Below are 288,358 nucleotides of genomic sequence, written 5' to 3' on the forward strand. Positions count from 1 at the left end.
TTGAGGGAATGAGGTGGATAAGATAAGGAAAGGACAGCGAGGGAGAGCAAAAAAAAAGAGATATCTTGATTGAGGAGAGCAAGGAAAGATGTATCTTGGTTGTGGAGGTATCAAGAAACCTGCCACTAGAGAAATTCCCAGGAATCCACAAGGATGACCCCAGCTAAGACCCTAAGCAATTGTGGCAAGTGTGCTTGAACTGGTCGTGCCCTTTATCAGGTTTATGACTATCTTAAATGTCATCATAGAACCTTCATCCAGAAACTGATGGAAGTAGATGCAGAAATCTACAACAGAGCACTGGATTGAGATACCAAAGTCCAGTAGAAGAGGGAGGAGTGATAATATGACGAAAGGGGTTAAGACCATCATGGGGTTACTCACTGAAACAGATTACCTGAGCGAATGGGGGCTCACCAACTCTGGCTTGACAGCAGGGGAACCAGTATAGGACCAATATAAGTCCTCTGAATATGGTGACTGTTGTATGGCTGGGGCAGACTGAGGGTCCCCTGGCAGTAGGACTAGGATTTATACCTATTGCCTGTACTGGGTTTTTTGTAACCCATTCTCTTTGGAGGGATACTTTGCTTAGCCTACATATAGTGAGAGCCTTGGCCCTGCCTCAAAGCAATGTGCTAGACTTCAGTGACTTCCCATGGGAAGCCTTACCCTCTCTGAGGAGTGGGTGGGGGTGGCATGGCAAGAAAGGTGGAGGGAGTGGGAGGAGGGGAGGGAGTGGGAACTGGGATTGGTATATAAAAGGAGAAAAAAGAGTTTTTTAATAAATACATTTTAAAAATGAAAAATAAATAAAAAAGGAGATAGAGAAGGTAAATATCGGGTTTGAGAGGTCTTGTATAAGTCACATTTTTATTTTTTTATTTTTTTCTATACACAAAGGATAAGGAAGCAGAGAGGGAAATCAGAGAAGCATCACCTTTCATGATAGCCACAAATAGCATAAAAATATCTTGGGGTAACTCTAACCAAGGAAGTGAAAGATTTATTTGACAAGAACTTTAAGTCTTTGAAGAAAGAAAGTGAAGAGGATACCAGAAAATGGAAGGATCTCCCTTGCTCTTGGATTGGGAGGACCAACATAGTAAAAATGGCAATTCTACCTAAGGCAATTTATAGATTCAATGCAATCCCCATTAAAATCCCATCAAAATTTTTCACAGATCTTGAGAGAACAATAATCAACTTTATATGGAAAAACAAAAAACCCAGGATAGCCAAAACAATCTTATACAATAAAGGAACTTCTGGAGGCATTACCATCCCTAACTTCAGACTCTATTACAGAGCTAGAGTATTAAAAACAGCTTGGTATTGGCATAAAAACAGAGAAGTCAACCAATGGAATCGAATAGAAGACCCGGATTTTAACCCTCAATCCTATGAACACCTGATTTTCGATAAAGGAGCTAAAAGTATAAGTCACATTTTATGCCAAGCATGTTTAGTAAGAGGGCTGGGGAGATTGCTCAGCAGTTAAGAGCACTGCCTCTTCTTCCAAAGTCCTGAGTTCAATTCCCAGCAACCACATTGTGGCTCACAACCCTCTGAAATGAGATCTGGTGCTCTCTTGAGGAAGAGACCTGAGCGAATGGGGGTTCACCAACTCTGGCTTGACAGCAGGGGAACCAGTATATAGAGAGACCTGGTCAGTTGTCCTCATCAACTTAGACCTTGAAACCCAATAATTTTTCATTTTCAAGTTTAGTAAGAAGTACACTGTCTTTTATATGGTTTTCCTGAAAAGAAAAATGGAACAATTTTGGAAAAACATCATCATACAATATGACAAAGTCAGTGGTAGGCCTAATCAGACAAAGTTGCACAAGAAGAATACAGGAAGAGTGTCACTCACGAAGTGCATTGCAAAACTGACACAGATGAGCATAGCGCCTTGAGCTCGGAAGAATTAAGCTCCCAAGCTCTGAAGCCACAGTCCTCCAAATCCTGGTTCCAGGCCATATTTGGCTCTGCCTACCATGTCCCTGGTTTTAGAGGTGAAACAATTTTCTTTGTCCATACATCTGGGTCTTAGAAAAAACTCTTATGGCCCTGGCCCAAGGCTATAAACTGCCTCTACGAAGAATGTACCTGGTTTTGGAAACGAACACTGTTCCTTGTCTGTATATCAGGTCCACAGGGATAGTAGCATAGATCAGTCCAGCTATGAAAAATGAAGAGTCCATAAAATTTTCTCAGAACTGCATGCTGGTTGACACGTTCTTATACAAAGAAGGGCAGCAAACACTGCCATGAAATCAGTAGTCTGAGGAGGGGCTCTGATGAATGTGACCTTCCTGCGAGACTCTTTATGCAATGGTGAATCTGCATTTGTCATCATATTCTCTCCGTGTAACAAGCTGAGAAATATCATGTGTGTGTTTTCCATAGTACTGTGAGCTATCCTATGGTAAGAAATGAGCCCATAGAGAAGTGCTACGAGAGTCCTCATTTACAGTTTGTGAGTACAAAGAATTCGGGACTCCTAGTGTTGTGATGGACATCTGAGCATGCGAAGGTCTTGTAGGACTGAGACCTTAACCTATGTTACTTGACACTCAATATAGAATTAAATCAGAATACTTCAAAACTGAAATGGGTTATAGGATGTCCCGGAAGTAGCTGGTAAAGAAATTCTTGGAGCATGAAAATATTCTTGCTTACATTGAGAGTTCATTCAGGGACTTACCCAAGGAGGAAAAAAAAATTCTTTTTATGCAGTTGGAAAGTAAAAGACCACAAGGGAAAGAAACTAAATTGGATTTTTCTGCATTCATTTCAGCAATTAGTTAGTTGTAAGCATTGTTAACAGACACTGGCTTATGTTGTCATCAAAGTACATGGGCTGTACAAAAGTAATAAAATCAGGTCAGATCAAAAGAGAGTGCAAATGCCTGCCAATTGATTATCCTTAGTATTAAACAAGAAAAAACGAATCTGCATCTGTTATGAAAATTAATATTTATTACATACATCTACTTTATTAATTCATCTGTATGAATGTTTTGCCTGCAGGTAAGTCTGTGAACCCTGTGCATAGTACCTGTGAAGGCCTAAAGGCAACATCAAATCCCATGGAACTGGACTTGCAGACTGCTGTTAGCCAGCATATTGGTGCTGGGTATTTAACCTGTGTGCCCTGGAAAGGTAATGAGTTCTTAGCTACTGAGTTATCATGCTAACCAACAGAACTACTTTACGTTAAAGTCTTTTAAATTTAATTTCTTCAAGTTTGAATATTCTTCTATTTCCTTGACCAAACCAACAAGTTTTAACTTTAGGTCAAGGTTGATTGGAAGATATTTGGTAACATTTGATGTACTAATAAAACATAAGTAATTTTTTTTCATTTTGCTAATGATATTGCATAGGCAATGACCAGTATTTAGCAATATTAGTTCATCTTTGAATCCATCGTGAAGGAATAAAGGCACATTAAATATGCAATATGTGACGAACACTCTTAGCTACTATTGAGTTTTTGCTCTGATGACTCAATGTGTTTAAAGAAACAAGGCTGTTAGGCTAAAGTTGTTTTTGTTGTCAAAGAAAAGGGCTTTTAATTAAAGTAACCATAGTTTCTCCTTGAAAAATCTCATTGTCCTGCAATTAAGCTTTGAAATACAAATGAAAAATGTGATAAGGAGTGACTGGTGTGGTCATGGAAGGAGGCCTTATTTCATGAAAGTTAATCCAGAATTTATCCATTAGAGGAATGAGAGAAACAATAAAAATAAACATTCATAGAAGGCTTAAAAGAAAGCCCTTTGATAAACTGAACTGTAGAGCTTGAAGGGAAAAAAGATTCCCAAAACCGGCAGCCCTGGAAACCAGGACAGATTCTGTATACCTGCAGAGCTCAGATGTAACTATTCATGGACGGATAAATAGAAGAGATACAGAGTTTCTTAGGCCAAATGTAGATGTTCACTAGAATGATTAGTTGACTATGAATGTAAAAATTGGAAAGATTGCTTTATGTTCTTGCATTCAATTTACATAGGTGATGATTGAATTATCTCAGAAATTGAAGTTGCATCTGACACTTAAAGCCTTTAAAGATAAAAATTAATCTTCTTTAAAATTCCAGTATGACCATTAGACCCAGTCATAAGTAGCTGCCAAGGTCTGAAGTGCAAAAGATGTGTCAGGAAGTAATATGTCTACTCTTGTATATTTTTTTTAACCAATGGTATTATTCTTATCAGCCTTGTGTTTCAGGAAATCTCTCCCACCCTCACCACTCCCCAAACAAAAGCAATAAACTTTATGCACTTATTATGAACAATTGATTATACAATACTGAGCAACAGATTTTCAAGTCTCTTTACAAATACAAGATAATAGACTGTATGGAAGGTGGTTGTCATATTTTCACAATAAGCCACCATTAACTATTGATATGCTTTTTGGCAACAAAAAAAAAAAAGAAAGGCTCATAAGGAAAAGACTTTATCTTTGCTGTTATCTTCAGCCCCATCATCATGACAATCACTCAAACCACTTCTTATCATCAACTTAAAAGCCTTGCTACTCAGCACTTGTCAACGCATAGTGCTTTTCTAGGTATTATCTTAAACAAGACCAGAGAGGTGTGCTTTCACCTCCATCAATCCCGAGACTTACAAAATGCAACAAATTCAGATGCTCATCTTGAAAAGAAGATGGAGTGAAACATCAGAGTACAATATCGTCCTAACTTTGATAATTCATCCTTTTCCATAGATCGGAGTGAACCTGGTGCTCCTTTGCATTCTAATGCTAACAAGAGAAATGTTCAATAAAGGCTTTGAAAAATCACAGAGCATGATGGTTATAAAAGATATTTCCTATCATCAAAACTAATTTCAAACTAACAAAACTACATAGAAAATCACTGGTGATGTGATTTCTCTATTTTCTTTTAAGAGCTTAATTAAAAATCTAAATAAAACAATACAATTCATGATTTTAACCCTGGAAAAGAAACTATGTGTGTCTTTGAGATAGCAATCAGGGGGATATTTTTTGGTAAGCCTTATGAAACACACAAACTAGGCACACAGAAAATACAAAAGATTAAGATAATTCTTCCTAATAATAGTAATGATTAGTCAAAGACTGCCAAAGTTCTCTTAACTGGTGCTTGGATACAACTTGCCACACTGTGAAGTCCTGTGGACTCAAGAAAAACAGAATGCAGATTTCTTTTTCTAAGGAGCACCTACATACAGGTGATTGCCATCTTCCTCATATGCAATGAAACCTTACCTCACCATAAGAAATCGAGAGTTATGAAATTATGTAAGTTTCAAAAGTTGTTTAGTTGCCATTTAGTTCATGAATCAATAGAATACTTTAATTTGTTTCAGTCTAGAAATTCAATTTTGAAAACTGGAACCAAAAAATAAGTGTTAAATAGGATCATGTAGTAGAAAAATGTGAGCTGAGGAAAATGCTCAGTCATAATAGGCAATCTCAGAGAATCAATGAACAGTGATCTGTGGCAGACAATGAAATACAAATTATCTTAACTACAAAGTAAACATATTTAGTGCACACAAACTAAAAATTCAACTTGCAGTGTGAAATATTCAATTTAATAGTCAGAATGATAAAGTAAGAACATTGAATGCCATTAGGAAGTAGGACAATGCTCACAAGAACAGCTTCAATATGAAATAAAAAAAGGAAAATGAAAGATGGCAAAAGAGAATTGCACAAAAAGTACATATGGGTCACTATCTCTCTTTATATCTTCATAAATTGTTGGAAGAAAAGTGAATTTTCAATAAGGAATAGCCACCTAGGGAAATTAGAGTAATGACTTCATAGTTTTTTTTCTAGTGTATAATAGAATAAATAAGCAAAACCTTTATTTGGTTAGGACTAATATTTACTCTATGAAATGTATATTGAAATTAGTCCTTTTACTGAGATTATCATATAAGTATACTACTCCTGCTTCTGCTTCCTCCTTCCAAACCCTCTAACATAAGCCTCCTTACTTTTTTTTCAAATTTTGTTGGACAATATAACTTCACAAAACTGACAATTCTGAAAAATCTTATATATTGTAATGAATGTTTTGATAACACAAAAACCACTAATCATAGTTTCTCATAAATGTCAGTGTGATTTAAGGTAAGATAAAAGAACGGGCCTGGAAAATGGCTCAGTGAACATTAGCCCATAATGTTAATAAATAAATAGTAAATCATTAGAGCAGATTTAATACTCTGTTATTTAACACGATAATAGTAGGTTCTCCTTAGGGCTTGACTAATCAGAGATTCTCGACTTGATAATGAATGGTACGAGTTGTGGGTGTCATCTTGTAGATGACTTAGATCCAGTTAGAAAGTGGTTTATTGCTCTCATTATTTTCATATCACCTAGGACCAATGGACATGTCTTGCGGTGCCAATTATTATTGTAGCTCACAGAATTCACATGTTGGTAAGACTGATGGTTGCTTTTCTTCCCTGTTATAGCAGCTTTGAAAACTAGAAAAGCTATCCAATAGAGATGAAGCTCCACAGTCAGTACTAGCTTGGTTTTCCCATGTTCGACAACTCAAGCATGCATTATGCTCAGTAATAGATTCCTGCTCTCAAGTTCTGGGGGAGTGACAAAGAGAATTGACAATAGTCTATAATATTTGGGGATCTATGGGACCTCCCTGGGCAACAATTGAAAAAGCATTAGCCCTTTGTTTGCACTAGGCCTTTGGCTTTTTACTGTTTGATGTCTAGTAGGGTCGTTATCATCTCCTTGTAAGGCTGACTCTATTCTAACACTCTTAATATATGCTTTTATGTGTATATGCACATATAGTAATAAATCATATATATGTTAAATTATATGTATATTAGGTGTACAGGTGAATGCCTGTGTGTGTGTGAGAGAGAGAGAGAGAGAGAGAGAGAGATGGAGACCTTCATAAAACTGATTCTCAAGGTGAATTTAGCTCTTCTAAGTAATTAACTAAAAAACAAAGCTCAAAACTATCTGGAAGCTATCAGTTCTACTACCTTATGTATGGCTTGCAAACGGGGGGGGGGTCAGAAAGAGGGGTGTGCACCTATTTAATAAAGAAAAAAAACAGCACAGAGCATGCTCATGAGAAGAGGAGATAGATTTAGCAATAATGTTCAAATTCTTTGTTCATTCAATTTTTTCAAGTTACTTTTGGATCATTCTTCAAGGTTGATATTTCTCAGTGTTCTTCAAGGTTATGAGATGATGCTTCAATGGATCCCAAGGCAGCCAGCAAAGATTACCAGCCAGAAATTCATGTTCCAAAAATTCAAGAAACATAAAAAACAATGAAGTCAGACTTGGACAGGGTTACTCCTCCTTAGGTGAATTTGAAGGAACTGCCTATGGCTGTGGCATTCAAGGGAAGAATCTCGTTTTCACAGTGGTAGGAGGTCAGGCTTCTGATCTTACTTACTCCCCAAACCTAAAATGTTTCATGCCTTGTCAAAGAAGTAAACAAACATGAGTGAGAAAATCTTAGCTCTGAAAAATTTCCCTCATTCTTTCCCTTCAGTTTTGTGATTTCATTTTGTTTATACTCATTATTGAAAACTATTTTAATTATTATTATAAATGTTTGCTTCTTATTATATTTATTCTTGTATAGATTATTGATAGCTTTTATTTTTAAGACTTCTTTTTCAAAGAAAAAAATATAAAACTTTTCATTCAGTGTTGATGCAATATTCCTATTACTTTCATATGGTACATTTTTGATTGCTTTTTTCACAGGTCATATCATGAATGCAAGGCAAGAGAGTGAGTCACCTCCTAAAAATGTGGCCAGAGACATCAATGGGACTTGTTTGTTAACCTTCATTCTCCTTGTTTGTTGCTGTTTTTCACTGCTTAAAATTCCAAGAGAGTTTACTTCAAAGTTGAACTTCAAGAACACCTACAATCAACTGGATGAAATATTTTGAAATGTTTTTTTGTAAAATATAATAAAATAAGAACTAAAAATTTAAAAAATCAAAAAGCCTAGAGAGAAAAATTAACATTTAAAGAATCATTCTGTCATAGAAATATTGCTTATGGTACTCTAATTTTACAATAGAATTTATTGAAATAAAAAGGAAAAAATCTTACTTATTCTACAGGTATGAGAGAAAAATTAATTCAAAAATTAATTTTTGTGAATTTCAGTGCCCATGAAAGTCTTTAAAATTGAATTTAATTTCACCTTTAACATCAATAAGCTTTAGTTGGAAGATGTAATTGAAGTATCACATCAGTCTTCAGGAAAACTAACTAATGAAGTATTCTGGGAAGTATTATAAGAAAGTCAATTTTTCTCAAGGATAGTAGGAACCCAAGGGTGTGATAATTTCTTTCAGTAGCCATATCAGCTTGAGAATATAGTAAAAAAAAAAATTAGGATAAGAGAATCGTGCTTGCATAAGCTGTTGAGAAACAGTAGATGTGGAAACTACCATTGATATTATTTTGAAATTTCCACTTATGAATGTGAAGTCAGTTGCCTTCAGTACTTCTCAACTTCTCAATATTCCATAGAAGGAAAACAATTGTATTTTTAGAACCACTCCCAATCAACACTTACCCTGATGTTTCTAATTATATTTGCAAGAATGTATAGTCAGGGGTCAGAGAGAGGAATCAGAAGTTGCAAAGCACTTCCTAGCCTTTCAGAGGACCCAGGTTTGGTTCCCAGCACCCACATGACTGCTCAAAACCATCTGAGATGCTTTTTATTGGGGGATCCAACACCCTATTCCGGTCTACAACAGCAAAGGTGCAAACAATGCATGCATATATAGAGGAAAAATCACTAACAAATATTAAATTGAATTAAAAAGAGAATGAAGAAGTTGGCAAAGATATGGAGGTCATCTGAGATTACAGTTATTCTTTATGCAGCATATAAATAAGAGTAAAGGCTGAAGAATCTTCTTTGTTTACATCCAATACAAAATTGACTAGGTACTGACAATCAAAATTAATAAATTAGTCAGATTATGGTGTGTCTTATTTGATCCAAAAGGCAGAGGAGGTTATATATTAATTTAATGTTTCATATAAGTGATGAGTGCAGCCTTTCAAATGTATACAAATAGAGATTGAATATTTAATTTCATTTTCCATGTTAAAAAAGTAATGAATACATTGGAGTATGCATACTTAAGTTACCTAATTTATCTCATAATTTATATTTATATTTCAATTATTAATTTTTCATGTAGGAATAATAGGTTTAAGAAAGAAGAATAGTAAGTTTAATTTTACATATTCTGAATTTGAGATGACTGCTTGATATTGAAAGCAATAAAATTGCAACTGGCTAAAAAAGGCTGAAGCCAGGATTGATGACAGAGATTGACAGAGGTTTTAAGAGAGCCATTAGCATATAGATGAGACTGGATGAAGATATATAAATGCATCTAAGCTACAAGAGCCACAAAACAAGATTGGCATAACAGAGATGGGAAGATGGGAAGTCTGCGGAATCAGAATGGGCAGGAAAGAATACAAAATTGGGGGTACCCAAGGATAGAAAACAGCACCTTTGAAAGGATATTTTGGAAGTGTTAAACATATCAGGATAGTCCAAAAAAACGTAACCAGTAGGAATTCACTGGTATTTAAGTAATGGAATAGGTTGTGTTGAAAGGATGGCCATTAGAAAGGATTTAGGAGAAAATGGTTCAAGATAGTGTGTGTGTATGTGTTATGTAGTATATGTTATATATTATATATATACATAATTGCTTTATTATTTATGATTAGTATATGCTGACTTTTTATTTTTTACAGTTTTGGTTGGTTTATTTTTCTGCCTGTCTGCTTCTTGTTTTATTTGTTCAGACAGGCTCTCTGTTGTCTAGTATTGTTTGAAAGTCACTATATATCCCAAATTGGTCCCAAGCTCATGGCAGTCACCTGTTGCCCTTTTCATGACATTGAATATAAAACTAATAAAATAAAGTAGACCACTAATAAAAATAAATTAGTTATGAGAATTTTAATATAATACAGGTAAATATACAACTATCTGAAAATATGTTCATGAATGAATCATTTTTCCAATAAGGAAGAAGATGATAACAGAGAACTATTATGTCAATTCCATATTAAAGTAACCCATTTATTAATATACCAAAGGCAGAAAATACAAAAGAAAGATAGCTGTAATACATCTCACAAAACAAAGAATGAATATGAGGTCCATTCAAGTATAAACAAAAATTTTTCTAACTATTATCTCAAAATTTGGATAAACTTAAAAATAGGAATTCCATAAATGACAACAGTTGAACATGGACCACTATTTCAAGAACACCAAAAGTTGTCTTGAAATTTGAAACTTCCCTCTGAAGGCAAGTCCTAGAAAGAAGCCACACCATACAATAGTTCTTCTATAAGGATGATTAACTAATTCAAATTTCAATGGCTGTGAAGAGGCTGGAATGGCGTATATTAAAAGCCTAATTGCAATTTATCTTGAGATATCTTCATCCCCTTTAATTTCTACTCCTTGTCATCTTTGTGTCTGACCTAAGATCCTTGCCATCCTGGAATTTCTTACCCTGTGCAGTTATTATAAACCTACAACCAGGAAACATATTGCATCTCCCTGCTTTCTTATTTACTCAGGAAACATAGCTTTTCTTTTTCCCCCTTCTGTTTTCTCACCATCATCTTCCCAACACTTGGGATTCTTGACTTTCTCTGAAGTGCTCTGGACTTATTTTGCCATGAAGCTGCCTAACTACCAAGTACTTGAGCTGACCTCCATTGTTGGACACACTGATTTTCCTTTGATGGCATTACATATTGTTATCTTTTTCTTTCTATCATTTTCACCTTCCTCTTCTGGGAAGATTCTAAGTCTTACTTATATATGACATGCTCTACAGTCTTTATTCTAATATATACTCAAATTTTCTATGTGCTTTCTTCTGAGTCTGCTCTTAAATATTTCATTAATGAAACTAAGATCCCAGATAAGGGAGCTAAAATACCACATAAACATGTAACACCAAAAAAGAGACTCACATATGTGTGTATATGTGTATGTATGTATGATCAGAAATTAATAATGAAATACAAATGTTGTAAAGAATGTAGAAAATGGCATCCTGTTGAATATATCTCATGGATAATTACTAACTTTGATATTAGCTTATAAAATAAATTATATAAAAATATTTATGCTAACAATAGCCATATTTTATTCAAAGAATGAATAATTCTAAAACCATAGACTATATCTGAATGTAAAACTTTATGATAGTAAAGTTTGCAAATCCTTTTCTGAATGATCTTCAAATAAACAAAATATTCCTCAATGAAACCAGTTGAAACTTTTAATTTAAATAGTAAACATGTAAAAACTCCTAAATGTTCATATTGTTAGCAAGCACAAAAATAAAAGGTCTGAAAACAAAATTTTGAATAAAAAATGATTCATAGAGAACTCAGATACTAAGACTGTGTACAACTAGTAGAAATTTTTGTTATTTTTTACCTTTTATTTTAAATGCTTTTTAATCTTTTGGGACACAGCATGATTACATGATTTTCACCTCCCCTTTCTTCCATTGAATCCATTCTATGTATCATCCTCCTTGCTCCTTTTGCAAATTCATGACATCTTTTTCTTTAAATAATTTTACATATATATGTAGTTTGTGTTTATGTATGTGTGTTCATAACTACACAAATACAATGTGCTCAGTCTTTACAATGTTGATAATATAAACAAATTTCACTATGCACATTTATCAGTTAAGAAGGAAACTTAAAATTTTAGGCATCTATTAATTAACATTCAAGCCCTGTTCTTAAATGCTATGCTTTCCCCCAGAGTTTCCTTAAGATGAAAAGACAGTTGTACAAAAAAAAAAAAGAAAAGAAAAGAAAAGAAAAAAGCTAACAAAGTGTTATGATAAACCCATCTGCAAGAATTCCTTAGTTGCTGCTCCACGAACAATTAGGACAGCTCACGTGAGCAGCTGTGCATCATTTCTTGGCTTCAGTGAACAGCAGTGCACACAACATTTTAACATTATTCTCAGAGAGACTCATTTCAGAAACCACTGGGAAATGTTCAACAAAGATGAAAGTCTGGCAAGAAACTCCTCCAACTTAGAAAGTTGAGCCTTTGGACCTTGAGGTATAAAAGAGTTTTAAGACTAACTTAATAACAAGGCATCAATAACCTCTAAAAAGAAGCAAGGGGATAATTCCTTCACAATGTCAGTCATCATCTCTAATTAAGTCATGAATAATTTACTAAAATATATACATAAAATTTATACATAGACGAAGATAAGCTTTGCCTAAATATCAAACAGCCTATCAATGTAAAGATATTCTGCTGTATTAATATATGTGTTAATTTTGCAATATTAAGGGATGTAAAATAACTAGCACCAAAAACTGTTGATTCCATTCATTTGAATTAGTTGAAGAGGCAAATCTCTAGGGAACCAAATGAATGGTGCTTACTGAGAACATATGGAATTTTAATTTGAAGGGTATGGAGAGCTGCAACTTTTTAAGGTGGAAAGTTCTTTAGAAAGTTTTTGAAACATCATTACTACCGTTGGATTAAGCACTTTTAAATTTTAGTGATTAAAGTTTTAAATAACTAATCTTAAAGGCATTTGTTAAAATTCTTATTGCATTTAGTCATAACCCAATATTCTCTTTTAATTTTTGAGGTGAAGACAAAGAAAGAGTATCTGTGTGTATTTTACATTTTGACACTTCCCTAAACTTTTACTTGGTTTTATTTGACAGTACCCAATATTTTCCATTTGGTTTCTTAGTTACTTTTTTATTGCTGTGAGAAAATACCATAAACAAGGTAACTCATGAAAGAAAGTGTTTAATTTGCATCTCATGGTTCCAGAAAGCTAGAGGTCATGACCATCAATCATTTCAAGGAGAATGACAACTACCTAGCAGGCATAGAATTGATGTAATAACTAAAAGCTTACATGTGGATCTTCTGGCAGAAGGCAGAGACACTGGGAACAGTGTGGAATTTTGAAACCTTAAAGCTTGTCTCAATGGCATGCTTCCAAAAAAGCTACATGTTCTCATCCTGGCCAAAAAATTTCCTCCAGGTGGGGACCAAGCATTAAAATATATGGGCCTATGGGGTCATTTAACCACAGTTTCTAATGAAAATGTCATCAAGATTCCCTCATAATTTAATATCTGTCAGAATAGCTTTCCTTTGCATGACTGAATAATATTTTATTGTATACATGTAACATTCTTCTTTGTCTATTCATCTAGCACAGGGTGTGGAAAGCAAATGTCAACCATGGCCAACTCAAGAAAAGCAGGCTATATCTTTGCATAATGGCAAACATTTTGATGTCAGTTATACCTAATATAGGGCTAAATTCATAATAATCCCTCTTTGGTTGTATGTATACATAAGAAAGACAACATAAAAATGAAACTCAAGTTTTAAAACATTGTAAATAGCAGTTACATGGTTAAGAATAACGAACAACGGATGAGAATGTGGAATAAAATAAATGTTGCCGTATCAAAATAAATGGAGAAAATTCCATAGCACCCTAACTCTGGTTGAAGAATAACATGTAATTAACAACTGCCAATAGAGAGAGTGAGCCTTCTCCAGAGATGAGCACTCTGATTCCTTCCTAATGTCAAATGGCCATCCCTGGAAACATAAACAAGCAGGCAACACAGAACATACACAGCAGTATTGTTTATATGTTTATTCATTGGCAAATACATCTAAAAACACCAGTAAAAGAAGAGGAGGACGTGGGACTGTTAGGAAGAAGGGGGGAAAGGTGAAAATGGTGTAATTATTGATTTAAATGAAATAAAGCATTGTGTGTCTCTTTGTGTGTATATATATGTGCATTGAGTGAATTCATGCAAATGCATTCTTGTGTATGAATGTGAATACATGCAAGTCACAACACATGTATGGAAACCAGAAGACATTTTCAAGTCTGGGTCCTACCTTTTCCTTTGTTGAAAGCTGGATCTCTTTGCTATTCTTCCCTTGCTTATGGCAGGTTTACTAGTAATTAAATTTCCTGAGCATCTCTTGGTTCCACCTCTCATCTTCCCAGGAAAACACTAGGATAGAAAACTTTAACCCTAGCATTCATTTCTCTTGTTGTTTGTTTATTTTAATATAAGTTTCGGAGATTTGAAGTCAGGTTCTCATTAAAATCAATATTTGCTGAGAACTTTCCCTGAAACCCTTTCACAGATACCCCTGCCATAAAATTTGCAATGTATTAATATCAAGAATATCATCAGAATTTCAATATAAAAATATGCTTCTACACAATAGTCCAGTAATATTTTTCATAAAGGATGGAGAACGAGGTCTGCTTGTTTTCAGATTTTTAAGATCATGATTCACAAACTCATACATTTTTAGGCTGAAGGTCAAACCCAGAATTAATGAGTAACTCACAGGGGATGCTAAAATGAGCTAATATGACCAAGGATATTTTTCTTGCCAATTTTCCCTCTCTCTCTCTGTATTAAAAACAACCTGATAACAAACCAGTCTCTCAAATAGTCAATAAAGCCCAATCTTCCTTAGCAAATATGTTCCATTTATTTCACCCTAAACATTGGGGACAAAGTCATCCTATCTTCTCCTGATAGCTCAGAACTCATAGTCAATAGTCCTTGTTACAAATAAGGAAATGGAAGATTTAAAAAACTTATCTACCCTTTTATGGTAATTCTTGTATGGCTGAGTCCATGAAATTTCTGTATCAAATTGTGCATTTGTTTCTCTTTTCAAAGTACATTTGTCAGGTTGTGTCTTTTGCTTGCATTTTTAATTTCCACTAGAGCCTCTTCTATGCTTATGCATTTTCTCCTCGTCTTTGCCATTTCCCCTGGATATCTCTTGACAGTGGATTAAGACAGCCCCTATTCTTGTTAACAGCTAGAAGTGCTAAAGGCACTTGAGTGAAGCTTTCAATGAAGATAGATCACCTGCTACAAATGCAATGTCTACAGGCTGTGCAAAAGAAAAGGCTTTTCTGACTCCTCAAATTGAACACAGAGAAAAACAGATACTGTCTTTGCAATGCAAAGTAGGTGACAAAGGCCAGCTAACTCACCCTTATGTTTTGGCTTATTTGTTTGTTTGTATTTATCTTTAAAATTATAATACAGTCACAGCATTTCTCCCTTTCCTTTCCTCGCCGAGCCACTCGCATATATATTTTCCTGCTCTTCTTCAAATTCATGGCCTCTTTTATTTCTAATTGTTATGAAATGCATATATGTGTATATTTATATATGCATCTATATATATACACAGATACCTATATTTAACCTGTTCAATCCACACAATGTTACTTGTTTGTATGTTTTCTGGGCTAACCTGCATTGAGCACCAATTGCTGTGCTCTTCTGTCAAGAGGACCACTTCTCCAACTCTTAGCTTTTCATAATAGTTCTTTGTGTAGGGCTAAGGCCTTCATGAGCTTTTCCCTTTTACCCTGTCACATCCATCAGTTTTGTCCTTGTTCAGCTCACATTTTGTCAGTTACATTTGTGAGACTTTATGAGATCAGCAAATTTGCTAAGAGTTTGTGTCTCTTAGTAATACACCTATGTTTTTATAAGAACTATATTAATACTATTTTAGTTAAGGTGGCATGCTTAAACATTCACTGAATCCATTATCTATAAATGGAACTCATGGCCCTATGGCATAGTTTTATCTCAGTATGTTACCCAAGTTTAACCTATTTCTTATACAGTGAGGGGAAGAAATACAGTATTCCTTATTTGGATTATAAGTATAAATTCTCAATTTTTTAACATATAAACAATAGAGTGGAAAATTCCCTCAATTAGTTTGATGATAAAATCAAAACGAAATCAAGTCATTTAGCATTTATTAAATTTGCTAAATATAAAAACCAAACCATAAATGCAAAGGTATATACACATTCAGCATGATTTTGCATAGGTTAAATGTTTTCATTTGGTATTGAGAAATATAGCCTATCTACAGGAAAATTCAAGGCCTAGAAAGTGTTTTTGGTTTTCTATCAGCAGGACAGGAAATTCAAAGTAATATATTCATTCAGCTATGGGTTAGCTAGTATGTAAGACGGGCTAGGAATTTGCTAGAAAGGCCATACATTTCTTTACCAAAGTTTTAAAATGTAGCATGACTCTGAAGAGAAAAGGAAAACACAGAATTAAAAATATTAGCACATTTTTATTAGTGTCCTTTCTGTTTATCAAAGTTTTCTCCTTTAATCTTGTCCTTGATTTTTCAGATGAGACACAAACACTTCAAGCAGATGTTTATTTAACAAAGCAAGATAAAATTATAGTTTACACAAGAGAGAGATTAGAATGGCCTGACCCAACAGGGGAAGGATCTGCCCTGTGGAGTGTGTGTGTGTGTGTGTGTGTGTGTGTGTGTGTGTGCGCACACGTGCATGTGTGTACTCATGGAGGGCATTCTGGGAATGATGAGTTTCACAGCATAGAGAAACTAATCAATCAACAGTTTATTATGCTGTTGGACAAATTTATATTAACAAGACTGAATTCATAAAGTTAAAAGTAAAAGAAAAGTCAGAAAAAAGTTTATACAAAATTATTACTATAACTATTATCATTTTGATTATATAAAATTGGTAACTGATTGAAAATAATGAGTGATTCTGAATTTCATATAAACACTTGGTAAATTATTTTAACTCCGTTTATAAAAAACATTAATTGTATCTAGCCTTAATTAAGGAAAGTTCTATAAAAATCATTAAGCTACCTTTTGACACCCATAATAAAGTAAATAAATACATTAGAATATAAAAGTATTCCTGACATTATAAGACAGAATTACAAATATTGAAGAGAAAGACAGAAAGTTAGAATAAGCATTGTCCAATTTCACAAGATTCAGATGGAACCTATGTTTAAACATCAAGCATATTACTATATAAGTAAAGGAATGGATGGTTTAAAAATCAATGGATATAAACACAGGAGAATCCTATAGTATAATTGTGGTGGCATGACGTAAGGAACTCTGAAAATTATGGGCAAGTGATGAAAAACCAGTAGATGCAACTTCTAGGGAAATGGAATCAGACTTGATTATAGTGATTCCTTATACTCTGCAGGACGAAATAACTGTATCTGACATTTTTTTACCATGAAAATCATGGAAATGAAGAAATTTCTTGTAAAATCAATGATAGAAACATAAAAATAAATTAGAGAAAGTTGTGAGTGCAGTGCCTGTATGTGTTTTTTAACTGCAACCCCTACTTGAGCTCCCTGGAACCCCAACTGTCCTGTATCATCCAAGAATTTTGCTCTAGTCATGGTTTTGGCAATGGTAAACAGTGCAGATGAATAAGCTGCTAAAAGAGCAGCTTTCTCACTGCCCCAAGAGTGTTGGCTAGTAGGCCTAGGCCATGTCTGCAGAGAAGTACAGGAAAAGTATGAAACCGTGTATATATAGAGTGATACCTACAAACATCAACTTTCTCTTCTTAAAATCCTAATCCATTCTCTACACTTCTCAGCCAATTTTTTTCATTTATATATAGAAGGTCGACTTATTTTTTGAGTTAATCTTGTATCATTCATATTACTAACGGTATTTATCAGCTGTACGTGTTCACTGGCAGAATTTTTGGTGTCACTCATGCATAATTTCATATCATTTGCAAATAGTGAATGTTTGACTTCTTCCTTTCCAGTTTGCATCCCTTTGATCACCTTTTGTTGTCTTATTACTCCAGCTAGAACTTTGAGAACTATAATGAATAGATATGGAGAGAACAGACAGCCTTGTCTTATTCCTGCTTTCAGTGGAATCACTTTGAGTTCTTTACATTTAATTTGATGTTGGCTTTCGGTTTGTTTTATATTGTCTTTATTATCTTTAGATATGCATGTTCCTTGTATGACTGATTCCTTCTAGACCTTTATCATGAAGGGGTGTTGGACTTTCTCCAAAGCTTTCTTAACATCTAATGAAATGGCATATGATTCTTTTTCTTTCCGTTTGTTTGTATGTTGGATTACATTGACTGATTTTCATATGTTAAACCATCCCCTGCATCCCTGGAATCTCAAAATAGAGCATCAGATTCAGTGGAACCAGAGTTCCAGGTGTTTTAAAGCACTGTAACCATGTGAGTGATGTGAATTGAACTTCTGTCCTCAGAACATGTTGAACCGTCTCTCTATCCTTCCTTGAACCTTACTCTTAAATTATATCTATATAAAGAGAGAATTAATGATAAAGGATAAATATGGTGGCACATGCGTTTAATCCCAGCACTCGGGTAGAGGAAGAAGCAGCAGCAGAGACAAAAGGCAAATGTCTGAATTTAATGCCAGCCTGGTTTACATAGTGAGATCCAGGACAAATAGAGTTAAACAATGAGATCCTGTCTCAAATGCTAAAAAAAAAAGTGAGAGTGAGAGAGAGAGTATGAAAAATAAAACAAATCTAGTTTCTTTAATAGACCTGAGGAAAAATTTCCAGAATTCTTTTGCTATTGTCATGAATTAAAATTAGATTAAACATTTAAATAAATCACTATCTGGTGAAAATGGAATCAATATATCTTGGACTATGCACTATGTTTAAAGTTAGGAATTGGTTGAGGAAATACTGATGAATGAAAAGGTAGACATTTTTGGGAAAAACAGCTACCACCTATGATTAGAGCATTTAGTAATTCTCAGGGTAAAAAAAAAAATGCAGATACTGAGGGACTCAACAAGCTGGAGCATGGCAAACATGGTTCTGAGAAGCCTCACTTTTCTCTCACATTCCCTCTGCCTTACTAAAAACCATTAGGTTTTATTTCTGAAGTTATCTCCCAAGATCCATTTCTTTATTTTGCCATTTCATCTTCCTGAGGCAGACTACCAAGGTCCAGCTTTAGAAACACTGAAGGCTAAGAATCAGAAAACCCATTTGGTTCACTTAATTAACACGGCCAACTAAAATTAAACACCTCATCTGAACATGGGATTTTCCCCTTTACCCCTATAAAATACCATTTGAAACTTCCTATAAGTCTCATCCAAGAGAATCCTCTCTCTCCCTTGTTCCATTCCCCTTCTTCCTCTTCATCTATTGTCTGTCTTTGTCCCTTATCCCTGCCATCCCTATGAGGCAAATAAATCTCGTTTGTGCTGAGAGTTTGGTCTCAGCTTCAAATATCCCTACAGATAGATGTTTTTCCCAACAAGGGTTTCATAGATTCATGAAAGAGAGATGAAGACATCTATTTGTCAACAATAAATAAGTGGTTAGCTCTAATTTAAAAAAAAAACATGCAAATACAGAGTCAGCAAAACAGTAAATGGGTAGGGGCACTTTCTTCCAAGGCAAATAAGTTGTTTGATTCTTGGTCCCACATCAAGGAAGAAGACCCACTCTAGAAAGTTGTCTTCTGATGGACATGTGACACACACCCCCACCCCCCAACAAATAGGTGGTAAGATGCAAGCAGTATTGATTGGAGAGTTTTGTCTACATCTAAAGAAAGATTCTTGGGCTGAGATAAAAAACCTAAATTCAGTGCAGATCTACCTATAAATTTTCAAAATAATTTTTCTTTCAGGAATGACAGCATGCCTATCACATCTGCTATTGACAAAATATTGCTTATGGTACCAAATATCTATGATGACATACATTTTAAAAGATCATTGTAGATGTAGACAGTTGTTTCTCTCAAAACTGCCAGTTTTCAAATTATCACTCTGAGGCTTATATTAATTATAAATGATAGGCAGGTAGCTCAAACTATTTTTACTATCTCTTACACTTAAACGAACCTATTTACTATTTATGCTTTGCCATGTGGTAGCACCTTTATTTGAACGGCTTGTTCATCTTGTGCTCCCTATGCATCTGGGTGGCAACTTCTCTGACTCTGCCCTTCTTCGTCCCATCATCCTTTGCTTGATTGCCCCACCTATAGTTCCTGATATCTACTGGCCTATCAGCACTTTATTAAACCAATTCAAGTGATAAATCTTTACTGTGTACGAGATGATTATTCTATAGCAGGTCATGAAATTTAGCTGGAAAAATCAAGAGTAATATTTGCCTAGATAAGATTATTGTTTTTAATGTTAAAAACTAAGTAAATGAGGAAATAAGGATTCATATATTTACAAATAATGATTCAAATGGCAAAAAGGAAGCTTGAAAGAAGACAACTACTTTCACAATTTATTTTAGAATGCTCGAGTATAAAACTAGAGCATTACCCTGAACAATAAATAATAGTCCATGCTGTCCTTCTAGAGCACCCAAGTACTGCTTATGTCACCGAAGTCAGGGAGCTTACTCCTCCGCCTCTAGCTTCTAGGAACCAGACACACTTCCCTGGATTCAGCAGGCATATGTGCTCATATGTACAAATCCCTAACTCTAGACACATACCTATACACATAATTACACACACAAAAAAAGTTAAAAACAAATCTTTAAAATGTCAACAAAGAAAAGTATATGCCCCTTAACTTATGCAGCATAGTCATGGCCTCCTGAATTGTATGAATAGCTAAAGGAAAGATGAAGGTCAATCTGGTTTATAGATGAGAGGGGACTCTATTCATCTTAGCATACTGCGTCATAGATGCCAGGCATTTCAGAGTATTGCCCCTTGCCCCTGAATTCACAAAGGCCATTTTTTGCCCTTTCTCTTAAACTTTCCCTTCACCTACCATAGGATTGGGCATTGAAGAACTATCACTCTCTGAATATCAAAGCATAGAATTATACATTTGAATTTAATACATAAAATAAAAAACAGGATGTCAAGGCAAGGGTCTATACATTTGGATTTAACATAAAAGATAAGAAATAATTTATATATTTTTCTCTCCTCTCAACTCATTTCATGATCTTCACACAGCATCTGCAAAAGTCATTAATATTTCTGAGACATCAAGGGTGAAAGTGAAGAAATAGTCCAGTAAGTGTCTGTTAGGTATTAGTTTGGGAAATAATGAACATACTCAGCTGTCATCCAGAACACTGGGATGACCAAAGAGCAAACAATCCCTGTCACTTTCCACATCACATTGAGCTGCCTATCTGTTCTGCATATATTCTCTCCCAGAGAGAAAGATGTTTACAAAGGGCATCCTCAAAGAAGACTGATAAATAACTATATTCAGGAGCTTATTTGCAGATCCATCTGGTTATGGGAACTTACCCTTTAACATCAGGATTGTACCTAAGCAAAGTGAACATTAATTAAAGCTATGTGTGGATCTTAATTACTGCCAACCTCTGAAGCTGCTGAAACTCATGTGATTTTATGCAAATGAGTGTGTAGTGTGTTGCATGGTTTTAGAATTGAAGATATAACTTCTTCATCAGAGAGTTCAGCCCAAATATAACTTTGGACAATTTTTGTAAAGTAGAAGATGTGGCATAAAAGAGATTCTATGACTTGAATATTGGCAGTGGCTACAGAAATTTTTTTTTGAAATTGAGTGTTTGATGGATTTCACGATAGCTGAGTTTCATTGTTTTTAAGGGCGTTATAGATGCATTCAATGAGAACTTGAGCATGTGCACACACAGAGGCACTTACAGAAACACAGTTCTGGGGAGCACTCTGCAAAGGAATTTAGAGCTCTCTCCAACACAACTCGATATTCCTCCTTCTGCACCAAGACCCTAAAATCAGAATTCAGGGTATATCTACTGCAAATAATCCCAAATCAGCAATCAGCAGACTTTCTCTCTGTGCTTATTTAACCATTTGAACATTTTATTACTTATTGTTCCTTACAGGTTTTCTTCCCCCTACTGAGATGACAGTTTTTATAAATGAAATCTACAATAAAATTATGCATTATAAATGGTTTATATGGATTGCGTATGTGACTATTTGGAAATGTTTAATTCCTACCAACTACACATTGGATGGATGTTCCAGTTACATATAAGAAAAGGCAGCAGTTTCTCCACCCTACATGGAACCATATTGTAGTAACACTAGAGACCTATTCAAGGCTATTCTATTCCAAAATTCACTTATCAATCTCCAAATGGACAGGAATCCTAACAGACGTTTGTAAGTTTTCATTTAAGGCATACTATCTTCAAAAGTAAAAGCCAATTTATTTTGTATTTCTGATATTACAAAGCTCTTTTCCCTCTTAGTTTTCCAGTTCTAAAATTTAGTCAGAATCAAAGATTCTATTATTATTATTGTTATTATTACTATTATTATAAAGACTATTATTTCTCTCACTGATGAAGTGGGGAAAAGGGGATGCTGTCTCTGTGCAGGTGAATCTAGAATCATCTAAATAAAGATCTAGAACCATCTAAGAGAAACATTTCTTGGCACAAAAGTGGGTATCATCTTGATTATGTAAACTGAAGTAGTAAGATCACCTACTGTTGGTGCCATCATTCTCTAGATTGAGATTCTGTACTTTAAAGTAAAATGTGAGTCCAGTCTAAGCATTCATCTGTCTCTTTGTTTCCTGACTGTGAATACAATGTGACCAGTTGCCTTAAGCTCCTGGCCTCAGAACTCCCTACCAGGATATGTTATCCCTTCCACCAAGAGCCATTATGAACTCTTTCTTACTTTAGTGACTTCGGTCAGGATATTTTTAACAACAAAGGGAAAATGAGCAAGATAATCAATCACTCATTAAAAAGAAACATCTAAGTCTTATGTTTTCCTGAAGTTGTGTTTCACCTGGTGTGTCACTTAGCAATAGAGGAGCACTAGGGGACATTTTCTTAGGAATCCAGCTGCATTTAGTACATTTGTGTCCTTGTCTGTCCACATGATTCAAAGCAAACATCAACAGATATGTAACGGATATGTAATTTGTTACTTGTAACAATTGGAATATCAAACATATAATAATCAATTTGACTCTAATCACGCAATCCTCTCTAAGAATATGATAGGGTCCTTTTAGCATCACTATTTCTTTAATAGAAAGGTTTAACATAGCATAGCATCACTAATTCTTTAACATAGCATCACTATTTCTTTAACAGAAAGGTTTTTGACATTAAAAGACTATATCCAATTGTAATGATGAGAATCTAGCTGTTGGTGTTCAAGGCATTTCCACTTTCCGAAAATTTGAAAACTAATTGACAATCACTGTCCCAAAAAAAGGCTCTCTTTTGAAAAATGTAAACTATAATCCCCTTATAAATCAAGATATGAATTAATTTATGTGACTAAAAGCTAATTGATAGAAGATAAATGCTCTTAAGAAAATTCTAAACCCACCAAAACTATATCCAGGCAATGATACAAGTAAGATTAGGATGGAGAATTGTTATTTCTGGAATTGTGTGACAATATGTTCTTGTTTTTCTTGTAAACATGAGATAACATAGCACAATTGATGCTTGCTTAAACTTTGCATACAAATACGCACAATGCCAACTGGATTCAATTTATTCTGTCTTAATTTGAATTAACTTGACGGGTCTTCTGACACATGCTGAACAGACTAATTGTTGCTTATTTGGGTACACTGAATCAGCGAAAATGGCAATCAGAATCCAGGCAGATGTTCATAGTTTCTTTGATTGCACAGAGCCTGAGGTTGGAAAATAAGAGAGTATCATTCTTCTGATTTACTGTGGTTACTGCCTGTCTCAGCACAGACAGCTCTACAAATGCAAGCATTAAAATAAGAAGATGCTGCTGAGGAGTTAGGAGGAGCAGCTAGGAATGCTAATTTTAAGTTTACCTTTAACACATTTGACTTGCTTTGTTTGTGTAAGCAGGATTGGAAGTATTAAAATTGTATTAGCATAATTTTTTCCTTGTCCCCTTATTTTTTAAGTATCACTAGTTTTACTGTTAGTATACAATTGTTATTATCGGCTTCAAGGAAAGATAATCATCAAGTACAGAAACAAATGTGTGATTTCAGGTTGGGGTGCAACTCAGTTGATAGAAAGCATAATCAGCATCCACAGAAATCTGGAGTTGATTTCCATCATCACGTATGACAATTATAGTAACAGATACCTTTAATTTCAATCCATGGAAGATTCAGAAAGAGAATCAGGAATTCAAAGTCTTCCTGGACTAAATAGTGAGCTCAACTCTAAGGATACATGGAAACCTGTCTCAAAAAAGTGATCATTTGCATTTGCTGACCACTTTGCCAAATCATGCATTATGTATTATTTACAGCATAAATCTTATAAAATAAAAATAACTAGGGTGTTATGCAATACACCAAATCTGCAATGGAATTGTAGGCTTAGTCACTCCTATGAGGAAATAAGAAAGATAAATAAGAGTTGATCTATTTAGCTGACTTTCAATATGTTAGTTATTATTAAAAGTTCCTGAAAGAAGATTTGAGAGATTACATTTTAGGATGAATTTAACTCCAGTGAAGTTGTATATTTCTTGAAATTCTATCAAGTATTTGGTTTTTTGTAATTTGTGATATATATAACTAATTTTTAAGAAATAATTTTGAAACAGTCATACTGTAATTTATATAGTGTATAATTGAAACTAATTTTAGATTTTTGTGTGTTTTCTAGTTTTGATTTCTTATTCTATCAATCAATTCTAAGCTTTACCAGTAGATCATCTCCAGCATGTCCTACTTGAAAAATCGTGTATGGGAGCTGCAGAGATCACTGGGCATTAAGAGTGCTTCCAAAAGATCCACCCGAACCTCTTATAACTCCATGTACAGGGAATCTGATGCCCTCTTCTGGTTTCTGGCTATACCCACACACTGGAGGAATGCATTCAGACACACAAGTAGATGTAAATAAAATAATTAAAATTAAGTCTTTGAGAATAGTCAAGTATTTGTTGAGATGTGAATGTATTCATGAGTCAGCTATGGTTATTACATTTGTTTTTCTGTTTTAAAAGCAAAGTTCTTTGATAGTTTAATACAATATGCATACATTTCATGTATTGAAAAAACAATTTTATAGTTTTCCATTTCAATTTTGTATTATATTTCCTTTGGTGCCTTATAATGTTAATACAAATGTTATTTGAGCATCTTGATTTGTATTTTTGAAGACAATCAAGTATCCAGAGATTTCCAAACTGATTTACATTTGAGGTTTGCATTTTTATTAGTTATGTTTCACACAGCATGTGTTAATCTTATTTATTCTCTCCCTGAACTATTCCCAGATTCACCCTCCCATCCCGTCCCTCTCAATTTTTTTCTTTAATCGTTTAAGATCAATTTATATTGTCTAAATATCCTTGGATATGGGGACTTCCATTGGAGAAGGACAAACTTAGCAAGGTCTAAACTCTTAGAGAAAGCTGCTTCCACCTCCCCCAGTAACTAAAAATTGCCAGTAGCTCTGGGGGGTGAAGTGAGATTGTGTAGCCAGCTTCTGTTTCCATGTCGGGATTTGCTCTGGCTTGAAATTACACAGAGTTTCTCAATGCTGCACCAGTCTCTGTGGTTTTATATGCTCAGCTGTTCTAAAGTCTGGAATATAATATTTCTTTGTAGTCATTCACTTCCTATGGCTATTATACTCCTCCTATGCCCTTTTTGCTAAATGATTCCCAAGCCTTGGGAAGATGAATGTGGTATATTTACCTTTATGATTGAGCATTCTGCAGTCTCTTTCTATATTTTGACCAGTTGTAGATCACTATGCTAATCCCCGTCTACCACAAATAGAAGTTTCTCAGATGAGGGTTGTGAGATACTTTGTTAAATGATTATAATAGTAAGTCATTAGGATTCAGGTTAATACTGTGTCAGCATGGTAGTAAGTTTCTCCCCTGCAACTCTGTGCTTCTTCCTCTGGATCACTGGACTTCTTCCATTTGGGGGTAGGGCAGGGTGTTGCAAGGAAGAAGCCAAAATCAGTAAGCAGGACTTTGTGGTTTGTAAACTGGCAGAGATAGCTCTCTGGGAAGACAGTCAAGGGTTAAAATTCCACTTTATTCCAGGAATAAAAGAGAATACAAAGGCTGGGGACAGTGGATACCTAATTTGCATTAAGAGGTATGCTTCTATCATAAGGCTGTTAGTATGTACAGCAAGGAAAATTTCTAGCAGGAACCTGTGCCAGGGTTCAAGCTAAAGATAGGTCAACCTGGATATGGTTTTCAGATAAGGTCATTTCTCCAGGCCCTTGGCATTCTCCAGATAAGAGCAGGTAGAGACAGGGGAGGAAGGGAGTTTCCAAGTTGACTAACTATTGAGATAAAATACCAGGCCACGAGAGACTGCAACCTCAACTAGTCAACAAATTCTTCCAGCTTTTTCCAAAGCCTGTGGCAGGTCTAGTCACAGGTTTTTATCCCAGTAACAGTTCCAAGTAGGAGTTTAATCTTGTGGACCAGAACCTAAACCAATTCAGAAAGTGATTGCTTGTCCCATGGGATTCATAACACTTGCATCAATGGACATACCTTGCAGGACACTCATTATTGTACCTATTAGGGTTCACATCTGCATGCTATTGATTATTACTTTTCTCATCCAATGGTATGCAGAGCACTATCCAGCACTATGAAAGCCTTCCAGAAGCTGCCAGGTCAGGACTAACTAGATAATCCCATGTTCTCTAGCATCTTCAATAATAGAGAGCTACCACTGCCATGGCCCTTATTTAGTCTCCAGAACTTGAAATTTATTTTTAATTTTTTCAAATGTCACTGCTTCTAATGGAATCATATATTATCATTTAGTTTTGCTTATAATTATTTTCATTTCCCTTTCTCTTCTATCTCATTAGTTTACTTCTGTGTCATGTGACAAAACCCCCCACTAAATCTTAGACAAAATGCAGCCTTAAGAATGTGTACACATCCTCACAACTAAACTATTTTTGTTTGTTTCTTTATGTAACAGTCCTAGCTCTGTAGACCAGATTGGCTTCAAACTTCACGAATATCCACCTGCCTCTGTCTCCAGACTGCTGGGATTAAAGGCCTGTACTGCCACCACCACCTGGCCTAATTTTTTAAAAAAGATAATATGTGTAAAAAGCAAAAATTAACTTATTTCTTATAAATGTTTTCATGAAGCAAGTAATTCTTCAACTGTCATCCACAGTAAGAAAAAGATAACTGTAGTGTCTCAATAGCCTCCATTCTTACTCATCTGTAGGTTGCGTTTCTTCTCATTTCTCAGAACGTATTGACATTTCAAAACTTACCTCTTGACTTTAAATTATATTTTATATTTTATTTCATTTTTCATATTTGTGTGTATGTGAGAGAGAGAGAATGTGTATACACATACATATTTGTGCTAGCCACGGTGGACATGTAGGAATAATGGACAAAATGGTAACTGTGGGAGTCTGTTCCCTCCTTCCCAATGTGGGTTCCAAGATCAAACTCAGGTCATGAGGCATGGTGGTAGGTGATTGTGCCACTGAGCGATCATGCTGGTCAGGACATGAATCAATGTTTTACAGCTTCTTCCTTTCTGCTTATTTGAAAATGTTGTTAGCTCTTCATCATCTCTGTCTTAGATCACTAATTGTTTATCATTTCTAGCCCTGGTATATAAAACTATAAGTTTCCCTCCAATAATGAAAACCTAGAGAAAAATTACTCTTTATAGTGATGCAGTGTCAAATTTAAACATCATTAGACTTAATCTGCAAACATATTTTCAAATAATGAATCTGTTTTCATAAGAATTAGAGGGAGGGGGAAGGGAGTGGGGGGAGGGGGAGGGAAAAGGGAGGCAGGGAGGAGGCAGAAATTTTTAAATTAAAAAAAAAAGAATTCTATATCCATGAATATAAATGTTAACATTGTCCTGTAAGATTCTTCAAACTAAAGCGTAAATAATTCTAACAAGATATTCTGAACAAGTTCATGCTAAAACATTTAGAAATAAAATGAAGCAAATGGATTTTTTTTATAAATATTTCCTGAGAAACTCATTTAAGATGACCAAAATCTCAAAAGTTCTACTATGTTTAAGGAATAAAAAATGAAATTATATTATTTACAAAGAGAAAATTTTACCTAAACAGCTCAGGTAGACAACTGAGACATTGTAATACTGTTTCCTACATGTACTAGGTTTTTGTCCTTATCTGTGCATACTTTAAATTAAGTTTAATTTGTAAATTAAGCAAAGTGTAAAATTAATAAAATTTCTCTCAAGATTTAATTGTATTGTACTTCCTTTTCCTGTGAAGACAACAAACGTTGGAGCCCTACAGGAAGAGATCAAGTGGGGTGGATAATGCAGGCTTTGTTCTGTAGCATTAGGCTACTATGCAAGACTATTTTGCAAAGCATTACAATTTTGTAGCTGTCAATCTAAGAATGCAGGTGGCTATTAAATGACTTGTATGCCAATAGTAGACATAGCGTGGATATTCTTGAAGAAGAGTTAATCCCGGCCTCACATAGGCTAAATAGAAGCATCGCATGATTTCATGTTAGTGTACAGAATGGTGCACATGCAAGGAAGCAGGGCAAGAGGAAGGTCAGGCATACCTTGAACAAAGGCTTGTAAAATTATCATGAAAAAAAAAAGGTTGGCAAAGAAGGAGTTTAGAAGCTGAAGTACCACTGGCAATAGTCTAAGGACACTTCAGAATGTCATAGTGTGATGTAGTAATAAGGGCGGCGGGGCTGCGTCCCCAGCATCCCGGCTGCCTGGCTAGCTTATGCCCGAAATAACAACACACAAACTGTATTCATTTAATCACTGCTTGGCCCATTTCTATCTAGCCTCTTCTAGGCTAATTCTCACATATTAATTTAGCCCATTTCTAATCATCTGTGTAGCGCCCCTAGGTGTGCTTACCTGGAAGATTCTAGCCTATGTCCATCCTGGGTTGGAGCTTCATCGCACGTGTCTGCCCAGGAGCCGGGAGCATGGTGTCTCTTCTGAGGTGTCTGCTCCCGAGAGGAGAGCTGTGGAGTCTGAGCTCACTTCCTCTTCCTCCCAGCGTTCTGTTCTGTTTACTCCTCCCACTTATCTTCTAACCAATGAGGGCCAAGCAGTTTCTTTTTATTTAACCAATGACCTTCCTCCATCAGTGTGACCTATGACTCATTACAATAATAAAGTGCACACCCTCGATGGAGAATAAATAGGCTATATGTAAAATACCTCATAATGGTAACTTGTTGCATGCTGTTTATAATCTCAAGGAGGCCCAGAGGGTAGAGAAATTGCTCCCCTTTTTGAGTTGATGGCCTTTAGCCAGGTGTTTGACAGGACCTAGTGGCTTAACTCATGTTTTGGAAAGCTTGGAAAGTTAGATCTACACCTGGCCTTTATTCTATTCTCTTTACCTAAAGAAAACAACTTTTTCTCCATGGCCCTTAAATCCTGCTTAAGCATGTAAGCTATATTTAAAGAGTAACATAAAACATATGCTTGAATTTTCAGCTAATGATTATAAGAAAAATATGTATGCCTGCATAACTACTTTAGCTAATTTTGTCATAATTATTACAGTTAATTTGCAATTGCACCAGATCTCAGCTGCTTCTAGATAGTCTACTTGTGTACACAGTAATTACAGATTATACCAAACATAACAAATGAGCACATGAAAAACTTATTATGTCCTTAATTTGAAGAACAGCACTTAAACGTTTTTCTAAAACTAGAAAGTATCTGTTGCAAAAGAAAAAAAATCAGTGAAATTAAAACACCCATGGATAGATACTTCCAATTAGAACTTTCACTTGAGAAAAACCTAACATTTAGGAAATAATATGAGTTATTTTTTCCCATGCACTCTTATCATGCAGGTGCAAGTCAAAGTTTCTCAATATATTTGCTTCATTTCTATCACATTGAAAATAGGAAATTAATTACTTACCATCTCAACAACCTAGGTTATATTGCATTAAGAAACAAATTCTGTCTTACAGTTGAACCCCCATGACCACCATTGCTTTATTAACTGCTAAGAGAAAGGTGCATATAAAAATCACTGTTAAGAACTTAATTGTAGTCCTCCAAAATTTATATGTAAGATACCAAAGTAAAATACTTAGAACCTCAAAATGTGAATGCACGTAAAGATAGGTTCTTTAAAGGGGTGATTCACTTAAAAGGAGGCCATGTAAGTGTGCATTGCTCCATTTAGGATGTCTTCTTTACAACAGAAACCTGGGCACATAGCCTCAGCAAATACAAAAACTCTTGACATACTGCTTTCATATATGGAGTTATTAAAACTAGAGGGAAAGAAATTTCGGCTGTTAAAGTTGTCTGATTCCAATTTCATGCTTTTCCTAGAAAAATGTGTTATAACACCTTCAAATGAAGTTTTTGTTCCCCATATGTTCATGTGGCTCTGACCATCTTGTAGAGCAAGGAAAACCTAACAGTGCCCACATCCACTAAAAACAATGACTTTCCATTCCCAGTAACAATTGACTGCCAACAATCCTTTGGTTAAGAGTACAGTTTGAAGATCATATCTGTAGTCCATGATGGAATTTGGCTGGCTTGATATTATGCAGGCAGCAAGAGCTACTGAATGTTCATGAATGTGTTCAACATGACTTGCCTAGAATAAAGCATTTTACAGCACCCTGCTCCAGCCTCTGGCTCTTACATTTAATCTCCTTTTCCTTGATGTTCCCTAAGCCTTGGATGAGAAGTATAGATATAGTTTCCCTGTCTAATATCTTAATGAGAATATATCTTGGAATTTTTATAGTCCACTTAATTTAAAACTATTTTGCAGACTGCTGATAACTTCTCTACACCAGGATTTATATTCATCATATGGTCTACAGAACAAACATTGATAAGTTACAATCAATGACTTCAGAAACAAATAACCCATTTAGAAAACAGTTATATAAAAAATTAAATATATTATACAGCTTTGGGAATAATTGTTATTGAAACGGAAGATGTAAGCTAACTCAGAAACATTTGGACTAAGCAACTAAGAATGAACTTTTAGAATAGATAATCTTCACCATAAGGGAAGTGTCTAGTCAATACTTGCTGGCAGAGCATGTATAAGGCTACAAAAGCCATCCTGACCTTACTGACTGTGCCTATGCCATCTCCAAGGTCCATCACACATCTCATGACATTGGTGCCAAATTGCAGGTAACACTTCTCTCTGGAGAAGTTGAATCTCTGGTACAAAGAAATAGGAAACTTCTACAAATATTTCAGGCCTAACAGTTTGGATATTGCCAAATTCTAAGTGGTCAGAGACGATGTTGCTTGAATGGCTTTGCTCTAAAAAGACAATGTTGTGAGGGTAAAGTTAGATGCTCACCAAGAGTTAGAAAGCAAGTCAAGACATATAAAATGCAGGTCAGAAGTTTGGTCTCTTCCTATCTTGTTTTCAGGAATAGCCCACAAATAGAACTTTATAGTGTGAGTGTTTTGAAGTCTCTTCTTCATTAGAATTCCATTTTTACCTTCTGGCCACTTGTTGACCAGGAGCAAACATTGCCGAACATGCTTTCCTAGGGATGTGGGATCAGTTTAAGGCACACCAAAGTACTTTTTCATTGACTCTTAGTGGACACACCACTTCCAGGCCATCTAGAGTGTCTCCTCTACTCTAATAAGTCTTTCCTTTTTCCACTCCAGATTTGAAAGCATTTTGTGATGAAGATTTATTTTCAATGTCATGATTTATACTCTAGGTATTTTTAGCTCTTTTCCTGGGCTGGTCTGATTTTTTGATGGCTGTCTTGCAACACTATTTCTCTAGTATTAAATTCTACCATTTTTCAATACAAATACAATATTTCTCATTTTTTTTATATTTCTTTGATGGGAAAAATAAAAGATCTATTTATATACATTATAAATTCCTACTAATTAATATATTGCCTTGTATCAAACTTTTTTTTTTAATTTTTGTTTACACACACATTTACAAACCACAGTTTGGTCAATAAATTATTATTTCGAATGAGACAAAGAGCTTCTCCATGCCTGTAATCTCTTCACACACATTTAAGTAAGCCTGGCTCAGATTGCATAAAGCAGGAAGAGAAGTTATGTTAATGAAAACAAAGAGATGGACCAATTGTGTTGATTTCTGGTAGGAAATGTAAGCCTTTGATTTTTCTAAGTCTCAGTAACCTACAAAAGCTACCAATATTAGAAAATGAATTCTAATATGGCCTGAAGTATTGCTATAATGCTGTAATGTTACAGTGAAGCATTGTAATAAATGTGGACTGAGTATTAAAATGTTAATGGTTGATGGATATTAACAGCTAATGGATAAATAAGATGAAATAATAAATATAAATAATTAAAAAATTATTATTTCGTCCCTAAAGTTTTGAAACCTACAATTGTTAATAGACTGCATCTTATCTGTCCTATAATTAGTCACAGAGTTTTCAGAGCAAAATAATATTCTGATACATTAGCAATGAAAGACAAATTAAATGTGACTCCCCACATAAGAGTATTGTTTCTGTGTGGTACCAGAGTGCTAAAGTACTTAATAAATTGCTCTGTCTTATTTTAATTTAATTCTATTTTCTACTGTTGAAATAAGACGCGACCCGGCCGCCCCCACGGCTAGCTTTACTCGAAATAATTACACGGGAACTGTATTCTTTTAAACACCGCTTGGCCCATTTCTATCTGGCCTCTTCTAGGCTAGCTCTCGCACCTGGACTAGCCCATTTCTAATAATCTGCTGTAGCCCACGAGCTGGCTTACCAGGAATGATCTTAACCTGCATCTGCCTGGAGTGGGAGAATCATGGCGACTCCTGACTCAGCTTCTTTCTCCCAGCATTCTGTCCTGTTTACTCCTCCCACCTATGTTTTAACCTATGAGGGCCAAGCAGCTTCTTTATTGCTCAACCAATGAAATCAACAGATTGATATATGACACTCCCACATCATTCTACATTTAATATTTTTCTGGGGAACTTGAGTCGTTTCTTAATGCTCTGCACTATATAACTTAGTTGCTTGACTTCAATATCCTCATTCCCTAAGTTTACTGAAAATTATCTGGAAAACTAAAATATTAAAATTTAAAATGATCAATATTATTACAAGTATGGCAACTTTACACTAAGTCAGAAAATTCACCTATATAGCAATCTTTGTGTGACTAATATTATTCATGAACCTTGACTTATAGCAATACAATTGTGTAAATATAAAAGCTTAGACATGAACAAAATATGTACTAAAATTCTGAACATGATTGATAATTGTGCAAATTTTCAAATATTTGAAAGGAATGACACTTTGTTTTAGAAATCTTTGTTTCACGCCGCTCATCAGAGAGATAAAAGACTGTATTTAGTCACAAAACAATAGATGTTAGAAAAAGGTTTTGTTTACCCAAATTTATTTCCCATTGCATTTCAAAATATGTTTAAATACTATAATTCTGGTTATGTAATAGATTTCAATTGTCTTTTTTTTATTTTTATTTTTATTTTTTAAATTTATTTATTTATTAAGGATTTCTGCCTCGTCCCCGCAACCGCTTCCCATTTCCCTCCCCCTCCCCCGGTCAAGTCCCCCTCCCTCATCTGCTCGAAGAGCAATCAGGGTTCCCTGACCTGTGGGAAGCCCAAGGACCACCCACCTCTATCCAGGTCACGTAAGGTGAGCATCCAAACTGCCTGGGCTCCCACAAAGCCAGTATGTGCAGTAGGATCAAAAACCCACTGCAATTGTTCTTGAATTCTCAGTAGTCCTCATTGTCCGCTATGTTCAGCTAGTCCGGATTTATCCCATGCTTTTTCAGACCTAGGCCAGCTGGCCTTGGTGAGTTCCCAATAGAACATCCCCATTGTCTTAGTGTGTGGGTTTAACATCATAATGTGTTGATGGCACACACCTTTAATCCCAGCACTCGGGAGGCAGAGGCCAGCCTGGTCTACAAGAGCTAGTTCTAGGACAGGCTCCAAAGTTACAGAGAAACCCTGTCTTGAAAAAAACAACAAAACAAAACAAAACAAAATTAAAATAGACACTTTTGCAAGCAAAACCATAGCTGATTACATTGTAAATTTATCAAATAGCTTTTTTGTTGTTGTTGTTGTTGTTGTTGTTGTTGTTGTTTTTGTTTTTTTTTTTTCGAGACAGGGTTTCTCTGTGGTTTTGGAGCCTGTCCTGGAACTAGCTCTTATAGATCAGGCTGGTCTCGAACTCACAGAGATCCACCTGCCTCTGCCTCCCAAGTGCTGGAATTAAAGGCGTGCGCCACCACCGCCCGGCTTATCAAATAGCTTTTTTATGTTAAAAAAAAAAAAGTACAAAGTATTCTGTCAGAACCTGCCAATGAACTGGAAGCCTCAATAACTGAGATACAGCATTTAATGAAAAAACTCTTTCTGGCACTGTAGGTGCAGCTCAGTGGTAGAGAACATTTGCCTGTGGTGTTGTGACCTCAGTACTGAAAACAAAGAAATAAACATCCAAACAAATTACTGTACCATAGGAATAGGTAAGAACAATCCAATAACCACTGCTGGCATTTCATTGACATATCAATATTCTACACTCCTCTTTAACAGAGCTCTACTTTTTCAAAAAAGATCATTTTACACTATTGAACTTATGCTTAAAAGGAAATCAGTGATTTAATCCATTCTATAATTCTGTGATTCAGTTTTATCAAGACATAGTTAAAATGGTCATATAAGCTTTATGTTACTATAAATGCATAGTTTTATCAGGGATTGTGAATTCTTAACAAGTACAACTAATTCTAGAGACATAATTTAATTCCTTTACATATAGCAGGATGATGTAACAAAAATAATACACCTGTATTTCAATGATTCAATAATCTAAGCATAGCTTGTGGAATCCTCAGCTTACATCATGCCAATGCCAAGATGGTGACTAGACTGCATTCTGATTTGAAAATATGGGGGAAAATACATTTACAAGTTTATTCGGTTCATTAAAATCAGTTTCTTTACATTGTATGTCTCTATGCATTGGCACTCAGGGATAGAAGATTATTGTTAAACTTTTCTGAAGCTTGGACATCTCCTTAAGCACTTAACAACCATTAATGTTAGCAGTTTTAATTATACAAACAGAATATATTTATTGTGGGGACAGTGGGGGAAAACTCACAAGCTGTGGTACTGGGATACACGATGTACTTGACTTGCATCCTCAAGCACACAGTTCCTACTTCCAGTAGGCTAAAGCACAAAGTCATACATTATTATGGAAGACTTACCTTACTATCTTCTTGATACAAAATGTCCTTATAAGTGCAGTAATACTAATACTTTCATGATATTGAAACCTTTATAAGTAAGATAGATACCCCACCCATCATCAGTGTTGAGGGCCTTTTCAAGGCTTTTTAAGTATGTTTGCAATTGTCAAACAACTAAGAATTTACACTGCCATTCCTCTCAAACAGTCCATCAATTTCCCGTATGTAGGTGAGACACATACAGCTATTTAAAGATGAAATTATTTCATTAATTCTCTCTGTCTCTCATTCTCTCTCTCTCTCTCTCTCTCTCTCTCTCTCTCTCTCTCTTCTCTCTCTCTCTCTCTCTCTCTCTCTCTCTCTCTCTCTCTCTGTGTGTGTGTATGTGTGTGTATGTGTGTGTGTGTGTGTGTATGTGTGTGTGTGTGTCTCCCTCTTCCTCTCTCTTCTTGATTCATTCTTAGAAACAGGATATTGCTATGTAACATGTGCTGGCTTTGCCGCAATTCTGTGCTTCCTCAACCTAAGTGCTGGTGTTGTAAACATGCACCATTAGACTGAGTCATTGAAGATGAACTTTTAAAATGTATTTCATTATACTTGTAGCAGTAAAAGCATAGACGCCCACTTGAACTAAATTCTGAATCCTTTCAATTAAAAATAAAAAGGTTTTTTTTTTAATTTTTTGGATAGACCCACAATTAATAAAGGCTAAATGCTGGAGCCTCCCAGCAAGACTAAAACATCCAGCCAAGGCAATATTAGACAGGCAAGTGACTTAAAAGCTCAACAGAGTGCAAGCTATACAGAACTCTTTCAATCTTTTATCTGCTTACACTAAAGATGTTTGCAGTTTTATAATTGTCTTTGCTTTCAGGTCCCAGAAAGGTAAAATTTCTTGGTGATTTTTTTCCATTCTGAATGGCATAGCTGTTTGCAGTCATGCCCCTTTTTCTCTTACTCACCCTTTTTATCTTTTTTATTGATTTTTAATGAGTTCTACATTTCTCTCTGCTCCCCTCCATGCCTCTTCCCTCTCCCCTCCAACCCTCCCCCAATGTCCCCATGCTCCCAATTTACTCAGGAGATCTAGTTTTTTTTTCTACTTCCCATGTAGATTAGATCAAAGTAAGATTCTCTTAGTGTCCTCATTGTTGTCTAAGTTCCCTGGGATTGTGGTTTGTAGGCTGGTTTTCTTTGCTTTATGTTTAAAAACCACCTATGGGGGCTGGAGAGATGGCTCAGTGGTTAAGAGCATTGCCTGCTCTTCCAAAGGTCCTGAGTTCAATTCCCAGCAACCACATGGTGGCTCACAACCATCTGAAATGAGATCTGATGCCCTCTTCTGGCCTAGACACACAGACAGAATATTATATACATAATAAATAAATAAAAATTTAAAAAAAATAAAATAAAAACCACCTATGTTTTAATTGATAATGTGATAATTGTCTTTCTGTGTCTGAGTTACCTAACTGAAAATAATGTTTTCTGGCTTGATCCATTTTCCTGCAAAATTCAAGATGTCACGTTTTTTTATTTATTTTTTCTCTGTAGTACTGCATTGTGTAAATGTATCACATTTTCCTTATCCATTCTTCCATCGAGGGGCATTTAGGTTGTTTCCAGGTTCTGGCTATGACAAACAAAGTTGCTATGAACATAGCTGAGCACATATCCTTGTGGCATGATTGAGCATCCTTTGGATATATACCCAAAAGTGGTATTACTGAAATCAGGGAATCAACATCCTTCACAATAGCCACAAATAGCATAAAATATCTCAAAGTAACTGTAATCAAACAAGTGTATGACAAGAATTTAAAATCTTTGAAGAAAGAAACTGAAGAAGACATTAGAAAGTGGAAAGATCTCCCATGCTCTTGGGTAGGCAGAATTAACATAGTAAAAGTGGTAATCTTACCAGAAGCAATCTACAGATTCAAGAAATGCCCATCAAAATCCTAGCAAAATTCTTCACACACCTCGAAAGAACGGTACTCAACTTCATATGGAAAAGCAAAAACCCAGGATAGCCAAAACAATCCTGTACAATAAAAGAACTTCTGGAGGCATCACAACCCCTGACTTCAAACTCTACTACAGACCTACAATACTGAAAACATCCTGCTTTTGACACAGGAACAGACAGGGTGACCAATAGAATCAAATAGAAGAGCTGGCTATCAATCCACACATCTTTAAACACCTGGTTTTTGACAAAGAACCAAAAAATATAAAATGGAAAAAAGAAAGCATATTTAACAAGTGGTGCTGGCATAACTGGATATCCACATGTAGAAGAATGAAAATAGATCCATATCTATCACCATGAACAAAATTCAAGTGCAAATGAATCAAAGACCTCAACATAAAGCCAGCCATACTGGACCTTATAGAAGAGAAAGTGGGAAATATACTTGAAGGCATTGGCACAGGAGACCACTTCCTAAATATAACCCCAGCAGCACAAATACTGCGAGAAACAATTAATAAATGGGACCTCCTGAAACTTAAAAGCTTCTGTAAAGCAAAAGATATGGTCAATAAGACAAAACAACAGCCTACAGAAAGGGAAAATTTCTTCACTAACCCCACATCAGACAGATGTCTGATCTCCGAAGTAGAATTTTACCTGGTAAGCCACAGTCATGTGGTGATACACGGATTAATAGAAATGGGTTAATTAAGATGTAAAAACTAGCCAAAAAGAAGCTAGAGCTAATGGGCTAAGCAATAATTTAAACAATATAGTTTCTGTGTGTTTATTTTGGGGCTGAGTAGCTGGGAATAAACAAGAGGCCTCCTACAACACCATGGCCAGGTCCACCTCTGGCTTTCAAGAAGGTGATTATTTCCATCTAATCATTTACCAGAGACACAAGTAGCTATTACTGAGGACAGTCATTACAAATCATGTTCCTTAAGTGGAAAGTTACATCTGAACCATGTGCGTCTTTTAATATAAAGTCTGTTAGCAAGGCAAACCTGTCTATTTCCTCTCATCAGTGTATCTAGTAGTACTAGGAAAAGTAAAGCTTGATCTTTACTTGTCAAATGAGCTAACAAGGTGGCTGCAGCCTTGGGGAGGAACCTGGCTGTCAGCTGCTGCAAAACTGACAAAGCTATAGTTAACCTAGCCATCAACGCCATCTGAGATCTGAGAAGGATAAATTATAGCAGAAAATAGAAGAAATTGCCTGAGTATCAATTAAAATGACAGATGCTAGTCTACTACCTAGATAGCCATCCAAGGATTCTGTGAACTCCATAGTGTTGGGGGCAGAGATACCAGGACAGCATCACTCTTTAAGCTGCCAGTCATTTCAGGTAAAATGCTTCCCATGGAGGAGGAATATGGGGGAACTTAGCTTTCTTTTTCTAGGCAAAGTGGAGCATTCAACTCTCCAGTGTACTGCTTAGGCAGTTTGGGCTGGGTCCTGGTAGCATTCGGGCAGGTTAGCCCAATGGTTAACATTACTACAATCCAGCAGGGGTCATTGTAGTGCCCTATCATCTTCTTTGGAGAATTGGGGTCACTGATAGGAATTGGGGATCTCTGTCATAGTAATCTTTTTTCATTAAACATTTCAAATATTTATCGGATCTCTGATATGTTTGAGGACCACTATCAACTAAGTGTATCAGAGCTAAACAAACCTATGCTCCACCTTGAAAACACATATAAGCTAAAAAAAGCTTTTATCTATAATTAATCCCACTAATATTTAGCATGACTACAAGTACAGTTCTGAATACATTAAAGTATTTGATTATTTATAGGGTGACTGACCATTTACTTGTATTTCTTAATTATCCTTAACAGCTTACTAGTTTTTATAAGACAAAGACTTGCAGAGGTAGGGCTCATTAGTAGGGACTGGGGGAGCCTGGAGGCTAGCATTGCCTTTGACTAGGTAAAAGGCACCACAGCAGTGAGTTAAGGGAAGGGCCCTGTGTCCCTTTTGCTAGAGATAAGAATAATACTACCTTTTTACCAAGCAGGGTCTTTCTTCAAGGCCCTGAGGAAATGGGAGCTTTTTTCTAAATACCTGACCTTGGGAAAGGTCTTTATAGCTTTATCTCTGTTAAGTTTGAGCCTTAAAACAACAACTTCTGAATTGAATCTCCTTTAGTATCAAAATAAACCTTTTAACTCATAAACACAGCCCACAGCGAGACTGGGGAATATTCTGATCCTTTCATAGCACACCACTGCAGAATATAACAATTTCTTATATGACTCAATTTATCAACATAGCTTAAGCTTAACAAAATTAGCAAAGACAAGTAGGTTAGACATTCCTTCTCAAGTATGAATAAACCTAAGGTATGGAAAGACATTCTCTAAGCCCAGTGGCTCCCAACCTTCTCAATGCTTCAACCCTTCAGAACTATCCTCCCCCATATGCTGGTGACCCCTAACCATAAAATCATTGATAGTTCACACCTGAAATTTTGCAACTGTTATAAATCACAATGCAAACATCCAGCATTCAGGAGGTCCCAGGATACCCCTGTAGAAGAATCTTTTGACCTCCAAAAGGTGGAGACCCAGAGGCTGAGAAGTTTCTCCAAGTTCTTGGCCAGAGTGCTTAGATCATTGTCCTGATGCATTGTAATATATAAACATCTCAGTTTCTAGTTTTCATTTTTTGGTGTTAATAGCTGTGACCTTAATTTTTAACCTTTACAGTTATTTAAGTTCAAATATCAAAAATATAAAACATTTTATAAACTTTAAATGCCCCATATCCATATAAATTTAAATATTTTAAAAGTTTTACCTTAAAAAATATTCAGCTTTTATTTAAATTTTCTGTAAACCTCCAAAATTTCTTCTAAAAAAAGAGTTTAAAATCTCTCAACTTGTGCTTCCTACAATATCAAAAATAAAGTACTTTTTTTTTAATTCAAGAAGGAAGATACAGTGCACAACCACAATCTGTATGAGGCAAAAGCAAGTACCAACAGCACCAAGAATTCGAAACTCAGTATATGGGATTCAGGCACAATCCTTTGGGTTTTCTTTCTTTTTTTTTTTTTTTTAAAGTTTGTTTGGTTTGTTTTTTGTTTTTTTTTTAAATTTATTTATTTATTAAAGATTTCTGTCTCTTCCCCGCCACCGCCTCCCATTCCCCCCCCCTTCAGATAGGTCCCCCCCCACATCAGCCCGAAGAGCAATCAGGGTTCCCTGCCCTGTGGGAAGTCCAAGGAACCCCCACCTCCATCCAGGTCTAGTAAGTTGAGCATCCAAACTGCCTAGGCTCCCACAAAGCCAGTACGTGCAGTAGGATCAGAAACCCATTGCCATTGTTCTTGAGTTCTCAGTAGTCCTCATTGTCCGCTATATTCAGAGTCAGGTTTTGAGAAGCTTGGATCACCTCTTTGGCCCCACCCTCATCAGTATATAACATAGCCTGCCTACTAAGTGGCAGCCTGCTCCATTTCACTGTGACTGGCGCTTCTGGTGAATATTGTAAGGTACCAGCACTTCCAAAACTGCTAAGGTCCCCCATTGCAATTGGGTTCTCTTTAGTAACTTTTGCCCTGACATACCTTGGCAAGTCTCAGCTGGTCTCCAAAACCCTTCAAAACCAAGACTATTGTAAGAAGGCTGCTTGGTTGATCTAGCTGCTCAGCAGCTTCTACCCAAAATAGCCAAACAGAAACTGTATTAATTAAATCACTGCTTGCCCTATTCGCTCTAGCTTCTTATTGGCTAACTCTTACATCTTAATTTAATCCACCTCCATTAATCTGTGTGTTACCACGTGGCTGTAGCTTACTGGGTAAAGTTCTGGAGTCTGTCTCCAATGGGGCTCCATGGCTTCTCTCTGACTCTTCCTTCTTCCTCCCAGCATTTGGTTTAGTTTTTCCTACGTGGTTCTGTTCTCCTATAACTCTGTTATAGGCCCAAAGCAGCTTCTTTATTAACCAATGATACTCACAGCATACCGAGGGGAATCCCACATCACAATACTGCCTGGATGACTCAAATTACAGAGTTTGGCTGCTAGCAGAAGGTACATTCTTTCTATAAGAATGCATGGATGTGCATTTTTAATAAGACATTGTTAAGAATATTTTCCTAACCAAGCCACTCTGCCAATGCAAAATAATTCCAATTAACCAAATCAGACCAAATTAAAAGATATCCAGGCTTAATTAGACACCTGTACTCCCAGGTGACCCCAAGGGAAACGGGAAGCTGCCAATGCAACCACTGGAGAGAAAAATGGAAAACCACGTGTTTATTTTCTGGGAGCAGTTTAAATAGCCTGTGTCTTTACCTTTCCTGAGGAGGGGTCAAGGTTTGAGGGGCACAAGGTTCGATGGGATTACAGCCATCAAACCAGCATTGTTTTTAAATCCTATCTTTCATAAACCTGTTTTCAGGACACAGCAGTAAATATACAAAATTCCATCCTAATTCAAAAATACCTTGAAGACCTGTTTTTGAAACCTTGGTAGGCCCACTCCATGTGGTCCCTTTTAATTGAAACAGTTTTGAAGTCACATGATGATATCCTTCTTCTCTAGCTCTAGCAAAGTTGGCTACCAACTATGTGGCTACCTAAATATAATGATGTCATATGACCTTGCCAACCCTAGAAAAAATGGCTATCAGTCATGTGACTGCCTGAAGATGGTGGTGAAGTCACATGACTTCCATCCTCCCCAACCCTAGCAGAGATAGCAATCAGCCATGTACGTGTTGCTTAAATTGCAAAATCGAATGATGCTACATGGTCCCTTAAAGATTATCTATGCATATATTTTTAATTATCAACTCCTAATGTTACTAGTTTTAAGTTAACTTTTTTTCATAAATTTTAGAGTTTTTAACCATACCAAATAAATTTACAATTCTTGAGATACAGAAAGTTCACATAAACTAAACTAATATTTTTGGCTGTCATGCTTTTATCTCTTTTACTCATCATAGTGTTGGGCTTTACTAACACAGGACATACATGAAACATTCAAGTATGTCTGGGTCTAGAGAAGCGAGAGCCATAACCCAACTCTAGAGCCAATTTTCCAACAAAATAGAACAAACAGCATAAATCAACTTTAATGTTATCTATACCCAAAAGAAATCTGAACTCCTACTAACCCAAATATAGTGACCAGAGAGCTCAGAGATTGATTCTAAGACCTTGCCGTAGATGCAGTCATGTGGTGACTTGGAGCTGGTACAGAGGCAGCAAAAATATCTGAACCGTTTCTGTCTCAGCTTCATGCGTGCAACAAAACTGACAGACACACCAGTCAACACAGACAGAACTTTCCAGCAAACCAGGGAGATGTGACTTTCTGAAGCACCAAACAAAACTTTCCAACAAGACAAACAAAGATTTCTGAGGGAAACAAACAAAACTTTACAACAAGAACCAGAATCAGAGGGAAGGGCGACATTCACTATCTTCCCCGGAGGGGATAATATTGGGGTTCCATTAAAATCCCTCTGTATCCCAGGTAGGAATCCCAGAACTAGAGTCTCCAGGAACTCTCCAGAGATGCGAGCTGTATTTCTCAGCAGGACAGGTAGCTCTAACAATCTGCAAACTGAAGGCAGCCTCAGAGCCTTGGAAAATCTGAAAATATGTACCTCCTGAAGTGGTCCCTCACTCCTGGAGTTCTGGAGTGAAGGTCCAGCTTTCCAAATTGAGTGGGTGTTCTGAATCTCGCTGGGCTGCCAGAAAACGTTAATCCCACCAATCAAGAATAAGACCATTACCACAGTTTAAAGCTAAATTTGAAGCAAGTTTTAATTAAATACTGGCCAGGTGGATGAGCTCTGGCCCGGTCCATTTCTGGGTTTCCAAAATATGGCCCTGAGTCATGGATTACAACAGCTTAAGTATTTTTTCTGCCAGAACTGAGAAGGGGCAAGCACACATGCTGACATATACAGCCTACATTCAATCAGGGGAAAGCATACATAAATCCTGACATATTTCATGCCTGTGAACCTCCCTCCTGCACAAGAAAAAGCACACCTGGTGTAGATGAGACAAACAAATTTATTTAGAGCAGTGAAAAACATGTGGCTTGTTATTTCCCATAAATAATAGTCTCAGCATTTCAGGAACTATCTGTTCTTTGGCAAGGGGCTTGCAGTTCAGAGATATTTTATTTCATGGATCTCTACGGCATAGTAATTAAAACTTAAAGTGTAACTTTGTCTCTCACATTCACCCAGGTCTACAAAGTAAGTTCCAGAACAGCTGGGGCAACAGAGAGAAACCCTGTCTTGAAAATGTCAAACAAAAACAAACAAAAAATCTGTTGTCTTAATATCCCAGTCTGTGTGAGATTTGCACTTTTTTTCTGGAAATAAATATATTTATGTCTAATTTTATGTTTAATCATTAAAATTGCTAAATGAAAATAAGATAAATTTCTCCACAGCATTAGGAGAGTGAGGGCTTCAGAAAGTCCAAAATCAATTTACAAAGTGCAGGAAAGAGAGGAGCTTGAATAGCTTATGACCTGAAAAGCAGAGCAGACCATCTGGAGTGTGCTAAGTGGCCAAAGGATAGGTGAAACTCCAGATTTGTGAGATTATTCTTTACAAAGCACCCCAAACAATAAAAAATACATGTATTTAATAAAATTACAGTTTGAGGAAACAGAATGAAAATGGGTTAAAAGCACAATAGACATATTTCATAACTTGACCAGGATAGTGGCTACATGGACTTTCTTGTTATAGTTTTCAAACTTAAAATTTATATTGAATTAGTGTTGCTGTTTGTATAGTACATCAGTACAAAATTTATTGAATAAATAATATCATGTACAATATGATGTCAAATATTTGTAAATAACTATCCATACATGTGAGAAACTAAAAAAGGGAGAAAAATGGAAGCGTTGCATAGGCATGCATTACCTTTATTTCTTTCTTTTTCCAGACAGGCTTCTTTGTGTGTCCTTGGCTATCCTGGAACTCACTCTTGTTCTGGCCTCAAATTCAAAGAGATTGACCTGCCTTTGCCTCCTGATTAAATATGTGCACCATCGCTGCCTGTCTTCTTTTGATTTCTATAGCTTTATATTTCTTATTATTGTGTTTATATATGTTTAATTTGGGATACACACATATCTCTCTTACATTATTCCTATTATGACATAATTTTATATAAAAGTTTTAATTCTGCTATAAATGTAGTAGATACATATGTAGTCACAAAAATGAAAAAATTACAATGAGAAATTGCCTACCTTTGTATAGTGTTTCTAGTAGTAAAATATTATAAGATACCTGGTATTATTTTCCAATTTCACACCAGGATGTTACTATAATAACCTATCTTCAGAGTCTTTCTGTCACTTCAAGGTTCTCTAACTTTGCCCTTAGTATCCATTTTACCATTCATATTTTCCCTCAGTTCTTTGCAATCACTTATCTGCCCTCCATTTTTTTTTTTTTTTTTTTTTGGTTTTTCGAGACTGGGTTTCTCTGTGGCTTTGGAGCCTGTCCTGGAACTAGCTCTGTAGACCAGGCTGGTCTTGAACTCACAGAGATCCGCCTGCCTCTGCCTCCCGAGTGCTGGGATTAAAGGCGTGCGCCACCATCGCCCAGCCTGCCCTCCATTTCTATATCTTTTTGTTATTCAATTCTGTTATACAAATGGAAACAGATACTACATGGTATCCTCTGATTCCTCATCATGGAACTTGGTTCTCTGAAGCTTCATTCATGTCTTTATGCATATCAGTTATTTATTTCCTTATGTTTTTGAATAGTATGCAACTATAAGGCTTTACCATGGTCTTAAACCCTCTAGACTGACAAACACTATGGTTGTTGATAGCCCTAGCTTGCTATGAAAGTGTCAGCTCCAAACTTGAGCTGCTGGATTTTGTGTGAATGCCTCTTAATTTCTGTGTAATAAATATATCAGGGTGTAATGGGTAACATTAATAAACTGAAGTTCCACATTTTTTGTTTAAAACTGTCTAGTGTTTTACAGAGTTGCTCTGAAATTTTGCATTCATATTAACAATACATGAAATCAGTTTGATTTTGTGTTGATATGTAGTATACTGTTACTTAATTTTTTATTCATTTTAGAAACTGAGTCACAATAACTCATTGTGGCTTTAATTCCTATTTCACTAAGAGTTTATTATACCAAACACTTCTTCCAGTGCTTATTTCCATTTGCATATCTTCTGATGGAATATCCATTTCTGCATTTTGACCCACTTTCTAATTGGATTATATATTGTGTCACTGTTCATTTGGTGACTAATCTATATGTTCCTCTCTCCACTGGAGTGATGTCAGAGGCAGAGTAGAAAAGTCATGACTTTCACACTTGTTCAGCATTAGTAAAGTCATCCACACTGATACCAGTGAAGACTTCGAATAGAGGGAGAAATCTGTTACTATTTTCACAACCAGGGTGCTCTGCTTTTCTCTGACTGATATTTCAGACTCTTTTCAAATTTTTTTTTAAAAAAACTTGTAGGACTTTTGCTTAAACGTAGTTCAAGAGGTGGGTACATATACAGTTGCTTCATCTTATTATAGTCACTAAAAATTACCCTAAATTTATTTTTAATGACTTTCAGAAGGGCGTGGTCTATCATACAACATTGGGCAAGAAGCGATTCATAGACTCTCACCCTCTGTGAAAACAAAATAAGTAACTCCTTTCCAAAGCATCATGTCCTTAGATCCAAATTTCAAAGTCAAGGCATTTTCAAAATATCTACGTTGGATTAGTTCAGCAGCATTTATAAACAAATATCTTTTAGCAGCTGTTGCTCCTTCCTCAGCATTCAAACAATTCAAACAGAGCATAATAGCTTACAGTATCAAGATTCTCCGTGTATTTTCCATCTTTGTGTGTTTTATTTTAACCTCTATTTTGTTAATTTTTATTTTTTTGCTTTTTGAGACAGGTTCTCTGTATCTTTGACCTGGAATAACTCTGTAGACCAGGCTGTCCTTGAACTCTCAGAGATCCACCTGTCTCTGCCTCCCAGGCATTGGGATTAAAGGTGTTCCCTACTACACCTTGAACTCACAGAGATCTGTTTGTCTCTGCCTTCTAGGCACTGGGATAAAAGGCGTGTGCTACCACACCTTGAAGTCACAGAGGTCAATCTCCCTCTGCCTCCCAAGTGTTGGGATTAAAGGTGTGTACTACCACACCAACTACTCTCTTTCTTTCATTTTTTACTTTTAAGAACTTTAACTTTTAGTTTGCATATATTTTTAACAAACTGCTGCAGGGTTTTGCAGCTGAAGCTGAGTCAGGAAGCCTCTTAGATGAGAGCTCTTGCTTGTCTCTAGCAAGCAGAGTAGAACCGAGAAATTGCAGCAACCAAGAAAACATGTTTTACTCTTTCCCAAGCTTTCTCAGGCTTTCAGTGGATTCAGTTGTCCACACTTCTGGGCACCATTCTGTTGTAATTGGAGCGGCGGGGCTGCATCCCCAGCACTCCGGCCGCATGGCTAGCTTATGTCCCGAAATAACAACACACAAATTGTATTCATTTAAACACTGCTTGGCCCATTAGCTCTAGCCATTACTGGCTAATTCTGATATTCCGATCAACCCATCTCTAATAAACTTGTGTAGCACCGGTCTTACTGGGAAGAATTCAGCATGTCTGACCTGGTGGCTTGCTCCATCGTGTCTGCTTCACAGAGCAGAGCTATCGCATCTGCCTGGGAGAGGGGCGCATGGTGTCTCTCTGAGCTCACTTCCTCTTCCTCCCAGCATTATGTTCTGTTTACTCCTCCCACCTATGTTTTAACCTATCAGGGCCAAGCAGTTTCTTTATTGCTTAACCAATGAAATCAACAGATGGATATATGATACTCCCACATCACATCCTCAAGAAATCTTGAAAGTTACCAAATTTAAGAAGTGGATTAAGAGTGTCCAGTTTTATCCCATGCTTTTTCAGTCACAATGAGGGCTGATGAGACGCCAAGGACAATGGCACGGGGTTTTGATCCTACTTAATGTGCTGGCTTTGTGGAAGCCTAGCCAGTTTGGATGTTCACCTTCCTAGATATGGACGGAGTGGGGAGGACCTAGGACTTACCACAGGGCAGGGAAATCGGACTGCTCTGTGGACTGGAGAGGGAGGGGGAGAGGAGTGGGAGGAGGGGGAGAAGGGTGAGAGGAGGGGGAGGGAAATGGGAGGCTGGGAGGAGGTGGAAACTTGTTTTTTGTTTATGTTTTTTTCTTCTTTTCTTAATAAAAAAATTAAAAAAAAGAAATGTATATAGATCCATAATAGACAAGATTGTCTGACAAAATTGGCAGCTTGGAGTTGAGGGGAGAAGGTAGGGTGGAAGAGAAAGAGGAGCGGAGAAAGAGAGGAGTGAAGAAAACTTGAGGGAATTGGATAGTTGAGATGGAGGAAGGACAGAAATATGATCAAGGAACAAGATATCTTGATTGAGGGAGCCCTTAATGATCTAGAAAGAAAACTGACTCTATAGAAATTCCAAGGAATGCACAAGTAAGACCCCAGCCAGGACCCTAAGCAATAGAGGAGAGTCTGAACTGGCCTTGCCCTGTAGTCAGACTGATGAATATCTTAAATGTCCTTATAGAATCTTCATCCAGCAATGGATGGATACAGAGGCAGAGACCTCCATCAGAGCACTGGACTGAGCTACCAAGGTCTAGCAGAAGAGAGGGAGAAGTGAGAATATAAATAAAAGGTCAAGACCATGATGGATACATGCATTGAAACAGTCTACCTGAGCTAATGGGAACTCATCAACTCTAGCCAGACAGGGAAGAAACAAACAGGGATTCAAAGTAATCTCTTTGAGTGTGGTTGACAGTTGCATGGGTGGAGCAGACTTAGGGACCACTGGCAATGAAACCAAGATGTAACCCACTGCTTGAACTGGCATTTGGAGAACCTATTGTCTTCGGGTGGATACTTTTCTCAGCCTAGATATAGTAGGCAGAGCCTTGGTCCTTCTGCAAAACAATGTGTCTTAGCCTCTCTATGGAGTGGATAAAGATGTGGTGAAGGGCAAGTGAAGGGAGTGGGAGGTAGGGAAGGAGTGGTAAACTTGTACAGTGAAAAAAAGATAGTTTGTTTTATTATTAATAAAACTAAATAAAACAAACAAACAAAAAAAAGAAGTGGATTAAGGAATATATATATATATATTAAGAAAATAATAATAATATTTAATGCACATGCAGTGTTCTTTCCACTTCTTTTATGTAGATCATGGTTCTTGTCCAGAGTCATAATCTTCAGCAACAGTCAATCTAGTTCATCTTCTCAGACTCTAATAAAGGTGATGCTGTGCACTGTGGCTTTCTTTGTTTTCTTTGTTTCTCTAATAATTCAGTAATTGCTGCTATAGACCAGGTAGAGTTTTTTTTCTCTAGATTGAATCAGGAACCCAGGAGGTGGTTGCTTTCTGTTTACTTTAAGTTTGAATTCCAGATTCATGACGTTTCTTTGAAAACACCAGAGATGCTTTCATTGCTCTTGACTTTTCGATAACCTGTGGGGTAAGCCATCCATCAGTAATAATCCATTGGTTCAGGTTATTACTTATATCTCTACCTTTGTAATGTCATCCAGTGTATCACTGTATCAAATCCCTTCTCTTCCCACATCCTTTCCCCAGCAGTTAAAGTGAAACTAACTTAGGACAACAGAATTCCAATCAGTGATCAGTTCATTTGTCACATTTCATTGTTTCCTTCACATCTCACAGATGGCAAGGCAGCAGACTGATGGTGGCAGGCATTCATTTTGATAGGACCTTCCCAGTTTTTGGTTGATTTCACTGTTCTGATAATAAAGGAAAACCTTCCGGTCACAGAGCCTATTTAATTGCTATATTTTATCCTGTTTGTGATTTAATACACTTTTCCCAGTAACTGCCTGATCATCCAGTTTTCATTATATTTTTAAAAACATAAAATTTTGTTTATTTTTCTGGACAAGTTATTTCTTTGATCAATAATTTCTAATTCTCATTCTTCTTATTCTATTTTTTCCCTCTCAAGATATTAGCTCTGCACTAGGGAATAAAATGTCTGGAAAGGCAAACCGAAATGATGTAAGCCAACTGCACACAAATAGTGGGGAGTGCTCGAAGACACAGCCAATTAGAGAATTATGATCCTGTCCAAAAAATACACCGGACACTCATTTCTATTGCATCGGGCTCTACGAATTTAAAAGAGAAGCCTGAAATTTGTGTTTCTAAAGATTAGCAACTAATTTAAAATTTAAAACAAAGTGTCTGTGAGCCAGTATTATTCAGAACAACTATCATAGTTCTGAAGGACAAATCTGCCTCTTCAGTGCCCAATTTAGGACTTCTATGATCTCTTTAATAATTTCTCCTCTAGTGTTACAAAGATATCCACCAAATACGACTCCTGTGACTCATAATAATATTCCTTAGGAGGCAAGGGGGATCAGAGCAATTTAAGGTCTACCTATGGAGGAATCACATCTCCTGTACTTTTTCAACTCCATCTGGCAAACAGTTCCCCTCTGACTCAAAGAACCATCATCTAGCTGACTGCTGGCAATTGAGCTGGGCTCCCCCAAAGAACACAACACAGGTATCAGTCCAAATCACTCTGTCCTGGGGATGGGCCTGTCTGCACTGAAAAGTTTATGATGCCACAAGCTGGTATATAGTTGTGCCGCTGCCTCAGCAGTGGCAGCCGAGTGCATCTGTCATGCAGGCTCTGCAGACATCAATACAATTGTTATCTTAGGTGCTGGGATTTTATTTTCCGCAATCCTTTATTTACTTCATTGAGCAGTATTGAATTTTCTTCTGCCTGAGTTGGACACTGAGAGTAAATCATGAGCAGGTGTTTGAAATTGTCCTCCAGATGATTACTTGCTTCTATTTCTGCTGTGTTTTTTTTTTTCTCTGAAGTACCGTTTTGGATTTTCAATTTCAGTGGTCAGCCCTGTGTTCCTCTTCACTGTGGAAGTTTAAACAAGTCTCTGAGGCATGGCTTCCTATTTATTCCTTGTTTTTCATGTGTCAGAACTAGATGGTCCACACCAGTGGAAACCACAGACCTTTTCACAAGACTTTTCAGCGTCATCTTGAAGAATGGTCTAGTCTTATGAAGGAAGGAAATGGAGGAAATATTTTGTTAATATTAAAAGAAATTTGGGCAAGTTTCCCTTATGCTTTATGCCTTATGAGATTTTTCTCTACTAAAATCATAATGAAATAATTTTTAATACACTTACATTTTCTCTCTCACTGTCACTGAAATTGAAAAGTGCCCCATATTTATAGTCATTTATTCTAATACTCATACTTTCTTGGATCACTAATTAAGGGTACAGACATAATTTAAGATTTATTACTCTTAGTAGCACTGTTATTGCTATTATTTTTAATAATGTTTCTAATGGTTAATCTTGATTTCAACTTGAAATGATTTAGATTCCCCAAAGGCAAGCCTCTGGGCACACCTGAGGCACACCTGATTGATTTCTGGTTGACTTTTCTAGGGTTTTTTTTTCCTCAGTTACACGATCAGAAGTTCATAGACCCATTCTAAAGGTGGGTGGCATCTTGTAGTGGCTCTCATATAAGGAGGCGCAAGGGAAAAGCTTTGACTTATTATTCCTGCTTGCCTTTGTGCTATTTTGTGTTCACTTACTGTGTGTGCTACTAATTCTGCCCCTGCTGTCCATTGCCGACATCAGAACCCAATTTCTTCAGCATTCCAATATGGATTGAAGACCAGTGGCTCTCCAGGAATTCTCCTAGCCTGGAACATCTGATTGGACCAAAGATACTGAGAGGGTACACTGTAGTGTTCAGTCTCTGCTCTGTGAATCAGCAAATGAGGACTGCCCAAATAGTATTCGCCAATTACTAGTATTCAATACTAATGTGATACCCTCAATTAATTATACTAATAAATCTTAACTAATACAATTATTTTTGTTAGTACCTCGATTAACTTTTAATCTGAAAGGTAAGAATTTATACCTGCCTCAGGAGCCATTATTTTCTCAGAAGGAATAGAAAAATATGTGTTTTTATCTCAACCTATTGCCGTTTCATATGAACACTCAAACTTTAATTTCACACCCTCCATTTATATTTAGAATCTGTCTGCCAAAGACTATCTGATGGCTGCACAGATCAAAAAACCCTCCTGTCCCCTGAACAGTCAATATTTATTGACAAATTTTATGTTCCCGCTTGCAGGTGTTTTTTATTCTTTTCATATCTGAGTATTTGTGGGGAATATAATTGGCCTGAAGATATATACAGTTTACTCTTGAATGAGTAGATCTATAAGCAAAGTTTCCTGTTTTTTTGTACTGGGAATATGAGATCTCTAAATTTAAACTGCTAACTACTCACTCAACAATTTCTAAGGGATATGATAGCACTGGGGAACACTCATGCATGTTTCATGTGTCTGTAATAATATAAATAATAAGAGATATTTATTTAATACCTCTTATTAGGTTGCCAGGGCTGTACAGACCACAACCCACATACTAAGAGGCTGTAATAGGGTCATTCTTCTAGAGATTAGTTGAGAGATCCTGTCTTTCCCCCCTTTTTCTATTATTATTTATTTTTAAAAACAACCTTTTCTCATTTTACACACCAATCCCAGTTTCCTCTTTCTCCTACTTCTCCCACCTTCCACCAACCCCATCCACTCCTCAGAGTCTAGCACACCACTTTGAGACAGGACCAAGGTGCCACCCACTATATCTAGGCTGCGTATAGCATCCTTCCAAAAAAAATGGGCTCCAAAATGTCATTTCAAGCACTAGGAATAAATTCTGGCCCCACTGCCAGTGGCCCCTCAAATTGTTTCAGCCATACAACTGTCACCCACATTCAAAGAGTCTAGTTTGATCCTATGTAGGTTCCCCATTTGTCAGTCTGGAATCAGCAAGCTCCCACTAGCTCAGGTCAGGTGTTTCTGGGGATGAGATTGTATCTTCTGTGAGCAATAGGAAAAGGGTAAGTTCCTGCTTTGGTGCCTTCCCTGTATATGTATCTGTCTCTAGTTCAAATTTCTTCTTTCTTTGAGGAATTTTTCATAATGGATCTGATTCTTTTTTTTATTTGTTTTCTATACAAAATTTATTCAGCCTTCAAGATTACATTTAGTGTTCTCAGGAACACAGACAAACCATTTTAGCCTTCACTGTTCTCTTCTCTCTGATCTCTGGTCACAACAATCTAAGTCCTTTTAATTATGGTACATATAGAACAAAGCTCCCTAAAGCATCATATAAGTGTAGCCATATTTTCTCAGTGAGGACTAGGACTTCTAGCAGGGCTGATTAAACCAAGGTCTCCTAACTCCAAGTTTACTGTCCTTTGCACTGAGTTCTTGTATTACTTGTGAATTCCATGTCTTCAGAAGTGCTGATGAATAATAGCACTTTTTATGGAAAGTATAGTTTGGGCTCTTTTTTTTACTGTTTCCTGTTTTTTATTATTATTATCTTATTATTTAAAAAAATACCAATTCAAATCCCCACTCCCTTCCCTCCTCCTACTCCATCCCTACACTCTCTTACACTTCCCCCTCCAATCCTAAGAGAGGACAAGGCCCCCTGCCCTGCTGCAAGTCCAAGGCCCTCCCTACTACATCTAGGTTGAGCAAGGTATACACAACGGATCAGATTCTATTATATTAAAGTTAATTACTTCTGTAAAGCTCTTGAAGCAGGGATGATGGAATTTAAGCTATGTTTATTAAATAATTAGAAATCATTTTGACAATGAATGTTACACATTTTTACTCTGGTTGTTTAGGGCAAAGTAACATGTAGTGTAGACAACGTGAAACAGCTGTGTAACCCAGGGCTGAAGCTGTGAAGAAGCTTCGTTCTTACTGTGCTTCAAAAATGAACTCAATCGTATACATTTGAATGATCTGAAAATATTGAAGACTTTAAGAGTAGTAGAAGATTACTAAAAAGAAAAGCTGAACATAGTGAAAATGAAATTTGAGTGAGCAGGGGAAAAGATAGGTAATGTGGGAGCTATGTTTGGGGTCATAAAAATGTTTAAATAAAAACACAAGGTATGTTTATGAGGAATAATGGGGTGGGAACAATCAAGGACGTGTTGTCAGCCTTGTAGAAGATGCTCTTACCTGGACTATTTCTCCCTCGCTACCTAACCTTTTGCTCTGTAAAGAGAATGTGATGGTATCTCTTGTGTAGTTCCCACGAGTACCTTCCTGAAGTAAAAGAAGTGATGGAGGAAGGTCATTGGTTAAATAAAAAAGAAACTGCTTGGCTCTCATTGGTTAGAGATAGGTGGGAGGAGTAAACAGAACAAAATGTTGGGAGGAAGAGGAAGTGAGCTCAGTCTCGACAGCTCATCTCTCTGGAGCAGATGCCTGAGAGAGACACCATGCTCCGCTCCCGGGATGAAGCTCCGACCCAGGATGGACATAGGCTAGAATCTTCCTGGTAAGCGCACCTTGGGGTGCCATACACAGATGATTAGAAATGGGCTAAATTAATATGTGAGAATTAGCCTAGAAGAGAATGGGCCAAGCAGTGTTTAAAAGAATACAGTGTCCAGGTAATTATTTGGGGCATAAGCTAAGCTAGCCGTGCGGGTGGCTGGGGTGCTGGGGACACAGCCCCGCCGCCCTTATTACTACAAAGAAGTAAATTCATAGTCATGAAGTCATTTTTAAATTAGTTTCTCAAAATCTATCTAGTCATCTAGCAGCTGCTCTGCAGTATATACCATGTTCCAAGAAAATTATCAGAAGGAACACAGCTGTATACAGCAAACAATGAAAATATAGGAAAAAAAATTCAAGTTTTTTTATCTTAGTGGATATCAAGCATTATGTCAGGTTTTAGATATATGAAGGTTAACAGTAAAAACGATGTGTTCATTAAGATTAGAAAAAGAATGGCCATGGGTCATTAAAAAGTCCTTCATTGCTAATTAGATAATTTAATGTTTTCCTTTTCCCCAAATTCCTGAGATTATTACATATGGCTCCTCTCAGACCAAGCATTCAATAAAACAAAAATTTTATGTATAAATGATTGAGTCCAGAGCCACGATTAAAGTATAAATGCTGTCCTTTTTCTTTCTCCTTCAGTAGACAGGATCTTGGGTTCCTTTTGCTGAACAGATGTGTTACTCAAAGACAAATCAGAGACTTCAGAAATGCTAATGCTTCTGGAAACAATGTGTTTGTCTCTGGAATATTCACATCACTGAGGATTCTGCTGAGAAGCTTGCATACTAGCTGGCGAGGATTCGCAATGGTTGCAACTGAGCTTTGCTTCCAGATGCCCTGCTTGAATGAAGTTACTGATGGAGGAAGGTCATTGGCTAATAAAGGAACTGCCTTGGCCCATTTAATTGGTTAGAAGATAGGTGGGAGGAGTAAACAGAACAGAACGCTGGGAGGAAGAGGAAGTGAGCTCAGACTCCACAGCTCTCCTCTCGGGAGCAGACGCCAGAGAGAGATGCCATGCCTGGCTCCCGGGCAGACACACCATGAAGCTCCGACCCAGGATGGACTAAGCTAGAATCTTCCTGGTAAGACCAGTTCTCACAGATTATTAGAGATGGGTTGATCAGGATATCAGAATTAGCCAATAAGGGCTAGAGCTTAAAGAGCCAAGCAGTGTTTAAATGCATACAGTTTGTGTGTTGTTATTTCGGGGCATAAGCTAGCCGAGCAGGCGGCCGGGGTGCTGGGAACGCAGCCCTGCCGCCTCTTATTACTACAAGTTACTTAGAATTAGCTTGAAGATTTGCTTATAGCTTTTTATGTTTATTTGATGATTCATCTCTTCTTGTGCCTTACAGATACATATTTAATATAAAAAGAACTAATTTGAAGACAATACTGACTAGGATATTGTTGTGGCTTGTTCTCAAAGACGAGTCATTATTGGGATACCAAGCTACCACTGAGCATGAAAAGCAGCATTTATCTCCAGCTTTTGCAAATCATCTATGAGACAGTACGTTTTGCAGTTTAGAAAGTTTTTCACTTATGAATATGTCAGGAATTTCATTATTACACTTACAAATTTTATTTCTACAACTTTATCAAACTAAAGATAAAACACATTTTAAAAGAACAATTCTTTCATGGTCAGCATTAAAACTGTCACCTATTTATTTCTATTTTTATTAATGTGTGTTTGTGTATGCCTGTGTGTGTAGGTGCCCAAGGAGGCCAGAGGAGTGTATAGGATTCCATGGATCTGGAGTTACAGGTTATTGTGAGGCTACCTGAGGTGAATATTGGCAACTGAACTCACACCTTCTTTATGAACAAAACTCTCCCTTAGTTACTGAGCCTCTGTCTAATTTCAATTTATTTATTTTTAAATTTATATTTGATATGCTTTTGAGCTAAATATGCATCCAGGTAAAATCTTTATATACACATGAATATATGAGATTTATTCTTATTTAATGACTTAAAACACATTTTTTTTTGTATTTTCCTGAAATAGATGAGGTACCCAAGCTTGTGTCATTAAAGGTTTAGCTTTACACTTTTGCACAAGGCTGGTTAGTGTGTTCTACAAATAAATTTTTCTTCTGTATGTCTTTATCCACTAAATTTAAAGTTAGACCCACATAGGTCTGATCAAAGAACTCTCTTTAATTGCAGATATATTTTCTTCTGTGCTCTAGAAGTATTCCCTTCTGGGAGGGCATGTAAATATTTTGTTTAGAATAGAGGCTTTAAATACTAGTGATTTCATGACTAGTCTCTTTCACAGTGTGTGTTAAAATGCCACTGGATAGAAGAGATATAAGATATACATTTTACTCATCATTTTATAAAATATAAACCTTTGTGTTATGGACAGAAATACTGTCTACCTCTTTATTTAAATAGAGAGATAGAAAGGTAACTTTAAAATAGGGCTGTGCACTTTTCACTGTCCTCTTGTCAGTCGTCTTGCAGGTAGACCTGCCATTGCAAGGATACTATTATGTAAGTCCTAGTTATATTGAACAAACATTGCAGAGACAACTGCAATTTGTGGTTTTTGAAGACAAAAGTTAACTATGTTTCTGTAACTCTTTTCTACCACTCTTTGTTTTGTCCTGATCAAATTTCCTCATAATTATTGACTGCTGGATTTAGAGAGACAGTAACTGAGGGTTCTACATGAGTTGATAGGTAGTAATTACTGGACTTGCAATGTTGTATGCAAGACATTTTTATTTTTTGTCAGTTACTTCACGGTAAATCACCTTGCAATCTTCATGGCTCTCTAGGCTGCAAGTGCATCAAACTGTGTCTAATCTTACAGCCAAAAGATGGGATGAGCCAAGTATAGAACTTGAGAGAGCTCTGAACCTATTAAATTCACCCTTCTGGAAAGGAAAACATCCTGGTACAAGAAAGGGAGACATGATGAGTTTGACCATGATCATTTTTCGGATGAGCTTGGACTTGCTGCTTATTAACACGACTTGTGATGTGGTTTGCTACTGTTGTAGTTTTTTTTTCTAACCAGACAAGTAAAACTCTGCTTGTTTGGGTCTCTGTACTGACGGGTTGGTGTAGGGATTTATTACTGAACAACTAGATACTTATAGAAGTTCTGGACTGTGCATGTTATGTGAGAGTGTCCTAGGTTACATGTCAGGAACTAATACTGTGGGGATTATAGTAATGGCTGAAAATCTATGGTTGCAGCTATTACTATTTAGATGAAATGGGCTAGATGTTTAGTTTATATGGTGCAATTTTGCTGCAGGAAGAAGATTGAGAGGATTGCTGGTAGTAGTGCAAACTTGTACAGCCACTTTGGAAATCAATATGTCAATTTCACATAAAATTGGGAATCAATATACCTCAAGACCCAACAATACCATTCTTGGGCATATATCCAAAGGATACACACTCTTACCACAAGGATATTTTTTCAACTATGTTCATAGCAGTATTATTTGTAATAGCCAGAACCTGGAAACAACCTAGATGCCCTTCAACCGAAGAACAGATAAAGAAATGTGATACATTTATACAATGGAGTACTAGTCAGAGGTAAAAAAAAAAAAAAACAAAAAAACAAAACAATGACACTTTGAAATTTTCAGGCAACTGAATGGGACTAGAAAAAGCCATGCTGAGTGTGGTAATCCAGACCCAGAAAGACAAACATGGTATGTACTCACTCATAAGTGGATATTAGATGTAAAGCAAAGGAAAACGAGCTCACTGGCTCTGGACTAACAGCTGGGGAACCTTCATAGGACCAAATTTGGCCCTCTGAATGTGGGTGACACTCAGGCATTTTGTGGGGCCACTGGTATTGGGACCAGGATTTATCCCTAGTGCTTAAACTGGCTTTTGGAGCCCATTCCCTATACCTTGCTCAGCCTAGATATAGGGGAAAAGCCTTGAACCTACCTCAAAGTGATGTGACACTTTATTGATTACCTATGGGAGGCCTTACCCTCCCTGAGGTGGGGATGGGGTGGCATGTGGGGTGGAGATAAGGTGGGTTAAGTGGGAGTGGGAGATGGAGTAGGAACTGAGATTGGAATGTAAAACAAAAAAGACTGTTTTTGTAGGAGGCCACTTGTTCATTTCCCAGCTGCCCAGATTCCCAAATAACCACACAGAAACTGTATTAATTAAACCACTGCTTGGCCTATTAGCTCTGACTTCATATTGGCTAACTTTGCATATTAATTTAACCCATTTCCATTATTTTATATTTTATCATGAGAATCGTGGCCTGCTGGCAAGGTTCCACTACATCTGTCTCCAGCCGTGGCTCCATGGCTTCTCTCTGACTCCATCTTCATTTTCCCAGCATTCAGTTAAGTTTTCCCTGGTTAACTCTATTCTACCCTCTCATGGGCTCAAGACAATTTCTTTATTAACCAGTGGTATTCACAGCATACAAAGGGGAATTCCACATCACCTCCCCTTTTCTGTTTAAATTAAAAGGAAGGTTTAGTTTTAACATTAGTAAAATTACATATAACAAAGTTTTGCTTTAAAATACCGTAAGCTTTAGGACCATTCTCCTGAATTGTTTTATTTTAAAACGTATAAGATTTCTGAAAAAAAAAATGTATGTTTATAAGACATGTGATCTCAGTTTTAAAAACTAGCTTTGCACCCTTATGTCTCTTTGGCCTCCTTGCATTTGGTGCAAGGAGGGAAGATGCTTAGTTAGGAGTTATACATTTGGCTTTTGCATATCTATTTCAAAGAGAGGTGTGTATATATATATATATATATATATATATAATTATAATGCATTTAATAAATCATACATATACTGATGCTTTAATCCTAGTATAGCTTTCTAAATAATATTATTACCAACCATGTCATGATGAATAGAAGGCAAGAGTGACAAAGATTTACTATAGTGGGTTTGTGATTCCTCATGCCAGCTATGTCCTGAGCATGAAAAATATCCTCAGCTGTAGAGAAAGAATATTTAAAATGTATAAAAGCAGAAACTCTTGTATTAAAAATTTTGGAAAATCTATTATACACATATGAGAAAACTTAAGAGAGCATTCTCAAATTTTAAAAATATACTAACAGATTGTAATACTAAAATAAGATAAGAAATGGAAACATTTCTAAGCTATAGCTTATTGAATACATTTTTTCTTGTATATATTGGAGATATGTAGTCTTTTATAAACTCTGTTGTGTGTGTGTGTGTGTGTGTGTGTGTGTGTGTGTAAATGTATGGTGTACAAATGACTAAGGTATTACTGAAGTATACCTGAGAGTTAATAATCATCTTTCCAAATTTTTTGATTTATTTATTTTTTTGTTGTTGTTGAAAAAATTCAGGGAAACCTGATGGCTCTTTGGACTGACAAGGGAGGGGGACTTGATTGGGGGAGGGGGAGGGAAATGGGAGGCGGTGGTAGGGAAGAGACAGAAGTCTTTAATAAATAAATAAATTTAAAAAAATAAAAAATATTTCTGCCTCCTCCCCGCCTCCCATTTCCCTCCCCTTCTCTCCACTCCTCTCTCCCTCTCCCCATTCCTCTCCCCCTCCTGCTACTCCATTCCCTTTCCCTCTCTAGTCTGAAGAGCAGTCCTGATTCCCTGCCCTGTGGAAAGTCCAAGGTCCTCTCCCCTCCATCCAGGTCCAGGAAGGTGAATATCCAAACAGGCTAGGCTCCCACAAAGCCAGTTCATGCAGTAGGATCGAAACTTAGTGTCATTGTCCTTGGCTTCTCATCAGCCTCCATTTTTTGATATTTTTTAACAGATTCTTTTAAAACAATTTGTAATGAAATAAGTTGATTCATTCAGAATAATCCCTTGTCACTTTATTTTGGGCTTATAATTTAACTTCTTTGAAAAGAATTAAGGCAAATGTCTTTTGTACTAGGGTGTGGCCCATTCTTTCTACAAGATCAAAATGATCATCTGTATTTTTATTCCAGTAACTTATATTTATTCAAGTGCCATCTAATAGATGAGCTTTATACACTGAAATGCTATTTGTTTTACAGATGAAATCAATCATAGGGAAGAGAAAAATATTTGGATACCATGTAGAAAATGATATCCATATAAGGAAAGAATAGTTATCTCTGTATTCATTCTCTTGGAGATCAAGTTTATTTCATTTAAAAAGACAACTTTGATATGCATTGATATGCAACAAATCTCTCATTAACATATAATGACTCATGTAAATTATCTGATATATGAAAGCTTTCTAGATGAGCAAATATTATTTTATTGTGATTTTAATACTTTCAAATAAAATGCTTGGAAAATATTTTCAGTTTTAAAGTCATGAACACATTAAGTCTTTGAAAAACATTTGCTCGTGAAAATATTTTTGTAACACTAAATATATCTTATCATTATTTTGAAAGTAGAGTATTGCCATTCATTGCTGACTGCATTATATGTTTTCGAGCTTCTCTTTGAGGACCAACGTGCAAGCATTATAGTATTTTCATCTGGATGGTCAAGGATGACAGTCAAAGCCTTTCTGTAGAAAAAAAGTGATTTACAGCCAGTTTAGGAAAGAAAATGACCAATCCAGGTAGACAAGACTTGATTTATTGATAAAGTTCATATCTCCCTCCTCCAAAGGACATTCACAAACTTGGTTTCAGAAATAAAGAAATTATGAATTACAAAGGTTCACTTTTAAATGTCAAAATTACAGATTATGTTTTTTGATAAATTATCAGTTAATAAATGTTCCAGTGGAATCTGGTATCAATTAATTTAACACTTCATATAAGAAATTATAATAAAACATTTATTTTTCAAGTCTTACATATATTATTTAAAATAGATACAAAGTTGAGTTGGTAATTTTTTAATTTTAATGCTAGTTAATTCAGGCTATGTGAAACAAAATACCTTAGTGGAAAAAGGAGGGTGGCTGACTGTTCTGAATAAATATGACTTTTAAAGCAGCCCACCCATATGTATTTAGCTACTCGGTTGGTCAAATGTTGAATATAATTATCTTAAAAGGAAAGCAATTGTATTTGTTGGGCAAATAAAATAATATTTGAGACTGTTATTATTATACTACTTAGATAAGACTCAAAGAGTTCATTGTTTACAAATCTAACATTGCACAAATTCATAAACATTTGCTTAGTTTCCATCTTTAATGTTTGTTGGAATTGCTGAAGCATACTGAAGACAATGAGAGAAGATAAAGCAGAGAAATTTAATTGTACATAAAGTTATTTACTGGGTGGATGTTAAAATAGTTTTCCATACATACGTTCCTGTTCAAAAATATACTTTCTTGTTTTCCATATATACAATTATTCTGTGAAATCTGGGCTCCAAAAAGAAAATATCTGAGGTATAGCACTGAATTAGGTATTAAAATGCATGATCCTTTAGGCTGAAATTCAACAAGTTCCTTTCAGCAGAGAAGAGCTGATTGGCATGCGCTCCTGAAAGCCTGGGTTTGGCGCCATGTGTAATTTGTTAGTGCCATCAAATAACTGAACTCTGCAACACCAACATACACAAAGGCATTTTATTATTAATCAGAGAAAGGGAATAGGGTCATCAGAAATTACAAGTGTCGTCTTTATAACACTATATTTTATTGTTACCACAGTTCCACAATTGTCATTAGCACTAGGTGGGATTGAGAGTCATGCGCAAGTCTTGGAAATGGACACATGAATGACAGCATAGAACTGTACATAAAATAATTACAGTTTATTAAACACACTTTCACTATATCTTTGATGGATGGGAATGAGCACCATGTGTTTTTACGAATATATATTTTCTCTCTCTCTTTTTTTTCTACAGCACCAAAGAAATCCAAATAGGAAAAGGAGAGATGATGGTTGATACCAAGAATCAGGCCTGTTGCCATCTCAGCCACACTATCTTATACTGGTATGACTACCAGAACTTCTGCCCTCTGACTTTGCCTCCAGCAGGTGTCGGTGATTCCTAAACACGTGTTCTCTACTGTCCTTATTGCAAACTTGCATGTGGCATGAAATGGGTTGGTGGCAGGTACCAAGGTACTTTCTCTGTTGGTTTCATATTGTCTTCATCCAAACTTAGCCAAGGAAGCAAACTGGACCGACTTCAAATCCAAACTTCTGATTCTGATCACCAAAATCATTGATCATTACATCAATGATGGGTACCTGATCAATTTTTGGAGTATTGATCTCAATCACAGTCTTTTCATAGCCTTTTCTGGACTGTAAAAAATAAGCAGAAAATAAAAGTTATGTCATCACTTCTTATTATTAAGATCCACGGTATTTTCTTCGTTGACTATCTAATCTGAGCTAAGACAATGAGAGAAGGGAGAGCCCTGATAACTATGTAAGAGCTCATTCGTTATCACTGATGTCACATTGATGTTTTCAATTTTGTTGACAATTATACTTGCTATTTTATTTCAACTACTTGATTATTCACAATTAAAAGGGTCTGGATTAGAACGTATAATTCAATATGAAATGTTTATACTCAATCTTACATGAATAAGAAAATCCTTACAACATTAGGTATACAGGGGCAGAAACATAATTATTTTATGAGAAATCAGAATGAAGTGTGTCAGAACATGATGCAAAAAATAGAGCTGTGTGAGGGTGATTCTGAGAGTTTGTGGGGAAGAAAACTCCAAGAAAATCAGACAAGAGTCTTGTGACCTCTGTTCCTCCTATACGTGGATTTGCTCTTAGACTGTGCATTTGTGTGCCTTCCCAGCTTTAGGACATCGGAGTGAGTGTGCCTTAAATTATACATTGCTTTGGTTATTCAAAAATGTTTCCAAGCATATCCTGTCCTTGAGTTTCTTTGCAGACTGAACTCGTGTGAACTTGATCATTTGATGTTGCTTAACCTTCAGAATATAAATTATCTGATGCTCTAAATAAAATTGGGTGCTGCTTGAGGCCTTAGTTTGCCCCATTTTTAGGCTCCGTTCTCCCAGGATAATACCACCAATTAGAGTGTTCACAAATCAGTAAGATAATGGTCAAAACATTTCTACTACTGTATTTTAATTTTATAAACCTAGCAGTGAAATACCCTGGGGAGTTTTATAGCTTTGCTCATGTACTTATTTTCTCTTTTTTGTTCCTCTTGGACCAGACTCACTTGGCTAAAATCATGAACTTTGTTGCCTGCAGTTGAGACATCTCTAGTCATTAACACTAAGCTGAAGCATTAGCTAGGATATGGAATTCCTATGTGCTAAAATAATCTTTCATCAGAGAGAAGTGAAAATTAGTAACTCTAAAGCTAGTATATTGATCTTTCCAAATGACAGGCATGAAAAGTCATCTGTTTTATAAATGACACAATGGCATTTATGCCCTTTGTCATTTTAAAATCATGGACTTTGAGAGTAACTATGTTGTTTTATTTTTTTGTTTGAGTGACTGCTGGCAATATTTTTCAGATACTGGATGTAGACAAAATAACACATGAACTAATATTATCTTCTATTATATCTTCAAAATGAGATGTTTAGGTGTATATTCCAGAGTATTGGTATGTATGTATGTATAGTGTGTACGTACAGCATGTGTGCACATGTGTGATCATTCATGATCCTTAGTGGTTTCTAATATTATTTATCTTGATATAACACTGATAAGCACAAAACTTTAATAACAATTGGTATCCATTTTAAGAGAGACATCTGGTTTTGAGCCATAGCAAGGCTGTCCACACTGCCTCTTATATCCACCCAGGAGCAAAGGCAGACGCAGACTGAGACTGAACTCACCGCACAGCCATCATACAATGCTTTGATGTGTGGGTTGTTCTCATAGGACATCTCCTCATCATTGGATCCCAGAAACCGAAGTGCCTTATCATAACTTGCCGATGACATGTCATACCACGCAATTGACTGATGGCAGTTGTAGGTGAAATTTTGTCGGGCAGAGGCAGTCAGGAGTCTCAGGAATGTCATTTGCACCATATTAATGGAATTGCCTTCCACATCTAAATATGAGAGCTGGGAAGAAAAGAATAAAAGGGCACATGTGGACTTTTCTTCTTTCTTGATATAAAGAATTCAACACTGGCCGTGAATGTTACTGGCAGGGCTTGGTGATACTCAGTGGAATATTATCATTTTATGAAGCAATATGACTTGCCCCAGAGTGAGAGTCTTTGCTAACAGCCCTGTTACCATCCCGATACCTCAGTTACTACAATACTGTTTAGCTTTATAAAAGATTCACTTTGTCTGTTTTCATTTTCTGATCAGTCAGTACTGTAAGAAAATAAATGTTTTATCTCCAAGAGATATGCATCCTTTAACTGTAAGACAGTAGTAAAACAAATATTGAGAAATTTTGGTGTGAAATAAAGGTTGGTTTTTAAACTATTTTGTTTTCAGAAATTTTATAATATATCTACTTAACTGTATCTTTAACCATGCCCTGGTCTTCTATGAAGCTTTTGTTTTTTAGAATCGATGTGAATTTATCCATCTTCAGATAATTTATAGCTTTATTTTGTCAACATCATCAAGCATAATGACCCAGAAAATTTTAGGTAATATTGCATCAATAATTTCATTTTTAAGAAGAAAGATATTCTTAGCTACAAATTATTATGGTGTAACATCTTTATAAATTATTTTATTTGGCATCATTGAAATATCTGTGTTCTCAAAATGCATATAGTCTACTATTTAAACCCATTCAGGTTATAGACTGAGACCAAGCAAGTCTGTAGTCTCCCCCCTTAAAATTCAGTTACTTAACCCTACTAATTAAAAAACTAGATGATATTCTTATGAGGTTGAAAATGGATTTGAGATGTTTTATATATAGTAAAATAAATTAAAATAAAATTAACACACACAATTCTAGATATGTGCATTGCACCTCATACAAATGAAAATGCACCATGAGTATTTAGCATGTAGCTTGATGGCTTACAAGGAAATTTTAAGACAGGTGCAAGACTACACAAGTCATTACTTAATATGGATGGGTGTGTGTACAAGTTAAGGAAATTAAATGTATAAATCATTCCCAGTGGCAAGTAATACCATTTAAAATATTACATTAATAAGTAATTAATTACCAAGATTAGTGAGAAATTGAGAAATTCCTAATAAATTAAAAATTTATATTTTAACAGCTTTTAATATAATTTTAGTTAGGGCCTTAATCTTACATTATCTCTAACAATTATTAAGTCGAATTTTTAATCATATAGCAATATTTAAGTAAAAATGAACTTCATTCAAATGAACGGTCATTTGGTTTACAACATACCTGAAACTATCAATAAGGGGAAAAATCCCAATTTCCATAAGTTCTTAGGGAAATGAGGAACAAAGAATAACTGGCTTTCAAGCAGACATAAATTAAAATGGGTAAAATCAGAGATAGTAAGTAGGTGCTGGGTTTTGACTCTTGCTATTTTTAGAAAAAATAGTCTATGATGTTAAACTGAATTTTTCATTTGATCATCCTTTTTGTGCGGAAATACTTTGGGTTATTTTGATTCAAATCTTTAGGCTTTAAGATACTACTGATGACTAAGACCTCCCAGACTGGCAAATGAGGAACCGAACTGCAAGCATCATTTGTGCTTTGGCATTGAACTTCTGAGGAGGAATAATTGGAGTTTCACCTAAGGAGTTTGAGCTTTTGTTGCATGTGGAGGAACAACCTACCAATTTTCCCCTCTTAAATTCACTGTACCAGCTTCCTGGTTTCTCCTTTGGCCATGATGAGATTCTTACCTGTTGTGAAAGAATGAGAAAAATTGATGAAAAGCTTTGTATACATATGTATCAGATTATTGTACTAAGAATAGGAGGCTAAAACCTGTTCCCAATCCTATAGGCCTTATATTATACAAAATGGGATCTGAGCAAACTTCAAACTAAATGAAAGAAATAGAATGAAGACTGGGTCATTTGCTTCCTGATATATTTTCTGCCAAAAAATAAAGGAGAGACTAACTCAAAAAGAATGTTACAGGATATTAGGGAACAGAAATTATGTAAGTGATATCTTATGTATTGTGTAAGCAAGACTTCTTATGTCTTCTCCTAGGGAAGATCCTGTCCCATCAAATAACCTCAAATCATAGACTTTCTTCTCAAAAGACTTCCCACACATAAAGTTAGACAACTTATCTGAAGTAGTTTTCAACCATCTGACTGCCCACAGTGCTTACTAAGAAAATGAGATTTATTGTCCTACTTAAACAGTATCAGAGAAATATAATTATGTAAGTTGAGTACAATTCTTCATAATGAATATCTGCCTGTATCTTAAGAGATACACCTCAAGTGTCCATAACTGTGAGGTAAAGTCAAGAAATTTCTTTGGTGAAACTAAGTATTCAAAATAGACATAAAGTTGGCATTTGTTCACTTAAAGAAGAGATTAATATTTTACAAACTATTGCACTTTGAGCATAATATGCAGCTGCAAGTTCTATCATGTAATAATTGGGCAGAGAATACCATGCACACTCTAAGAACTGAGATTCAGCTGTGCTATGTCATGGAAAGCCATAGAATTCTTTGAGAGCAAGCAGGTGCTTAAAGAATACATCTGGGTAGAAAATAACGGAAAGAAGGGTCTGTAAATCGTGTGCATCAGTTTGGTGCCTTATTCATATTTATGCAAATGAAATGTTCTAATTACCCTGAAAGAAAAGCAGATAAATGAAAATACTACAGTATAATTTTCCTGTTTATTTCAATATTGCAAAAACATGGCAGGAACTGTCAACATCCACCACCAAACAGATTGGTACTTACTCCCTCAGATTTTTTGTCAGGATAGATGCATGTCTCACCGCCAGCTGTGAAATTACAGTAAACTTTGAAGGAATCTCCCGAACAGCCTTGGTTAGGATCAATCCAATATTCACCTAGAAGTTAAAGCAATAGCATCTCATATATTACGCCAACAGTATCAAAATGAAAATGCATTAGATATGAAATTTCATGCTTTGATTTTGCTATATATCAGCGTATACTTGGGTAGAGTTGTTTCATGTCCCTTTTGCTTCAATTATTTGTAAAGAGCCTAAACAATCATTCTGGAGTAATCATTTTAATTATTAGCATCACTATCTATTTAGGATTCAGTTTACATGTAACCCTTTCAACATTATGTTTATCCATTCATATTAAATCTTCATTGAAATTAGAATCAGGTGCTCTTGAGCCCCCACCACACATGTAGTAATCTCAGGTTTGTAATCAACATGTTTTCATGTCTAACAAAAGAAGTTGATTGATCTACATTGCACTGAGAATTGTAACATTATTTTATAGCAAAATTTCTTATAGTAAATACAATTTCTCTTTGAACAGCATCCTCTAACAAACTTCTTTCTTGCTATTAAAGCCATTATTGAAATGTTGTAGAGAAAACAATTATGTTAATGACTATTAATTGGTGTTCTTTGAATGCAGGTGGTAAATAACATAGTAATATAACATTATTCTTTTACTAAACAATGCATTTTTACTCAGGGTTATTAGAAGATAAATTAGATATGTGGTGATTTCTTTGTTCTCTTCCTGCAATACTTAGACTGCTACTCGAGAGCAAATAAGATTTGAGTTACAGCAGTCCACTGGTTATGAAGTTAAGTTTCTGTGTATAAATTGAATGTATGTGCTTATATGTACATTTGCACATGTATGTGCATGTGGGTGGAGGAAAATAATAAATTTGTGTGTTTTCTTCTATTGTTCCACCTTTTGTTTTGAGACAGTCTCTCACTTAACCTGAAGTTTTTTTTTAATTCTTTTTTTTTATTTAAATTTATTTATTTATTAAGGATTTCTGCCTCGTCCCCGCAACCGCTTCCCATTTCCTTCCCCCTCCCCCGATCAAGTCCCCCTCCCTCATCTGCTCGAAGAGCAATCAGGGTTCCCTGACCTGTGGGAAGCCCAAGGACCACCCACCTCTATCCAGGTCTCGTAAGGTGAGCATCCAAACTGCCTAGGCTCCCACAAAGCCAGTACATGCAGTAGGATCAAAAACCCACTGCAATTGTTCTTGAATTCTCAGTATTCCTCATTGTCCGCTATGTTCAGCTAGTCCGGATTTATCCCATGCTTTTTCAGACCTAGGCCAGCTGGCCTCCTGAAGTTTTTCCATGTGGCATACTGGCTGGCTAGTGAGCTCCTGGGAATCTCTTGTTTCTTGCATACTGGATTGCTAGTGAGCTTCTGGGAATCTCTGGGCTCTTTTTCTACACAATTAGGGTTATAGATCCATAACCAGAATTTATGGGAGAACTGGAGCTCAAAACTCACATCATGCTTATGTAACCTATTTACCCACTGAGTCATCTCTCTAGTCCCATTTAAAACTTAAGAAGCTCAAATTGATCATTTAGTACTGGGACATTGAAAAATACAGTATCAAGTAATTCTATGCTACCTATACCTGAAATAATTAAATGAAGTTCTTTAAATTTCAATAGATCTATGTTTTTCATGTAACTTGAATACCTTAAGCAACACAAATATTCACATTTTTTTCTGAGCACATCCACATATGAAGCAAGCTGAGATCCAAAGTAAAACCATGCAAGTAAACAAAAATAATCCATGATTTTTGCACTCATACTATGTTTAATATTTTGTATACTTTTAGGAATATATAATTTTGAATCCCATAGGAAAAATTGTATCAGTTCTTTCAATTTGCATCAGTTTTTTCCATTCTTTAATAGTGTCCTTTATTACCTTTAAAAATACAATGATATATTAATAGTTGAATTCTTAAGATACATTTGTTCAGTGAGGTGGTTGAGTATCAGGGCTGGAGAGGTGGCTCAGCACTTATAAGCACTGGCCGCTCTTCCAGATGATCTCAATTTATTTCCAAGCATCTAAATGGAGGTGCACAACCTTCCGTAGCTCCAGTACCAGGGCATGCACTACACTATTCTGGCCTCTGTAGCATCAGGTACACAACTGTAGCATCTGGCCTCAAACTCACAAAGATTCGCCTGCTTCTCCCTTCCTAGGGCTGGGATTAAAGGCATGTGCTACCACCACCCAGCTTCTCTAGCTTTATATTTATATTTTATAATTTAGATTTAAGTTCCTGTAAGTAGAATCACTGCTCAATAATGCATATATATATATATATATATATATATATTAAAGACAATCTCATTTAATTAGAGAAAAGTACTAACGAAGTAGGGTGCTCTATAGAGATTACTGGAAAGCATAGCACACAGGCAGATCAACATTTCTGGACTTTACAGTATTTCTCATTTATTTCTGCTTCCACATCATATGTGGTTCATAATACAGGTTCTCATGCTTACACTCAGTGATTAGTTTCACATGATTAAATGATTCATTGAACTTTGACATGTATAGCTTGCATGACAGAGTCATATTCATTTATATTCATTTCAGAGCCCAATGATTTTGGCAGTTACCTGTTGATCGCCAATGATTTTCAACAGAGTAGCGAGAGTAGTTTTCTAGCACGTTTGCTAGAAAAGCACACCATCTCTTTGCGGAAATGATGCCATTGAAAAGTAGAAATCTCTCTATAAGTCACCGCAGTAAATGTTATCTTTTGAAATAAATACCGATTTAAGAACCATGGATACTTATTTATGTAGGATCCAATTAGTGTGTTTTTGTGTTAATGGACTATACTTTAGATAATACAATTTTGCGACTTTTTTTTTTTAGTAGTGTGCCACTTATGACTTATATTTGACTTTTCTGGGAAGTACTGAGTTATGAACACATGAATTTTAATATTAATTTAAAATCAATCATGCAAAACAGTACTTTCCTGGGAGTAAAAGAGATATGGAAATATATCAGAATAAAGTAGAAGACCAAGAACTGGAGAAATATTTAGTACTCAACAGTTTGCTAATTAGATGACTTTACCAACTTTTCATCAACCCCCAAATTGTTTATTCCTCAGAAGTAAAGATACGAGTCATTTCAGGCTGTAGGCACAGTAAATATTATTAGTATTAAGTAAGTTGGTTGTAGTGCTTCTGTTTATGTGTGCATCAAAGGAAAAGGATTTTGAAAAAAGTTTTAATTTTATTTTATGTCTATGATCATTTTGTCTAAATGTGTGTATATATAATTCGTGCATGCTGATGCTTGTGGAGGCCTCAATTTCCTAGAATCATCTGGAACTGTACTGACAAATGGTTGGGACCTACCATGTAGGTGCTGAGAACTAAGCCCAAAACTTCTGCAGGAGAAGTCAGTGTTCTTAATGCCCTCCAGCTCTGAAAACTAAATTTTTGTCACAAGTCATCAAGATTTTTAAATATTGCATTGACAAATCTCTTGGATCAAATATTCAGCTGTTAAGCTACTTAATCTTATACATATTATTCTGATTAATGTACTAAACCATATTAGCATATCTGTAATAGTTAATATTAATGTAATCATTTTAACATAAGATTAGTCATTGACAAGCCTGTAAGTTAGAAATAAATAGAATGGCCTGAATATTTGTGCACATATAATATTATGCTGTGAGTCATTTACATGGCCAAATATATTTGTGCTAATGATGAGGATTCCAAAGTAATCTTAGCAAAGCTTAATGAAACATGATATTGTGGAGAATTATCCAGAGCAGTTCTTGGACTGCATGGTGTAAATAAGCTCCCCCCTCCCCCATCTACAAGGCTAAAAGTGATAGCTATTTGCTTTAGTTTTATTTAGAGACTATATTTATTCTATTAATAAAAATGAATATGCTAACAAGGCACTGGAGTGGCTGAGCAGCCCAGGGCATTCGCTGAGTTGTTATTGACATACCATCTGGGAAGTCGGGATGGCTAAGCTGCAGGTCTTTGCACGTTCGTGCTGGATTCGTCTGCGTGCCCATGGGAAACTTCATATGTTCAATGTCTTGTTTCAGAGAATTGAGGGAACCAAAGATTTCCTCCATTCCATCTGCATAGTCGAGAATATTATCGCCTGCATCGGCCTGAATGCTTTCCGTATGTCTTCTTGTTTTTTTGGGTGACAAAATAGGTAGTGGCTGAATGACTTCCCCAGGAGGACCCTGGAAGGGAATTCATATGAACATCAGTATTTCAGAAAAGAAATAATTCTGTGAATTTCAATAATTTACCACTTATTATATTCTTTTTAGAAGTTATTTGGGTTAGCTATCTGTAGCTAAACTGATCATATATACCATATGAAAAGATTATATATATATATGTTCTTTTATAAGAACTTTTTATAAGAATTTTTAAAAAGAATATAGTAGAGATACTGCGGTAGATACACAAATTGGATCATTGCTGGTACACTATCTGTAAACTAACACAGTTTGGAATTGTGCTAACATGTTACATAGGTTACTCTGTTATTTATTAAATTAGTCTTGATGTATATAGCATATCCAGAACTATGTATTAGAATTTCTGGGAATTTTTAACACTGTTACTCAGCTTTTTGGGTATCCAAATTTGTCTATTTTATTCAATAAAAACTGCTTCTGAAGTATTAAAAAATTTGCCCCATTATCATTTTCAAATATGAATATATGTACTACTTTGGAAGAAAATACCATCAACTTAAATTTACCCATTTGTAGGAGCAGAACCGCACCAGAGAGTTAATCTGTATCATTACTGGTTATATCGTGCCCTATGTATCTAAACATATAACATTTATGACCCCCAGGACAAAAATTCAGAATGAAATATTTCTTATAACTGGGATGACTGAAGATATGATTAAATACGATGAAGTCACTTGGGAGGCCTAGTGTGTCATGACTGATGTTCTGATTAAAAAAAGAAAATATGGTCACGGAAACATAAATGTAGACAAGGCTGAGAAACTAGGAAATGATGTCATGTATGCGCTTAGAAGTTCAAAATAGTTTCTACCCCTACAGTTTTCAGAGAAAGCCAAGCCTGTGACACTTTAAGGATTCCCAGCCTCCACAGTGACATTCTGCTGGTCTTCAGCCTAGAGGTCTGATTAAACCATTACACATACAGTTGGAGGAATTTCAACTAAAAGCAAACAAACAAAATCCCATAAAACAGAATATGATTTCTTAAATATAGGTCTACACGTTAGTTCTAAGGCTTTGGAAAATGTCACTGTTAATAAATGACGCTTACTTAGCTATTATGGTTTCATGATTTGCTATCACTATTTCCTATTGCAATAGAAAAAAAAAAAACATGAACCCTGTCTCGAAAAAAACCACAAAAAAAAAAAAACAAAAAAAAAAAAACATGAAACTTGACACACAGATGGATTACCTAAGTGGCCTAGTTGCATTTTCCTACAAAAATCAATATTTTGATAGAATTTGCTTTTCTCTTTGTCATGTAAGTCCAGAGAAACAATAGCCTGCATCCATATTCCTATTAATATAGTATATTTTTTGCTAATATATACTTACTGGAGGCCCAGGAGGTCCAGGCAGACCACTGTCGCCCTTCTGTCCAGTAGGTCCCTGTTAGAAAGAAAATAGGAAAGTCTATGAAGTGAGAGGAAAATTCAACAGGCTTCACTGAAATACTAATATGAAAATAAAAAAAAGCACTTACAGAAGATCCTTTGTTACCCTTCGGGCCAGCAGGACCCTAGAAAACACAAAGACAAGGCCACAGGTAAGAGTGTGGACTATAGATTGCACTGACATGCTTGTCATTTTACCTCATGTTTCCTTTCTCTTGAACTTACTGGTAATCCTGGGGCACCAGGAGGGCCAATGGGACCAGCAGGACCTGGGATGCCCTAGAGGGACAAACAGCATCAAATTTAATTAGATTCTCGTTTCATTTCATCTTCATGTTTGCCACATTGATTGCAAAACTCTGAACATTTAAAAACATGTAATAATGTTTTATTATGAATAAGTGAGACTCTTTGAGTGACAACCCATACTTGTTGCCATTCATTGTAATGCAGGGCTTTTCCATTATGTCTAAACTATGTGGACATACATACATTTAGGCATCCCTGCAGCTTTCAAAACAAGAAAAAGCCAACATGTAACATGGATTCCAGAACAGTTTGTACAAAGGTCTATGACATTGTATATTTTTTAAACTGAAATTTTATTTTTAATTTATTAAAATGTTTAAAAAATGAGCTAAAGCAGAATAGAGTAAGAGTGCCCTAAAGCATGCTGATAATTATGATGAAAATTGTGTAACTGTGCATCTATGTTTGTGCTGGTAAATAAAGTGGGAGAGCCGTCGGTACTCACCCCATCCCCTTTGGCTCCTGGAGAACCTTGAGTCCCAGGGAGACCTCTGTCACCTTTTTCCCCTTGTTCTCCCGGAGGACCAATCAATCCAATTAAACCAGGATGTCCCTATGGAGAAGAAAGACAATAAAGTTCAGTAATATAATAAGTAAGTTAGAGCCATGATTAAATTTTTGTCATCATAAAATATTTGATTATTAGATCCATAAAACATAATATTAAAGGAATGGAGGGAGTTTGGATAACACTTCTGTATGAAATTTGAAGTGTAAAACCTCCATCTAAGGACCATTTACTGCTTACAGGAAGAGCAGATTTATTGCTGATAAAAGAACTTTCTGAAAAAATAATAATAACCATTAGAACTTCATTTACAAAAAAATTTTGTAAAAATTCCAAATGAAGTGTTGGTATCATAAAAATCAGAGAACTCATTATTTTAATAAGCATCTCATTTAATATGAAATGTTTCCTATTCTTCGGGGACTGGTTTGTCTTTAAAAGAGTCCTAGAGATATAGAAAACATCCTAACTATACTAATTCCATTATACAAAGACTCATTTTTCTTATGTGGCAAAACACAATATAAAGTCTGGTAGAACATATTATTGCTTGAAAAAAAAACATTTCTGGCCTAAAACTTTACTTTCATGCTTACAATTCTAAAAATGGCCACAGCTATTCAGTCTATTTTTGGGGGGAGTTACTTAGCATCACCATATGCTCTCCCCAAACAGTGTCTAAAAGGGCTCATTACAAAGAGACAGCACTCATGCTGAAGCATTTCCCACTACTATCTGCAGATTTTCCTTCTCTAAATACACTTGAGAGTCTGAGAATTGTTATCTTTACGCATAATCAGAATGACAGCGGTAGAGTTTGAAAAGGCCTTTTAAGTGCCTTTGAGAATCTTATCACATCTGCTATTACTATTATAAAACCCTAATGACACTTTTTTTTCTTTTTACTCTTACCTTTTCTCCTTTGGAGCCAGGGTCACCTTTGAGACCAGGTAAACCAGGAGGTCCCTGAATAAAATAAATAAATAAATAAATAAATAAATAAATAAATAAATAAATGTATTGAGAATGAGTACTATGGTTTGAATGGGAAATGTCCCCAACAAGACCTTGTGTTTGATTCTCTTTCCCTTGGTGGTGTGCTTCTGGAAGGCTATAGAAATCTGACCTCAAGGCCTAGTGGCTGGCATAAAACTGTAGGGATCTCAACAGGGCTATAGGCTTCCAGAATAAGACCTCCTCTCTGCTTCCTGTTCAGCCTTTCTTATGTGAGCATACTGTCTCTGGCTCCTGCATTAGGGACAGTAGCTGGTCTCAGCACTATATCTTTACTTCCCTGGACCTTAGAGCAAAAGAAGAAAGAAAGAAAAAGAAAGAAAGGAAGGAAGGAAGGAAGGAAGGAAGGAAGGAAGGATGGAAGGAAGGAAACAACAAAACAAAATTTAAAAAAATCATTCTTTTTCTAATATCTAATTATTCTGCCAAGAATTGTGTCTCAATGTCAAAAAAAAAGCCTATGGATTAAAAATTTTGAGTTTTATGAACTCTGTATTTTACAGAATTCAGTAAAATTAATAATAACAGTGTTATTGCATTTCTCAGGATTATAGAGAAATTTGTGGTCTTAAAATATTATTAAGTTAATGAGTAATCATAATACTGATAATTTTGGTTAAATAAATGAAAATGAAATTTGAAATAAGATACAACTATATAGTTGCTCACCTGAGAAGAAAGCATAAATTATTAGTTATAATAACTGAAACAAAATGGATTTATATGATACGTGCACTTCATAAATATTTTGATAATAAGCCCTAATTTTAAAGATTACAATATTTTCAGTAAAATTTAAAAATAATTCAAGATTTTAATAATCAAATGATATTTGAAGACACAGAAAAGTCAGGAAAAACATTATATTGTGGTGTTTCCATAACAAGTATATTGGGATGACTCGGAATGTTAACTAATCCTGTAGAGAATTAAAAGACGACTTCTAGGATACTAACTTGAAATCATAAGAGGCTATAGGTAAGTCTCTAAATTCTTATTTCAAGTTCTGTTTATACTCTTTAAATATAAACTGATTTAATTGTGATCTCTGGAGAAAAAGATATATTAGATACTCCAAGATTCCAATATAATTTAATCCTACATCTTCAATATTCACAGCAATATTACTAAAGTAATTTTCACTTAACTTATTAGAATACACATGCATTTTAAATTCAGGAATCTGAAAGCCCAAAACATTCTTTTAGCCTATCTCATAGTACTTCTTCTCAGATTGGTGACAAAAACCGAGGAAAAGATGGCGTCACTCAGCCAGGGAATGCAATATAGATTCAAGACAGGCAAGGCAATTTAGCAAACCATTGAAGGTGAGTCTCAAAAAAAATGAACTAAATTAGATTTCAAAAATTTAAAGACAGAAATGGCTTCTGCATAGCAGACAGGGGAATGAGTGACAACATTCACTATAAGAATTTACTGAATAGAATTAAGGAATCAAAAGAAATGCTTAAACTTCTCAAATCTTAATTGAAAATCTTTACTTGTGAGCCAGAAATGGTTTTAGTAAATTGTAATATAGTGTTTTGACTGCAGCTATATTTTATAATATATGATACTTGACTATTTTCTTTGCCTCAAAAGTTTATTGTGATTAAAATTCTTGCAAACTAAAGACTCTAGGAAGATGAGTGAATGCATTGGGTTGGAAGGTCACAAGACCAACATATCAATTAGGATTCTCGATGATAAAGTCAGGAGGATCAGCATGCTTCAGCTTAGCTATAGATTATTCTAAGATTTACAAACTGCCAGAGTTTTGGAAATGATCACTGTAATACAATTCCTTTTATTAACAAAGAATCAGATATGACCTTACAAACTTGACAGGAAAATACAAGAAATTGCCCTAAAGTCTATAGACTTGACCCAACATTGTATTTTTCTTCAAATACAGAGCAAAGAAGACACACAAAAGGTAAGGTTTTCTTTATCAGTAAGTTAAGTGATTAGAGTTCATTCCTAGTCAATTATTGGAACCCACCCCACTTTTCTTTTCTTTCTTCTTTCTTTCTTTCTTTCTTTCTTTCTTTCTTTCTTTCTTTCTTTCTTTCTTTCTTTCTTTTTTTCCGAGACAGGGTTTCTCTGTAGCTTTGGTGCCTGTCCCGGAACTAGCTCTTGTAGATCAGGATGACCTCGAACTCCCAGAGATCCGCCTGCCTCTGCCTCCCGAGTGCTGGGATTAAAGGCGTGCACCACCACCGCCCGGCTCCCACCCCACTTTTCAAATGGTTTGTCAGAGAAGTACAAGCGACTCCCAAAATAATATAGCACCATTTTAAAATGACTTTACATGACTTTCCAGTAGCAATATTTAAAGAAATAATATACATGGGTAAGAGAATAATCAAATACTAATATATTTATCTTATGGCATCACAAGCATAAGTGACACTCTCAGTGTCAGAACAAAAATGTATGAAAGCATGAATAAGTAGTTCTAACAAAAAATAATTGCAGTTAAGAACCACACATTCGTATAAGTAACAGAAAACACTGAGAATCCTGGTTGAACATGATATATGCCAATTAAAAATCAGCATATTATCTACATATTGAAAATATGAACAGGGACTATATTTCTTGCTTCCTTATTATATACTCAATTTATCCAGGCACATAAGACAGTTTATAGAAATTCTTATATCAGAGGGAAAGCTGAGTTGCACACTCATGTGGCATCCACAGCTCAGCTGCTGTTACAGACACACATGTGTCTTACACCCCCAAGTTTATTCACAATATTTAAAAATAACTATATATCAATGTTAACATGATGAAAGAGGACTCTAGCTTTAAAACTGCCTGAATAAATATCAAAACACAATGCAAACATTATCACAACTTTCTTACTCCATCATAACCGTAAGGGGAAATGCTAGCAATTCTAATTGTTAATTATTGAGAAGAAATGTACTAAACATGGTTTGAGTGTTAACTCTATTTTTAGGCTCTTTTTTTAAAAAATAGATACTGCTCATAAAGGTGTTTAGATGTAAAGGATGTTATTCTAAGTAAGATCATAAAAATTTACAAACCATGCTGGATATGATGCTGTTAATCTAAACCAGTCTTATGTTTTCAGTGACTACAAACAAATTTAGTGATGTCATGACAGTGGAGACAGTTCAAGGTCTCTCTCTTTGTATAGAAGAGACCAAAAACTTCAACTCTGCATATAAAAAAATATGTTTTAAATTTTCATGTTGGTATTTACTCTTCAGAATATTATAAATGGGGAGCCCTTGGGGAGATATATAATTCATAAGCTATAAAGAGTAAAGGAAAACAGCAACCATGCATTCATAAATGTCCGAAATACACACAGGAACACTCCCCCCTGAATTATGCCCTGTGAAGCATCTGCCTTGAACTACAACTCACAACTATAGAGCACTGGGTTTTAAGAAAACTCTACACTCCAAACTTGACTAAGAGGATAATAGTAAGAAGTAGTACTTAAATATGCAAAATATCAAATATCTTAACATTTAAACACATTTAATATGATAGAATGTTATGTATTACAACCCCCGTTACATAGTTTATGTGGAACATTAAAGAAAAATTTAAACTATAATTTAATAACCCTAAATTTTGTTTAGGTTTGTATGTTTAAAAATTGACTCTGTCAGGTATTCATCATTTTCCAAAAAGAAGATATTAATGATATTAAAATTAACAAAAAATTTAAAATTGAGTAGTTTTCCATGGAAAGTAGTAGGTAATTAATATAAAAGAATATGGGACAAATATTTTAAAATTACTACAACCTTAATTATGCTTGCAAACATCAAATGCATGCTTTTTAAATTACTCAACATTGTTAACTATGATCTTAGAGAGGACCTCTGAAATTATTCAACATTCTCTGTCTTCTAAGACATGCCCATTTAAGGTTTCTTGATTGCTCAAAAAGTAATTCTACTTACAAAACAACGCAGGCTCATCACTGACTTTTCAGTTTAATGTTAAATTCATATGTGCTATGTATTTATTTTGAATTCTTTGGAGAAACTCTGTGTTGGTGTGTTGATATCTATATTTATAGATAGATAGATAGATAGATAGATAGATAGATAGATAGATAATAGATGATAGATAGATAGATAGATAGATAGATAGATAGATAGATAGATAGAATATATAGAGATTTAAGTTACATGTGATCAAAAAAACTAACTTTACTAGCTGGGCATGAGTCACTTCTGAAATATAGTACCTGAGGTCTGAGGCAAGGACGCAAATTAAAGCTAGCCTGTGCTACACAGTGACACAAAGGCCAACCTAGTCTATATAACGAGATTACCCCTTTTCAAAATGAAGGTAAATAAACAGGTTTGTTTCTGGTTTTATTTTAAGAGAACAAAGTGAGAATGCTCTCTAATAAGATCTAAAGTCAAATATAAGAAGTTATAGGCACTGTCAAGAAGCAGAAAAAAAGACTTTATATGGAGGTAGTTGCAGAGATCTATCTACAGTCTTGGATGTGAGCGTGAATTTCTTCTTTTCGCAATAAAAAAAAATTAGGAATATGTAACTAGGAGAAAAACTAGGAGGAATAAAGAATTACCTATAAAAATTTCAAGTAGATTAATTTTTAAATTCATTGTAAACCTGTCTGAACTTTCAAATATTTTAGTCTCACCTCCCACATTTATCCTCACACAAGCCTCTCTACTTTCTTAGCAACTGGAAGCAAACATACAGGTGACCTGGGAATGACATCCTCTGCTGGCCTCTGTCACAGAACTCACCAAGCTACGTTCTAGCTGCTCTAAAAATAATCTCATTTGCCTGGTCAGCAACGTCTAATCCAGATTATTGGATACATATAAATGTGAATTTAGGGACCATTTAGCCACACTCACTCCAAATACAACACTGTAAAAATACAATATTTAGAAATACGTATAATTATTTCCTTTATTTGATAATTCTTTACTCAGTGGTATTACTACCCATTAGTTATGTAAGTGTTTCACAAAGAGCTCATTTTAAAAACATAAGAACCTATTAGGCGGGAAATATCACCTCTATTAACTTTAATTAAACTTAATATCATTTTATGGGATAGGATCAGATGCCCTTACTATTCTCCCTTTGAAACTGCCGAGGTTGGAGAAGGAGCATGGATCCTAATGTCATCCTCCAAGCACATAGGACTGCTAATTTCTTTAACTAATGTGCTTGATTTGAAAGTGGGTGAATTTAACCTGTATCCAAAATAATACCTCACTCAAATTAAAACATGCTACTTCTAAAATGAATCTTGCTTAGCTGAGTAGAAATGTTCATTATACATAGCATTCTGCAGATACCTCCTCTACCTCCCCTCTTCTCGTGAGGACTAAATAGCATTTTCCAGATATCAGATTGATTAAAACTATGAATATATATATGTATATATATATGTATGTATATATATATATATATACACATATACATCATAATATTCCCAAATGAAACCAGCAGCCGTGTTGGGCCATCCTAATGCTTACCATTGCACTTTCCAAAAATGATTTGAGATGTTCATCCTTCTTATACTGTAAACTCACATTTACTTAAGCATTAGAAACACAAATTTTGTAGACTTTAATCAGCTGGTGTGTCTGATGGTTTTATTTTTAACATTAGCTAAAGGAAATCTCCAGCAAGGTGCTTTTATTTCATCTGCTGAAAGGTCAGAATGCTTATTGGAAAATCTAACATTACAAGAAAAAAAAAACAGGCAAATTTTAGGTGATATTTAGGTAAAGCATTGTGCTACCAGAATCTGAATCTGCAGTGAGGACTTTACCACATTAAAGGAGAATATTTCCTAAATAGCTGTGCAGATCTGGAGCTGACCCAGCTTCGCCCAGGGCTTAATTTCTATGAAACTCAGATTATGTATGGAGTACATAACTAGTAAACTCCTGCATCAAATCAATTAAAGACTCGACAACATTTATCTAGTTACTAAATAAGTAATCTAACTTCTGAAGTGCAATTTTCAAAAGATCTTAACACATGATTTTTATTGAGACTGTGTTAGAACTTGTGATTTTCTTAATGAAAGGAATAGTCGAATATGTCCTGAATGATTAGAATATGGTTCCACTTTTGATGCTTGCTGACTATGTGTATATTCTAAGTAAAAACTATGTTTAGGACAATGGGAATGTAAATAAAATTCAAGTTACTTTAAGAAAGGATTTGGTTATTTAAAGTAAAATGTATCACACTCCCTTATTGCTATCAGTATTATTTACTTTTTTGATTAATACTTTATAGTTATGTAAAAATCAATGTTTAAAAACCTTTGCCAATTGAAGCAATTTATAAATGAACGTGACCAGGCAAACAATGATTCTGAAGGACAAGTTTTCGTTCTCATGTCATGCCCATATTGTATCAAGGATAACTTTGGACCCTAAGACACTGTCTGAGTCCTGCATGCTTTGCTGCATTTATTAAGCATGCTGCTTGCACATGAAATTCATGGTCCAATTACATCATAAAAATAATCACATGACTTTTTAGAGCTCAGCATAATGTCCTGTTTCTGAACCTATTTATCTCAAAAGGAAAACCATCTATTTGGGCAGCTACCAACTTCGTGTGCGGACATTTCTTCATAAGTGAAGACCCAGAAAAGAAGTTTAATCACATGCACTTTGAGGAACTGTCTGCGCTGAAAAAATCCCTGGCTGGAACATAATTAACATTTTCTTCTGAGAAGAAAAGACATTTCTTCTTCTAACAGGTATGAGGAAGGAATATTCTTTGGGCCAAGTGGTATACTTTGCATGCTGTTAGCAGTATTGTTTTTCTCCTTGAATGTGCAATATTCCTTCTTAAAAAGTACAAACCTCTTTATAAAACACCACTCACAAATTCTAGCCTACAAAAAAATTTATTTTGGGAATTCTCTATAAATAAAGAAAAATGACACTCACCAGAGGACCAGGGGGTCCATCTTGGCCAGCAGCACCAGGGAGTCCTTGTTCTCCCTACATAAAAGAAAATGAAATTTTGTTTGCTAAACAAGACAATATCTATTATTTTTAAATGTTGGACAAACAGAAAGAAAAGAATTGGCATCCATAAATTGTACCACCTTAAACACACACAAATACTGTAAGGTTGTTTATATTCTCTTTACCTGTACATGTATATACACTCATGCATACATGTATACATACTTATATAAACACATAAACATATGCAGAGATATATGTACAAAATATTTCATCACTATGACATTAGAATTTAGTTCTCTTCTGCTTTATTAAAACAAATGAAATACTTAAATATTTTAGATGGATTCTTAAGTTATTCAAATTTTCATTTAATAACTTCTATAGAAATACTGGATTTCTTTAAAGCACACTAAGTTATGAAGCAGAAACATTAAAAGCATTTTGATTCAAAGATATTGAAATTTAAAGTTATTTTTATAGCAGTCCCTCTTAGGACAGATGCTCACCACAGGACCAGGGATGCCTCGAAGGCCTTCTGCACCAGGCTTTCCAGAAGGACCCTGAGGTCCAACAGGGCCAGTTTTCCCAGGAGGTCCTTCAGCACCAGCTTCTCCCTGTTTGAAAATGAAACATGTGGGCACATTATTAACGTTAAAGCACATGATACCATTTACTGTGTGGAAATAGATGCCTTTCGGTGCATAAACAGCCTAACTTATCTCTTCTTCACGTCTTACCTTAGCACCTTTTTCTCCTTGCCTTCCTTCTGAACCCGGAGCCCCTGGAGGACCCTGTAAATAGAAAATTGTATTTAGAGATATAGTATCTTAAAAGAAATAATGCTGAGCAACTATATGAAAATGCAGGAACTGCTGATAGACTATTAAGGTATAGTTACATCTTACTTCTCTATTTAAAACATGATTCTGAAATTTAACACTAATTTCATGTAAAAATTGCTGTTTAGATCATTTAAGATAAATCAACTAATAAAGTCCAGATCGTTACATAACATCAACAAAGACTGTACAAACCCAACTTTTCCACAATGCTGATGAAGAGTGGGGTGTAGCAGTGCATGAAAGCAGAGGCAGGTGGATTGCTGTGAGTTTTAGGCAAGTCTGGGCTACAGAATGCGTTCCAGGTTATCCAGGGCTACACAGTGACATCAAGTCTCAGAAAAAAAATGCCAATAAAAAATACTGACATTGAATGAAAATGCTAGAGGTTATTTGCTATTTTGAATTTTCAGAGTTCCTTGAATATATTGAAGTTATTTGCATTTTTATATTTAAGGATGTTTCAGAGGTGGCTCAATCTAAGAACACCTAAATACTCAAACTTTCTAGAATCATGCACCAGCTAAAGAAGACTAACATGTACAATAATAAAGCTCAAAAATCTGAGGAGTTTCATTCTTATGGGAAGATTTAATTCACAAACATGTAAGATTAAAAATAATTTGATTTTTAAAACTCTAGCCTAGAGATAAAAAAGATTATACTCAAAATATCATAGAAAAAGGCATATGTAAAGAGAGATTTAGTAAGGAACTAATGATCTCTAAGTAATTTTTTCAGTGATCACATTTAACATTATTGACAGAGATTAGATATGGAGGTTGGACAGCGTAGATACAATGGTGACATTTTGTGATACATGAAGATAATATTTTGTTTTGCTTTAGATGGTATTTCAGTATTTTACTGTGAATGCAGGCTCATCTTCCATGTTATTTCTCAATATTATATTTATCAAATTAAATAAATATCATTCACTTCTTCAAACTCTAGTTCCAGGAACTCATTTTAAATGTGATAGCCAAGGAAGACTTTTAAATCACTTATTTTTCCAATAGCATGACTGCAACCACACTTAGTAATAAAATTCGTGGTGCCTCAAAATAATTGTATAAATTCTGTGAACTGTTCCTTAAGGTGGTAGCAATATGCTGAGTTGTAAGAGATACTTTAACTACAGGCTTTTGGTGTGCTCATGTGGTTTTCTTTTCGACAGGGAGAAGCAGATCCTGAGGGACCTCCTCCAGTGGATCTGTTTATTCGGCAGTATTTGCATCGAGCACAATCTTTATTTTTTTCCTACCATTACAACATTGAGGCAGAAACTGTATTGTTACCCTAGTCAGTAGAATATATATTTTAAAAACATCACAATAACAAGTATTTAGAGAAATGCAATAATCAAATTCACCTGAGCAGCAGTTCTCTCTCTCTCCTCCTGTCACTCCTTTCTCTATCCCTCCTTCTGGTGCTCTCCCTTTGCTGTTCTACTATCATCTTTTTCTCATGATACCTCCCTCGATTGTGGTTTGCTCATAAAGGCTATAGGTGATGTGGTAAGAAGTCCTTTCCTTATTCTAAACTGCTTAGGTTGAACTGTCCAGCCTGCACAGCTAGCAACCAAATGCATTTTGCTCCTTATAAGTCACTCAGTCTTCCTCTTTGGCAATGGATACACAAACAGATAAATTCAAGACGCATGGAAATCCTGTTTTAAGTTGTTTCTCATAAGTTTGCATAAAATAAACTAGTTAAATTTATCCCTAAAAGATGCTATTATTCTATTTTTAACTCATGAGAAATTACATCATATAATTTTTTCCACTATTAGTAGTTTACAATATGATCTTATATTTTCTTCATTCTGCCATTCAATTCTCAAATATGTACATATTACTTATGCTACAAATTGTGCTATGCATGATGAAAAGAACTACAAAGTAAAATCAAACCATAAGGAATATACAAAATTTTCTTACAAAGACAAACATAAAATGTTTGAAGATGAGGTCAATGTATAAAATGTGTATTTGATCCACTTCAGGGGGAAGAAAGACAAGAAAATCACCCACCAAATGGGATCATAGGGGCTCATAGAGACTTAACTGACAAGCAGTCAAGTCGTATGTAAGGGTCTGACCTAGGTCCTCTACAAATATGTTATGGTCAAGTATCTTGTGTTCTTGTGGGACTGCTAACAGCCGGAATAGGGGCTATCTCTGATCTTTTGCCTACTTTGGTAACCCTTTTCCTTCTACTGGATTGCCTTATCCAGCCATAACAGGAGGGTTTGTGCCTACGCTTAGTGTAACTGGACATGTCATGTTTGGTTGATAACTCTAGGGGAATGAAGGGAGGAGTGGATGAGAGGGGGAACAACTGGGAAGGGAAAAGAGTGCACAAGCTGTATTTGGGATGTAATACATACAAAAAGAATTAAGAAAAAAAGAGAGGGGGGAGAGAGGGAGGGAGGGAGGGAGGGAGGAAGGAAGGAAGGAAGGAGAAAAGAAGAGAGGGAGAGAGGTTAGGAGGGAGGAAAGAAGAAGGAAAGGAAGGAAGGAAGGAAGGAAGGAAGGAGGAAAGAAAGTGAAATATATTTCACTCAGTGTTGTAGAATATAGCACTGTAGAAAAAACAGCCACTAACTTCATCAGATAGGTTATGTCTGCTTATAAGAAACCATCACGAATGGGACTGTCAACTATTAACATCAGAGAAAACAGTAAGAAAGAAGAATCACTTCATCCTTTTTTGAGGGTCTAGTTGCTCAGAGCCATTTGTAAGCCACTCTCCCCTAAATTTACTGCAACATCAGTAGTAATAGGAAGTATTTGAGCATATACGGGTGCATAGGGGGTGATAATCCCATATGCATAGTTATGAACAATCCATCATCTAACCTGAACACTTTCCAATGTGGCTGCACTGGGTAGTCCACACACTGTATGACCCCCAACCAAAACCCATGAGTTTGTGCTGAAAATAATACCTCAGCAGTGAAGTGCACATACTGTACTTGTAGAGTACCTGATATGGGTAATATTCATATTATAATATTATACATGTATATTTATATTAATACTTTAAGAAAATATTTAAACTCAATAGTCCCCCCTAATTGAACCTTGGTGGAACCATATTTTGGCTTATTTTTGTGGATCTATAGATTCTGTTTACTTTTCTTCAAAGAAGACCTTGTAACAATCAATTTTAGAAATATTTGAATTGAAGGCTAGGGATCGAACACTCACTATATAGATAAATTGTGTGCTGAAATTCCATAGGTCATTGATAAGTGCTTTAAGAAAGTATACTTTTGTTATGAAATATTACAGTTATGACCCAAGGTACACGTGCTACAATATTATAACTTAATTTTCCTACTTGTTCAATAACTATTAGAATGATGTTTCTAAGTATAATTGTCACACACAATGTTCTAATCAATACTCTATTAGTCTTAGCCATTTGTGAGATTCATGCAGAAAAAATGGCAACATCAGTTACTAGTAATTTCAACTTCCATTATAAAACATTATAGCAAATCAGTTATTGGTTTACTTTCCTTTTGCCTCCAAAGCGGGCAAATTAAAGATAAAAGATATGTTTCTTTGGATAATATCTATATGATGCATACTAAGACTGTACATTTTGGGTGGGTTAAAGAGAGTTGTTTGTAATGTATTGAACTATCTCATCAGCCTGCTGAAGAATGATTACAGTTATTGTGTAGGAGGGTTGTTAAATCATTGGTCATGTCTCTGAAGATGCTGGTCATTAACACACACCTCCAGCGGCTATTTATCTCTGGGACAGAGAATTAAGAAGTTACCCCTGTGGTTTACAGATCTTCACTTTTGATCTTAATACTCAGATCCTTTGCTCATTTTTGACACATAGGACATCTCAGACTACAATAACATAGTGTGAAACTTCCCTCCACTCTTTACATGACCAAAACATCAAATGTTTGACTTGCTGTTGGCGCTCTAAACATGCTACTTACATCTCCTTGGTGAAATTGTTCTAGCAAGAGTCAGTTCTAGAAATATTTGAATAATAGTCATTTAATTTGCGGAATTTTAATGCAGGCTTTGCCCTATGGTTCCTCTCCACCCCGAATCATTTTGCCATCTTTCTTCTACTTTACAAGTTCAAGCAGCCATATGCTGGTGGTGCAAGCCATTAATCCCAGCACTCGGGAGGCAGAGACAGCAGATCTCTGTAAGCTCGAGGTTAACCTGGTCTACAAGAGCTAGTTTCAGGATAGGCAAAACTACAGACAAACCCTGTCGAGAGAAAGAGAGACACACAGTGAGAGAGACAGAGAGAGAGAGAGAGAGAGAGAGAGAGAGAGAGAGAGAGACAGACAGACAGACAGACAGACAGATCAATATTTAATTCTTTATGTTAAGGTGAACTGTATCTCATTATTAAAGCATTGGACAATGGAGTAGCTTTTCACACCATTAAATGGATCTTATATTGATGGAGGAAAGTGGATTACTTGTCAATCAGATAAAGTCAGTTTAGTATGTTGGTTAATTTAACTTAATGTAAAAAGCAATTAAGCACATTGAGCTGAGGAGAACTCAGGTTAGATTTAATGACTTCACATGCCAAAGGAGGAAGGCCTGCATGCATAGTGCTCAATAGTGCTCACTCGGTTTGATCCACTACATCAAAATGAATATGAATAGTATTGTAAGCTTAGTGCAGTCACCACAGATACCATACAACATGTAATACATCTATTCAAAGTCTTTCTATTATGCTTACAAAGTGAGTATCATAGCTTAAAAACAATCTTTCATATTTTTGATTGGTATTTAAAATAAATAAGCAGATAAACTGCAATTTTGATAAGGATTATCTTCAAGTAATTCGCCAAAAATCAACCCATTTTCAAAGTAACTTTATAACATGATTCATCCAAGGGATCTGAAATAATACAACTGAAATTTAATTTATTTTAAAATATCTAAAATTTCAAAATGGAAAGTTTATAAAAATCAGTTCAGTTTGTACTGCTGAGACACAAAGGTTCAATGAGAGAAAATGTTAGTAAGAGTAAGATAACTCTAGAAATAAGTAGTATTTTTAATTAATCTGTGATTTTGGGTCACTGGAGAATAAGTCATTTGAGAAAGTAATTTTTATGTTAACCACACAGTTTATAAACATATAGATTGGACAAAAAGAGAAGTCTGTATAGAAAACATTGAAGATAATGTGGGTGAAAGACACGACTATAGAACATTCACTATGAGAACTGTAAAGCATAAAGTACTTTGCAGTAAAAATATAGGATGTTTGGATAGAAAAATATTCAACTAGTATGGTTTAATGATGAATAAAATGTCCTCCAATGAGAGTAGCCTATGTAGACAAGCAATTCATTCTTGCTGGAACTTTTTTCAAAAATTTAAAGAACTAAGATCAATTATCCAAAAACCATCCCTAGATTAACAGGGAGACAACCTAATTCATTCTACAAGGCAAAAATTACCCTTGTAACGAAACCAGACAAGGACACTAAAGAAGCAGCTGAAGTATATATTATCACTGATGATCACAACTCAGGATTATAAATTAACAATAAATGAAATCAAACATCAAATAAAATTACTCATTAAGGTCAAGTGAGATGTATTTAAACATTTAAAAGACAGCTCTAATATGAAATGACTAAATATATTGCACACAGCAGTGAAGAATGAAAGCCATGTGACATTGTCAATGGATGTAAAAGAGTAAAAGTAGATTTAAAATACGGTCTGGTACTCCCTTTACTGATTATATTTCAAAAGGGAAGCAAATCCACCTACCAAATGCTCCCTATACTTTTATACTCCATGCAGCACCAGTCATGACTGCTAAGATAGGGAATCCAACAGACAGATGAATGTCAACAGAAAATGTGACAATTATATCTAATGGGGTACAAGTCAGCTAGACAGAAAGGTGAGATCCTGTCATTTGTGGGAAATTGAATGGGATTGGAGAGCATTATGTCATGTGACATAAGGTAGACAAGGACGCCCGAAGACAAATGGCTCTTGTCTTCACTTATATATAACAGTTAAAGTGAATACAGGATAGTTTTGCTAAGAAGAATGGGGAGAGAACAGGATAAAACATTACTAGTTAACAGGTACAAAAACAGATATAGAGATAACAATTTTAGTTTTTAATTGACCTCAACTGTTGTGGGATGACTATCGTTCACAATTACCTAACACAGAGTCTACATATATCTCAAAGGCAGAAGCTTCAAATATAAGAAGTACAGGAAAGATCATAGACTTGTTTTGTTAATGTATATTCTAAATATGCATTAAAATATCAGATTTTTATCCATTAATACCTTAAATTATTATTTCTAATTAAACTAAAATCTTTAAATCTCTTTTAAGATGCTATATAGTCAATATCTTGCTTTTTTCAATAATTTACATGTATTTATTTACATTATGTTTGTCTTCATGTACACAAAAGAATGTGCACACAGTCAGACCAAAACACAGCGTTGCAGGGGTCACTTATCTCCTTTGGTCACATGGAACTGGGGACTGAACACAGTACACTGGGCTTGTTGATAAGGACTTTTACCTGTTGAGATATCTCACCTTCACAGAACCAGTTAGTGTGACCATAGCTGCCTCTTTGCTGCTATCATTTTTATGCAAACTCTGCTTCATTAAAAATCATGGTTCCAAGTCCTTAAAATTTGACAATATAAGGTCGTCTACAATATAGACGGGTGCTTGCAGTGAATTTACTGAAATGGATTCATGCTTTCACAATGTGTACACTCGACTCTGGGCATTTCACTCTCGTGGAGAATGCCAGGGGCTGGAACAGGAACTGTTCAACAGCCCTCAACATTTGTTTGGAGGAGCAGGTAACTCTCAACAGAGGAGTTGTTTGACTTATTCAGACTGTGACAGTAACATGGTTAAAATGTACTCTGAGTAAGTGAAGATTTTGACATTCTGAAGAAAGTGATTTTTTGTCAGCCTCAGATGCTTCCTGGAGCTTGCATGGGTAATACCGATCTAAATGCACAGGGAACAATTCAGATGAAGAATGAGAAAAACTTACTCTCTTTCCAGGAGGACCTGGTGGGCCAGCCTCACCAGATGGACCAGGGGGACCCTAAAAATGAATATAGTTAGATATAAATATAAAATTCACTATTTAATAATCTGGGTATTTTTCATAACCAACATAATTTCTCCCAGTATAAGCTGAAACTGACTTTCATCTCATTGATACATTAAAACCCTCAGCCCACATTCAGAGACATGAATAGCTTCTAGATAGTGAGCTGGTAAACTTATTTGGCAAACTCTTCATGGATATAGGAAAGTTCTTTGGATTGTCTCTATGGAAACTTATACCATTTAAAAAGCAGCAATAGAAATTCAGCAAACACTTGACATATATATTTATAAGTTTGATAATAGACTACAAACTTTTAACATTTTGATTTACTACCTATAAATTTCTCACACAGCACTAGTGATTTTTGTTCCACTGTGTAAATAACTATGTGAGGATGTACGTCATAAGTATACTTTAGATTTCCAACACCTAAGGAACAGAACCTTGTAAGAAACTCACATTTCTTCAGAACTACTTAATTTAACACCTTTAATATTTTCTCCTTTCCTAAGTAGCCCATGTGGCCTAAGCATTTCTGTGTCTAGACAAAAAATATTAAAATGTCTATACTATTTTTCATTTAGCCACTTGACTAAAATAGCATATGAACTACAACAAGCTACCAGTCTGATATTCTTACTTTTATATTCATTATTTGTGTTTACAATGTATTATCTTTTCATAAACAAGTGGAAGTGTGGGTATCTTTGACTGTTTTGCCCGATTTGGAGATCTTTTTTCTCCTGCTGGGATACCTCAACCAGCCTTGACTTCAGGGTCTGTGCATTGTATTATTCTATCTTGTGCTGTATTAGGTTCGTGGCCCTGAAAGGCCTGCTCTTTTCTGCGGAAAAATGGGGGTTTTGTCTTGGGGAAAGAGGAGCTAGAGAGGACTATGAGTGGAGGGTGGGGAAGTTACTGGTGAGATGTATTGAATGTGAGGAGACTAGACAAATTAAGAAAAATAAATAATTAACAGTGGGACAAGCTCATAAACAGATGATGGCATACTTTGAGAAGGGCATACACAAAATACACAATAAACTTTAATTGTAAAAGAGTAACCATGTTGAAATGCCTTTTTTAAATGCATGGAGCTATAGAAGATAATGAAAATAGTAAGGTTTCTTGCCTACCGGTTGCCCTGGATCTCCATCTTCGCCCTTGTCACCTCCGACACCATCTTGCCCCTGTAATTGACAGTAAAAATTAACCCAAATATTTCTTATTATATCTTATTATTATAAAGGTACAAAACTTACACAGACTACTTTGGTATAGTGTTCAAATAAACTGTGATCAGATGGATAAATGAAATTATAATACTTATTTTTTAGATAATGGCACCTCTTCCTCTTTCCATAAATACTTGGGAAATCATAAATGAGGAAGACTCACTTGATATATAAGACTAGTGCTTCAGTTCACAAGGAACAGATATAATACAATTCAAAGTAGAATTTGCATAATAAATGGAACTAAGAATTAAAGGCTTAACCAGGCGGTGGTGGCACATGTCTTTAATCCCAGCACTCTGGAGCTAGAGGCAGGTGGATCTCTGGGAGTGCAAGGACAGCCTGGTCTACAAGAGCTAGTTCTAGAATAGGCATCAAAGCTACTCAGAGAAACCCTGTCTTGAAAGACCATAAAAAAGAAAATAAAAGAAATAAGGAAGGAGGGAGGGAGGGAGGGAGGGAAGGAAGGAAGGAAGGAAGGAAGGTCTTGAACTTTATAATAAAAGTATAGCTGCTACTTTTGCTTGGGTAATCCAAAAAAGTTTCAAGAATTGTTTAAATGAAGCAGGCAGTCACATAAAATAGTGCAAGAATCACCAGTTATATAAATGTTGTGGTCGGTGTCATTTCTGTTTGTTTCATTTGTCTTTCTGTCTTTAAAGTTCATTTATAAGATAATTTTTAAAGTTGTTACTGTAGACTGAGGGAACACCCACACTAAATCATCCTTTTATTTCTCTACCATACTTACTGCAGGGCCAGGTTCCCCAGGTGGACCAGGATCTCCAGGAAAACCAACAGGCCCCTAGAGAAACATTGTAAAAAAATAAATAAATAGAATAAAACAAAAGTTTCATAATGCTATATTTTTAGTGCTTCAAGAGATTAGAGTCATGGTATTGGCTGGTTAGATATATTCTCCAGACAGGAAAAAGAATTGAAAAGAGCAAAGAATGCATGCAAATACTTTCTATGAAAAGCTAGAAGAGGATCAAACACAAATTTCATCATAAAGAGAACAAACTCACTGGGTTCCCCTTGGGACCATCATCACCAGGTGGCCCCTTAGCACCAGCAGGACCTGCAGCACCAGGAGGCCCAGCTTCTCCTTTCTCTCCTCTCTCTCCTTTGGGACCCTAAAGAATACAACCAAAAGCAACAATTACTTTATAAGCAATGTTTCAAGATCTTAACCTCAACACTGTGGGTTGTATAATTCTCTGCTTTTATAGTCTGTATACTACAATGCAAAATTTCTAACAGAATCCAAACTGAATTAATTAGATGCCAGTAGTCATGAACCCTGCTGCTAGATTTTCAAAATATTTCTAGACTGTCATGGGAATGTAATAGTTTTAAGATCAGTTTAATTTATTTTAGAATAATCCATTTTAATTAACAAATATTTAGTTAATGTGGGAAGGAAATTGTTGCTTTGTTTCTATTATGGACAGTTCACTAAACACAATGTTGCATAATGAACACCTTAGGTTTAAAAGACGTAACTCATGCAAATGTGACCGTTTAAATCTTAGATACTAATCAAAATATGCAGAGGATTGTCAGTTATTAAACAATAAGTTTTTGTAGTTGTGGGCACAATAAGTAAGTTGGAAAGGAAGAGTAAAAACGAATACTGTTAGGATTCAAGTTCAACGATCAAACACTCTAAAAGAATTCCTAAATATCTAATGAAGCCTCATAAGGGACTTTAAGACTAGAGAACTTACACCTGTGCCGGCTTCACCAGGGGGTCCGGGGTTCCCTGCTTCTCCAGGTTCACCCTACAAAGAAAGCATCAGATAATGGTAAGAACACAGCAATGTCGGCTTGCTGTATATAGCTTTTATTATATTTAGGTATAACCCTTGTATCCCTAATCTCTCCAATACTTTTATCATAAAGGGATGCTGAATTTTGTCAAATGCTTTTTCAGCATCTAATGAAATGACCATATGGTTTTTTTCTTTCAGTTTATTTATATGATGGATTACATTGATAGATTTTCGTATGTTGAACCAGCCCTGAATCTCTGGGATGAAGCCTACTTGTTCATAATGGATAATTTTTCTGATGTGTTCTTGGATTCGGTTTGCCAGTATTTTGTTGAGGATTTTTGCGTCGATGTTCATGAGTGGGATTGGCCTGTAATTCTCTTTCCTGGTTGAGTCTGTGTGGTTTTGGTATCAGGGTAACTGTAGCTTCATAAAAGGAATTTGGGAATGACTCTTCTGTTTCTATATTGTGAAATACATTAAGGAGTATAGGTATTAGGTCTTCTTGGAAATTCTGGTAGAATTCCGCATTGAAACCATTTGGTCCTGGGATTTTTTTGGTAGGGAGGTTTTTGATAACAGCTTCTAATTCTTCACTGATGAATATTTTGCATATCACCATAGAACCTTCATCTGGTGATGGATGGAGATAGAGATAGAGACCCACACTGGAGCACTGGACTGAGCTTCCAAGGTCCCAATGAGGAGTGGAAGGAGGGAGAAGATGAGCAAGGTAGTCAAAACCACGAGGGGTGCACCCACCCACTGAGACAGTGGGGCTGATCTATTGGGAGCTCACCAAGACCAGCATGACTGTGACTGAAAAAGCATGGGAAAAAACTGGACTCTGAGCATGGCGAACAATGAGGGCTGATGAGAAGCCAAGGACAATGGCTCGGGGTTTTGATCCTACTACATGTTCTGGCTTTGTGGGAGCCTAGCAGTTTGGATGTTCACCTTCCTAGACATGAACGGAGAGGGGAGGACCTAGGACTTACCACAGGGCAGGGAACCCTGACTGCTCTTTGGACTGGAGAGGGAGGAGGAGAGGAGTGGGGGGGGGGGAAGGTTGGGAGGAGGGGGAGGGAAATGGGAGGCTGGGGGGAGGCGGGAACTATTTTCTTTTTTTTTTCCTCTTCTCAATAAAAAAAAAAAAGAACACAGCAATGGTGTTTTCTATCTGTAATAATGCGCTTAGGATGGGCATCCTAATTTAGACCAGCCTCTACCTTACTTTACTGCTTAAAACACATCAAAAGTCTAATAAGAAAGAGAACTTGGATTAATCACAATAATTCAAGAGAAGAAATAGAATAAAACCTGCTTTGTTTTAGAAAGATGAAATCCAGCACATGAGCTCAGGTTATCACCAAGCTATAGCAACAATCAGACATTTTCTAACAATTTGCATTCAAGTACTTTCCAGGAATTTCTCAGTTATGGGATTGTCTGAAAATTTTGTCTTCCCCAACATTAGCGGCAAATATACTGTACTTTGGACAATTATTTCAAGTAAAATATTTCATTTACATTATATATGAAGAAAGTACTTATTAAACTATCTTAATATAATTAAATAATATGCCAGTAATTTGGGGTGATGCTGTTCACATAAATGAAATGAAACAAAGTACTTTGTCATTCAAATAAATGGCAAAATGTTCACAATAAACATTTATCACATGGAATATATGTGATATTAATTGAAAACCCTGGAAACTCATTGAACACAAAATATTTTCATATGTGTCATATTACTGTGTAGTATTATTGTGCAAAGTTGGAAATACAAATAAAACTATACATCTTTAAGTCATCATCAATATATTTGCTCATCTTTTTCCATCTTTGTTAAAAGTAAGTGAAGCGATATTTTGAAAAGATTATGTCAAGTTTTCTAAAATGAAGAAAATAAAAAAATAAATAAAATGAAGAAAATAATTGTAGTCAAGAAATGTGTATAGACTGTAACATGTAAGGGCAAAAACTTCTACTACAAAACCGTTGAAAATAATACATAAATATTCATTTGCTTTAAGGATATTAAAATGGTCTTGGTACGTACTAGAAACAGCATGGGATAAAACCGGACTCTCTGAACATGGCGAACAATGAGGGCTGATGAGACGCCAAGGACAATGGCACGGGGTTTTGATCCTACTTAATGTGCTGGCTTTGTGGAAGCCTAGCCAGTTTGGATGTTCACCTTCCTAGATATGGACGGAGGGGGGAGGACCTAGGACTTACCACAGGGCAGGGAACCTGGACTGCTCTGTGGACTGGAGAGGGAGGGGGAGAGGAGTGGGGGGAGGGGTAGAAGGGTGGGAGGAGGGGGAGAAGGGTGGGAGGAGGGGGAGGGAAATGGGAGGCTGGGAGGAGGTGGAAACTTGTTTTATGTTTATGTTTTTTTTCTTCTTTTCTTAATAAAAAAAAATGAAATCAAAGAAAATACTTAAAACTATTTTCTTGTTTACAGTGTCCATGACATAGGTGAAGCACACTGAAATGTCTATAGAAACTATTAAATATTATAAATCTAATTGTCTTTAGAACCCAGAAGATATGTTTCCAAGAATGAAGGTGAAGGGGAAAAATTGGTAATATTTTTCAAGACAGTGGTGTCTCAGTTGGTGGTCTTGTCTTATGCTTTTTATGCTAGGACTATTAATCGCACTGAGAATTTTTCTTTGAATAACTCTGTCTGTCTCAACATATATCTTTCTCCAAAAGATTATAAACAAATTTCTTAAAAGCAATTGTCAAAGAAACTGCATTCTTTATCCACTAAGAACTAGAAAGTATAATTTGTTTCTAATTTAGTAATTATGAGATATTTGAATAGTGAATCATCTGAAGTTAATTATAAATACAAGAGTTGGGGTGAAAAGCAAGGGGAAACACCAATATTATGTTTATCAGTCTAATTCCATTACACTGTTTTTAGAGGGTTAACTCTTTTAATGAACATAAATGAAGTTAAATATAAAATAAAATGTGTCAAAAAGAATTCAAAGCAGAGAAGAGAATCATGTTTCAATGTTGGACAAAGAACACTACAGCTATCCCATTTTACATACCTTCCCGGTATAATATTTTATGGTATAAATAAATTTTTTGTTCTTCCAAACTGGTGAATCATTTTCACAAGTAAATGTCAATGACAATTTTCTTAAAAATTCTATTAAGATGTGAAGTTGAACACATAAATAAAAATATCAAAGAATCATTTTGACATTTTCAAAAAAAGGAAGAATGGATTTTTAAGATGAAATAATGTTTACCAGGAAAAGGGGCTGTTCTGTGCATAGATGTTATGGCATATGCCAAGAGCTTTGAAAAATGCCAAAGATGGGCTGAGGGGTAGCAATGAGAACATGACAAAAATCAGTGATTAATTGTTTTCTGATGTGAAAGACTCCCTTCGTCTGTGGATCCGTTGTAGAAGTGTTTCCTTTGCTTTTAAGTACCAAGTGTCACTAATGAAAGGCACTGGAGTCTCGTCAGACTTTCAGAGGCTGAAGTGGAGCTTGGCATTGTCACTTTCTAATGAAGAAACATTCACCAAATCACTGCAATTAACTAAGCCTCAGCTTTCCTTTCACGGAAGCAGAGCACGATGACTCCAACACAGCCCCGAAACAGGAAATAATCTGAGCGCAGCATTCATCGCCACAGGTGTCACTACAAAACATCAGCGTTTAATTTCAATCTGTGTAGGTTCTAGAATAAATAATACTGAATTTGGGAATTTATGTTGACCACTTAGCACCAAACTTATGGTAGCAATATGTAAAATATGCCCAGCAATGCTCAAAGCTCTTGATTTCTGGCTGTTTTAGCCAGCATGCCCTTACCTTTTGTCCCACGCCACCAACAGAACCAATAGAGCCTGGGGGTCCTTGTGGTCCCTGAGAAGTAGAAAAAGAAATGGAGCTATACTTCTAATAAAATGTTCTGTTCACACACATATAACTAGAGTGTTCAAAGTGAGTATTATGTACAGGAACACTGAGTAAATTGAGGGGGTGACACAAAAAGTAATGACTTTTTGAGTTGCCACATTTATTAACAGCAAATAATTTAATATATAACATCAGGTTTTAGCTTCCCCGGGATTTGGAGCATAAGGCAAAGAGATTTTCAAAACTTTGCCATGTATTTGTTAGTTGAAACAAAATTCCAATGTCTATGCCCATGGAAAAGTCGGGACAGTTTTACAATATGATTTTATATTGAATCAGAGTCATGACTGTATTTAAAAAGAACTTACTGCATGGGAAAAACAAACCCTTTATACACTGCTAGGCATGAGATTCCCTTCAGGGAATCTAATGACAGCTGAATATCTTTTCTAGTTGAGCAGCGACTGATATCTTTTATCAGTTCTGATCTGATAAAATTAAAGGCACGTAGGAGAGAAAATAAATCTCATCCAAAAGAATGTGGAAAACAGGTGGCTTCATTTGCCAAACATGAAGTCGGAAGCAGATCACATAGACTAGAAATCTTTTGAAGGTCATGGTAGCAGAGAAGCATTATTACTTTTCCAAATTCTCTAATATTCCATCAGAATACTGGATCAGTTTCTAAGGGGAGTGTCCTCCTTAAATAACCAAGAAGAGACTGTTTTCTCTCAATGAAAAAGAGTGCACAAATGCACATATTTCTCTGATTGATTTATAGACTCAAAATGCAGGAGGTAAAACATTTAGGTAAAAACTTTTATGTGGATACATATGTAACAGGTGTTTAGAGCACACACCTAGGCCAGTATATTCAAAGACAATTACAAACCTCTCACATCATTGCCAATGAGAAATCTTAAACTTAAGAATTCAACAACCATTTATAGAACATTTATCATATATCAGCAACAGTATAAGTACACTATTCTGAGTCATAGGATTTATAATAATACAAATGATATTTTTCACCAATAAATAAATATTAAGTGTGATCTGGGTGTCTGTTTTATATTAGTGGTAAATTTTTCAGGAGAAAGGCCTTTTCTTGCTTTCTATTGAAATGGCATGAGTAGATGATCATTGGGTTCTCATCCACTTCTATGTATAAACCATGATGTAATTATCTCCATTATATATCATAAACCATCTGCCAGAATGTAATACTGGCACAGAATAGCCTTCAGAATTAACTAGCATACACTTCAATTACTTACATCACCTCCATTGGGACCCTGGGGGCCTCGTGGGCCAGGAGGACCTGGTGGACCCTAAAAAGGCAAAGAAACAACGTTTGCCAAGATCACATGCAAATGTGGTTAACTTTTTTATCTTTTAAGATAACTAAGATAGGCTATGAAATCACAGGCAGAAAAGAACACCAGGGTTACCAACAAGCTGGATGAAGACAATATCACATCACACCAGCAAATGACCCTTTACTAACTGATAGGAAATTAACACTTCAGAAAAAAACTAAAAGAATAGAAACACAGCACAGGAAGTCTACTGTTGGTATATAATATTGACAGTATAGGCAGTGACTTTATAAAAGAATATACCCAAGCATAAAGTAATTATAACATTGAAACCACAACAATAACAAAAAGAAAACCAACGATGGACTAGTTTTAGAACTAGGAAGTCAAATAAAAGAATATTTGTATTTTATTTGTGTAGCATGGTGGGGTATATGAATTCTCAGGTTTGACATTATAGAATTAGAAATATTTAGTTGTATTTCTACAATAAAGTTTCCATGTCCTGGATATACATTAAAATTATCACAGAACATTCCTTAAAACACTTCTGGCAACATCCCTACTTCTAGGTTGAAATTAAGATAGTTCAAAGTAAAGAAGTAAGTAAAAAAAGATGATAAAATATGAAATAAAGAGAATAGACTGTAGTGAATCCCTAGTCATTAATATTTTTTAAAATCTCAGTCAAATTCAATGCCACAATGGAAGCTTTTCCTATTCTGACCAATAGTATGCTCAAAGAGAATATATCAGTAACTCATGGAACCGCAGCACTCGATCTAGAAAAATGAACTGTAATATTTCTCTCGCTGCTTCAGAGTATGACCTACTCAGCCATGTATCCTATTTATTCCTCCAGTTGAGTTGCTGATTATAGGAATAATTTCAAAGTATATAATAAATCTGGGTGTTGCTCTTAAAGAGAAAGAAATGTAACTTTCAGCTGTAAAACTTCAAAATATGAGTAGATCCCATACCCAGGTGCAGGTGGTCAACACAAAGCAAACTCAATGGTATTTTTGTACATGTTTTTGTCCTAATGATATTTTTCTTGTATGTTTTGGTTTCTATTTTCTTGGGATTTTATGTTTCTTGGTTTTTTTGTTATTGGCATTGTTTGTTTTAAGAGAGAGGGCATGGAGTAGGTAGGTGGGAAGGGGTTGGGGAGGGGCAAATATGATCACAATATATAGTATAAAAATGTTTATTGACATAAATATTAAATATCTATTTTGAAGTAAAGCAAAATTGTCAGAAATGATGGAAGGAAAGCAATTAAGACTTCATCATATATAGGACCTCATCATATATAAGTTTCAAATACTTTGAGCAATTATTCCTTACCACATATATTTGAAAGTTTAGGTTGAGTTCTTAAAGTAAAAATGTCCTAGTTGATAATGAAAAAACATTTGTTACAATACTCAAACTAATAATAAATTCCTCATTAAACTCGGAAGTTGTTTCACAGGATGGTAAAATTTGATGCTTCTTGCATAGTGAGTAATTATAGACTTCCTATCTGAATGCTATGTATTTTTTACCTGTTCCACGCCAAAATTCCAAACCAAGAGATTCACAAGACACTAGTATGGAATTGGTTCACACAAATGGTTTAGATTCATTAAATATGGAAACCACCAAATGTTATATCAAGCACATGACATTATTCTGAAGTGGATGAAGATAAAAGATCAATATTTTTGAAATATATCAGCAGTTGATTATTACCAATGATCTGAAAAGGAAATAGAATTTAGCAGGAGAACAGCACAATTTCACAATAGTTTTGTCAACACTGATGAATTGTCATGAAGCTATGAGTAGTGTTGGCATGCACAATACCATTGAATCTGATAAACACAACTTACCATGGGTCCAACATCTCCATTTTCACCCTTTTCACCTGGCGGTCCTGGCAAACCCTGAGAAAATACAATGTAAAAGGATCTTGTTCGTGTACTTTAAAAGACAGATACATTTGAAGGATTTATAAATGGCTAGGGGAGCAAAATGCTTTCTTCACAGACATGACGACTTGTGTTGGGATCCTCCAAGCCTAAGTAATATCAGACATACTAGCACTGATATGTAACCCCAGTTTATAGAGAGAAGGGTTAGATAGGAGATGGCTTTGTTGGTCTATTAGGCAGCAGCAACACATCAGCAAACATTAAAAGAAATGTCTCAAACAGTAGAAGGCAGAACAAAACCTAAAGTTACCCATAACCTAAACCTACACACAACGAAAAATACTCATTTGTGCTCAAACATACACACACTGACTGCAAAGGCAAGAAAAAATACTCTCAATAAATTTATATACCAATAAGTAAATACCAAATTAATTAAGAACTTTAAAATTAATTTTCAGAAACAAAGATATATTAAAACACATATAGTCAACTGTTTCCTACATATTATAATATCTGACTATATTTACAAGTAAAGTCCAAGTTTTGAATAATATTTTAGGTTGAGTTTTGCTAAAATACATAAATCAATAAACAGATAAAATTTGATCTTACAAATAGCTAGCTCTTTTCTATTTCTATTATGCATATCTAGGTGAAGCATACATCAATATTGGAAGATAATTTTCATTTATACTCACTGCAAGCATGATTGTAAATGTCTTTTTAAAAAAACTTATGCATGTGACTTCCACCAGTTCAATAAAGTTGGCCAAAAGAAGAAGTATTTTATGTTATGTTTGACTGTATTTTGAACCAATTAAAGCAAGGTATTCTCATTATTAGAGATTATGGAGACATACTGAGTGAAATCATCTGGTTGCATGGAACAATTAAGCTAATGTTACCCCACCATTCCTCAGTCTTCATAGGTCCTAGTTTAGTCCTGATTCACAGAAGAAGCAGATCTGTTTTAATATTTTCATTTTAAGGTGATTTGATACATAAGTGAGAAACAAAAAATAAATTAGGTCAAGAATCTACAATTGCTACATTTTAAAAATTATAATGAAGCATATTGAATATATCATATATTCACAACCATATGAATATACAGATAAATAATAAATTTCAAGTATAAAGTCATTTATGTTAGATAAGATTTCATTACTTATGCTTATTGAAACTGCTAACATTTCATCATCCATGAAGATTCAATTAAACAATATAGATGTAATTTTGAAATTTCTAATTATATTAGCAGTTCTTATATCTGATTTGAAATAATGAAGCATTTTTTTCAAAATTTTATATAAATTGTTTCTTCATATCCTCATCATGGAAGGTAATTTCTAACTAGATATTTTCTATAAATTTTGATTATTCTGTTGATTCTATAAATATAAACTATAAAGTCACACCTTCAACCATGAGATTTATGGCTTAAAGGTTAATTTTACATGATTGAGAATAATCAGCTAAACTAATGGAGAATTCAGAAGTTAAAATAGTTACATATTTACGGCAACCTGACTTTATTTTCTACTTGTTATTTTTTAAAATGTGTTACTTTTCACATATGAAAAAAGATAAGCATTATTCATGATTTTATTATAATTATCTGAGAACATTAATATTTAAACAGAAAAAACAAGAAAGTAATGACTATTTACTAAACATAGTAATTATTCACTGACTTTTTTACAAAGGTGTATATATATATTATAATTTATAATACTGCATCAAAATGTAACTAGCAAAATTATATAATAAAATATTTAATATTAGAAATCAATACTTCTGTGATTTTATTTGTAAATATATATATTGTGTAATTTTTATATTTACAAATATAAAAATTATACACATATATATATATATTTATCCCAGTTTCATCTAACATACTATAACTTCATAAAATCGTAGGTATTGAGATTTAAATTGTTTTCCTTTTGCAAAATAATTAGTGTGAGGAAAGTAAGTATTATATAGTATCTGAATGTCACTTAAAATCAAGATATCATTGATCAACGTTGGAACAGATATGTACATAACAAGCAAGCAGAATAAGATAGACAGGTGCTCCAAAGGTTTGCAGGAACCAACAATGTCACCTTGAAAGGGAAAAAACAATTGGGAGGAGAAACTGGATACAATGATGCAATATTCTTCATGAGAACTTTGTGATAAATTGGAATAGAAGTTCTGGATCATTTAGCATTGATGTGGGAGTGTCATATATCAATCTGTTGATTTCATTGGTTAAGCAATAAAGAAACTGCTTGGTCCTCATAGGTTAAAACATAGGTGGGAGGAGAAAACAGAACAAAAGGCTGGGAGAAAGAAGCTGAGTCAGGAGTCGCCATGATTCTCTCATTCCAGGCAGATGCAGGTTAAGATCATTCCTGGTAAGCCAGCTCGTGGGCTACAGCAGATTATTAGAAATGGGCTAGTCCAGGTGCGAGAGCTAGCCTAGAAGAGGCTAGATAGAAATGGGCCAAGCGGTGTTTAAAAGAATATAGTTTTCGTGTAATTATTTCAGGTAAAGCTAGCCGTGGGGGCGGCCGGGTGCCGGGGATGCAGCCCCGCCATTCCTATTTCAACATAGCATTTTACAATTTAATATTTCTTTCTTCATATGCATTTCATAAACTATAGAATTATCATTTAAGCTATTTTTCTTGATATACCAGCTTATTTTGTCCATTACTTAACACTCGCTGCTGCAGTCAGTCTGCTACTTCATATTCTTTGAAATATTTGTCCTTCATATAAAATACTGATTCTTCTAGAGAACTATTTCAAGTGACTTCTTTTATCTACTAGAGCTACAAGTCTGTGCTTCATGTTTAAAACAAAAGGGCAATCGAGGTATAGCTTGATGTGTCAGAAACAAAAATCAAGCAGATGCATATTTGCATGCATGCTCAAAATTAATAATTCCTAATGAAAAAGAAGTAAAGCTTTGGTACACACACACACACACAAATATAAGCGCACACAGACTCTTGTACATGCAATTGCACACACATGTGAACTCACACACACACCATCCCCACATGAAGTGTGCACAGCATTTAATTTCACTTAGAAACCAGGGACACTGTTTTGTTTCCCTGCCCCTGGAAACTGGGAGTGAGCAGGCAGTGAAAACCATGCAGGGGTTTCTTACCTGAAGACCTATGGGTCCAGGAGGCCCTGGGAAGCCTCGTGCACCCTCATCACCTTTCTGTCCAAACATTCCCTGTTGTCCTCTGGGACCTGCTTCACCATCTCCTCCCTTGAGAACAGCAAGGTACATATCAGTATTGAAGAATACATAATGATACATGATTATAAAAACGGCAGCCAGATTTATAATCTACTAAAGAATTGCAAAGGAGACTCAAATCCCATGGTTTACTCCAACTAAGCCATTGTTTGGTTCACAAGCATTTTCTGTTTCTGTGGTTTAGTTGATTTTGACTTGATCATCTCACCAAATACAGTAAAAGTGATCCAGTAGAAAATATAATGCTCAAATTTATTAGATAATAAAGGATGTTATACTCTTATCTAAACTATGCCACATTTTTTAAAAATGTGGCTACATATATTAGATCACTTATGTGTGGCTCAGTGTTTAGCATATGAATAAACTTATTACTTCACAGTGTTACCTGGATATAGGAGTGACATAATTAAATCATAAATTTAATCATAGAGTTACAAGTCCCTAAATTGTGGATCAAAGAGGTATGAATACTTACAGCAATTCCAGGGGCACCAACAGGTCCTTGAAGACCTGGGGGACCAGGAGGGCCCTGAAGTAACAAACAAATCAGATATCTTCACATTAAAGCTTCTAAGGGATCAGTAAAATTAAACAAACAAAATGCAATGGCTGACCAAGATAAGCAATGACTGACCAAAGTAAACAGTGGTTAACTGAGATCTACTAAGCACCTCTGTACTCTTTTGGCAATTCAGAGATATGGCTTTTTTTTTTTTTGATTGTCCTGGAACTCACTTTGTAGATCGGACTGGCCTCAGCCTCAAAGAGATCCTCCTACCTCTACCTCCTGAGAGCTGTAATTGCTACAGCAATCATCAATTATTATATTACCTGAAGACTTATAGTTTCATATGTATAATCAAGATAAAATTGATATTTACTAAAAACATGAAAATGTTCCCCTCTGAAATTGTACATATCTAAAAAGAGATCTTCCCACTAACCTAAACCAATTTAAAGATGTGTGTGTGTGTGTGTATATATATATATATATGTGTGTGTGTGTGTGTGTGTGTGTGTGTGTGTGTCAGAAGGAGCACATAAAAATATACTATACCATTTTCTAATTATCAGCAGGGTTCTAAGATGCTGTACATCGAATATATTATTACATGAAAAATTTCTGTGCATACACATGTGTTACACATTTAAGTGCTTAAAACTACTTTGAACAATATATTTAAACAGGTAATGGATTATCCATGCATAGACACATCCTTTTGCTCTTGTATTAACTAATAACGCTTAGGATAAATGGAGTCTGTTGGTTTTAGTCTTTTGTCAACTTCATACAAGCGAGAGCCATTTACAAAGAGGAAAACTCAGTTGAGCAAATGCCCCCACAAGACTGAACTGTGTGAAAGATGGTGGGACATTTTCTTATTTGATGACTGATGTGAGAGAGTGAAGCCCATGAGAGGGGTTTTGGTACCCCTCAGCCTCTGGTCCTGAATGGTATAAAAAGTAGGCTGAGCAAGGTGTAAGAAGAAAGCCAGTAAGCAGCATTTCTCCATGGCCTCGGCAGCATAGGTTCCCTTTCCCTGCCTTATCAGGAGCATCTCCCCAAACCCATATACTATACATTTTCATTAAGGTAAAAGTTCTTTTGATTACTTTTTATATAAATCAACACACACTTATTTAAATTTATTTTTTTTTAAATTTACAGAACAATAACAACCTTGACAAAAGTCTGCTAGAGCTAAATGTTACTATGGAAAAGACCCATGTAAAGGGATTAAAAGGACGATGTTCTCTCACCAAGTCGCAAGGAACTCACATTTTCGCCTTTGTCCCCTTTGCTGCCCTTTTGGCCTGGTTCTCCGATTTCACCCTGGGTTTGAAAGATGCGTGTTAAAGCTGATTTCCAAGTCATCATATCTGAAATCTCATCATTATCATCCAATGTTAACATTTTACTGTCAATGTAGTTACATGCTAGTACTTAAAACTGTGCTCTCAATGTAGATGCCTCTGATTTCTATAAATGACCAATATTTAGGAAGAGGAGGTCAGCATAACTGTCAGGACTACAACTAGAAATACATCTTAAAAACTGATTTTGTCCTGAAAATCACCACCATAAGTGGAAGCACATTGACTTACATACATAATATATATATAAGCACATGGTAATCAAAATGTATTTTTCCTTTTCCCCCAGTTTTCCAAATAGTAAGAATATACGAACACTATTTCACAAAATTTCTACATATTACAGTAAAATTAGAAATTAACTTGAAACAATAAAATCCTACATTTTTGCATAAAAATCTGAGATTTATTATTCATATGTTGATAAAAAGGGGTTACCATTCTACTAAAGCTTATTCATAAATCTTATGGTACAAGTTCTCAGGACTAAACATGTATAGGTAATTGTATTCAATTTACACTACTTCAAGGAAGATAGTTTTTTAAAAGAGAAATTATTGTTCTTTTAACATACTTATGCTTCAGTTCTGTATGCTGTTTTATAGAAAGCACATTTCTTAACTTTGTAAGGCATATAATATTTTTGGTTACACAAAGGTATCAAAAACTGAAAAAGATAAAACCACAAATCTTCCACGTTAGATTTAATTTTTGATTAATTATGGAGTGCCTGAGAAATCACTTATTGTGCTTTGGTATGATAGACTATCACAAAGGATAACACCAACCTTGTCTCCATCCTCACCAGGAGAGCCAGCAGGACCAGCAGGGCCTGGAAGACCCACAGGGCCTTGGATTCCATCTCTACCTGCAGGGCCTTGAGGACCCTTCTCTCCCTGCGGTGAAAAGACAATATGTCATTAATTGCTGTAAGAAACCCATAAAGGTTCTATACGGTTTAGAAACAATACATACATAAAATAACACAAACATAGCTCTACACATTTTAGTTCTTATATTTGGAAAAGAAATAATTTAAGCTTTCTGGAAAACAAATTGGAAATTGTAAAGAACAACCAGAAACAATGAGTTGCACTCTGCAGGTAATTAATAATACCAGGAAGACTTGCATCACTTTTAATAATTTATAGGTCTGTATCTATACTCTATAAAATTTATTAGAACAGTTGAAAAAATATTTTAAAAATATTTTTTTCCTAACAAATCCTGGCAAATCAGACAGGTACCGTCTTTCTGGATATATACCTTGCCTTTCCCAAACTAATGAGATTTCAGCAGATCTTAGACTTAAACAAACATAAAATTTTATGATGTACTTTAATATGCAATGGGTTACCCCTTTTTACAGGTATATTGTGTATTCTTTGAGTTTGATTTTGTGTCTCCTTTTCCTGATGCCAAACAGCATGTGTGTTGACTTTCTCTTCCTCTATGGTTTTGTTTGTTCCTCTCTGGCAGTACCATTGTTTTTCTATTTGTAAGTTTATGTACAAAGATAGAACCTTGTTGATGAAAAAAAAAAACTTCTATTGCTATAAAAAATATGCTTTCAGGCTTTAAAATATATATATAGTATTTTTCCATACTATAATATTTGGCGACAATGTTCTAGATTGTATGCAATGATTGTTCTCTCATTTCATTAACTGAGAAGATGCAAGCGATCAATTGTCCTGCCTTTCTGTCACCCACTTACCTCACAGTATCCTAACCCTTTATGCTGATGCATGTTTATGTGTTCTGCCTCTAGTTCCCTCTTTCAAACAATATTTTATTAGAGCTAGGTATCAAATTCAGGGTCACACGACTGCTAGGAATTCCATTGACCATTAGTCATCTACATAAATGTTCTTGTCAAATATATATCGCCTTTCTCTAAGCTCCTAAAGTAACTTGCTGCTATCACACACTCATGTCTTTTTCTTCCTCTCACGTCATCTTACCACGACATTCAAAGAGCCAGTCAGGTTATATAACCTATAGCATGAGGTGAACGTAATTGCTTATCATTCCTCGAAGTGAGCAGTGGCCTCACTGTGATGCTTTGTGTTAACTGCCTGCTTGACACAAGTTAGAATAATGTAGGTGAAGGCTTTGGCCATGTCTGTGGGGGATTGTCTTGATTACATTAATTGGGATGGAAAAATCTTGTGCACTGTGGTTGACACCATTTCTGGGCTGCTGCATTAGATGCTGTGAGTGGAGAATGTCTAACTAAGCAATACGCACACTTTCACCCTTGGCTCTCTGCTTTTTTGAGGTACAAAGTGATCAGCTATTTCAAGCTGTTGCTGCCTTCATTTCCCCCATAATGATTGTTGGTTCCTTGAACAATGAGTTAAATAAATCCTTTCTCTGAGAAGTTGCTTATCTCAGAGTATTTTATCACATAAATAGGAAAAGAAACTAAGACACTACCTTGATCTAGTTCTTACTGGCACCCAATGACATCTAATGGCCAGAGAAATCACATAGCTCTGCTACAAATGTAAAAATTTACAAATGGAAATTTTGTTACTGCTTTTGTTTTGCTAAATTTATGCAACTCAACCTTTATCATAACTCCTAGACTGCATCCTTCCTCACTCAAAAGCTCACATATGTTATTTTCTGGTCTTTGTTTCATCCATTTTATCACTGTTCTGGTTCACACAGTGAGGATTATTGTGATGCTGATGGCTATTTACTGAAAACAACCCAACTCTATATGATGTTTAGAACTGTAACTGCACATAACACTCAAATTCCTTTGACTGTCTTATTTTCAGACATGGGAAATAGGCTCTGAAGTTAAGAACATAAATGTAATTATGAACTAAAATTTATTTAGTCATTATTTATAAGAGAACAGAGCTCTCAACTCAGTTCTGAGTAGAAGCCAACAGTCTTCTTCAACTTCAATATTTTCAGTTCCCATTCTTTGTTTTCTTTAAAATTTTTACTTCTCATTTATCTCATTTTTATTGGGAAATAAACACATGTCTTCATGGTTGACTAATCAAGAGAGGGATTGCATCCAATCCCATGAGTACTTTTAACTACTGCACTCTTCCTTGAGCTCCATTCACGATCACTCACCCTCCTTCTCTGTATGTGCTCATAGAGCTAACCATCCATACGGAAACATTACCACCAAGTGTCTATTTTCTCTGCTTCTGATGGAGTCTTCCACAATGCATATCCATAATGCTCCTCTTTAGTTTGATTACAGATCTCTGCTCTCTATCTCAACTCTACCTCACATGAAAATAGAGTATGTTAGTTCTAAACCTATTATTCCAAATGGCATGGCAGGTTGACAGTCTGACCCCCACCATTCTAAAATCACTGCAAACACATGCTTATATTACAGAAAAAACTATTTAAACCTGGTTTTACTAGAAATTAATGGCTCCTGTTGTCCAGTTCACATTTAGTTAAAATATTGACCTTGCTTTGTTTCATACTGATGTTTCCTCATCTCACGTTACTACAACTGCACTGCCAAAAAATATTAAACTAATAGAACTTATCTATAATCTGAGGATGTGTGTGGCAGGCATTTATACAAATCATAATTTTCTTTAGGAATCAGTTACACAATCAAAATATTTATCCTCAAATGATAAGTTGAAAAAGGTTTATCTTCCCTTCCCAATCCCACCTCCAAAAGTTTCTAACAGACTGAAAATTCCGAGATCATATTTGGGCCATAATTATCACTGTGAGTGGGTATTCTGTACAGTTTTGGATTTTGTTTTCTATTTTGCTTTCCTTTCAAGATGCTGGGTTTTTAATGAAAGTGTACTACGAGCTTGACTTCCACATGGTCTAACATGCCTCTTTTACTTCATCTAAACCTATATCTTTTGTAGTTATTTCATATTTCAACTCAGGACAAAATTTATATTTGTAATTGGGCAAACAGAATATATTGGCCAACATTTCTGTGAAGTTTCACAAGACTTTTTCATGAATATCTTTGGGTAGTGTGACCCAACAATGCCAGAACTAACTTCTGTTAATAGATACAAGCTGATATCTTCCTTAAAATACTACTTAGTTCAGTATCTACCAGTTAGGTTTTTTTCATTAACTATTTGAAAAATGAAAAGTACAAAATATGAATATATTTGTAGTTTTAGGTATGAAAAAAATGAAAGTCTAGTTGAGCAAGGATTTCATGGTTCCACTAGCCATGATATGACCCACTTTCAAAACTTGTAGGGCCTCAGTCTGCTTCTTAAATAATTTTTCATAAGTCTCTGTAAATTAAATTGTAAAATGACTGGCAGTACTTTTTGACTTTGGTATTTGGTTAAGTATTTACTTTATAAACCAAAATATATATTCACTTGAAATCATAGGATTGAATACATTATCATCATAGAACTTACATTTTCAATTTGCATGAAAAGCAACAAAGTTCCTTTCATCTGTATTCATCCTTTATTCCACAAGTAATGTATGCCCTAAAATTTTTTAACTAACTGGAATCAAAGACATTGAGCATCTTTTTCTTTAAGAGTATAGTATAAAACATATGGCCTCAGAAAAATTCTCAGTAAAAAATATGCAATATGCCTTTGCTGGAAAGCAAAACGTGTACACAACAGTGTCAAGATCAAATTCTAACATTCTGATTGAATTACAAAAACATCAGTAGGATTACCAGGGTCTGAACATGTTCCCCAAATGCATAGCATAAAGATCACTGTCTAAACAATAATTAGAATGCTGGGCCTAATGAGAGATATTATTCCACAGGGCAAAGAGAAACGATGGCCTTAGAAATAGGTTGAGTGAATTGTTACAGAAGTAAATAGCTATAAAAGGGTTTTGCCCACTTTTAGACTTTCATTGTCTTAGAATAGAATAACATGAGGGCTTCCCAAGATGAAGACCCTACGTTTTGAATTTCTCAGCATCCACACTATGGATAAGAATATTGTGTTCACTACGAACTATCCACTGCAGTATATCACAGGACATGAATATAATGTAAGAAAAAGTATGGACAATGAGAATAATTACATTCCTGAATCTGAAGACAGTAAATAAATGACAGAGATATTTGAATTACTAGTTCAAACTCAACTGATTATCTCACACCTTACAGGAAAAAGTATTAAGTTATATGTTATGGGAATCATAGCACATTTTAATCTATATTGATTTAATTAGTTTGTGATTCATCTTAGAAGATGCTTTACAAAATTCAATATGATTGAATCAAAAACAGAACCAAAAGAGACAAACCTAATAAACATAATAAAGTCCACAGTAATTGAGATACAAAAAGTTTGCTTTGAATGAATATGGCTTGAAATAATCACATGTTTCTTATTTCACTCACCAAAGAGCAAAACTCAAATTACATGAGAATCTCAAGTGTGTCCTGTGTGAATCATGGACTCACCTGAGATGGAAGTTGTGTTCTGAACATGGTAAAACGTTCAACATCTTTCTACTGTAGAGCAGTGAGGTATATAAAGTTTAATCAAAACTCCCATTTTACTGCTTTAATGAAAAAATTAGAAGCCTTTACCATTAATAGCATTCCACTCCCTCACAGATATCAGGGTTTCATAACTTGTGAGAAAACGCCATCCAGTTTAATTGAATTTTAAGTTCCTCTATTGTAAGAATACAAGGAGCTGTCTTGACATGCCAGGCACATATGCAGGGAGCATGCAGTGGAGCATGAAGAGCTGATATTCCTGAATAAAATGTAATCTTGTGTGTGGGTTGCCAGTGTCATTTATTTATCCCTCAACACTACTTACAGGAGCACCTTTTTCTCCAGCTGGACCAGGAGGGCCCTGGGGGCCTGGACGACCTGGCAAACCAATTGGGCCTGCTGAACCTGCAGAGCCTCGCTCTCCTGGAGAACCCTAGACCAGGGGAATGAGGATATTTTGTCATTAGTGGGGAGAACAGATACTGTTATACAAATCACCTATTTAACCATAAAAACATCATCTACTCAAAAATTGTCAAGCGAAATCTGAGATAATTTTAATAATTCAAGAAATAGTATACCCATCACTTGAGGGATGAAATGTTGATTCCAGTATTGAGTGTGGATGGTGACATTAAGGAATTTTGATAAGCCGGGAGGTGTGATGCACGCGTTTAAACCCAGCACTCAGGAGGCAGAGGCAGGTGATCTCTGTGAGTTCAAGGCCAGCCTGGTCTACAAGAGCTAGTTCCAAGACAGGCTCCAAAGCTACAGAGAAACCCTGTCTCAAAAAACCAAAAAATCCAAACTGAAGAAATTTTGATGAAATGAAAGATGCCCTAAAGTTCTAGTGTTTGAGCTGGTAGCTTTGAAAATCTGTGTTCACTACTGAACACAATGCTGCATAAATATCTATCCAGTATTGAACCCTGCATAGTTTCTTCTTGTATCATAAAGGGTTAACATATTATTTCCCTACACTGTTTACTGTCTGAAGTGCTTTCTGGACTTCACTTCAAATTCACCCAATATATTTTTTTTTCTAAATCCAAAAGTTGAGCTCACAAGGCCTCAAGTATACATTATACAGTAAAGTACGCCATTAGCGCAGACTTTGAAATTTTTGTTCAGAACTTGTAAATTTACTTTGTTCCTCTACTGACCACTGGGAGACTTAAATATTCTTAAATTTCTTGGTAGTAATTTCCTAAAATTTTTCTGTGACAGAGTACTTCTCAATCATTTATTATATTTACAGTCCATGTTCTGCAAATTTCTGTTGACTGTACTTGAGTAACTCGGGTTTTAACCAAGACCAATTATCCACATAATGTATAAAGAGACATGCACATCATTAATAAATTATGTTTTTATTATATACCCATTATATTATTTGTACATATAAATATATGTAAGGATTTGTAAGTGCATTAATGGAGGGAGAAACAGAAACATAAGGATGCACAATACACATATATGTATACATACATATATTTTAGAAAATACTAAGTGCAATTTTTCTCACATTTATGTTCTCATATTTATGATTTATAACACTTGCTTAGTAGACAGGTAATATTTACACAGGTTTTTCTTGGTTATTATACAGCGTGACAAACATTGTGATTTTCTCTAAGAATTGTGCTAAAAGACATATGTGTCACACTAATTGATGTATTGTGATTGACATATGACTCATGGCTTTTATTTTGGAAACAATGTGCTTGTTGAAAATAAAGTATTTTTAATATTTAAAATAAACTATTTTATGTAACCATTTTCATGTGTCTTAAGCAGAGATAGAATACAGTTCTGAATCTAAGGAAGTATGCAGTGTGTGTAGATATTATATGTTATTATTAAAGAGCGAAGTATTTTACTTTCTGCCTTAAAGCATTCCTAAGATTAAATTTCAGATTATCATCTTGCTTTTGGAGGCTGCATTAAAATTAATAACAAAATATATTGCTTTTCTGTAGTTAAAATATTTCTCATGATCTTGTCAGATTTCATCAGCATTAAAACAAATGACAGGAAGACAAAGAGGCTTACCAGTGCATCCCTATGCCCTAAAGTACAATGGCAAGCCCCCGTTTTTACTTGTTATTACAGAAATTTCATAAGCCTGTATATCTGTAATAATGGAATGCTCAGCACTGAATTTATTTTATCCACAAATAAATGTAAAGTGAAAATCCCTGATGGAACCCATTGATTAAACCAGTGATGTATAGTGAAGCTGAGAATTGTAAATACTCTCAGACCAGCTTGGAACAAATAAAACTTTCTAATCCTTGAGTCACAATGAACACTGGTAAGGCACTCTCTCTCATTTCCTTGAGTTTCAGCTAAATTTTAGAAGAAAGTCCTCGTTATACATTCAGCATTTGTACAGTGGGATTCTTTGCTCATGTGACAGAATCTAGGAAAACAGGATGGATTACAGTAGGTCCTAGCTTTAAGAAATTTATTCTCATGCTGAATATTCTTTGTAAAGCTTAGGTATCTAAACTGCAAAAAATATGAATTTGTGTATAGTAATATATAATTACTTTTGCAGAGTAAATAAAATTATTGTATTAACAGCTATGATTAAAACAGATATATACATTAAAAATGATAACTTGATAGTGCTCACAAAGGCTGGGATTTCCCCTTATTTTTTTTTCAATGACAAAAAACTTGTGGTAGATACTGGCACAAAGCATTTCATAAACAATTGTGTCAGTTGCTAGGGTGAGCCTTCTCTTTCTAGTCCTGGAACCAACAGTTTTTTGATCTGGAGCATATTCTCTATGACTTATTTTATCATCAATAAAATATGTAGAGAAATAGCTTGTGATTGGTTTCTTGAAATGTTCAGTAGTATAATGTACTTTAGTGGCACAATAGAATCTCCTAAACATAGAGGTACATCATACTACTGAACATGGAAGAACATGCCAAAACATCTTAGAAACACAGAACTATTATTTTTGTAATTTTTGAATTAGAAAGTAAAGGGTCACAAAAATTGTTTATCTTTCTTTGTTTTTATGAATATATATAATACTAAATATTAAACACTACAGAAAACATATTTTCTTATGCTTCCAAATTTAAAAGAGAATATGCTTTTTGCATTGTGAAGATAAAAACCTTCTATTCAATTTCTTTCTTTAATACTATCCCCCCCCCTTCTGTAACCTATCCCCTAAAATGTTGTGACATCTCCCTATAATCTACTAATGGTAACAAAACAAGAAACAGTGACATTGGTGTGGATTCTTGACCAGTGAGAATGGAGGCTGTTTCTCTAACTGTTGCTCAGAAGCAGACAGTAGAGAACATATATTATCAGCTTCTTTCATTGTTTATTTCATATTCTAGGGAGGTTTTGTAAAGTATATGAAAACAGAAAACAGACAAATCATCTCATCAGCATTCAGTGTAAATGGAGCTCACTGAGGAATAACAGAAAGACAAGCAAGTTCTTGTTTTGCAAAACTATCTAGGTAGAAAGCACAAGTGCATATTTCCATATTTTTAAGGCCAAAATGATCACTGTGAAGTGAAGTCATTACAGTATCCCAATGATAAACTTTGAATCCAACAAAATAAAAGTTCAGATGAAGCATCCAATATTACTAAAATTCAAAATACAAACTCTGATTGATCATCTGAACGTTTTCTATTAGTGCTACAATATTTTGTCATTAATCCTTGCCACCATCTCTGAATACAGATCAACCATCCTTGGGTGTAACAGCTTTGTTCTTAAGTGGAACACAAGACTCAAGAGTTATCAGTGCAGATATTCCAAAATCCCTATTCTCTCATGTGAAAAATGAGGAAATGCAATGCAATCCTCTCAGGAATAGAGAGGCAGAAAGGAGAGAAAAAAAGGAATATGACAAAAAAAAAACATGTAAGCTATTGAAAAATGACAAGAAGAAATGACTCACAAAGTAGGAAATAGAATCCAACACATTAAGGTAAGGCTTAATAACAAAAGAATAATGAATGGTGATGGGATAAAGAAGGCATGACAAGTTTGTAAAATGTTAAACACATTTTGGGAACTTTGTGTCTCCCTCCACTAATAATATGCTTTCTTCATATAAAGTAAGTACATCAGAGACAAAACAACAGCCACAAGATCCACGAGTCAATAAATAAATTAATATATAATTTTTATATTAATGAAAATCATAGTGGGAAAGCTCTTGACAATCCTTCATGCTTTATTTCTTTAAATCCTAATTTTTTTTCCTATGTGTGTGGTTTGGGTTTGTACACATGAGTTCCGCAATGACTTCAGAGTCCACAAAAAGGTAGTGGATCCGCTGGAGCTGAGTTAATGATTGGTAAATCATAATTGTATAATACTGTCAAAAATCATAATGATTTGAGTAGCATGAAAGTGTCAAAGCATCATATGGCAGAAATTAAAGGTCAGTAAGGGTAATGATATGAGTAGGCCATTGTTATTAGGATCACACAATGAAGTTGATTTGCCATCCATGAGTAATAAGTTGATTTTGAAGGCAGTATGGACACACAAGAGTAGTTCTATCAGATGATGGCATAGTTGGGGAGGTATTTTAAATGGATATGGAAGTAGCAATGGCAAAGAACTGTGAGAGCACAGGTAGAAAATTAAATGGAGTCAAGGAGAAGAGATAACATTTATAGGAAGAAAACAAAAGGATCAAACCAAGGAAATGATGGCAGAAATGGTGATGAAGTCACAAGCAAAATATTTTGAAGTGATTAGCATGGCTCCAATTTGCACTGGGTAGAAGTTGGAAAGAGATTTAAGAAAACATTCAGTTATACAAGCAGATAAGGGTAAGAAGATCAAATGAGAAAGGCTTCTAAGTATGACATCTTGTGTGTGGTAGTGATACCCAAGAGCATTGCTGAGAATGAAGGTGGCATAAAAATCATGAGGGCTGTACTGTGTTTCTCTGCACGTTTACTTATATCTTCAGGAATAAACATGAGACCAACTCTGATACTTGCTCAGTGCCGATTATTTCATGATGTTACATAGTTTTGTGACTCTCACTATTAGCACAGGAAATGATATTATTTTTCATTTTTATTTGATATTTTTATATCACTGAAAAATTCAAGTCTCACCAGGTACTTAATTCAGACAGAATATGATGTACATGAAATCGAAGCTTACTTTATGACTAATTATCGAATGAGAGACTAAAGAAGAAAATAAATTCAAACTAAAGTCTTTCCAGGCTTTTCCTATTCATGACATTATTTTGCTTTTAATTCTGATTTATTAGCGGTAAGACAGTTCTTTACCTCCTGTCAGAGCAAATCTTTCCAACCTCCTAAACCCTTGTGCTTCTGCTCTCATTAGTGCCTGCAATTAGCAGAAACCAGGCATTGAGAGCTTTGATTGACACATGTTTATTTTCTCTTCTGCACACCATGGGATCTCAGCATGAGAATAATGATAGAAGAGCTGTAAATTGCAACGATGGCTTGTATGGCCATCCATTATCATCATACTTACCACTGGACCCTGGGGGCCCTGGGGACCTTCTCCTCCTTTCAGACCAGGTGCACCCTGATAAAAGTGAAAAAACAAAGAGATTGAATACAAATAAATTAACTATAAATAATGTGCGCTTGACAAAATGGAGATGACAGGTAGTATATTCTGAAATCAACGAATGCAGGTATATATATAGAGAGAGAGAGAAAGAGAGAGAGAGAGAGAGAGAGAGAGAGAATGAAATGCCTAGATTTAAGTATAGATCCTCTATTGCTCATGACTCCAAGCAAAAATATCATCCACAGGCTTGATATATATGTTGATTATACCTGGGCTCCAGGAAGGCCTCTTTCACCTGGGAAACCACGTATTCCTGCCGGTCCATCTTTCCCTGAGATACCTTGAGGACCTGGGTCACCCTGAGAGATTAAAATGCATATCATTAGCAAAACCAAATTTCTACGCAGCTTTTATGAGCAAAACCACGAGTCTCGCTCATCCTTATTAAAGAAAATATGGAAGGAGAATGTGAACATCGTTTAATTAAAGGGTTGTCATTAGGAGTGCCATTCATATTAAAATAAAATAATGCTACCTAGATGAAAGGACATATGCAAACTGATGTTGTTATGGTCAGTGAAATGATTCTTGCCTTATTTCTCAGTAATTGTCTTGAAATACAATAACCTCACACTAAATATCTTCCTGGATAATTGTTCTGACATTGAATGGTAATAAGGAAATGCAGAGAACACATTTGTAGCTGATGAGGAGTATATGGAAGTTTTGAGTGTAAAGACATGGAAATTTTTAAGAAACTTTGCTTGGTCAGGAGCTAGTTAAGGCACTGGGTTCGAGAACCTTTGCAGCACCAAGAGCTAGTCGAAAATAGGAACCTTTGCAAAAGTATAAACCATGAAATGTTCATTGCAGCTAGCCACCTGCTGACACCCAGATTTGTGGTCTAGACAGAAGCAGGAGTAACTGCTGGGGGTGGGGGAAGGGTGGGAGAGCATGCACAAAAGTAGCTGCTTACAGGGAAAAGAGGCTGTGCAGAAGGAGTCCACCCCCTGTATCTAGCAAAGCCAACTCCCTTGACCCTGAGTAAACCTGGCTTGCGGTTTTTGCCTATATAATGTCAACCCCAAATGATGAGGGGGCTCTCCTCCCTACTGCGCTGCGAATAGCCTGGCTGTATAGAGCTCTGAATAAACCTTGTTTTTGCATTCTGGACTTGACTAGATCCTGGTGGTCTCTATGGGGGTCGCAACCTGGGCACAACATGAGAAAACGATTGTTCTTGATCTTTTACCTTTGCACCTTCCTTCCCTGCAGCACCAGGAAGTCCTTGCTCACCAGGAGGCCCAGGAGGCCCAGGATGCCCACGTTCACCTATTGGACCAGTCTCACCAGTCGGTCCCTAAATAAGACAAGCAAAGCTGTATTGGAGTGTCCTTTCATTTTTGCCAGATAAATAGAAAGCAAACGCAAATTACTCCCTTTCATGAGATTATTTTCCTTTATGTTTATGATGCCCAACAATATACTTCCTAGAACCTAATAAAAAAACTGAAAGTAGTGTACCTAGCAAGTATTTGAAAAGCTTGCTCTAGTCTTGGTGAGCATAGCCAGATGGGCTAGGGACCTCAATGAAGTATGCAAGGATAGTTTCTTTGTCCAATACTAGAACTACTTGAGAAGGAAGCTAGTCCAACTTCTCTTAAAATGCCTGCATTATGAATGACAATTTCACCTTATTCTTCTTTTCATATAATCAGCTTTACAATATGGAGACTCGGATGCCACTCTGATGGGTACTCAATGAGTCATAATAAATCAAAGTCACTTGGAACATAACAACTGAAGCAGTTTTCCTTTTGGTGGTAGTGGTGTGTGTGTGTGTGTGTGTGTGTGTGTGTGTGTGTGTGTGTGTGTGTGCGTGTGATGGGAGAGGAATTTCCCTGCCCCGGAAATCCCCATACAAATAGTTAATTCATATTCAACTGACAAAGACTAAGGAATAAAGCTAAGGGCTCCTAGAATCTAGTCCTTGAGTTTACACTTGAAGCTGTACTTAAAAGCTAATTGCTGGAAGGTACGGCAAATGCTGAGGGGAAATACGAGGCTCTCTATGTGTACCCCTGTCTCCCTATGGGTGCTGTTTTTGGTATAAAGAGGAAATCGTGACCATGTTCTGGCCATGGATAAAGACCACGCCCCCCCCTTTTACATACATTTCTAAGTTTAAGTTCCATTGTCTGTAATTACTGAAATTCTTGAACTCATCGTTAGTGCACAAACACTTCTTTTCACAAAGGCATTCACAGTTACATACTGAGTTCCCAGCCATTCTGAATGTCATGAGACTTTTGCTATTTTTATTATTAATGGCTAAAAGAATAAAGAAACATACCTGAGGTCCAACCACACCTCCTGGCCCAGGGGGACCAGTCTTTCCTTGAAATCCCTAGGAAAGTAAAGTACAATCTATAAAAGTTGTAGGCAGAATAAAGCAAAAAAATTAAAATTCTGCAAGATAACTGAAAAACATTTAAAATGGAAGTTTAACATTGACTAAATATTATTCTTTTCAGATATAATGTGATATTATTGTATTGATTCTTTATAAATGTCCAAAATATTCTATTTTCATTTTTCATATTACAGTATATATATATATATATATATATATATATATATATTATTTTCAATAAAATAAGAGACTGGGTTATGACAGATATGGAATAAAACTGTGTTCTTTTTACTGTCTACCTCATCAAGCAATATAAAGAATTTTAAACAAGCAAGATTTATAGATGATATATGAATGGCTTTTATATTCTTTAAGATCGTTAACTAATTTTCTCTATATAAATTTCTAACAGTATCATAAAACAGAATATAAAATATACTTATAAAGTTAATACTTTTCATTATTAGTAATAATATCCACTTTATAAATGTTATTCTCAAGAACCCAAATTAACAGTTAAAATATATTTGCAAATAATCTGATCAATAAATATAAGATGGCTGAGTGCCCAATGAATCAGGCTTTGGGAATATATTCTGGTATCCTTTTCCATGTGATTTTATTTTGATAACTTTATTTCTCAAGTCATATAATATACATAAAAATTGAAGAAATAAATACAAAAACCTGAAAAGAAAATTCTTCAAAAAAAGCAATGAAAGCAAATAGTGCCTACACTATTTTTAATCAAGAAAATATGGAAACAGTAAAAACAAGAAAAGCAAGAAAAAATAGAAAGGGATCATTCTATGTTTGTATCACAACTTAAGGGAGAGTATTATTTATAAATTGCAGGAAAATAAAAAAATCTGAGTATTTATTATTGCAGTTCATATTACATGAAAATGAAGTGTATTTCTCCTATTTTTAAATTTGATTTTAAGACTTCTACTTTTGCAATACTCTTCAATGGCAAGACAAAGTTGTTCTAAAGAAAATTATCAGAGAAGTTATTTAGTATTTTAAAATTTTAACTTTGAATTAACTAATGAGTTTGAAAATCTTTGGTCAGACTATATTCTATGTATACTCACTTATAAATGCACATTTACATATGTACACCATATGCTTGAATATACATAAAGTATATGTGTATATACAATTGTATGCATGAATTCACATTTACTTAATACTTCCCAGATTATGTCAACAACCTCCAGAACTGCAATTATATCTCCATATTAGTAAACTCTCATCTTTATAAATAGGGGACTATAAATTGCTGAACTCTGTTCTTTCTCAGTAGTTTTCAACAGGACATGACCAATAGTGTCTGGTGCCATCTCCACCTCAGCATGGAGATAGATTCCCTATTGTGATTGCCTAGTAATTTTCCTCCTGGATAACACACGGATGCTATACATAACATTTATTAACAAAGCACCTTCAGTTCTCAGGCTTCCTTTAATCTTCACCTAAAACCTATTGCATCATGTGGGAAAGTATTCCCCGACTGCCCTAGTAGACAGTCGAGTCAAGCTATATCCGATTCTTTCCTTGATATCTTCAGACTTATATCAGGTTCACTCACTTGTCCACGTTACGCACAACTATCATCTCAAACCAGCTAATCTAGTCAACTAGATTACATACATATATCAACCTACGTCACTGAAAAATCTCCACACCGTATCAGTTTAGGCAGCTACTAGAATGTGGTTTTGCTTTGGAAATAGTTGTAGGTTTATAGCACATTGATCTTGCCTCTCTCTCTTAAACAGCCATATGCTTCCTGTTTGAATTTACCTATTGCTTAGGTCTGTTTTGCTTTCTCCAAACTACTGATCAATTAAGTTTGATTTAAGACGAAAAAATGCAAGTATGACCTTTAAAAAGCATAACATTTTATGAAGGTCTTAGTAACCGCAGGAACATCAATAGTACACAAAGTTAATAGAGTAACAGCTTATTACATGAATTGATTAAAGTCAATGCTCCACTGAAGAAATAGTGGAGAAATGAAAATTTACATACAAAGAGCCACATGGCTGCTAGCTCAATAATATAAATGATAGTTTTGGAGAGAGCTGGAAGATATGTCCATATGCCTGCCCATACAAAACATTCAGAGCATATGCATATCTAATGAATTCGACACTAGAATCATATAAATAAAATAAAATTAGGAAAATTATTATAATTCGGAATGAATTTTCTTACTTCATAATGCCATACTATAAACTGCATTTGTTTTAATTTTTAGAATATTTTAAGTTAAATTAATGTTTTCCAATGTCTCTGCGAACAGAAATTAATTCCATTAATTAATTCCAATCATTAATGAGTGATTGGAGACTCTTTTACAATACCCAAGAAAATATAGTTTATATCCTGATAATATCAAAAGGAATTTAATTATTTTTATGGTCAATACTAGATTCTACAGTGGCCCTCACATGAATTGTGTGTTTTCAAGATATAAAAAACTATTAATACTTTTTTATTGGGAAACCACCCCAACAAAAACAAAAAGGCTTCAAAATATAAGACATCAAAATTTATTCTAAAGGATTTTTATTGGAGATGAATTTCAAATATAGCAAAATAACTTCTTCTTTGAAATAAAGAAACACATATACTACAAACTATATCCACTCTGGTTTTGGAATCTTCTGCAGGAAATCTTTAAATTCTAGTCAACACGGGGAAAAAAAGGTGAAAGAAAACACTTATGTTCTAACTATAGGGCTGTTCACTGTTCTCCAGTAAAAATTATAATACAAGTACCAAAACCTAATCTGTCTGTGGAAACTACTAGATAGAAACATTCCTAACTGTCCAGCTAACAAATTATTTTCTTCTTGATTTACATTTTAATGTTTATATGATATGGTTTCTTTGTAAAAAGCAAGTACTTTTAAAATTCTCTTTTGAGAATTTCATATAATATATTTTCGTCATATTCAACCTCCCCCATTTGATTTAATTTAGAAATGAGGGGAGTCTTAATTATTAATTCTCAAGTTATTGATTCTTGAAAGATACATTAGAAGTATGGATCCAGGTGGCATCTTGTGGAGGTACCAGAATATGAGATCATCTCTATCAGATCATTCTAAAAATGCTGTAGCAACAATAAGATTCAAAATAATGAGCATCCTCTCTATTCAAGTGAACTTGATAAGGCTAACACTTGCACCTATGTATGCATTTGCTAAAATATTTGATAACAGGCTCATTGGCAGCATAATAGGAACAGATGCAGAGACCCACAGCCAGATATTATGGGGAGAAAGAATCTATATGGGATATCTACATCAAACCCCTCCTCTCGATACTCAGGGAATCCTCCACAGATGCTAAGAGTCAGAAGGGCTGGAAGAAGCCAGGAGAGCAAGGCCCTCTGACTCAGCTACGCAAGACACATATGAGCATATGAGCTTACAGCAAGCACAGGGCCTACATGGTTCTGCACCAGGCCCTCTGAGTAGGTACTAAACCTATTACCCTAGTATTTCTATGGAACTCCAATTGGGAAAATGAATGGCTCTCTGCCTCTTGTGCCTGCTGTTGGGACTCTTTTCCTTTTGATGGGTCAAAAATTAATGTGGTAGTTACTGCTTTATCTTTTTATATTTTATTTTGTAGTGTTTGGCTGTTATCTCTCAGAAGCCTGTTCTTTTCTAATAAGAAACAGGAAGGAATCTGGAGGAGAGAGAGGTGGGAGGCAACCGGGAGGGAAGGGAAACTATATGATACATTGTATGAGAAAATAATTCATCTTCTATAAAAGGGAAAGAAAGAAAGCAAAAAGAAAGAGAAGCTAACTACAGTGGATAGAGTATAATTAAACTGAGTGAGATATTAGAAATCAAATAAAACTAATCAGTACAGAAAGAAAAGAAACATGCTCCATTCGTTTTCAACTAGTAACTTAATTGTTAATAATAACACAGGTTTCTATGAAATTGTGTTGTCTGGGAGCAAATTTTATTCCAAAAACATAAAAATTAAAACATAAAAACAAAAACCGAGTCACTTACGGTCTCTCCACGCTGTCCGGGGTGTCCTGGTAGTCCATCCTTCCCAGCAGGGCCCTGGAATAACAAACATTAAAGACCCAAGTCATAAATTCTTCATAAAACCTCTTCCCATGATGTTGAAGCCCAAGGGTAATATGGAAAAAACTACCTTGCATTTTACAAAAAGTTTCATTTTGATTGTTTTATTTTATATAAAGGTTGATTTGATATAAACTCGTTTGTGAACTGCCTTCTTAAAGAAAAACAGAAACAATGAATGGGAAATCCATAGAACTGCATTCAGAGCACATTTTATTTCAATTAATTCTTTCATATGCCTCTGTACTTTAAAATTATACATGCATAAGTTCAGATTTACTTTAGCAAAACATTAGTTTTCCAGTGCTTGAATATAAACTGTACTTTCCCTGTGTCCTATTTTAAAGAGCCTTCACAGCGCCATTCCAGGTAAAGTGGATAGAAGAGAAAGCGAGTGCCCTCTAGTGGCCATCGAATTTCTGACAAAAATGAGAAAAAAATGCTAATCTGTAAAACGATCGTCATTTTACTTTTCAAACTGCTTCAAGTAAAGGAAAAACAGTTCATTTTTAGATGTCATCAAGAATAATTGTTCCTTCAATTTCCTGAAATATCCTCCAAGAAGGAAATACTAGGGAAATTTTTACCACATTACTGCGTTCTACAAAGGGGCTATGTCCCTTTACCACGTGTGAAGAGAGAACTGACACAATTAGCTAAATACTTAAAAAACACATCCTTGTGAGGTTTCGACATTCTAAATGCTTAACAGATATTGACTGTTCTTTCAACAGTCTTAGAGATTATACTCCTATAAGCTATACAACATCCGTTCGTTTCTCAAAAGAAATTTAGTAGGTATATACATTCTCTCTATTCTAAATAAATGCAGATAAATAGACATTTTAATTAAGGTATTTTTATGACAGGCCTGTCACCCCTCACTAATTATTTAAATAATGTTGTTTTCTACAGTCTATTTTTATATATGCTATTATGGAGCCAGTTTGGGAGCAAAAACAAAACAAATAAACAAAAAACCAAAACAACTTTGATTTAAAATGAAGACGTCCATGGGTAACTTTTTTTCACTTTGACGAGACTCCTAGAGTGGTTGGCATGCTTCAGGGCTGCTCCTGTCAATGCCCTGACTATGTCTTCTACCTGATCCATTCCATTTCAACACACAGGCTGCTGTGTGTATTACCAGGTTTTATTTAAAATTAGTGATTGTTGAATGTGGTGATTAAAAGCATATATCAACTATCTCTGCAGTTGCCATTAGATAGTAATTACGTATGCAGCGTTACCCAAAGCTTAGAGAGAAACAGAAATGCATAGTTAATTACTGGTTGATTGGAAAAGATGCAGCTTTGCAAAACAGCAAACTAAAATACTTGCAAAATTACCACTGTTTTAATATAGATGAAGTAAATGTGTTATAATCTGAGGTCATTATAAAGTTTTCAGACTCATAGGATGTTAGGTGAAGCATAACACATGACCCTGGCTTCCTCCCCAAAGACACTAAAATTCCATCAAATATGTGCATAGCGATCAGTGTAAGACCTATAAATGTTTCTAGTAACCTCTGAGTGTGAGCAGTAAGCATTCTGCTCCTTACTAGAACAAATTATATTTAAGATTCTAAAATGATCATCTTTGAAATGGTGATCCTAGATCTAAATGAAAATACCATGACTTTTACTGGAGTTTCTTGATGCTCTGAGGAATAGAGATAATGGGCCAAAAAGCAGTGGTATGAGGCTTTTCTTGATTTAAATATGAATTCCAGAATTATACAACTAACACTTATACTATGCTAGTTTTTATTTAAGATATTGCTTAGCAAGAGACATTTAAATTATGTTGCAAAAACACATAAGAAATTAATATATTAAAAATGTATTCTGTAATATTTAAATTCCAATTTTATTTTATAAGGACTTTTGTTACAATACTTACATTTTTAAAGCAAGGACATCACAAGAAATTCCATAGAAACTTACTTGGCTCATAAGAGCTCACAGAATCTGAACTGAAAACCAAGGAACCTACATGGGACTGACCTAAGTCCGCTACCTGTATGTGGCAGTTGTGAAACTTGGTCTACTAGTGGGACTCCTAACTGTGGGAGCATGGAATGTCCCTGATGCTTTGGTTGACTTTGGGAAACCAATTCATCATACTGGATTGCCTTGTCTGGCCTTAATACAAAGAACGGAGCTTAATCCTACTGCAAATTGGCATGCCATGCTTTGTTGATACCCATGGGAAGCCTGTGCCTTTCTGAACAAAAAGAGAGGAGGAATCAATGAAGGATCGGGGGTAGGAGGAGGGAGAAAACAGAAGGAGAGCAAGAAGAGGAACTGTCAGGATGTAAAACAAATTAAAAACTTAATGTTTTATAAACAGAAAGTGCTAAAATTGTAAGCTATGCCCCTCAAGCATTAAAATACTGTCGAATAAAGCAAAAGAGAATTTGTCACACTTACAGGCGGTCCTTTTGGTCCAGGGAATCCAACTGGACCCTGAGGTCCTTGAGGGCCCTGAGAATAAAAAGCAGTAGAGAAAATTTAATGATAAACTTTCGAGAAGGTATATTCATATTCTGCAGTTCATTTCTTCAGACAAAACACTGGAGGAACAAATTTCTCTCATTTTAGTCATGAAAGCATGGCAATATAATAGTGTGTACAGTCCTGATTGAGAAGCGAAACAATTTTTAACTGTGTGAAACTACATATCACACCAATGTTCTTATGCCACGAGCACTATGAATGTTTAGAGTTCATATAAAATGCTAATTTCCCTAAACAAGGGCTCAAGGAATATTGAAGAAGAGTGGACAGGAAGTAGATGCTTCACAAACCCAGCAATTATTAACACACACACACACATTATTGGCCTTCTCAATAGTCAGTCATGAAAGGGTGGCTCTGTCCTTTACCACTGAACTATTGACTATTGATAGAATCTGGGAGATTGGGATGGGCTGCTCTTTACATGGTACTCCCTGCTGAGTCTACCAGGCTCAAACAGACAGCTCCAAACCAAGTCATATAGATACCCTGCAAAATGAAAACGGCAATGCACTTCAAGACAGGTCAGTCTCTAGCAATGCATAGCTAACAGGAGCATAATAGCAGCTCCAAACCAAGTCACCTAGATACCCTGCAAAACAGAAACTGCAATGGACTCGAAGACAGTTCTGTTTCTAGCAATACAGAGCCAACAGGAGCAAATGCAACTGTCCCGAAAGCATTGCATACCCTTATCCTTACCGATTATGCAGTGGCCATATCTGTCATTTGTCACTTCTGCTCCCTGCATTAGACTCTTTTGTATACAAGAAAAGATGAACTTCACTCTATAATTATTCTTATTAGCAATCTACTCCAAGATGTATTTATAATACCATTCCTAAATTGATAGATAATTAGTTATATTATTATTCATATATATTATTCAGGTTCTTATTTACATATCTTTAAAATGCATAAAGCACATTGAGTCAGAAGGGTTGTTTTGGTATCAAAAGGAAAATAGATCAGTAAGAGTTAAGCCTGTACTTGAAAAGCACATAATTATATCTATAAAATGAAGACGTATAAAATGGACATAATATATATGTTATCTCTTGTGTGATAAAACAAATATTAAGTTTACTGTTTCCAAAGCTAAAAAAAAAATAGCTTGTTGAAGTCGGTCTGCAAGATACTTTATTTTTATGTTATCAGTTTTTGCTTCACCAGGATAATTCATTACTATTTAAATCCAATGATTTGTCACAAATAAATACAGCTTTTTCCAAGTGACAGCATCTATCTTAAACTCAAAAGGAAGAGGGAGGTATGAATACAAAAGTTTAGCTTAACAAAAATAAACTATGTTCTGAGTTGTCATAAACAATCTAATACTTTCCATTCTAATTTAAAAATAAGATAGTATTATATATATATACTAAAAGAATAAATAATATTTAAAATTGCTGCCAGTAAGTGGGGAGTTAATATGGATATGTATGCGATTTATCACATACAAGAGCAGAAATATTTTCCCCTAGGTAGAAAATTAATAATTAGATAACTTTATTGGAAATTAGTCATTCTAGGTTACAAATGGGGTAAAAAACAAAGAAAAGCAAAGCAAACAAAAACCCTTCATTCTGATATTCAAAACATACAGTCTGACTCTCAAAGTCTTTTTCTAGATACTAAGGTTGTTTAATCATGGTATTTTTCAAATTAATATGTACTTTCATTGATGCTTTAAAGCATAATAAAAGTCAGTTGTTCAATGATTTGCTAAATTGTCCTATTAATTTAATGATTTGATCATTTAAATCTACTATATCTTTTTATGAGCATTACTTGAGGCATAAAATATATCAAATATGTACATTATTTATGAGGTCAAAATGTACAAGATGAATGGACTTAATTTGTGACTAGTTCATCTAGAGAAAAAACATGTAGTAATTTAATTAAATATGAATCAGGCCATAAAGAAACTTTAATTAAATGCTTTTTTTCTTCTAATCTATTCCTTTTTTGTTACAAACAGGAGCTAAATTTCAATCCACTTGTTATTCAGAAATTCAAATTCTCATGCTCAGTTTCAAGTTCTGTATCATAGGTATTTCTGTTTTTCCTTCATGAAACAATTTAGCAACTTCAACTTTAAAGTCTCAATAAAAATATACAAAAAAGAAATTTGCTAAAGAGACTACACAAGTACAAGACCCACCCTCGAAACTCAGATTCCCTTCTAAAAAAGCTTGATGCTGTAGTCTGCATCTGTAATCTCACCACTCCCAGCAGGAGAGAGATGGCACAGACAGATGAATCCCTGGCATCATCTAGGCCAAGTAGACTGGCACAGAGAGCAGAAATACAACAGAGAGGGAACAACTCAAAAAAAAAGCAGAAAGCAAGAACCACATCAGAGGTTGTCTTCTGACCTCCACACATGTACCTCATTCACACACAGTGATGCCCAAGCACACACACACACACACACACACACACACACACACTACACATCTTACACAAAATATCTACAGAATGGCATGAGCATAATTTAATAATACATTGAGTCGTCGTAGAAAATTAAGACTGATTATACTCCATTGGATGTGATACAAACTTTAGATTTAAAATTATTTCAAAACCATTGCTTTCAAATAATGCTGGTTGCCTCATGCCAAAACAGCCAAACAAAGGTCTTGGTTGCTCATCTGTATTTGTTTTTAAGTTATATCAATTGAAAATCAATTTACTAACCAGTTCTTTTATTTACTGGAATAGATGTTTTATCTTGCCTTGAATGCATATTGATTGTGACTTAATGGCTACTGGTACTTGTATTTTACCAATACAATGTGACCGTCAGTTCCATCTACAAGCTGAGTACCAATATGGAAAACAAGGAAGTGTAGGAATCAAAGTATATTTCATTTAACAACTGTATTTTGGTTGGAATAAGTATTATAACACAGACTGAAGATACACATTATTTCCCTCATTTCTATAATATTGCTTGTACCTTACCTAGTAAACTTGTAAAGAGCAGAGGAGTGGAACTGTAAAAAGTATTTCATAACTCAGACTGGAAGCTGTACGTAAATGTGTGCGTGTGTCTTTTGACACCCTTCTGTAGAATTGAAATGCCTATGGAAGTGTTAATTTTCATTGTGTATGATGCGGCTGTGTAATACGTACTCTTTCACCTGGAGGACCGGGAGGGCCATCACCGCCTGAAGTCCCCTGGCAACAAAAAAAGAAAAGAGTGAAAAGGAAATCAAATTTGACTCTTCCTCACAACATTGATATATCATCAACGGGAATTTGCAACAAAAATCACAGTAAGTTTGGATGATACCTTCGGCCCAGGTTTCCCTGTGGGACCTCTGGCACCTCTGGAACCACGAGGACCCTGCGTAAGAGACAAGAAAACTTACCCAGGGCAAAGCAAATTCAAAACCAAATGTGGAAAACTAATAGCAAAATGGCATTCACTATAGAGAAACAAAGTACCTACCGTTGGACCACGTTGACCCCGGGGCCCTGGTTTGCCAGCGACTCCCTGAAAAAGACAGTTCAAAGAGTTTCAGTGTGTAATAATGTCACAGTAAATGGGGGTGAGAAACAGGGACTCATATAGGGGCACGGTCACTAGCCATCTCTGGACAATATACTTATGCGCCATACCCGGGCACCTTTCTCCCCGTTGGCACCTGGAAATCCAGGAAATCCAGTGGAGCCCTGAAAGAATACAAATAAGCAACAATGAATATGATTGTTTTCAATTTGTATGCCACAGGTTTCAATTACTTTGGAAAACATTGAAGTGTTTAGAGATAGTAGCATTTAATTAAAAAGTATGTCCTTGCTTTGGACGCTCATAATATACAATCTTTAAATATAATTGTTAAGCCATTACAGGAGATCTCTTCTTGCATTTGAAGGGAACTTACAGTGACATCTGAAATCCTGGAAGCATGAATTGATAAAAAAAAAACTATTTTAATATTTAAATTAAAAAGTAAAATAAGAAAGTATTCACCATATCTATTATTATTAAACAGAAGATAATGGATATTTTATGAAAATAGTTTTTAATGTGATAGCCAGTACATTTGCTCCAAATCTGAAGAAAAATCACATTTCATAAATGGTAGTTATAATATAAAACATTGTCATTAATTAATATTACACATCCCCTCTTTCCAAGATCTACTCCTCCTCAGTTTCTCTTCAGAAAAGAGCAGGTCTCCCAGGAATATCAACCCAAAACAGTAGAAGTTACAACAAGACTAGGCACATACCCTCATATCAACACTGGGATGAGGAAACCCAGTAGGAGAAAAAGAGTCTCAAAAGGAGGCAAAAGAGTCAGAGACAATCACCATCCCCACTGTTAGGAGTCCCCTAAGAACACCAAGTTACAAACCATAACATATATGCAGAGGACCCATACAGGCTCCCTGATTGTTGAGTCAGTTTCTATGAGCTGCTATGAGTTCTGCTTAGCTGATTGTGTGGCCCATATTTTGGAAGTGTCCTCAACCTCTCTGACTCCTACAGTTCATCCTCTCCCTCTTCTTCAGGATTCCCCAAACTCAGCCTAATGTTTGGCTGTGGGTCTCCAGCAACTTTTATTTTTAAACTGCATTTTGTTATATACCCTGAAAAGCTTCCTTTCCATTTCCTACTCTTTTAGAAACAGACATAAAGCTCTGTGTTTCGAATCCCAGTGATCTTAATTCATATCGTATGCCTCCCAAGTACCATCCAAATAAAGCAAAGGAATATATTGTCCACTCTGAGTCTATTTTTCTGTTGCTAAAGAGGGCAATGGACTATTATTAATACATCTTAATACTTTAAAGTTTAGGGGACATTGGAAAAAATTAGGATTCATCAATAAAGAAATATGGAGTATGAAGTGATAATACTGGATAATATGGAAAAATTCAGGGTTCATCAATTAACAAATGTGGAGTATAAAGTAATAATACTGGATAATATGGAAAAAATTCAGGTCTCATCCATAAAGAAATGTGGAGTATAAAGTAATAATACTGGATAATAAACAATGATTGTTTAAAAATGTAAAAAGCCCATAGTGCACTTACTATGAACGGGCATATTTTACTAATGAAATACAACTTAAATCCCAGTAACAAAAGTTCCACATTTTACCTTGGGCATATGCCCAGACTCTCATCTTCTCAGACACTTTATTGACCACTATCCAAACAATTTTAGTCTTTATTAAATAAAAAAATAGAGAAGATTGACCTTTGAATTTTTTTACTCTCAATTTTCTAAATGTTCTCCCAAACATGGAAGTGGAGGGAGTTTCAAAAAAAATCTATTTTAAACCATTGCATGGATGAAATTTAATAATGTATAAAATGATCTGCTGAGAGAGGAGAAGACTTGATTTTATACACGTCTCTATGTATTAAGGGGGATATAGTCACATTCTTTGACTTTTTATCTTTGTGATTTTATATCAACTTCTTGGCATCTAATTGCTCCCTAGAACAAAGTCCCCCAAGTGACAAATGGCCCATATATATCAAAATAAACTGTAATGCTTTTTAAAAATACAAATTGTGAGTAGCACTCCAGACATACTTAAAATGAAAAACTCTCAGATAGGGACTTAGGAATCATTGCCCTGGACAGATGACACATACTTAATGATGGAGAACAGGTGGAAGCTGGAGGTTATGAATGGACAATTAGAACAGCCACCTGCACACCCACATTCAGAATGTGACAAGTTCATTGGCATTTGAATGTAGCAAAGCTTTCCTTATAGCAGTCAAGCTAGTCAAGAAAATTGTATGTGTTGTCCCATTTCATCACAGGGACAAACAATACACAATATTGAATGTGTGATGTGATTTTCAATATATTTTGTGTTGACTATCACTTTAGAACAAATGATAAAAAGTTTAAAATGGAGAACACTCTGTATATTAAAATTTTAAGGGATTTTAATATTTTAATTTTAAAAACAATTTGTCTTCTTTGTCTTCAGAATCAGAGGAAGACCTATCTGTTAGTTGCTATATGACTGTGAATTTAACATATAAATAGAATCTGGCATCTAAATGACAAACGTTACCTAAATTTTATACACAAATGAATATGCCTGCTCTGATCAGAATAGAAAACTGCCATGTTTAAAATTCACTATTAAAGAAATGCTTAATATTAATTGTACTGTTTTAAATTTTTTATGTAGTATATATGAAAGCCAGAAATTTTCTCAACCTGCCAGTTTTTCATGTAAAGTTTTCTAAACAAAGTATGCAATGCACAGTCAAACTGAACACTATCTCTAAAATGGAAAAAAAAACAAATAAAAGATGACAAGGGGAAAATTAGTGCTGAAATTATTCTGTCAACAAATAAAAACTTGCACAACTATCTTGTATAATGTTCAATTATGAAAGTATTCTACTTCATGTTAGATCTTAGGTTCTAAAACAACTGTCATCTTTTATAATACTTGGTGGTTTTCCTTCCCAGATTATTTTGCTCCTATGACATTGGCAAATAACTGTTTAACTACAGGTCTTCAACTACTTAGAATTAGCAGCCAAAGTTAAATTGTCTTTAAATATTGTCTTCTATATAGGAAAAAGGCTTAAGGCTTCCTTTGATGTATGATGTGAACATCACTGCTTTTTTTTATTTAAAACAGACCTATTGTTTCAATTATAGGAAAAAAATTGGAGTTATGGATGTCTCAAGTCTAGACATTGCAGTTAAAGGATAAAGAAATGCATCATCTCATTGTGAGAAGGAACACTTTCATTTTGCCAACTCTAGGATTTTCATAATAAGAGTTTAGAGAATACTGATCAGAAAATTGATGCCAGCAAAATGGAATATATCATAATTTCATATAAACTTGCAAGATACGATGGTGCTGATTCAAATGACATTATGACAGTTTCCTATCATTTTTAAATCAAAATAAACGTACACCATGATTTCTTGTGCATCTTAGTAAACAGATTAAGGATTCACAACATAAAGCTGAGATAGTTTACAGTTTATAATTGTACAATAAATGGATCTCAACAGAAATAACTGTTGTTAATTTCCAACACTTGAAAAGAATGTGAATGGAAGATAGAACAATATATTACATATAAGGTGGAAAATGTAAAAGACAACTGAGCAGCATTTTCGATCTGAAGAACATTTAAATGACACTTGTACCATTTTTAAAATACATCTTATTATATAAGGAAATAAATGGTCTGTGTGAAATGATTAAAAAAAGTCACATGGCAAGATTAATATACACAGTGTAGGAAAATGAGTGGAAACTATTGTCCCCACTTTGGGGAAGGACAGTTTTGTCACCCACAGGTTATCTATGAAGCGTATTAACACATGCTTGTGATATTAACATAACTAAAATTTCCTATATCTGTTATTCTTGCTATGTTTACGTTTTAAAATAGAAAAGACAAGAAAACCGACCAATATAAAATGCATCTCATGTACAATATTTTAAAAAGTGAGCTACGTATAATTGTGCATTCCTGTAATTCAAGCACATTGGGTTTGAAGCAGGTGACCAGCATGAACAGTATAGCAAATCCCTGTCTTTAAAAGAAAAAGGAATAACTACCCAAATTTTTAATTAACATTTACTTTTTAATTTCATATAGCTATCAATATAATTAGTAAGTACATCAAGGCTAGCCAATGATAGTTTTTACAAGCAAAAGCAAAATTCACGTTCCAAAATAAACAGCAATCACAAAAAAAACTCATAATTAAAGTATTTATAATTATTTCAAATATCAGAGACTGAAATTTGAGCAGCATAGTTGATTACACTTTGTATCCAAAAGACAAAACTATGCCAAAAATCTCTGAAACTTGTAATGTTACTTTCGTTGACTGAAAAGTAATAAGACGTAAACACTTGTTTAGCCCTGAATCTTTTAAATATTCTGAAGACACAGATGGGAAAGGATGAACAAAAAGAGCCCATGGAAAATGAAAGGGGTGGAAGGGTGCAGGCCCCAGTCAAGGATTCCTGGAGGCTGCCTAAGTTGCAAGAGTCCAGGACAGATTGGCTCCTCGAGGTTTTGGCTGAGATGTGGTCCTAACAGAACATTGATCACAGACCCCTGGCCTTGAGAAAGGCCACAGTGAAACTTTCAATTGTTCTACGTTACCCAAGTTTTAGATATTTGTTATGGAACTCTGGGGAAATGAATGCTCCTGCAAATGACAGCCAGAATTTTTAAAAATAATGGAACAGAGCCAGTGGAATGGCTCATTGGCTGACAGCACATTCCACCAAAACAGTGAACCAGAGTTTGATCCCTGAGACCCACGTGGTGGAAGGAAATAACTGATCCCAGAAAGTTGTTCCTTGTCCTTCATATATGTGACCTGGGATGTGAGCACAGATGTGTAGGTATAAGCACACATGTGCACACACATCTGAGTAAATACATGAATAGAAAAAAGAAATAGTTCAGACAACAAGGGTAAAAGAAATAAAATAAAAAGCTATTATCTTCCACATGATAGCTAATGTAACTGAAAATATTTTATTTTCTTCTCTCAAATATATTTATTCTAATTATGTCAAATGAGTTAATTAAACCTTTCTTTCATAATGACCCTGTACCCAGAAATTCTCAAGGACATAACAGGCTCTCTGAAACACCTGAACTTCAGGTGAGTGAGCGAGCGAGTGTGTGTGTGTGTGTGTGTGTGTATCATTATACATGTAAGTGTGTTTCTTATTTGGTGATAAGTATCAAACAAAATAAAATTGGACTTTATTCTCTCTTTTTCTCCATCTCTACAACTAAGTCTCTAAGGATAGGCAATTAGTTAACCTGTGTGTAACACAGATAAGTCCAAAAAGTTCAAATTCAAATTATTTTACCTTAGGACCTTGTCTTCCTGGATATCCTGGCAATCCTGGAACCCCAAGTTTCCCCTAAAAATTATGAAAAACACAAAAGTATATATTATTGCTTCAGTGAGAATTTTCTGAATTATTTGAGCAAAGTATTTATATACTTGATATAATGCAAATGTTTACCACACTTTATTTTCATCATAGATTTTTATGAGAAAATGAAATTTTACAACATACACATTTTAAATGTTTTCCTGATACCTGATAATAATCATTGTGCGAATGACAGTATCCTCTTTGGAGACATTTAATTTAGAAGAAGACAATTCTTACCCACTGTGAATTATAAGGCATAAATATAGAAAACAGCTTTCTAATTAAACACGAACACAAGTTAGTTAACAGAGTTGGAAATATATTTAGAACTTACCACTCTAACTAAAGAAAAATCTTTATGATAAATTAACTCATTTGTGATATTCTAACTGTAAATCAAATTATTAGGTTATGTAACAATTTCTCATTAATTAAAATTTAAATAACTGTATTTGGATACTCCTAATTCATTTGTACCAATATTGGTTAAATCTGAGTTAATAAATTTAAAATATACTGAGAACAATAGCAAAAGATGATAATTTACATGGAGTGTTATCCTTGGAATTGGGGACATGAATGTTTAACTATTCTGCTCCAGTTCAATGGCATTATCTCTCAATGTTAATTTTTTTAAAAAAATGTTAAATTATAATCAGTTTAAAAAATTTCATTTCTTCCCCATCAATTAAATTCAAAGACTGTGTTTAAGCTTAGTGTGCAATCTCCTGCATGGCATGGTTAAGGCTATGGTTTTAATCCCCAATAGATAATAATTTAACCCCAAAACAATAATAATTTAAGTTTATAATATAGTAAAAAGTTTCTTAAATAAATAAATTATGCATTAATCAGCAGTAAAGCTCTTTACTACATTAAAATAAAGATAGTAGAAATATTTTGACACAGCAATATGACCCAGGTTTTTTCAAAACAATGACTATTGCATTTATCTGGAAATTCTTTCTTAATATCAGGTTAAATTCAAATCTTTTGAACTGATGGTATATACTTTAAATAGTATCCTCTGAAAATATATTCATATATTAAAAATATCTACTTTGTTTGGTGACAAATATGGTTTGATTTGATCTGATGCAGTATGTGTGCCATCATTCACTGCTTCCTTCACGCTCAGGACATATAGACTCAGTATCAGCTGTGGGCAACCTTTAGGGATGGCTGCTCCTGATTTAGCCCATAGCAGAAGGAGAAATGTAGCTGACTTAGGACCGAGTTCTGTCTCCCTACTGTAAGAGGGCTGCACACGGAACACAAGAACTGTGCTGTTCACAATGACACAGAAGCACGCTGCACTGCACATACTGTGAGGTGGAAGCAAACCAACCTTCTCTCCTGCTTGGCCAGAGGGTCCTGGGTCTCCAGTTGGGCCTGCACGGCCTTTGGGCCCCTCGGGGCCATCTTCTCCTCTTGGACCAACTTGACCCACCTCGCCCTGAAATGCAAAGTAATATGGTTTGTTCATTTAAAACACTTCCCTATTTGGAGGTGGAGATTCCAGTCTATTAAAGAATCAGGCTTTTGTGACTCTTGGTTTCTTGTCTCATATTTGGTTTGCTTGCTTACTTATGAGAAAAAGGTTAAAATAGTTTGATGTCAAGAAGCACTTCATTATTGAATAAATAACTGAATATGCCAAATAATTAAAAAGTTTTTGGAGCTTGATGGTACCTTATGTACTACCATATTGCTCAGATAATATCTGGGACAGAAAGAGTCAGAGGCAAAGAGAGACACAGACAGAAACAGAGAAATTGAGAAAGGTAGAGACACAGAGAGTGACAAAGACAGAGGCAGAGAGAGACAGAGACAGGATGAGGATTTTTATGGGAGAGAATGGAGAATAAAGATTAGAAAGAAGTTTTGGAAACTATCATCTGAAGCACAAAAGTCTTCATTTTGGAATATTTTTTACATCTTGAGAAAATTGGCAGCTGAAAATCAAGTGAATTGCTTCCAGTCCTGAGAGCCTTCATGAACTTTAGGGAATCACAGCTACTCTGAGGTCTGCCTCTTTGATTAGATAGATGGGGTATTTATATGAGTTATAAAATAAAGTATTCAATGTACTCTAGGTGAGTTCATCCACTTTAAAATATATTACTGTCAGATGCAAATATACCATCTTTACACTCTGCAGTTCAGGAAACTATAAAAATTAAAATGCACGTAAGTTCCATAATATGACTTTCAAACACTATAGTTCACAACATATATTCAGAATTTAAAATAAAACCATATTTCTTTCTTCTAGTAATTTGACCATACTATGCTGAAATTTTCAAAAACAACAGTAGTAAGTTATATGGAGATTTCGTTGAGGTTATATCTTAATAAACCCATTTTTGAGGTGAGACTATCAAAATGGTATTTGGATGTATAAGCAGAATGCTTATCCAGAATTGTCAAAGTCCATAGTTACATCCTCAACACTACAAAAAATACAGATAGTGCATATGCCCTCCTGAAATCTCTATTAAACATAGCTTATCTTAAAAGTGCAAATACGCCAGATGTGCTGGTTGATGCAAGCCTTTAATGTCAGCACCTGGAAGGCAGGGCAAGCAGCCTTTGTGAGTTTTGAGCTAGGGTGGGTTGGGCTACGTAGTGACTTCAAGGCTATCTGTAAGTACACAGGGAGTCCCTGTAAAAAGGAAACTATACAGAATATTTCCTTAATGTATAGTAGACTAAAAGCATGTAGTGTCTAACATAAAGCTACTATTTCTGGAAACAGGATGAATTAAATTCATTCTCCGCTGAATCTATGCCGTTAGCATAATAGGTATCTTCGGACATTTGTGTCTTTTAATATAACCCAACATTTAACCCAACATTTAGAAAAACTCTGGTACTCTACTATCCCTACTATCATTATGATTTCCAATATTTATACAACAATTGAAGTAAGATATCCTTGATAATATTTCACTTCACCTTTGCTTGCTGTATTTAGTGCAAAGGGAAACATATTTGTAAAGGGTGTAAGCTAATGTTTATGTGACTGGAAACAAGCGTTTCATTTTGGAGAAAGGAACCTCAATTGAGAAAATGCCCCCACAAGAGTGGCCTGGAGGCAAGCCTGTGGTGCATTTTCTAATTGAAGATGGAGTTGACATGTTTGGGGCACCCAGTGCTGAAAGGAAGCAAACTGAGCTTGACTAGGAGCAAGCTGGTAAGCAATATTTCTTAATGGCCTCTGTAGCAGCTCCTGCCTGCAGGTTCCTCTTCAACTTTTCTCAGTGATGTACTGTAAATTCTTTTCTCCTTGTGTTGCTTTTGTTTGTGGTGTTTATCACAGCAGTAGAAAGCTGAGCTAAACATACAGTGCATTTAAATTTATATACTTTTTACTCACTCTGTCACCTTTAAGTCCCATGTCACCTTTGAACCCTGGAAAGCCATCTTCACCCTATTATGAATAAAAAAGATTTTGATCAATTATTTTGAATGACTAAAAATAAGTTGTAAAGCTAATATTAATAATTAGAAAAAATCTCCTGAGAAAGAAAAATTCCAGTCATGAAACCACAATCTTTCTGTTCTGTTCTAGACATATTCCCTTATCCTGGAGTTTTACCATCTTTCTACAGTGACTGGCTTAAATTAGAGAATCTTTCACAAATATATTCATGACTACCTCTTTATCTCATGGAGAAAATAATCATTTTTTAAATAATAGCATTTCTTTTAAACATTCTAACAAAGAAAAAGTAAGTACTTAAATACTTATCATTAACATAAATTAAAGAACTTGACAAAATATTTTTATCCAAAGTGACTCGTTTTACATTGGAATTTCCATGATTTGCTGTTTTCTCCAATGGAATGACAGTGAGCTTATCAACCACTGCAGGGCAGTCCTCGATCCTCATATTCAGAAGTAGTTGACTAACATATAAAGGACTCCATGACTTTTGTGTGCTTTTATTAGTTACAGTAGCATAAACATGATCTATGCAGAGACAACACTAGTTGTCAAGCCAACATGGTTAGGGGATTTTCACAAGGCTTCACTCTGAAATGAAGAGTTATATTTTGTAAATATTGTATTGAGGTGTGCTGTTTTTGCTATGTTGCATCTGTTTGACTCTTGAAGCTGTGATACTTTGCTTGTTTAGAACACCTCATGGTCTAATAAAGATCTGAATGGCCAATAGCAAGGCAGGAGAAAGAATAGGCAGGATTGGCAGACAGAGAGAATATATAGAAGGGGAAATCAAGGAAGAAGTAGCCAGAGAGGGAGAAGGACATCAGGGGACAGACACCCAGCTACATGACAATCCTCTGAGTAACAGTAATATTTACAGAAGTAAGAGAACATGAAAAGTCCAGAGGCAAAAGGTCGACAGGCTAATATAAGTTAAGAAAACCTGCAAGAAAAAAGCCAAGCCAAGGTCGGATATTTACAGCTAAGTATAAGCCTCCATGTGGTTTTTTTGGGAGCTGGGTGGCGCCCCCCCCCCAAAAAAAGTAAAAAGCATACTACTACTACAGTTATAGCCTTTTAATGGGTGCTAAGAAAGAAAGGATCAGTCTTCTCCTGGAAAAGGGCCTCTCATAAGTTATATGATCCTGAGCTGTTGCCCTACATACATATATTTTAGTAAAATTAAATGGAGTCAACAGGTTATGTTTAAATATACATAATGGTGCTTTTGTGTTTGTATGTGTAAGGGTGTTTTTTGTATATGTATTTGTGCATATAAAACTAATAATAGAAGAGGCCAAGAATTTAAGGAGGGAAAGAATGGGGGAGGTCAATATGGTATAAATACACTGCTTATATATGAAATTTTATTTCAAAGTGAGGTTTTTTCAAGGTGTTGTATAGTTCCTAAATATTTGGGGGAAACGACTGTCTTATAATAACAATCCTCTGCATTTCTACAAAAGAATCACTGAAATTAAGTGGAATTATTTATTTTACATTCGGCAATGGTACTGGTGAAATCACTTCTTTGTCGCAAATCAAGTACTGAAGAAAGATCTATTAAAGATAAATATTAAGAAATAATGGCTATATTTAGAGGAGAAGGGACAGCAGAATTTAGACAATATTGCCAGTGAAATGCAGTATTAATAGCAAAGATTTTAGTATGTATTCATGAATTGGCAAGTTTAATTTATGAAGCTGCCCAGTGTCTCAAAAAAATGCATTCAATTAAAGTCCCTCCAAAATCCCAATTGCTGTGTATATGTAATAGCATGCAATGAAACAAGAGGCCATGGTTTTAAAGAGAAAAAGGGGAGGTACCTGGGAGCACCTGGGAAGAGAAAGGAATGGAGGAATATTGTAATTATGTTATATATTCAAAAGAGTGATTCCATTGAAATTCTCCACAGAGATTGAAGAAAATATTAAATTTCATGTAGAGATATAAAATATCCAAGATAGCCAAAGCAATCCTGAAGATCAATAAACAGCCAAAGGGATCACCATCTTAGATATAAAACCATATTAAAGATTTCTAGATAAAATTTCTAAAACAGCATGGAACTAAATTTAAAAAACAGAGTCATTAGTCAATGAATAGACATAAATTCCTACTCAGTTTTTGAAATTATACTATAATTACATGATTTCTTCCTTGCATTTCCTGTGTGCTCCCAAATATATATTTATTATGACAAAAATAAGCCTGTTTGCAGTTAATCACAATAGGACATTGTTTCCAATAAATGGTAGAACCAATAATCTTTCCTAATTAGCCATTGAATCCCTGGTGATTAATCTATCTGACGCCTTAAAATCCATGATGCTCAATAAGCACTAAGTGAACAAATGGAAACATATTCAAGTTTCAGTTGGCGATTTGTGAATTACATAAAGGTCCAGAAAATGTCATGTAACTGTTATGGTTACATGAAAAGTGAACCCCAGGTTCATGTGTTGGATGCTTGTTCTTTTCTGCTAACACCATCGTGAAGGCTGTGGGAGATCAGAAGCTGTGGCCGCTCCTGTAGGAGTTCACTAAGGCAGCATTTGAGGGATCGTAATCAGCCTCAAGTTCTTGCTGTGCCCACTGCACAGATGGAGTCCTACCTGCCATAGTTTCCCCACCATGGTTGACTGTAACTGCTAAAACCTTGCTTGCAATAAACCTTTGCGTCCTTGAATTTTTATTTAGATTTTTGTTTGTTTGTTTTACTTTCACGTTCATCCAAAGACATTGAGGGTGGAATAAAGAGGCAATTCACAAAACATGAGAAAGCAAATGTGAAAGACTCATAAAGACATTAAAGAATGTTCGGCATCAATGTTCAACATCACTAATCACTATGAAAATGCAGGCTCCTGGGATGAATGCTGTTAAACACAAAGAGGGGATATACGTGTTGAGCGTGCAGAGAAGTGGTGAGTTCCGTGTGCTGTCAGTGAGAATGTAAAGTGGATGGAGCACTAAATTACAAACTAAAGTGAAATTTCAGTTCTGAGTATGTACATGACAATTAGACGCAGAATCTTAAATGTATGTATACACTTACGGTTGTGAGAAAAATAGCAAAAAATATAGCAGCAGTCAAAGTATTCATTGATGTTCATTAAAACAGGTGAAAACAGCTGGTACATGTGATGAAGTGTTATGTAGCTTTTAAGGAAGAAATACTTAGCTTTTATTAAAAAAAAAATTAGAACTGTGAATTGTTACAACAAAAGGGATACACAAAGACCTACACCTGGAAGAAGAGACACAAAGCTGTCAGGTCTAAATTAAGGGTTTGCAGACTCTTTTCCTGGGGAGTAAACCATGCTGTTTTCAAGACTCTAGTGGCGAAGTGGCCTTTGAAAGACCGAGCTGCTCTGTGTACCGAGCGCCACCAGAGCAAAGGGAGAGGCTGAAGAGCGGAGATGGCCATTGGCTGCCTATTCATTACTGTCAGGACTTTCTCCCCTGAGACGGAGGTAATTACACAGTTGCCAGGTTTAGTTTAAAGAAAGCTGTGGACTGTGTCTAAGACTCAGTAAAAGTATTGAGGACTGGTTTGAACAATCCTAGTGAGTTAGTGAGTTTTATTGTTTTGTTTGGGTTTATTTATTTACCCATTTATTTATTTTTTTTATTTTTTTTTATTTTGGTTTTTCGAGACAGGGTTTCTCTGTGGCTTTGGAGCCTGTCCTGGAACTAGCTCTGTCGACCAGGCTGGTCTCGAACTCAAAGAGATCCGCCTGCTTCTGCCTTCCGAGTGCTGGGATTAAAGGTGTGCGCCACCATCGCCTGGCATTTATTTCTTTGAAATCAATACATAGAAGGCTGTTTTTGTCTGCTCTCAAAATATTCCTAATTAATGAAAAATATAAAATAAAAATATATTGTTTAGGTATGTAATTAATATATTTTAGAATATTATTTTAAGGTGTGTCACATTTGTTTATGTTCTCAGACATTTTTTAACAATTGAAAGATGTGCTGCTATTGTTTATGCTATATTTGTTTAATTCTCTAAAACTGTGATTCTTTGCCTATCTAAAACACCTGATGGTATAATAAAGAGCTGAATAGCTTATAGCGAGAAAAGAGAAAAGATAGGCAGGGCTGGTAGATGGAGTGAATAAATAGGAGGAGAAATTTGGGAGGAGAGAAGGAACGAGAAAATAAGGAGAGAAGAGCATCAGGGGTCAGCCACCCAGCTACACAGCAAGCCATGGAGTAAGAGGGAAAATAAGATGTACAGAAGTAAGAAAAGGAAAAAGCCCAGAGGGAAAAGGTAGATGGGATAAATTAAGAAAAGTTGATTAGAAATAAGCCAAGCTAAGACTGTGCATTAACAAGGAATAATAAACCTCCCTATGTGTGGTTTATTTGGAAGCTCTGTGATAGAATCCTTCAAAGAGCCAAGGGAGTTAAAAGTAAAAACAAACTACATTTTAGCATTCCAACATGGAGGTAAAGTAAAAGAAAATCCAACAACGTTGGTGACCATTGCTAAGCAAATATCATGTCAAATCATGAGATTTCTGGTGCCGAATTAATGCATTTTAGGAAAATAAAAAGATGGTGTCGAATTTGTTTAGAGCTGCAGAACAGAAGTTGCACGGTTTGGTTTATTTGGTTTTCATAGTGGAAGATGGAGGGGCAGCCATGAAATCAAAAGCAGAGAACCTTAATGTCAGTGTGCTAACTTCCTCTTTCGCCATTTCATAAGCATAAACACCATTACAGAGTAAGAAGGGTGTTTTATTTACTTTCAGATGTTTGAGGTTTTGGGATTTCACTCACTTACTTGTGCATTCTCAGGAAGCATCTACCACTAAGCTACACTAATCTTTAACAACCTTTCTGTCTCTTTTTGATTTCTCATGGGCTGTATAACCTAATTTTATATTGTTGAAAGAAGGAATGTATATTCAAATTTATGGCAACATAGTGTAAAGGAAAATAATTCTATTTAAAAACTTTCATTCATTTACCAATAATTCTCAAAATTAAGGTTTATTTTCTATTAGTTAGAAACAAAGGCAGAGCATTTAAAGATTTATATTTAAAAGTGAAGCTTAAAACTGTAAGTTTCCCTTTGACTCAATTACCTTAGTTGTCGGCATACAGAATTTGCACTCCGATTCAAACTTCTAATGATTTTTCATTGTATCTATTGCTTCTTCTTAGATGAAACACAACTCAAAGTAACCAATAATCGCTTGGTGTTTCAATGCAGAACTGCGCTACATTTATTTGCAGAAATGTTTTCTCATTTGCTTCCCCTCATCCAGAATTATCCGTCTGTCACTTTGAAATGAATTCTCCCTCCAGAAACTTACCACATGGCACCTCAACTAAACACCTTTCTTTTAAATATTGTCCACGTAATAATCCAGTAGGAAAATTGAATTGGTAAATAAATGTTTAACATGAACATGTACATATGTCAAAGCATAGCTAACATACAATACAGAAATTTAAGTTCAGCACTGCCAGACCACCACTGTCACAACAGAAAGATTTTGAGCCATGTTCATCCAATGATGATCAAGATGAATTAGGGTTATCTTCAAAGTAGCTAATTTAATTAAAAGTGCAACACATTATTTTCAAGCATACAATTAAAATATCTTGCACTCCTTTAGTATCTCTCAGGACTATTTTCTCTACCAAATAAATTTTAGTAGGAATAATAATTTATGTTTAGTTATCTAACCTTACCTAATACCAAATGCATTCAATGATCACTCATAATATTATGATTGAAAAAATAAATCATTCCCTTTAAACCAATGCAGTATTACTATTAAAATAAAGAACCACACTTACCTCAACCAAACTGCTAATAAAACGCCTTTGTTTACACTTTGTGTTTGAAAAGTTATGCAATTATAGTATGAATTAGTCTAATCCTGATCATCAGAAGTAGCTTCTTAGCACTGAAAGTTTATCTTTGAAAAATTTAGGAATGTCCAAATAAATTAAAAAAAAAACATTGTTCTTTAGGAAAAAGACAGGCAGTCTCCAAAAGACTTATTAAGGAGCCAGAGCCTTCCACAGACTGAGGCGCCTGCATTTCTCTACCTCTGTTTGGCTTTAATTTTATTTCCTCCCATTGCTACCATGCAGCATCACATACAACTCCTTTTTCACAGTAAGAAATAAAAGTTATATTTTCTATTAACTTCAGTTCAGCATCTCAGGGATTTTAGTACAGATAAAAGTGACTGAACCCTGTTATAACTAGAAGTTGTCCCCACGCCATAGCCAACCATGCAGACAGATGAACCTGTGATTTGATCAAGTTAGACATATGTAATTAAAGGGGTATTTGTGGCTAACTTGACATTCTTTTGCATCTATTTTTAGGGCCTTGGTGACAAACTTATACTTGTAACGTCTGGCTAGTAAGTAATTGATCTGTGTATTTCAAGTAGAAAAATAAGTGTGGAATACACTTTAATTTGATATGCTGGATTCTTGGATATCAAAATCACCTAAAAATCATATTTTACCTTTTCTCCTTTAGATCCCTTGAGACCTCTGACACCATCTGCACCCTATGGAATAAAATAAAAACATTAAAAGACAATGACACTGCACCTTTAAATGAAATAATGTGCAAATAATTTAGGGTTTACCTTTACGCCCCGGGGACCAGGATAGCCAATAGGTCCCTGTGGACCAGGAGGACCCTGAAAAAGATCCATTGTGACTTAACTATGTGGTACAGTGACAATATTACTCATTCACATACTGAAAATAATGATTTTAGGTAGTAGGCAAAAATTTAATATTTACATAAATAATGTATAAATATTAAGTAATTTATCATCATAATTTATATATTTGCACTAAATATAAAGCATGCAGATCTACCACCATGAGAATTATTTATACAAAAATGATGATAAATTCTATTTCCTGGGTATACCTGTTGGTTATAACAAAATACTTATATTGACAAGACATTATAATTGACAGGCTCTTCAGACAGATGCTTGGTACCTACCAGGGCCCCCTTTTCTCCTGACTGGCCTTCTTTTCCAGGGTGACCCTACATGGAGCAAACAAACACACTGGTGAAGATGTAGTATTGATTGTGTCTGTTAATCTTGTTAAATTCTTGCCCATTTTTCTAAAAACGTCTGAGATCGCCTGCATTATTTTTTTAATTATTGGAAAATTGTACAAGTTTCATGACTTTCAGGAATATTGGAAACTGCCTGTTAGAGAAAAACATAAGATTAGATTTGATGGGTACATGCTTCATTAAATATGGAATCATTTTCAAAGAATTTGGGGAAAGCACACAAAGTATTATATCCTGCTATTAGCAATTCAGCTTCAAATTCTCACACACAGCAAGTTACATATTATTTATATTCTGTATGTAAATAAAGGGATGATGTATACATGAATCTTCAAATGGTAGCAGGTAGCACGTGTTGGAAATACATAGAAGGATCAAAGACACTAATCACATTATTATACAATTGAGATTCCATAAATAAAAATGTATAGTTTTATTACAAATATATTCTACAGCTGAATATAGAAATAGCACAATAATTTTTTTCTTGCTCATCACAAATTTAAATAAATTTCAAGAGAAAATATCAATAATAATTTTAAAATGAAGGTTGAAAACAGATTTTTCTACATTTCTAGAGGCTGAGGGATATCTAATGTCTAAAGAATGTTTGTGGATATTAGGTGAAGAAATTAACAAATGCCGTATATGTGACCTGGCCTCTCTGCTGTCTGGTTTTAGTCAACTTACACAAGCTAGACTCCTTTGTGAAGAGGACATCTCAGCTGATAAAATGGTCCAACCAGACAAGGTTATAAAAATCCTGTGTGGCATTTTTTCTGGATTGGTGATTGGAAGAGCCCAGGCCATTGTGTGTGGTGCCAAGCCTGGACAAGTGGTCCCGAGTGCTACAAGAAAGCAGGCGAAGCGAGACATGCTCAGAACTCCTCCAGGCCCTCTGCATCATTTCTTTCCTATGTCCCTGCCCTGCTTGAGTTCTCGTCCTGATTTTCCTAAGTGATGTTACCTGGAAGTAAGTAAGCCCATTACTCCCCAGGTTACTTTTGATCATGCTGTTTGATCACAGCAATAAAAATCCTAAGACTGGCAGACTCCGAGGGGTAAGTTAAAAAGTGGATGAGCTGATTCACTGCACTTAGTGTCTGTTTATTAAACATCGCAATCACTGGAAATAAAAGCGGTCTGAAATAGTTGGCAGAGAGGAGCATGTGGAATTCGGAAGGAGGCATTTGTGCAGGTACTGGTGTTCAGAGTGTGGATGACTTTAGAGGCTATGGTGATTTTATTGAAGAGTTCTCAACAAAATTGACATAAAGAAATGATATTGCATTATAAAGAAACCAAGGCTTATTACTGGATCAATTCCTTCTTATTACTGCCTACATGTAATCATTTCCAAGAATCTTGTAAAATTTATTTTCTAAGACTGCATATGGAAATGTCAATGGGGAGAGAGACAGCATTGACTTACGGGAGGCCCATCAGCACCGGGAAGCCCCGCAAGCCCTGGCTTTCCTTGTGGACCCTAATCAAAAAGAGGAGAGAATTTGGTTTAAAAGAAAGTTAATTATGAAAGGCTCTACATTGCGCATATCAGCACAGCACAGCAAGCACAGTGTGAACTTGAGACTGTGGCTTCTGTATGTAAGACATGCAGAAGGTGTTCTAAATACTTGATAACATTCTATTAACACAAATGAAAAGCCAAGTCAACAGATGACAAAAGACATAAAATATGCTACGTTTAGTCAGCTTAGCCATTCTAAATTTTTCCTTGTTCAAGTTGACGCATTAGTTTTTAACTGGTACAATAAACTGGTGTTAACAGAGCAAAAATGCAAATAATGAAGATGAGAAACGCATTCCCTCACTCCCAGCACAGAGAAGTAAAGCTTTGGATACTCCATCGACAACACTATATTGATACCTAAGTAAGGTGCAGCCATAAGCTCTTTCGAATGCTTGGTAAATAATGGACTGAATATACAATTGTAGCCCCATAGGATTAATAAAAAAAAGATGAAAAATTCCTGATGTTGCCCTTGTAAAATCAGAGGCAAAAACTTATTTCCAGGGTATTTGTAGTGATCCACACAAATGCATTGTGTGACTGGTTTTATAAGGGTAGTACATACATAACTATATATACTATGTGACTTGATTATGGCTATGAATGAGTACAATAATAAATACCATGTTTACTATACTAAGTGTTTTTATTTTAGAGTCCAACTCTTCTCCTTACTGAAGAATAAGTTGACTATAAAACATTAGTCTCATATTGTCAGCCCCATATACATCTCTTCCATCAGACAAGAAGCTGCTGCATCAGGTCACTGGCCCATGTGAACTAGATGGGTATATGTGCTGTTTGTACTGGTCACATCATGATGTAGCTGTCTGCCTAAGGAGTTTCTTAGATCGTACTATCATTAACAGTCATGGATACAGTTTGGAGTTCTAGTGATGGAGTATCAGATTCTGAAACATTTCTTGTAAATGTGTGAGGTTTCTGTGTCGGTTATTAGGTCCTGGAGTTATGTACATCTATGTTGATGTGCGAGGTGTAGAAATTAATACACATCTAACATAAAACTAACATGGAGCTGCCCAATGGGTCACTCTAGTTTTTTCTGTCCTGAGAGTCTCTAATTTCATGTCACTCCATCACTGATAAATTTAAAACACTGCAAAGACAAACATTACAGTTATACTCATTCTTAGGAGAAAATTAGGCATTCTAATGGGAACATTAAATATATCAATGCCAAGGCAGTACTGCTTGCAGTTCATTTCAGGACGGGAAAATAGCTGACAGAGGAATGTTATCAGTGCGTCTCAGTCTCCAATACAGCTTACAGTATTTCGATTATTAGAGGCTATTGACCATAAGCATTACACTCATGGTGACTTGACCTACAGAACTTCATAAGAAAGCACCAATTAAATCATGTGGACCAAAAAGCAGAAAAAAAATCGCCTTTTGAGAAACATTTTTATACCCTAAATTACCTTTTGGAAAGCCTTAAAATTTCAATTTCTTTCACCAATCTGCAGCCCTACCACATTCTACAGTTATTACCAGAAAATACTAAATATTTAATTGAAATAATTGAAATATTTTGCACGTCACTTAAATTATTCTTTATTTTCAAGACATTAGCCTTGTTTCTTCAAAACAAACCAGTACGCCAAAAAAGAATAAATCGACTCATTACTATTACCAGCAGAGGTGCCAATGACTTGGCAAGCAATGCTGCATGAAACTTTGCCACTGATATATATTTGAGAAAATACCAGAAATGTTAAAACTCTGGCAAAATAAGATGATTTTTTAATGAAACTGAACTCAATCCATCTCCTTTTGAATGGAGGTTTCCTGACAACAGAATGTTTTATCTGCATCCTTAACTCCCTGTGTTGTCCCTGGTGAAAGGAAATAAAGATGAATGAATGTCATATGCTTCATATTTTAATAAAAGTTAAAATTTATGAAGTGCTTCTGTGTATGATGTGAAGCAATTTATATGCATTATCCACTTTGTCTTAGTGAGTCCTGGGAAATACCAACATCTGCTATTCATGACAGAATCAGAGTCTGAATGCATCTAGATACACATTCAAGTCTTCAAAGTCACTGACTTTAACAGACATTTACTTTGTGTCTGGGTATTTCTCACTGAGCTCATGCAGACACATCGTTTGTTTTCTGTAAATCAATTAACATGTGAGTAATATGAACTCTGAACTCACATATTAAATCACAGTAAATGTTCTACTTGTCAAAAATGTCAGAATAAATAGCAGAGGAAGTTTATCACTGCAAACCAGTAGTAACCTTTATTAGAAATAGAATAAAACATAAGCTATAATAACTTTATATGAAAGTTCTTAGAGATTAAAACATCTATTGCAAATAAATCACATCTGAATGTTAAATTATACATGAGAGTTCTTATTCACCAACTTTAAAGTAAGAAGTGTTTTAGACAGAATAACAGAAGAGAAGTAAATAAAATACTGCCAGATAGAGACAAAATATTAAGTACATGCCATATATAATATTTATATATTTGTCATTTGAATTTATTATTATTCTGATGGGAAAAGCCTGACTGTCTTAGAATTTTCCAAGAAGATATGCTCAGAACAGAGAAAATCCTGGATTACATGTGAGCAATAGCTGCAATGAGCCAAACCATATATCTTAGTTGGGGCTCAGCAACAGGAATTCAAACACACCCATTCTCCCAAGGAGAAAACTTCTCTTAACAATCCAAGGAACACATAATAAAGTTCTGTTGGATATGTAATAGGAACATATTTCAATGTTTTTCTATAATGAACAAGGGATGTTTATGAAGTGCTAGATAAAAGATAAAAGTAATAAATTTTAAAAGTCACTGATCTAAAATAAAGACCCAAGAAGGAGAGTGCTGCTCAATGATATACTGCTTGGCTAAATAAATGGCTTAAGATAATCTTCGGGATGTATCTAAATCTCCTGCTGTATTTTCAGCACCACTACTATCCTGCACGGTATCCACATAAATAGAGCACTTCAATAATCCCATAAGAAAGGAGGGTACAAATTGCACAAGTGTGGTGGTGCACCCCTTTGCTCTCAGCACTCAGGAGGCAGAAGCAGGCAGGTAACAGTGAGTTAGAAGCCAACCAGGACTATACAGAGTTTCAGGTCACACAGAGTGACATGGTGAGCTCCTGTCACAGAGAAAAAAGGAAAAAATAATGGTGGTGGTGTCTCATGCCTTTAATCTCAAAAAGTGGGTTCCAGGACATCCAGGGCTACACAGAGAAACCTTGTCTTGAAAAAAAAAAGGAAAAGGAAAGAGATTTGTAAAAATTACCAATAAGCTGTCAAAACAAAAGGAGCCAAGAACAGGAAACACTAAGTATGAGCATGATGAACCTCACGAGGAATGGTCAATAACAAGAAACAAGAGAGACATGTGTTAATGAGGATGTGCGAAAACTAGCATGTCCATGTGTCACTTGAGTAAATAAAAATAAGTGGTTCAAATTATTTTATTAAAATACATTGGAAGTAAATGAAAGTATCACATACCATAATTAACCAGACATGAAGATTATATTAACTGTTTTTCTAGTTAAAATGCTGTCACAGATGTTTTGTTTTGGAGATAGAGAAGCACATAACATACGTTGGATACTGAAAATGTAAAATTAAAGTGAGGTTCCACAGCATCCATTCAGAATGCCTAGTTCTATCAGCATGGAAACTCACAGTCTGCATACTTTGAGTCAAACTATCATTTTTAAAGATGAACCAAAACAAAGCGAAAACACACACTCATCTCAGTGTCTGAAATCACCATTTTTTAATAATATTGCAATCTGGTAAAATCTAGTAACCCTACATTCTTTTAATTTACATCTTAAAGTGTGTAAAGGAATTTTAACCAACACTTATGCTATACTTCAGGTTACCATATGCTTTGATAAAATACTATGTAAGGAGATATCCAGAGGAGCAGGGCTAACACCCGCTGACCGTTGCTGGTACATACTAGATTACCAGAGATTTTGAAAATAATACAACAACTTACTTTTTCCCCCGGAGGACCAATAGGGCCTTGCGGACCAGGAAGACCCTAGTATAAAAGAAGTTATTTCAGGTTAGGAATCATTTCATAAGGACACATCACACCAGATGATAAAATCTAAAGCACATGGACTGGTTCACCAGTACCCCCCCCTCTCTCTCTCCCTCTCATACACACACACACACACACACACACACACACACACTTTCTTTCTCACTCTGTCTCCCCTCCCCCTCCTTTTGCACTGCACAGAGAGCTTCAGAGCACTGTGAGGAGTTTTGTACAAGCTTTTTTTTTTTTTGCAAAGAGCTTTTAATGCAGTTCTATCCAGAACCTTCTGCATCTGTGAATTTTACTATGGCATCCTGTAAATGCTTATGAGTCCCTTTTTTTTTCTTAAAAGTAAAAGCTATCATGGTTGCATAATGGGTGCAACACAAAACATTCTGACGCTACAACTTTTATTTAAAACAATAGCATCTCAGCCTATTATCTCCCAGGAAGAAAATAGTGGATTAGAGTTACCTGAGGTCCTGGATTCCCTTGTTGACCTGGTGGTCCAGGCTCCCCTTGTGGACCCTGTATAGGAAGAAATAAAGTAGTTAATAAGGCTTTTGCATTACAAGGTTTTCTTTTTTAATTCTAGTTATTGAAAACCATCCACAAATCAGTTTTCACTGAAGAAGTTTGGAAAATATATTTAGCAATATGTAAGAATTTTCTTTAATTTTACAACAAAAAGTCTACTGACATGAGTTTAAAGATCTTAACTCCATACCATGTTTCCTTTCGGTCCTTGGGGGCCATCTATACCTGCAATACCCTTCAATGAAGAACAAAATAGGTTAAAAATTTAGGTATTAAAATGGAAAATATAAAGAATAGCCAGTAGCCTGTAGTGATTTATGATTCTTGTAAGAATAACCAGAAATGGAATTTAGTATTTAACAAAAATTATGGAAGGTCTCTACTCTCCCATCGATGTCCACCCTGAAAACAATCTAACATGGTTTTCCACTGGGTGCTAGGGATTCAGCATGAAACTGAAAGACCTACTGAAGCAGAAGGAAAGAGCAAGTACAGAGAGAATGATCAGTTACCCTGACAGGTAGCATCCACAGAACTTACAGTACAGCAAGACAGTTAACTAGATTCTGTACTCAATTCTATATAAAAGTCCTATAGAATATTTGGCAGCAAGTTTTCTACTACAGAACCCAGATTGCTCCCAGGAATACATACAGGTTGCCCAGGAGGTCCTGGGGTTCCTCGTGGTCCCAGCAAGCCTCGTGGACCCTAGAAGGAATAAAAGAAAAAGAGAAAGCTTGCATAAGAGAGGTCTTCAAAACAAGCCACTTTTGCTGAAAAATTTTAATATAAAATATGTATTAAAATATTTATTCGTCTTCTCTCAGAACATTGAAATAAATGTTCAGAGTACCATCTTATGTAATATAAATATTGCTAGTTTATACAGACACAAAAAGCAAAGTAGATAACAGTGGTTACTACAGACACTTTCTTGGATCCAAAACATCTACAGATGCATCACTAGTAATGTTTTTAAAAGTACAAAATAGTTAAATGATTTTAGTAAGATATTTTTTGTCATTTTCTAATTTGATTAGTACATTCAATTTGGCTGTTATGATCACACAGATTAAACAAACAGAAAAGGAATCTCATTTATTTTATTTTATACAAATTTCACCTTGGGAGAGCATTTATTTACTAGCAAACAGCTTGTTATCTCTCCTAGCAGATCATAGAACCATTTTCTAGATAGAGGAATTTCAAGCTATTAACATTTACATTCACATCATCTTGCTTTCCCCTTCTGCTGAATATTCTTTTTGAGCTTTAGAAAAGTCAGGGTGATAATTCTTTTGCCTACTTTCATGACTGTAGTTGACCTGGCAAGCTTTATAGTCACAAAAGACAGCTGAGGTTAGGAAAGATTTTCAAGTCTGTTTTGTTTTGTTTTGTTTTTCTGTCTGGCTTTGCTACATCTCCCCAATTAGGTTTCCTTATTATCGACATTGACTGGAGAGAAGTCCTAAAATCTTGTGTTTAGTACATGATATCTTAGTATCTTGCTTCTGACAAGATTAATTTACCCACAAAAAAAATAATTTTGAAGTTACGGGTAGTATTTGAAGAATTATTTTTTATCTGCAATAAAAACTACGTAATAAGGTTTGTGGCCCACAAGATGTTCTATTCCACATTTATTTTTCTTGACAATGATTTTCTTTATAACAGAAGGGCAGTTGTATACACTTCACTTTTAAATATGAAAATTATTTGGCTAACTTGTGTAAAATGCTATGTTCACTCAGGTTAGTATTGCCCAAATAATTAATACCAACCACTGTTTCTCAAAGAAGAGACTGCTATTGGAAAATAAAGCAAACAGTTGCTTACAGCTTCACCTGGAAGACCCCTGGGCCCGATCTCGCCATCTTCTCCCTGTCATTCACAAAAGGGGAGGGATTCCTTTTAAAGCAGTATCATTTCAGAAGCATGTTGTCATTTGTGTTCTAACTGTAAACAGGGCTAAAAGAAGTGAAATCTTAGTATACCCTCATTCCGTCATCACCAGGAAGGCCTGGAGGACCTTGTGGGCCTCTCTCCCCCTAAGGAGTAAACATAAACAGGATAAATGAGAAAGAAGGTTATTGTTTAAAATACATGCGACGGTCAACACAACCAGGTGAAAATGGACAGTTGTCCAAGACAATATACGTTGCCCTTACATTTCTTAGAGTAACGTCCAGATTGGTAAAATTTTAAACTAATCAGCTTTACAAGATAATATGATAGAAAAATGTTTAGCAAGTTTAAATAAAAGTAATTTAAAGTGAATGTAGGTAAAATAATTTCAGACAGTATTGAAGTGATTCATTAAGAAAAGTATTTTGGTTAATGATTGTCTTAAGAAAGAGTGAACTTTGTTGTTCAAAACATTTATTTTTAAATTTTTGGAATATTCCATATTAAATCAGCACAACTCACAAAGACTGAAAGGGATTTTGAATTTCTTTCACAAAGCACAATTACATGTACATCTTAGCATATGTTAGGCATACGCCACTTATTTTGTTAAGAGAGTATAAGATTAAGTTTTTTTTTTACTCTGCAATTTACCTAAATATAGTCCTAGGTTTATTCTTCATTTTGGTGAAGAAACATGTAAATAACCAAACTTATATAAAGAAGAAGGAAAAAAAAAACTGTCTCCCTAACTTACCATTTTAAAAAAAAGAAGAACATACTGAGCTGTTACTATTTAGCACACTGATTTCTTTAGCCTTACAGTTAATAGCTGTTGCACTGAAGGGTGCAAGTGTACATCACAAAGAAATAGTTGCCAGGATGCCTGCAGCATCCTCATCTGAGTTACTTCACAGACAAGACGCAAAGAATGTGGCAACACTCAAGAAATAATATTCTCCAACTCTTCTATTAATGTCATCTTTATCATATCTGTAAACATAGAGATTCTGCTTCTATTTTTTTTGTACATAAAGAATATTTGAAATGTCTACAAACAGAGAAAAAACGTTGGTAATGCCTACAAAGTTTTATCCGCATGTTCTCAATATCCTTTAGATGTAAAAATTTACCAAATGGAGTCACCAATGTCTGTGTTATTGTTTCTCCTGATTCTCAAAAGTATACCAGTACTACCTAAGCATCTAAGATTCCTATCAGACCTAACATGAAAAACCATAACTTTATCTTACCCTATGACCTTTGTCACCCGGCAGACCCGGAAGTCCATCAAATCCTCGGTCTCCCTGTAAAATTGTAATCGTATTACCATCAGATCCTCATTCTGGAATAGGACTCTAACTTTAATGTCAAGTTCACTTCATATCAAGAAATTTTATATTAAACTGTGATACTACTAAGGATAAAGTGGCATAAATGATGTGCATACGGAGTTATAAAGTCCTGACCTTAGACCCAGGTTCTCCTGGCATGCCTCGTCCTCCATCCGCACCTGGACGGCCCTGAAAATGCCCAAAGCAAAGTTAAGCAAAGGAAATCTAATAACAGTAAGTACAAACATTAACTGATGGCTGAAGTTACAACTCAAGATACAAAAGGAAAAATAGCCATACCCTCTTTCCAGGCTTTCCTGTTGGACCAGGTGGACCTTGGACACCTCGAGGACCCTATAGGAAAACATTTACATCACATTGCAGAAATCTTGATCCATAAAGTCAAAAGAGATGGTTTTAGAAACAGATGTACCCTATGATCTTCTGTAAATATTTAAGCACAATAAAATCTTTCCAATATAAAATTTTGACAAAGCAGGTCATAAAAGCAATATTTCTAAAGTGGTTTTCATTAAAAAAAGAACTATATGACTATATTGCATAATGTTTTATGAAGATGTGAATGCATCCAAACAAAAGAAATATAACGATATACTTTTAAGCCTTCATGATCAATTACTCATTTCCTTCTCAGGAGATGGTTCTACATAGCAATCACTGGGCTCCATCAACACTGGCATTTTATTCTCTTTCCAAGCCTTTTCCAATCACCTTTCCTTTCATTATTTAAATGTCTCCTCCTAGATGACTCAACTCTCAATCCACTGAACACATTGTGTTTAATCACCTCTGAGGCACAGTGAAATCTCCTATAACATTATTATCCGTTAAAGTGTTCAACTAAATCCGCTATAAGTAAGTATATCCTTGTGCAACCATGCACAGTGCCTGGTGCATGACTCTTCAGCCATCCGCACAGTCAGGGATGATTATTTTCTAACTGGAAATATGCACTTGCAAAACGACAGGTAAAACTGTTTGTTCTGGAACTGTAAGGATAAGACCGTTTAATAACTGGAAGTCAAAAATTATAGGTTAAAGAAACCATTGGAGAGGAGTCTATCATGAATCTTGCCAGGATGGAAGAAAATGTATTCCAACACAATTGCTACTATATTTTGTATCCTTAATTAACTAATTTTATTCTATGAGTAAGTGACCAGGTGTATGTAAGGGTACATGCATATGCATGAGTCTACAAACTGCTTTCATGCATATGCATGAGCTGCAATCCTCCACGGGCATACACATGAGCCTGTGGACTTCAGAAGAGGGCATCTGGGGCTCTAGAACTGGAGTTGCAGGTGGTTTTTAGCAGTCACGTGGTGCTGGCAACCAAACCTGGGACTTCTGAAAGTAATGTGCTTAACTGCTGAGCCATCTCTCCAGCTGTGCAATATGGACAGTCTTTAATGAAAAGTATCCCCTTTAACATCACCTACCTCTTTGAACTTTAAGAATCAAGAGAGACTGTATGTCCTAAAACCCTGTCATCACACACATTCAGACTCATAAATTCTGGAAAAAGATGTACACATATAGCTTTACAAACTTCACGAAACAATAAACTTCCATGATTTCTATGTATTTTAATACTTTCTTAAAGTTCCCAGTGAATCAGTGTTTTCCTTCCTTTGCAAAGCAACATTTTGTTGCTGTTGTTGTTTTATTCATTTAGTTGGTTTTCGTTTTTTATTTAGTTTTGTTTATTGAGACAAGGTTTCTCTGTGTAGACTTGGCTATTCTGGAATTCACTCAGAGGACAAGGCTAGTCTCAAAGTAAAAGATGACGGCTAGTGGTGGTGCATGCCTGTATAGCAATGCTAACTAAGCATTCAAAGCAAGGCTACCATATTGTGAGCTAGTTAAATATTGTTACCAATTTTCTTTGGGCTATGTCCCCAAAAGTTGTAGTGTCTACAAAATGGACTATTTATCAACAAGAAAATAAATGTAGTATTGATGTACTCAAGTATGAACATGAGACCTTTCCCTGTATCAAAAGAGCTAATAATAGAAGATGATTTTAAGGTATTATTTTATTTAATATATTTTTTTCTGGAAAATGTACAAAATTTCATGATAAAGAATAGACCAGTGGTTGCCAGGTATCCGTGGGTTAAACAAGGTTCTAAGTGCAAAGGGCCAATATTAGAAAATTGTTTGGTGTCTTTTGGACATGATATAATGTTGCACTCATGAATGAACTCGTAGCCAATGTGGTTGCCTGTACACAATCAAGCATTCAACATGCTAGGATGGAGTGACCATCACTCTTAACTGAGGACATTGTGGGAAAGTAGAGTAGGTTTTCTTCAAAAGTATAACTCCTATTAGCTCAACCATGTTCCAGCAGATGACCCATGCCCATGAGTATATGAACAGCCCAAACTGGAGTAAATGGTGTGTTTAAAAAATAAAGAGTAATAGATAGATAGATAGATAGATAGATAGATAGATAGATAGATAGATAGATAGAAAGAAAGAAAGAAGAATCAGGTTGGGGAAGTAGGAGGGTGGGAGTGGGCATGGGTCATAACAGGAAGAGGAGCTGGGAATAAATATGACTGATCTACCTCACTTGATATTCTTTCTTTCTTTCTTCTTTTAAATTTTACACACTAGCCCCAGTTAGGCAGCCTTCATGAGACAACATTCTAAGTTTACTCTCTGTAGAACCACAGGCTCCAGGAAGAAGGAGAGTACCTTGGAACTCAGGTGCAATTGCCTCTCTATCCAACAGCCTCATGTAAATGCCATCTATTTACAAACCTGCTAGGTTCACAATTTAAATGTTGTTTAAGTAGAAAACTAATAGAAAGCCAACAAACTATCTGGAATATAGTCAATAAAAACCATGTTTTGGGCTGAAAGGTAACATAAATGCATTCTTTACTCTTAGCATTTCAACTGTCTTACTACATAAATATAGATGATTAAAAAAATGATGGAGGAAGGTCATTGGTTAATAAAGGAACTGCCTTGGCCCATTTTATTGGTTAGAAGATAGGTGGGAGGAGTAAACAGAACAGAACGCTGGGAGGAAGAGGAAGTGAGCTCAGACTCCACAGCTCTCCTCTCAGGAGCAGACACCTCAGGGAGACACCATGCCCTGCTCCTGGGCAGACACACGCCATGAAGCTCCGACCCAGGATGGACTAGGCTAGAATCTTCCCGGTAAGACCGGTTCTCACAGATTATTAGAGATGGGTTGATCGGGATGTGAGAATTAGCCTGTAAGTGCTAGAGCTAAAGGGCCAAGCAGTGTTTAAAAGAATACAGTGTCCGTGTAATTATTTTGGGGCATAAGCTAGCCGAGCAGGCAGCCGGGGTGCTGGGGACGCAGCCCCACCGCTCTTATTACTACAAAAAAAGCAAAAGAAGAAGGCAAATTATCGTTTCTTACCTGCGGACCAGGATCTCCACTCTCACCTTTGGCTCCAGCTGAACCAGGACCCCCCTGATGAGAAAAGTAAAACAGAAAACCATTAATTTATGTCAGCTAAACTCTTTAATTCACTACGTTCACTCAAAACAAATGAACGTGTTTTGTTAGTCAGTTTGATCTTCCTAATGCAGTGAGCAGTTCAAGACCTGCGCTAGTGTGTCTCTCAAAGGCATATCAAGTGCATGCCGTTTAAACTGCATATAAAGCACTACATTCCATTCACAGATGAACAGATGCCCTCTTTTAAGTCACACTGAAATTTTCTTTAAATTTTTTACCATGACAAACATTGCCTGATAAACAAGGTTTGAGTAACCAGTGAACTGCAAAGTAGTATTTTGGTAGTGTATGTTCACGGAGTCGGAGTCAGGCGAGCTCTGAGTTCATTCACACAGTAAGGATTTTGGAAACTTGATTCTTTTATAGACCTATATTTCTCATGTCTTATATTTAACAGTAATAAACTACTTCAGAAAGATGCTACTGTTATCATTATAATTATTGTGAAATAATGATGATGCATTTTCCTCATATCATTTTGAGTTTTCCTCATAAAAATAAACCATTATAACAAATAATGTTTACAAATGTTCATATAATTTAAATAGCAAAATAAAGGCCTGGTAGACTAACTGGAAAGGGAAAATTAATTGCTTTATGAAGGAGTTGTGTAATTTAAGAATATATACTAGGTCATCCATACTATCTAAAGCTTTAGAATATTAAAATTTATATGGCTGTCATAGTTTACTTAATGTGTTCATAAGTATTCTGATTTATTGAAATCAGTATACAAATTATTAAACTAAGTTACATCAAAATAAAAGAAACAGTGAAAATTTGCTAAGCCGAAAAGCAACTTTTGAGAACTCCCTAGTGGTTTTGGAGCAAAGTAACTCTTATATGTCTCACAGGAAAGCTAAGATCTTAAGTCAAACATATTTTTAATTTTTTTAATTTATCAAGATCACTTCAAAACTTCTAATAAAAAACTCTTGCAACTTATTTCCTGTAAAAATGAAGATTCTGCATTAAATTATATTATCAATCATTAAACTGAATAGAATTATAGAGTGGTCAGTTTATTCTTAATTAATTGACTGTGTTATCCTCTGTATATATGCATAACTTGCTCAAAAGATTGTAGTTACATTCTCCTACCCTTAACCAAGATTATCACTTAAATGATGGGAAAAAACATGAACAGGAATATCCTTTCCACCCTCCTTTCTATCCCAAAATGTGGTAAGATGTTACATTTTCCCGATGAGTTTGTACATTTGTATCACTAACATGCAAATAAAATTCATTTCTTCTTAAGGGACTCACTGAATTTTTTATTTCTTGTGTTTGGAAAAGCAGAACAATAAGTGATGGACATTTGATAATCTGTTCAATATGTATATAATTGAAATTCTCTTGAATATGTAATCTGAACATTTTACAGAGGAGTATATTCCAAAAATTATGTAGCATATAAATTTAAAGTTAAAGGAATTATAAATTCATGAAAATTAATAACATCTTCACTTTTATTTTGATATATTGATGTATTTAGTAGTTTATTTAGTCTTTACAGTACAGGGCCTCATACATGCTGGACAAGCAGTAGTTCTGATCAATATCTCCAGCTCTTGCTAATGCTTTTGTTTTTAAAGTATTTACTTTACTTTTCTTTCATCGCTATGCATGTGTCTGTGTGTGCACTCATGTAGCCAGGTACACCAGGAGGTAAGAAGTAATAGTTGGATACCCTGAATCTTGAGCTATTGATCAAACCCAGTGTGCTCTGGGAACAAGACCGGAAAATTTTGGAAGAATAGCAAATACTCTTAGCCAGTGAGCCATCTTTCCAAGCTCCCTAAGTCTTTCATTTTGAGACAGAATCTTCTTACATAGCTAACCTGGTCTCATCTTGTTCTATAACCCCAGGAAATAATGAGCATCCAATCTGCTTACCACGGCCTCTTGAATACCTGGGGTTGCAGATTTGAGTTGGAATGGATTGTAACAAGGGTATGCACAAAATTTATGAATAAAACTAGCTGCTACACTACTATTCTCAATGAATATTATAATTCAATTGTAATTAGAAGAATATATACTGAGTATGCTATGCTGTATTTTTTTCTGGGTGAATTTCTGGCTTCTTTATCAAAAATCGGGAGTCCATAGATAGTGGATTTATATCTGGGTCCTTAATGCGATTCTATTCATCAATCCATTCATCAATCTGTCTATTTTGATGGCCATTTTTGCTTATTAATCCTACTAATCTCTGAACTTGGGACATCTTCCTATCTTCTTTTGTCTTCTAACTGTGAAAAATAATGTTTCCCTTATTTCCTTCTCAGTCCATTTTTCATTTGTATATAAGAAGGCTACTGTTTTGTGTGAGATTAATTTTCATTCCAGTTATGCTGCTGAAAGTTTTTGCCACTTGTCAGTTTTCTGATGGAGTTTTTAGTGTCACTTATATATACTACCTTACCATCTGCAAAAAAAAGATACTTTGATTTTGTTCTTTCCAACTGAGGAAAGAAGAGGAATACAAAATTCACCTTAGTGAAAACTCTAATATATAATTAACTTTCAAGAATTTAAATGTAAAATTGCATTTTAATAATTAAATAGAATGAAAATAAATTATAAATATGGTTTGATTAACAGATATGTGACTTTACTATATGTTTTATTCTCTCTAATTTGATGAGAGCTTTCATAAAATCTTCTGATTAGAATTATTAAAAATTAAACTCAGAATTTTTTAAAAAGGAATCACTATAAGTCATGTATAATAGGTTTGCTAGCCTGAGGTATGAAGAGGATTTGGAAGATGATGTGGGATGTCATATTAGTAGGAAATTTCTAACATATATTTTATGTAACCTACCACAGGACCTGGTCTTCCAGTTAGACCCATTGGGCCAGGTGGACCTCTCAGAGCAATCTAGAAGATAAAGCACACCAGAAACACTTGCTTAGTATATATGGTAACACAAGAGTCATTTGACATGATTTCCTTATGTAGTGCATAACTAACATAGTAGACAGATGGGATGCATTATCTTTAGACATGATAACAGAAATGTTAAATTAGGATACTAGAAAAGCTGAAACACAGAACACAACGAAAAAATACTTGATAGATGTTAAATGAGTTTGTTGTACTGACTGTAAAGACATTATTATATCATAGTGATGGTATTAGTGAGCATAAGTGACTCTCTCAACCCTCGTTTGAGGAGCTTCTTTTTTCAGTAGAAGGTGACTAACACAGAGACACACAACTTGACAGTGTGCAGAGAATGCGGGACTGAAGAGTGGTCAGCTAAAGGAGACATCCATAGCACACCTCTCCTCACTCAGAGACCAAGGCAGAAGAGGCAGAAAACATGGATGGCGCAGTGATTTCTGGGCACAACAGGACAGTTGCACATACGAACTGAGAGCTAAAATGACAGTGTGCTAAAAACCTGCACAAAATCAAGCCAAACAAAACTGAAGCGTGGACTAGGGGGTTCACTGGCAGCTTTCTTCAAGGAAATGGCCCAACTGAGTGACCCATGCTCAGGGAGATGGGCTGACAGGCATCAGACTGTCAACACTAAATGAACTTAGTGGGTTTACAAAATGAACACCCAAAAGTACAAGAAGACAGTGATGGTAGAGCTAGTGGAGAAATTGGAAGGGAGGGAATGTGGGGTTTAGGCAATTATGCCTCAGAGAAATGATCAATCAGCAAAAAGAAGAAAAAGAAGACTAAACAAAGTTTACAGCCTCAAAGTGTTTGTAGCTTCAAATGATTGCCTTACGTTTTCAAAACAATGAAAACAATGCAATTTTTAAGAAAATATAGAAATAATCAGTTATTATAAATATTTTAACAGACATAGTATGTCTAACTAATTTACACATGTTCTCTCTCTCTCTTTCTCTCTCTCTCTCTTTTTTTTTTTTTTTTTTTTTTTTTGGTTTTTCGAGACAGGGTTTCTCTGTGGTTTTGGAACCTGTCCTGGAACTAGCTCTTGTAGACCAGGCTGGTCTCGAAACATATTCTTATCATAATTCAACATCACATAATCAAATAACAAGCTTTTGAGATGAATAATAGTCTTAAAGACATAAATAAATATTAAAAATGAATTAATACTTTTACTTACATATTCAGTATTTAATCATATGTATATTATGAGGGTGAATAAAAAGTTACCTTAGACATGATTCAGATAAGTTATCATATTCATAACAATCCTAAATCCCACATTTACTTTCTTCTTTGATTATAACCAGAAGAATATCAGCATATCAGAAGGCATAAAATGACTTCTGATTCTTTCCTTGCTATTGTCTGAATTTTCATATGCACAACCTACTAGCTATAAAGCTAGTAGTATAAAGCTAAAACAAACAAAAATAATTATCTGTTTTATAAACATACTTCTTTCATACTGTGTTCTCAGAGTTATTGCCATAATCATTGGCTCACACCTTAGTAGAAAAAATCAAGATGTGAAAGAGAAGGAACATAGATATTGATCTTTTAATATTCTGTTTAAAACAAGAATACTGTCAGAATTACTGTGGGAATACAGAGGTCATTTGTTTAATATTAAACTAGTAAATATCACTACTGTAAAGATTAATATACTTTTAGTATTTTTTCATTTAAATCCATGTGATGTTTAGAAACACTATTCCATGGACCTACAAACCATCTTTGATAAGTCACGAGATCATGTATTTAACATCCCTCACCCGAGCCTGCTGAAGAATCGCCTGAGCTTGAGCTTCCTGTGCAGAGACGACTGGTCCTTTGGAGCTGTCGCCCCCATAGCGGAACTATGAGAGGATAATGCAAACTCAAAATTAGCCTTTGACAAACTTATGGAATTAGGTTCTTTAACCATTAGACTAAAAGTTAATTAAAAGTTTAATATTTATAGAAGTCCAAAGACACTTCATAATGACACACACATACAAACTTACAAACACACACACACACAAATGTGTGTAAGAGAGTGCAATTCTTTCTCTAACTCACACACAGTTATGTATAATACATTTTGTCATTTTCAAAGAACTATAAATCACTTGCCAATTTCAAATATTATATTTTTGATATTCTTTTTAAAAATGTCATTCTTTATTTAATCAATGGAAACGCTACCCACTCTATCAATTCATCCATAAGATTTCCAAGTATATTAGATTCAGTAAAAATTATAGCTGTAGTTCTCTTCTGGTGACCAAAGCTTTTAAAATCTTCAAGAAGACAAAGAAAATATGAATGTCTTTTTCATCTACCCATAATCAGACATTATTAATACTATTATTACTACATAAAATTCTTAAATGCTGTCTTAATTTTTAACTTGATAGCCTGTTTGAGTCAATTTTCCACTCCACATAATTATTTCTTTGAATTTTATTATACTAAACCTAATAAAAAACATTTTTCAGAGCTGTGTGGCAAATAATTGATTTACAAGGGACTCAATATTAAGATAAAATAACTTTTGAGTAATGATGACACTAAAAGTTTCTTCAAAAAGCGTCAATGGTAGTCAATACTAGGGGAAAACATACACTAATGTGTTAAATAGCCTATTGTTAATCCATAAATAAGGATTTACCATGTCAGAAAGATTATGCAAATTTCACCAAATGAAGAATTATTGGACAATTAAAACTGGTTTAGTGTAGAGATAGATATTTATTTACTAGAGTTCTATTCATTAAAATGCCTCTACTTTCAAGGGATCTTGATTGCCCGTATTCCCACATTACAGAAATGTTTCTACTCAAATTATTCAATTACAGTATTTTTTTGGTTACATAATTAGAAGATATCAAATTATCTTAATAAAACACTTTCTAAAACATACTGGTAACATGAGCATGGTTCCTGGTGGTCCAGGTAGACCATCAGCCCCTGGTAAGCCAGGACGTCCTGGAGGGCCCTAATAAGGAAACAAAGAAAAGCAAGCAATTAGTGCAATACATTATGGCCAAGAATCTGAAATTGCTGTGTATGCACCACCCATTCTGAATCTAATAATATCCTTTATGTGCACACATATACACAGTATTTTATCATATTGTACTAGTTGCAAAGAACTCAAATATTGCATGGTTACTAATGAACAATCAAACTAAAATGCTAATTATGTTCAAAGTTGGTTTACATCTTACAACTGCATATGAAGCCTTCCTATATATTCTGGAAGGGTATCAGTGTCATGAAAAAGTGATAGTTTAGGCTCCTACAGTTGAAAACAGAATTAACTAGACAAAATTTGAATAAGTATTATTTAATAGACACTTAGGCAATATCTATTTAATATATAATATTAAATGTTGGCTATGTTTATATTCATGATACATTAATTATCCTCTTTACAATAGTTAATTTATTAGTATAATCATTAAGTGTAACATAACATTAACATTAAATTTGGTTATTACTAACTTAAAATTGTGTTATCAGTAAAAGGAAACTTACTTTTATATAGTCAAATCTTATTTAGTAAAAGCAGGATCAAATTATAAAAATTAATAACTAGATGCAAAGGATGCAATTCAAACTCTCAATTAAAGTGATTTGTTAAATAAATAGCATATTGAGGGCTGTGAGAAATACGTCATTGGGTAAAGTGCTTGCCAAGCAGACATGAGGATTTGAGTTCAAATATCCAGCTCCCACACAAATACCTGACTAACATGTCAGTTACTGGCCTGTGATTCTAGAACATTGGAAGTGGCAGATGGAAACAATATCTTGGCCAAGATTGCCTGCAAACTCTGGGTTCAACGAGAGAAACTAGTTCAAAATATAAGATGGAGGAGATTGAGAAAACACCACATCAACATCTATTTGTACACACTCACTGACACACATGTTCATGCACACACACAGCGCGAACATGTACATGTGCCCACAAACATGTGAAGACAGATACATGAATGCACACATTGCTCACACACACATTAAATAAATAAGTAAACAAGCATTTCCATCAAGCTAAATATCTGAAATTAAACAGAGGAGGATTAAAATAATGGCTATCTACAGGAAGATCAAGAAGAAAAGTCTTGAAGTCAAATTTGAAAAACCAAGTGTACTCTAACTGTTCGTGTGCATAAGGGAGTTGACAATAAAATTGGCTTACTAATGATATTGTATGAATTCTGAATGAATTCTATAGAAATTCTTTATGCCACTTAAACATGTCTGAAAAGTTAAGCAACACCAAATTTGCAGAATTCTTACCCCCTCTCCCCAACAAAAGAAAGGCAACATGTTAAGCTGAAGGATAAATTAAAGTCTGCATGCTGCACAGTAGTAACGGGACATCCCTTCTTCACTTACCCTATCACCAGGGTCACCGGGGGGCCCAGAAGGGCCTTGTTGACCTGGAGGACCCATTAGACCCTGCAGAGAAAAACAGGATCAAAAGCAACTTCTTGACTTATTAGTATGCAAGTAAAGGAATTCCCCTAAAAATCAAAAGGCGCTTCATTTGTATTTTATAAATATACATTTGACTCCCAAACAACTGCCCTACTTGGTTTCTTGTAAAAACGTGACATAAAGGAAACAGCTCTGTAGCCAGCACAACTGCTCCTCTATGAGGCTGTGCTCAGGGTGGAAGCAGAAGCCAAGCGAAACAGGAAGGGAGAATGAATGAAAGTTGCTGTTGTGGAACCTGGTGCCCAGCTCCGCCTGAAGAAATGGCTGTTCATAAGACTAGACCTCAAAAATGTGGCTGGAAAGCTGAACAAAAAAAGCATTTAGCTTGTCAGCATTTCAACATATTTTTTTGCCATCACTTAAAAGCAACAATGTCATATATTTTTTGACAAAAATTTCACATCTCACACAGGCACATGTACATGTGCACAAATATAATATATAAAGAAAGAAAAAAATTCGAAATTTATCATCATTTTTATAGACAAATGAAAAACAGGTCAAGTCTACCAAATCCTGAACTTGACAGTTTTCCTCTAAAAATCAAATCAGTCTAAAATATAAACAAGTCAACTATATGACTGAAATGTTACATTCAGTAATTTTGAAAAAGAAGATTACAAATCATTTCCATACCGCTGGTCCTGCTGGCCCGGGTGGTCCTTCAACAAGCATTCCCTGCAATGAAAAATCACCAAGTAACTTTAGCCTTTCCACTGACTGTATGAGCACACTAGACATTATGATTTTTAAAGCAAAACCTGAGTTCATATTATACAAACCACTTAAAATATTTTGTATGGGAAAATGGAATCATTTAAAATGATAGAAGACATAATTCTTACAATCAGAGAACCTACTAACTAACTGAAAGTCAGGTAAGTATTGAGACAGTTAACATTAGGGAGGAGGAAGGATGTAGTAGAGTCAGGATAAAAGTGCGTCTGTGCAGGGTGCAGCAGCGATGTCTGACCAAGCTCTTCCCTATCACTTCGATAATTTCTAACAAAACAAAATAAAACAAACAAGAAACAACAAAAACAGGAGCTCAGTAACATTTTCTATTTTAATGGATGAACTGGTGTATGAATCAATGAAAGGAATGATACCCTAAACACTTTAATTCCAGAAAACTATATTTCTCTGTGTTTACAGAAAGAATAACAAGTGAACAGTTAAGCATACAAGTCCCATTTCTTATGCATTGCTTTTCGCAAGTTGCTGGTCAAGGAAAATTGTGAATATTAAAATTGCTTCTAGAAACAATATCTTGAGAGTTCATAGAATTAATACAAATAAAAAGAGCAATAATTTGGGGTAATAAACACGTGACTGCACATAATCATGCAAATAAACATAATGAAGTTTTAGAGAACATTCTCATCTTGTAATTTCACACAAGAACATAATACATACTGACCACACTCACTGGTCCCCTCCTTAGCATTCCAGTCCACCTGCTTCACACAAATCTCTCTCGCAAGTTCATTTCTATTCAGTTTATTTTATTATTATATAATGTATTTGGATCAAACAGTAAATTTCTAATAAAGTAATTATATAAATCATACAGTAAAATCATACTAAGAAATCACACATGAAACAGCTAAAGTCATGATATTTCAACAAACAAACATCTGAAACTAGAGGAAAAGATATGTAAATTCGGATTTCAAAATAAGAGAAATGAACCAGAAAAATATCAGCTACTTTCAAAATGTAATACTCCATAAATGTATATATTTTTTATTTTATTGAAAATTTGCTTTTCAGAAAAACTGCCCATTCAACTATTTATGTTAAATTAGAAATATTATAATTATCATTGAAAATGCATGGGTATTACACAATGACTTTTGGTGATGGTAGTTCATAAATTAAACAGTTTAGCAATTTCTGAACATATTAAACACACTTACAGGTTCAACCACAGCCGGTTCCCCCTTCTGCCCTTTCTCTCCATATGCACCATGGCCATTAATCTATTAAGTGAAAAATAAAAAAAAAAATGTGGTCAAAATACCTTTCAATAAATGAAGGAATTTTTCAATTTTTAAGAAAAAATAATTTAACCATCTAGCAACACTTAAAACAACACTTTCAAATGTTATCATTTCACAAAAGAAACATTAAAAATATCAATACTGCCAAATCCACATGAACACTGTTTGAGTACGAACAAATCATTACTTCTTTCAGTTTGTGTTACAAAAACTTAAATGCATTTGTATCCTCAAAAATGCTCTAAGACATTAGAAATGTCACCAAATCAAATGTAGAAAGTAATCTAAACTAAAAAAAATTAGAGCTAGTGTTCAGAAAGATAATGACAAAATTATAAAAATGTATCAATAATGAGAAATTTGATTTGAGGTACAATTCTATTTACAATATTTTAAACTGAAGACTGCAGTGAAAGCCCAAGACACATAGCCGGGCGATGGTGGCGCATGCCTTTAATCCCAGCACTCGGGAGGCAGAGGCAGGCAGATCTCTATGAGTTCGAGACCAGCCTGGTCTACAAGTGCTAATTCCAGGAGGCTCCAAAACCACAGAGAAACCCTGTCTCGAACAAAACAAAAAGCCCAAGACACAATAGCTGTCAACTCCCACTCTAGAAAAATCCATCATGGCTATGTAGCTATGATCAGTGTCCACAACTGACATAAGAACTCAACTCCATTTTAAACCTGAAAACACATCAGAATGAACACAGACACATCCCCAAGACACAGACAGGGCACAGAGCCTCATGCTGACTTACACTTGTTTCTGTAAAATCAGTTTCTGCTGGGACACCTGGGCCAAATTCTTCATTAGGGGAGGTTGTTGTCCTTTCTTCATATTCCTTGTATTCATAAAAATCATATTCGCCTAAATCTCCATCTACCGGCAGATCAGAGTCCCTGCCGTCTATTCCTTTGTTTCCATACAGAACATCCTCAGAAATGTTTCTCTGGACATCATAATCCTCTCCAATTAGATACTCTTCAGTGAAACCTTCTTCAACTGGATTTGGCTATTCAGTTAAGTTGCAGGGAATTGGAGAACAGGAAGTTGACTGTTAGCAAAGCAAGGCAAGCATCTGTGACTACAGCTTAATGGCGTGTGACCTGAAGAGCGCTGACTACTCAAGCAAGACCAGAGCCTGGGAAGAATCTGCTGAGTACCGCTGAAAGAAATATACTTGTACATACACTGATATGTACAAAGAAATATTGCTTTCAAAGCACCTTCCCCCACCAATGGCAAACATTCACACGGCGTCAGCACGTGTGTTTACTCTCACTTAAGGGAATGTGTTTTTTAGTGAGATCACTTTCGAGTGTAAGATCTGAACAAATAAATCAAGCATAAAGCTAAATATTTGCTTAATTTTCACATATTATTGGATAATATGGTAAAGCATATCTTTATTACAAAGATGCGTCATGTAATTCGATACTCAGTCCCGTCAGTTAAACATTAGTACCAATGGGAAATATTCTTCCATTAGAAAGTGCCATTATTATCATGCTCTATGATTGTAATCAAGTTCAAATTAAATAAGGAACATTTACAAATTTGTTCTCAAAGACAGACTGAATATAGATAGTAGAGTAATATATACTAAATAAGTAGTAGTATAGAAAATTATGAGAATGAAAAGACATGTAAATTCATTACTGTAACATTACTGTGTTAAGTGTAAAAAAAGTTCAACATCATAAAATAGTACTCTTAAATATGGAACACATACTGCTGCAAAGAAGTTTCATCTCCCCTATAATGAAATCATGTTCTTAGCACTGAAGTAGAAGACCCGGAATGAATTTAGATAAGAAAGTCAACATGTTGAGCTGTTGTAACATCTCATAAGACAACTAGGACAAGGTAAATTTAAAATCTATTCACACTCTAAATACTTATAACTCTAAAGAATGTTTTTGTATTATAATTATATTTCATTGGGACAAATATAAGTTTAAAATAATTAAATTGCTTACACTTACCTAATGCTCATTCACTGAATAATAATATAAATAATAGGAGGAAAATATTTAATGGTAATTAACTGAATTTTTATTGATTGTTATTTTATGATTAAAATATATATGTAATATAAAATTTAAGAGGACCTAATCAGACCTACCTATCTTGGAATACTTTCATGGAAAACAATCAAATGCATAAATAATATTATTTTAATCATAATGAACATTAATATTTTAAAGATATTTTAAAATTTAAACAGTTATTGAAATCTAAAAATCCTTGCTGTCATCAGAATGAACAGTGAGTGTTCCCATGCAATAAGAAGCTAATTGTATCGGCTGTTGATACAATTCTCACACCAGAGGATTCTTCTCTTGGAAGGATCCTGCTGTGAATACTCTTCATAGGATGTTACAGAAGCTTGCTCAGCTGTAGGAGCGATACAGAAAATGATAGTAGCCGATTCAGTTTGGTGATGATAGAATTTGCATGACGCAAAGTGCCATGTAAATCCTGAATTGACATCAACTGTAAATGCAGAATGTTTAGTACTCACGAACTAATGACTCTGTTTCTCTAAGAATGACAACTCAAAGTTCTCAGTAACTGAGATGCTTCTCCAAGAAAAATCCATCCAAACGTTACATATTTTGAAAGCCACAGGGTGATTTTTGCTGCCTTAAGTGGATTACCTCATTAGATCCTGATAAGCGCCTAGGAGACTCTGTCTGGTAAGTTTCCATTGTTCCGTAATTGTAGTCTTGAAAATCATCCACAATATTTGCCTGATGATAAATTCAGGAGAAAGAGAGTTAGGAAATTTGCAAAGTAACCTCAAGTACATGAAAATCACGAATTAATTGAATTAGAGTGTTAGCCAAATTGGAATTGGTCTAATTGGGTTAAGACTAAGACTCATCAGAGATCTTCCATCACATCTAGGAGAGATCTTGATTGCTTTTTTTCTGACTACCTGGACCCCTAGTTTGGCATTGGCTGTTGCTGGGTAACGCTTCTTCTTCTTGGATGCATATTTTTCAGATTTGGGGGATGTGAACTTTTTAGACTTTTTCTTTGAGCTAGTGGTCAAAGTCCTCTTCTTCTTTGTGTAATTGGATTTCTTTTTCTGTAAAATGTCATGAAAGACGGAATGGAAAACATGTAATGAGAAAGAAAGCAAAGACCACGGACGAAAGGGAGGAAGTGCAGATGTCAAAATGGTCAGCAATCCTCAGGGCAGCCTCTGTTGAGTCAAATCCATGATTAATTCACAGAAGTCCGAGACAGGTATAGGGTGCATCTGAGGAAGGACAGAGTGGAGCATCACACACAACAGACAGTTGGGTTTACCTCTGATTGGGCTATTGTTTCTTCAGTGACAGTGGGTGTCTCTGTTATATATTCAACCTCTTTATAGTCTGATTCTCCATACTCATACTCGATTATATCCTCGGGAGCATACTACGTCACAAAGGAAACAATATTGGGCAATTTGGTTAGTTGCAAGTAATATTATTAACAGAGTGAGATCATCTGCTTAACGTTTACTCAGAGTAAATGTTAAGAGAGATCTGGGATTAAACACGCATATTATTCTATTGTACATAGAATCTAATGACATTGGAGTTATCAAGCAAGCTTTTTAAGAACAGAACAAGTGGTTAGGGCTGTGAAAAAAAATAAAAGTTTTGAATAATGATTCAAACTTTTATTAAAGAGTAACTATTAATTCAAAGATAGGATTATTGTTATGGACATGGTTGTTAAATATCCAGTCTAATTTTGATTCATCAAAATCTGCGGTGAAATATCTCCCTATAAAAATAGTAATTTCTCTGGGGCTGCAACTAATCGGACAAGCACTCAGCAGGCACTGGATTCGAACACAAGCATGGTGAAGATAAGACTAAAAAAGACAGTGGTTCAATAAGTATGCTTTCTCAATAAATAATATGGTGAAAAGTAAAAACATAAAGAACAGTCTCTTGAAAATATGAGATGTCCACATCTCTCATGGGAAACTGGAAAATATACGTGAAGTATATATGACTGTATTTGGAAAATATAGACTTAAAATTTGTTCCCAATTCTCTCATTTTCTTTAACCCAGTGGTTCTCCATTTTCCTAATGCTGTGACCCTTTCATACAGTTCCTCATGCTGTAGAGACCCCCAACCATAAAATTATCATTGATAATTCATAACTGTAATTTTGCTACTTCTGTGAGTCATAACATAAATATCAGTGATAGCCAATTGTCTTAGGCATTGTGAAAGGGTCATTTTACTTCTACCTGCCTGTTGCTCTAAGCTAAAGTCTAAATGAACATGAGAACTCCTCAAGTATTACATTTTCAAAGATAGGTATACGTCAATTAACAAATCATTTCCATCATTGTTATTATTTTTCTGCTGGATTTAGTGGCCAATGTTTACAAATCTTAAAAATTTGAACTAAATTTACAACATTGTACCTTAGATATTTCTGTAATAAAAATTTAATTGGGGACCAAGTGTGTTTCCCAATATCAGCCACAACCTATTTATGGGATGAGGAGGAGGACAGTGTATTCATCTACAAAGCTATCTTTATGAAAATTTTAACTTTTGTTTTTAATATTTAGAATGTGTATAGAAAACACACTTAAATACCTTTGGTACCTATATGAGTTAAATAAAATATCGACAGCTACTAGAAAAATTTCTGTCTCTCTCCATATATAATATATATACATATATGGAAAAATCTATGTATATATAAAAACATACATACATATGGAAAGTTTATAAATAAAGCATATATATAGAACATACTTATATAGAGAGTATATGTTTCTAAATATAGAGATCTATATATACACAACAAAATTCTATATATACTTCATATACATAAATATATATTATATGCAGATATCACATATGTATATCCTATCTATACATAGAGACCATACATGTATGTCTGTATGCATATATGTATATGAATATATGTATATGCATATGTATATATATATATATATATATAGAGAGAGAGAGAGAGAGAGAGAGAGTCCTCAATCTGGCCTCAAACTTGCTGTGTACCCAAATACGGCATTGAGCTCTTGATATTTATGCCTCCACCATGCAATTTCTTGGTTACAAGTATGTAACCACCATGTCAGACATTTATGTAAGTATTAAGTAAGAACAATGCACCAAAGAATAATGCTTCTGTAGCTACCATCACTCATGTGAGAATATAAAATATTGAGTATACATATGACTGGCTTAAAATAAAATATAAAAACCAAGAAATATTTGCAGGTCATTTTTTGTTTACAGTTTTAAATCTAATTAAATTATACAATAAAAACTAAATAATACAATAAAATACAAAATTATACAATAAAAATAAAAAACAATCAGTAAAACAATGAAAAGTTAGTTTTAAGTTTGATTATTAAGAGAGCATTTAGGCTAAGTTCTGGATATAAAGATGAATTTGTAAATGTTTGTCAATATTTATCACAGTAATTAATTTATGTCAAGTTTCTGGAAAAAAAAATGTCTTTCAATCTTCATAATTCTCTCTACTCCTGGATCTTTCTGCAAATTAGAACTGCCAGAATTCTCACAGGAGAAGTAAAGCAACTGGTAAGTATGCTTCATCAAGCAGTGGAACATATCTTTATCAGGGGATAACTCAAGAGTCAATCAAAAGGACTGCTCCTTGAAGTCTCATTATTTTACTACCTGCCTAGGCACTTCTTTAAAAAACAACAACACTATTTAGCATACATAAATGATTCTTTGTTTACATGAAGCTGTACAACATACTTTGGAGAATACATTTCACTTCTCACTAAGGAATTTTGAAATATCCTGAAAATAGGTATAGAGAAGTACTGGTTGTGATCAATGAAAAGTCCTGAAACCCTGGGAGGGGAAAATAAAATAGATTTTGCAGGAGGAATGGAGGTGGGTGTGTATGGAAGCACGCGAGGTCAGGTTGTGTAGTGAGATGAGAGGGAGAGAGGGAGTAGAGACATGGCTGGAATTGGGGACATTTGAGTGGTGGTGTAGAAACCTAGTGCAGTTGAAGCCTCCTGTAATGTATGGAGGTGATCCTAATGAGAACACCTAGTAGTGCAGAATATAGAGAGAGTCTCAGATGTCCATCTCTTGTATCTAAGCAAGGCTTCTAGGGATGAGACTGGGTTACATTCAATTGAGTTGTTGACTAAGGAGGGTTTCATAGAAATCCCCAAACAACCCAGGGTGTTGCTAGGACAAAGGGTTGATATCTGGAAAACTAAAAGTGGTACTCCATTGCTGAGGACAACATCTACACAAGTCATTGAACATAGAGAAGTCACGCTGGTGCCTACATGAAGCCGTCACCCTTATGTTCTGGTTTCTTTGGTACTGGCACAGGCTACACTAAGGAGAGGCATGGATACTAACCCAGTTACAAAACGTTTGATCTACAATCTGTCCTCTCTGCAGAATATGTTAAGGCAGTGGAGGAACAGAAGAGGTAGGAGTGACCAACCAGTGTCTGATTGACTTAAGATCCACTCTATGGGAGGAAGCCATATCCAACACTGTTTGAATATGAAAAGAAAAAGAAAAAAACAACCATATAGAGCTACAGAACGTTGATATCTAATTTCTTACAATTGCCTGTAAGTCAGGAAGAAAATTTAACATGATGAGAATATCCGAAAGAGACATAATCTTAATATCACTTATGCTTCTGTATCAGGCAATGTAAACCCACTGCCGAAGGAAAATGTTTGTTCTAAATGGGAATCTATCTAGAGAGTTCATCTCTCATTCCATGAGAGGATGGAACTACAGCATTAGCACACACAGATGAGTTTAGAATGGATTAGATGTGTTACGTGAGGGAAAAAGAGGTAGAAAAAAATACATATTTGAGTCACCTTACCTAGGGAAGTTCACAAATATATTAATGGAATATTAAACAATGTACTGACCCATGTTCCACACTACACTTTATGTTTAGACTTGAAAAGATGACATTGCTTTGATATTTTTTTAGGCAGACTACCTGAAAATTAACTAGGAAAATACACATTTAGTATATAATGACAAATTTAATGACTACCATTGAAAATTATAATAAAAATCGCTTATTTTTATTTTTTAGGATTAATATAAAATGTTTAATTTGTTCAAGTATAAGTGTAGCTAATTAGGGGGAGTAAGAGTAATTCTTCCTCAAAAAAATTAAACTAAAACTTTTCACTGTTGACACACTATTTTATAAACTGTCAATCATAGCTCCACAAAACACCCGCTTCTCTTCTACTAAGTAGAACCATGTATTTACTATAAAATTTTATTTTACTTATAAAGGTGGCAACTGTCAAATAAATATCATTAGTTTTGAATGCAGAAATACTGAGACACTTGACATATCAGCTATAGAGACTAACCCTAACATAATGGTTTTTCTCCATCGAAACCACCAAAACTATATTTAGTTAGTCATAAGGATATAAAAGAATAATTCACTTGAACAATATTCAAACAAAACATTCAAGTAATTTTCCTTAACTCTTTCATACTGGTCTTGCTGCTGGCTCTGAAAACTATCCTGATTTCAAAAAAGGTACTAATGTTAAATTGTGGAAAAGATTTGGACAACAGAATTCACTAGAATACATTACAAGCTAAAATACTGTGAAAATTTTGCAACTCTGAATTATAAAAACCAAAACATTTTGTATTAGTTATAACAATAAAACAAAATTGTCCATTTATTCTGAGTAGTATAAATTCAAAACATTGCATCAAATCGTGTAGATTTTAAAAGCAACATATACACTACTTGAGGTATTTTTAAAATAGACTTTTGATCTCAAAATTCAAATCCCCTTTCACAGTTTGAATCCCTTAGTTTTCAGAAAATAAATGTGAAAAGATAGTTTTCTCAGAAAATAAAACACCAATTGGTATCCAGGACCAATGTGTAGTCCTGGATAGGAGCAATCAGGTTGGATATGTATTTGAAAGAGAGTTGAGGGGAGTACATGGGAAAGCTAGGGAGGAGGAAAGGGAAGGTGGGAAATGTAATTATATAATCTCAAAAATGTTTTACATTATGTTAAAACAAAAACAATACTTCTAATATAAATTAAAGCACCAACTATTTCCGGTTTGATTTGTCTACTTGCCTATGAGAAAAGAAATATTTTTTGAAAATTAAAAGATAAATAAGCTTCTGATTATATAATAGGGCCTAAAATCTTCAAGACCAATATCAGTTTTTTTCTCTTCATTCAGTATGAAATACCAAAAGTCGAGAAATAGCCATTACACCATAAAACATGCTCTCCCCATAGTAAGAGGTTTTAACTGTGTAAAGCAAAGAGCTGAAATACAGTGTTAAGTAATTAACTTGAAAAAAGATAAAGTACTATATTCTTCTCAAAATATTCAAGAACTCTTAATTGAAAATATAGTTTAATTAAACTGGGTAAATATGCTTTAAATGGAGGTGACAGCCCCACCTCTGGACCTGAGGGCCTCCTGTGCCCTACATCCTCACCTCGTCTATCTGTGGCTCCTGAGCTTGAGCAGCAGCCTTCGATGATGAGTCACAGTCTGGACTGTAATGGTCACAGTAGTCATATGCTGCCTTGGGATCGTCCGTGATCAAGAACTGCTGAATATCGCCCTACAAAGAGTCAGACAAGGAGGTAGTCAAACATAGGCAAATACACAGGCCTTTGACATGCTTTTAAGGTCAGAGTAGCCTACATTCCAGTGTACAAAGAAGAGAAATTACTTAAATGCTTATCATTATAAAGAAAAGTCTTGTAAGACTGAGAAAATCATAATCAATTACACTGTTCCACCTTACTCTCTGCTATAAAAAATCTACTGTACATTAATCTTCCTATTAATATTCAGACTTACAGAATTCACAATTAAATATACATAGTAAAATACAAATGAAATACATGGGAAAAAACTGTACTTCAGTGGCTAAAATGTTGATTAGTTTACACTAAAATGTTATGGTTAGACAAATCTGGAATTATGTTCAGAAAAAGAAAATGTTCACAAACTACGATAAACACATATTATGGTAGAAAATATAGATAATAAAGCACAGATTTGGTACTGCTTGCTTACAGTGCTGTATTTTTTTTCTTAATTTGGACATGGAAATAACTATCTCATTATGTGGTAATGAATAGGTATTTTTCTTTTGCCATGTTAACTAGCTAGAACCTTCAAGTGTCTCAGAAGGTTTACTGTATGTAGAGGACATCTACTAATTTAAATCTTCTTTCTTGATGCATTGCCTCAGGATTAGTAATACAGGAGCTACGAGGACCTTTTTAGGTCTTTACTGGATTTACACACAGCTCTTCTCTCTAACCAGAGGGAAGCTGAACTCAGAATCTATTACATTTATTAAAGTAACTTCAAGTAATTTCATTTTGTTATTAACTTATAAGCTTGTGCTCCTAAAAACTCTTTGAACACACATATGTATATATGTATCTATGTATGTATGATAGAATGTATGAATGTATGAACAGATGTATGTATGATAGTATGCATGAACGTATGAACAGATGTATGTATGTATAATAGTATGTATGAACGTATGAACAGATGTATGTATGCATCTCTTTGTGCAGAGGCAGCACCCCAAATAAGGAGCAAAAACTAATTTAGTTTCCACTAAGCATGAAATACAGAAATTGCAGCTAGGTAAAAATACTATGGAACTTCTAATGGTCACACTGTTATTAATGTTTCCAATAGTTACTTGCTTATATCATGAAACACTATAAGAAGTTGACCAAATAAACAATTTTTCTGCATGACTTTTCAATATTTTCTGAATATATGGATGAATTATGCCATTGACTACTAATTTTTGGCATATAAGTACATAAAATATATTGACAGCACTTCACAAGCCAAAACTCATTGCTTGATTGATGAGTTTTGGCTTGTGAAATGCTGTCAATGAAGCACACAGTAGCCACATCTGGGCTGTTAGAGATGAAGACACACCCATAAAAAGAGAACACTGAATGCACACTTCTTTATTCTATTGCCCCATAAAAGAATAATTTGGCAATGCTGGGCACAACTAGTACATCAAGGAGTAATGTCACTGGTGGTTCTAATTAGAAATTCTAATTCTTAATGTTTTTCCTCATTACCTGGGATTATCAGTCCCTTTAGTTTAACTGAAATGAACAAATTGAGAAATGCTATCTAACATCCATTCCAGAGTTACAAATTATTAAGTTCCATATTTAATTGCTAAAATACAAAAATATAGTGTCTCATATATTAATTCTATTTCTTAAATAGATTTTGAAAGGAATATTGTTTTTCCAACCACTTGCTATTCTATTTACAAGTCTTTACTTCTTTAATGGAGTGTTGCTAATGTTTCCACTATAAATTTCTATTTCAGTATTTAATGGTTTGCCATAAAACATAGTATTGGAAAAAACTGGAAATTTCTGTAAAAATCCAATAGCACTATTTTCCCAGAAAGTATTTCACAGTGTTTTGTATTAATCATATGTTGTGTTGTATGACAGTCTATAAATAAACCTGAGTATCATAACAGGTGTAATGAGCTGTAAATATTATTTTTAATGCTACAATATTTTCCAGAGCTAGAAAGAGGCTAAATTATGAAATAAAATTGGCCTCTGTACTACTGTAACATTAGAGGCATGAAAAACACATCATTATTCTATAATTCTCCAAAAGACAAGATTGAGATAGAGATAATAGAATTACTTCATGATCTACAGCTGTGTCAACTAGTTCTATATAATAGAGAATTTTCATATAGACTGTAGGACCTTACTGGAAAAGGGCTACATGATTGTAAGAAAACAAAATCAAAGCTTTGTAAACAAATGAATGGCACTTTCCTTTGTTGAAGAATTTCACTTATACATTTATCACTGCCAATTATAAACATAATTTTGTAAGCTTCTTCCATACCAAAAATGAATGCACTGCCAAATATAAACATAATTTTGTAAGCTTCTTCCATACCAAAAATGAATGCACACATTAAATCTTTTCAGTTTGATCTCTTCTCTGTCTCTCTCTCAGTCACACAAACACACACACACACACACACCACCACCACCACCACCACCACCACCACCACCACACACCACCACACCTCATTTAGTCAATTTCCATGATTATGGTTTATTTCTATTTTCTGTTCTGAAAGTGCTTACACAATACACTATGTAGCATTTTAATTGAGATCCAGTGTATAAATAATCATGTTTACTGAAAGAAGATATCATAGAAAATCCATCTAATATATGTGAGAATTAAGACTCTTATTTTAAGTCCAACTGTCGCTTGGTGTAAGACCACTAAGTGTTTTGTTGAGTTCAACTCCAAGATGGCCAACCACTGACTGTGCCATATAGCAGTGAAACAAACAGAATAAACAATGAGAATCCAGGCTCAGATAAGTTGTTATAATTAACACATGACGTAGCTGAATGATATGACCTTTAGATGGATCATTTGATTGAAAGAGAACCACAGGGATGGCAGTAGACATTCATATGTAACTGGGTAGCTTCATGGGATGCTGGGCTGGTTCTTCCTTACAACTGAGATATGATGATACCTTCAATGTCAAGAAATTAGTATCTGCACTTTCTGCAGGTTTTCAGTTTTCTCAAAGTCTTAGAACTAAGTTTCAATATTAAAACCGGAATTTCTTATGTTGTAAAAGTTCCATTTCCTGGGTTAAGACACAAATCAGAGAAACATCACTCACCACAATAGCCACAAATGGCATAAAATATCTCAGAGAACCTCTGGCCAAAAAAGCAGAAGACTTGTATGACAAAACTTTAAATCTTTGAAGAAAGAAATTGAAGAAAACACCAGAAAGTAGAAAGATCTCCCATGCGCTTGGGTAGGTAGAATTAACATAGTAAAAATGGAAATCTTACCAAAAGCAATCTACAGATTTAATGCAATGGCCATCAAAATCCCAATAAATATCTTCACAGACCTCAAAAGAACAATACCCAATTCATATGGAAAAGCAAAAAACCCAAGATAGCCAAAACAATCCTGTACAATAAAAGAACTTCTGGAGGCATCACAATCCCTGACTTCAAACTCTACTACAGAGCTACAGTACTGAAAACATTCTGGTATTGGCATAAAAACAGACAGGAGGACCAATGGAACTGAATTGAAGAGCTAGATATTAATCCACACACCTTCAAACACCTGATTTTTCACAAAGAAGCAAAAAATATCAAATGGAAAAAAGAAAGCATATTTAATTAACAAATGGTTCTGGCATATCTGGATGTCAACATGTAGAAGAATGGAAATAGATCAATACCTATCACCAACACAAAACTCAAGTCTAAATGAATCAAAGACCTCAACATAAAGCCAGCCACACTGAACCTTACAGAAGAGAAAGTAGGAAGTAGACTGAATGCATTGGAACAGGAGACCACTTCCTAAATATAAGTACAGCAGCACAGACACTGAAAGGAACAATTAATAAATGGGACCTCCTGAAACTGAAAAGCAAAGGACGTGGTCAACAAGTCAAAACGACAGCCTACAGGATGGGAAAAGATCTTCATTAACCGCACATCAGACAGATCTGAACTTCAAAATATACAAATAACTCAAGAAACTGGTCATCAAAAGAACACATAATCCAATAAAAAAAAATGGAGTACAGACCTAAACAGAAAACTCTCAACAGAGGATTCTAAAATGGCTGAAAGACACTTAAGGAAATGTTCAACATCCTTAGTCATCAGAGAAATGCAAATCAAAACAACTCTAAGATGCCATCTTATACCTGTAAGAATGGCCAAGATCAAAAACGCAGATAACTTATGCTGGAGAGGTTGTGGGGTAAAGGAACACTCCTGCATTGCTGGTGGGAATGATAGCTGATACAGCCCCTTTGGATGTCAGTGTGGCAGAAAATTAGGAAACAACTTTCCCTAAGATCCAGTAATACCACTTTTGGGTATATTTCCAAAGGATGCTCAATCGTGACACAAGGACATGTGCTCAGCTATGTTCATAGCAGCATTGTTTTTCATACCCAGAACCTGGAAAGAATTTAAATGCCCCTCGACAGAAGAATGGATAAGGAAAATGGGGTACATTTACACAATGGAGTAGTACATAGTAGAAAAAAATAACAGTATCTTGAATTTTGCAGGCAAGTGGATGGAGCTAGAAAACATCATTCTGAGTGAGGTAACCCAGACCCAGAAAAACAAGCATCACATGTACTCACTTATAAGTGGGTTTTAAACATAAAGCAAAGAAAACATGCCCACAAATCATAATCTCAGAAAACTCAGACAACAATGAAGACCCTAAGAGAGATATAGATAGATCTAATCTCCATGGGAAGTAGAAAAAGACAAGATCTCCTGAGTAAATTGGGGTACATATAGAAACATACTTAGCACACAGGAGAGGTACCTACATACCAACAGTTCTTGTCACTACTCATTACCACAAAGTATGGAATCATCGGTACTCCTCAGTTTATGAATAGATAACAAAAATGTGTTGTATATATATAGATGTGGACAGTGAAGGTCTACCTCGTTAGATTTCATATGAAAATAAGAATTCTACTGGGCATTGTCAGTGTGCTCTAAGAAGGCTAAATTTCGAATTTCGAAACAACAGACTTGTTGATTGAACACAGCAAAGCATCATTATTATAGCATGGGGAAAACTGGCTGGTTTAAGTCTCACTTAGAGTGACAAGAAGGAGGCAAGCCAAAAATGTTGGAAAATATTGCAGCCTGCACAGAATAAAAGAACAAAGAAGGTTTACTGGAATTGGAATAGCACTTGTGTAGGTAAGGAGGATGGGGTTGAACAGCCTCTAACCCAAAAAAAAAAAAAAAAACCTGTGATGTTAACCAATAGCAATGAATAAAACAATCTCAAACATCATCAATGATGCCCCACTCCCGGTATAGGACAGTAAGAACCTAGAAAAAGAAATTTCTTTCAGAAACCTTCCACTGCACACTGAGCAGGTTAAGGACACTGAGACTGTTACAGCTGGGCCTATGTGATGGCAAGCCTCAAGTACATAGCATGTAATCGAGTTTTTCAAGTAAAAAAAAAATGCAAGAGTTAGGGTAATAATGGAAGGGTCTACAGAGAGTTTTCTTTATTCAAGCCATAGAATACAGCAGTATTCTGCAACGAAGGAACCTCCACAGGAAATTGCTGATGGAGTTGTGCAGAGGAAAACTCTGTGAGCAAACATAAAGTTAAAGTAGCATCAGAAACTCTAGCAGCTTGCAGTGGCTGCTGAGGAAAGCTGTGACCACCACATGAAACTACTCCAGAAGATGATGTGATTGGACTCAGCACAGCAATAGGGGCGGGGCTCCTCAGGCCCTTGAGGACACACCTTTTGACCCAGTGTCTCCAATGTGTATGTAACAGATGCAACATAAGGATGTAGCATTTAGCCTGCTAACGCCCAGTCTAGCCTTGGGTCAACTTCTTCCATCTACTGCTTGCTCTCTCCCTTCTGGAACAGGGAGCAATTTTTATCTCATACAGGTCCCACCATGTCTTAGATGCATGTAACTTGATATTTTACTTTTACAGTAACTTACAGCTGACAATTTTCCTGTATATCAGATATAACTTTGATTTTGAGTTTTGAGCAATGCTGAAAGAGTTGATAGACTTTGAGACTTGGGACTTATGGTTATAAATTGGTTTTGATTATTAAAAAGTGCTAATTAAAGAGAGAAATAATGGGATATTATGCTTTCAGTACTGAAATTTCTTTTAATAGGTCTAAGATTAAAACTTCATCTGGTACTGCTGAAGAGAACTGGTGGTATTACTTGAGTCATTCTGAACATTCCTTCTAGAAGGATGGTGGGACCATGATCATTTTCCTTTCCTCTGCTTTGGTTTGAGACATTAGTCTTGAACTGCTATGTGCATTGTAGCCAGGATGGACTATCATCCATTGTCCTCCTCAGAGATCAGACAAATGGTTCTTGCCCTGGACTCTGTACTTCCCAACATTAGCTACATAAGCCCTTTTTCTTTGTGTGGGTATCTTGAGTGTTTCATTGCTGTAACGCAAAGTCAGTAGTATTAAGACATTTCTTCACTGCTTTTTCTTCCTTTTCTCCTTTAACCCCCAAGGAGGTAATGGTACTCAGTAGATTCTTAGCTTTTCTGTTTGTACTTCTGCAAATATGATTTTTGTTTCCTAATGAAGTTGAAGAATGCATTTAAAAGTTCCATGATGATAGTTTTATGTTTTAATTATACATACACAAAAACCTTAAAGATTTATATAAAAAGCATAGGTGTGTAATTTTCTAGGAAAGATGTGAGCCTATACTAGAAGACAATCTGTTTCAGTGGATTGTAAACTACACAAAAGCAAGAGTTGTGTTCTCTGAGATATTTATAGTATCCATATTCAGCTAGCATGTTCTAGGGTTTCAGGAAACACCAAAGGTATGGATCTACAGGCAAATGTTTTTTCATCATTAAAAGATGCCATTTCAACATGTGTGAAGTAAGAGCAAGCAAACAAGTTCCTCATCTTCTGGACCTTGACACAGACATCTCCTTCTGATGGTGATTTTAAAGGTTTGTTTTTATCGTGGATGAATGTTTTGTCTTCATATATGTAGGAGTACCGTGAGCATACAGCGAGGCCACAGATCACAAAGGGGCATCAGATCCCCTGGAACTGGAACTACAGTCAGTTTTGAACAACTATGTAGGTGCAGAACTTGGGTCCTCTGCAAGAACAGCAAATGCTTTTAACCATAGAGCCACCTCTCCTCCCTCCCTGATTCTGATATTAGTCTGTCTCATTTTTCTATAATAAATTATAACTATGAATATTTAGAAAATACCATTACTTCTTTTGTATTTCCCCCAAACACTGAAATAAGTATAAGTTAGGCCATTTGTAAACTTGAAATCGTAAGTGGTAAGAGGCATTTTTTTTTTCAAAATTTTAGAGGTAATTGAATTATCAGTATAAAGTTCAAGGAATGTGGCTGTAGATTTCACTTGTAATTCCTCCATGAATAAGATCCAAGAAAATCAGTTTCATGGATCTTAAAGTGATAAGCCAGCATGCCAAGAAAAGGGAAAGAAAAAATGTAAGAGAAAAAAAAAAGAAAAATCTCTGCAGCTGAAGTGTCTGGCAGTCACTACAGTGAAGGCGGTGGTGGAGCACAATGTCACACTCCATCTGATAGATGCTCCCTTCATTCCCAATTACATTTGAAATTTGTGAACAACCACATGGGTCTTGGGAGAGATTCTAATTGCATACGCAGGAAGAAGGAGGACACACTGGATCTTACATGGAGTTAAAACTCTGAAGTACTGACCAAGAAAGACACATCAGTTGAACTGTGTCTCTGACCTACTGAAAATTCTGGATATGCCAAGACAGTAAGACCAGGCACATTGTTTTGTTCTCAAACATTCCTTACAGTGAGGGATACTTTCTCAAGTATTTTGTGGGGTGAAGAAAAGCTACCAATATGCTGAGAGCTTTACTGTGAGTGAAACACACACCAGATATTGCGTCAGAACCATAATTCAAAGGAAAGAATGAGAGAAACCACATCGTCACTGTCCTGACTGCAGCCCTGACAACCCTGACAGGGCACCAAAACCAGCTGAAGAAACCAATTTTATGAAAGGGGGCTGTGTCCTACATTATTTAAATGTACTTCTAATTCAATAAACATTGACCAAGCATTGCAGAAAACATCTGACACTGGAGAAAATCTTCCCGCAAAGTACACACCTATCTTATCTATGTGCTCAATGGTAAAAGAGTTCTTATTTGAGCGTAAGTACTAATGTAGATCCACTCCACACAGTGAAAAAGTAAAATGAATACAATGTTTAGTTAAAAGGTAGCATACCTTATCCACTACTTCCTTGAAGCCTGTGTTTCTTAAATTAATAAGCTCTGGAGAGTGTATTTTGCTTTTAAACTATATCAGTTAGATAATATGTATGGCAAACATGACTACAAACTGTTTTAATACTACAGAAAGCATCTGCCCTCCCAAAGTTTGTATTCTAGAAGATGAAAATATGTAAGCAAATGGTAGAACGCCAGAAACAGTTGCAAAAACATGGAACAAGAAAGAAGGGTAATATTTCAGAAGGATATACTGTTTCATAGCTAGTTCAATAAGGGAAAACGTTACTGACTAAAGGACACCAGGAATGAACTTAGAGGGGAAAGAATGGAACTCAGGCAGCACCCTCAAAACACAGAAACTGTCCGATGCACAGGCAGGAACTATGCTGTGAGTAGACTGTGTGAAGGAAGGGACACACTGGACTGGAAGGATAGAGGAGGGAAGGAATCGTTGCTATAGTTGGAAAGGATGGCAGAGAATAAGATGCAACTTGCAGAATTTTGCACTCAAAAGTCCCTGGGATATTATAACGAAAAAGGTGATATCAGTCATTATTCTCTCATTCCATCTTTCACTGAAGAGCGGCTTACCAGTAACTAAGACTAGGACTCATAGAGCCACTACACAGAAGCCTGATCAGAGGAAACTAATGGACTCGGCTTTACGGCATGCTCTCCTCTCATGCAGGAACAATATACAGCCCTTTATAGAAAGAAGTGAAGTAGCCTATGTCTTTAAAAAACCATGTTCTAAAAGTAGCTCCACAATACAATTAATTACCTTCCTTGTATACTGCTTTGAGCTGGACTACTTTACTTTCGCACTAATGCTGTGCTCACCATAAAACACAGGATAGTAAAGATGATGAAACACAATTTTTCCTAGGATAATCCAATAGCTTTTAATCTTTTAAAGATTTTTTTAAAGGTTGTAAATGTAGTTTATAAACCCATAAAGAGAGAGTTAAAGCCCTTTCCCTTTAGCTAATATTCCAAAGAATTCATGTTTGTAAACACCACATATTTCCTCAGAGTAGCATTGCCAGAAACCTAAAGTAGTAAGTTCCTTTTCCATTAGCCCCGCGTGTTCAATCAGTCCTCTTGAGTGCTGTCCTATTTAACTTTCTGCTGCTGAGATAGGCACAGGCATTCTTCAAACCTTTCAAAGACTACAGAATATGGCATTTAAAATGTTTTAAGAACATAGGACTTTTCCTGAGAGTAAGACACATCTGCTACTGGCAGCACTAAGCTACTTCAAGAGGAAGATGGGCTCAGCAGAGGCTCCTTATGTCATTGGTTAGTCACTTGGGCATGAAACTGCTCTTGCCTTGACTGCTTTATGGTATGCTGTGTGAATTGGACATGCAGGACCCACAGAGAGATGACTGCTGAAGATGCCTAAGGAAGGTGAGACAGTCCTTCAGGGTGTCTGCCAGACATTCTGCAGGACACAGAAGAAAGTAACTGACAAACTGCTAATATAGGCAGAACTGTCTTTAAAATTTCCTGCTTCGAGGTAGTTAGGGATATGCCAAAGCATTGTTGTAATTAATATAGTTTCTGTGTAATTATTCATGTCTGGGTAGCCAGGAACAAATGAACAGTCTCCATTTACAGAGAATCACTGAATTTATATTTTAATAACACGAATTTTAAACTATCTTCAAAACTGCAACATGTATCACAAATTAGAACCAGTTTATGAAATAGTAAAGAAGAATAAACTGAAATTAAAACTATCTTTACATGCCTCATGCACCTTTCTTTTGTGGAACAGACAAAATTTTATGAAACTGTCCCCTCCCCAGGAGTTACACATCTTACTGAAACTCAGTCATGGGTGGTAAAGGGTACAGGTTTGTGAGTTTTAATTAAGGGATTCTGTAAGATCTCACAGTAACAACCAGACAGGTAATTCTGTTGGGTGTCTAGAAAAGAGAGAAAAAAAGAATAGTTTTTAAATAAACTGAAATATTCAGAACTGCCGATCACAATTTGGCCTTCTATGAAGAAGGAGGAAAATGCATAATTCCAGACCACCTGAGTCTTCCTACGAACCTTGGGGAGCAGAACTGAAAAGCACTGACAAAACTGGCATTTCATGTTCTCAGACTCCCCACAAGACTCACATGGAATGCAACTACAAATTGTTTTTTCTTCTTGACACATACCCACAGATTATTTTACTCACCCTATCACGTATGCCTTTCAAGAGCAAAATTTCAAGACATATTGTTAGGTAAGGACACGCGATTTATGGAGAATAAATAACATCATAACTAGAATCGATATGGCAAGGTCAGAATTCACGGGGCTTTTTATATTTCTGATGCCAATGCTTAAGGTTTTAATAGAAAAAAGCAAATCTTATGCAAGCACATAAGGCTCATGAAACACAGGTATAAAATAATCACAAGAAAAACGTGTTATAGATCAATAAAGCTAACAGAAATAAAGTGTAGCTTTATAAGATTATCAATTGCTCAGACACAGCAGAGGAGAGAATCTCAGTTCAAGCACTGACAATGGAAACAACCAGAACTAAAAAGCAAAGAGAGAAAAAAAATTAAAAAGGAACTGAATAAAAAGAGAAGACCTAGGAGTGTGGTGTAGTAGTAGGGTACTTCTGTAGTAGCTTGCATGAGACTCAAGGTGGGATCCACCACACCACAGTAACAATGAGGTAACACAAACAACAGAATAGTCAAGAACTATGGAAAAGATTGTGTCTAGATAGTTTTGTTGGGGAGACTTGACGGCCCTTCTGACATTCCCAGGAGATATAATCTCATAGCCACTACCTGTTTCTCTGGCTGTTACACTCTTTCTGCCCGTCTTGCTAATGAGGACTGGGTATTAAGTAAAAATAAATTGGGGGGCTGGAGAGATGGCTCAGTGGTTAAGACCATTGCCTTCTCTTCCAAAGGTCCTGAGTTCAATTCCCAGCAACCACATGGTGGCTCAAAACCATCTGTAATGAGGTCTGGTGCCCTCTTCTGGCCTTCAGACATACACGCAGGAAGAATATTGTATACATAATAAATAAATAAATATTTAAAAAATAAATAAATAAATAAATTTATGCAGGTGGTAGTGGTGGACACCTTTAATCCTAGAACTTGGGAGGCAGAGGGAAGTGGATCTCTGTGCATTTGAGGCCAGCATGATCTACAGAATGAGTTCCAAACAAGATATTCCCTTCCACTTTCTATGGCTGCCCACACACACGTGTGTGTGAATGATATAACAATAGTAGTAATAACAAGAAATATAAATCTTTCCTGTTTCCTGAGTGGTTTTGCAAACTTGCCACCTACCACTCATGGGACACTAAGCCCAGTGTAAGAGCCTTTGATTGACAAAGTTTAAAGATACTGTAGGTTAAAATGATTGTGCTTTGAAAACTTAAGAAACCATGGCTTATTTAACGATGTATATTTTTTCTCATTAGTCTTTTCTCAAGTCTTAGAAGCATAGTGTCAAGGTGGACAAACCCAGTCACCCGTCAGGTGGACACTTTGGGCTTGCATACAGTCTATGTCCACCCACACCAGCCTCCTCTTAGTAAGGCCTGTGCTAAGGTGCTGTTGTCTTTAGAGGGAGCAAAAGATTTAAACTATCTAAGATGTGTGATACATGAGCAGTAGACCTGAAAAGAATTCCTCTTTTTTTTTTTTTTTGTTTTTTTTTTTTTTTGAGACAGGGTTTCTATTAGGTTTTGGAGCCTGTCCTGGAACTAGCTCTTGTAGACCAGGCTGGTCTCGAACTCACAGAGATACACCTGCCTCTGCCTCCCAAGTGCTGGGATTAAAGGCGTGTGCCACCACTGCCCAGATTAAAAGAATTTCTCTTTACAGGACAAACAAACAGACCCACAAGAAATTTTCATTAAGATAAAGGTCATGGCTATCTACTCCAATGCAAAAATACACAAAAATATTTGAAATTCCACAGAATAAAAAGACATGAAATCATAATGAAAGAGACTGCTGTATATTAATTCAATAGTAAATTGAAAACCACAATTATTTACAACTTGCAAATGCACATATACCTGTGTTCATACCCTACCATACAAGTGTTTACCTATGCCTGTTCAGTTATTATTTTTTTCAGTTACTGTGAGAAATGTTCTTTTGTACTTAGCAATTGAAAAGGAGGAACTGAAATTTTGAGAGCTGCATAGGAAGCCAGACCTTGGGATAAAGGATCAGAATGTTCTCAATCCAGAATAAATCTTCATAATTACTCTAAAGGTGTGCCAAAACCACATCATCCCGACTGCAAATGAACACATTCCATTGCATGTTCATGAATTTTAGAGAAACTTTAAATCATTTTCAGTCCAGTGTACTTTGAACTTGTAAAAAAATAATCATCATATCAGGAGGCAAATATAGAAATATGTAATGTCTATTATGTATTTTCACAATTCATTCATCACTTAAATCATCATAATATAAGGCGTTTATTTTATATAGAGACAAATGGCTAAGTACACAGTAATTGAAAAAGTCATTAGTGAATAGTATCCCAAATAGAGAATTTGAAAATGTCATGAGTGTTCATTGTATTTAATACTGTGCCCCCAATAATTCATAGATCTGTATATGCAGTGGTCTAGCTGAGACCCTGAGTTTACAATGCTTTTTAAAAGATGTACTATCTATATTTGCATACATATGTACATATTAATAGATGGGCATGTGTAAACAAAATACATAAATCATAGTATACAGATTTATGCAGTTATAGTCCAAATCCCCAATGTACCCTTTAATTGAGTCTGGTCTCAGTTCTATTTTTGCAATAAAAAGCCTGAAAACAAAATATAAGTTATCAGATACAATAACTGACAGATCAAAAGAACATGTATAGTAATAACTAGCAAAATACAATTGGAAAAGCTTCCATCATGACTTGTGCTTTACTTTTTAAAAAAAGACTTTAAAACTGCAAGTTCATCTTTATCAGCATAATCTCTTTTAGAAATCACGTCAAAAGAAGATAACCAGGCAGAATATATTCCTGAGATATTTCTCAGAATTAGTCTTCTTGAACAGGAAGTCGAGAAGTTATTCTCTCTAGACTGAAGGACTAAGAATAAATTTTAAGAGTGAAACGGGCTGTCCTTGACAGGAGAATTGGACACTTGTTTTCAAATCAACCAATCTTCACAATGCTTCCTTGGCCTTCCGGTCACCTTTGTCTAATCGTCCTTTGGCCCAACAACAGAAAACATCACCACTCCACTCACAGAGGAAGAAAGTAGGTTACCCTTTAGAGTCTTGAACTCTGTTTTACGACATAATAACAACCAGAATCATTAAGCCAGTTGACCTAACAGAACTTATCTTAACGAAACTTAATTGATGTTTACCTGAAAAACATCTGTTTCTAATATTCTTGTTCCAAACACCATGATTCCATTGGTATCAACTATTGATCTCTCACTTCTATCAAGGGGTTTTGTGATTTTCTTCTTACAATCAACAATCATTGTCACAGTTTTCTTCTCCACACTGATTGCCACCCGGTGCCACCTGTAAAAAGGAAGTAATTGTGTTATAAGTTTCAAAGGCTCTGGTTGCCAAATCAACAGACTCATTAGAACCTGAGCTCTAAATGTCAACAGTGAGCTGAAATGGTTCAAAAACAGAGGCACACTTATGCCTCAGTGGTTTAGCTAGTGACAGTGTACTGCTTATCCAGGACAGCACCAGGTACTCAAAAGGACACAGGTTCCTAAAATACGGGGATGGATTAGGCATCGGTGCCGATAAGGACATGGCCATCCTCTGCCGCGCTTTGTGTTTTCTGATGAGCACACCTGACAGAGATTGAGACGGATTTGGGTTTCTCTGTGCTCGAATGCTTTCTTCCAAAGTGGAATTCCACAAGAAAAATCTGCTCTGGTGCTCCCCTGAGACTGGCTGTGAAAGGGTCTGTCTCTTGACTGAATGGCTGATCCATCTGGAGCACTGAATGTTCTAATTGTAAAACACAATGTGCTACTCTGTCCCGATCTCCATTTATTTCAAGTGTTTTCGTGTTCTTTTTCCACTTTAATTTCAAGACAGTTATAGATCACCACCATGGGCAGGATCCAAAACTGAGACACAATATCTCTCCTTCTTTCCAGGGCTGGCAAGAAGAAGAAACACTGAAAGAAAGCAGAGTCAGCGCATGTGTGGTGTGGGAGGCTCAATTCACTCCGTAGCTACTGCCCCCAGCTAATTCAGGGCGGTGATGACAGGCTTAGAAGGCGGAATGTGGCCAGCCCTTGGAAGCATGCATGCTCTCCCTGCATCCTCGAAAGGGGTTTTTATTAACAGTGTCTGGTGCTAACAGAAACTACTAAGTGAAATTCTCTTGGATTCCTTAAGCCATTGTGGCTTATATTTTCTTCCAAATGAAAAGTGCTAGATTAATATTCCAGAAGTGTCTAGGAGTAGATCCATAAAATAAAATACCCAGAAACTTTGCAGAGGGTTCCTAAATGTCTGTTTCATGCTGCTTCGCATAGCTATTGGTGACGACCAAGTACATTTCCATACATACGCTGTCTTTGGTATTTCCACTAGCACAATAAACCAGTGAAGGTTTGATTAGAGCAAAGAATTATATAAGGAGCCTTAGAGTAACTTTATTCACAGAGAGCAAAATTTACAAAAACTTTACACCAAGAAGCCTGTGCGCTAACTTAAATCATTCCTAGTCTTGAGGGATGTACTTTTCATTAGAAGAAAATAAAAATAATTTCAACTACTAAAATCTGATCTGAACTCTAAGCTTAATTGCCTTTTAATTATTTTAAGCTGTGCTAATGACATGACAAAAATCATAGAACTAGATATAGCATGCAATATAATAATAATACTAGACTAACTCAATTTTGAATCCTTATTTGCTCCTTTTCTCTCATGATATCCATGCCATCAATAAAACACCATTAATTTTTATGATGAAACAAAAGCTGGTGAGTTTCACCTCTCTAGCTTATACTGCTAACTAGTCTGCTCTTTCATGCCTTTGTGACACTAGGAACCATCAAAACATTAATGAAGGGGCTACTACTGCATAATAAATATGCAAGTCCAATACCTTGCACCCATGAGAACAGGGGAACTGGAAGCCTGGAATTCCAGCCCCACTGCTACAATGGCAGAGACAGGTGCCATCTGGTGCTGTATGACTAGCCAGTCTAGCCTAAACCTCTAGCTTATACCAGTGTGAAATGCTGTCTCAAAAAAAAAAAGAAAGAAAGAAAGAAAGAAAGAAAGAAAAAAGAGAAGAGAAGAGAAGAGAAGAGAAAAGAAAAGAAAAGAAAAGAGGTAGATTGTTCCTGGGAACCAAATCCTGAAGATTGTCCTGGGTGGCATTCTCACTGCCACACACACATGCACCCTCTCATACATCAAAATGCAAAGATTCACCTCTCTCTCTCTCCCCCGAAACATGCACAGACATGCACACCACACATGCACATGAATAAATGAAATGAAATTAAAAAGAATCAAATTAAATCTTCATGCTAAAGAAACCCAAATAATATTCACAGAGTGTTTATTTCTATTCAATAATTCTATTCCATAAATATTTGTATTTGAATACAATATTCAAATAAACAAGAGTGGGGGGACTTTTCCTGCAATATTCATGGCTGCAATACTGGTACCTAGATGATTGGTAGCAAAAGAATAGACAGTATATAAATATTTATGAAATGAGTGGTCAGTTGTGATGTAATCCATGATTGTTCTTAACCAACTAAAGTGTATTTAAACACCAATTATTTTTGCATTCCAATAGTTATTATGCCATTTGATCTGAATAAATCTGCCACATTTTAATAGTCTTAAGAGGAGACCATGAAACTTGTGTACAGTAAATATCTGCTAATAAATCCATGAACTAAAAATGAGTCATGGTCCAGAGATCTAGAGTAAAACCAAACAGTACTGACAAAAAACAAAAAGTCGTTGAAATGATTCCTTGATATTCTGCTATACTGATAGGATGGGGCCTAGAAGCCCAGTGATCACTGAGTATTCCTCCAACAGCAGATGGAACAGATGCATAGACACACAGTCAAACACTCGGGGAGCTAGGAATTCCACCTCAGTGGGGGAGGAAAGATTTTATGACCCAGAGGGGTCAAGGACACTAGGAAAACACGGCCCACAGAATCAGCTAAGCAGAGCTCATAGCAGCTCACAGAGACTGAGCTGCAACCATGGAGCCTGCACGGGTCTGCACCTGGTCTTCTGCAAACATGCTGTGCTTCTTTATCTTAGGGTTTTTGTTCAAAGCCTAATAACGGTTGAGGGGGTACCTCTGACTCTTTTGCCTGTTCCTTATTTTCTCCTACTGGGTTGCCTTGTCCAGCCTTGATATGAGGGTATATACCTAGTCTTAGTGTATCTTGTGATGCTGAATTCAGGTGATACCACTGGGGGGGGGGGGTGCAGATGCCTCATCTGAAGGGAAACAGAGGAACGGTGGTTCTGGGGGAGAGGGGAGGTACAATGGGGATGGAGGAGAGGCTGCAGTTGGGCTGTATTATTTGAGAAAAGAACAAATAAATAAATGAAAATAGAAAGAGAAAAATGAATGAATACTGCTACCTATATTTACTCAACATACTATGAAACATACTTTAATACTGTAGGGAATATACATACAGTTTCTTTTCTATTTGATAATCACTCAAAATTATTTACTGAGATTTTTCTATTATTTTTAATACTTTTTCAAGCTTAAATCCATTACTATCAAGTTGGATCAAGATTATAGGAAGATATTTTTACCCAGTGAAAAAGACAGAATAAAGTAAAAACATTTCAGTAATATGATGCAATAAGAATATCTTCTACACAACTAGCCATGCATGATCATCCCCAGTTGACAAATCTACAACATAACACCTATAACTAAACTCAGGAATACCATGGAAGAGTGGGCAGAAGGATGTTAAGAGTTAGAACCAGAAAATGTGTGATAAGAGAGTCTTCTATATATAAGAAGAAATCATATCATACGCATGACATCTTAAAAATACAGTCCCCTAAATAAGATCTTGACAGTGGCAATACCAGTTTTGCCATGCCAGTGTGTATGGGAGAATACTCACAAGGTCCGAGTCCTAGACGAATATCGATAGGCAATTAAGAGTTGCTAAGATAGGGAGAATCAGTCTTATCCAGGAACAAGCCTCGTGATATGTTCTTTCTTTCCACTATGTTGGTCCCAGGGATTGAATTTAAGTGAACAGGCTTGGCTATAAGTACCTTTGTCTACTGAACTATCAGAATGACTGTGGTCTCAGATTCCAATATGAAAGAGGTCTTCCCTCACCTCAGTTCTTAAAGTTGAACGATTGTTTAATTTCCTGTTGTCATCACTACCCTGTTTTTCTCTCAGTCATACAGGTTTTCTTGTTTATCAATATTGTTTTTCAGCCTTTACCTGCAGACTGTAGTCTAGACCAATTTGGGGATTTGATGGCAGTCGTTTTGGGTGTTTTCCATCAACAGCCACTAAAAAACACACTTCATAAAGACTGTTGAGAGATTAATGAAAATTTTTAGCATGGCTAACACTCTCTCACTGTATGACTTACTTCCCATCGGCGATGTTAACTGTTGAGAAGAGGGGATAGTCTTCGGGGCTAGGTTTTCCAGTGTGATCCTCAAATAGAAAAACCGGTGATCTTCCCACCTCAACACCAAGTTGCTGAATCCCGTGTTCATTATATATTGATAAAAGGAAAGCTTGAGTCCCTTTTTTGGGTTTTATTGTAAATAGTATTGAAAAATCTTCAGGAAAAACTCCACCTGGAAAGACAAAAATAAATTAGAAAACTCAGATTTCCAAATTTTTCCCAGCTCACAATTTTCCCTGAACATTTTATATGGACCTGATAACTAAATTCAAACAGGAAACAGTTAAACTAATAGTGTAGTTGTAGAGGGGACCATATGACTATTAAGTTTTCTCTGTATATTCATTCAAGTTAAAACTCAAAGCCATTCATTTAAAGAAAAATGATTATTACAAACTGAGCCCATAGTCAGACTGAGCCCATAGTCAGACAACAAGATCGTGCTACCAGTACAATTTCAAAAATAGCAGAGCACCCATTTAAATTTTTTATTTATCACTTATGTTTAAACTACGTGTATGTGAGCAGAGAGGGAACGTGCACATGAGTTCAGCGGGCTGCGAACTGCCCCATTGTAGATACTGGAACAGAATCCTCATCCTCTACAACAGTGTGCACTCCTAGACACCAAATCGCTCTCCAGTCCCTGTTTTTGTTGCTTTAATTCTGTATGTCTCTGTGTGTCGAACTATAACAGAAGGTGTTCATGGAGGCCAGAGACATCAGATTATTTGGAACTGGAGTGTCATTCATTGTGGACCCCCTGACAAGAGTGTTGGGAACAAAAGTCCCCTCCTCTGCAAGAACAGTAAGGGCTCTATTAACAGCAGAGGAATCTCTCCAGTCCCCAGAAACAATCCTCTGACATTTATTTAACCACTACTTTTGACATAAGCCTTGTATTTCTGAGTTTTGTTCAAACTGTTCCCAGACAGGCTCTTTGTAAAAAGGCACTGAAATGAGGTAATAAAGGAAGCATTATTTTCATCATCTATGCAAACACTTAGGAAATTTCTGATCACAAAATTCAGTTTCATTAATGAAAAACATGCCACTGAAAATCAGAACTATTAGGTATTAAGGCATATTCTCATTTTTGTTTTGTTTTTCCATGATTTTATCTCAAGTACCTACCTAACTGCCTTACCTATACAGGTGCTTCCCAAAAAATTGCTAAATGTGTCAGTTTGAGGATTGCGTTTAATACAATATATCTCTCTTATACTTGGACTCTTTGTACTATTATTATGGACACATTACATACTGAGTGGTAGGTTTGATTTTTCAAAGTAACAATATATATGAAATATAATCACTATTAATATATATCTATGTGTATGTCATATATATAATTATATATCATATAATATCAATTTCTATAACATAATTTAGGAGAAATTTGTTGCTTCAGTTAAAATGTTATACATTTTCAAAACAGATGTTTTATTTGAATTATATCTGAGCCAATATCAAGAACTTTCTAATTAAATCCATTCATTCTTAATTCAATTTCAGGTTGTAGTGCAAAACGATTTTTCAAAGGCATCATGAATTCATGTAGGATTCAATTCTAATGATGACAGAGTTCCATTTCTGTTCATGATGGCAGATGCTTATTTGTAAAGATATTATGTTTGCATCTCATCAAAGCATGATTTATGATGGCAAAAAAATGTATTTTACAAATATATTCAAATGACTAAAGCTGGTTCAGTAAATGTCACTCAAAATAGAACTTTATGAGTCTGCTAAAAATAGCAGTGAAAGAAAGACGTTTCCCGAGTGGGAAATCTTATAAATGTATTCAAAGGGGAACTTACAGGTAGAATGGATGCATATTTTCACACTGCACATATATGCACAAACTACAGAAATGGTAACTAATACAGTATCTCAGTTAAAATGTTGGGCATTGGGCTGGTGAGATGACTTGGTAGGTAAGGAACTTGTTGCCAAGCCTCATGACCTATGTACAATACCCAGGACTACATGGTGGGAAAAGAAAGCCAACACTTGTAAACTGTCCTTTCTCTCTTTCATATGTAGACACACATACACACACATGCACACACACACACACACACACACACACACACACATGTTGTGCAAATTAATGTAGACATGCACATAAATAAAAATAAATAAAATGTCACTAAAAGCATCCTGGGTCTTATCAGCTCCATTGGCCACAAAATATTCTTGCCATATGGTCTTAGCAAGTTACATAATTTCTCTTAGCTGAGCAAATGATGTAGAACCCAAGAACGGCTCAAGAATTTAAAGAGCCTACCACCAAAGAGGAGTCAATTAATCCTGACTGATTCTCACATTTTAAAAGTTAATACTAAACAATATTCCACAATAAAAAATGTTTTCAATTTCTCAAGCTATCATAAAAATCCATCAGCCTATCTTTTAAATTATTTGTATCAGTTGAAATATATTGTATGTGTATATAGAGAGATATATATTGATCAACTAGAATTTTTAATAAGTCTGATGATTGGACCCAGGATCTCACATATGCTAGTCAAGAACTTTACTTCTAAAGTACATTTCTATCTTCTACTTTGATTTAACGTTAAAGACAATTTAGTTTATTTGGTTTTAATAGTATTATAGAAATCACTAGGATAGAAATAATCATTGAATTAAGATAGAAAAGCTATAAAGCACATTACTTAACAATATGTTTTATAATTAATAGGCTACTGAAATATATAGTTAGGTAATTCAGTCTATTATTGAAGAGGGCCCAAGGTAAATAAACTCAAATTGTCCAGGATCTCATAGTGAAAAAAAGGACATTAAAACATCATGATCTGGGGTAGAAAAATGTTTATACATTTTGCCGAAAAAAGTGAAAAAAATATGTATATTTAGGAAAGATGAGACATCACATCAGACATAATTGTACTCACATAGGAATAAGAGATTGTGGGAAAAATTTAAAAAGAAATTGTTTAGTTTGTGCAGTATAAGTTCTGAAAACTTTAGTTTGTTAACAATACTACATGATATTAATTACATGAAGCAACTTTCATCAATACATAGTGTACATATCAAATGTGAAGTTTAACAGCTTTAAAAATTTATATTTTGAAATATTAATACAGATTTAAGACATGCAAAATGACAGTTATTGAAAGTGCCAGTGTCCAGTATTTGATATTTGTATTTATATGGAAGAATATGTGTCTATACTAACCATCATGATTATAACAGATTCAGTCACAACTCTTAAAATGGGTTTTTATATTCACAGATTTTGCCTTCATTAATAAATATTCTATAAAATGGCATAATAGCAATGATTTTAAGAGCTTAAATTTTGTTCAATATTTTTCCAAGCAAAATATATCTTTCAAAAATATTTTTTGTTTGAATGGTGATGATGATTCAATGATATTCTATATATTATGACTAATGACTACAATGATATTCAAATATATCATAGATAGGCATTGCTACCTAACAAAAATACTCTATCCAATACATTATCTATAAATTGAGCTTAAATATCCACTTCCTTTGATGGTTATGAAGTTGAAGGTCAACATACAGGCTTTTTTTGCAGAATATTTATATCAGATATTCCAAATATTGCAATGAGAAATTAAAACAACAGCTTTATTTAAATTAAAAGTATACATTTTCAGATCTTCCAATTTAAAGTCTCGTCTTGGAGCTTTGGAGGACAATATTTTCATTCTGCAACAATATATTAATCTCTCTCTCTGGCAGAACTCCCCTTTTTTAATAATGACTGCTGAGGTGCGCAGGTCTCCCAGCTGCGTTAATCAGGAAATGCATGTCTTTGTAAATGATGCTCACTAATTTGATTTCTATAAAGGTGACATTATCATTACTATTTTTAAGTATCATTAATGTATAATTTGCAGGAAGTTCTCCTCTCCAAGAGAGAATGTACATGAGATACCTATCACAGTAGCTTCTTATCTGAAATAGTTATTGCTAAAACCATAAGCCAGAACACAAGAGTGCTAACTGGGATAAAACATTCATAGAGATCAGTTCTGCTAACTGGAGTGGAAGAAGATTCCACATGCACACATAATGGTCATTCTCTGTGAAGAAGTGATCAAACACCAAATTAATTAAATTAACTACCATGACCTTGAGATAATGAGCCTATTATAAAAATATTATAAACTGTATCTTATTTAGTGTTTCTAAAACTGTCCCATTAGTACATTCTTTTCTGTTTTATTTCCTTTTCAAGACTATTGTTTTCATACTAGATATAAAAGATACATAGCTAAATAAAAAAGTAAATGTAATATTACTATTGTTTTAAAAAATTAAAGTGAATTTCAAAATATAATAAGTTGTTAATATGTTAAGAGGCTTTAGCCTTTAACATTTAAGTATAATTATTCATTTTAATATTTTGAGTTCAATATATTGCTTTTGTTCACCAAAATTTAATGAAAACCAGAAAATATAATGGAAATTGTAATGTGTGCCTAAGATGTGTTTTCAAAATACTTCAGACCAGGGTATGGTGGTACCTTAGAAAGCTAAGAGAGAAAGTTCACCAGTTTGAGGGCAAACTTAAACTGCAGAGTGAGGCCCTGTGTGGCACACTCCTCACAGAAGAAAGAGAGAAAGAGAGAGAGCGTCAAACAAACAAAGAGAAGTAGGAAGAGGGTAAGGAGTACAACATCCTTCAAGGAAATTATATTTATTTGTAATATTGAATTCTTTTATCATGTTTTCTGGCTGATTTAAAAATTGATTCATAGCCGGGCAGTGGTGACGCACACCTTTAATCCCAGCATTCGGGAGGCAGAGGCGGATCTCTGGGAGTTCGAGGCCAGCCTGGTCTACAAGAGTTAGTTCCGGGACGGGCACCAAAGCTACAGAGAAACCCTGTCTCGAAAAAAAAAAAAACTGATTCATAAAGTGAAAACTGAGCTATTCTGGGAGAGAAAGAATAGACAATATGAAGAATTTAATGCTAATATTTCAGGACAATCCTAAAGCATCAAATGAAGTCTGATCATACATGAGATATTGACCTCATATCATCGTGTATCATCATAATTAAATATAATTGGCCAAATTAAATAACATCTGTGAGACACAGTTTACACCTCAGTTAAACAGGACCGAGAACACTAAGCTGAAGGCTAAAAAGCTGGTGTGTATAAACTTCAAGAATGTGTAATGGGCTGCCTGCTTTGATCATGTCAGAAATTTACATTTCTACACTCAAGGATCTTTTCCTGCATTACCATGATTTCAACATAAGTAATACTATAGGATCAAGTCATCTCTCAAAGAAACAGTAAAAGATTTTTTTTCCAGAACTTTATCAGTAATACATGAAATCTCCCAGGTAAAGTCTTATAAAAATCTCTAATCTCTGAATACTCAGTATTTGTGAGAAGTAACTTAGTTGTGTGTCTCAGTTACTATTTTACTGCTGTGAAGAGACAACATGACCAAGGCAACTTATAACAAAAAGCATTAATGCTTCATTTTAGAGAGTTAGTCAATGATTATTATGGAGGGTAGCATGGCCGCAGTAAGACAAGCATGAGAGCTTACATCTGCCCCACATGTTGGCAGCAGAGACTGTGAAAGCAGGCCTGTTGTAGGCTTTGGAAGTCACAAAGCACACTCTCAGTGATACGCCTCCTCTATCAAAACCATATCTCCTCCAACAAAGCCCCACCTCCTAACCCATTTTAAACAGTTCTATATACCAGGGAATAACCATTCGTATATATATATATATCTATATGACTGTTACATTAACATAATCAATTGTGAGTAGTAGAGGTTTCCTTCAATCTCCATCCATGAATATGGAATAGTCATAAAATACTGCCTTCCCACACTGTACTGCACACATAATGAATTATTAAATTTTCAAAATTAAGCATATTTCTCTTCCCAGGCTAAGTTAGTAACTGGCAGTTAGCTACTTTTGATACATTACTGGTGATTACAGTTTCTTTAATTTTTGCTATGTGAAAAATTATATTTCATACTATAGCTGGATATTATATAGCACAATAGAAAGACTAATAAGCTAAGAAAGAATAGAGGTGACAATGACAGCGAGAGGAGCAAAGTAAAATGAACGTACCTGGAAATAGCTGTTTCGTTGGGGCGCTGATTTGGGCTTCTTCCGTAACTCTGTATGCAATGTCTGAGTCTTTAGAATTCTTTCTGTTTGTACAAAATCCTGTTGTTTTTGATATTCCCACTGGAGAATTGTGAAAATCTAGTGCTTTTAGAATATCAACTGGAGCAGCTGAAAGATAAGTGGAAAATTTTAGAAAATAAGGGAATATTTTGATATAAAAATACTTTTTGTAGTTTCAGTATTTAATTATTAAATTTCTTATTTGACAACTCTATGTTTATATAACATAATGCATTCAGATTATTCTCTATCACTACCTTCTCTTATGCTCTAATTCGATCAAACCTTCTTCATCTCTACCAGTCCCTTTCTCAGATTTTGTGACCTGTTTAGTTTAAGCAGAGCCAACTGTATGAGCCTTGTGTTGAACTACCCCCTGGAGCTAGTTGACTAATTGGTCGTTACGCAAATGATACCTTCCCCTCTTTCTGAATCTATTAGTATCAAATGCACCCTAACATGCACCTTAAGTGTAATTTTATGAAGTTCCTTATTCTAAGAATTTTAGAATAGTAATATTACAAATTATCTCAAGATAAAATTGTAGCATATAACTCTCAAACCCCAATAGTTAACATGTCTAAAGAATTTAAAAGTATGCTCGCTATGGCACTATTCATTATAGCAAAATCCTGAAGCAAAGCGCTTCCGCTTTAAGAGGCAAATGAATGACTGACATGTGATACATATAATAGAATTCTATTAGTCATTAAAAACAGTGAACTCCTGATAGAGAGAGTCATCTGACTAGCGCTGTGGGGTGTGGAATATGCTGACCCCATCACAGCATGGCGTTCACTACAAGGAATAAACCACAAAGATAAAGACATATATGATTGCTTTGAACTTTTAAAATCCCTGATTCAAAACAAAGCTTTTAATCCTGTGAATCAATGAATGAATCAAATGGGGTACTGCTTGTTTGCAGATGAACATTAAAGCCAATAATGTCAATATACTTAAGATGTATTGGCTTCTTTCTGTATTCAAAAATAAATAAAAATTTTCCAATTAGTCATATGTTGACCAATTTGTCATTCAGCATTCCTGATATATAGCCCATAAAATATTTAGTTTTTCACATGATCATCTCATTAGATGCCAAAAAAGCTTTTGTGAAAATACAACATCCCTTCATGATAAAGGTCTTGGAGTGAACAGGGATACAAGGAACATACCTAAACATAATAAAAGCAATACATAGCAAGCCAACAACCAACATCAAACTAAATGGAGAGAAACTCACAGCGATATCACTGAAATCAGGAGCAAGACAAGGTTATCCACTATTCAATATCTATTCATATAGTTCTTGAGGTTCTAGCTAGAGCAATAAAATAACAAAAGACGATCAAGGTGATACAAATCAGAAGAGAAGAAGTCAAACTCTCAATATTTGTTGATGATATGATAGTTTACATAAACTGCCCGAAAAATTCTATCTAAGAACTTTGATAACTCATAAACATTTTCAGTAATGTAGCAGGATATAAGATTAACTCAAAAAATCAGTAGCCATCCTTTATAAAGATGATAAATGGGCCAAGAAAGAAATCAGAGAAGCATCATCCTTCACAATAGCCACAAATAGCATAAAATATCTCAGAGTAACTAGCCAATCAAATGGAAGACGTGTATGACAAGAACTTAAAATCTTTGAAGAAACAAATTGAAGAAGACACCAGAAATTGGAAAGATCTCCCATGCTCTTGGGTAGGCAGAATGAGCATAGTAAAAATGGCAATCCTACCAAAAACAATCTACAGATTCAATGAAATGCCCATAAAAATCACAGCAAAATTCTTCACAGACCTTGAAAGAATGGTACTCAACTTCATATAGAAGAGCAAAAAACCCAGGATAGCCAAAACAATCCTGTACAATAAAGAAACTTCTGGAGGCATCACAATCCCCGACTTCAGACTCTACTACAGAGCTACAGTATTAAAAACAGTCTGGTATCTGCATAGAAACAGAAGGACCAATGTAACTGAATTGAAGTCCCAGATATTAATCCACACACCTTTAAACACCTGATTTTTCACAAAAAAAAGCAAACAAAATATCAAAGGAGAAAAGGAAGCATATTTAATTAACAAATGGTGCTGCCATAAATGGATATCAACATGTAGAAGAATGAAAATGGATCCGTATCTATCACCATGCACAAAACTCAAGTCCAAATGGATCAAAGACCGCAACATAAATCCAGCCATACTGAAGCTGATAGAAGAGAAAGTGGGAAATATACTTGAAAGCATTAGCACAGGAGACCACTTTCTAAATAGAACCCTAGTAGCACAGACACCGAGAGAAACAATTTTAAAAAGTGGGACCTCCTGAAACTGAAAATTTCTGTAAAGCAAAAGAACACGATTAACAAGACAAAACGACAGCCTACAGAATGGGAAAAGATCTTCACCAACCCCATATGAGAATAGGTTTGATCTCCAAAATATACAAAGAACTCAAAAAATTGGTCATCAAAAGAACAAATAAATAATAATAAATAATCCAATAAAAATGGAGTACAGACTAAACAGAGAACTCTCAACAGAAGAATTTAAAATGGCTGAAATATACTTAAGAAAATGCTCAACATCCTTAGTCATCAGAGAAATGCAAATCAAAAGAACTCTGAGATTCCATCTTACAACAGTAAGAATGGCCAAGATCAAAAACACTGATAACAACTTACATTGGAGAGACTGTGGAGTAAAGGGAACACTCCTGCATTACTGGTGGGGGTTCAAGCTGGTACAGTCCCTTTGGATATCAGTATGGTGATTTCATAGAAAATTAGGAAACAATCTTTTCCAAAGACCCAACAATACCAACTTTTGGGCATATATCCAAAGGATGCTTAATTGTGCCACAAGGACATGTGCTCAACTATGTTCATAGCAGCATTGTTTGTCATAGTCAGAACCTGGAAACAACCGAAATGCCCCTCAACTGAAGAATAGATAAGAAAAATGTGGTACATTTACACAATGGAGTACTACGTAGCAGAAAAAAAAAAACGACATCTCAAAATTTGCAGCCAAATGGATAGAGCTAGAAAACATCATATTAAAGTAACCCAGACCCAGAAAGACAATTATCATATGTACTGACTCATAAGTGGTTTTTAAACATAAAGCAAAGAAATCCAGTCTACAAATCACAATCACAGAGAACCTAGACAACAATGAGGACCCTAAGAGGACATACATAGATCTAATCTACATAGGAAGTAGAAAAAGACAAGATCTTCTGAGTTAATATGGAGCATGGGGGCCAAGGGCAAGGGTTGAAGGGGTAGTGCAAAGGCAGGGAGGGGAGAAGAGAAAAATGTAGAGCTCAATAAAAATCAACAAAAAAAGAAACAAAAATATTCAGGTTCTAATGGAGCCAGCACTAAAATGTTTCAGTAACTAGGTAAGAACTCATGTCTACAATTAGGAGTGCACAAAAACTGTTATCTTGTTCATCTATGACTGAAAGTTCTAACAAACACAAAAGAATGTAATAGTGAGCTATTAATAGGCACAACTTCCACTCTTTACCTCTTAGCATGTTGTTTATGAAAGGGCTTGGTTGGAAAGAAACTGGGTTTGATTCTAGAATCAGGGAGCTAGTATCAGTGCATCTTTTCTCAAAGGACAGACCACCCAGCATCTTGTCTCTTCAAGAATTATAACTTCAGTAAACTTATAATAATCCTTATAATAACACTCAACTTGTCACAGACCGTATGAATGAGTAACTGAATGAGAGTTATGAAAAATGAGTGCATGATCATTCCCTTAGTTTATTAGCTCAAGGAGAACTGATTTCTATATCTGCAGACACACACACGTGGAATTTTGCAGAGCCTGTCTTCTAGGATGTCTCTGAAAACAAATTGTGCGCACCTATGACATATAGATGACGAGTGAAAAATCATAGTATTCAATATAGCATACAGTGTTTGCAACTATTGGAAAGAAAAATACTTTTGTGGAAATAAGAGAAGCTGAAAGGATCAAATATAGTAGACTTTTAATTCAGTCTTTGAATATTTGTTTCAAAATCTGAGGAGTATTTGAAAACCTTGTTTACACTAATCTTGCTTCACAGGGCTGTTTTCAAGCAGTTCATGCTGTCTTATTTTCTCATGTGATAAAACTAAGAAAGTAATATTTATACTGAGAGCCACGTCCAACGATCCTAATAAGTGGCTTGTTACCAGATTACTTTAAAGGCACAAACCTTCACAAATTACATGTCTTTTTCCTGCTATGCAGAGGAGAGAACTGAGCCTCAAAGATTTAGTTAAGGGTATTCTCAGGACCTGTGTAAATCTCAAGCCTGTTTTCCTCCCCCATTCTTGCTGTAATAACCCACAGATGAAAACTACAAAAGAAAACTTAAAACGTACTTAAAATAGTCTGAAATTATTGCAGGCCAGCTAATGGACTCCTGATGTTTATATTTACTTTAATTAAACACAATTTACCTTTCAGGATATCAATTACTCTGAAAGAGAATGTGACTGAAAACCACAGCATATTATCTGCTTATTTTATTTGATATTCTTGCTCACAGTTGAGCAAAAATTCAGAGCAGACATGAACAGAGCGAAGAAGGCTGAAATTCCATAATAATTGGGCATCAATAAACAATGCCCCGGATGAGACATGGCTTCCCTTTTTTCACAGTGATGACTACCACAGGACATTGAAAAGCACACAAAACTTATGCCTTTCCAATTAAAAACGAATGTGATAAGAACACCCTCCTGTTACTAGAGTCAACGCGGAGGCTCTACCGTTAAAGTACAACAAATTTCTCTGCAGGGACAGGATGCAATATCACCATTCGATCCCTGACTCACAGCTTAAAAAAAAAGTTTTAATGTAAATTACTTTTCTAAAAAGGAATGTCTTTTTTAATGTTTTTAAGGATGAAATTCAGCTTTTAAAGAGTCTACGTTTTTCTTTTATCTCTTTCTTAGAAACTGAACAGAATAGTAAATGAAATCATTTTGAAATTCTGCCTCTTTCAAGCATATTCTGTCATATCTAACTCAGTACAGTATCATCTATTCAGTAAATTTTTCTAGTGTACACCATAGGTTTATTAAACAGGAACACAGGATACAAGAGCCTAGTCGTCACTACAGAGGCCAGTTAAAGGGCTTCCACGCTTCTCCCCACTGCTTGACTGAACTTCCTAAATTCCATGGTTCAAGCAACTCTGATGCCTAAATTCTTTCGGTGAACCCCACTGACTTCCAGATGGCATCCACATTCCACATTCCTTGCATAGGAAATCTTGATGATCTGCTCATACCGAATTTTCCTCGTAGTTCCAACCCTCACCCCCACCACAGAACATGTCTATTCTGAAGTTTCAGTGACCCAAAATACCACCACAGCCAGTGCTGTAGAAATACTAGCTGAGATTTTATAAAATAAAATATACCCAAAGCTTCTGTCTACTTTTGAGCTTTAGATAATCCTTACGGACTATCTGAAACAATTAACAGCACTTTGCCTGAGTAGGAAGAGGAGCAAACCAAGATGGTAACTGGAAAAGGCATTGTCTCTCTCCTGAATCGCAGTCTGGGGTGTTCATGCTCATGGGGCACCACTCACACTCACTTGCCTATGCTTTGATTTGCACTCCCTAATTAGAAGATAATAGATGAATACACAGAAATGTGTATCTTATTCCCATACGCTCACATACATGAGTGTGTACACAACATATAAAGACACACAAAACAGAAATACTATTAAAAAATGGGTTTTCTTCATTTCTGAATTCCATCAGCTTCTTGGACATTTCCATCAATTCAGCAGTTTGGTCCTAGACTTTGTACCCTGTCTTTCTGTTCCCTGCAGCAACATATGGATCATCTATCTAACATCTCTCCATATTTTGATTGGGTTGTTTCTTGGGTATGTCTTCCCCAAGCTTCTCTATATGCTCTATATGCTGTGTGTTACAGTGCTGGAAATTCTGACTGCTTCTGAGTTTCACCTATGTCATTTAGTGGCTATGCAGTGTGGACACCCGGAAATAAACCACCCTCTCTGTGCACAGTTTCAAAACAAATAAAATGGCAGTAATAAAAATCTTGACCTCAAAGACCTTCCTTCTTGCCAGGTGAATTTCTTACCACACCTTGGAGAACTGGCTTGGAACACTTCTAATGACAAAACACTGCCTTCCTACATGGACTTTTATATGGTGCCTGATATAAATACTGTTTTACATTTTTAAATCATAGGAAACTTCGTTAGACTTGAGAATTGTATACAACTTAAACTTAGGATCCACCTGTGAAGTCTGGGAAACAGTTACACTCATTCATTTATCTGTTACCCTTAGCTCATTGTATATGCTAAGTTATCTATGGCTCCAAGAAAGTCTATACAGATCATAAAAATCAAAGTATCTGCAACTTGCAACTTTTTGCTTTCTCTCTCCTCTCTCCTCTCTCCTCTCTCTCTCTCTCTCTCTCTCTCTCTCTCTCTCTCTCTCTCTCTCTCAATTTGGGATTGGATTTAGGGTCTCACATATTCCAAGCACTCAACTGACCTACAACCCCATTTCTTGTTTTTTTTTTTCCTAAACAAAATCTTACTAATTTGAGTAGGCTGGCTTTGAAATCACTTTATTTTCCAGAATGACCCTTGATTTTACACTCCTGCTTTTGCCTACTGAATACCTGGTATTACGGGCCTAAACCACCAGGCCAGACTAAAACATAATTCTTCTAGACCTTAGACACACCAAAAATAAATTTTGTTTTTCTCTAATGAATTCAATATACAGTGTAATGAAATCTGGTAAATTCAGATCTAGTAAACTTCTTGATCTAACCCTACAACACAGAATCATTCTGGAAATCTTACTCCTTCCTGTAGGTTATGTGAGCCTATTGAAGTGCCTCATGCTCACCTGGGTAACACACTCGTTTGTATTTTATCTCATTGTAACTATATATAGTATGCATTCAGACATGGATTAAGTTGCAGAATCATTTCCTGATGCACACCACCTAATCTTTCCTCTCCTTCCTTGACCCCCACACCCAAAATAAGTAAAATTTAATAAAAAAAAGAATTTTAGAAAACTATAATTCTAATGACTATGAGATACATTATTGAACCAAGAAAGAAAGTGGTCATATATTATAATTTACTGACTACCAAGATTCTGACAGTTTTCAAAACTCATAAGACTCTTTAACAAGAGTTATCTGACAACTATATAGGTAATTAGTAACTCAATTTCTGCAGCTAAAACTCTTCAAGTTCTTATTCAAGCTCAGAAGCTATGATCTTTCTGGATGCACTCATCTGTGCGTTAATGTGCATACCTGTGCTTACAGCTCTGTGTGTGTGTGTGTGTGTGTGTGTGTGTGTGTGTGTGTGTTATATAGATTAACATGGGATGACTCTTTATAGCACTCTCTTTACGTCTGCAGACAAGGTCTATCTCTAAACCCTGAGCTCACTGATTCAGAGCTAGACTGCCTGGGAGTTGAGCTCCTAGGATCCACCTTTCTTTCCACACCATTACCAAGTGCAGAAGTTAAAATGCATGCCAACACACAGCATGTACATGGGTGCTGAAGATCTGAACTAAGGTTCTTCATGTTGTATCACAAGTACTCTCTTCACCAAGCGATTTTGACCATCCCAGCTATTAAATGACTGTAAGCTACTTAAAGCCTTCCCAAATTGCTTTATTTGGATAACCTCATTTTTAAGAATGCAACATGATAATGAATTTTACTTCCAAAGAAAAGAAGCTGAAATGTAAATACTCATCAAAAATCACTTCTATAACATTTTTTTGAAAATTTCAAACTTTCTGAATGTTTAGAACAACTACATTAACTACAATCCATGTTTCCCTAAGCTACAATTAAGCTGATTGCTGTCATGTACATTTACTGATTACATTAAGAAATACTTTTTGCAGTACAGTAGAATAATAAATGGATTTTTATCTCTAAATAGTGACCACACATCCTGCAAAAATTTATGCCGTTGTTTGCCTCCCAGAATTTGGAAGTAGAACTCTACTGCAGCAGACACCACTCCAGATATAGGACTTGAAAGAATTAACCTGGAATTGACCTGAAAACCTCCTCCAAGAGGGTGTGCACTCACAGTATTCAAGGGTGGTAGGCAAGCTGCAAGCTGCTTGGGGAAGAAACAATTAGCAACATTACCTAACTGTGAAGCCTATGCCCACAATGATGAGCAGCCCAGCAAAACTTCCATTAGTGAAACAGCGGTATGTATTTTACCTTGGGGGTAACCAATAGGTGAGTAATGAGACTGAATGCCCACAACATAAGAGGGGATCCTTATCTTAAAGCTGACTAGCTATCCATGCCTGGGGAGGTCGTAGACCCACAGATGAGTGTAGACTTCACACCTCATCAAAGAAGCTTCTGTTTGCAGGAAATGGAACCCATATATGAATCTACAACTTCCAAACTAGGAAACCTGAGTGAGGTAACCCACACTCAAAAAGGCATATACTACATGTTTTATTTTGCATATAAATGTTATCTTTTAGTTTTTACATCGTTTTTACATAAAGGGGAAACTGGACTAGGAGGATAAAATGGGAATTGGGGTGGAGGAACAAAGTAATGGAGAGAATATGAGGAGGGACAACAGTAAGGGCCATTTGGAAACCTACTACTGTAGAGGCTTTCTAAGTTGTATATGCATATATGAAAAGAATTTAAATGGAGTCACCATAAAATGGAGGATAGAAAGTCACAACTAGACGTCTTTTGGCACCAAGTAAAACCTCCAGTGCCAGGAATGGATTACCTCTTGTTGAATAATTATTCAGAAATGTTTCATAAACCACCTCCACAAACCTCACAGGATATTGCCAAGGCTACTGGATATTCTCCGTAACCTGATGCTATAGCCCTATTACTAAAGAAAACACTTATGTCATAGAACATGGAAAAGTCATGCTGGTGCCTGACTAGAAACTTCACTCCTATTGAGAGGAGTTAATGGTGCTGGAAGGTACTTTTTAAGAATATTACCAGAGAAGACCAGTAATGATTAATATCACCCAGGCACAAACTCTGCAATTAATATCAGCAACCTGCAAGCAGGTTATACTGGTACACTTGTAACACAAATGTTATGAAAGTAACTAACCACTTTTTGATAAGATGTAATGTCCCCTCTATGAGATGCCATCCATATCAAATGCAGCTAAAGTGGACAAGAACCTGAGATTAGATAGGTCTTGCATCTTGGTGAAAACACAGGGACCTACAACTGGATACGTGCAGAGAACAAAAGAGTTTGGTGCACTTAGCCCAAAATGAAATGCTTTGTCAAATCCCTCTCCTCATGACTCAGTTATCTAATAAAAAAAAAAAAGTGGGAAGATTTAAGAGCCGTAGGTGATGAATGACTTCAAGGAAACAGTATCTTTGAGACACACAGTACTAACATACATATGAACTCAGAGATTGCAGCCACATACATAAGGTTCAAACCAAACAAAATGCCAGTACTGAGAAAAGGAAATGAACACAAAGTCTTACCACTAACCAAGAAGCTATTTGCAATTGATACCTGCTGGGATGGGGAAAATCAGTTTTCTTCATGGAGTGTCACTAAGTGTATCAATCACACTCAAGAGTAGTTGGCTAACATGAAACAGACTGCGTGTGTGTGTGTGTGTGTGTGTGTGTGTACTATTTATTTTGGTATTTTTGGTCTTACTGATATTCTTTACTTATTAAATTATGTTTTGATTCTTGTTTGTTTCTTTGTTGCTATTTCTGCTTTCCTAGATTTCTTGAGAAAAAAGAAACAGAGTTAGAGAGGGAATATTAAGTTACATGAGTAGGGAGATGAGCAGAATGTAGGAGGAACTAGGGAAAGGAAAATTATATGATTAAAATACATTTTTGAAATAACATTAATAAAATTTAAAAGGGGGGGAACATCCATCACTGACCAAAATGCCAAAAACAGCTTGGGTTCCCAACCTGAGTGGATGAGTCTAGGACAAAGCTCCCACACCTAGAGCTCAAACAACATTATAGCAGAGGGGGCAGAGATTGTCAGAGCTGGAGTACCAGGCTATCGGACGAGAATTGTGTTTTTGTACAGATAAGGAAGCTTCTCACCCAAAATCTCAAAAATACAGTCACCTAAATACAACCTGCACAACAAAACCGTTAACATTATACAAGGGGAGACTTATACAAGTCCTTACCCTGAGATATAGAACTACAGATATTAATGGCTGCTGAGAGAAGAAGAAAACCTTTTCTAGAGATAAGCCCCAGATGTGCTATCCATCCCTAATACATGTGTGTAATAATTTTATATTTTTATATAATATTTGTATGCTTCTTTAAATATATATATAAACAAAAAGAGGTCATGAATATTAGCAGCACTTAAAGAGATATAGGAGTTGGGGTGAGACAAGGGAGGGAGGAATGTACAAATATAGTACTCATGTATAAAATTTTCTAAAGAAAATTAAATTTAAATTATAAAGGCAAAGAAGAACAAAAGTATGCCTTGCTATTTATACAGCACTCATTTTTTGTTTGTTTATTTTGCTTTTTTCTTTAGAGGGGTTAGATTGCTTTTTTTGGTTTTAGGTTTGGGTTTATTGCAATTGATTAGTTAACACATTAATAAGTATGGGACCTACAGTTTCTTTCTTTTTTGTTTTTTGTAACTCCCCTCTCACATACTAAGTACAAACTACAGTTTTCCTTTCTGCCTCTCTCCCCAGTCTCTCCCTGCAATTTTTCCTCTTCTCTAGATCCCCCACACCTCCACTAAAAAAACAGCAATCCTCTCAGCACCACCAACCAAACAAGACCATTGCAATCAGACCAGGCACATACCATCACATCAAGGATGAAAAAGACAACTCGGTGTGAAGAAAAGGGAACCACAAGAAAGCATAAGAGTCATAGACAGCCCCCACTAACACTTTAAGGAATCCTGTAAGAACAGCAAGATACTCAGCCATAACATATATGCAAAGGACTTAGGTCAGACCTAAATTAGAGCCCTACAGTCCCCCTAATCTCTACAAGACCCTATGAGTACTGGTCAGTTGATTCTGTGGGTTGTGTTCTCATGATGTCCCTGACCCCTTTGGGAACCTGTACTTTCATATTCATCTTGACCCCCACACACAACACAAAATAAAGGTAAAATACTGTAGTGACATTTCATTTGTATTTTAAAGTTTTCCTGAAGATTAGAAAAGTCAAACAGCCAACCAACCACTGGCTCTAACCTGAGGAGTCCGAAAATTTTAAACCTGCCTCCAAAAAAAAAAAAAAAAAAAAAAAAAAAAAAAAAAAAACTCAGAATGATACTCATGTTGAAAGCTGACTCCTCCCACTTTATAATCCTCTCTAGTTATGGATTAAGGGTGTGCACCATACCACCTGGTTTCTATGGCAAGATAGTGTGACTACTGGGATTAAAGGTGTCTGTCATTGGTGGCTGGTTTGCAAGGCCGGCCACTGTGGCTGTGACTTTTCTGATCCTCAGGCAAGCTTTATTTATTAAAATAAAATGAAATTCCACTACAAAATACTAATAATATTAGCATGTTTTCTTTTGATTGCATATAAATTGGCATAAGCATGACTTAAGTGTTATAACACTAACTAGCGGCTCATGCTTGCAATCCCAACACCAAAGAAGCTGAGACAGAAAGACTCCCATTCGATGAGAGTCTAAATTATGTAATGAATTCCAGTCACTCAGTTACAGAGTGAGATCTTTTCTCCAAAAGAGGAGAGGGCTGGAGAGATGCTCAGAGGCTAAGAGCACCTGGTGCTCTTGAGGAGAGCAAGGTTTGGCTACCAGTGCCCATATGAATGCTTGCAATATTCTATTACTACAGTTTCTGTTGTTCTCACTTCCAATATCAACTTGAAGAGCTTGACAAGACCATTTATTCCTTTTACTGATCTGTTTGTGTGTTACGTGTCAGCTAAAATGGGCAGTTTATAAGCAATAGTATATTGTCATATGCATTTAGAAACCATTACAATTTCTTAGTTTCTATGAATTACTCTTGGGCATGGAAATGGGTTAACAATATCACTTGAGATTCAGGTTCCAACAAACAGTTCTATAATCAAGTTAAATATATCGCTATCAATATCACTATGCTTGTATATTTACTTACACACACAATTAATACAAATAAAATAAATGTCAGATCTCAAGGTGAAAGATTTCAATAATCATTTTGGAAAAATATGAGTGCATGATATTCAAACAATAAAGAACACCAAGTTGAGGATGTCAGGCATAAAAATAATTAGGTTAGTTACCTGGAGTTTTCTAAATTTTATAATTAATTTCATTATTTTAAAAATATAATCCTGTTTTGACAAAATTTTAGGAAAATAGAAACCAATAATCAAATAAACATGAACATGACATATTGCAATTTTTTAAAAATTGTTTTTCATTTATTTTACAACAAATCCTATTATTGAAATGCCAAGAAAAATTGCATCATGATATATACAGAAGTAAAGCTATTATTTAAAAAAAAAAGCATTTATACATTGGAGTGCTACCCAGCAGTAAAAACAAGGATATCTGCATGCAAATGGATAGAACTAGGAAACCCAGACCCAAAAAGATGAGTATGGTATGTGCTCACTCATAAGTGGATACTAGCTATAAACAAAGGACATTGAGCCTATAGTTCATGATCCTAGAGAAGCTAAGGAATAAGGTGAAACCAAAGAAAAACATACATAGATACACTTGGAAAGTCGAAATAGACAAGATTGCCTGACAAAATTGGGAGCATGGGAGTCGGGGAAGAACGGAGGGTGGAAGGAGAAGAGGGGAGAGGGGGAAGGGGAACGTGAAGGAACAGGATAGTTTAGATGGAGGAAAGACAGAAATGAGAGCAAAAAAAGAGATATCTGACCTGAGGGAGCCATTATGGGGTTAGCAAGAAACCTGTCTCTAGAGAAATTCCCAGGGATCCACAAGGATGACCCCAGCTAAGACCCTACGCAATAGAGAGGGTGTCCAACTGTCCTTGCCCTGTAGTCAGACTGATGAATATCTTAAATATCACCATAGAACCTTCATCCAGCAACCGATGGAAACAGAGGCATAGACCTGCATAAGAGCATTAAAGTCCATTCGAAGAGAGAGAGGAGTGAGAATATGAGCAAAGAGGTCAAAACCATGATAAGGACACCCACTGAAACTAGACATGGAAGAAACTCCAGCTAGACAGGGAAGAAACAAGCATAGGTCCAAACTAGTCCCTCTGAATGTGGTTGACAGTTGCATGACTGGAGCAGACTGGAGGCCACTGGCAGTGGCACCGGGATTTATCCAAAACACTTGTACTGGCCTCTTTTGGACCCATTCTCTTTGAATGGATACCTTGCTCAGCCTAGATTTCAAAGGGAGGTCTTTGGACCTTCCTCAAAACAATGTGCCTTACCCTTTCTGTGGCGTGGAAGGGGGGGGGATGGAGGAGAAGGTAGAGGGAAGGGGAGGAGAGGAAGGAGTGGGAACTCGGATTGGTATGTATAATGAAAAAAGATAGTCTGTTTTCTTTTTAAAAAAATAAAAATAAAATTAATAAAAAAGACAAAATAAAAATAAAAGGGAATCACATCAAAATGAAATATATCTATACATTATTTATTCTTTATCGTTATTTATTATTCTCATTATAGCTTCTAAGGGTGAAGAAAAGTGCATAAAACTCAAACTCTTGAGTTTACTCCTGATCAAGAATATTTTCTGTGAACAGAAGTAGTGTGTTTTGTATTCTCGACAGTACTTAATCTGCTTTCAAGTTCTTTGACTAGGAAATTTGGAGTTAGCTGACATTACAGCTAAAAATCAAAATATAAAATATTGCAATTTTAATGCAGTACAAGCTCTCCAAACACATTCATAGATGCCCATTGTATCCATCAATACATTTATAGATGCCATGGTACCCATCAAATTGGAAAAGCTGAACTTTCATTTGAGATTTGGCTGTTCACAGCAACTGTGTGGAAATTCTCAAAGCTTTAGTCTTAACAACAATGGGACCTCATGGCTGTGTGACACCTGGATTCTGTGAACACTTGAAAACACAAATAATTTATGACAACATTTATAGGTCAAAATTATCAGTGCTACATTTTATGTAAAAGAAAATAACTTCTGTCTTTAAGTATTAGTACTTCATTTGTTAGATGTGACAGGCTTCAGGCTCATAGTAAGAAAATGAGTGAGTAAGAAAAGGTTTCATGAAAGCTCACAGTAGCATGAATTGTGACATCAAATAGAAAGACTATCCAGTGAGTAAATGACATTAGAGCAAATTCTGAAAAGTCAGAGAAAGTGCCCTGTCCTGATTGCTTTTGATTAATTGGATTAGAAGCAAAGGGAATGAATACAAAGAACCTAAAGCAAGAAACAACTCCAAATGGTGGAAAACTGAGAAGAAACAAAGCCTCCTCATGAGAGAATAGGAAAGCCTTAAGGGGGGGTGTCAAAGATATAGGAATGATGTGTAAGTCTTATGAGGTCTCCATGGAAACTTAATTTTATTGCAAATGATTAGAAAAACTAGTGGAAGGTTAACTGGAGACAAGCGATCGGATTCCAAATTTTTATTACTATTGTTTCTCCCCACCGGAAGTTTAAATTTCACAAAACTAAGATGAAATTAGGATTGCTCATTCAACTAATTTTATCAAAGTACTACGACTTTGGTTTATAAAATCCTTGTGTGCACTGAAGCCTAGCCATATGGTCTTAAAGAACCATTTGCAAGCCTGCAAGTGTGAGAAGGTGAAATCTGGTGGTGGAAGATGAATCATTGGGTCAGATTCTGAACATCTGTGAGGACAACATGAACAGCAGTACGTGATGGGCTCATGTGGTCTATGAGAGGAAGGGATCAAACTCAAGGCAGATTCTGAGAGTTTGTTTGTGCTTGAACATCGCAACTCACTACATTGCCACAACCTGACATGGAGAAAACTGTAAAGGAACAGATTTAGGAAGAGAGTAAATTTAGTTTAGAGAATAGGAACTTTGAACTAGCTTAAAGGCACTGCAAATAGATGAATAGACAATCAAGATTACAAACCTGTAATTAAGGAAAGAAATATAGGCCGGAAAAAAACTTTAGGAGTTGGGAGTCTACCATATTAGTCAAAGTCATATTAATTAATAATATGATTATTTTAAACAATATAATTTTGTCTGCAGAAAATAACTGAAACTTAGCAAATGCTTATACTAAATATTTCTTTCTTTAAGTCAAAGTTATTTTAAAGGTACAATATCTCAGAAGTTCTTTTAAAAATCACATTGCCTATTTCTTCTCCAGAAGATGTTATAATTTGAATGATTGCAAGGAAAACCATACAAAATTTAGAAATTTGCGTTGTTTACTTGTCTTACAATGGGGTTTTATAAAGGGGTAGGCACATTTGTTTCAAGTATTCACTTATAAGATAGGATTATTAATTCATATGTTTACAGGCCCATTGTGAGCACAACTGTACATAAAGCATGATTTCAAGATAGACTATTACAGTTGAGAACCCTGGGTGGCTTTTTAGTAGTCTGGCTACTCTACAGAAAGCAATGTGGCACCCTATTGTGAATGTCTGAGGACTCATGGTGCCAACCAACTGGGCTCCTCTCCCATGTGCTGATACCCAGTATAAACTGGCCCTGCAAAATTAAAATACAAGGCTTCTTTTTAGACACATGCTTCTGTGCTGCACAGAAAAATGTATTTGTAAGACTGTGTGCCCTCTACACTCTTCCTCAACCCTGTCTCACATTATATCCCATTTCATCTTCTCTGCCCACACTGCCTTTTTCCCATGCTTTCTTTTAAGTTCTTTGTAGTGTCAGTAGCTTTTCTGCCTCAGGCTTTCATGTCACTTCTCAGGATAAATTCACTGGGTTATTCAGTGTTCAATTGTTATCTCTCGGGTGAGTTTTTTTGTTTTTTCTGTGTTTCGATGTCCTATTTCGTACATCTCCGTGCATGGACTTCATACCATCTACTGTGACTATGCTACACTTTTACTCCTGTGAATATCGGTTAATTACTGCCTTCCAAAACAGGCCATTCATTCTTTCAGACCACACTGAGTCATCTTCTCAGTCACTGGCTTGAGCATATTTCAAGCAAGGAAACTGCACTTGCTATACTTGTGATCAAATGAGTCAGAAAGAGCACAGTCTAGCAAAGTAGACAACAGTGATTTCCCATGGGATTGTTAAGAGAATAAATTGTTAAAGTGTATTTAGATTTCCACTATCACTCTTGTAGTTACACACATACCCTATGGTAACACATCCTGGCATACTGCCTTCCATTATAGCTGTCTGCACCTTGTGGTTATACATAGAAATGGAAAATCCTTTAATTCTTGAAACTGTTGAGTAGTAGACTAAATCCTCAACCATCTCATACCATAATATTTTGCATGAATTGAAAGAAATGTATGGTAAATACGTGAAATCCCCATTTGAGAGTGAATAACTGTCATAAAATTGTCAGTAGATGCTGATTTTAAAACTAAAGCACTATTACCTAGCTTACCAAAGACTTCAGTGCTGAAAAAAAAAAAGGAGCATTCATTGACATTTAATGCATTCTATGCACTAGAAAACAGGATTAGGAGGTGCTTTCTTGTGGTTATCAATTAATCAGATCAATTCAAATTTGCTGAGCCACAGCACTCTGCCAATGGGATATCACAGAAATGGTTTGCACCTTGCAATAATTACATTCCTTCTGACTTCTGCTTTCTTGTTATACAAACTGAATAGATTCTTGTTAGATAATTTGCTTGGTTTCTAGCACAAGCAATTTTAGGTTGGGCTGTACATAAAACAATCTGTAGAACATTGTAAACCACTATTGCTTAAACTTCATTAGAAATATATTCAAAACACGCCTGCAGGTTAGGATTGAGAATGACTGGTTCCAAACGGAAATCATCAACCTATTCTTTTTACATTAGTAAACTCCCCTTGCTTTATTTTTGCTGGTTGCTTTATTCAACTGTTCAACAACTATTTTACTGGACAACTATTGTATTCCAGATAAGGACAAATGACAGTCATTTCTAAAATAGATTTTTAAATGTGCATCATGTTTGCAGTGCAGCATGAAATTATTCCGCAGTCAGCATTGAAGCTTGGGTTAGGTAGCGTGCACTCTAGTAAGTCGTGCACTTTAATCCACCCTACTCTTCACAGCTGAGTGAGGTCTTTCTAAAGGAGACAAGGGTCAAGCATCTATAGCAATTTACATACATAAACATACAAACCACATCTGAGTTTTCAGATTATTTTCAGAATTTTGAATTGTAACCAACACCTCCACTTTATTCAACAACCCTTCCCCAAATATCATTTTTCTGACCCTGTTTCAGGACTTACTGCTTTTAGTGTAACTGATACGTAAAACAGATAGCAATACAAGATTATATATATGGGTTTCTTCCAAAAACTATTTAACTAACGATCTATCAGTCTTTAATGCCTGAATCTTTAGATGTGTCTTTCTTGAATATGACAGTTCACAGTAGAGTAATAAGTATAATATATAAAGTATTTTATAAACCAAAGAAAGATTTGTTTTATTAAAGTGACTGCATAGAGGTAAACCGATGTTTCTAATTGCTAGTTTAAAAAAAGCAATTAATCCCTAATAATATATAAAACAGATAACAGGAATATTTTCAACAAATGTTTTGATAGACTGGTCCTTTTAATTGAAGCTCCTTTTCTTAAACTCTAGGAGAAAAATGATTTATGACACCATCAGAGCAAAAACATCACTTAAGGTGTTTAAACCAGCTACAGACACCAAGACAATAGAATTGATTGGTAACTGAAGATGTTCAGAGATACCTTTGAAGAGAGAGTGGGAAATACTTTTAAAAACAAAACACTGGAAAGAAGCTCTGACTTATTTGTTATTATAGAATGAGTATAGGAAAGAAAAAGGAGTCCATGTGGATGATAAAGTACACATGTGTAGTTCATAGAACTGAATTCAATCCTTAGAACACACATAATAATGCAACACATGATGACATGTGCTTGTAATCCTGCAGGGGACGGAGGTGGAGAAAATTGGATCCCTGGAGTTCCTGGTCAGCCTCGGCTACTTGAAAAGGGACATTAGGGAGGGAGATAGGGATTGAGGTGGATGGAGTGTTAGGAATAATAGCTTAGGATGTTCCTCTATGCACATATAGACACAAAAGAAGAAAGGAAAGCTAAACATTGTTGTGCATACCTATAATTGCAGCACTTGTTAAACAAAGCCAGGTAGAGCTCTGTGAGTTGGAAGTCAGTCTGGTTTACATAGTGAGCTTCAAGTCAGTAAGGAATACATAATAAGACCCTTTCTCCAATAGAAGGAGAGGAGAAAGAAGGAAAGGAAGGAAAGAAGGTATTATAAATGGTATCTATTAGATTCACGATCTGATTGTTTATTCAACTAACAAAGACACTTAGCAATTGTCACTTCTTCTAATAAGAACCTATAGCAATAAGTTTTCCCTTCCTTCCTTCCTTCCTTATCATTGCTGACACCATTGCATGAGAAGGTCTTCAAACTTCCATTTTATTTATCTAAATTAACTAAATTTTTATCTTGTTCCGGTCTTCTAGATGGTGGAAGATGACAACTACAAACCAGATTGTTAATACTACACATTCTATCTGTCAACACGGTAAGAAAACAGGAATACAAATAAACTATATCAGATGTTATCCACCCAGGAACTTCTGGAAGAAAACTGACAAACTTCAAAATAATGATAATGATTTGTTTTTATTAGTCCTCTGTCTTTTGCTACATTTTTCATATTGATTACATTCAAAGGGTCTTGTTATTAATCTTGGTAGACATTTATACACTGAAGGTAATAAGCCAGTACACAACCATCAACTCCCAGAAAGTGACTTGGTGCTTATTGCTATAGGTTCTTATTAGAAGAAGTAAAAATTGCTAAGTATCATTGTTAGTTGAATAAACAATCAGATCATGAATCTAATAGATACCATTTATTAAATTAGTAAGGTCAAAAAATACTCAACAGCTTTGAGTTACAACCTCTTCAAGTGTCCCAACACCTTTGTGACTTAGGTCCCCCAAGAGTATGAGTAGTAGGTTTTCGTTAAACTTAAATGTAGCTGAGAAGCAACTTAAATTGCAAGAGTGTCCTTTAGCAAGAGCCCTGTTTAGTTCCCTTTAGAGACATTCAGGGCATTCACACAGTTGACATTTTGTGCGCTGTAGTAAACTGCAAGATTTGCTTATTAATTTTAGACTTCAGTTCACTGTAATCATAAGATAGTATATCCAGCTAGGACTCTGATACAAGACTGCCTGACGCTTGAGTCCACAGTTTCCTACATGACGTCAGACAAGATTATTTTCTTTTTTAAAGTTCCCTCATAGATAAACTGAGTCTTTTATGTCAGTTTGTTCCTAGGGAAATGATAACAATAAAGAAATATTGTACACAAAGTATACACAGCACAGCCTGGTATATAACAAGCAAGTATTCAGTGTTAATCCTAACTATTACATTTTCCAGAAAATATAAGGAGAAATTTTATGGGACTATGATATTTGAGTTACTTGAGAAATAAAATATAACTTGAGATGAGCAGGAAGAAAACAAATGATTTAGAGAAACAGATCCAAAATAGAGAGAATAAAGACAAGAGTCATCCCATGACACAAATGCGGGGTCAAAGAGGGTGGGCTGGAAGGATGAGAAACGATTTATCATAGGCTGGACAACATACAGTGGCACTCTATACCACACTAAGTCACTCTGACAGTAACTTTAGTGCTCAATGAAAATAAAGCACCATCAACATTTCAAAGGAATTTTGACAGAAACCACTAAGTTGTGTCCACCTGTTAGACTCCAATCTAAGGAGAAATGGCCAATACCCCTTCAATTGCTTGCCCACAGAATGAAAGACCACCAAGTATGAAAATGTAGTAGAGTCCCTGTTAGCCTTGTCAAAGACTGCAACTGCCACTCTTTCTGACAGTCATCCTTTCAGGAAGTTATATGTGAGATCACAGTGAGGAAGCTAAGCCAACCAGTGCGTGCCATCCAGGATTCATTCCCAGAAACCCGGATGTCAGTTTACCAGGGAGACAGAGGAAGGAAGTGTCTACTGATATTCTCTGAGCTCAGGTTCTGTGAATAGGGACCTTCATTTGCTGAACAGTCCTGGGCCTTTCAAGAGCAATTAAATTTGGTTAAAATAAGAAAGAAATGCTTTTTAGGAAGAAAAAAGAGAGAGAGAGAGAGAGAGAGGTCTGAGAGGACTGCAAAAGTTGATTGTGCCGGAGCACTTTTCCACAGGTTTGTTTTAGTTCTCATTTGTCACGTTGTATTTAAGCTGGTCTCTTACTCTGAAATCCGATAACCTTTCTTTTCTCTGAGTTCTTTCTGCTAAACTAATAGCACTGTCTCTAATTCCACACGCAGCAAGCAAAGAGTTTGCTTTTCCAGATAACAGAAGGGCTGGTGATCAGCCAACGTCTAAAGAACCATTAGCCAAGTCAGTCATAGGCCAGAGACTGCAACTGATCGATAGATATTACTCTCTAAATCAGTTGGAAATTGCCTTTTCATCTTTTCTACAAGCAAGCATTATTCATGTTGTCCTGACACAACTGAAAGTTAGAGGAGAATTTTAACAAGAAACTTCTTACCTGGGCGCATCAATCGTTTCATAGCTCTCAAAGGAGGAATGAATGTGCTAGACACATTCAAATAGCATAGACATCATTTAAAATTAACTTAAAAGCCATGAAGTTTTTAATTAAATTGCAAGAAAAACTAGAAGAGTCTCATCTAGACAGTATACAGAGAGTAACCCTGAAAGCTGCACTTAAATTGACTGAAGTAAGAGAATTTAAGGAAGGTGGTGACGTTTATAATGTCTCTGTACCCCTGTCTTCTTCACTAGGAAATAAAATTGCTAGGGTTTGAAAAATAAGGAGAGAGGGGAAAGGAGGGAGGCAGGAAGGAGGGAGGGAGGAGGGAGGGAGGAGGGAGGAAAGGAGAGAGGGAGGAGGGAGGGAGGGAGGGAGGGAAGAAGGGAAGAAGAAGGGACAGAAGAAGGAAGGAAGGAAGAAAGGAAGGAAGGAAGGAAGGAAAGAAGGAAGGAAGGAAGGAAGGAAGGAAGGAAGGAAGGAAGAGATCCCTCTCACCGCTTCAGCGCCTAGGTCACATTTCCACAGTATTAAATGAGGGACATGAAGGAATACAAGCAGAACTGCCGAGCATCCCTCAGCTTGCATTCCTAATGACTGCACCAACTGCCCTTAATTATGTCTCCATAGGCGAGTGGTGAAAGAAGGGCGTACTTGGATATAATAAACTCCTGCCTTTGAAGCACCTCAAAATAAATCATTCAAAATTATTTACAGGGATGGATAGAACTCATTATTTATAGTCCCCATATATGTATGCACTGTTAAACATTATTACAGGAACTCATAATAAATCCACAGAAGCAGCCTCAGGTCCCTATCAACATTGATTCCTGAAGAAGAAAAAAAAATGGCTCTTAATTCAATAGACATTAAAGCTCCTGAAGATAGCATTTCTAGAAATGAATATTGCAATATAAAATGGAAAGTTTCTTCCCTTACTTCCTAGCACTCATGTATGTGACACTAGGGTCACATACAACAGACAACAAGGCCACCCATTCAGACTTCCTTAATTAGCTGCACACGTATTCCCAATTTAAAGGCTATTTCTGTAGTTTCAAGTATTTTAGCATTTGGAAAGAAAGCTTTAATTTGAATTTGAACTACTATATTCTCTCATTTTTTAAGAGAACCAACTGTGTATTTAGAAAAAGGTTGTTAACATGTATGAAGTAAAACACAATGATTCCTACCTATGAATAAAAGCCTTATAATATCATATGATATCATATATATCATATGATAAGAATTGGTATGGAAAGAGCAAAAGGGCATTTCCTCATTTGAAATATATTCACATACATAATGCATCTAATATGTGTGCGTGTACATAGATATATACATGTAATTTCCTTGGGTTGTTTAGAATTTTAAATTGTGCTTTATATTGCTATGATTTTTATTACTATTGTTGAACACTCTGTTTCCAACCAGCAATAAATGTGCATACTTTTATAGGAGTTGTTCTTTCTACTCCAATCCAAATGATCTGATATCCACTTCACTGGTTGTATTAGTAATACACAAATGATCAAATGAAGAGACATCACATTTCTCCAAAGTTAAAAAATTAAAATTTTAAAATGCTTGCTCTTTGATTTGATTTTCTTTAAATTATCATATAAGTACCTTCTTGCTAATAATAACTCTAGTGTATCACACAAACTTGCCCATTCCATCAAGTCTAAGATTTATGTTCATATTAATTATATTTAATTATAGAACTTCATCTTACACAGACAATCTTGTACTATATGTAATGTTTTATAAGAATTATTTAAATAACACCATTTTGTGCCTCAGTTTCCTCTTTACTAAAGTGAAAAAGTAGATTCTAACTTTAGAAATCTCAAGAAAGAAATTTATCACTGCACTTTTAACTCCTTTAAATAAATGGGCCTGTTAAACTACTCTTAAATTATTAAATCTCTTAAATGATAGACAAAATAAATGCTTAAGAAGTTAACATGAGTTAAAATCCATTGCCAAAAAGTATTAGAAAGTAAATTCAACCCACCTAGTACAAAAATCAGTGTTTGTTTTGCTGTATTTTAAGGATAACTTAAAAAAAGTTGACCTTTTATTCTTTTATTATTGATTTATTCTAGTCATAAGTTCAAAAATTTAAACAGTAAGCAATGAAGCTGTCTTTGTTTATATATTTTTCATTTGTCTACTTAATAAAATGGCCCCAAAGTGATGCAAATTACACATTATAATAATAAAACAAATAGCATTAGATGAAAGAGTCCTTGCTAACTAAATATGTGCCACTCCAACTAGTCCTTGATATATAACCGATGCAAAAATGTTTCACTCACGAGCCTTTTTATTTTATGAAAAGACACAATATTAATTATCCTACCAAATACTGCACTTATCAGTAAGAGCATAACTAATATTTTAACTTACTCTAATTAAATAACTAGAGAGACAAGCCTGAGCTCCCCACAGGTTGAATTAGCACTCATTCTGGAAGCCAGTACCGTTTCACCTGCTGATCCCGGGCACTCAAAACAGCTCTTCTACAGTCCTCACTACCCACTGCTGGCAGCCACTAAAATTCGTCTTTGAAAGTACCAGCAGTCTACAGAACACAATTGGCTTAACAGCTAAAGGCAGAAGGCCATTATAATTAATGGCCTTTTTTAAGTTTATCTTGATATTTACAGTTACAGTATCAGTAATAGCCAAATCTTCCTGAGACTATGATTTAAAACATACGATAAGATGTGATTTAAATATAGGCATAGCACAGTCACTATAAATTTCAAATAAAACCTGTTTTTATAGTAATTTATGGACTAATTTTTGCACATAGAAAATCCCTGAAGTCCCGAAGTGAAACATAGTAAATATACCAAACATAAAACAAAAGCTAGTATCAAAGGATATCCATTAATTAACAGTATTATGTGTATGAAATCATAATACAGATGTTGAAGACTTTCAAATTACTCTAGATTTTTAAAGGAAACTAATACGTGAAATCAATTTTATTAATCCATCCACTTCCAAAAGAAATACACAAAATCTTCCTCATATATATTGCTTTAATGCTCCAGATTTATATGAATCCCAGTTCATTTTAAATTATCTTCTGATTTAACATGCATGCACACCTCTGGAAAATTTGTTCGATCAGGATGATACTGGAATAAGATACCTCCATTTAGAAAGCCATGATAATAAATTCCACTCAGTCTTCAAGCTACAATTCTAAATGCTGGCTTTAGAACGCTCCCCTTCTGTGCTGACTGGGAATTTGATGCCGGTGTTTCTTTTTTAAGCATTTATTTCCTATCATTTCTTTTTTGAATTTTAATAGGTTTAAAGAATGAACACCTACAAGATTGGATTAACAAATAAGTAACTTTCCACTGAGTAACACGAACTTACCAACTTCATAAAAATAAATACCCAAATCTTTCCATGTAACTATCTACTGGCTTACACTATTTTCAAAATATTTCATGAGAAAGAACATCTGATCCTATGCTTCACTCTTTCATTCTTTAGCTTTATAAAATATGGAAACATTACTTTCTGCAACTGTAGTGGTGTGGTCCAGAAATATTTTCTGAAGATGTTTTTGTGATTTATAGTTAAGAGTGCAAATAGAAAATTATGGCCTAAAAGCACAGAAATTTGACTGACTGGAAATCCCAGTATGGAAAAGAAAAGGAGATAATGCATTCAGGTAAACCATAATACTGGCAATCACTGCACAATGTCTCAAATTCTGTGCTTTTACATAACTGGCACTGGTATATTCGTGCCAACACTTGTATATGACAAGCTGAGATGAAACAGCAATCTATTCTTCCTTAGGCAAGTGACATTTTTCAGTGTCACTAAAAATAGGCTTTTCTTTGCTGTGGCTGATGCTTGAATTTTGAATACTAAAGGAAACCAGCAGAGGGCAGAACTGCTGACCAACCCAACAGGCGACAAAGTACCAAAGGGAAAATGCAAACTTTTTGAGGTCGTCTGCTTTCAAAGACGCTTAGGTTTATCCTCCAAGAAGTTGCAATGAATCAACGTAAATAAATCACTGCTGCAAAATTCGAACGGAGTTCCACTGTGACTCTAGTGCTCATCACGGGCTGAATGAGACTCTGCCTGCTCCTGGGAAGCGTAAAGTCCACAAACATCAGAGCCAAGGTTAGGGCTGGGCCTCCTGAAGCACTAACTCTCTTTAGGGAGCTCTCAAGTCTGGTTAATAAGACCGATGGCCAGGCTCAGGTTTCTTCTAAACCTGCACGTTCAGAGTCCGGTTGGCATTTTTTGTGTTCCCCACTCCTCTTCTCCCTACTGCCCGGCTTCTCTCTGCACTCCTGACAAAGCTTGCTTTCTACTCTGAATGGCTCTGGCTGCCCAACTCCAAAGGCTTTCTCCTGCCAGCCGAGTCTACAGCACCTAAGGGACCGCCACAGCCAGATGCCTTTTAGGGAAAGGGCGGAGGCAAGGGAGGGAGGAGGCGGTGGGAGGAGTGAAGTCGCTCTCCCTCCTCCGGTACTGACAGGGCTACAGTGGCTACACAGGTCTGGCCATTCAATATTTGGTAGTGCCACGTAGGAACTTTTCCTTACCTCCCTCCTCCCATCCCAGGCCCACCCTTCTTCCTCCCAATCCCTCCAGTCTGCCCCCCACCCTATTTGTTTGAAGACTTTCATCGCCCTCCAGGACAGTTGCATGTCCAACCTGCAAGAAGAAGCTGTTTGTAGGAGGGCAAGGATGTGAAGGTGAGGGGGTCATGGAGAAGATGAGGGGGCTAAACATCGGGGAAAGTGCCCCCCACACGCTGTCCTGAACTCCACTTTATCATCTGTCAAGTGTTCCATTCAGAAGCATTTCAAAATGCCACACACAAAGTGTTCTCAATCTTCTAAATTCATCCCCCTGCTTTCTCTTATATCCCTCAAAGTAAAAACAGCCCGTTTCTCACTTCCTCGCAGACAAAGAAGTTTATCACAGTTCACTTTATACCCTTTCTCTATATTTTCTCCTCAGTTCACCCTTCAAAAGATATCTCCATTAGAACCTGGAGAAACCCAAAGAGTTCTTCAAAGGGCCGAGTACTGTGAGTAAAGACTGTTTTTGAAACAAAAGCTTTGTACCACTGCCTTCCCGTTCAAAGTAATATTTTTTTTCTTTTTTGCAAAGTAAGTGGAAAGGGACGGAGGGCTTTCTCAGTCTGCTGCGTGCCTGACAGATCTTTTAATCCTGCCACCTACCTCCTCTCTCATTACTGTCCCGCCTACATCCAACAGTCTCTCCAGTTTCCACTCCTAACCTGGTAGCAACTACAATCTGGATTTTATTTAAAAGAAGTGGGGTGAATACTAGGGGGAAGGGCACAAGAAGAATGCCGGGTGGCAATGTCCCACCTCCCCAAACTCTTTTTTTTTTTTTCTCCTTACCTCCTCTGACCTCTCTGGCTTGGAAGAGAAAAGTCAAGGCGAGGGTTGAGATGGTGAGATCCCAGACCCATCGTTTCGTTTTCCACCTGGACCAGGGCTCCATCTCCTAGCCCCGTGCTCACAACTGTGAACCCACGAAATTGCCACTGCAGACCAACTTCGTCCCTTCCAAGGTGTTGCCTACGTTTGCTACACAGCCATCCGGAAGGGAGAGGGGGTAAAAAAATAAAAAATAAAAATAAAAATAAAAAATAAATAAAAAGTCAAAGGGCTCTACTTTTTTTTTTTTTTCAATTTGATGGTTTGCTTCCTTCCTGTCTCTCGCCCCCTCCTCTCCCTTTGTGGTGGCCCCGCAGACTGAGACCTGAGATCCGTCCTACGCCTAGCCCTACCTTCAGACTGAGGGCGAATGAGAGGTTTCAAGAAAGGACCTGAAAGCACTGAGCACCCCTAAAGGCTTCATGCTGTCGGTGGGCCGGACAAGAGGCTCAGGCAGCCCCCTCCTCCGCCCACTCCCCCTCCCCGCTGTGTGCCCGCGAAACTGACAAGCAGACTGAAGGTCACACCCAATCACACGCTTCCCCGCAGCCCCAAGCCCGCCCAGTCTCTCGCCGGAGGATCCAGACTTATGCAGGCCCAACCCACCGGCCACCCCCTCCCCATCCCATCTTTGCTCTCCTCCTCCCCCTTCTTCCCCTCCCAAATCCCCAAGAAGAAATGGGAGGGAGTTAGGCGGGACCCGTGCTTGGCTACTGCACTTTGGGAATGAAAGGAATTGCTGAGAAGCCACGGAGCACACGGGGCGTTCGAGGAGCTTCTGTATTCAATAAAGATACTCTCCTTGCACCGGTCTGGGAGCCCCTTGTCCCTAGGAGGCGGGAGGGGGAGGACGGGAGAAGGCCCACGTTTCACTGGCCGCACGACTGGAGTCCTGGGCAGGCAGTCGTAACCGTATCCTCTGCAAAAACCTTCCTAGGGCAGGCATGGAATCAGTGGGCTCTACTCCGCCTGATCCCAAAGATATTTTTTAATTATTATTTACAGAGAAACTAAGGAAGGCCTGAAGGGGGGCGTGGATGGACCCTAAAGATCTCAATCCTCATCTTGTAGGTAAATTCTAGTTGGCGAACTGGAAAGTGGAAGGCTTCCCAAATGCCCACAGCTGCTAAAGACTCACAGAGGGGCTAGACTCTTCAAGAGCAGAGTTGAACTGTGAGGAAATGGGAGAGGGAGAAAGCATGGCAGCCCAAGCTAAAATCTCAGTCATTTGCTTTTCCAGCAGATTTAAGCCCTGAATTTGGATGAAAGAGGCAAAGGAGGGAGTAGAAAAGGAAAGCTACCCGCAGAATTTTCCAACTGGCAGACCCCACAGTTTCTATACTGAGCCTGATCTTAGGGCCAAAAACAGAGAAAGCCTAAGGGACTTGTTTCTAAGAAAGCTCCTCTCCTCGGGGTAGCCCTCTTAATCCTAAATATTAGATTCCCTGCCCAGTTTTTCCCATATCTGAATTATTCCATCAACTTGACTGATCCTTTCTGTTTTTAATCCGTTTCTGAAATATTTCTTTCTAGCAGTGAGCGACAAGTCTAACAGTGGACTGACGTGGGAAGATGGTACCAGCATGTATTAGACACTCGATAGAGATGTCTTGAATGGATTCTTTGTTTCTTTTTTTCTTTCTTTCTTTCTTTCTTTTTTTTCTTTCTATTGATACAGATACTAGAAGCCAGGGCCTACTTATTTAAGTCATATCAATGCCAAGGGTCTTCAATTAAGTTTATCAACGTGCATGTTCATTCCTTTATTTACCACTAATCTTTAAACCATGGGTTTTTTTTTAAATGATCCGTTAAAATATGCCTAATTGGATAAACAAATGTTTTCATATGTTTTGATAATTGGTAAACTAGATAGAATTGATAAAAATCGGGAGTAGATTATATTAAAGGCAACTAAAAATACTTCATTATCTATGCCTCTGCACCAAAGAACCATTCCCTAATCATGAAGTGTCTTTGAGATCACAGCTTGGAAGAGAGAGGGGGAAAAGAGAGAGACAGAGACAGAGTCTTATTTATTTTAATGAGATCAGAAGAATCTTTGGGATGCCATTTATCAGAGAAACAGAACCAACTAGTTCTTGAAATTATAACAATTGTTAACATATTTTACTAACATGATTTACTAGCACACTGTTTTTGAGCATGGGATATCTAGCTGCAGATTAAGAACTTTGCATTGGTAAGTAATTCAGTAACTTTATTAGACCTCATCTTCTCAGATGGAAATTTTGTGTGTATTTGTGGTTTCCAAATTTTTAAAACTTGTCTTTTCTACCCAATTCTCTTTGCATGTAAAAGTCATTTTCAAAGTCTTCACTTAAACATAAAACAATGAAATGAGTACATTTTAGTTTAGGAATCCTTACCTGTGAGCTGACCAGTTAAAGAGCTCCCAGCAACATGTCTAGTGCTCTAAACTGTTTTCCCCTCACTGTCTGGTGCACTGAGAATTCCATAGCCTGGTGCTGTTCTAGGTGAGAATGATTCAGCCACTGCCTTCTGCTCACATCTCAGACCTCACAGCTTGTAAAAGGGTTCTTTCAGGCAAAATATCTTTAGTGAATAGAGTTATTGCTGTCTTATGCATCTGTACCCTGTGGTCTGAATTCCTCTGGCCGTTGCCCAACTAAGCATAACCTAGGTCTGAATTTATGTGTCTTGAAGGAAACCTTCTGGAGTCACAATGAGGTATAATTATGTCTGATGTCTCTAGCCTGTAGCTGACTGCCAGGTGTTGAGTCTCCCAGAAACCTGTCCATGGACTTTCAGATGAACTCAATGACCGAAGATAAAAGCATCAAAGGGCAGAAACCAAAGAGAGCCATCCATCCAAGTGGCCTTCAGCTTCACGCTGGGGAACTTGCAGTAGAGCTATTTCCTGGGTGACCTTTCAGCCTGCCATTGTTAATTGTTTATACATAGATTCAAAATGTAATAAAATGTGACAGTTTCATTGGTGCAAGTTCTTAGGTTTGAAGCATAGTTAGTAATATAATTCCATTTTGTCACATAAAAAACAATGTTGAAGGCATGTTGTCAACTTGAAGAGTAAGTTTTGATGTGAAAGTCTCATAAAAACAATGTAAAATCAGATGAAGACTAATCCCTTTCTGTGTAACAATACTTTAAATTAACCATTTCCATATTGCTATACAAGAGGACTAAAACAGCAATTTTTGTTATAGATTGGGAAGGCAAATAAAGAATAGAATGTGCTAGACAATCTTCAGAATCCATGGAAAACCCACAGCCCCTCCTTAATATCATCATAAATTTTAGGATTCACAGAGTTCCTGTTTCCGAGACAATGTTCCATGTACTCAATAACCACTCAGACACCACAGACACATTATCCAAGCTCAGTGTCGCTAATGCATACAGAATCATAAGTAAAACAGCGGTTCAATAATCCTTAAATTGTTATAGGCACAATTAAGGGAAAGAAGGAACTGTTATAAAAATTATGTCATCTTTTAAAATAGTTCATATACAGTCTTCTTTGCTCATGTTTATATTTTAACCTTTTCCGTTTCCTTCTTGCAGTGCTGGAAATAGAACCAGTCACCTTGCACATGGTACAAAGGGCTCTATCCCCGAACTACATCCGCTCAACTTCCAGCTTCAATAGATGAATGGATGGATATATATATATATATATATATATATATATATATATATATATATCTGGATACACATATCCAGACCAAAACAAATCGTGCTTTTACCGTATTTTGATGTACTAATTTCTAAGAGAAGACTCAAACTGGCCAGAAATATTTAATAAAAGTGTATTTAATGGAGTCTTTCTTTTACAAAGCCTCATAGTTTGCCTTTCGTGTTCTTTTCTGGACTTCAGGTCAATTATTTTGAGGAAAGACTGAAAAAACAGTTTGACATTCACTTTACAGTTTTCCTATTACATGAGTGGAAGAAATTAGTCTTTTTAAAAGTTCAGTTAGTTCCTCTTACCTCACAGATGGGTGATTGTCTTGATCAAAGTGGGAACTGAGAGGGACCAGACATGTCTGCTTCCATAACATAAGCAAGTCCACAAGAACTCGCAATGACAACCGAGTATTGTGTTTGTAACTGTACGATGAAATAATTTACAAAACTTCAGAGGAGCTCAAATTCAGGTCAATTTCTAACAGAGTTTTCAGATAAACAGTTTTCTGCTTTTGGAACACTGAAAAAGCCAACTGAGAGAAAATGCAGGTTCACACTGTCTAAAAGGGCCTAAGGTAAAAATCAAAGATAAGTGAACTCCAGAACCACAAAGAGTATGGTTATGTGCTTTTATGTTTCACTCCTTAATATTTTTTATTACTTAAGCCCCTTTAGTGGGTTGATGGAATGGATGCTTTTCCAGAGGACACAAGTTCTGTTCTCAACACCATTCTGAGCTGGTCACAGCCACCTGTAACTCCAGCTTCAGGAAATCTGAATGTTTGTGAATCATATCCAATGAATCTATTACCTTTATGTGCCCTTCTTTTATGTTTCCCAACCAGTGCCACATAGATTTAAGATAGGTAAATATGGTTAAAAATGGAAATCATTCTGATTCTTAAAACATCTGTATTGAATAACTTCAAGTTAATTTGTTTTACAGCTCCTTGGTACTTAAGAGTTCTCCCAATATTGTATTTTCTGCCAGTTCCAGTATGGTCGAATTATTTAATATCCAAATGATGGCCAAACAATAGACACTATTTCAAAACTTTTACGATCTAATCTGCAAAGACTGGGAACCACATATAAACATAAATTTTGAAAGTAACATTTGTTCTGAAAGACTTTTTTATCAAAGTGGAATGCATTTGTTATTATAAGGACATTATTTTTATTTAAAATACTTAATGATTTCCTTTGTCTTCATAACATCCTCATGAGGTAAGAATGTGGAAACTTAAGTGGTTTTATTTTTAAGGATAAGATCTGGGACATCCAAAGTTCAAATTAGGAATAAAGAAACAGATGGAATATATGAAACCTATTTGAATTTTCACAATTCGGTTCTTGTTCTTAATTTTTTCTTTTTAAAAGATGCAATTTTAGAATACATTTTATGTCTTACATATTGCATACTAAAGTAAGTGAGAATTTTAGTACTATGAATCTTATAATAAGATAGTGGAGATAATGTCAGAACCATTGACAGATTCAATATTATTCCTGACTCTTCTTGAACACTTACCTTTTGGAACAAGTGAGACAGAACAGGAGGTGATGATGGCTGTTACCAAGTCTGACAATCTACATGTGATCCTCAGCACCTTCTTGGCAGGAGAGAATTGGTTTCTATAAGTTTTTCGTTGATCTCCCAACATGCACCACAGCAGACGCATCCAGACGAACATCTACACACAATCAATCAATCAATATATCTTGTGTACATTTATTGTAAATAAGAATCCCACCATGTTTTAAAAAAATCAATGAGAAGTAAATTTTATTCTGAGAACATATCTTCTGTTTTCACTCTTTTAAAGGATTATAAACTGAATTCATATGAGCCTATAGAATAAAGGATTATAAACTGATTTCATATGAGCCTATAGAATAAAGAAAACACTGACATTAGCTTTTATTTAATATTTTCTAAGGAAAACTGATATGGTACTATTTCATGAAACTAAAGGCATTCTAAAAATTATAAGTAGTATAAACTCAGCTAACTAAAATTGAAGGTAGATTTGATAACGTATTTAAAAACTATTTTCTCTTGTTGTTGCTGTTGTTTATCTTGTTGTTGTTTTTACATTCCAACCAAAGAGTGCGCTCCTTCCTGTGTTCCCAAATCCTGCTCTCATCTCTCCTCTATATCCTCCAACCACTCCTCCTCCACTGTTTCTCTTCAGAAACAGGCACACCTTCTATGGATATCAGCTAGTCAATATATATCAACTTGTAGTGAAACTAGGCCCCTCCTCTTCTATTAAGGCTACATAAGGCAACTCAGTAGGAGGAGTGGGTTTCAAAAGCAGACAACAGAGTCAGAGACCGTTTCTGTTCCCACCATTTGAAGTCCCACAAGAGAATCGAGCTACACAACTGTAATATATTCAGGAAGGCTTACCTAGGTCAGTCCCATGCAGGCTCCCAGTTGTCGGTTCAAACTCTGTAAGCCCCTATGAGCCCAGGTTAGTTGGTTCTGTAGATTTTTCTTGTGGTTTCCCTTACCCCTTTTGGCTCCTATAGTCCATAATCTGACAATTCCATTGGATTCTCTGAACTCTGCCCAATGTTTGGCTGTGGGTCTCTTCATCAGTTTCTATCAGTTTCTGGGTGAAGACTTTCAGAGGATGTTTGGGCTAGGCCCCAGTCTATAAGAATAGCATAATATCATTAGGAATCGGGAATAATTTCATTGACTTTTTTTTTCTATTCATGTTTGCTTCTATCGTAGGTCTCTGTGGTATCTGGCCCATGAGTCTTGACCCTAAGGGGTGAGCTCCCTCTCAGGGTATGAGTCTCCAGCTGGGCCAGTCATTAACTGGTCACAGCAAGAATTTCTGCTCCATCTTCACCCTACCACATCTTGTAGACCACATAAATTTTAGATCTAAGAGTTTGTAGCTGGGTTGGCATCCTAATCCCTTCATGGGACATTTTGTCTGGTTAGAGGAGATGGTTGGTTCAGGCTCCGTAACTTCCCATTGCTAGGTGTCTGAGCTAGGGTCATCCTCTAGATGCCTCAAAGTTTCTTTTACTCTGTGTTTCTAGTTTATCCCAGAGATGCCCCCGGATTCCAGTTGTCTCTCCAACTATATTGGCTAACTCTTACATCTTAATTTAACCCATCTCCATTAAACTGTGATTCACCATGAGGTTGTGGCCTACCAGCAAAGTTTCAGCATGTCTGATGCTGGCAGCGGCTCCGTTGTTTCTCTGACTCTGCCTTCTTCCTCCCAGCATTCATTTCTGTCTTGCCCACCTACCTAAGTTCTGTGCTGCTATAGCTCCAAAGCAATTTCTTTATTCATTAGCCAATAAAAGCAACACATAGACAGAAGGACCTTCCATATAGCACATGAATACAAGTTACAAAGAGGAATGTGGACAATGTAGGTAATAGTAAGTATTGGTTGCATTCATGTGAACATAAACACAAATTACACAGAATTCTTTTCTTTTTTTTCCTAAGACAGGGATTCTCTGTGAAACAGTCCTGGCTGTTTTAGAACTCTCTCTGTAGACGAGGCTGGCCTCAAACTCATAGAAATCCACCTGCCTCTACCTCTTGAGTGCTGGAATTAAAGGTGTGTGCCACCACTGCCCAGCAACACAGAATTCTCATGACTATGAGAAGGATAACGGAATTTGATGGGATCCTTATAAGCAGAACTGATTTTTCAGGTTATTTACGTACTGAGTTAGTAATATTTTTACTTCATTAAACTTTGATCAATGTAATGTCAAACTGTCTTCATCGTCCTCATTTGAAAAATTACTGTTTCATAGTTGAGCTGTAATCTTTCTTCTAGGTTGGAAAGATCCCCAAAATGCATGGTTAGTTGCAGTACTCCTGTCTCCAACATACGTATTTTGAAAATGCCTTCACTTCAAATTTAGGTCAAAAGATATATTACTTAGGAGAAGAGGTTTTGCTTTTGTTTTCTCAGGAAATGAGAGGCTATGGATTCATTTGGAGTTAAGAAAAATAATGTTTGATTAAGGAATACCCCTGAAAAATCTTGGATAGAAGTGTGTGGCCCAGATGATCCAACATTTCAGAGGGCCTCTGTTGGAGTTTTTTTTGAGTTCTACATCCAGAACGGCCTAAAGACTGTTGGTGGAGATGATCAAGTCTCACAGAATATTCCAGTCAGGACTTGACCATAATCTTAAATTTTCTGTATGTCCCCAATAAGATTATCAGTGACCCCAGTCAGTAGGAAATAGCCTAGAAAACTATGCCCACATTGCCAAAAAATGAATTATGGATGTTTGTCTTTGTTTAGAGTATTGGTTACAAGTTGTTATGGATAATGGTCAGGAAAAAAGCTAAACAAAGGAGATTAGATTTAGAGTTCCTGTTTTGAAAAGGAAAGAAAGGGGGGAGGGGAAGTCCTGTGGGACAATGATCTTGTACCCTGTAAAAATTTGTCACTTGTCTTGGTTTAATAAAACACTTATTGGCCAGGCAGGAAGTATAGGCAGGGCGATCAGGATAGGAGAATTCTGGGAAGAGGAAAGGCTCAGTCTACAGTCATAACCCAGATGCATAGGAAGTGAGATGAGAAAGTCTCACTTATAAAAGATACCAAGACACATGGCTGACACAGAAAAAAATTATGGATTAATTTAAGATCTATGAGTTAGCTAAAAATATGCCTAAACTATTGGCCAATCAGTGTTGTAAATATTATAGTTTCTGTGTGATTATTTTGGGTCTGGTTGGCTGAGAAATAAATGAGCAGTCTGCCTACACGTTCAACATATTGAAACTGAATATCTGTGAAATTTTTAATATATGGTTAAGAATAAAAGGAAGAAAATATCAGAGAATTCCTATTAAGATCACAAACATTTGAGTTACAAATAAAAGGTGTTTATCTGTGTTCATACAGTATGTTTAACAAGTGGCATGAAATATCCAAGCAGTATGCTGTAGGCACAAAGAGCAACTCAATAAATCTTCAAATTGGCCTAAATCCTGCATCTTTACTTATATTCAAGGAAGGAAAATTCAATAATGAATTAATTAACTGCCAGGAAACAATTACTTTATGTATGAAATCACAGTTAGAAGTAAATTTACAAGATACATGTTTATTTACTAGCGTCATCTTAAATGGAACTATATTTGGAAATATAAGAAGTACAATTTAATGATCTGGTAGTCAGAAATATTTTAATAATACAATCACACATACATATACATATTTATAACAGTTAAATAGCAATTTCAAATATAAAGTAAATATAATTTAAAAATTTGCCAATAGACAATTTGGGAGTTGGGATGAATGTATAGAATGTGTGTTTAGTTTCTGATTGCCGAATAGAAAATATTTTTTTAAACCTGATTCATTTTCTACTATACCTGAGCTCTGAGTTCTCAGAGACATACACAAGGAATATTTCTAAGTCCTTACTCTATATAGTACTAACATATGTGTATCTCTGATTTTCATTCCAGATGTATTACTAAGACATTCTCCTGTGTCTCGAATTGGGAGAGGATTGTATGTCTCACAATCTTAGTGGTTAAGACAAAGATAAAAGGGTATTTTTCAAGAAAAGCAATCAGCATAAGAGAAAATTGCAACTCTCCAGGGAAAATGCTAGGGCACAGAGGAAGAAATAGATGAGAAGAGAAGATGTGGGCTCAGGAAATAAGACACTGGCAACAGCACATGCAAATAAGTGCTGAAAGAAGAGAAGCCCGGGAGGCTCTTAGGAAATGCTTCTCAATGGCATATATTCTAAGAACTCATCCCCCACTTTACGGAAAAGTACTTAGTTGTTGAATAGTTTGTCTCCAAATGAACTTGGGGGATTTCTGTTGGAAGGGGGTATTTGACGAAGTTGTCTGAGAATGCACTATAAAATATAAAAGCCAAGTAGGGTGTCCATTGGCAGTCTACTAGATAAGTATGACCCCTTTTATAAAGAAATTACAGGTGAGAGAATTCCATTGTCCTCAAGTATAATTGAACCATTATTAACATCCTGCATCAATTATTTAAAAAACAAAACAAGCCAACTTATAATTAAGGGCTTCAACAATATAAATAAAATTCTCATGATTCTGTAAGTCTGTTGGGTTCTGTTAAACAGTCCTGAAGGGACTGAAAAATCTGTCTGGGCCACTCACACACCAGCAGAAACAGGGACTAACTAGGCAAGTGCTGAAATATAAAAGATGGATTTATTCCTATCTAGGGCCCTACTTGAGGTGGTAGTATGTTGAATTCTGACTGGAACCCTTCTACATAACCAGGCATCTGAAGCATTATTTCTGGGCTACAAGAGAATATATGAAAGCTTTAGGCATCTAAGAGGCAGGCTTACATGTGTTGCAATTTGATCTGTTACATTCTTCAGCTAAAAACCAATAATAATATAAGCCATGCATCACTAGAAGGAGAAGAGCAATGCATGGATGCCATTGTGAGAGGAATCGGCAGTAGCCCTTTTGGGGAGTGATTTAACTCAGCAATCCCTCTGACTTCCCATGCAGACTTTTCTGCTCTGAGTCCTTCCTTCCTTTGAAACCTCTTCAACTGTGTCATCTATTCAAAATACTCTATTAAGATTAGAGAACAAAATATACAAATGGGTTTGAAATGTATGAGCTCCTCCTGTTTGTTCAGAAATGTATGTTCTCAAAAACCAGCTACCTGCTCTCCCCAAGACACTTGCATTCAAACAAAGAAATTATTAATTCATAGGAGTAAACAAAGTTCAACCGTGCTGACTGTTTTCCCCTGGAAGCTAGGAATAGTTTTCCTCTTAATCCTGTGATGCTATTCAGTGGCATTTCGTTGATATCTTTGAGTACAGCTTCTTAGATTATGGTTATAAGCTCTCTGAATATGCTTCTTCCATAAACTGTGTTTATCTGAAGCTCAGTTGGGACATTTTAATGGCCTCTTTTCATTTTCACCTGCATTTCTGTTTATTGGATCAATAAGTGGCATATTCGTTGACAATATTTTCCAAGATGTGAGGAAAGCTGGATGTTATGGAACAGATCCTATGACCCCAGAATTGGGGGACTCAATCTGGATCTACCAAAGTTTGCGACCAACCACAGCTCCCTAGCAACTCACTGTCTCAAAAGGGAAAACCATTTTTCCTGAATCTTTTAAGAAGTTCAATAGCCATAGTAACGTTTTTTTCATGCAGACTTTCATCTAAATAAGCAGTTCTATTTTTTAATATGGTGTGCTTATAAATCCTGTTGTTTAGTTGAAAAAAAAAATGTTCTTGTTAGGTTTCTCGGTTGCTGTGATGAAACACGGACTAAAACTGATTTAGAGGAGCAAAGGGTTTACTTGACTTGTGAGTCACAATCAATGATGAAGGAAGTCAGGGCAGGAACTTGGAGTCCTAAACTGAAACAGAAACTTTGGAGGAATGCTGTTTATTGGTTTGCTTTTTTCACTCATCTACCAATCTTATATCTGCTCAGGGATGGCCCCACCCACGGTGGACTTGGCCCTCTCACATCAATTATTAATCAAGAAAATGGAAGCTTGCAGACAAGACAATCTGATAGAGGAGTGTTCTCAGCTGAGGCTCCCTGCTCCAGGTGACCCAGTTTGTCTCAAATTAACAATAACAACAACAAAAATGCACTAAGCAGCACCAGAGGTTATATTAAATAAAGCATGTCTTAAAACGGCACTAGTTTTCAGAAGGATTTTCTGAGTACAACGATAACTGCTTTTTGTCCCAAAGTGATGTGAACATAATATTGGCTGTATTCTTTCTTTTATTTTTCGAATGTCATTTACTTTACATGTCATCTTTTCAGGAATGCAAGTTGAGACAGAAGACAGGAACTCCACAGCCTTTCCCCTATATAGTGTCGTACACAAATGTTCTACTTTGCTTTCTGTAGCTGGGTTAAAACACAGATAAAAAGTAACTGGAAGAGGAAAGTGTTGATTTTCTTACATTTACCTCATCAAAATCTACCATTGAGGGAAGTCAGAGCAGGACCTCAAAGCAGGAATGTGGAGACAAGAACTGGAGCAGAGGTGTGGGGGAATGTTGCTTACTGGTTTGTTCTCATGGCTCCCTCAGTTTGATTTTTTGTCTACTCAAAGATACCTGCCAAGGTATGGTACCATCCACATTGGGCTGGACTCTGCTACTTCAATCATTAATCTAGAAAATGTCCCAATAGATTTGCCTACAGGTCCATCTGATGGAGGCAGTTCTCCAGCTAGGGTTGTGTCTTCCATAAAACTGCAGCTTTTGTTAAGATGTCAAAAAAAAAAAGACAAAAGAAAGAAGGAAGCCAACAACTAGAACAACTACCCTTCTGTTCATCATTACCTATTATGATACCATTTATCATATATGAGTAGAAATAAATTAAGTTATAGTGGTCACTCGGAAAAATTTATTGAACTCAAAGGAGTAGAGGGAACTTGTGATTAATGGTCAATTAGTATGAAGAATTACTCATAAAGTTCAGTTTGTAATTGATTATGAAATGGAAGAGCTGAGTTTTGAGGAATCATGCCCTCAGCCCGTGGAGACTGATATTATCTTAAGTTAGTGCCAGAAGTGAGTTTAATTGAGGGACACCTACTTAATGTTTACTGACAGTTTGGTTGGTATGAGTGGGGGTGCAAGCCTGGAATTCAAACTTCTAATGTTATATATGTTCATTGAAATATGAGAGTAAAAGACACTGTGGATTTATCTATGTTGTATCTCATTCTGTACGATGATGGATTTACCTATAATGTGTCTCTATATGCTTCATGATGGTGTCTTTGTTTTCCATGTCACAGCACAAAGTGTCCTTTCTCTAGCTTCCCACAGCAATTTCCTTACTATTTTTCCAAGTTTCATAATGGCCTAGCTGAGCCTCCATTTCAGCATAAGTACTAAAGTCAGTGTCAGGTAGTTTAGGTTTGTGTTATACAACATCCTACCTTCAAATGCCAATTATAATCAGCCAACTGCTAACCACTCAGGCAAGATTGAAGGCTTTAAGTTATGTAAAACATTTTCAGTGTCTTTTCTTTCCTTGATTTCCATTCTGCAAGCCAAAGCACTGAGCAACAACTACTAGGTAGAGTAGATAGAAAAAAATGATACAAGCCAGATGCATTTTCCCACTGTAGGTTTCATTAGGCCAGAGATAAATTCTTCAAGTTTTAACATGGATGAGAGTGTATGGTTTTACTGTTAAACTAGAATGACGTTACCATAATTGAAAAACATGGCATAAAGTTATTAACACTTCTGGGACCTGTGAACTGAAAGCAGATTCTTCACTTTCAGAGGTGGGAAAGAATAAATCTCACCTTTTTATTGTGTCCCATCATGTGTTTTTCTAAAGGAGTAGATTCACCACTGACATTTCCCAAATATACTCACATATAATGCTCTACAAGTCAAGTTTAATTCATATTTGTACTATTTCAACAACTATTAGAGATATTTCACAGTCATTTTGAAAAATAAAACCAAAGAAAGGGTTGTAAGAAGAAAGAACATATAAGATCAGTGTGAAATATTAAGAGCCTTTCAGTTGAACGAAATTCTACAATATCATCAAAAGTCCTAATAATGGATTTGTAAGTTCACCATAAGACTTAATAGATGTAGGTGCCAGCAGTACAAGTCTAATAACATCAGTTCAATCCCTTTCTACTGAGAAAGGCAGAAAAAGAAAAAATCTACTTTACAAAAATATGCACTGATCTTAATCATATTCTGTGGCATGTGTGCCTATTGATTAATAATAATAGATTTTCAATTAATACTTTGTAAAGGAATATAAAATGGGCTTGTATACATGTATCTACACTACAGACATACATAAAAAAAATGAAAGTGGATTTGGTGATCTTCTTCCCTTGGCTCCACACTAGGGCCCACAGTCCAGCAGTTTTATTGAAGGCAACAGTGGTTCTATGGACCCCAGGGAAGAAATCATTCACTGCTGTCTAAAACCCTTTAAGCCTGTCCAAGAAGCACAGACTTCACCCCTACCCCTTAGAATCCATATCCTGGCCTACTACTTTGGAAGAAGTTTTCTGCTTTACCAGAGGCCAGTCAGGATTTAGGAATCCCAGGTAAGACAACTTCCATCACCAGCTAACATTTCTAAAAACCAGCCAGTAGCTGCTGACTGCACCGGCACCTTCTTTTGGGCTCCATACTAGGGCCTACAGCCATAGCAGTCTTAAGAGAGACCAGAGTGGTCCTAGGAACTCCAAGTAAGATACTGCCTTCTGCCCCAAAACTCAGAGGAGACCTGCCCTTTCCTAAGCAGAAAGGGAGGAGAAATGATCTGGGGAGGGAGCAAAGAGAATTCAGGGGGAGGAACTGGAAGAAGAGGAAGAAGGAGAAACTGCAGCCAAGATGCAAAAAAATAAATTCATAAAAATGGATTTGTTAATATAGAAGCGTGAAGTAAGGTTAACATAAATAATTTATATTTTAAAGTCATGAAAAATTTAAATATAAGAATTTGATTTTGCCACATCTTAATTTTGTGTAAATTTTAATATTACTAATATTAAGCAATTTTGTAGCATTTTCTGTATTAGTACATTGTATGTAGGTAGTTAAACATGTAAACATTACTAGATTATAAATTAATCTATCATATAATAGTATAGTATATTAATATATTAATGTATATAGTGATATATTATATATTCGTGGTTCATCAGAGGTCAATTCCAAACTGTTACCCTTAAGAAAATTGTTCTGTCACTGTCTCCAGTCAAAAGTTTTTAATTCATTATATGATAAGGCAATACATTTCATACCATACTCTTATTGCTAAATAACTTTCATTTATCTCTACAACAGTGTATTTTTGGTCAGGCTTATGGTGATCCATTGGACCTGGTAGGCCAAGCATAACGTAATCTAATCAGGGGGATGCCATCTATCAAGAAAAAGACATACCTGTGGAGGTGATGAGCCATGGTCAAGAAAAATTGCTGGCAGCTTGAGTGGTAAGTAGCTATACAATATCACCGGTTTAATACAAAATGTTGTTGGGGTTTTTTTCAGAAAGATGATATTATGCTATCAGTCAGCATTGGTAATGACTTAGCTGAACATCATGAGTGGCAATAATTTTATCTACATTGGTTCTCGTAAACCTTAAGTCCCGGGCCCACTCACAGCCTACTTTGCTATCAGAGCGCTCTCATTATGCTCATTCTCTTAGCCCTAGGGAAGCTAATTACAGGCCAGCTTTAGTCTCATTTTCTGTGTTTCTACTTTTTTCACGGTAGATGCGCTAGTGAACACAAAAGAGTCTTAAACTGCATTCATATTTCCGTAGCTCCAAATTCTTTGAGGTATTTATTTCATAAAATTCACACAGTAATTTGAGGCCTTGGTGATACTCTAATAGTGCAAGAACTTCTAGACAGCAGAACCTCAATCTATGATAGAGCATATTCCTGTACCCCTATGTAAAGATAAGTATCTTTCACATAAACAATAGATTAGATCAGTATTCATAGTATGGAATATACCATAACTTACACATCATCCTTGATGTAATGAAAAATGTTATTTTACACTAAAAGATTTTAGGGCGTATAGCTGACATCCTGTAACAAAGTGATATGCAGTCTCTCAATATTTACATTTCTTTATCTTGTGTATCATATGCATGTGTGCTTTGTCTGTGCCTTTAGTATAGTTAACTCTTTGATTATTCTGTTTAATACAGCACCAATATTGTGAGTCAGTGTAGTTTTATATATAATGTCCAGATAACAGAGAATCCTCTTTTTATTAAGTTGGAAACAGAAGCTAAATAATAAATAATAAATCTAGAAGCTAAACTAAATAATATTCCTTTGTGAATGAATGCATAGTGTTCTTAACTGTCTTCACAACAGGATGGACAGAAAGGGTTCATGAGGTCAGTGGCTACAACCCATATACGCAAGGTCAAAGTAACAAAAATATCTGATCTGGAATAGCAACTATAGCAGTGATTCTATGTCCATACTTTTCTCAAATCAAATTGCAAAGTTTTGTCTTTAATGATAGCATGGAAATTTCCATTGCTTCATATTGAAATATTGTTCTGTTTATAATTTGCATTTTAGTTCTGGACTCTTGAACAATGTAGCTTAGTTGATCTATTTCTGTATCCGCTATACTTCAACATATAAAACATATATAAGGGTTGTGATAAGGATATGGTATATTCATTACAGTTCTACACTCAAGTACAAAATTAATAACTATGGGAAAGGTCCATAGGAAAGTAGACCAGGGCTAGACATGTATAAACACTTTCTTGATTCTTAACATCCTACTCTTAAAGATAACAAAGGGGAGCCATGACTTTGGTTTCCAGAATATCCAGGGATCTATCTTATCATCATATCTAAATATCCCTTTTCCCTGTGTGGTGGTATATAGTCCTTATTCCTGGGTAATGGCCTTGTACTCAAACAACTCAGACAAAAGTATGGAAACTTACTCAATTTCGTAAATTGAAATCACTCAAATAAGTGTTGCTGGTTTTTATAACATTTATCTACCCATCTTTGTCTTTTGTTTTAATTATAGATAAATAATAATTAAAAATATAAATTCTCTCAGATTCAAGATATGGCCATTTATTATTCTGATGTTTTTGAAATTACAAGGTTAGTAATTTTTTCATGTTCTCCTTTTATTATTTCTATAACCCACTAAGTCCATTTAGTGTCACTTCTATTTGCATGGGAATACAGACCTCCACTGGAGCAGACAGCCCACCATAGGCCATATTCCTGAAGAGAAGCTACTTTTCTCCTCTCACTCACAGCATCTATAATTCTTCAAATCTTATGTTCTGTACATGCTACATTTTTAAATGCCTGATAAGAATAAATGGTATATAAATGTAATTAATCATTATTTCTTTCACTAGATTTTTCTGGTTTTAACTAAGTTTTGTACAGCTCAGAAAATTTGTTTTTGAAAGATGATCAATATTTGTTGAAGAAGTAATGTGTTTGTGGTAATATTTTGGTATTTCTACATCAATATTCATTTTTCTGACATTTCTATGGGGTAAGCTCTTTAGCATCCCTGTTTTCCAGTTGAAAAACATGACAAATTACAAAATTAATGTTTGGGGTCATGCAGCTAAACCCTGCCTCTCTAGCAGTTGTGCACAGGACTAATATCCAATTCTCATCTTGTTCAACATTACCCAAAAAGGAATTCTCTGATCAATTTTGCTATGGTAAGGTTCTACAATTTATTTTCAGAAAATATCATAACCTGTAATGCTATTGCTTCATTATTTTCTCATTCTTTCTATTATATTAGAAAATGCATACAAAAATAACTTCATTTTTTTTAATATGACAGCATGTTGCATGGTGATGTGCTCCTTCTGAGTTCATGAATGAAGGAGCAAAAATTGCAGTGCTAGGCCATGTGAAATGAGATCCTCTCCTAATTCTGCAATACAAACAAGTGTCCCTTGTTTTGTTATTTTATTTGTATCCATCATCAGATAATATTACCTATTTTTAATGAAGATTACAGTAAATCTATAAAGTAGTTAGGTATGAACAGACTTTTTTTGGAAAATGGACTTTTTAAAAATCTAAGTAGACATGTTAAATTTTAAAGTAAGTTTGATTAGCATATATTTATTCTGCAAAATAATGGATTTCAGTAACCTTTTTTATACAGATTTCTGAAATGTCTAAGTGTTCCTTCATTTTTAAAAGTTCATCTAGGTTTTCTCACCTATGGTCAAGGAATCTCTTCATGTTTATGTATCTTATGATCTAAAAGAAAATATTAATAGAACTGTTAGTAGTAACATCCACAGAGACACTAAGAGAATAGAATGCAGTGGGAATTCTACCAGCTACAGCAGTATAAAAATGGCAGAAGGCATTCCCAAGGCAACACGATTTCCTTCACTTCCTCTTTTCTTCCTAGTCTTTTGTCAACCAAACAAATCACTACACTTGGTCTGTCTAGAATTTATTATTGCTAGTCCTTTTTTTAAAGCTGTTTTGGGGTATTTTGGGGGAAGAACAAGATTGTTTTGTTCTTTCTGAAGTCTGCTTTTATTTATGCTGGCTCTGGCCTACTTATCCTAAGATTTGCTCCTTCGTCTACTCTTAGTTGCACATGTAAATGACCTCAGCAAGCGCCCTTTCCCAGGCTGAGCAATCAATTTGATTCTGGCTTGCATAAATTATGAATGGTAGGCCTTGGCTTCACTTAGAGGATAGATCAGAGAGAAAAACCAGTTATCTTTCTTCAATGTCTGTATATTCTTGGCATTTGAGATAACACCAGAAGTAGCTGCTAATTCCTGGAGTGACTGTTTCTTCAAAGATCAAAACTTTATTCATTCAGTTTTTGAATTATATTTAATCTTGTCTGATTTAGAGTTGAGGGATCCAATGTCTTTATGACATACTCTTGAACAAAATTTTAAAATTGTACTGACTTTAATGTCCAAAGAGAAATGAAGGCCTACCCTTGTGGAATCTCCAAAAGTTTTAAGTAAAATACATGCATATTTGGAATTGCACTAAGGACTTAAGTCCTTTAGTAAAATAGTCAGGGCTATAAGTAAAACACTTCTCTATAGGCAATGTCTGCCAAGTCATTGATAAAATGCACTAACTGTTACACAAAATGAGGCTGTTTTAATCACAGATAGCAGAAAAGCTAAAAAATTATAAATGTATGGCTTTAAAAATTAAATTTAAAGGTTTCTATTCAAGTTATACAAATAATTAAAATCCTTCCAAAAGCAGAAAATGAAGAGCTTGTTGGTGAAACACAGATTATTATTGCTAATTTTGAAGATAGCAAAACTTCCAAACCCATTTGTGAGTTAATCAATAGTCATAAATACAAACTTGTTGTGGGACAATGGTCTTATACCCTGTAAAATTTTGTAAATTGTATTGGTTTAATAAAATACTGATTGGCTGATGTGGGAGTCCCCTCTGTGTGCTGTGATTACCATTAGTGAATATAAAAAAAAAACTGCTTTGGACCAATAGCAAGGTAGAACTTAGATAGGTAGGGAAAGCTAGTCTGAATGCTGGGAGAAAGAAGGGCAGAGTCAGAGAGATGCCATGGAGTCTTCTCCAGAGTCAGACATGCCAAAACTTTGCTGGTAAGCCACTGTCATGAGGTGATATACAGATTAATGGAGATGGGTTAAATTAACATGTAAGGGTTAGCCAATAAGAAGCTAGAGCTAATGAATCAAGAGGTAATTTAAGTAATACAGTTTCTGTGTGATTATTTCAGGGGTCTGGGCAGCCAGGAAATGAACAAACAGACAAGAGGTTCTCTCCTTCTACAATTGGCCAGTAGCCAGGCAGGAAGTATAGATGGGATGACCAGAATAGGAGAAATCTGGGAAGAGGAAAGGTTCAGTCTGCAGTAGGCACAGAGGAAGCCAGAGACAGAAGAAACAAGATGGGAACACCTCACTGATAAAAGGTACCAAGTGATTAACATAAGTTATAAGAGTGATGTGGGAGTGATTTCTTATTAATAAAGAAACTGCCTAGACCCATTTGATAGGCCAACCCTTAGGTAGGCGGAGTAAACAGAACGGAATGCTGGGAGAAAGAAGCTGAGTCAGGGAGTCGCCATGATTCTCCCACTCCAGACAGACGCAGGTTAAGATCATTCCTGGTAAGCCAGCTCTTGGGCTATACAGGTTAATAGAAATGGGTTAGATCAATATGTAAAAGCTAGCCAATAAGAAACTAAAACTAATGGGTCAGGCAGTATTTAAAAGAATACAGTTTCCATGTAATTATTTCGGGTAAAGCTAGCTGGGTGGCGGGACACAGCCCGCCGCTCCGTATTTCAACATAAGAGTTAATAAGAAACCTGTTTATAATTAATGTAAAGCTCTGTGTATTTCTTTGGAATTGAACAGCTATGGGACTTGGCAGGACAGAAACTTCTGTCAACTAAACTTCTTTGAGATTTATAGAAATGCATAGGAGACACATATTATAAAAATATACCTATATTGAATATCTCTCATGCTAGAATCTGTTTATATTTTTAATTAATACCAAATTTGTAAAACAAAAACCAAGTGAGATATTTTAGTAAAGTAATAAATGAAGACAGCTTTGAAATGACTCAACAGAACTGAATATTTCCTCTTAGAAATTCATCAGAAATATTTTGATACTCATTAGTTCTTGATATTTTGTCAAAATTGGGCGAGTGTGTATGTGATGTGTTTCTGGTGCTGACAAATTAACTCCAAGTCAGTCTCCTTAAAGCAAAGCCTCTTTAGTTCTTTGAGTAATTCCCTGGATTAAATTTTGCAAGAAGAATCACCAGTCTAAGTATGGATTTAGGTATTTCTAAGATTATATAGTCAATCCGTGAAGAAAAAACTTAGTAATAAGTAGATAAGTATTTCTGGAAATTTTCAATGAACCTATGTATGTTACGTAATAAACTGGTATTAGAGATAATGATTAGTCTTAGTGTCTAATTATAAAAGGTATAAACAATAAAATAAAAATGATAGAATATACAAAACTAGTGAACAAGCTTGAAGTCTTCATGAACAAGCTTTTAGCATTTCATTATTAGTTTATACTTACAAATTTTATTTTTTCAGTGTTTTACTACTTCATCTGTCATGTCTGTCAAGATGAAATCTGTTTAGTACAAAAATTAAATGTTTTAAAGTAACAACTGTTATTTAGAGAGGCTATAATTATCCCACATATTTAGAATAAACAAACCATTTCCATCTGGAGATCAGAAGAAAACATTCTTCTCTCTTCTCTTTCCTCCTATATTCAGACATGAATACCTAACACACAGCTTTGAATCTGCAAAGTGTAAACTGAATAGACCAGAAAATCTTTTAACACACTAATATTTACAGATTATACATCTCATTCAGCCTTCACAAAGGCAACTTCTATAATTTTAAGTATATGTGAATTTTCATGAATATTTTCATTTATAGCATTTTGTAGCAGGTTTAAAAAAAAGCAACCCCACTTCCTTTTGAGAAACAAATTTAAATGAAACTACACTCTAACTTAGTGCTACCAACTTAAGCTTTTCAGGAGATTCTTTGGAAGTTCAAAAGACAAACCCAACCAGTTAAAGACCCTGTTTTATGAGGTGGAGAGATCCATTCTTCCTATCTACAATTTTTTTGTTGGCATTCAACCACACAATAGCTTTGCTACACATATATTAATTTATTTAATATATTATATATGCAACTATAATTTATTTCTTTGCTCAGTTCTTCCTCTAATTATGTTATAGGACCAACACAAAATTCGAGGTCATAGGTTACTAAATGTCACCGTCTGTGGAAGTGATGACTGACTTTTCATAGATATTACTTTTTAGAATTATAAAATAGACGCATCGCTGAACTTGGAAATCCAGGTTATTATTACTAAAGGAATAGATATGCCAATGGAAATGAGACTCATTTTATGCCACAATTTACTTGAATAAATGTGAAAATTCTGAATGTGTGTTTAAAGTTAAAGCATTTCTCATTCTCGTGAGCTTTAATCGTATGATTCAATAACAGGAAGGTTATTGAGGCTTTTCTAACAAACAACTAACAGTGTTAATTTCTTAGGTAACAAAAATTGTTATTCCCGTGATCACATCACACAAGAAAGTAACTTTTCCTATGGTGTGAAACATCCAGAGCCTTCATTGCTCTGTGACCAAGAAAATCACTTGCTTCCCAACAGCACACTCTATCCAAATCCCAGACAACTCCTGATGCTATTTTACCTGAGCTGCTCTTGCATTTATCCTTTGCTTCTCTGAAATAGCATTTAAAGTGATTAAAGCGTATTTATTTATCATAGAAATTATACAAGAGCAAAACAATTATGTAGAAATGGTCTATAATTCCATATTACCTGTTAATTTTTAATGTGGCTATCAGAATCCTATGTAGTTTTACACTGAACTCTAAAGCATTTTAAAATAAATGTTGAAAGACACTGTGCAATTTATTAAGATCTACTTTTTATTAGTCTTTTCAACATAACTTTTTTTATTCTATCATATTTCTTCAATAATATTTCAATTATTATGTATTATTTTATTTTCATGTAACAGAATCAATTTCACAAAGTATTATTGTTTGTTACTTTCCCTTTTAAATTTTATGTAACTGAAAAATACTTGTAAAACTTAAAGTCATAGACCTAAGGATAAGATTATTAAACATTTCTTTTGCTAAGACTTCCCAGGCATGAAAAAAGTAGGTTCTACTTTAATAATGAAAGCAAGGGCTGAGTTTATTTTGTTCACACAAAAAAATTATTATCACTGTGAGAGAGTAGTTCTCTATTGTTTTAACTTATGAATATTAATTGGTAATAAACTGACAAGCATTGATGTTTTATATACTTATTTTGCACATTTTCATTTGTTAAATTGCTTTCTCTTTGCAACTACAGCCCAGTTGCTTGTTTTTCTGAAGTACTCATCGTATTGGTTCACTATATTCTTTATGGATAAGTTCATTATACATGATCCCAAAGCTGGCAAAGAATTCACTGAGAAGCAAAGGATGTCCTTGAACTCCTGTTCTCCTTGCATCTACTCCCCTAAGACCTGGACCTTAGGTTGCATTGCCATGTCTGGCTTCTAAACCTTCATAAATAAAAATTAGCACCTCCCTTTTCCTAAATATTTACAGAGAGATTCTATCTGTCTTGTCATTATTACTAATATTCTCTATAATATTCCTGCTAGACTGTGATTTAAGTCAATTATACTGTCTATTACTTTTTGTCTAACTTTATACTGTGTATCCATTAGTCTTGAATTCCTTATAATATTGATGGGCTACACTACATCCTCTCTAATTTATTCTTACAAATAATAAAATCTGTGATTTCAAGTAGACTCCATACTGTTGTATACAAAAAAATCCTTTTAAGGATAAAATTGTTTATGGAATAATTTTCATCAATGTTAATAATCAGTTATCCAATTTTTCATAGGCTAAAAACCCCAGAAAATTTTATTTAGAAATAGTTTTAAGGGCAATGGTGGTATACACCTTTAATCCAAGAACTCTGGAGGCAGAGTAAATGAGTTTCAGGCCATCCTGGTCTATAGTGTGAGTTCCAGGACAGTCAGTGCTGCACAGATAATCCCTGTCTTGAAAAAAAACCAGACAATAAAAACAAAAAGAGATAGTTTTATATCAAAGTACTGGAGTGTCAGATAAACAAGATACCTTATATTTTCTAGAGATCAGAAAATACCAGTTTAGAAAGTATATTTTTGATAGTAATTTGACAGTGTGGAAAAATTCAAACTAATGAATTGCAAATACTTTCAACATACTATGTTATAAGTTTAGCTACTTTCAGTGTTTACTTGGAGGGGGTTGTCATTAACTTATACTAGTAGTGGCTAAATGTGTTAAATGTTACCATGACACTCTACCCATCACTTCACTGGATGTATCCATAATCTAATAAGAAATATTCAGGTTAGCAACTTCATAGTTTTATTGTTTTAGGTAAGTTCCCTTTCTTAAAGAAGAATCAGTGTAGGTATAGTTTAATTCAGATAGCTCAGGTGTATCGATATAATTCAGACCAAAGAAAAGACAGAGCTTAATTCGATATTTGTAACTTACAGGTCCATGGCAGTGGGTCTCCCTGCAGGTCCACTGGACAGGAATTGAGCTTTAGTGATATCTGAGAGGATAAATATGGAGTCCTTAGCAATGACAGGCAACATAGCATTTCTCTGGAACACAGTGGCTTAGGAGTTCAAGAAAAGATAATGGTATCTAATATGTAACTTGGATTACATAGCTTTATTGCTGTGAATCATGGCAGATAATGAGGGAATATTTGTTGTGGGAAAGCGTGCTTCATCAGAGGAAAAACTACATTATGGTTGTACTTATGAGAACTAAGAAAACCTCAAAAGACAGCTGGAGAGTTGGCAAAACGTGAAAATAGGTGTCACAGCCACATTCTACGCTGTCCACTCCACACACTTCAGAATGTCTCATCCTTCTGTTATGCATGCAAGGAAGAGGGAGGGTTTGTTTATGTTTACAAATATATAATCAGTATTAGTCAGTAAGATGTGATAACTTTCTATTATCAAAGTATCTTATTCTCCATGTTGAAATATAAGGTAAAACATAATAGTATGAGATTAAAATATACTGTGAAATGTTTACAGACTTACATTCCATTGTAGCTGTTTAAACAACTTTGGGGCTTAAATGTGGAGAGGAAGTCAGAATACACAAAAGAATTTTAATCTTGTGTATAAGACAATCATGTCAAACACCACTTAAAATGCTAGTCATGTTAAAATATACAATTATTTATTGTATAAATCATGAACTTTGTATTAAACACTAATTCACATATCTGAGTTCCAGCTAAACCTCAGAAGAAAATATAAATGAAATGATCTTTGCAGGATGCACAAAAGTCTCATTCAAAACTAAGTTTGTCTTCATATTCAGGCTAAGAGAAGTACACTTTTATTGGATATATAACAAAATTTCATGAGATTTTAATTTTTCCCAGGGCATATTAGTATTTGTTGTATGGATATACTTAACAGATGATGGTAATTTAATGGTATAAATTAAGGTCATCTTTTTCCGTGGAGGTCAGAATACATCCCAGGTTAACCACCAAAGACAGAACTTACTAGTTACATTGACAGAAAACCTTAAGTTAACTTGCCAACAATGACACCATGGTCTGTTACCCATTTTGCCATGTTTGATAGAAAAGGGGAGAAAGCTGTAGTTTACAACAGGAAATTATGGGGATGGACATGGAGTGTGATGTTGCATGAAGACTGCATTTCTTTATGTGGTTTCCAAAGTCATATCCACCTTTAACATGATTAAGTAATAAAATTGTGTGCTGGGCACATATAAGACTCATCCTACAAACAAGACCTACCGTACCCAACATAAAGGGGGCTCACAGAGCCCATCCTTTTCCTCTAGCTATTAGTAGACTCTGGGACAGGAGAAACCACAGCCTTTGGTTATGTCCCTGCTGCTAAGTCCGCCAGCCTCCAGTAGAGCTTCAAGCCCATAACCACACAGACAGCTGTGGCTAATCTTAGTGGGTCAGACCCAATTTGAATAGTTACAAATGTCTGAGAGAGAGAACTAGGAGCACAAAGACTAACAAGGGTGATAGAGAGGTGTGGGGTAAGCGTGGCTGCTGAGTTATATCTATGAGAAATTGTCCAAAATCAAATTTAATTAATAAAAATAAGGAAGCTGTTCCATCTTAAACATTCACCTTGGCAACTTTACACATGAATCTTGGATGAAACCATTGAGGAAACACTGGTTGATAGTGATGGGGAAATATGAAATAATTAAAGCACTATATTTCTTTAAAGCTTTTATTCACATGGAGTCACTGAAAAAATATAGTTTTACAAAAGGAAGTAATTCCTTTAGCTTCTCACATACTGAATTGTGTACAGAAGTTTGAGTATTACGGGGAGGGAGGTAAAAATTTACATTTTTTCCAAGAATCTAAAATATGGAAGAGAAACCTTTTCCCATGGTAGAAGTTATATGTATATAACTTTAAAGAGATAAGAAGTATAATTCAAATTCACCAATACTTGCTGTTGTAGAAGTGAATTTGTTCGACATCAGTAACTTGTTCATTCAAAAATTAAGTTAATTGGATTTGCGATAGTCTTTTTAACTCTAAAATTCTGTGTAAAAATTCTTTCTCCAACAACTTCGAGAGCTAGATTCTCAAAGTATCTCTATCAGAAAATCAAGAAGATGTTTGCTGATTATTCACTCGCACATTAAGCAAATGTTCACTGGAAACTGACAGAGTGAAATCTCTAGAATTGCCTCTAAGAACATTTTCTTAAAGGGGAAGAAAAGCTCCACCACTAACATGTTAATACTTTCTTCATATCCCACTTGTCAAATATCTTTGTCTATGTTCAAAAAATATTTGTCGCCGGGCGGTGGTGGCGCACGCCTTTAATCCCAGCACTCGGGAGGCAGAGGCAGGTGGATCTCTGTGAGTTTGAGACCAGCCTGGTATACAAGAGCTAGTTCCAGGACAGGCTCAAAAACCACAGAGAAACCCTGTCTCGAAAAACCAAAAAAAAAAAAAATTGTCAAAATATGTCATAAAAATAATATCAAAAATTTTCCAAATCACAATTGAAAAGTATTTAATATGAGAAATAAATGTTTCTTTACATCTGCACAGTCCTTAGAAGTAGCAAAGTAGAATGTTTCCTAAAAACTAAAGCCCAAGCAGGTAAGAGGTGTGGAAAATTCCATCCCATCTGCAAATTGGATCTCATTGCTTTAAATATCAGTTTTTATGGGACAAACTGAAATATGAGAGGGCATTCTTATGATGAAACCAAACTAGCTTCCTACTTTGTACTAATATTCTATTCCTGGAAAACTTGCGTTTCAAAGAGACACGAAAAACTGAAATTACTAAAGAAGAATTCAAAGTCTTGAGAGCTAGAAGTCTGAGGTAAGGAAAAGAATGTGAGGTTTGAGAACCACAGTAAATTAGTCTAGGCGTGAACTCTGGGAAAGCCAGGGGTACCCTAAAACAACCCCGACCAGACTCATGATCTTCTGAATACTTCTATTCATGACTCTGCAGTTTCATATGCCTTATTTTAACCACAACTTTACTCCTTGCAAAATCATTTTAATAAAAGTATTTAGTTGAAGAAGACTTCATTGCTTTAAAAAGAAATTTTATAATAATTTACTACTAATATTGACCCTATTTAGTATATACAAATTTAAGGTAATGTGATACATGATTGAAGAAGATAGTCATCCTGTCACATGGAAAATACTTTGCAATTTCAGTCTTTATGAACAAAAAAAAATGAATTCCATTGGCATAGTAAATGGCACAATATTGAAATTTAAAGATGTATATTTAATCACTTCTCTACATCTATGTTTTCCAGTGTGATAAATACATGTTCACAAAAATTTTGCTTTGAATGTTTGACATTGGGTTGGAGAAATATTTCTAATTAATGGTCCAGGAGTCAACTCTCCTGTCCAATTTCAATTAGTATCATTAAGCTATCATCTGCTTCAGAGAAAAAAATTCAACTTAACAAATCTGTAAGGCTGTACAGTCAGCCAAACTCTTCTGTCTCCAGGCAGGCAGCCCAACAAAACAAAACAAAAAACAAAAAACAAAAAAAAAACCACAAAGTAAATAAATACAATAATTAACGTCACTTTTAGCTATTTGTACCGGAGCTCAGTGCTGCTCTGAGCTTGAATGGTACTAATGGAAGGAGTTGGAAAACAGGAAACAGTCGGGGGAAAAAGAGGCCCTTTCATGAATTACTAAGTCTCTAGACTCCAAGCTCCTTTCACCTCTGAATTCTCTGCATGGAAATGTGTTAATTTATCTTTACTCTGGAAAAATTAAGACATGAAGCAAATTAATAGTCTAATATAATTTAGGCAGAAAGGGTAGTTTCATCTTTAAAATAATCTGTTGCTGTTAAGGTTTGTCTGAAGAAATAAACCATTTAAGTCTTTCTCTCCAAGAGATGCTGCTTCTAAAAAATAAAATGTTGTATTTTCCCTTTCAGAAGAAACGTCTCTGGGCTTATTTTTAGGAGCTGCAGTGTGTTTTTAAAAAAGATATTTTAGAATAAAACTACATTTTGAGTTTCTAATTTCCTTGAAATTACTTCTTTTTTAGATTCAAGGTCCTTAAATGGAAGAAAAGATGCATTTGTAGTGCGTAGTCTGTTTTTAATTTTTTCCACCCTAATTCAGTTGCCTACAAACATGAATAGAAACTTAAAAACTATTTCACACTAAATGTACTGTAGGAAGGGAGTGGTGTTAGTGGTTAGAGAAGGGGATTTGTATCTTAGTTTCTTGAGTTCTATTTCTGGCTTAACCTCTGGCATCCTGTGGTTGAGAACAGTTACTTATACATTTGTAGACTAAGTGGTCTACCTGAGACCTGGCTGTAGTGAGTAACTTCTGCATCCCTCAAAATACTATGACTTTTATTACATATGCAACTGAAACTGAAGTTTTCTTTTCAAATTTATCCCCTGATCCACATTTCGTGATATAATCATTACAGTGTCTCCTTTCCTTGATTTTCCTCACTTTGTTCACTTGCTCCTACTGTGTGCAAAATTATTATGTCCATCATTCCATTTCCAGCCCATATCTTTTTGTTTTATTTTTATTTTTTATTTTTTTAAATAGCCATAAATGTTTATTAAAGAGGGGGAAAGAGAGAGAGAGAGAGAGAGAGAGAGAGAGAGAGGAGAAAGAAAGGAAGGGAGAGAGAGGAGAAAGAAAGGAAGAGAGCGAGAGGCAGAGCCCCATGTGTACACCGCGGGGGACCCATATCTTTTTGTATTCTGAAGTTTATTTTGCTATGGATAACTGGAATGCCTGTGGCAACATTAGATCCAACAGGTATGTATTTGAAATAGTTCATCAGTTCCCTTCATAATCCTAAAACTGTTCAAGCACACAGCAGGAACATAAAAATTGAATTGAATTTTGATCCTTAGCTACAAAACCTCTCAAGTTATTCTACTGGTGTATTTCTTAGTGAGTTGGCATTAGATGACTGTCTCCTAAGTTCTGAATTCCAAATTTTCAGAGACTCAATGCAGTAACATGTACTGTTTCAGATTCGCATCAGTTAGTTCTTTGAGTCCCAAGACTGTGTTGGCGGCTCCACCTCAATGTTAGCAGAATGACCATCACAGTAATTATGCAGGAACAACAGTCAGTTTCTAGAAATGAGTCTTGCATTTAGAACTCTTATTCTCCACTTTATTTAACATTTGTCATTCATTCAAACATTGTCACCATTCTAGAGACAGTAGGACCTGGGAGAATGGAGCCAATAAATGAGGCAGAAGAAATCCTTATGTAACAGCCTACTTATTCAGAGCCTCAGCCATACTCTTGGGGCTAAGAAAGGTCACATGAGTTCTCACGAGCTCAAGGACAGGTTGTATGTGCGAAAACATGTCTTTAGACAGAGGCATATGAAGGATAGCTTAAACATTTAATTGAATAACAACAGCAAGTAAAATGAGTAATAGCGAAGTAAATCCACTCCTACCCATTACACCCAGGAGGCACGCGAAAATACATTCCAAGAACGAATCCCTGTGTTAAAGAAACTGGAGTCACAATGTCACAATTTTCTTGAAGTGTCCTGGAAGGCACTCCAGAAATTTCCCCACATAACTCCATTCATAGACCTTATTCTAACACAACATACTATGGCAAAGATGGAATATAATGGTGTTCCTACTGTCAAAGAATGAATGGCTTCTTATGGAAGTAATATAAATAACAACGTGATAATATATTTTATGCTTACTAGAAGATAGTTAAGAAAAGAAAGGAATTATATATAGGATAACAATTCATTCCTCCTGAGAAAACTCATGAAGGTTCTATGAAAGAATTGGTAACTTCAAGTTACAAATATCAACAAAAACAGCAAAACTTACATAAAATATCTTTTAAAGGTAATATAAGACTTTTGAAATATGTACTCTTGGCATTGGGTTAGTAGAGATTGTAGTCATAATCTCTCTTTGAAAAATAATATGGCTGAAGAAACTGAGTATAGAAGTCAACCAAGTGTTACTTTTTTGTCAATGAAAGCTTCATTAATATTTGAAATGTATATATATATACATATACATATATATATAGAGAGATTGTTTTGTGGTCACACTATCAAACACTACATTAAAGAAAGCTTTAAAAACTCCTTTCTTAGATTATTGGATGTCATGCCACTGACAGCTTATGTCAAAGGAACACTGACAATGTTCCATCTAAAATCCTCCATCAGTTTGACAACCTGTGCTTCCTATTTGTGTGCTAAAACTGTTCATTTTTCCAATTTTTATCACTGAGGTACTAGCTTCAAACATTTTCTTGCATAACCACTAATGTCTTCTCTTTTCTAAAGCCTTCACATCGTGTTCTTCTGAACCTGTATCATGATTTCTTTTGCTGTGACAAAATACTTGACAGAAATTCCTTACGAGAAAAAAAAAAGTTTTTTCTGGGTCACAGTTTCTGGGGGATTTCAGGGCATCATAGTAGAGGGTTTAATTCATTTCTGCAGAAGTGTTAACCACTGGAGTGTATCATGACCTCAAACCAGGAGCAATCTAACCCAGAACTATAGTAAGCTTTTTTATTCAAAGCTCACTTGAAGTTCCCACCTCTTTCATTTAGGTCCCCCAAATCAAAGATCCTGCAGCCTCCAAATCCAAGCCACCAAAGAGAGACCACATGTGCAAATATGTGATCCTCTGGGGAACGTATTCCTCGATACCAGAGCACAGTCCTGTTTTCATGCATTGGAATAATTCTTCATCATCATTTTCACAACATATGCTCTCCTTTTTGCCCGGCTGAAATTTGGTTGCAAGTTTTCCACACAATTGAAGGAAAAAAGGGAGGTAGTTAATTTTGTCCTTTAACAAATGAGGGGGATCATGAGTTTCCTGTATTTTCCTGAATAACTCATTAACATTGAGGCTTTCAGCGTTTGAGTTCTATGGTTCTCCATTACCCTCAATATTTTGATAATACTGGTAACACCATAATTGGTATATGTTTCAACACTAATTTAGGATTTTACTTTCCCCATTTATCTCTTTCATGGAAAAAGTTATACTTGACAGCAATATTTTTTAATGAAATTGGCTGGGAATACATAATCATCTTCACAAAACAATTCCTTTTATTTCTCTAAATTATAAAATCTACAAACACCATCTGTGCTAACATTTACTCTATTCTTATTTTTCTCTATTCAATACAATTTAAGATTCTACCAAAATGAGTAATGAAATCTTTAAAAATTTTAATTAATGTTACTAGAAAGATGGGATGATGTTTTAGACCACTTGTTGTTCTTCAGGACCTGAAGAGAGTTCCTAGAACTCATGTCAACATACAACTCCAGTTCCAGGACATCCAATACCTCTGACCTCCACAGGTATCTGTCTCCAAGTGCACATAACCACATGCAGACACACACATCTATAAGTAATGAAAAATGCCTATAGACAAAACAATAAAAATAAATTCTAAAAAAATATTTAATTCCTTTATTACCACCTTGCCATATAGTTGGCAAATTAGTTGGTCCATGTGAATAGCAATAAATTTTATGAAATACTCTTTTTGCTATGTATTTTTTCTTTATATTCTGCTCATTTAAGTTTTTATAGTAGTTGAATTATATGTCTATTAAGTAGAAATGAACATTTCAGTTTTTCTAGAATACTTAATACTGTTTTATTATTGCATATCGCTAGTTGTAAAGGCCTCTCTGTGGTGTATTGCCTCCAGACTTATCCCATAATATAGATTCCTCATATCTATAAAGCTACCATGAGCCTTTTTTTATATATTTAAGGACAGAACAGTTAGCAAGAAAATGGATCTAAAAAAAAATAAACACTACAAAACAACATAATTACCAGAAAAAAAATGAAAATTTAAATGACTGATCTTAAAGGAATGTAAAATATTCTCATCTTGGAATTACCTAAACTTGAGCAATAGCAACTTCTTGTTCTGATTCACATATGCACATATCTTTGTCTTCATCTTTAAACGGAAACAGGGGATTAGAAGATGGCTCAGTCAGTAAAGTGCTTGCCTTACAAGCATGCAAACCTGAGTTCAATCTAGTCAAACCCCTCTGGGAAACAAAACAAAACAATAACAACAAAAACAAAATAAAAAAAAAAACGAGCTTCATGGTCCAAACTTATACTATTCTACCACTGGCCTTGCTGGCCAGCAGCTCACCTCACATACTTGGTGAGCTCCAGGCCAATGAGAGAGTGTGTTTCAAAAATAAAGGGGCAGGGGAGTACCTGAAGACTGACAGCTGGTGCTTGCACAAATATGTACACATGAACATGAATACAGAAGAACGTACACACACATAGTATACATATACATTCCTAAACAACAGTAAAATGTGCATGCGTAATACATTGTTTTTAAATTATGTTTTTGTTTTTTTAAATACTAATAATGATATTTATTGCTAAGCAATATATTTAACATAGCACCTGTTGATTTAGTTAGGGTTTCCTTTGCTGTGAAGAGTTCCCATGACCACAGGAACTCTATTAAAGGATAGTATTTAATTAGGGCTGGCTTACAGTTTCAGAGGTTTCATCCTCTAACATCATGGCAAGAAGCAAGACAGCATGTAGGCAGACACGATGCCTGAGAAGGAGCTGAGAGCTTTACATCTTGTACTGCAGAAAACAGGAAATATCTTTGTGTCACACTGGGCATAGCTTGAGCATAGGAGACCTCAAAGCTTGCCCCCACAGTGAAACACTTCTTCCAACAAGACCACACCAACTCCAACAAGACACTTATTCCAATAAGACTACACCTCCTAATACTGTCACTTGCCATGGGGGCCATTTTCTTTCAAACACCAACCCCTGTTATTATATGTTACCTTTATAAAGTTTAAATATTATAATACTACAAATTCATAGGCATGGTGATATACTAATGCACATATTACCCTTTTCCCTCTTCATGTCTGAAGACAAAATTAAAGAATTCTTAATCTACAAAAGTGATAGCTTTTAGAAGTATTAAATTTAAGTGCCCACTTTGCTGTAATAACCTTTTCTTTTCTATTCTTCCATCAAGCTTCTTGCTGTGACATCACAATCTCCTTAGCTTCACAGGAGCTTTGACCTCCTAGATCTTTTGTCTTCCCAAATCTTTTCTTATTCTTATTATTTAATTCCATTCTTCAAAAACATTCAATCCCACGTGTCTCTCGAGGCTTGTATATTGAAGTGTTGATCCCCGGCATAATGGCATGAATAGGAGCTATTGGGAAATAGAAGTAGGTCTCGGCAGAATTTAGGTTACTGTGTGGCACACCCTTGGGTGGGTCTATGGGGATGCTGGACTGTCTTCTTTCTCTTTTAATCTCTATTTCAGAGCCACCATGTTATGAAAGATTTGCCATAAAATGTGCTCTTCAAAATGGTATTTCATTTTAACACAGCCCCCTAGTGACAGGATCAAATGATTATAGAATGAAAAATGAATACTATGAGCCAAAATAAACCATTATTATAAGATCAATGTGTGAGGAATTTTGTCCCATGATAAAATACTGACTTAGCTCTCCAACTTAAATGCATCTTCCTTTCACTAAGCCACTTTCTCTCCACCATCTTCAGTATTATTACTCAATTCTTACTGACGGCATGTGTGGGAGGCGCTAGGAATCAAAAGCAGGTCCTCAGAAATAAGGGTACTGTGTGGCGTTCCCTTGGAAGGGGCTTCTGGGACCCTGGGCCGCCTTCTCTCTCTTTTAATCTCCTTTTTTAGAGCTCAGAGAGAGCTCTAAAACATTTCCGTTTCTATTAAATCTTTAGTTAGTATGTCTGGTTACATTTTGTTGAAATCCAAATGTGGTATTGAATAAAAGGAGTTTTTGTGAATAGAATTTTAGTGATATGGTAGGAAAGTAGAGAATAAGAGGCAGACTTATATAACCTTGCAATAAGGCTTCAGCCTTCCAGTAAACCAATTCCTCTGGCTTGTGAAGTTCACTGGGAATTTGAGTCTTTATTTTAATTCCTTAAGGCAGGCAGGATGACTAGGGAATGATAGAGTTGAGTTTTTTTTTTCTTTCTGCAAATCAGCAGCAATTAGTTCCTGATACAGCTCCTATGTGTAAAATTGGAATAAGAGAATATCTGATAATTTTCTATTGCTGTATCAAAATAGTAACAATGAGTATCCTGTAATGAAAAAAAAAAAGCTTATTTTAGTTCAACTCTTCTGACTGGAATATCCAAACAACATATCAATGCACTCGTGCTGTATTGTAATATAGTTGGTAAAAAGGAAATGACCAAGTCCTGTGCACAGGGGTCAAGCATATGGAGCAACTATATTTTTTTCTGTAAACTACTCATGAGAGCTAGATCTCTCTGAGAAACTAGAATTAATCTCTTCCAAGTACAATGCCCCCGTTACTTAATTTCTTATATAAAGTCCAGACTCAAAAATTCCCCTAACTCAACATCGTCATTGCAATAATCAGCTCTCCAGCCTTGTGAAGGAAACAGAATTCCATCACTGTCTCTTCTCCTCATAGCAGCATGAGAAGGTTTTGTTGGAAGCTCAGCACTATCAAAGCTCTCGGATATAAAAGTCTTAAAAAATGCTTTAACAATACTTAAAATTATTTTGCAAAGACTAGGTTTTTCTCTTTCTTCCAGACAACATGGCAACAGTGAGTATTATCAGAGGTCATTATGAAAACCCAGGGAAGAGATGGTTTCTCTCTGACTTGGGTAATGGCAATGAAATTGAAGAACTAATCAATTTGATGAAAGCTTTTGGGGTGATGAAGTATTTTAGGACAAAGAAAATTCTAAACTCTTATGAGATGGTTCCAGGAAGTGCAACTTTATTACATTTTGATAAGCTTAATTTTTGTGTTTGAAATAGTTTATTTGAAAACTCATTTATGTTAATGTGTAAATAATACAGGCTGGGGTTATAATTCCATGGAGGAATGCTCAGTTAGCAGCCATAAGATCTTTGGCTACATCCACAGGTTATATCTGCAATAAAGCATAAAAATACACATACACATACGTGTGTGTGTTTGTATATATGTGACATATATATATATAATATATATTCAAATACTCATCTTAGGTTTGAAAAACAAGCACCAATTAAGTTGTTAAACAACTAAGTTCCCAGTCTACATGTGGTAGGCTTACAGTAAGTTTTCATGTATCTTTATGTTTAAAAAACTAGAAAGAAAACCACTAAACCATAGTAAAAAACAAGTTTGAGCTGCTCTCTCCCCTGGTCCCAGTTTTAATAAGCCTATAATTTATTATTCTGAATGATTTCTTCCATTTAATAATTTTCTGGTGTTTATTAGTGAGAGATGGCTGAAATGGTGAAATAGAAAAAAATGAACAACTCAACAATCATATTTTAATTCCTTCCTTTAGCTTTGTAAATATATTTGTGTTTATATTTTTGTGTGTATATAAGGATGTGTTTACAAAATTGAGCACTTTCTGTGTTCCCTGCTCTGTGCTAGCACTAACCTGACAAAATCACCACATCTAACAACTGCCACTTTTTCTTTCTACACTTACGAAGAATTGAACTTTTCCCATTCAAAGAGTTTATAATGAAATGATGTCTGTTGCTCCATTAATAATCAAGCATATAAGAAACTTGTAAGTACATTTAGTATTTTCTTTTTATTAATCACATATTTCAGTTTGTGATATATTCAGATAATCTAAATGTATGTAATGCCCCAGTCAATGTTCACAAAAGCTTTCATCTCACTTATGATGAAAACAGGGCCAATGGCAGAACAAATTAGACAAAGGGTCATGATAAGAATTAACATGACATCATAAGATGTTAAATTTAGTCCAAAGATGTATAATTGCCATTCTTTTAAGAACTTCGTGAATATGCATTTGTATCTTGAGGTCTTCTTTGTGATTGCTAGAGGAGAAAAGATTAAATAAGGTGATTAAATGTTCTAGCACTACTTATTTCCATTTTGCATTTACAAACTAGTAACTGTACTTAATGTGATAAATAGCAAAACAAAACAAAGAAACAGAAAATAAAACACTTCCAACATCCAGAAACACAAAGCTTCTCAGGATCTTTGTCCGTAAGCTGTGCATTCCCCTGGATATTGATTTCAATGGGAACCAGAAAAGCATATTGACAGAAGACAAGAAAGGCTAAAAAAGAGGATCAAGAAGAACCATGCACAGGTCAAGCCAATAAGATTCTAGAAGTCATAAAATATATGAAAAGTGCCACATGATTTAGAAGATTGGGAGAAAATAAATCCCAGTTCTACAGAGAGAAAGCCAGGAAGTAAGACTTTTCTACCAAATAATCCAGTAGGTCTTAGAATCCTAAGGCATGGGGTATCTCTGGGGGAAAGCCGTTAACAAGTATCAATCCCATAAGACATATTTAGACTCTCTGAGCCTCTCTCCTATTTGAAAATATAGTCAAGCATCTCTACAAAAGTTTTTTCTGAAAAAGAACACACAAAGCCTGAACAAGACCACCTTTTTACCCAAGGACAGAAGTAAAAATCAAGAAAGGGCATTAGGCCATGTTCTTACCTAAAAAATCAGAATATTATTGTCTTTGGACAATGTTCAGAGACTGAGAGTTTTTCAACCACTCAGTATTTTTTCTAAGATTCTAAATTTATTTGGTTTTAATTATTTATAACAACACAGAGCAGTGCATTAGTAAATGTCTTGAATAGTGTTTGGTAAAGGCGGGCGCTAATATCACGATAGCCCTGCCATTTAATTTTTGCTGACAAGTGGTCTGAGCTGATGAGGATAATTGTAAGGAACATTAAAGGATGCTTCGCACGTGATTGATACAGGATGAGGCTGCGCTAGGCTGACACTGCGCTAGGCTGACGTCGCTGCGTGAGACTGACGCTGTACACGAGGATGACGCTGCACTTGCCTTCTGAGTTTTTTGTGCCGCTATAGTTCCTCCAATACTTTTCAAAACTGTCGATACGTTCAAGTCTGTAACTTAAAAGACCATCTTTAAACTAAGAGACCATGGATGCAAACTCAAACACTCAGGATTAAATAATATTTCTTTTTTTATTTATTTTTCCATTCAAAAATTTCCACTTCCTCCCCTCCTTTTATTCCCCTCCCCCCCCACTCACTCTCCTTTCTCCCCCTCCTCTCTTAAGTCCAAGGCCCTCCCCTCTCCATCCAGGCCTAGGAAGGTGTGCATCCAAACAGACTAGGAGCCCAAAAAAGCCAGTACGTGCAGTGGGAGCAAGTCCAAGTGCCATTATCAATGGCTTCTCAGTCATCCGCCATTATCAGCCACATTCAGAGAGTCCGGTTTGATCACATGCTCGTTCAGTCCCAGTCCAGCTGGATTTGGTGAGCTTCCATTAGACCATGCACACTGTCTCAGTGGGTGGGTGCACCCCTCATGGTCCGGACTTCCTTGCTCATCTTCTCCCTCCTTCTGCTCTTTGGACCTTTGGAGCTCAGTCCAGTGCTAGAATGTGGGTCTCTGTCTCTATCTCCATCCATCACCAGAGGAAGGTCCTATGGTGATATGCAAGATATTCATCAGTGTGACTATGAGACAAGGCCAATTCAGGTACCCTCTCCTCTGCTGCCCAAGGATCTAGCTGGGGACATCCCAGTGGACACCTGGGATCCCCTCTAGAGCCAAGTATCTTGCCAATCCTAAAATGGCTCCCTTAAGATATCTTCTTCCGTGCATTTTCAAAGTCATGGCCCATATTACTTTGTGGTAATTCAGACTTGGGAACTAGCACAAGAAAATGATGATTTCCAACTATTGTTAGTGCTGAGACAAACCAACTTCCTTTTTTTTTCTGACAGATTAGCTTCATATCTTTGGTCAACATCTATAGCAATTAGAAAAGTCAATATGTTGACTTGAAGATAAAGTGAAATAGTAGGCCAGAGACAATATTTATCTCCCATCAAACAAATGAAAGCCTCACTATGAACTATATCTTAGTGGGACATACTTGCAACCTTTAGACCACAGGAGCTAAGCGAAAGGGAGCACTGTGTTTTTGAGGCTAGTTTGGGCTACTTAATGAGATGCAGATAATATGCCTTGGTTACATAGTAAAGTCCTGTCTCAAATTCACAACCAAGAAAAAAAGAGGCAAGAATAAAGGACAGGAAAAGAGATAAACAATAAGGAAAGAGAGAAAAGAAGGGAAGGGAAGAGATGGGAAAGTGAAAGGAGGGGAGAGGGAAAGGAGGAAAGGGAGAGGAGGGGAGGGGAAGGGAGGGAAGGGGAAAAGAGAAGAGGAGAGGAGAGGAGAGGAGAAAAGAGGAGAGGAGAAAAGAGAGGAGAGGAGAAAGGAGAGGAGAGGAGAGGAGAGGAGAGGAGAGAAGAGAAGAGAAGAGAAGAGAAGAGAAGAGAAGAGAAGAGAAGAGAAGAGAAGAGAAAAGTCCCCAGGAACTCAGACTCTTCCCTATTGTGAAGAGAAGTCCCCAGGAACTGTGATGCTTCCCTAATACATTCCGTCGTCTGAAAACCAGCTGGATGGCAATCACCAGGACAGTGAAGTATGTAAGCAGTGTGATATTAAGGAGCACAGCTTCACAACGAGAGTGGCAGTGTGTAGTCCAAACAGACAATAAAAATCAAACTGAAAAACCACAACATGATTCCAAACATGTGAAGCTGCTGCTGCTGAGTACAGTTTAGTGTTGCCCAGCATCTGTCTGCTCTACTTCTTCTGATTGCCTGCCAACTATGGGAACCACAGGAATTGACTGCAGGCAAACAAAGTCCTGGACGTGGGGTGGTAATCTTTGCCACAAAATTAATGGGATGTTCTGAAAAAGAGTCAGATTCAGGAGACTTTCTCTCTCTTTTAATATGTCCTGGATTTTTTCTGAGGCAACCGGTCCCCAGGACTCCATGATGTTGTGTAGCAGGCAGCAGGGAACAAATGCTTATCATATTGAAAGTGTAGGAAACAAACTCTATCCGGCACTGTTTCTCTCTCATATTTTTCTTGCAGGCTCTTATTAGTATTATCATGATGTCTTTTACTCAGAAACTATTTCAGTTCCCAATTCAATTTTCTTGACCTTTACTGCCAAGATATTATGCAGTTGTTAAGGTGACAACTTCAACCATCAAAAACGAAACTTTTCCTCCCATGCTCTGATTTTCTTTGTCCTTCTGTTTAATGAAATAAGTAGAAGTGATTATCTCTGTTCTTCGAGTTTCTATGCAATAAAGTGTGTCCTGGTTTCATACATTATCTAGCAGAAGCATACATGTAAAAATAGACAGGTGACTGATATATATGATAGGTAAAAGATGATAGAAATATAGAAGATAAACTCTGGCTAGAGAGAAGATTCATAAGGATATATTTAACATAGAGCTGTGTTTCAATCAAATAAAAAAGGTAGCTGAGTGTCAGTCAATCAGAAGCAGCCGGCTCATTGAAAGCATGCCCAAGTAGGACAAATCCTAAGCCACAGACAATCCGCTGCTGTCTGCACTTGGCTTGTGTTCAGCTTATAAATTTCACTTCTCACATTTCTGGGTTGGGCTCCCAGAATATCTATTCACAAAAACTCCTACATTAAAGAACCACTTTTAGCTCAATTCAATGATATTTTAACTTACATAGTGTGGTAGGAGAGTATACTGAAAAATACCTCATAAAAATAAAAGTTAAAAAGAACTTTCAAATAGTAATAAAATCACCAAAATCCAAGTTTGACAAACTTTAGGGGTTTTCAAGGGCAGCCACACTTATTTTCTCAAGTGCAAAAAAACTGAATAAATAAAAATAAAATATGGATAGAGCTACTAATTATCTATGAACAAATTAAAGTCAAACAGAAACCTTTAGTATAATATTTCTGACAATACCCTACCTCTGGAAGAAAGGTCCTGTGAAGATAAATTTAAGAATTGTGTCCATTAGTATGTATACATAATTCAATTAATCCATTAGTTTACTTACAGGTATAGTCTCAACATCTGGAAAAGGGATAGTTACCTAGCAAGTTATTAATACTTATTAAGTTCAGTACATAATACTAATTATATTGCTTTGTTTTATCTTCAAGTACAACTTTAATTAATCCTAATAGCTGACAGACAGACCAACTCAGACTATACCTGAGACAATATTAGACAATATTAGGCAACCTTTCCTGATAGACATAATCTAAAATTATCTTGTTATCTTGTCCAACTTCTTGATGATAGCATGATGCATTGTTGAGTTCTTTTGAGCCACTTATGATACACAATTGCACTTGAATCTCCATTGCACAGGTAGGTAATTGCTAGAATGGATGGTCTATTTTTACTACTATTTTATATCGTTTCAACTTTCATTCAAACCCCATGTTTTTCATGGAGACTGGATTTGGATACTGTGTTCCAAACACTGATTGATTTGCTGTTTTGCTAGAGATATCGGCTACCAATCAGGGAAAAAAAAATAATCAGTTCACACAATGTTTCTCTGTACTGCACAGTTTTCAAAAGCCATCCATTTTGCTTTATTTCGTTCACACATTGAGCACACTGCTAGGGACGATAATAATATTAATCAAATACTGTTAGAGTATTAAACATTGATTACTTTAGAAATTTCCTGTATGGAATATGACAAAATACTAAAAAAAAAAAGGAGTAACGTACAAATACAATTTAGCCTCGCAACCACAGATTAAAATACCATTTTGCTTAGATTTTATGTACATAAGAAAAATCATTTTTTTATTTGTTTTACATACCATCCACAGTTTCTCCTCCCTCACCTCCTCCTGCTTTCCCCTCACCTCCCACCACCACACCCTCTATCCACTCCTTAGAATGGGTAAGGCCTCCTGCAGAGGAAGTCAACAAAGTCTTGCAGGTCAAGTTGAGGCAGGGCCACTCCCCTCCCAACAAGCATGAAGGCAGAGCAAGACCCCACCATAGAGAATGGTCTCCAAATTGTCAATTCATGCACCACGGAGAGATCCTAGTCCCACAGCCAAGAGCCCCAGGAATCAAGGCCCACAACTGTCACTCACATACAGAGGGCCTAGTGTGGTCCTACGCAGGTTCCCCAGTGGTTAATCTGAAGTCTGTGAGTCCCAAGAGCTCCAGGAAACTGTCTCTGTGGCTTCTGGACTGTCCTCCTCCACCCCTGTTGCTCATATGATCCCTCTTCCCTCTCTTAAACTGGACTTCCAAAGCTCTGCCTGGTGCTTGGCTGTACTTCAGTTTCTGTATGAAAGTTCTTTGATGATAGGGTAGCCACCAACTCGATTCCTGGGGAAGGTTAGTTCAGGCACCGTCTCCACCATTACTACAAGCTGAGGTTCAGAACGTGAGGGAACAAGAAAGTCAAGTTTGGGGAGGAACAGATAGGGAGAGCAATGAGAGAGGTATCTTGATAGAGGGCACCATTATGGGATTAGGGAGAAACCTGGTGCTAGGAAAATTCACAGGAATCCATAAGAACAATCTTATAGAATTCGGAAAGCAATCTTAATTTATATGCACTCAAAATCTGAGTAAAGCTATCCAACTGATCGATGCTTTGTAAAAGAATATGCACTAAAATGCCTAGCAGGGTTAGTCCGATGGAAATCAATGAATTTAAGCAGTGTTTCTGTTTCCCTGTATGGCAGGCATTGTTTGAGTAGCATAGGTACTTTCCTAGAATCAGCTGTGTTAAACCACACTGCCACATCTCCTGTTCTGATAACGAAAAGAGTTGATGCTGAGTCCAACTGTTCAGTTCCTACAGGCCTGAAATAATTGACTTTACACGCTGAACACAAGCCCCTGCAGCTCTGCAATTGTGGTTTGGCATGTGTGAATGCAAACTTTATGAAGGACTTGTGGCTACATAATTTAGGTGAAAAAGTATAGCTATTATGGCCGTGACACCCTTATCATTACACTGCATTTCCTGTGATTGTTTTGAAGTAACTGGATCAGAAGCTCTTGTAACGGCTCATCAAAATAAAACCTTGGAAGGTATCAGTCTTAAAACCAAGCAGTTTTCCTTTGTGTGCAGAGAACTTAGAGGTTTGTTTGCAAGTTGTAGCCTTTTGTTAGCGGTATATAAGGGCAACCTTTTGTTCAGATGTTAGGGTGAAGACATCTTCAGTGTTTTCCAGCTTCACAGTGATAGCTCATTCTCCTCCATTCCACCTTCAAGGTGAAAAACTGTGCTTACATACCTTGTCAATGGATTTTGAAAAACCTATGGCCCATTTGTCATGTTTTAATTTAAAACCCTTTTAATCAGCAATAAAGAACAATAAAAATTATGCATCTTGTATATTCATATATTCCTGGAGTAATAAATATTACTCATACAATGCATAGCATACTTCTACAATAACATCCAAGTCACAAAGTCTGACATTCTTCATTGTCAAACCAATGAGCAAAATCAATTTAGATTTCTGCTAGAAATATCACAGGTTATTTATACTAATTTTACTTTAAGTATATACTATTTCACTTAAAATGCATGCACCAACACACACACACACACACACACACACACACACACACTCATGTGATAATCCTCCTCTAATCCTAAAATAGATAATTATGGGAGAAAGTGAGACAGAAAGGGAGCGTCATCAAAGTAGAAAAGAGTGATATTCTTGTCCTCATGAAACAAGCCTGGCCTTGCTATGACTGGCAACAACATCTTTGCTGGATTTCCTGGAGAAGTTGGCTTTAGTGGCTGTGAAGATTCTTGGTAAGTATTAAGGATGTCTTCCTTTATAACATGGTGGAAGGGCAACGTTACAAACAGAATTTAGAAAAACTATACTGGAAATGTTTCTTCAGCAGGAACATTATCAGGAAAAAAAATGCCCACACATGAGAGATTTGAATGTGAGGTTCTCTGAAAACTACTGCTGTTCTTGGAGTTCACTGCAGAGCTTCCTAGTATGCAATGATGCGTGCAAACCCTCTTTCGGATATGACTTTGATAGGTCAGCAGCATTTGAGTTGTTTCAAAACATATTTATATATTTAGCTTATGCATTTCCTTGTTTAGAACCATTTTAGCAATATTCATTCAGTATAACCTTACTGAATAAATGTTGTTCTAAATGCTTGGGTTAAGTTGGCATAGTAGATGGTGCTACATCCCATTCTTCCTCTAAGAACGAATTGTTCCTGCCCAGATGGATTATGCAGCAAGGCAGCAATAGGGGAATATGACTTCACTCTGTTGTCTGACTTCACTCTTGTTGTCTGACCTGTTCATATGACTTACTCTGACAAAAAACAAATAGTGAGTGATCCTACTATGTGACTCATTAGATAGATGCACTGAAAGCTTTACTCCGTAAGCTATTCCTGAGCTCTTCATTTACAAAAGTGGACCAAGGAGGACAGCCCAGCAGAATCTAGCGGAGAGAGTTCAGCATTGCTTAAAATGAGCCACAGTCCTCATGTAATGGACAAAAATTAAATACATTTTCCAGAGAATGATAATGGTCGTACAGCATTCACTCAAACAGCCAGTGAGCGAGGAGGGCAGAACTTTACTCTCATGGAGGCAACGACCTACACATAATTAACTGTGGGCCCAGCATCTCTAATCGGAAAATACCGAATTTTCTCTAAAATCCAGCATTTTTTGAGGACTTGCTTATTGTTCAACATAAAGTTGTATTTCTGATCTCCATTGCTGAGTAACAATAAAAGTACAAGTGAGTACATGAAAATAATTTATCAAAATTACCTGCGAGAGAAACAAAGTATAAAGGAAGCATAAATTGTGTGTTCAGTCTTGCGGTCAATTCCCAAAAGTCCATATATCACATATATAAATGTTTCACATTCTGCAAACATAAATAAAAATCCAAAACAGTTTCCAAGTATTATAAATAGGGAACATTCAGCTGTGTGTCTAAGAAAATAATACTACTTGACCTGTACGTGTGTAATCAACAATGGAACGTTAAAACTCCATGACTCTTTTTAGTTTGATTTTAATTAAAATATTTTTATTGCAAGAAACAAAAGTGGTATGTGATTAAAACCATGAAAGGTTTTACTTCCGCCCACTTTGCACTTGTCTGCTTGAGACAATAGCAAATATCTTTCTCTCAGTGAAGTAATTATTTTACTTTAATGAGAAGAAAATATTCTAGCTGTAGAAGAAATGTTTGAAATCAAAGGGACTCTTACACATGCTTAAATTATGAAAGACACATGAATTAAATGAAGATGTCTTTACTGTTATGTTTTGTTTTAAATATGAAATGTTTATTAATTCTTTGAGGAATTCATAAATGCCTATAATGTGTTTTGATCACTCCCACTCCATGCTCTTTCCCACAACTCCTTTTAGATCTTCTTCTGCCCAATTCCCAAATTTGCGTCTTCTTTTATTTTATTTTAATATATTTAGACCAACTTGTGCTGTTCATACGCCAGTGGGTATGAAGACAGACTTTGGAGTATTGCTGACTTACCAGAAACCACACCCCTAAAGCAAACTGACTCTTTCTCCATCTGCAGCTGTCAGCTGTCCACAGCTCCTCAGCTGGGAGTTGGTTTGGAAACCCCACTGCCATCTGTATAGCAATGCTGATTGTCATGATCCTGATGCAGGCAGACATTGCTGATGTGAGATCATGAGTGCAGTGATTCTGTCGTGTCCAAGAGACCTTGTTTTGCCTGCTTTTCCCTGACCTCTGTTTGAGTTTCTGCGTTAACCATCATCCCAGGCACAATGGAAATTCTCTTCTGAGATCTGAGAGCTGCACTGATCTATGGGTATAGAAATTCAAATGTAGAGGGCAGTTGGATACTCTGTATCTTTAGCAAAAATAATAGCAGTATGTTTACTTTTGAGACCTGGGAGCTCTCAGGTCTTCACTCTTGGCCAGATTTATAGCATCAGACATGCATTCCCCATTTTCCCTTGTGAAGTTGATGAGACCCATAACTTTTGGGCCACTCTTGCATCCAGTGACATATTCTCTCAGGTTTAGCATTACTGGAACTCTTGGGATTCAAAGCTAAGTAAAATGGTTGATGATTTTTCTCCCCTAGATGCCTACATAACACCTTATGGTACTACGGAAACTAGCCAGCAGGGAGGACACTTCTTCGTTAGAACTAACTTGATTTATCCATGTCCTGTGACCAAAGTATGTGATTTCTTCTGTAGCATCATCCTATCATCAAGAGCAAATGACAAAAACCTATACTGTTTGGCCTGCCTCAGGGACACTTCTGACAAATATCCCAAAGGGAGGCACCCCAAACCTGTCCCTGTACTTTTTATATGGTAACCTGTTGCGTCTGGGAGGAAAATTTACTTCAATTCATATATGTGAATGATTATATGCATGTATGTATGTGATATACATGTAGGAAATTTAGAAAATTGAAAGTTTCCTGATTCTGCAACACACAACTGTCAATGTAAATGACATTGCAGATTACCAAGAATTTTAGGTTAAATTATGAAATAAATTATCAGTGTCACATTGTTGCATTCTGTGAGCCTTGATGAGAACAGAAACTTCTTTTGTCTCTGCTAGAAATTGGCCAAGACAACATTTTTTTATACTTCTTCTCCCAACTGTAATAAGATTAGTTTCTATTTGTGGGTTTTTAGCTCTACCATCTAAAGTCCAATAATTTCAGTTGTGTAGTTTGTGAAACTGTTCTGTTTGTGCTCAGTAACAACAACACTAGAAAAGGGACACACGCTAAAATAGTATAGTTTTACCTAGCAACTGAACTTACTATGCTTGGCATTTTCTTAACAAATGAATAAAAATGAAATAAAATAAATGAAAGGAAATAAAGGATGGCATGTCCTTTCTTTGTTGTGCATCACTTATGACTTCATACACAAATACTTGTGTTGAAATCTATACCACGAGCAGACTCAAATTTCCCAGATCTGGTCGCATACAATGTATAGTGTTCTGCAGTACATTGGTGTTTTTTCCCTGAGTTTCTCTCTTGTTAACGTGGTTATTTCATAACAATACCTCGCCCAGTTTACATGGAATTTAAGTTCATTTGCATAATGTAAAAAAGCACGTATTATACAGCAATTTTCTACAATATTGTGCAGTAGTAGTCTACAGTATTTAACGTGTTGTGATCCAGTTCTGTTGACATACTCAGATAAGACTGACTCGCTTTCACTGCTGTTCTGTATGACGATGTGTAAACAGCACATTGTCTTTATCCATTCCCGCTGTGACAGATATTTGGATACTTTTATTGTGAGTTTTGTGGTGTTACAAACAAGTCTATCAGTATTTTATATGTCTTCTTTAATATATTGCTAGAAACTACTATACTACATATTTGGAACAGAAATTGGATGTAAGATGTTTATATGTTCAAATCTATACTATAATGGAATACCATTTTTTTCATGTGGAATTGCTAAGAAAACTCCACAAGCCATGTAAGCATCCACATCAACTATTTTTCTTAACCTTATGAATATTAAATATTAGAAAATGTCCCAATTTTCTTACTTATAAATATAAAATGAAGCCCATTGTGGCTTATTTTGAAATCTCAGTTATATTCAACAGCATCTCTCCTCCTCATATAATCAATGTTTAGATTTTTCTCATCTTAAGAATTCTTCATGTTTGTCAATTTTGTTCATAGATATCCTAAATGGTCTGATTATTAGTCTTCTATGTGTATGTTTTGCACATGTTAATTTTCAGAACATTTTATTTTGGTTTTTTTGTTTTATTTATTTATTTATTTATTTACAGACATGTGCAATATGTCAGTTGGATTCTGTGGATGCAGGCCTTCAGGCTTGTGGAGAAAATACTTTGATCACTGAGTGATTTTTACCAGTCCATTTCCATGGCTCTTGACTCTTCGTTTTCAGTTGAGATGTACTTGGGGACCATAATCACTAGAGAATGCAAAAATCACTATATCTTTGCAACCAAAACACACTAAAAAACCAGTGAAACACATAGACTTGAGTATACTAAAGCGCTAAACAAGAACAATTATTGAATCATAAAAGTATAAAAACATGCTCCAATTTTCATTTTCATATTTTGCAAGGTAAATGAAAACTAGATCTTAATTTATGTAAAACAGCATCACTAATATAAAATGAATAAAATCTGTGTAGTAACAAAGTTTACTAATGTCCCACGAAGAATGACCACTTTCCCGCTAACTTCTGATTTTAATAGAAAACGAATCAAAAGAACAACGAAGTATCTCTCCATTAAAGAAAACATTAGTTTAAGCAAAAAGAGAAGGAATTGTGCATTTTAATTAAACTTTTGACAGTAAGGTTTATTATATAGTGGTAGTAAGGTTTACTATATATATTAAGAAAAAGTTTGAGTTTGTTCAAGTGGCAAACCTTACATATTTCTGCAGAGTTCACTGTTCGGTATTTGCTATTGTCTGTGTGGCTCCTTCATATGGGCCACAGCTGGGACTTATGCAACATCAAAACCGTGAAATGCTCTTCTGCATAATTCCTGATGCACTTCTTATGCAGAACCTCACAGACGTGGAGTTACGAGCATAAGCCTCAGAGAAATACATTCGGCCTTTGTATTTTTCAGCAATATCAAACAACTCGTGTGTTTTCCTTTGTTAATTGAAAATAGTTTTTTTTCATGTACTATTTTCTGATTGTGGTTTCCCTTCCTCCATGTCCTCTCAGGTCCCCCTACATCCTCATCTTCCTTCTCACCTTCTCACCCTTCCCTTTTTCCTTTTTCCCCACCTCCTGGTGAATCCAAATTCATGCCCTTTCTTGCCCTTTTTCAGAAAACACACAGTCATCTAAAAAATAAATTAACAAATATATATGAGTAGAAAAAAGCAAGCAAAAACCTGAAAACAAGAATTACATAAAGACACACTCAGAAATCCTGTAAGCACATAAAATAAGAATCCATAATGTGAACAAAAGCAAAATCCTGAATATCACTGAGTTCGTTTGGTGTTTGCCATCTATTGCTCAGCATAGGTCCTGCCTTTAAGTATCATTTGTGGAACCAGGGAGACTTCATTAGAGAAAACTGATTTTTCCTTTGTGAGTGTCTACTAATGGAGATAGCTTCTGGGTTATGGTTGAAACTTACGCCCACTTCCCCTCTCAGCACTATGACTTCATCAATGTTAGACATGTACTGGTCCTACGCATGCTGCCATAGTCTCTGTGACTTCATGTGTGTGTCATTCCTGTTGTGTCTAGAAGGCCTTGCTTCCTAAGTGTCTTCTATCTCCTCTGGTTCCACTCTTCTCACTTCCTCTTCTGCATCGTTTCCTGAGCCATGAAAAGCGGGATTTGATGAAAACATCCTTAATAGGGTCAATTGACCCAATGTCTCTTATTGTCTACTTTTGTCTGGTTGTGGGTCTCTGAATTTGTTCCCATCTACAGCAGAAGGAAGCTTCTCTGATGGTGATTGAGCATGATTTATGAGTATAGCAGAATGTCACTCAGAGTCATTTTTTTTTTGACACATTTCTTCTGTATTTTCAAAGGCTCATGTAATTTGTCCATGAATGTCGGAGAGTTGATGAAAGCAATATCAGGTATACCGACATTCTAGTCTGTAAAAGAGATTCATATTTGGCAGCAGACTAGAGCCTATGTCTGTTTTCCCCCCTATCAGCTATGGGAGTTATTTTCATCTTTTAAGTTAGATAGATAATGTTAGTCTTGGTTATACTACAGTGGAAGACGAGCCACATGGCTTTTAAACAGAAGAGTTCTTTTTTACTTCGGCTACATGTTCGTCATGTGTTGTCTGGATTTTCCATCACATCTTCCGACTGTGACACGGGTGGACAGAGAACCGACTTACTAAAAGGTGTGATTGGTTGAAACTAAGAGAGTTTCCATAAATAAACAGTCAAACCCAGACACCCTGTGTCACTTCCATTTGCAAAACATTAGTCGACACTCATCATACAACTCCACCCAAAGGGGAGGACTGTTAAAGAGCATTCCTCCACAGGGCTGGGAAGAAAAGCTCTACAAAAACTAGTGTGGCCTGGCGACAACCACAGTGCTCTTAAGTATTTTCCCTTAGCATACAGGAAGTCTCTAGCAGAGTGTTCAGGGCATATGGTAAACATTTTCCTTAAGTTCCCTTGGGCATACAACCACCGTATTAGCAAGCAACGGAAACACAGAGGAGCTGAAGTTGTTTATGACTAATTTATGGTTTACATTGTTACATTTCTTCAGTGTACATATTTTAAAAGTTCAGAAAATGTAAGCTTTAATTTAAGTGGCTTCACCATGACTCATCACAACAAACCAATATGAGAATCAGCAATTGAGACAGAAAATCTAAGGAACTACAACTTTGAAATATCTGAATATTTTCCAGATTTAGGTAATATGGTAGAAGGCATCTTCATATAACAAAGCATTCATTAATAATTTAAATGAAGAATTTTGAGCAATATATTTTAATAATTGAATTAAAAGATGTTTTGAAGATTAGACCTAGAAAATCAATTTTATTGCCCAACAGCCTATGATTATTTACTCCTAGAGCTAGGGACTGCCCATTTCATCTCTCTTCACTCTCAGAGGAAAGACAAATAATTTCCAACATATTCTGCTGTCTAAAGTACTATATTTCTAGATTATTTTTTACAGAGTAAATTTTCTATTTTAGCACCTCTGTTTGTTTGAGACCGTGTCTTTCTAAATACCCAGGCTGGCCTCATTCATTCTGACTCAGCCTTCAGAGTACTGAGACTATAGGCAAAGAGCATTAAGTACAGTTCTTAAAAGGGGAAATATTTTGTGCCATATTTCCAGTATTTATGACTATAGCAAGCACTGCTTCTTTCCATTTGTATTTGTTGGATATTTTCAGGAACTAAATATTACAATGTGTATTAGAAAATAAAATTCTTGTTCAAGGGACACTATCTACAAGGAAGCATCCTGGGCATTTAGCCTTTTCAATTGTTCTGACCTCTCTTCTATGATTGTACCTAAGCCTCAAGTGTAAGGGTTACATTGCAGAGGTATAAGTTGGGGTTGGGAACCCAAATGCCACTTAGTCCCTGCATTTTGGTCAATTGTGGATCTCCATAATAATCTCTATTTGCTTCAAAAAGATTCTTTGAGGAGGAGGAAGCTACACATGTCTGACAGCATAAGAATAAGTGTTGAGAATAAATTCAGAAATGTTGTTGGTTAGGTAAATGGCAGTAATAGGCCCTCCTCTAAGGTCTACAGCTTCTCTAGGCACAGATACCCAGCAAGCTTTACAGTGCCCAGCATGACGTCCCTTCTGTTACATCGCCCTAAGTCAGATGAGAAAGTTTTCTAGTTGCCCCCAAAAGCTGCTGTTTCCCCATTGTGGATATCTTGTATGTCAAGTCACTGTTGTAATTCACAGAATTTACAACAGGATAAGAGATTGTTCTTCTCTATTGGGAGCCCACCTTCACCTTCTGATACTGTGAGAACCAAGACAAATCAAGCTGTGACTTGTCTAGGCACCCTGGATGGGCAAAGTTGAGCAGAATGAGTGCTGAGGTAGTCTCCGACACACCAATCCTAACAGAAAACTCTGACCTAGTCACTTTATTGTATCTTATCTTAAACCCAGAGACAACGAAATATCAGGAAGTACCCACACAACAAGGTATGCACAAAGAATCTCATCATCTTTGTTTGTAATAACCTTACATGGAAAATAAGCAAAATATATTTAAAACTGTGGTATATCCATGTCATGAAATACTGCACAGTGTTACAAACAAATAAATAATTAATATAAAAAAAATCTGATGGAACCCAAAGAAATTATTCTGAGTGAAAATGTCCACATCCAAAAGTTAATTCCACTTGGCTTATCTCACTATTCGTGAGACTAATAACACTGTAGGAATGAAAGTTAGATTGATCGTTGGTGAGGATTAGAAAGTTTGTGAGGAAGATGACTGCAATAACAACTTGGCACCTTGAAGCAACTTTTTGTGACAATTCAATCCTTTTTATTTTTGTATTGATTACACAAATGTACACATTTAATAAATTTAGATTGAAATACAAATGGACTATTTGTCATTAAATTAAAAGAATAGAAATGTAGAGCAATTGGGTCAGTTCTCAAGTATTACTTGATCAGCCCTGATATCATATATGTACAGACAACATTATATAAACCAAGCAGGTTGCGTTTATATATTTAGTAGTATACACACATACACACGTAACAGCAATTAACGAAATCAAGGCCCTGAACTTGAGAGAGCAAGGAGTGGGATTGTTAGAATGAGGTTTAGAATGAGGAAACAAAAGAGAGGAAAAAAATGTAATTACATTTTACTCTAAGGAATTAAAAATATTAAGAGAAAAGCAATGAAATCTGGGGCTGGACAGATAGTTGTATGGGTAAGAGTGCTTATTATTCAAGCATGTGAAGCTGAATTTGAATCCCTGACACCTGGGTAAGAAGCCAGTTAGGGCTGTGTATGTCTGTAATCCCAGCACTGGGGAGTAGAGACAGAACCCAGGATGTTGGGCCATGCTACCAATCCAGCTCCAGGGTCATTCAGAGACCCTTTTCAAAAGAATAATGAAGAGACACGGAACAAGACACCTAAGCTTGTCTTCTGGCCTCAATGTACTAGCATGTGTGCCTACAGAACACATACAATATACCACACACTCACAATAAATAACAGCAAGTCAACAAAAGTAGTGAAGGTAGAATAAAAGCTTGGGATTGTACTAATGATAATCTTCTCATTTTAGTTGTATATGTAAAATAAATTAAGTACTACCATCGGAGGAAGTGAGTGAAACTTTTCAATTGACATGGGACCTCTTACTGTTAATATATATACCAGTAAATTTTTGAATAAGGTTTTTCCCCTTTTTTCCACTTTTTAAAATTTTTTATTCCCAATACCTCCAACAGTTTCCCCTCCCTCCCCTCCTTCAAGATTCCCCCTCCTCTCAGTGGCCCTCCATTTCCCTCTCTTACAGGTTCACTCTTCCTCTGTTTCCCTTCAGAAAAGAGCAGGCCTCCCAAGGATATCAAGCAAACACAGCATAACAAGTTACAATAACCTAGGCACACATGCAGAAGTTGAGGCTGAGAGCATTAGCTAGCGAGGGTTGGGAAAGGGTGAGCTAAGATGGTAATGTGAATGTCCATCGTGTTTACAGCATACCGAGACTAAAGAAAGTGGTTAACTGTTTTAACAGAGGTTTGGTCCTTTGTAAAGAAGTCAGATCTGCAATATATATGTGGAAATCATTGAATATTAATTTTTAAATTAATGATAGATATCAGATTATTATGCCATTTGAAGAAATATTGTTTATAATAACAAGGAATATGTGCACATAGTATGCACCAGTTGTTTTATAGTTCAAACAGGTTTATGCATAAATTAAGTATTGCTGATCCCGTCCAGGTTTGCATATATCTGTAGTGTTCAGGAAAATGTGAGTTAACGTTCACATCTTGGAGAAAGCGGTGAGTAGATTCTTGCCTCTAACTCCAGGGCTTCTTTAGTCTTGTACAGATGACTCCTGTATGGCATTCTGTAGATTTACCATGGGTATTTTCAGATGCCCTTCAATGGAAGAATGGATGAAGAAAGTATGGAATATATACATATTAGAGTACTACTCAGCAGTAAGAAACAAGGACTTCTTGAATTTTGCATACAAATGGATGGAAATAGAAAAGACTATCCTGAGTGAGGTAAGCCAGACCCAAAAGAGGAACATGGGATGTACTCACTCATATTTGGTTTCTAGCCATAAATAAAGGACATTGAGCTTATAATTCATGTTCCTAGAGAAGCTAAATAAGAAGGTGAATCCAAAGACAAACAGATAGGCATCCTCAGGCGATGAAAGGAGACAGAGACCCCCATGGGAGCACCGGACAGAAATCTCATGGTCCAAATCAGAAGCAGAAGGAGACGGAGCACGAGCAAGGAACTCAGGACCACGAGGGGTGCACCCACACACTGAGACAATGGGGATGTTCTAATGGGAACTCACCAAGGCCAGCTGGCCTAGGTCTAAAAAAGCATGGGATAAATCCGGACTAGCTGAACATAGCGGACAATGAGGAATACTGAGAACTCAAGAACAATCGCAGTGGGGTTCTTGATCCTACTGCACGTACTGGCCTTGTGGGAGCCTAGGCAGTTTGGATGCTCACCTTACGAGACCTGGATAGAGGTGGGCAGTCCTTGGGCTTCCCACAGGTCAGGGAACCCTGATTGCTCTTCGAGCAGATGAGGGAGGGGGACTTGATCAGGGGAGGGGGAGGGAAATGGGAAGCGGTTGCGGGGACGAGGCAGAAATCCTTAATAAATAAATAAATTAAAAAAAAAGATTATGAAAGCAGAGAAAAAAAATAAAATAAAATAAAATCACTCACTTTCCATGAAGGTTTGTTTTGAATGGTTTGCAATGGTCTTTCAGTGGGCAGTTATACACTGACACATCTTTGGAATTTGCTCAATAAGGTTTAATTTTCTTTTTAAAATTATTCTTTTTAGTTTTAAAACAATCTTACATTATATACCAATTCCTGTTCCCTCTTCTTTCCCTGGTCCCATTACCCCCGCCTTCCACCTATCCCACCTCCATACACTCCTCAGAGAGGGTGAGACCTCACATGGGGTGTCCGAGGCACAACCAAGGTTTTTCTCCTGTATCTACGCTGAACCAGGTATTCATCCATCGGGAATGGCTCCAAAGAGCCAATTCATGCACCATTAGGGTTGACCCCTTTGCTCATATTATTACTACGACTGGACTCTAGGAGTTTGGCCCAGTGCTTAGCTGTGTATCTCTGCATCTGCTTCCAACAGTTACTGGGTGAAAGTCCTATGAAGAACAACCTGGAGTTCTATGATGGCAATTAAGGTAGTCATCAATCTGATTACATAGAAAGGGCTGTTAAGACACTATAGCTTAGATTCTTATCTGTGGTCATCCTTGTGGATTCCTGAAAATTTCCCTAGTGCCAGGTTTCTCACTAACACCATAATGGGAAGTTTAATTTTCAAAACTACAAAGTACACTAAAATTTATAAACTTTAATAGACCTGGAGGTGAGTTCCTTTGTAACTAAGAAATGCTCACATATGAAAACCTTTTCATCTCCACCTTTCTGCGTTTTTAGTTTGAATCCTCAATCACAGTACAGAATATCATCTTATTTTACATAGCAGGTGTATCAGTTCCCACAAAACATTACAGTGAATAACTTATGTTCTTCTGCTTGCACAAATGTGAGTGAAACACAACAGCTGTGATGCAGTCATCATCCTGCAGGGTGATGTAAAAGAGGAGAGCTACTCAGAATAATGTCTTCAGTTTTAAAGGGTTAGTATTCACACAAGATAGATGATGAAATCCAGAGGATATTAAAGGTAATCATGAGTATTTCTCTAAAATAACATTGGCTTCCCTATACAACAGAGGAGAAAATGTAGTGGCCAGGAAAATGATCTCCTCGCTTGGTCCTTTTCTGTTAGTTTTGAGGTTTTGGACCATCATAGCATAATGATGTAAAAAGAATAATATATTATCGTCTAGGCTTGTGACCTTTCAGAGGCTTTAGTAACACCAAAGATCATTGCCATAAAGATAAGGGGATAATTAATGTTTTCCAGAAAGGCTTGAAGGTCTAGGTACCAACAATTTCCCTCCAAATGCAGAATGTCTTCAAAAACTATACTTCTAAATCCAAGAGGATGGCTGTCTGCAGTGTTTGACGGGGAAAGGAATGCTTTTGTCTGGAAAAGTTTCTATTCAAAAATCTCATAGTATGAATTTAATTAGGATATGAAAATACAATGAATGACTCTCAAAACAAAGATTCCTTAAGTCTAGACAAAAGTCAGTAGTTGATATTATTTTTCTGTTTGGATTCTCCCCAGGCCTTTCTTTGGTTTTCAAGTGAATAGTTAATAAAAATTACTAAAATAGTGGGTTTTTTTTCTATTTTTCTCCTTAACAATAAAACCAAGAACTCAGGATGATTTGAAGTTTTAAGATAAATAATGAAGAAGTCTGGGAAATAGAATAGAAAAATTGGTGTGGTGCCACTTGCCAAGAAGTTCCTCCACAAAGTAGTTAAGATTGCAAATTCCTGAATTTATGCAGAATAAGATCTTGAGAATGTAATTTTTAAAGAAAGAAAAATATGAATTCAGTTTATATTTCTGGTATTTATTTGTCTTTGGCACAGATATTCCAACTCGTATCTGTAACTGTCAACTTTCTTAGCTGTAAAGGCACTGCATAAAAAACTTTTCTCATGGTCATTTTGACAAATGTAAATGTATTGATCCATTCCTGATATTTTATAAAATATCTAATATGAAATAAATGTCCTATTCAGGATTACAATTTCTGTGTTAAAATACTGTGATCAAAAGAAACTTGGAAAGAAAAGGATTTATTTGGGTTACACTTTATTTATTGGTTTTATTTATTTGGTTCCACATCACTAAATAAAGCCTGTACAGTTAATTCAAAGAGGGCAGGAACCTGAAGGCAGAAGTTATTACAGAGGCCATGGAGGGGTGCTGCATGCTGGCTGGCTTCTTTTTTGGTGATGATAGGGGCCAGGTGCAAATAACTTCTCCTTTACTTTAGAAGAAATATCTCTATATGTACCATACCACCGGACTCCTAAGAATTTCCCTGAGGTAGAAGGCCTTTGAATTCCAGTTGGATTTTTTTCCCATCATTTGATGTTCATATTTGTTATCAAATAAGTCCACAGTGTTTGATTTCTCTTGTTCACTTTGTCCAGTCAACATAGTGAAGCAGTGTGATAGATACATTGTGGAAGAGACCATCAAGATCCCATCTAATGGAAGTTATGATACAGGGCTGCTCAGTAAAAATATTCTCCAGGATGAACATAAGCTAGAATCTTCCCGGTAAGACCGGTGCTCACAGATTATTAGAGATGGGTTGATAAGGATATCAGAATTAGCCAGTAAGGGCTAGAGCTAAAGGGCCAAGCAGTGTTTAAAAGAATATAGTTTGTGTGTTGTTATTTCGGGCATAAGCTAGCCGGGCAGGCGGCCGGGGTGCTGGGAACACAGCCCCGCTGCCACTATTACTACAGGATGAGTTCAGAGACACACGGAAAATAGGGTCAGATTTCAGGCAAAACTCCATTAATCACCTGGCCATAAGTCCCTACTTTAGCTGAGGGCCACAATGATTTTTGGAGTCTCCAGAAATGAGTATCAATTCAGAACCAGTATTCAGTAATCTCCAGAATCACTTCCTTCCCCAAGTATAGAGTTACCCTTGCAAAAGGCCATATGTCCCTTTTGAGAAGGACTGAAGAATGGGTTAACAGTAAAACTCTATGGTATTTTATCAAAGTACTTCTCAGAAGATCCTGGCCGTCCCTTAATTCAAGGGGTTCTAGGTCTGCAAACCTGCTCAATTCTGGAACTTGGTTCACAGGCTTAGGTTTCTTTTGCCATGATCCAGTGAAGCTTTTCTTTCATTTGGTTAAGAATTCCTCTGCTCATACAGATTAAACAAAAATTCAAAAGCCTTCCTACTTATTCTATGCCTGGAAACACCATGATTGATTCACTGGGACCAAAACGCCATACAAATCATGACACCATAAAAATTACTCTGCCTGTGCTACACATTACAAGTTAAGACATTGCCTTGTCTACACTGCTTATTATGATAACTACAACTACCTTGCCTTTGGCAAGTCTGTGCTGCCACCTCACCCCCTGAAACTTTAGGTTCTAACTAAACCCACTGAATTTAATTCATCCAATTTAGCAGCAACATCTCTAACCCTAAGGCCTGGCACAAGGAAAGGGGGGCAGCAAAGTACCTCAGATGTGCTGTTGCCATTCTCCCCAGTTTGTGTCTTATAGGATTAGTGAAGGATATGCATTCTTAGCCTTCCCATTGTAGAGAATACAGTTTTACACAGTGTGCCCATTCGAGCATTGTGATTTCCCTGAGCCTTAAAATCTCTCCACGGAATCTACAATAGGTGAACCTAAAGAAGCTAAGTAAGAAGGTGAACCCAAGGAAAAACATATAGTTATCCTCTTGGCTAAGGGAAGTAGACCAAATTTCCGGGGAGAAAATGGGATCTTGGGGGTGGGGTGGGATGGGGGTAAGGGGAGATGGGGAGAGAAAAGGTAGAAGGGAAGGAGGGGGGACCTGGGGAAACAGGAGAATTGGGATAAAGGAAAGGTGGATAGGGGAGCACGGAACCACAATTCTTAGTTAAGGGAGCCACTTTAGGGTGGGCAAGAGACTTGACCCTAGAGGGGCTCCCAAGTGCCCAAGATGAGGTTCCCAGTTAGTTCCTTGGGAAGCTGAGGATTGGGAACCTGAAATGACCCTATCCTAGAGCAATACTGACGAATAGCTTGCATATCATCATAGAATCTTCATCTGGTGATGGATAGAGATAGAGACAGAGACCCACACAGGAGCACTGGACTGAGCTCCCAAGGTCCCAAGGAGGAGCAGAAGGAGGGAGAACATGAGCAAAGAAGTCGGGACCACGAGGCGTGCATCCACCCACTGAGACAGTGGAGCTGATCTACGGGGAGCTCACCAAGGCCAGCTGGACTGTGACTGAAAAAGCATGGGATAAAACCGGACTCTCTGAGCATGGCGAACAATGAGGGCTGATGAGACACCAAGGACAATGGCAGGGGTTTTGATCCTACTTAATGTGATGGCTTTGTGGGAGCCTAGCCAGTTTGGATGTTCACCTTCCTAGATATGGACGGAGGGGGGAGGACCTAGGACTTAACACAGGGCAGGGAACCGGGACTGCTCTGTGGACTGGAGAGGAAGGGGGAGAGGAGTGAGGGGAGGGGGAGAAGGGTGGGAGGAGGGGAAGAAGGGTGGGAGGAGAGGGAGAAGGGTGGGAGGAGGGGAAGGGAAATGGGAGGCTGGGAGGAGGTGGAAACTTGTTTTTTGTTTATGTTTTTTTTCTTTTTTTCTTTTCGCAATAAAAAAAAAGAAATTAAAAAAAAATCTCTTCATCAATACTAAACCAATGGATAGCAGACTTTTCAACTCCATCTTCTGCAGCACAAACTTGTCTTGGGTGGGCAGTCCGTGGACTTCCCACAGGCCAGGGAACCCTGATTGCTCTTCGAGCTGATGAGGGAGAGGGACTTGATCTGGGGAGGGGGAGGGAAATGGGAGGCAGTGGCGGGGAGGAGGCAGTGGCGGGGAGGAGGCAGAAATCCTTAATAAATAAATAAATTAAAAAAAATAAAAAAAGGAAGCAATACCTAACAAAAAAAAACTAAAAAAAAAACAAACAAAAAACAAACAAACAAAAAAAACTTGTCTTTTAAACACGAGCCAGCCCCACTCCACTGATGCTACCAGTCATTTTCTGGTACTGGCATCTCCAAGCTTCTGGGCCTTCTACTGTAACTGGGTTGCACTTTTACCAATAGTTTTCCCTAGGCTCTCTTCATGGTGCAAAACCTCAACTTTTTACCATGACCCCATTCAAATGAGGACTTCTACTGTTACTCCACATCTACCTTCACCAACAGCTTCTCTTGGCTCTCATAGTATTCTCAGCTGTTCTCCATGTTCCTTTATGCCTTCCAACCAATACTGTCTGAGAGACTCATACACATGACCAAATGTGGCTGCTAGCACTATGTACAACCTTGACAATCTCGGAACACAATATGTGCTAACATATTGTTCCAGCAAAACAAAGGTTTATTTTTCTAGATATGGTCTCTTGTTGATCATAGCATTAGAGCCTATTTCTTTGGGATTCTGACGAATACTGAAAACCAGCTGAGAAAATCAAGCTCATGAACTGAATAACTGCTGGATTCTTGAACCCTGCATTGGTAGACTGCCATTATTGGACTAGCTGTACCACATACACACACACACACACACACACACACACATAAACACAACTTGCTGAATCTATTTTGTTTTGTTTATATGTATACAGTTTCAAGGTTGCCCACTACAATAGACAGCTGGTAAGGGGGCTATAGCTTGAAGACACTAATTTTCCTTCTCTTAATATTATTTGCTTGTAGTTCCTGATACACGTATTGGGCCCTACAAAAGTTTTCCCCTTCCAACTTAATATGTCCACTGTATTGCCCTACCAGCTGCAATACCTATTAGCCACAATTACCAACATGGCAAGGTATGCATGAAGAAATTCACTAAGCGGCACGCACCTGACAGTGGCAATCAGCAACTGTTCAATTGGACTTAAGGTCTACTCAACAGGAGGGAAATCCTGCCTTGTACTGGAAACCTAGCAATCTTCCTAGGACTAATAAATCCATAGACATTAGAAAATAACTGATTGCTACAACCTAGCTAAAACAGCATAATTCCTTCCCATATTCTAAGTCTTACATTTATACCCGCTGACTAATTTCTGCTCCCTCATCAAAAGAGCCACTCTTTTCAACAAATAGAGGTCATCACAAAGAAACACAACTGGACACAGAGCAGCGAACAAGGGATCATGTGGAGTCTAGCCAGCCTCAAACAATACATCTTCATGGCTGCTTCATCTATGGCTCAAGGAAAATTATGAAAGAAGGGATGGGAAGATTGTAAGAGCCAGAGTAAATCTGATATGAAACAGTGCTTTTTTTTTTTAGAAATAGCTATATACAATGACAAGAATAATTCATACTTTTTAAATAAAAAAATAGATAAGAAGGAAAGTGGAATCAGTGTGGCTTATGAACTGTGGTTATCAACTTGATATAGTTTTTCAAGAAACTTTTCTCACATTGTGAATTTGATAACACAATCTTATCTTTATGGATGTATAATTAATAGAAGAAATTGTGAAAAATTCTTATAAGTTGCTTAAACTCTTTCAGTAGCAGTGTCCTTATCTGATAGTGATGATAATAAAGTTACCATAAGAACTACTGCCAGGACTAAGTAGGGCAATACTTGGACAAAGTGCTTGAACTTGGATGCATTACAGAAACATTATTTACTATCAGACTTGGTAAGTCAATAACAAAAGGAACCAGATCTGCTTAGACTTTTGACTGTTATTTGCTATATTTTAAGTTTACATCACTGCCTCACTTCCTACTTCAATAAGGATACTTTCTAATAAAATGTATAGAATAGAATTAGGGCAAACACCACAAAGGGAATAAAGGACAAAAGGTAAAAGAGAGGTCAGAGACCAGAAGTAAAATGAGAAAAAGAAGTCAGAAGAAGGTAGAGAAGTTCTGTTGCTACAGTCCTGGAACTTGGAAGGCTGGAGTGGTGAGGAGCTACAAGCCAAGCTGAGTCTCCCCTATTTAAGGAGAGTTTGTTCCAAAAGAAAACAAACAACAACAAAAATCAAAGGTTGATACAATCTCTACTGTTTGGTATGAGCTTGTTTCAAAAAAGAAGAACCAAAAAACAAGCAAACAAACAAAAAACAGAAATAGAGTGATGTATACAAAGTTTGTTCAGATTTTAGAATGAAACTGTGTAAATAAGATTCATTAAAATCTTATGCTATTCTTTCTTACAATTTATTTCTCAAATACTATTGAAATGAATTTCCTTGGAAGAATATCATAATGTAGAGGTTCTCACCATGCTATCCTGACTCCAGAATGTCTTTGTTCTCTACTAAATTTTTCATTTGGAAACAGTCATTGATGAAGATATTTTAATTTTATAAATATGGTTAATCGTTCTTAAAAAAGCATTTGTTACTCTTAACAATCTCTCTACTGTTTCCTCCATAGTAAAATATAATTTTAAAAAAGACTTTTTTGCATCTTTTCTTTCGGGATTTATTCTTCAAAATCCTGCATTAAAACACCCCAGTTCCAGTTTGTTTGTTTTTGTTTTGTTTTTATTTTTTTGCATTATCTGTATACTCTTAATGAAGTTTATTGTGATTAAAATCTATCCTGTAAAAACAAAGCTGATGAAGTATGTGTGCTGGGAAGAATGGCAGAAGAGAGAGGTATTCTTTAATAGTGTGAAGAGCACATTACAAAGAACACACCAAGCCGGGGGTTCTCTGTGTAGCCCTGGTTGCCTTAGAAGTTGCTCTGTAGACCAGGTTTGCCTTGAACTCAGAAATCTGCCTGCCTGGGCCTCCCAAGTGCTGGGATTAAAGGTGTGTTCTGCCATGCCCAGTTTATTTCACACATTTAAAGGCAAGGAGATGTCTGATTATAGTGCAAGGCAAATGCCACCCAAGGATGTTAGGCAGTTTGGCAGGAGGTGGTCACTGATCACAACAGGGTCTTTGACAAGTTCTTCTTTTCCTGCCTTGTCCTACACTTCAGGCCCACGAACATTAACACATTAGATACTCTTCCGAAACTATGGTTCTCATCAAATTTCTCTTGTAAATAATAATAAAATTATCTTGTAAAGAGACAAGGAAGTGAATTATAATGGTAGATGTATACTTTTCAGAAATTGTCAACTTGTTTACATGGAGTTTACTTAACTCAACATCTCTTTGTAAATTTTGTAATCCAAAGTCATGGTGATCCAGGACTGGTAATGCCTACCGTACCTACAAGTCCAGATACTGTGGAGGCGAAGGCTGGTAGATTAAGTGTTCAAGGTCTTCTTGATGTCAGAACAAATCCAAGGCCAGCTTGCACAATTCTTCTTGGCATTTTTCTCAAAAATATTATATTAATAAAGAGAGCTGGGATAGAGCTCAGCAATATGTCACTGCCCTAGCATACCCAAGTTCCGGGGTTCAATTCCAAGTTGTGAGAAGAAATCATAGTGAAAGGTAAAAAAAAAATGTCAGTCTTTATCCCAACATTTCAGAAGAAAACATTGTGTTAAACAACTAACAAAGAAAATGGTGCTGTCTTCACCACCACACTGTGTATGTTCCATTTGGGAAAATATGACTGGCACAGAGGACAGACAATAGAACATCACCCACAGCTGATGCGTAAGTATGCATTTATGGAATAACTAATAAGTAACTAAATAACTGCTCAGCTGTGTGGTCCAGATGCAGACTAAAAGAATTCAGATTACATACGTAGTACCTATGTGACCTAACAGGCTCTTAAGATTTTTGCTTTCAGCACTGTGCGCTCCCAGGAAGAATGTTTGGTATGTTGGCCTAAGACCAAATTAGTCAGTAGCTTTGAATAAAGCTATGCTTCCAAAATTGACCCTGTAATAAAGGCAGAGAACCCAGGAAAGAGCACAGCCAAAGATAATGAGACTCATTCACTGAGGCCTCCCTCACGGAGCTGTTGCTTCAATAGAACCATCCAAAGGAGAAAAATATAGGGCCTGCTTGTTTCCAAAAGGCTTTCAGACAGTAGAGTTTCTGAGCTCAGTTTAAATCATCTCTTCAGAGGCAAGAGAAAAATCCTGTGACAATGTACTTAGTTTCACAATGTTGTTTTTATTAATTCCATCAATTATTTCTAAGTAATTTTATAGAGTATTAATTTACATTAATTTGGTAGCAAAATACAATACTATATATTAGATTCTGTACGTGGAAAGATCTATTGATGTCTTTAAGCTCCGCTACTGGGATTTGTGAGCACTAAAGGAGAGTCTAGAAAATTTCCTATGGAACATTTTAGACTGCACTTTAGAACTCTCTGAAGCTTTGAAGTCTGATGAGCAGGCTGCCACTGTTGAGCAATTTCAAACAATGAATGGACTATTGTGATTGTGATTCTTCTTTATTATTCATAATTAACTCCCAAGACATTGCTGCTTTTAGACATTTTCTAAATTCCTAAATTATCTGACTTCAAAAATAATACAGTTATGTCTGTTTGTAATATGCAGAAATTAGGTCAAAGAAGGTCTTTTTGTGTAGAAGAAAGTACATGGATTTAGTTACCTGCCAACCTCTTATATCATCGAATAATTTGTCTATAGGAAATACACAGTAACAAAAATAAGCATCCCAGTTTATGAAGAGGAAAATGCATTGTGAGTGGAAATATTTGAATGGTTGAAATTCTTTTAAAAACAATAAAAGTTAAGAAACTAAACTTAGAGGATTCTCCATGAGCAATAAAAACTGGATTATTTCCAAATAGCCAGCGGGAGTCTTCCCCTTAGACATGTAATACATTGGTTCAGACAAAACAAATGTGATTTATTTATGTATCTTTAATAGTATTGCATTTGTGATATTTCACTTATGAGCAATGGTGGCCAATATCTACACAAAGAAGCCACAGAGGAGGAAAGGAAAAATCCACATTCCATTACACAAGTGCATGTTCCCTTGGCTTGGTTCCTAGAGCAATGTGGGTGCAAACTGAAGGAAACTTGCAGAAATCTGCCAGCCCCATCCCCAACCATTTTCTGTGAATTGATGCGAAGACCCACAAGGAGATGGTTAAAGGGTTAAAAGGAAGTTGCTGGTGATGTTCTTTTAATAACATGCTATAGGTTGCTGAGACTCTGGGTCTCCATTTTTAGTCTGTTCCTCCATTATCAAGATAAGTATGGTCTATTCTCTTTGGTTTTGTTTCTTTCATTCAGAATCATGGAGAACTCTCTGATGATTTTCCTTGGAGAGGATCAAGCTCAGTTAAACTTTAACTATTTTAATTCCTTTAAAATTAAATGACTGGCACATCACAGGAAATTATATTGCCAGATTCCTTAACTTTCTACTTTTTAATTTTTTTCAGAATATTTTACTTTAAGCTCAAATTTATACCGTGGGATAAATTCCCTGTGTATGTTGCAGTAGGGCTTACGTATACAAATGTTCATGAATGCTGTATGCTTAATCAAATAT

General features: G+C 35.8%; 1 protein-coding gene and 1 long non-coding RNA gene across 4 annotated transcripts; one reads left to right on the top strand and one right to left on the bottom strand.

Moving 5' to 3' along the window:
- Positions 1 to 60,256: 60,256 nt before the first annotated feature.
- On the bottom strand, positions 60,257 to 225,616 carry Col11a1 (collagen type XI alpha 1 chain). 3 transcript variants are annotated; one of them, XM_041650921.1, is made up of 69 exons: positions 225,517 to 225,593; positions 225,125 to 225,313; positions 198,846 to 199,013; positions 192,686 to 192,899; positions 188,444 to 188,606; positions 174,631 to 174,759; positions 169,429 to 169,539; positions 169,052 to 169,204; positions 168,771 to 168,863; positions 166,868 to 167,122; positions 166,023 to 166,085; positions 164,740 to 164,781; positions 164,002 to 164,064; positions 162,518 to 162,592; positions 161,388 to 161,471; positions 159,523 to 159,579; positions 156,588 to 156,641; positions 153,461 to 153,514; positions 153,296 to 153,349; positions 153,080 to 153,133; positions 151,916 to 151,969; positions 151,758 to 151,802; positions 150,576 to 150,629; positions 150,112 to 150,156; positions 149,859 to 149,912; positions 149,337 to 149,381; positions 145,220 to 145,273; positions 143,707 to 143,751; positions 143,336 to 143,389; positions 143,210 to 143,254; positions 136,631 to 136,684; positions 134,600 to 134,707; positions 133,180 to 133,233; positions 127,944 to 127,997; positions 127,774 to 127,818; positions 127,615 to 127,668; positions 127,455 to 127,499; positions 124,227 to 124,280; positions 121,714 to 121,767; positions 117,611 to 117,664; positions 116,510 to 116,617; positions 115,527 to 115,616; positions 115,216 to 115,269; positions 110,023 to 110,130; positions 105,025 to 105,132; positions 104,142 to 104,195; positions 102,837 to 102,890; positions 102,260 to 102,367; positions 99,046 to 99,099; positions 97,130 to 97,183; positions 95,805 to 95,858; positions 91,906 to 91,959; positions 91,204 to 91,311; positions 90,927 to 90,980; positions 90,077 to 90,130; positions 88,878 to 88,931; positions 81,711 to 81,764; positions 81,480 to 81,587; positions 80,950 to 81,003; positions 73,889 to 73,942; positions 72,914 to 73,021; positions 72,385 to 72,438; positions 72,249 to 72,284; positions 72,101 to 72,154; positions 70,486 to 70,735; positions 66,457 to 66,569; positions 65,356 to 65,424; positions 63,442 to 63,675; positions 60,257 to 61,897 (listed from the first exon to the last, which is right to left on the bottom strand). In XM_041650921.1, the coding sequence occupies exons 2-69, from the start codon at positions 225,225 to 225,227 to the stop codon at positions 61,751 to 61,753; spliced, it is 5,565 nt and encodes a 1,854-aa protein (XP_041506855.1). In that variant the 5' UTR covers positions 225,228 to 225,313; positions 225,517 to 225,593; the 3' UTR covers positions 60,257 to 61,750. The 3 variants fall into 3 exon arrangements, with proteins under 3 accessions (XP_041506855.1, XP_041506848.1, XP_041506863.1); XM_041650914.1 differs by having other exon boundaries at positions 225,125 to 225,616; XM_041650929.1 differs by lacking the exon at positions 169,052 to 169,204 and having other exon boundaries at positions 225,125 to 225,616.
- On the top strand, positions 224,418 to 225,202 carry LOC121447598. Its single transcript, XR_005974191.1, has 3 exons — positions 224,418 to 224,446; positions 224,715 to 224,784; positions 225,151 to 225,202. It is a non-coding gene; the product is annotated as an uncharacterized LOC121447598 (long non-coding RNA).
- Positions 225,617 to 288,358: the final 62,742 nt, after the last annotated feature.

The sequence above is a fragment of the Microtus oregoni genome, unplaced genomic scaffold, assembly GCF_018167655.1.
Source record: "Microtus oregoni isolate MIOR12 unplaced genomic scaffold, Mior012 000000F_ref0000247, whole genome shotgun sequence".
Classification (NCBI taxonomy): Eukaryota; Metazoa; Chordata; class Mammalia; order Rodentia; family Cricetidae; genus Microtus; species Microtus oregoni.

Coding starts and splice junctions, on each gene's coding strand:
- Col11a1 (XM_041650914.1), bottom strand. CDS start 225,227: ATGGAGCCCTGGTCCAGGTGGAAAACGAAACGATGGGTCTGGGATCTC. Junction 143,255..143,335: donor CTGGTCCCCGGGGCGTAAAG/GTAAACCCTAAA, acceptor TTTATTCCATAG/GGTGCAGATGGTGTCAGAGG. Junction 104,196..105,024: donor CTGGTGAGGATGGAGACAAG/GTTGGTGTTATC, acceptor TTTCAAACCCAG/GGTGAAATCGGAGAACCAGG.